Below are 282562 nucleotides of genomic sequence, written 5' to 3'. Positions count from 1 at the left end.
GGCACTTTCAGGGGGTCTGGTCAGTGTAGGAGTGAAGTTCAGTACCTGCTGTACAGCTCAGTGCAGACATGTCTGTATAAGCGTCCGTGTGTTCGTGGCCTGAGCTCCATCACTGGCTTCTAGCTCCAGCCCCCTCCCCCCGGGCCAGAGGTGCCTACCACCTCGGCCCCTGCCCTGAGCTGTTCCAGATAAGGAGCCCGTGCAAGGGAGCTCTGGAGGGGCTGGCCCCAAGCATGCCTGGGCAGTCAGGGGCCCCCATCTGAGAAGTCAAAAGGCCCCTGGAACCCGATTGGGGGATGGAGGGATAGCAGGGTATGGAGCTGGACCGAGGACTGGCCACTCATATAAAACTAAAGCCCCCTCAGCCCCTCAATGGGCTCTAGCTGTAATCTAATCAGGGTGTAAACCTGGTGCTCCTTAATTCCAGTCTTGAAGCTCCAGGCAAATCCTCAGTCATGGTCCCATCAGCTTCCTCCGCCAGGAAGCCTCCCTCCCTGTCCAGGTCCGGGCCCCTGGCTGAGCTCCAGGTTTGACCTGCTGGAAATCCAGGACTGGATGTAGCTCCTGGCCCCACCCCACGGGTGAGACCCGGCCTCCTCTCCTCCTCCTCTCTACCCTGCGGGTAGGACCCTGGCCTGAGTACTCACGCAGAGCACCCTTGAAAGGCCTCTGCCCTGGCAGCATGTCAGCAGCCTCCAGAACGGACGGGTACCCCCGCGTGGGACTGCCCCCCGCTGGGACCCTCATAACCCACTGCTCCTCCCTGGACCACAGCTCTGTGTTCGGTGGTCCCCATGGCCCCGGGTTTTGGGGAAGGTTTGGGGCCGCTCTCCGGAGAAAGCCCTACCCTGCAAGAAGCAGGAAGAACCACCCTCCACCCACATGTGCCTGAAACTTAAACTGACTCTCCTCGCCTTCCCCAACCCTAATTTCTTTCCTCTTCCAGGCCTGGAAGGGGAGGGGTCCTAGGAAGAGGGGTGCCCTCCCGAAGTCTATGCCAAGGACTCATGAAATGGTGACGTTTAATGAGAACTCCCTACCCCTCCCCCCCCGTATATACATCTATAAAAAATTCAAATACAGCAAGTTACCACTGAGTCAGACTAGAAGGGACTGACAGGGCATTAAATACTGTGGGGTAGGAGCAGGGGCCAGGGGAGGGCCGTACAAAACAGGGGCAGTGGCAGGGGGAGGGACTGAAAAGTGTGGGCGCTGGGGGGAAGGGGATGGCTGGGTCCCCCCAGTGTCAGGAGCTTATAATCTGATGGTGGCAACAGAGACCCTGGGACAGATGGGAGGCTGGGGCAGGAGGGGACATTATGATGTGAAAGGCTCCCCTCAGGCCCCCCAAGGGCTCCTGGGAGTCGCTGGCGTTGGCGGGTCCAGCCCAAGGGGGCAGGGTGAGGGCGGGTCTTTGGTGGGTGGGTTAGCTGCATGGCCCTCCCCTCCCAGGGAGGAAGGAGGGCCGCCTTGGCGGGGCGGGGCGAGGGGGCGGCAAGCCCGGCCCGCCGGGGTCTCTACAAATTGTGTCTGAAGAGAATGCAAAAGGTCCTCCTGCCCGTGTGCAAAATAGGACCGGGGCCTGCTCAGGCTTCCTGCTCCTCTGCAGCTGCTCCGGCAAGTCCTCACCAGGCCGGCTCTAGGGAGACAGGGTGGGGGCTGTGAGGGACCAGGGTCCCCTGGGCCCCCTCTGCCTCCCCCACCCCTCTTACCACATCAGGAGACTGCTGGCAGTGGTGGCAGCGGCAGCCAGGGCCAGTGTGACGGGGACCCTGGTGAAGAAGGGTGCCGAGGGACCTCCACCGCTGCCCAGCTCCCCAGGCTCACAGATCTTCGTGGTGGGCGGGGGTGCCAGCGAGCTGCTGGTGCTGGTCGTGGTCTCTGGGGAGCATGGGGGAAACTCAGGGCAGGGCCAGGGCCAGGGTCCCAGCCACATGTGGGGGCTCAAGGCACAATGTCTCTGCTTCCTACTGCCTCCCTCATCAGACAGCCCCTCTATACTCTCTCAGGTATGCCCTTCCTCTCCCATCCGACAGGTCCTGCTTTCCAAGGCTCACAGGTTACAGAGCACCCAAAGATTCCCACTAAGAATGCCCAGCTAGCAAGGACCGGGACCCTGCAACAACCAGAGGTTGGACAGGCAGGCGGGAGTGTGGCAGTCACCGAAGGTGTGGAGACCACGGGAGCAGAGGCCCTGAGTCCTGACACTCGTTGGAGGGAGCAGGACGGAGCCAGGGAGACACGGGAGGCGCGGGGTGGGCGCACCTGGGGCCTGGGCCTCCGTGGTGAGGTGTCGGGGCTCCTCTGTCCAGGGGGTGGCGTGGGCAGCCACGCTCCAGTCGCTCCACGTGCCAATCTCGTTGTCCTTGGCAGCCACCTGGATGATGTACTCCTTCCCAGCGTAGGCATCCGTGATGGTGTGCGCTGTGCCGTCCGACAGCTCCACCTGCAGTCAGACCGCAGGGCATAGGGAGAAAGGACACCCCAGGGTCGGGAGAGTGAGGCACCCCCTGGAGGAAGCGAGAACACCTCAGGGAGAGGAGAGTGAAGACACCCCCGGGGGAATGAGGACTTCCCTGGGGGAGAGAGGGGACAGTGAGCACACCCCTGAGAGACGCCTCAGGGAGGACACGCCAGAGGGAGGGAAGACGTCCTGGGGGAGAACAAGAATCCTTACAGAGACCAGAAACACCCCCAGGGGAGAAGAAGGACCCTTTTGTTCAGTGTCTCCCACTCTCTTGTCCCAGCCTAGAGATGATGAGAGTGATGGGGGCAAGGGAAGGGATGGTGTCATGCTGCCCTCCTCTCATCAAGAAGCAATTTAGTAAGACACAGACCCTGGGGCTGGATGACCTGAGTTCAAATTTTGGTCTTGACCCTTACTAGCTGGGTGACCAAGTTACTTAACATCCACGTGTCTCCATATCCTCACCTGTAAGATGGTAGGAATAGCGGTCTCTGTCTCATGGGGCAGTGATGAGACATAACAGCCCAGGGGAAGCCCCAGGCTGCAGCCAGCACTATCATCAGGGGTCCCAGCTCAGAGCCAGGGTTCCCAGATGCCCAAGTTGGGCCTCCCCCCTCAGAAAAGTGACACACTGCCTGAAGCGGAAACAGGGTGTGTGTGTGTTGGGGGGACAGTCCCCAGGGCAGCAAGACAGCAGGACAGCTGCTTTACTTCCTCCTGGAGGCATTGCCACCGCCCCCCCCCCCCCAGGCTGGCCCCATCCTGCTGGTCTCTGCACGCCCCCCCGCCCCCCCACCACCACCCCAGGTTGGCCTGCCTGTCCGGCGCCCCTCCCAGGCCCAGGCCGGGCTCTGGTTCATCTCAGCGGCACCCGCTGCCTCATTAAGCCGCCTCGTAAACAGGGGCAGGCGGTGGGGGCGGAGGAGGGGGCCGCTCTGAGCCACGACGTCTGGCTTCAAGGCTTTCTTGGTACCTGTTTCAATCTTCCTCCCCAGAAAACGGGGGTCTGGGCTACCTGTGAGGTAGGCTGTGAAGACATGCACGTGTATGTGTATGTGTGTGTGTGTGTATGTGTGTGTGTGTATCTGTGTGCGCACAATGGGTGCAAAGGAAGCCCCTCCTCCAGTTCCCACCAGCCTGCAGCTCTGGAGGTGCTGGGAAAGGTCAGGGTGAGGTGGAGGGTCGGGAGCATTTTGGGCCCAGACCTGGGCTCAGTGAGTCCCACTCCCAGCTCCAGGAGATCGGTGGGCCTCCAAGACGCTCCTCTCCTGGAGCTGAGGCCCCAGTTCCACTTCTGGTCCCCATATCCCCTTTCTGTTCCATGAAGAACCCTCTGCCTGATGGCCCCAGATCCTTCAACAACTTCTCCCTCCTGCCAGGGTTCCACCTCCAGGCCTCTCCTTCGTTTCTGTCCCCAAGACCTCCACATCTATCTTTTTCAAAAGAAGAGAGCCATGGAGAAAAGTGCAAATTGTTCTCACTGGTAAAGCCTGTGGTGGGTACCACGCCTCTAGAAATGTGGCCCAAGAGCCCAAAGCTCTCCTGACACCACATCCCTTCACCTCGCCAGGTTGTCACTGATCTCTTAACCCATCCCCTTCTGGGAATGGCTGCTCAGCTGACTCCCTGGTGGCTGGCATCTGCCTAGGAGTCCCCCATCTGATGGCTGCAGACATCAGGCATGCCCCCAGGCTACCCAGCTGAGGTAGGGCCAGAGCAGGAGAGGCAGGGAACCCATGCTGGGTCCCAGGACTCATCTCCCTCCACCCTCCTGTCCAGGCTGAGACCGTCCCCACCATATCTCCTGGTGCCCATTCCGGTGCAATTCCTGTTCTGAATCTCTCATTTCCTCCTGAAAATCCAAGTAATGTTTTTCTCTGCTCCCCCTCCACACCCCTCCCAACTATATACCTGCCTCTCTCCAAGTTCAAGGATGTGGGAGAGCAGATTCCGTTCAAGACAAAATGCACATTCAAAAGAGTCATAAATTTAGCCAACCCCGATGCCAATGAGACACAGAGCAGGGCAGGGATATGCCACAGGCCACGCGTGTCGTTGCCACGGAGCCCACACAATCTGCCCTGACCACATGTGTGGGGAGCAGCGCTGCACATGGCACGGGCCAGTGAACGGTCCTGGCATGTTAGTCACATGTGTGTGTGGAACACAGTCCCTGCTGGGGGCCGCGTGTGTGCGTGCATGTTCCCGTGTGTGCGGCAGGCAGTGTGCCAGGTCCACTGCAAGGCGTGTGCGCCGCGACGCGCAGGGCTGCTGCCTGTAGCTCGTTAGCGGGGGAGGGGGGCTTGTGAAACTAGACCCTGGTTATTAGCAATGCATTAGGCGCGGGCAGCTGGCCAGGCAGGAGGGACTCCGGACTCTGTCAGGGAACATGTGAGCGTGTGAGCAGCCTTTGTGGGGGCCAGGCCCGCAACCCGGACAGGCGCCCAGGAATCAAATTACGTACTTTAAAGGCCAGACTGGAGCGGGGCATGAGGAGATGGAGCTGGAGCCTGGTGGATGCGGTGGGGGTAAGGCTGACCCCAGGAGGCAGCTTGGGCTGTCCCTGGAGTACCCTCCCAGGTCCAATCCCAACCCACAGAGCTGAATGCCCACAACTCTGCGGGCCTAGGGCTCTTGACGCGAGATAACCCCAAGTCTATCCCAGAATCCTGACTGCCCCCAGCCCATAGCCATCATAGCTTGATCAGCATCCCAGGCCATAGCCTGACCCTTGTCCACCACTTGGTTCCCAGGCCAGGTCACCTCCTTAAGTTGAGCCATCAACTAGGTCTGACTTCAGAGCCCTGACATGACCCTGGAGTCATGGCCTGAGCTTACATCCTGGACCAAGCCTGACCCCACTGTCTGATCCTGACTCCTTGAGCCCATCTGTGAGTCCTTGAGGACAGGGACTATCCTGTCTCTTGAGTCCGGCTCAGGCCCAGGGCCTGGGCAGATGCAAAGAGGGAGATGCCTGATCAAGGCCAAGAGCTAGAGGGAAGGGCAGAGAAATGCTGCCCAGGCTGCCTGCCATCTCCTTTCCAGCATTTCTCTCCACTACCCTGGGGAGCCCAAAGAGTTCCCTCTCCCCAGAGAGCTTCCCTGACTGCCCTTGGGCCCCCCGCTGGAGCTGCTACCACCTGGGGCATGTGTGCACCCTGTGGCTCTGGTCCAGGATGTGGGCAGGGCAGGGCAGGGCACTCACATGCTGCCACTGGTCCAGGATGAGGGGTCGGTAACGCAGAAAGAACTTGAGAGGAAAGGACTCAGGATCAGGCCAGGTGGAGGGGGTCTGCCATGTCACCTCCAGGCGGCGAGGGTTGCTGGGCACCGGCCGGGCTACCACGTTTTCTGGGGGGTCAGGCTTCACTGTTCAAGAGACACAGCTTCATTACCACAGTGATCTTGGGGACCAGCCCCACTTTGCCAACCCCGGCCATCATGTTGACCTTCTTATACTGCCAACCACTGTCATCATCATGGTCGCCAATCCCTCTTCTCTGCTGTCAATCCTGGCAACTGACATTAATAGCTATCTCATGACTTCCACCTCTGACATCCCCCTCATCACCAATGACTGTCACTTCATCCCATCATCCCACCCCCAACCTCATCATGACCAGCACCCCGATATGCTAAGCCTGTGCGATGCCTCCACTATGACCACCATCGCCCCCTCATCGCCTGGATGACCCTGCCCCCTGCACCAGCAGCACACACTCCCTTAGGCCTGGCTTTTCACCTCAACTTTTCCAGTTCCAAACTGAGACACAGCTTTCCTTGAAGAGTCTGGGTTTGAAACTGCTCTGTGGGTCAGTGTTGAAAGACAGTCCATGGGTGTTGCAGATCTGAGTTGGAGGTGGGCTAAGGACCCAATGGGAGCTCATGTAGAAAACAGTCTGGCTGGGAACTGAGTCATGGGGGAAGGGAAGGAGAGCAAGGGAAAGGCAGAGGGTCTGGCTGGGATGAAGCAGGGGCAGGAAGGGGTTCTGGCTGGGATAGGACAGGAGCAGGCAGGGGGTCTTGGCTGGGATGAGGCAGGGCAGGCAGGAAGTCTAGCTGAGATGGAGCAGGGGCAGGCAAGGGTCTGGCTGGGATGGGACAAGAGGAGGCAGAGGGTCTGCCTGGAATGGGTCAGGGGCAAGGGCAGGCAGAGAGACTGGATGGGATGGGGGGGGAGGGCGCTATCTGTCCCAGTCCTGTCTCCTGCTCTGACACCTCATTCATCACAGGCCGTAAGGAAGCCATTAGTGAGGGGGGGTACGCGGGGTAGAGGCTGCAGCTGCACAAGGGTCTGGCCCAGCCTGCCCCCTCCCCCTCCTGCATGCTCTAAGAGCCAGAGAGACTATGGGAAGAGCTGCTGGAGAGGTCTCTCGGCCCCCACAGGTAAAAGACATTCATTCACATGATCACAGGTGTGTGCATGTTGTGCATATATGCACAGGCATATATACATGCCCCGGGCACCTGTGCACACGTGAACATCTCTACCAATGCTCATATACACCTGTGTCACACATCCACTCCCTCATTCTCACTGGAGTATGCAGTAGGGAACCCCCCATCCACACACACCAATGGTGAACTCATCGAAGGTGATGGCTGTGGCGTTGTGGCCCAGGGCATTGCTGACACTTATCGAGACCTTGTACTTGACGGTGGAGAACAGGTGCATGTAGCGGATGTGGCAGCGGTTCTTGAGGGCCGGGTCCTTCTCACAGACCATAATTTTGGAGCCATGCCTGGGGAGGGGCGGGGCCCAGGCACCGTTACCAACAGCAAGGGTCAGGTGGGGCAGGGGTTGGGGGAAGGTCAAGCCCAAGGCTGGGCTGGGGTCTGGACCGAGAGCATGGTGGGGGGTCAGGCGAGAGGTTAGAGGGCAGGGTTGGGACCCGGTCACAGACGCAGCTACTCACAGCACAGTCACATTGAAGGTGTTAGGGATGTAGGTGGGGGTGGGCAAGTGCCAGCTGCAGTAGAAGCCTTTGGGGTAGGTGTTGGAGCGGCAGCTGAGCACAGGCTCCCGCGGCGGCACTGGGGGTCAAGATAGCATGGTCAGTTCCCTGCACTAGTGGGGGACAGGTGGGCCCCAGAGCCCCAGCTCTCCCTCCAACCTCCCACCGAACCCATCAGGGATGCCAGAGGTTGGGGGGGGGGGTGCTGTCAGCGAGGGTCTGAGGTTTCCCAGGCCACAGAGAGCCAGATGTTTAATTAAAGAAAAACAAGGGCTGAGCAGAGAGGGAGCCACCACCCCCCCACCCACCCCACCTGCTCAATGGAGGCGGGAACTGCAGAGAGCAGGGGGCTGCGGGCCTCAGCTCATCAATCACAGGATGGAGATGCTGCCTGGGGGAATCAGCCCCAACCCCATCTCTCCTGCCACACTGTGTCAATTCCTAGAGAATGATGGGCCTTTGGCAGACAGATGGGACACAGGCTGAAGGGGGTCTTTACTGGGTCCCCTGGCTGTGGGGTGACCAGGGTGCACTTCCTGAAGAAGAGACACCCCAGGCTTCCCTTGGTGGTGACAGCTTCAGGAGGCCCTCAGTAAAGACTGAGAAACACAAGGACAGGCCTGGTGGCTGCACAGGAACAACAGCGCTTGGTGGGAGTTTCTGTGAGTGTGTGCACATCTGGGTGCGTGGGCATATGTATCACCAGCATGTCTGTGAGTTACATGAATGAGTGACCGCCCAGTAGCTGAATGTGGGTACCTATGCAGGAGAGACTATGTGGATGAGTGTTCAAATCTGTGCATGGATCTCCAGAGTGCACGTCCACGGATGTGTGTGCATGTGTGTATACGGATGCCTGTTGAGGAAGCTGCTGTTCCCTTGGTGTGTGTGCTTCACCCCAGCTCTAGCTCCAGCCCCTCCATCACAGACCCTTTAAGACACCATGTACATAGTTAGCCGCTCTCTTCACTCTGGAATAGGGAGGCCCAGAGAGGGATGGGGACCCATCCGGAGTCACACAGCAAGCCAGAGCTGTACTAAACCCCAACCACATGACCACGCACACACACTTGGGAAGTCCTCTCTACTGTCTACCCAACTTTTTTTGTTGCAGTGAGCACTTAGCCCAGCTGTCCCACCCTTGGGCACTAGGCAAGGCGTGAAGATAGGCGGCTCAGGTTCCTGGAAGGAGGCAGCTTCTGTGATCTGACCCAGGCAAGGAATGTCCGTCCGTGGCTCCAGGGACACTGACACCACCCTCCTGTGCTTCCCTCCGCCCCCCTGCCTGACAGGTGGACAGGAAATGGGAGGGGGGGCAGCTCAATAAGTCAGGGACAGTAAAGGGGAGTGCATATCTATGCTTTTTAGAGTGGCCATGGTGACACATAGGAAACTGCAGGCTTCCATCCACAGTGTACACATGATTGTGTGTGTCTCTGTATTGCATGTACACGTTCAATATGAGAGAAGCTGTGGAGGGGCCCCGGGCAGAACCCCCAGAGCCTGGTTCTGACTTTGTAGCAGAAGGGATGAAGGAGGCAGGCAAGTATCAGGAAAGCTTGGGTGTAGCAGATGAAGTGGGCAAGGCTGGGGTCAGAGAGAGTGCCACTGCCCAGGGAAGAGCCGAGGCCCAGCTGAGCCCCCGATAAGGGGCAACCTCTGTTCAGCCCATTGCTGTTCGCCCGGGATGGCCCCAGTCCATCTTCTCGGTCCCATGCTCAACCTGTGTGCCTCTTGGGTCCCTTCCCTATCTGGCCAGGGGCACGGATGGGGGTGGGGTGGGGGGCGGCCAAGGACACAGGAAGTGCCTTGTGGGGGCCTGTAGGCCAAGCCAGAATTGGCAGCCGCCCCAGGAGGAAAGGACATTCCGAGGTCGGCAGAGAAGTCTCCACTCCCCGCCCCGCCCCGCCCCGCCACCCCCCCTTACCCCCAGCTTCAAAGGAGAAGGGCGCTGGGGACAGGGGGGATGGGGGGGGGACTGAAGCCTGCAGAGTCAGCTCCCTGCCACCTCGGACTCTTCGGAGGGCAGAGCAGGCCATGGCACTGGACTCGCAGGCCCCCTCCCTGGGCTAGACGCCCACTGACTAGTCACCTCCACTCTCCCGACTGTCCTCCGGGCTCAGACCAGCCTCCCCTCCCCAAAACCGGTTCCCCTCCCTGACTGGGCAGGTCACAGGGGGCTGGGGGGCGGGGCAGGGGCTTTGTCTGTCATCTGGCTACTCCTGCCTGGCCCTGGGCCCTGAGCAGAGAAGGGCTTGGGTTTCCTGACAGGGACCAGGTTTCTCAGAGGGAAAAGGAGGAAAGAAAAACAAAAAAAAAAAGGAAGGAAAGGAGTGACTTGCTGCAGCTGGAGCCCAGCTGAGGGGCCGGGTGGGCGGAGGTGGGGGTGCTGGAGGGGACCAAGTGTGAGGTTGTGAGACAGTGTGCGACTGGGAGGCCTGTTGTGAGAGCATGTTGTAGATCCGGGGAGAAGCTGCCTTTAAGGCACCGCAACTGTGAGGCTGTCTGTGTCACTCTGAGGGGCTGGCCGTGAGCCGTCAGCTGGGAGGTTTCACGCCTGTGACCGTGAGACCCGGGGCAATAGTGTAACTGTGCGACGGAGGGCGCATGTGCCTGGACGGCTGCTCATGCGCGTCGCAGGGCGAGGCTGTTTGAATTAGAGATTGCTTATGTCTGTGAGGCTGTGGGGCCGAGGGTCTTTGGGCGTGTGTGTGAATGTGCCATTGCGTGTGGAACACGGGGGGGGCAGCGAGAACACACACACGAGACACTATAGGAGATGGGGTGTACGACTCAGTATGCTTTTCAAACCGTAGCTGTGGGAAGGTGCCCAGAATTCCAAGCGTGTCCACTCATGGGAGCCAAACCCCATGAGAGCATGTTGAGAGTGTGTGGGCAGAAGCCTGTACGAGTTACACATATCACACTCTGGGCGTGCAGGCGTGGCCCCTGGAGCCTGGGCACCCAGGGTGGCCCCTTGTGGGGGGTCCTGAGATGCCCAAGTGGCCATGTCGATCTGGAGCAGGGAGTCCCTGGGTCTCAGGCGGGCCTGCGTGTGCATGTGCATGCGTGCGTGTGCCCCCTCTGGCCCAGGATTTGTTTGTTTTCCTCTTAATTGGCTTGTTTTTCCATGTCCAGCCCACCAAACCGCATGTTTTTCCTCTCATCTCGCCAGCCCGCCTGGGCTGGAGCCCCCGGCACACACGAGGCCTGCCCGCTGGCCCAGAGAGGAGGGGCAGGCTGAGGCTGCCCACACTCCTGGCCAGGCCAGATCAGGCAGGGTGGGGCCGGGGGGGCCCTTCCAGCTCCAGCCCTGCCCTGGCCCCACCCACACTCCTCCGACTGCCTGGCATTCAAGGCCCAGGGGCTGTCCTAGCCTTATCTGGTGGTATCCTGGGAGGCAACCTAAATTCTGGACTCCCAAATACTGCCCCTGTCCTGCCTCCCACCCGTCCTTTCTCCCCAGGTACCTTTTTCAACCACAACCCTCTACCTCCACTTTCCTTCCCAGCTGAACAGGACTGAGGGGAAAGCGGTGCAGGCCCAGGTGATCTGGCATTTCACATCCTGGTCAATCAAATAAAGACCTTTAAAAACCGGGTAAGAAACGGTCCATTTAAAAATGGTTTTAATCTCTGACTTGTTTTAGCTTAAAATCAGAACGATACTAAATCAGCAGAGTCTAGTAAACAAAAGAGTGCCACCAGGAGGAACCGTTTCCTCGCAAGAGGGTCCCTTCCTAACGCTGGGTGGGAGATGCCGCAGAGCTCTGCTCGCACCTGAGGAAGGAGGGTGGCTCCGGGGGAAGCAGGTCAGAGGTCAGCCTGGCCAAGAAGACTTTCAACAGAATATTGCTGTGATCAGTTTCCCTTGGAACTATGAACATGAAAATCTTACATGTTTAGGATAAAGAAATGACTCACAAATCAGGGGTAACTTTGTCCTGTTCTTGAGAGCTGGGGAGAAGGATAATTTGATATTGACTATTGCCAAATCTAGTCTCTTACTACTAATATAAAGTAACTGAGATCATCACAATTAATATCCCGTGCTGCTCTGACCAGGTCTGCAGAAGGGAATGAGGCAATGAGAGATAAGTACTTGATACTAATGCTACAGCCAATTCATGGCCAGCCCTCCTCCGACAGACAGGGCCGAGGGGAGTGGCAGGCACTATATATGAAAGGTCTGAGCCCTGGTCACAACAGGGCAGCTGCGGCATGTCCTGTGGGGATGGACATTACTTTAAGACCAATTCCTCTCCTCCAAGAAGGTCACTTCAAGCCGTTAGGAATGGGGCCCAGGGTCACTGAGGTTCAGACATGTGCTGCCGACCTTGTCCATCTTAAGGACTCTGGGGACCCAAACTGGGAAGACAGGGGTGAGGGTGACTGGTACAACTGGCCTCATCCTTCCATGGCCAGTCAGTGACGTTTTCTCATTGAAAGGCCGAGGACTAGGCTGTGTGTTCCAGTTTGATGGACTCCAGCTTCAGGTTAGGCGGGGCCTGCATTTCTCAAGCTGACCGCTTGCAAACAAGAGGTTCAGCTATGAATGCCACCTCGCCAGCTAAACACATAAAGGCTTTTCTACAGGGAAGTATCCACCCTACCAAAACATACATCTGTCCCTCTCCCAGCCCACTGGTGGGTCAGTGTCTTTGTGGAGGGCCCTGAGCAACCCTTCAACCTAACGTTCACATACGTGTCCACACCAGTCTCCCAATAAGGGGAACAAGGCTCTGCTCCCAGGGCCCTTAAGCATCTCCCAGGTAGTTCTGGTGGAGCAGAGAAACCATCTCTGGGCAGTGGGGTGAACCACACCCAAATGGGATGAGCGTAAGGCAGCTTGGGTTTTCAGTTCAAGATGAAAAGAAACTGAAGAAACATGATGCTGTTTTCAGGGTATTCGCACAGTCAGTGGGCACCTGTGGCTGAGGTCCAGGTGTGTGCCCAGGTGCTGGAGCTGGTGGCTGCAGGGCTGGCACACCCCCACTCCCACCAGAAGCCCTGATGACCTTTTCATGCCGACTTCCCCAGACCCCTCTTCCAAATCACACTCCCCTGGTCTCCCCACTGCTGCCTGCTTGCTCCTCATCTCTGTGGTTCATTCCTCTCCATCCACGCCTTCTTTACACACTGATGGTCTTCAGGGCTCAATCCTGGGTCCTCTTCTCATCCTACAAGCTCTCCCTTGGACACCTTACCTCCTCCCTTGATGCTGACAAGTCCCAATTCCCAGCTCCAGCACTCAGATACATTGGCTACCAAGTTCCAGTTGTCTCCCGAGGACCCCGACTCAAACTGTCTGCTGCTGAGGCTGCTGCTGCTGCTGCAGGTCCCCTGCCTGTACTGCTTCCACTGCCAGCTTCTGCAACTATTTGTCTAAGAGCTTTCTTTGGCCACCAAAGTCCACTTCGCCTGCCTGGGCATCAGGCCAAAAGTGCTGGGGAATTAAAGCACCCCAACCCCACCCCAGGAGGCTCCTTCAACCAATGACAGGCAGGAGTTGGTGAATAAACACTCCAGCTCCTTCACCTCTCAGGTAGGATGCCCCAGAGGTACATGCTCTGCAGTGGCTCTGAGTTAAGCTCCAGTAGATTAAGCTCCACTTGCCTAGAGGTAACAAGTCTCCACAACTCACTCACTATTGGCTAACTTGACTTGCTTTTTGTGTGGCACTTTCCTATTCCCTTCTGGTGTTTCTGTTACCTGCCAGATAAGCTACTTGCAAATAAATTCTCATCTTGGGATCTGCTTCTAGAGAAATCTAAACTGAAATGCTGTCCAAACAGCACACACTACCTTCTTCAAACTGACCCCTCTGCTTTGTCTCTATGGCAGCAATTCGTCCTGCCAGCTGTTGTGACCCCTCTTACCCTCTTCTCTCCCATCCTCCCCACCTCCAACCCATCACCACCTCCTGGAGGTCTGACCACCCCCTCCTTACTTCCCCTCACTTCATGACCTGGCCCACGCCCTCGTCATCTCTCCTGGATCCCAGCAAGAACCTCCTTCCTGCTCTCCCTCTCTTGGCTCTGCCCTCTCTAACTACAGGGAGAGGAATCTTTTAAGAACACGATCTGACCCTGTCCCTCTCCAGCTTCCAGGATCATGATTTGCCCCTGTTCCCTCCCCAGCATCCCTCCCCACACTGACACCAGCTCACATGGTCTTTTCATGCCCTCCCAGCCTCTGAGGACACAGTCATACTCAGATCTCTGCCAGAAACGGTGTTTCCAATGTATTTTCCAAATCCTCCAAGTTTCCCTGGGTCTCCCACTCCAAGAAGCCTTCTTCCTTCCCTGGGGCCTCGCAGAGTGCCCATACCTATACCTGTATAACTCTATGCCCCATTTCCATCCCTGAGACCCTTATGGCTAGCACCCATAAGAGCAGACATGGCGAGGGCACTCCAGTCAGCCCAGGATCCCTTCCCACCCGGGCCCAAGATAGGCCATACCCCACCTGTCCCTCTCTGCCCATCCTACCATGGGGAACAGGATCACAAAGACCCCCAAAGGAGAGAGATACACTGGAAAAGCCCAGGGGTCTAGAAATAAAGGCAAGACTGGGCTCGGAGGTCAGAACAGCAGGCTAGGACAGGGTCAGAGGGCAAGGGTCAGAGTGCTGCTTCCCCATAGGAAGGGAACTCGGTCTGGGCCAAGGGGCTGGGCCTCACTGACAACCCCCCTGAGTGAGGTGGGAGGTGGGATGGGGGGTCAGGGCAGTACTCACGGCCCACATGGAGCAGGACTTGGTAGCGCAAGTGCCAGGAGTCCCGGTGGAAGCAGGCGTAGAGGCCGCTGTGGCCCAGTTCCAGGCCGCGGAGCAGGAGCTGGGAGCCGTTGAGCAGGTCGGGGGCCAGGTCAGTCCCATTCACCCTCCAAGTCACAGCTGCATCCCAGTTTGCTGTCCCGCATGGCAGCGTCACGTCTGAGCCCAGGTGCTCGTACTGCACGTGGGGCGCCTCTGTGGAGGAGGAGGGACAGGGCAAAAGTCACAGGTCACAGCCCTGCCCAGCACCCCCCAGGCGATTTTGCATGGACAAGAGACTGTGAGGGCACATGTGTGAGGAATCTGGGCCCAAGAGACTGTGTGTCTGACAGCGTGAATGTCTTGGGGTGATAATGAGTGTGCAAAACTTCCCCGTGACTGTGCTAGTGTGCAGATATGTGAATATCTCCAAATGCGAATATGTGTGTGTGTGTGTGGACAAGGGCTATGTGCGTGAATGGGAGATCTTGTGTGTATAGAATGCTGGGAGGGGTCCATTCTCAATGAAAATCCAGTTTACCTCCGGTCCCTGGGTTCTTTAGAAAGTTTTCCTGACCCCCTTGACCCTAATCTCTTGCCACCAACAGGCCCAGCCCCAGCCACTGACATCTGCCGCCCAGTCAGGCTGGAGCGGAGGGGCCCCAGTCCTGGACTCCTCTTTGTCTCTCCCCATCTCTTTCTTTCCCCCATCTTTGTGTCTTTCTGTCCTGTTTCTATCTCTCTCCCTATCTCTTTTCCTGCCTCTCTCCCTCTTTCCCTTTCTGGCCCCCATGACCAGGCTCCCCACGCAACCCCCACCCCCACCCGTTCAACACTTGCGCAGCAGCAGAAGGGAGAGCGGGCGGGGTGCAGGACATGACCCCTAGGGGACTCCTGGTAGCTGTCAACTCCACGAGGCAGGAACTGCGTGGGGAGGGGGGGACTGAGTGAGCAGTCTGACCATTCCTCGCCTGCCCCCAGGAGGGCCTGTCAAAGCCAAAAGCAACCCCCCAGCCCTGGCCTCGGCAACCCTGGCGTGATGGACTGAGCCCAGGAGACTGGGGTGGGAGGGCGGGAGGGAGCACCTGTAGAGAGGCAGTACTAGGTGGGGGAGGCAAGCAGGACAGACAGAATCAGAGATGCAGATCCACAGCCAGCAGGAGAGAACGGGGGAGGCAGAGCCGGGGAGATGCGAATCCTAGGACCCCCTCCTCCCCACTCCCCTCATCCTGCCCCCCCACCCCAAGCCTGGACGGACAGATGCTTCCTTGGTCCCAGCCAGAGCCAGATCTGCTGAGGGAGGTGGGAGGGGGGAAAGGACTGGGGAAGGGGTAGTAGGGGGGTGGGGGGGTGCGGTTTGGGGAGGTGGGGGAGGGAGGGGGCGTTGTGGGGGGAATGCTGCCGGGCCCTCGTTAACACTCCTCACATCTCTCCTCCAGAGAGGCACCCTGCTGAGTTGGGGGATTTTCAGAGGTGATTCCTGTTAACGAGCCAATTAAGTTGGGCCAGTGGCCTCTTAATTAGGCTTGTTAACACTGCTGGGGTGGGGAACCCCCTTGGCCAGGCAGCCGCCCGCTCCCCCACCCCCACCCCAGCCCCCTTCCCTGTGCTGTTTCTGTCTGTGCTGAAACATCCGACCCTGTCTTCTGCCTGTCGCCCTTGTCTGTGCCGGGGTCTCTCTGCGCCTCCAGGTCTCTCTCCCCAAATGCCTGTCTCTGTCCTGCCCCTCGCTGAGCCTCTCTATCCTTGTCGGAGGAGAGGGAAGCAGGAAACCCAGCCAGCCCTGACCACTCGTCCGAGGGGCCTGGGACCAGCCGAACGGAGGACGAACGGGCGGAAGGGCGGTGGCTGGGGGCCTTGGAGGCCACAGCTGTGAGGCTGGACCAGAGACTGAATGGGGGCCTCCCCCTGACCAGAGGCCCAGTGTCCGAGGCTCAGGCCACAGAGCACCCCCCACCAATCCACCGGCTCCAGCCATCAAGCCCCCACCCCCTCGCCTCTAGCCTCCCTTCCAAGAACCCGGAGCTTCCAGGAAACATGCCAAGCCCCTGTCCCTGCGCCGCCACCCCCCAGTAGAGACTTTGCATCCAGCTGCCTGAGGAGGAGGCTGAAAACTGACCACTGGGGAGGGAGCGTGGCCATCATGGTCCCAGCGGCAACAGCAGCACTGACCAGCAACAGTGCAGAACTAACACTGACCTGGTCCGGGCCCTCGGTGCCTGGGAGCAGGTAGTCACGGATGAGGAAACAGCAACCCAAGAACACAACAAATACAACAGTGGTGGGACACTGCCCCATCACACCTTATCCGCCTCACAAAGGAAATGGAAACACAACCTGACAACGATGACAAACCAATGCTGTTAGGGCATGGGAGGGATGCAGAAATGACAACACAATGACAGAAGACAACTCCAGGCCACAGTGCAGAGGCAGAGGGGCCAGCGTGACATGACAATCACACCGTGTCACAAGTGCTACAGTCACACAACAATAATAATACACACAGTCGTGCAACAGCTCCAAGGATGGCAGTGATTTAATCCTTTGTCTCTGGACAGCTCTCCTCCCGCCCCGTGGGTGCCCCTACTGATGTGCTGTCCATTTCAGAAATTAAATCAAGCAGCAGGGGGAGGATGGGGTTCTTGGCCCTGACGCGGTGACAAATGCTCCAAAGGAATCAGCTGTGAAAAGGTTGTTAGAAGCCAGGATGAGAGACAGAGACAGGATGAGGTCATGGACATGGAGAACACAGAGGGACAGAGCTGAGGGCTCCCTCACACCTGCGCGCACACACTCACATGGGGACCGCATGCCGGAACAGGTCCCCACTCGGGCGTCCTAACCACACAACTTCACGCTGCCACACATACAGGAAGGTCACCCACAAAAAACAAATGTACACACAGCAGACGTCCGCAAGGTCACAGTCGCACAGGGACATCATCCCCCCTCAGGGATGTTAACACTTGACACAGATCACAGGCACACACAGAAGGACACTGGCACCAAGGGGCACAGTTAGACACGAAGACAGTCTCACATACGGGGGGACAGTTTAGCAGGGATGCAAACACACAATGGGATGGAAACAGAGGGACACTGTCACACACAAGGCACAGTCTCAAACACGAGGACACAGTCACATGGAGACACGATCACTGTGGGGCATGGCCTGTGAGAATACAACCACACAGAGCCACTCGGTCAGAGACTCAGCCTCGCCCACCCAAGAACACTGTCTAATGCCCACGGTCAGTCTCATGCTCTCTCGGCAGCCTTATGCCCAGGGCCGTGGTCACACATGGCCCCGCCTCGGCATACAAGGCATTTGCTCTCGTCCAGGGCAGAGGCCAGGCCCATGGGCGAGACCACCGGCAGGCCCTACCAGTCAGCTCTGGGGTCGAAGGTAGGCCAAACACAGGCAGGGGTCGACGGGCTGGGCTGGTGGTCCCTTCAGTCACTGCCCACTGGGGAGCAGCCCTGGGGCTGGTCAGGCTCTCTCTGGGTCTCAGTATTGGTCTCCTAAGGAGGCCACAGGAGCCTCAACCCACTGCCCTCCTTGAACCCATAGCCTTGAGGGTGGCAGAGCTCGGCCAGCAGGGTCTATTCCATGCCTCAGCCCTAGAGACGCTCTACCCACCCTGCCTTCTGCTGAGGAAGGGGCAGGACCCAATCCTGGAAGGCTCCTCACACTTGAACCTCATCTGGGGGGTTTCGGGTTCAGACCTCAAGCTCATGTGGCCATTTGAGGTGCTGCCCCAAATTCAATGGAAGGGCTGGTGGTCAAGTTAAATGGGCACCTGGCTCCCTGCAGCTGCTTGCCCTATGGGCTGGGAGGATTCAGTTCTCAGTGGACAAATGTGGGGGGGTGGGGGGAAGCTGCTAATGGCCCAGGCCGGAACAATCCCTCCCCTCCAGCCATAACAGCCCAGTGGTCTGTCCCCTTCCACAGGGCACCAGCTCTTTCCCACCTGTTTCAGTTCTCTCCCACTTAACCCATCCTGTCCATATTCTACCATCTCCCTCCCCATCTTCCATCCAGGATGGGGCTGAGAATAAGAAGGGACCACTGGTCTTGCCCACTGCCTCTTCTCAGTGCCTCCAGCTGCACCCCCTCAAGTATCCAGAAGGTGACCCCATTCCAGCCAGATACTGTTGTACAAGGGCCCTGACTCTAGCTGCCCCTCTACCCCACCCTACTTCCTGTACTCTATACCCACCCTGGTGGGAAGAGGGACAGATTAAGCTAGAGAAACCATCAGCACCCCGTTTCTCCATATTTCAGCACCCAGGAACCATGACCGCCCAGTGTAACTGTGAAGGGCTGGGCCTATGAGACCACGTCAGTGTGTCACCCTCCATGTCAGTGTCCTATGACACGCCCCTCTGGGTGTTTGTGTGTGACGATACCAGTGCACACTCGTGTGTGGCTGTGCCCATGAGGCTCATGCCCGCATGGGGAGGGGGCTGGCGGGGGACTCCCTGGGGTACTCACCCTGCGGGCTGTGTCTCTGGGCGTAGACGATGGCAGTGGCAGCAGCAAGCACAGCACAGCAGGCCCACGGGACGGGAGCAGCCATCTGTTGGGAGAAACGGGGGCAGGGGTGGGAGTGGCTTCAGCCCTGGCAGAAGCCCCCTCTTGTTCATAGGCAAGACTGGGAAATCCCAGCCTTGGGGCCAGGGTACTTTGACCCCAAATGCCCTTCTTAATGGGACTGGGGATCCTCCTTAAAGCAAGAGAAAATGACATTATTGGCATCTGTCGGCAAAGACGGTAGAAGACAACCTACAGCGGTTTGTTGTTCAATGTTGCTGCCGGTGGCAGGAGGGAGTCCACCGCAGATGAGTTACAGAACACTGGCAATGCCAGGACCATTCTTCTAAAAAAAAAATAACTTTACTCGTGAGGCTGGCTAATTAGTTAGAAACATCACAGACCAAAAGGATAATGTTTTATCTTTACTGGGTCCCCTACTTCTCCAAGTTGCCTTGAATGGAAGGTCCCCTGCCAGCACCTGGGGAAAGTCCCTTGCCTGAGGCTTAGGTGCTCAGGAACCCCTTTAATCTGTCCCCTCACTGCCCATGAGCCTTGCCACTGAGCTCTGGGAAACTGAGAGCAGCAGAGTACTGGGGACGTGTGGTACGCTGGGACCCAGGTGAGACATGGAGGTTGTGCATTTGTCTGTTTGCATATTTGGGTGTCATCTCCATCTACACGTGGTTTTTGCTTTAGTGTACACCAATGACCAAGAGAAAAGTGAAGTATTTTCACAAATAAGTCATTGTTAGGGACCCCAACCCATCCCTTCATCAGCCGTAATCTCCAGGAGCCTGTGACCCCCGTCCCTGAAATGTGCACCAGCATCTACACACACCTATGTGGCAGTGACAGCACACTCAGGCCACATCCCCAGAAGCCAGGCTGGAGCTAGTGCCCACCCGGCCCCGGCGCCCACCTGTTATCCTACTTCTGGGATGGGTGTAGCTGTATCCACCCCCCCAAGCACATGTCCGCACCTGAAGGCAGGAAAATAAATGTTTCCTGAAAACAAACAACAGGAAAACAAGTGTCCTGTTTCTGTCAACCAGAGGGAAGCAGAGACCCAGAGAGGGACAGTGTCAGAGATACAGCCAGACATACAGCAAAGACACTGGTCAAAAACACAGCCCAAACAACTGGACAGTTCCCCAAAGAGACAGCCACATGCACAGCTGGAGACACCATGAGAAGGCACTCAGACAAAGCCAGAGAAAATAGAAATAACCAGAGACAACCAGGTGCACAGCCAGAGAAAGTCAGGGAGTGGCCAATACACAACCAAAGAACCTGCCAGAAACACTGTAGAAGACTCAGCCAGACACAAACAGACATACCACTAGAGGAACCATCAGAGATATAGCCAGAGAGCTAGAGACACTGCCAGGGGAGCTGTCAGAGATATGGCCAGAGCAACGGTCTGACACACAAGCAGAAAAATACCAGAGAAACTGACAGACAAGAACAGGCATACACCCAGGAAAACAGCTAGTGAAATAGCCGGAGACACAGCCAGATGCTCAGTCAGGAAGTACCCGTACCGCTAAAAACACTGCCAGAGAAACTGCCAGACAGAGAAACAGCCAGACACACAACCAGAGAAACTGACAGAGACGCACTGCCAAATACATCCAGAGAAACGGCCAGGGGGAGAGCTAGAGACACCGCAGAAACAGCAATAGCAGAGGAGAGACAAATGTGGGTGTCAGAGCCTGTCACACTTGTGGGGGAGGTTTGGAGAGAATCAGACTTCCTGAGACTCCTTTATGAAGAAGGCTTCTGCCTGCCCTCCGCCACTTCTGGACCCTCACCAGGTGAAGTCCCTCATCTGAGCCTGGGTTCCCCTCACACATAGCTGCAGGCTGCCCCTCCCTGGCACAGCTCCTTTCCCCATGCCCCATCTGGCCTTGGCTCCCCTCCCACATCAGTAATTCCCAGGCCTTAGCTACCACTTGGCCCAGCTCCTCCTGACCCTCAGCAACTCCTCCAACTTCAGCTACTCCTCAAGACTACGAGGTCAATACAGTGGCCAAAGTCCAATGGCCAGCAAGCGGCAGAGCCAGAAAATGAACCCAGGACTGTCTGAATTCAGAGCTAGTGCTGGAGAAAGAGAGAAAGAAAGAGAGGCTGAAGGCCTACCCATTCCCTACCTCAACCCCTGCAGAGGCCCTCAGTCCCTCCACCATCTCTGCCATCTGTCCATTCCTTCCTCCTCACAGCCAGGAGGATACCCCACTTCGGTGCCAGGCCCACTGCCCACCACGTGGGAGGGAGCAAGAGCCAGAGGAGCAGGTGGAATAGACCCAGGTCAGATCACAGGACAGAAGAGGCTTGGCGGGAGGGACGAGTTGTCCAGGCACGATGTGCATGCATGCAGACACACCCCCCACACACACATACAACAGGCACACGTTCAGGCTCCTGCAGGGGGAGGGGCGGCTTCTTCATCAAAGTCGCCTCCATCAGCTGGATGAGTTACTGTAAGGGCCGGGCCCTGGGCCAACGGGGCTGCAGCCATGAGAGACGGGCACTGCTGAGAGCGAGCGATGCAGAGGGTGGGGGATGGGGAACCCAGGCAGACACTGTAGGGTCTGGGGTTGGGGGGCACCCAGAGAAGAGAGAGACCCAGAGAGGCAGGGGGAGAGGGAGAGGCAGGAGTGGAGACCCCAAGAGACAAGGTGAGACTGAGACAGGAAGAGATGGAGAGAGAAGAGACACAAGGAAATGGGAAGCACAGGAGATGGGCAGAGATTCAAGAGCAGAGCTTGAGACAGACTCAGAGAGGATGACAGAGACGCCTGGCAGGGTCTTGGTGCCTGCCTGGCAGCATCTCTCACCCGTGCAGGTTCTGCAGTGTGAGCAGAGGATGGAGGCCAGTGCAGCAGCACTGCCTGAAGAGAGACAAAAACAGGGACTTCCTGGGGACTGTAGGGCTTTTCCTGGGAATCCAGGAGCTCACACTACACGCCACCTCCTCCCTGCCCCTCCCAGCCCAGAAAGTCCTAGGTCAGTTTCCCTGCCCCCTTTCCTCAGAGTTCCAGGGGGTCTCCATTTCCCAGGTGGGGAGGCTGAGGCCAAAGGCACCCAGGCCACACCTCCACCCTGCCCTCGCTCACCTCAGGCCGCCCAACCCCTGGCCAAAGAGCATTTTCCCCAGGAATTTTCCAAGTCCACACCCCATGGCTCTGGTATAAATCTGGAAGGAAAATCCCATAAAGCCTCAGATAGGGTTATGCAAACTGGCCCTGGCTCCCTGCAGAATCGTCCCCACCCTCCACCAACAGGGGCCAGTCGGGCCTCCAACCCCGATGCTAGAATGAAGAGGGAACAGAGGGCACCCCTCTAACAAGAAAGAAGCCCAGTGCTCAGCAGCCCCTAAACCCCTGTCAGCACAAGGGACCCAACACCTCTCCTGACCCTGAAGTCATCCTTATACATGCAAAACAAAGGTGCAATACCAAGGGACAAATCCTGGGGCCCCACCTTACTGCCACTGTCACAAAAACATCATCACACAGTGATACCATCATCCAGCGAAAATGACACGGTTGCAACAGGGACAATGATCAGCAGTGATCCAACAAACAGGACCTTGATACCCACCGACACAGACAGAGTGGCAGGCACGCTGGAAGGAAAGATGCAATGAGAATGACAGTCATGCAGATTGACACTGACACAGTCGGACTCAGTAACAGGGTAGCACCAGTCCACAGTAAGACTGACACCATGGAGGCTGATGGTCACCCGCAGCAACACCGACAGACACACTGACACCATGATGGGCTCCAGATCAGGGACCTCAATGACCTGTTTCTGACCCTAGCTTAGGATCCAGGCCACAAGACTCCATTTCCCAGCCCAGAAATGCCCTGACTGCCCCAACCCCCAGCCCGGTTGAGGGCCCAACCTGGGGAAGGGGAAGTACAAGGCCTGGAAAGCCCTAATTTTCCCCTGCAGACAAAGCGGTTTAGGTGGGGTTCACAGGCCTGACCCTGGGAATTCCTGCTACATCCGGGTTTGGGTGCAGGACGGGAGGGCTGAGCAGCACCAACGTGGGTCTCAGCTGTAACCGTGTGTGAGTGCTGATCTGCAGTAATATGCCCAGAGCTCCAGGGAGCTGGTGGGCGTGGGTGTGCTGAGGGTCAGAGGTCAGCTCAATCAGGCATGGAAAGTGAATGAGTGGGGAGGCCTCAGGTGGTGACCTCAAAGCAAGGCTACCATCCTATCTCCCAGGTGTGGGAACTGAGGTCCAGACAAGCTCAAGGGCCTGGATGTTCCCTGACCCTGGGGTTGGGGAAGGGTCGGGAATGTCCATCCCATGAAGGTATCTGTCCCACGTCAGGGCCAAAGTGACATCTCCAGTGCTTCCAGTTCTCTCACTGGCAACCCCAGACTCCAGAAACCCACGGTGTGAGGAGAAAGGCACCCTTTGTCCTGGGGCCTAGTTCCTGTCCCCTCTCCCCACAGCAGCACTGGAGAACAAGGCAAGAACACTGGACACAGCCTGGACGAACAGAGTCCAAGGCCTGGGGAACTCTAGAGGCCTCAGACCTGCAGAGGAAAGAGGTTGGAAGGAGGAAGAGAGACACATCTTCTTGGAGATAGAGAGAGAAAGCGAGAGACAGTGCAAGGGCAAGAGACAGGGGTGAGGACGTGGTGGGCAGGGAGGGAAGGTACTGGCCAAGGGGGAGCCTGGGAGAGACAGTCAGGGCCAGCGGGAAGCTCCGGGAGGGGGAGGAGGGGCCAAGGCCGGGAGGCCCCTGGATCCCACCAGGCCCAGGCAGCCTGGACAGCGTGGGCGGAGGGGGCGGGGGCAGAGGCCTGAGCAGTCCAGGGGCTGGGGCTGGGGGGTGCAGACCAAGGAGGGAGGCCTGGTCCCTGGCAGCTGGCCAGGCAGGCCCCCCACCAGGGAGGGGGTGGGTCCGGGTCAGGGGCCAGCTCCTCGGCGGGGGGGCTGGCTGGCCAGGCAGGCTCCGACTCCCCAGGGCGTCTCTCCCTCCTATCTCTCTCCAAATCTCTTGTCTCTTTCTCTCGTCCCTCCCTCTCTCTGAATACAGACCTAACCCTTCTCTCAGCTCCCAGTGCCCCCACCCCTAAGTGGCCTGAAGGACCCAGGAACCAGGTCTGGATTCAGGGTTCAGGCCCTATCTTCTCGCAGGCTACCACATCCCCACCCACTGCAGGGCCACTTAGACCACAGACCCCAGTGCTCAGGGGAAAAGGCCCCACCCAAGCACAGGCCCCCTTCCTTCCCCCTTAGAAGAGGGCAGAATGAGCTGAGCACCAGTGGGAGGGGGGCCAAAAGGGAGGCAGGGGGAGCAATCCCCCAGCTCCAGCCGCTGGCCGAAGTTGTGGAAAAGGAGGCGGCCCAGTGTGAGTTGGGGGGTGGGTATCCGCACCTGCTGCTGTGACCTCCACAGCCGGAGATGGGGGCCTGGGGGGGACAAGATTCCATTGGATTTTGGCAGCAGACTGGACTCTGAATGCTTACCCCCACCCCCAGCCTCCTGCACCGCAGGGACCCTGAGATCAGCATGTGCGTGCCCTGCTGCACGTGTGTGCAGGCGTGTTGTGGGGGGAACAGGAGCCCTCACACAGTGGGCCTGGCTGGGCAGCTGGGGAGGTGTCTGGGGAGGTGGGAGCCTGGATCCCACCAATCTGTGTCCACATCTAGAGGTCCGTTTTGCATGGTGCCTGATGGCCTGGGCCCAGGCTTGTAGATGTGCACACAATGAAGGCTTGGGCTGAAGCAACCCTCTAGGTGCAAAGGGCCTGAGCTTTCTCCCCAGAGAATCATGGGGGCCCCCCCCCCCCCCCCCCCCCCCCCGCCTCTCAAATGAGGAGCAGAAATGGGCAAATAAGTTCATATCCTCCCTTTGGGAACATGGGCTCTGGACAGCTTCATAGAACCTGAGGCATAAGCACCAAATCCACCACCCCAACCTCAGCCCAGAGTCCCTTGGGCTTCCAAGAGAATCAGGACCCTCCATTTAGGAAAGGCCCACAGGCCAATTAGGTTGTGGGGAGAGGGACTGCTTCTCTTGGAGGGACAGAAAGCTGCAGACAGCTGGAAGAACTCCGTGAACCATGGGGGATGGGCTGGGTGATAGGGTCAAGGGAGACTTCCCTTAGCCAGGGGATGGAGGTTCACCAGCGATGTGACAGGGGCAGGAGGGAGACTGCAGGCCCTCTGCAGAGACAGAAGTGTGGATAGAATGGCCTTACAGATTTGGGGGCTAGGATAAAGGCCTATTTGCCTTAGCATCTTCCACCACATCCCACTTCTGGCCCCATTACTACAATGGTGCAGACATACCCTTGAATACATACCCAGACGCCATATGCATGCAAGTTTGTACACACATGCGCAGGGTGGGGGGATGTGGAGGGGGAGAGGGCACGCAGCGCATGTGAAGCATTGGTCTGTAACAAAAAAAGCCCGAAGATTGTCTTTCCGGTAGAGCCACGGTTGAGTGGGGGAAACAGAAGCTTCGAACGTCTTTGTGGGACAGTGTACTCTACTCCCTGCCCCCCTAACATGCCTGTGCACAGTGCATACTACTTCGGAGGAATCTTCTGGTCTGCTGGGCAAGAGCAGGCCATCCTTCCTCCCCCTTACTCTCCCCTCTTCACAGTGGGGAAGCCAGAGCAATCTGTTCCTGATGGGTAAACACAGGCGTGAGTACGCACACACACACACAAACACACACACCAGCCACTCAGGGTCACACGGCACCCGGTGCTCTCTTCACCCCCAGCCGTGGCACACACACGGGTTCTCACTATCACCCAGCAGGGTTCAGCAAAGCCATACACACACACACACACACACACACACACACACACACACACAGCCACAGCTTTGCAGACACACCCAGGCAGCCTCTCAGACACTGGCATTCAGAGGCAATATCATGGCCACACATCACGTCCTCCCACGTGGACACTGGCTGCCACAGCCTTGCACACGCTGGTGTGCATGCACACAGGCATTATGGTCACAGTCACACGCACACAGACACATGGACTCCCTCACACACATTCATTCAAAACGGTTGTGCTCTAACATATGGATACCATCACACGCTCTGAACAGTCCATCTTCCAAACACCATCACACACCTCCAGAAACTCAGAGTCCCCCAGTCCCCCTAGCCTCTCACACTCCCACACGAGGCTGTGGGAAATACACAGATACACGCTCAGAGGAGCTGCACCATGCTGGGACCTCAGGCTATGGAGGCTGCACTTGGGGTAGGAGGACAAGCCCAAGGTGGCCTAAGGCAGGAAGGGGAAGAAGAGGGGGAAGTTTCGTGTCCCTTAAAAGTAAGGAATTAGATGGTTATTTCCTAGGCAGCTCCTTACTCCCCTAATTTTGCTTTCAGCCGCTTTAGAAAATGAGGGGAGATCCAGGCCAGACGGGAGGGCGAGGGAGCCCCTGTATGAGAAAGATGGCAGCAACGAGAAGAGCAGAAGACAGAAAATCCTAGAAACCAAGCCCCTTCCCCTAGCCCTTCTGCAGGATGAGAAGCAGCATGCAGCAGCTCTCAGCCTTGCTACCTGTTGTGTGACCCCAGGTCTGTTTGAAACCTCTCTGTAACCTACAGTTGCCTAAAGGACACCCAAATGTCAGGCCTGGCTGCAGAAGGGGGAGGAAAGAGGTACAGGGAGGTAGGAGGTGGGACCACAGCCTCAGTCCTGTCATCACTCAGCAGGTCCAAAGAGAGGTAGAAGCGGACACTCAGCAGCAGGTGAACAGGAGGGCGGCAGGCCAAGAGGGTGGGGATGCTTCCTAACCAACCACGAACACAGAGTCCTAAAATGTCCCTGGACCCTGCAGCACCCCCCCCACCCCCCCACCCCCCGCCACACACACACACACAGGCACCCCTTGGCAGCCGCAGGGACCATGGAGCCATGCTGGGTCGCTGTCCAGGCAGAATGGAATCTGGGCTGTGCTGGTCTGGCCTGGCCCCAACCGGGGAACAACTGGCAACCCTGTTGACATCCTCACCACCTGCCACTCCAGGTGTAGCTGGGTCCCCAATGTCCCCATCCTAAAGGGAGCCTAATAGGGCTCCATGGAAGCCAGGCAGGGGGTCAGACAGGCACCAGGGCTCAAGAAAATCAGACAGGAGCAACCATATAAAGCCAGGTGTAGGGACTTATGGAAACCAGGCAGCAGTCTAAGGAAAGTAGGCGGTGGAGGCTTATGGAAACTAGGCAATAGGGCCTAAGAAAACCAGGTGACAGGGCCCAAAAGAAGGTAGCTGTGGGAGCCAAGTGAAACCAGGCAGTGGGAACTGAAGTTAGCTAGGAGGTGGGGATGAATGAAGCCAGGCAAGAGGCCCACAGGATGTGAGAAAAGAAAGATATCAGGAGCTCATCACCTCTGTCTAGATGTCACCCCCCACACTCTGGGCCTCTCTCTCAGTAGCCCCTCTCCCACCCAGCCGGTGGTCCCCTCCCCCAGGCTGCTGGACACAGCCAGAGCCCCTTTCCTTCGCAGAGGCCTGGTCCGGTTGCAGCCAATGGGCCCCGACTCCATCCCTGGGACCTCAGGAAGTCCCAGTCCCTCCCACCGGCTGCAGAGGCAGGGGGGCTGGGGGGGGGCGGGGGGAGAGAAAGAGAAGAGAAGGGAAGAGAGACAGCTTGGCAGGGGGAGCGCGCCGAGCAGCCGCGGGGGGCGGGGGCCGAGAAAGGAGCGGGAAGCTCCGAGGCGGGCTGGCGGGCTGGCGGGCGGGCGCGGGCGGGGGCGTCTCGGCGGCGGCGGGGGTGACAAGTCCGCCGGCCCCGCGGCCGCGCGCCCACTGACCTGGGTCCCCGCGCAGGCGCCCGGTCGGTCGGTGCCTCCGGCGCTCCGTGGGTCCGCCCCGCGCCCACGGGCATCGGGTCCCCCGGGCTCGGGGCTCGGGCGGCCCGGGCCAGGAGTCAGGAACGGGGGCCCCGGGAGTCGTGGAGCGCGGGCGGGCGGGTGGGCGAGGGGCCGGGCTGGGCCAGGCCGGGGGCGACGCGGGCAGAGCCGCGAGCGAGGCAGTGAGCCGGCCGGGAGGAGGGGGAGGAAGGAGCGCGCCGCGAGCGAACGAGCGAGCGAGCCGAGGGAGCGAGTGAGGGACGGCATGCAGTGAGGTCATCCTTTGAATCTAATTGTCTGAGTCAGGAGGAGATGTGGCACTTGATGCAGGGGGAGGGGAGGGAGAAGGGACCCTCCCGGCTCGGGGCCGGGCCCCTCCTCACACCCAGGGACCGCCGAGGATCTCCCTTCCCCGGCCCCGCCTGGCCCACGAGAAGTCCGCTCGGCCAACTCCGGTAGGGGCTGCCCGTCTCAGGGCTGACCTCTGCTGCCCGGGGTATCAGTAAGTGGTGAGATATGGGACCCAGTCATTCAACTTTGGGACACCTTCATACTTTGTGAGAGTGATGGGAAGTGCCCTATCCAGGCACAGTTCATCTTCACGCATTTTTAGGGGGTAATGGGGGGCCTCCAACCCTTCTCCAGTCATAGTCCTGCCCTTTGATGGTAAAGAGGGAACTTCAGCCAGCCTTCCAAGTTACCTCTGGGCATTTTAGGAGCACTGGGCCGTGACTCTATTCCCCAAGCCACTTCTTGCTCTAGGAATTTGGGGGGATTTGGACACTGAACCCCAGCTAAGCCTCCGGCCCTTTGGGAATGACAGTGCAATGCCACCCAGTCCTCCAGTAACTTTCTGCACTTTGGGGGTCCTCAGGAATCTCCCCATTCTGCATGCTTGACCCCACCCCCATCCCTGCAGGAGGAGGAGGGGCTGGGCCAGACTCCTAGAGTGCCCAGGGGGCTGCCCAGGAGATCAGGCTGCCCAGATGGTGGTGGTGATGGGCAGAGGGGGGGGGGGGTGAGTCAGAGGCTGGTTCCTGGACCTTTTGGGTGTACACACCCATGCATGTACATATGAGCACATGCACATGTGCATACATACGCAGGGGGTGGGTATCAGGCAGCTGGGCATGCTCACACAGAGGGCCACACACCCCTCCCCTCGCCCTCGTGGGGGAGGGGTGATAAATATTTAAGGGGCTTTTAGCTCTGAAGGGGCTGAAGCTGGGGGAGGGAGGGGGATCCACACTGCCTGATTAATGGGGTTACGGGCTTGGATCAATCCGTCCGCCCGCCACTCCCTCCTCCCTCCTCCTCCCTCCCTCCGCCTAATGCGCTTTATCAGGAGACGCTTTTCTGACTTGGCAGCGTCGGGCGTTTTAAATAGACCCATTTAGAGCAGGGCTTGGTGGGGGGAGAGATAAGGGGGAGGGAGACAGAGATTGAGACAGGCTGGGAGACAGAGACAGGCCCCGGAAGAGAGAGACTAGGAAAGGAGAGACAGAAGGCGATGCAGAGACACGGAGACAAGGGACTGACAGCGAGACTCCCATCAAGTCTCGCTAGCGAGAGAAGGGGTGACAGGAGGCCAAAGGGAAGCTGCCCCCCACCCCAAGAAGCAAAAACAAACAAACAAGAGACGGAAACAGGGAGGAAAGGAGCCACTGGCCGCAGGAGAGACCCAGAGAGAGGCTCTCTGAAAGCTGAGTGCTAGCCTGGGAGACAGTAGATATCTTTTATTTCTGAAAACAGTTTTTCATCCACTTTGTTAAATTAAAAAGCTGTTTTTAAAGTGTTGCTGGAGGTGCTGCTGGGGGAGGGTGGACTGAACTGCCAAGTCCTCCCTCCCAGGCCTCCTCCTCAGCCCCCACAGAACCACAGAAACTGCCTCAGTCTGAGCCCCCAGGGCATTCTCCAGCTCCCCAGCTCTCTCCGATCCTCTGGGATCCTGAGGGACAGGGTCAGGGCATCTCAGCTACTGTTCACTGGCAGGAAGTCCTTCCTGCTGTCTGGGCTTAGTCCCTCCTGCTGCAGGGAACCCACTCTCTTGCCTGACTCCACTAGCCTTGTCCTCTCCAGCCCCTGGCCTGGAGCTCCTGAAGGTGTTCCAAACTTTGGGGGAGGCTTACTGGGGAGGGGACAGGGTGCCCTCACAGCTCAGTAGCTCACTTTCCCAAAAGGCTATCAGACTCCTCCCAGGTGTGACCCCATAAATATTCATTGTCTTCTATTGTTCAAATCCATTTCCTAGCCTCATCCTAGGCTGGACTTCTATCAGATATCCCACACCCTGTCCTTGAGTCCTGTGGGAACAGTGAGGTGGAAACTTAAATCTCCATAGTCCTCTGGGACTTCCCTTTCTCCTCTCTAGGGCCCTGGCCCCATCTTAAGCCCCTTTTCGAGCCGTGTGTCAATCTGAGATACCCCACCCTATGCTCAAAATCACCCTAGTCCTAGTTCTGAAGGATCGGTCTCCCCTACCCCACCCCCAGGCCGGGAAAATGGCCAGTCTGTTTGGGAGCTGAGATGAAAAGCCCAGGCAGCCTTTGTGGGCCTCTGGCGGGTTTCGCACAATAGGCCCTTCCGTTCCGCTCCAGCGCCTCAATTCCTTGGACGCCCCCTGCCCGGGGCTGCCAATCCGGGGGCCTGGCCTGGCCTGAATGAGAGGTGGGGAGAGTCAGGTCCAGCCCTGCACTGGTCCCAGAAGACTCTAGACTTTCCGACCCCCCATCCCATCATCCCCAAGCCCAGCTGCATCCCCAGTCAAACCAGAGAGGTGTTTCAGGGGCAGAGAGGAGGCCTGGGGATACCCAGGCAGAAACACACACCCACACCCAGGATTCAGCTTTATTTAAGGCAGAGCCTGTTTTCCTGACCTGGCTTTGCTCTTGCCTTTGTGACCACGGTTTGGTTAAGTCTCTTCTCTTCTCTGGCCCTGTCTTGGGAGCACGAAAAGTACTATCCAAGCTGAGCCCAAAACCTCAAGATGGGGAAGGATTGGGGAACAGAAAGAAGGGATCTGAAGTCCTCCTTCACTTGTGTCTCCCAGACCTACAGCCCCCCACACCTGCCTGGCGCCCTGCCACTGCCCTGCCCTGCCTGGGCCCCTGCTCCTACCTCTTCACCACTGGCCGCACACCAAGTGCATCAACGTCCTCCTCCTCCTTCAGGCCAAACTCTTCCCAGGACTTCCAAGACCAAGGGGGCGGGATGACGTGACACGGCTGGATTCTGGAAGGGCAACGGGCACAAATCAGAAATCACAGTATAGCCACAGGCCTTGGTCCATCTTAGAGCTCATTCCACACTCCCACCCCCATTGTGAGAGGGGGAGACTGAGGCAGGCAGCAGGTAAGTCCCTGGAAGAGGAAAAGCTGGAAGTGGTCCAGACTCCCTTGCTGACTTCGGGTGATGAACCACAGGGACAAAAGGAGGCCAGAAGCCAGAGCTCTGACAAAGCATACAGATCCATATGCACACGCCCCCACAGGCAAGCCAGATCCCCCACACAGCCAGTTCCCAGACACAGTCATCTAACACACACATTCTCACACACACACACTCACACATGCACACACGCATACAGAGACACATGGTCACAGGCAAAGTGTAAACATCCACCATCACACCAAACTCCTCTTTCTCGTCACCACCATGATTCACTGAGCACCTGGATGTGCCAGGAGCTATCTAGGCACTGCCTATGCATCATCTCATTTAATCCTCATGACTTCTCCATGACCTCATGTTTCTATTATTATGATTCCTATTTGACAGCTAAGGAAACTGAGACTCAGAGAGATTTAGTAATTTGCCCAAGGCCACAGAGATCATCAGTTCCAGAGCCCAGATTTGCGCCCAGGTCTAGACCTGAAACCTTTCTGCTTATACCAGTTTGCCTCTGCAGGTCTCTCGCCCTCCTGTTCAGAGTGCCTTTCCCAATGATATTAGCAGCAAGCACTTGTTTGCTGGGTCTTTGATTAGCCAGACACCGTGATAAGCACTTATACAGTTTTGTACTGAATCATGAAAATAACTTTCAGAGGTAAGCCCCCTTCCATTTAATAGATGAGGAAACTGAACTCAGAGCAAAAGCCCAAAGTCACATAACTGGCAGCTGGTAGTGGGGACTGGTGCTAAACTCAAGAGATATCTTGACAGCCACCGTTGTTTCTACAGACTCCAGCTATTTAACGACTCCTTGCCTTCTACAAGCCCCCAAAAGATCCTCAAGGTCCAACTGCAAGCTCCAGCTGGTCCCATATGTATCTGCCAAAGGTGTGATCAAATGCTTAAACATACCCATTAGAAAGGGACTCCATGAATGTCATCCAGCAAAGATGCAGAGATACCACTAGCCACTAAGCCAGAAACTAAGACATGGTGCTGGAAACAGGCTGGCCAACGATGACAGATACAGACACATCAAGACACAGCTCCAAAGAGCGAGAGACAGAAGCCAGAGACAAAGAGACACACATCAGGCCACAGAATGTCAGAGACAGTCAGAAAAGAAGATGAGAGGAGTAGGGGACAGGCTGACTTGAAGAAACAAAGACAACGTGCACAGACACAGAGACATATAGACTCATCCAACCTTCACAAGGAAAAAAAAACTGTAAAAGCAAGCAAGACTCGGGCTCTGTGTGTGTGTGTGTGTGTGTATGTGTTGGGGGGGTACGTGCATAGTCTGTATCGCCACGCACATTACACCAGCTGCTTCCAGCAATTTCATCTGATTAATAATAAATGTCCCGTAATTACAGGCGCTCCCCCAGCCCTTCTTCCTGTTTTTTGTCAGCTGCCGCCAGGCCAGCCCCCACAGACCCCATGGCCTCCCTCCATCCTCACCTGCTGCCTTCTAGGAGGCTGGGAGAACATGGGCTCATGTGGGAGGCCACACCCCCAAACAGGGGGGAATACCCACGTCTATCTTAGATTACTGCCCTCTGCCTCAAAGGAAGAGGTCGTCTCACTTAGGTCTCACCCAGAAATCTCTCTCCGTACCCTTGCGATGCACAAGAGGGAGGGCCGGAGGGCCCTCGGCCCACCCTTTATCACTCACTGGCTGAAAAAAATCTCCATGCATGCGCTTCGCCTTGGAACCCCACAGCCTCAAAGGAGGAAGGAACCAGCAGTGGAGCCCCCACCCCATCATTCCAATGCCAGGCAATCCCAGAGGCTCTGCCCACTTAGGCACCCTCAAGCACTGGGCATTTAGTGGCTTCACCCCCCTTCCATTCCTGAGCCCCCCAAGTCTACCTCCTTCCAGGCCTCCCACCCTAGCTCTCCAAGGCAGCTCTATCAGAATCAGCTGCGGGTTTGTGCTGATCTGTTTCTAATCGCTGGGGCCTGGTTCACGCTTGCCCCCCCACCAATATTGATTCCATTATTTGGAGAGTCATTGACGTCAGGGTCTTGGATGGGTGCCAAAACCGCCTTCTCTCTGGGCCGGGGCCGGGGCCCGGCCCCCCCACTCCACGATTTCATGGAGGGGCCCAGAAAGGTCAGCTCACGGGCCAAGGTCACATGGCATCTGCCCTCAGAGGCTGGGTTCCTTGTGACTTTGGAACCGCAGCCGGGCAGCTCCCTTCTCCTGGGGAGAGGGGCTTCACAGAGGCGGGGGGGGGGGGGGGGGGGGGTAGAAATGAGGTGGGGCCTATATAAGGGAGTCTGCAAGGACCTCATTGTGACTCTGGTTGCAAGAAAGAACTTTGAGGGTGTAGAGATGGGGACAGTGGTTCACAAAAGGCTACTTGGAGAAGATTTTGTTTTCTTTGCCACACACTTATTTTGGAACATCCTAAAGCTGGACTTGAAATGGTTCCTGCCAACTACTTGAGTCTTATGGCTGATATTAGATGTATCTCCATACTCTCTGCAAAGGAACTTTAGATCTAAAAGTGTAGGATAGCAGATTACCCTAAACGTTGCCATAATTTTACTAACTGGTACCACTAATTTTATAAATCTTTGCTCCATAAAAAGCAAAGGTTCTGTCTCCTGTGCATCTTTCACCAATGCTGCCTCAGTTTCCCCAGATTCACATACTCTCCAGCAGCCTGGCTCCGGGTGTGTGTCTCTTTCCTCTCTGTCTCTCTCCCTCTCTATCTGACCAAGATGCAGCCACTGCTACACCAACCCACGCCGGCAACTCCTGGGATGTGGCCGGACGGGATATTTTTAGGATCTGAACCCTGTGTTCTCAGACAGATGTTAATAACCAATAAAGACAGACTGTGGTGCCCGCAGCATCTACACAGGCTCAGAGCCCAGCCCTTAGAGGCCCGGAGATGGGGTTGGTTCCCTCACCTAGATCCAAGAAACCCAGACCTAGAGAGAACAAGTGACATGCTTATGCCTGTGTGAGGAGAAAGGGACTTCACCATCTTCTGAAAAATCCTGAAGCTGGGGAGAGGACAGAGGTGGCCTCTCACCTCTGCCACAGAATCAGGGTCATCGCCCTGCCCCCATCTCCCCTAGTCCAGACCTTTCCAAAGAAGAAGGTGTCTGTCTTCCTGAGAACAGGGAAGTCCTTTCTGTAGCCTGCAAACCACTCAGGATTCCCGCAAGCCAAATAGGGGTGTACAACAGGGGCTGTTGGGTTTCAAACCACAAATCCTGGAGAGCCCTTCTCCCTGTGGTCTGTCCATCTCAATTCATTCCATGACACTGATTGAGTGCTTACTCCCTGTGAGCCACTGGGGTGAGAGCTGAGGACATGGAGGGTGACAGAGACCTGACCCTGCCCACAAGGGACATTCAGTCTGATGGGAGAGAAAAAGAGCTAGAGTGCACTCAACACTGACCTCCTACTGTGTGCCAGACCTGTGCAGGGCAGGAGGTGCAGCAGTGAGCAAGCAAGACCCTGACCCTGGGCGCCACAGAGCTCACAGGCCATTGCCACGCCGCCCTACTGGGTGCCGTGACGGAAGACTATAGGTAGATGTTGGAAGCCACACTAAACACCCCAGTTTGGAGAACACTGCCCTCCTGCAGGGGTGAGGATTCTTCAGTTCATTCTTAAACTCCAGGAAGGTTTCAGGAGGATGCCAGATGGGCCTTCGTGCTGATCAGAGGCACCACCATAGTCTAACTTCAGTCCCTCCCCCTGCAGCTCTAGTGCTAGTGTCTGGGAGCTGGTCCCCACAGCACTGGGGTCAAACTCTGCCCCCACATCTGTCCTAGCTCCTCCTTCTACTCCTTGTCCCCCAGAGCTCCCAGCTCCAGTGACCCCTAACCCAGCCTGGCTCTGTGCTTGGAGGCTCTTTGCCCTCTGCAGAGATATAGGGAGTGGTGACCTCTCTCAGTTTAGGAAGACCACTGGCCTCCCCAGTCCCTCCCCACAGGAAGCCAAGAGCCTGGGTGAGTGTGATCACCCAGGGCCACAGGAGTTAACCCAGATGAGGTCTCCTCTGCTCCCCCACCCCCACACCATGGTGGATCTGGAAGAGGGGTCAGCTCTTTCCTCTCAGCCTCCTTTGCTCTCTGCTCCCCCCCAAAACCAGGCACACATGGTCCCCCCCAACCCATCTGCATTTCAAAGAAAATCCGCTCCATATGTTTCCAATTCATTTACACTTCAACTCGCCATGGTGGTGGTGGGGGGTGCAGAGAGAAGGGCGCCTTGCCTCCAAGCCCCCCACCCCCATGGGGGGCTGGAGAGCATGTGTCCCCTTTAGGGACAGGAAGTAGTTACAACCCAGCCATCTCAGCCTGAGGGGGGCTACAGGGCCAAGTTCCTGGTGTGTGGGCTCCCTTGAGGAGACAGTGTACCTAAGGTAGCCCCATTCACGTTCCTTCAGAGGGGGAGGGAACATAAAGCCCAGGCAAGTGTCTCTAAGACAAGTGGAGTCCCAGGGCTGGCCATTAGTTAGGCCCCCAGGGGGCCTGCGCTTCTGGGGAGAAGGAGGTGTCAGAGAGTGGGGAACCTGGGCATACCTTGGAAACAGGATAAGGGCTCCACAGGCATTCCAGGAGACACTCTGAGACATAATGTGACATGGCCCCCCTAACCCTCTCCAGCTAGGGCAGAGGAGAGAGGAAAGGGAGGGCCCCAGGCCAGTCTTCTTCTCCAGCTGCTTTCTCACTATGGCTCTGCCTTCGACTCAAGAGATTCAATACCTTGGGATGGACTTTAGAAGGGTCGCCAGGCCAGTCTTTACATCCCTCCCAATCTAGGGATGACTGGGATGGGGCGGGGGCATGTCTTGGGAGGATATGAGCCTTATTTCCCCACAACTGGCCCTCTCTACAACAGAGGAGTTATCTAAGACTATATGAAGACATGGGACAATGCATACACATGGCACATGGGGTACTTGAAGGGTACATATCACCCCTGCAACAATGAACCACTCAGAACTTTCTGCCAAGACTCCAGTGTTCCTGTGCAAAGAAATGCGGAAAAGTTCAGCTGGGTCAGTGTTTCCCCCCTTCCCCCCCAGCCCACTGCCTAAGTGAGGGACATGATCGAACGTGTATCCACCACCTCTGGAGGGGACATGTCTTGAAACAGTCTCCGTTCCTCATCCCAGTTGCTCAGATATACACCAGAAACCAAGGAAAGCATGGGCATGAGTATTTGACTAGTAGTCCTAAGTTCCACTGGGAGCACCAACCCCACGATCCTAATATGGGTCTGAATATGAACCCAGGATGGAAGTGTAAATCTGGATGTCAGTCTAAGTGTGAGTGAACCCCAGGGACCCCATGTGACTTTGAAATTTTCAAGATGGAAATGTAAGTGTGAATGTGAGCCCAGGATGGAAGTATGAGTATAAATGAAAGCCCCAAGGTCTCACAGTCAGAATGTGAGCTCCAAAGTGGAAGCACAGTTCTGAGTGTGCACCTGACCGTAAGTCCCAGGTGTCTCATGTTGAGTCTGAATATGTGCTCCAGGACTGAAGGAGGAATCTGATTGTAGGTCCTGGAATTCTCATATAAGTCGATGTAAGCATCAGAGTTCTAGTGTAAGTCTGCGTGTGAGCCCTTGGTCCTAAGGGCATTGAGTAAGAACTAAGGTTCCCCTTTGTGAGTCTACATGTGAGCCCCAAAGTCCCCATGTAAGCTTGGGTGTGAGCATTAGGATCCCAGTATGATTCTGAGTGTTAGCTCTAAGATCCTAATGTGAATCTGAGTGCAAGCCCTAGGATCTCATGCGACTCTGAAGGAACCATCAAGAGCCTGGCATGAGTCTTAAGTGTGAGCACTAAGTTCCCCATGTGAATCGGATCCCCAGAATCCTCACGTGAATCTAAGTATGACCCAAAAAGTCCTAGTGTAAGTCTGAGTGTGAGCACCAGGGTATCTGTTTGTCTGAATGTGAGCCCCAGTACAGATGTGAAGCCTGAGTGTGAGAATTACGGCCCTAGTTTAAGTGAAAGTATGAGTCTGAATATGGACCCCAGTGTCCTGTGTGAATCCTTCAGTTCAAATGTGAACTGAAGGGTTCCCATGTGAGTTTGGGTTTGAGCCCCTGGGCTTCGTGTGACTGAATATGAGACCCAAAATATGAACCTGAGTAAGCTCCAGGGGATTAGTGAGCCCCAGGACCCCAGTGAAATTCAGAGAGTGAGCTCTAGGTCTCAGTGTAATCCTATGAGCCTCAAGGTAGAAATGTGAATCTGAGTGGTAGCCTAGAGTACCAATGTGAGTCCAAGTGTGAACGGCGTTGCAATGTGAGTCTGAGTATGAATCTCAGAACTGAAGTGTGTATCAGGATGGGATCTGTTGTCCTGGTGTGATTCTGAGTGTGAGACCGAGTCTGAGTCTGAGTGTAAACCCCCCCGAGACCCTAGAATGAGTTTAACTGTCCCAGTGCAAATCTGCACACGACTTCCAGAGCCCCAGGAAGTAAAAACATTAAACTCCTTGTCTCTGTAGAAGACTCAGGGTCCCAGTTGGAATAGGAGTCCTAGCCCAGTGTGAACCTTAGCTCCATCCCACCAGTCCTAACTAGGAACCCCAGGAACCTGCCTAAAGGATGGTGTTTTGTATGGGTTGTGACAACGGAATCGGAGGTTAACGCTTATTGAGACACACAGACCCCTCCACCCCCCAACCCCTGGATAGCTCGACATTCACAGGAATATCCAAGTGTTCAAGCCACATCTGCACACATGCACTGGCATACACTCACACATAGAGTTAGACACACAAAAATACACTTGGTGTTTCAGACCCCCTGGACAACACAGCAATTACAGATGCACAAATGCACCAGCATTTCAGACCCTCGTCCATCTCAGTGATTACATCCACACAAACACTCTCAATAATAAAGACACAAACATACACCAAATATTGCAGGCATAACAACCGGTGTTACAGACACATTCCTACAGCGACATGCAGACACATACACAATATTGCAGACAAGCTGCCAGCAACACACAGACGATTCTCAAAGAGAGGGACTAGATGGAAAGAGAAAGAAAATCCTGAATTTTCAACAAGGCGTGAAATAGTCCTACCCGCCTGAAGCTACTGAGGGGGGAGGGGGCCGAGGCAGTGAGCGAGCGCGAGAGCTAGACGCTGGAGGAGAGGCTTAGGAGAGGAGAGGAGCCCAGGAGGAGAGCTGTCCGTCTGGTGACCTCCCCGTGGCCCAGCCCCCACGCACGGGGAGATACACTACTCCGAGCAACACAGGGACACCCAGGCCGGCTCACAAAGAGCTGCACCAGAGGAGACACACAGGGCAGACTCACAAAGAGACACTTGGGATACACCATAGGCTGACTCACACGGACACACAACGCAGTAGGACTTAAACGAGACACACTGGAGGAGACCCACTCCAAGGGGATACACACAGGCGGACTCACGTGGAAACCACAAGCAGGCTCACGCCGAAACACACACACACAGAAGCAGATTCACACGGACACACACACTAGCAGACGCGCAACCGTCGGTTCACACCCCGGGAGCTTTGAAGTCCAGATTTTGGCCCGAGGAGAAAGCCGCCTCACGGGAGCGCGGAGGTCACTGAGACACCACCACCACCACCGCCCGTTCTCAGCCCCGGAATTTTCCCAAAACCCGCGCGCGCGGCTGGGGGGCGGGGGAGAATAGGGACGCTAGGACAATCCGTCCGGATTGTCCGCCCCCAACCACCACCACGCCCAATCCTCCGCGCGCCCGGACGTGGGGGGCCGCTTCTCCTGAGCCCCCGCCCCCGAGTTTGCAGGCAAAGTTTCCCGTGAACTTTCCTGTCGCCCCCCGGCCGCGAGCCCACGCGTGTCCCTGCTCTCTCCCCGCGCGCACGAGGGCCGCGGATCTCTGGGTCCGCCCGAGGGTTGGAAGGTCCGGCAGCGCGCGGTCCGCTGCGGAGTACTCACCGCGCCCTCGGGCCGCCCGGGTTCCGCGCCGCGCCCTGCGACCGCCCCCGGCAGGGAGCGAAGCAGGGAGCGCAGGGCTAGTGTCGCTGCCCAACCCCGCCACCGAGCCCCACGCCGCGTCGGCTGGAGCCGCCGCCTCCGCTGCCGCCGCCCGCTCTGCACCGGCTCCTCGGCGCTCAGCGGCTTTAACCCCCCCATCCTCCTCCCTCCCTCGCGCGCTCCCTCCCTCCTTCCCTCGCCCATGTGACCGCGGGCGCCCGCTCGGCCGCGCGCGCCCTCGTTCCCCTCCCCCTCTCGCCTTCCCTCCCCGCGCCTTCGCGGCCGCGCGCCACGGCCCCCTCCCCGCCACGGCCCACGCGCGCCCTCGTCCTGGCACGCTCCCGCGTCTGGCACGCGCGGGCACGCTCGCCCTGCGCAGCCTGTGAACCCCCACTCCAACTCGCCCCGCGCTGGCATGCGCCCTACCCCCCGCTGGCACACACGCCCGCTCTGACACGCGTGCCCCCCTCACACTCGCCCTTGTTCGGGCACGCCTTCCAGACGGCTGTGGCCCTCGCGCTTCACGCGCAACCCCGGCAGCGAGTCTCACAAACGCTCGCGCGCACACACCCACACCCGCTCCGCCCGCTCCCCTAGGGCCGCTGGGCGCGCAGCCCCCGAGGTCGCTCAATCTCACTCACTCGTCATGGCCAGGTCTCTCTTGTGCACACTCCTATACCTTCGGGCCCTGACTGCCTCACACCGACATCCTAGCACACCCCAGGCCAACTCTCAGGGTCCTCCCTCCGGCACTGCGCGCGAGCCAGAGCCCCCCCCGCCCCCACTCCCGACCCTCCTCCCGTCACATATAGACAAACCTTTCGTCTTGGAGGGAAGGGGGACTTTACTCTTCCACGTCTCGGGTAGGCTAAGTTGGGACCCCAAGCCCTCACCTCCCATCACGTCTCCGGTGACATCATCCCCCTCTCCTTCCTCACCCCCAGGGGCATACGCCTGGGGAGAAGTCTCCACTGGAGTAATGAAGGAGAGAGAGAGGGTGCGTCCGCGGTACCAGGGCACCGGGCACTAGCCTCCAAGAGCTTGGCGCTGGCGGTTCACCCCTCAAACCTTCCTTTCGCACCCTGGGCTTCAGAGGATCAGTGTGCTCACTTCAGTCGCCACCCCGGGACTCTCGTCTGGCTGCAATGTGGGGAATTAAGGTTAGACAGCCGGATCAACTTCTAAGACCACGCGGGAACCCAGTGGAAAGGGTGAATGTCAGAGGCCGGAGAACCAGTGGCTCCCCCCTCTCTGCCCCAATGGGTTTTCACCTGACCTTTGACCCACAATCCCTGCGCCTTCGGCTGACCCTTTCTCTCTCCAGGGAACTGCTCCAGGGCTGGGGTCGGGGAAGAGAAAGGAAACAATCACGCAGTTTCCTCACACCTTCCGGGAGGAGACAGCCCAAAGCGCCGGGCCTCTTCCCTACAAATACCATAGAGACTCGGGTTGCAGAGAGGTAAAACCTTCCCGCCACTGCCGGGTCTTTTCACTTTCACTTCCGTGGCCGCAGAATCCCCCAGTGCAACCCACAGAGGTCTGAGAGGGCCAGCGGGACTTAAGAATACACAGCGAAACGGTGGCACCCAGCTGAGATTGAGCCCATTCCCATCCACAATAGGTGTCTCCTACCCGGCCTCTCTGGGCCCGCCAGCCTCCAGGTCGCGGGACCTCAGGCCAGGATGCGACGGTGGGTGTGGGGGAGGGGCAAGGGTGGAGTGGAGCGCGACAGAATCTGTGGGGGGCGACAGGAATCGCCCCTCCTCCTGCGCCGGGGCTGTGCCTGGGTGAGGTTCAGAGCCGACGGGGCCGCCCCTCCCCCCCAGGGGTGGACGGGTCAGGTCTGTCAAAGAGGGGCGGGAGAGGGTCGGCGGGGCTTCGAGATCGGTGGGTCATCGTGGGCTGACTTGACATCCGGAAGCCTCCGCGTCCCGGGCTCTGCTGTGTTCTGCCAGATTGCGAGCAGCCGGGAGTTCAGCTCCAGACCCACGTCCGCTTTCCAACTGGGAACACAGGAGCTGCATGCCGGAGGCTGCCGTCGGCTGAGCCACAGTCAGCGGGTGACCACGCAGCGTCAACGCGGGACCGCTGGGGTCGGGAAGCGGACGTGCCCGTGTGTGCGAGGGTGGAGGAGGCCGAGGGGCGCACGTCGGACCGGGTCCGGGCGTCTGTCGGTCGGCAGCAGCTCGGTGCGCGGGATCCTGAGGCCGCGCCCGCTTCCCCGGCGCAGCAGCGACACCTGGCGGCTGGTGACCGGCGTGCTTTTCCCTAGGCTGACGCATCCGCTTCGGGCAGAGGCAGCCTACGGCCCCCTCTCCATCCCATCACCACTGCCTGAGCTAGCACCGATTCTCCTCCCACCTGAGCTGACGTCACAGAGTACTCTCGTGTTTCCATTTCTGCAGCCTCCGATGCCTCATCTGCACGCTAGCTTCTGACCATCTTAAGCCTCCCAGTAGAACCCTCCTGTGGCTCCCCATTGCCTTGGGGGCAAACGTAGGCTTCTTAGGGTCTTTGTCCTGTCTCCTCCTCAGCTTTATTAGGGGCTCTTATTCCAGGACGCTCCAGCTCCAGCCAACCCCCTTCCCTGCCATGGTTACGTATCCCTAAGTCAAATCGCACTTCATTACACTGATCTCCACCTCATGCAGGCACTGGCTCTCCCGTCTTCACCTCTTTCAGTGCGGGAACTAATATCCCAGAGGCAGGAGCCCTGGTGCCCTGCAAGTGAGGGGCGTCTCAGATTTGGTAACCCTGGGAGGCCTTGGGAGATTGGAAGAAGTTCTTGACTTTGAGTTCTTTGAGTCTTACACCCACCATTGAAAGGGTGTCTTTGATCAGGACTTCTGGCTCCACCCTCCACCCTTCACTCTGGCAGGTGATCTAAGCTTGGACCCCCCATCCCCATCCCCCAGCAGTCAGTTGGGCCATCCCAAGCCTTTGGGGAGCAAGGACCCTTCCCCAGTCATACTGTTGTGTCCACAAGGAAAGAGAGCCCCCCCTCCCTTCTGTGTGCCATCCTTTAGACATCATGCTGATTTCTAAATTGCTTTAAGTCAATTCCACCCTGGTGCACATACCTGGCTACCAAAAGTTGCAAACACTCTTACACACAGGCTGTTTTACCCACATTTTGCAAACACAAGGTCACATAAAGTCACGAACAGACTTAAGTTGTCAAATGTGTATATTCCACCTCACTATGGCACACTGGGAGTTCCCTGCTTGGAGCCCGGAGCTAGAAGTCCTAGAATAGAGGGACTGAGTTCCTGAATCACACATTTACACATCGTACCCACACACAGACACAGTCACACATATTGCCATGTACTCAGTCACGCCCACGTGCCACACAGGCACACACGCAGAGTCACACACGCTCTCAATCACACAACGTCCCTGGGGTTTGGCGGGTCGGGACGGGCTCTGGGAGGCAGTTATGTAAACGCCCTTACGCCACCCCCCCTCTCCCCCTCACCCCACCCCTCTGCTTCCTTGCGCAGTGCCAGCGCCCGGGGCGGCTTGGCCGGGGCCCGGGAACAGCTCGGCCTCGCGGAGGCTCCAGGCGCCGAGAAACACGATCCCGACACAGCCCGGGGCTGAGCCAGCGAAGGGGGCCCAGAGCCTCCCCCGACTCAGGGACCAGCCCAACCCCCCGAAGGACTACTCACTCCCATCCTGGGACAGCTCCCAGACCCGACACCTAGGCTCACTCACACACCCGGAGCCTGCAGACCCCTTCGTGGAGTCCTATCATCTGGACGGCTGCCTAAGTGAGCCCTGACCCTTCCAACCTCGGGCACCAGAAAAGGGCTTAGATTCCCTAAAGGTAGAGAATGGGGGAAGGCTGAATCCATAATGGGGGAACCTAATTATTCAGCCTGAAATTGCCCTTCTCTTCATCCTTCTCACCAGAGTCCTCTAAAATCACTGTAATAGGGAGAAGGTCTTTTACTTCTACCCCAGACTTCTGTTCCAGACACCAACATGTTCCATCAGAATTCTGAGTTCTTCAAATAGGACCAACGCCTCCCCTCCTTTTCTTTAATATCCTTCTTCTTCCTTAATTGGAAGTTCTAACTCCAGTCTAACTCTATTTCCTCCTGTTTTGCTAAGAAGGAAGCTTGAGGGCAATCAGGCAGTGGGAAAGAAATCTTGGAAAGGAGGAAGGATTAAGACTTAGGAAGCCCCCTGGAAATCAGGGGCTCAGTGCTGAGAAGAAGGGAGGGAATGTCGGGCCCCCTCTGTCCCCCCACCCGCCCAGCACAGCTCCTCCTCCCAGCACAGCTCCTACCCAACTCTGCAGCCCAGACTCTATTTTTCACAATAGCTTTTGAGTGTCCGCCTGGGCTGCCCAGGCCCCGGCGGAAAGGGAATTTCCCCCTATGTTCTCTGTTAATGAACAAAACATTTCATGTTGAAATTCCTCTTCTGCCCCCAGCCCAGTGTCTCCAGGGCCCCTAGCCTAACCAATCAGGGGGACCCCTAGGAAGGGGAGTAACAGAGTAGGGGGCAGCCCCCAGGGGCAGCATAATTTACATTGAGGGGCATCTTTTTTCATAAATAATTAGGGTGGCTTCTTTCTTCACTTTTGGCTAAAATTATCCCCTCCTGTGGCAGCTTCCCAGAAAGGGCGGCGGAAGGGCAGCTGGAGCTGTCCCGAGGCCCAGGACATGGCCCCCCTCCCCGGGCAAGAAGCCTTCCCTGAGTTGTTTTCCTGGTCCCTTCCTCTTGGATGTTTTTTTGATTATTAATCACATTTTCCATCCACAGGCTCAGTCCAGACCCCCTCCCCCCGGGTCAGGGCTGGAAGGGAGGAGGAGCGGGCTCCAAGAAGATGAGTTAGGGACAAGACGGGCAGTGACCCCTGCTTGGCCCCAAAGAGGTTGACAGTGGCATGTCACAGATCACACCATCACCATCCCGGCACATAGTAGGACCTTAACCAATACAGATAGAGTAAATGAGTGAACAGGTGTAAAGTTGTCTGTAGCACCTAGCTGGCACTGAAAGGCAAAGCCCCCAGTGCCTGTCCCCTATGTGTCACACAGGGAAAGGGCCCCAGAGGAGGGGAGTGTCATGCTTTCTCTGTGGGGAGTTGGTAACTAAATGGTTTACTGGTTTACTGTGGCTCCAGAGAGAGGAGGCCTCCAGGGGAAGGCTCCCAAGGGGCCCCCTGGGGGAAGGTTCCCTAGCCCCAAGGAGTAGGATCTAGGGTGTGTCTTTAAAGACACAGTCAAGGGTTTATTACTTACCCTTGGACAGGGGACCAGAGAGGGGTAGATAGCAGTCCTCTGCCCCAGACCCTAGCAGAGGGGTAATGTGTACTTGGGGAAGCAGCCTTCTCTATTTAAGGGGAGCTGAGGGTAGGGTATGTTACTTTCACAGGGTTGTATCCTACCAGGTCTTTCAAAAGGCTTTGGCAGCAAGGGCCATTGTCTGACCTGGCCCGGTTGAGATGACCAGGCCTGGGCAGCAAATAAATGGTGTTCCGACTGTTCCCAGGACAGGGAGTCATCTGCTCAGAGTGACACAGAAAGCTAGGGTGAGGAATAGAGCAGGACCCCAGGAATGCTGATGGCTCCCCCTATTCATTAGTCAGTCGATAAATGTGTATTGAGCACCTACTATATGCCAGGGCAGGCACTGAGCTAAGTGCTGGTTTACAGCAATGAACCGAACAGACAAAAATCCCTGCTCTCAAAGTCCCCTTGGGGGAATGGTGAGAAGGAGAAAATTCAACTTCCCCAAGTAGAGAATTCATGATACTCTCACAAGCAGTGGGGACAACCAAAGCAATAAGCTGAGTCCCCAATCTTGGGGTTTGTTCATATGAAACTTAACCCCACAAAGGATAGGTAAAGCCTACTTAAAATTAGGCCTAAGAGTCACCCCCAAGAGAACCTCTTTTGCTGCTCAGATATGGCCTCTCTCTCCAGCCAACACAACAAGCAACTCACTGCCCTCCCCCTGTCTATGTGGGACATGACTCCCAGGGGTGTGGACCTTCCTGGCAATGTGGGAGACAAATCCTAGAATGAGCTGGGACTCAGCATCAAGGGATTGAGAAAACCTTCTCGACCAAAAGGAGTAAGAGCAAAATTAGACAAAATAAAGTGTCAATGGCTGAGAGATTCCAAACAGAGTTGAGAGGTTATCCTGGAGGTTACTCTTACGCATTAAATAGGTATCACCTTGTTAGTCAAGATGTAATGGAGAGGCTGGAGGGAACTGCCTGAAAATGTAGAGCTGTGTTCCAGTAGCCATGTTTCTTGATGATGATTGTATAATGATATAGTTTTCATAATGCGACTGTGTGATTGTGAAAACTGTCTGTCTGATGCTCCTTTTATCTACCTTATCAACAGACGAGTAAAACATATGGCATAAAAATAAATAATAGGGGAAACAAATGTTAAAATAAATTTAGTTTGAAATGCTAGTGATCAATGAAAGGGAGGGGTAAGGGGTATGGTATGCATGAATTTTTTTCTGTTGTCTTTTTACTTCTTTTTCTGAATTGAGGCAGATGTTCTAAGAAATGATCATGATAATGAATATGCAACTACGTAAAGCTATTGTGAATTACTGATTATATATGTAGAACAGAATGATCATATGTTAAGAATGTTTGTTGTTATATATTTTTTTAAAAATTTAAAATTAAAAAAAAAAAAATCCCTGCTCTCCCAAGGATGTGGAGCAACTGGAATGCAGTATCCTGCTGGTGAGCATGTAAATTGGTACAACCACTTTGGAAGAATTTTTGGCAGGATCTACTAAGTTGAACATATGTGTACCCTATGACTCAGCAATTCCATCCCTAGATATATACCCAACAGCAATGATTGCATATGTTCATCAAAAGACATGTACTTGCAATGGGACTGGATATAAAAACTCAGAAATGGACAGCACAATACTACCCAATTGTAATGCAATTATGTTAAAACACTGAATGAAGCTGCATGTGAGGTATAGGTTTTTTGTTTTTGTTTTTTTTGTTTTTTTTTCTTTCTATTATTGTTTTAATTCTTATTCTGTTGTCTTTTTATTTCTTTTTCTAAATCGATGCAAATGTACTAAGAAATGATGAATATGCAACTATGTGATGTTATTAAGAATTACTGATTGTACATGTAGATTGGAATGATTTCTAATTGTTTTGTTAATTCTTTTTTTAATTAATAAAAAAAAAAGGAAAAAAAAAAAAAAAGACATGTACTTGAGTATTCACAGAAGCTTTATTCATAATAGCCCCATGCTGGAAACAACCCAGATGGATAAATAGATTATGATAGAGTCATAGCAATGAAAGAGAATCAACCTTAGCTATACACAACATGGACAAATCTCACAGACAAAATGTCGAACAAAGAAATAGACACAGAAGCATACATACTGAATGATTTCATTTATATAAAGCTCGAGAACTGGCAAAACTAATTTATGGTGGTAGAAGTCAGAATAGTAGTCACCTTTGTTGGGGGTGGGGAGAAGTACAAGCATGTATACATACATGTCAGAATTCAAGCTGTACCCTTAAGGTTTGCGCGCCTTACTGTATTTTTGCCTCAAAACCATGAGTTTAGAAATCCCCTGTCCTCCTGGGGCTCATATTCTAATTGAGGAAGATGGATACTAAACAAAATAGGTGACTATATGTTTGTCCATGCTACAGGGTCTGCCTGACTCTCCAGCCCCTCAGGTTCAATGTCATTTACAAGAGGCCTAGACAAGGCCCCCTTGTCCTCTCTCATAGTGCCATACTCTTTTTCCATATACTGGTTATGTGACTTTTACTTGTGGGGTGCCTGTGAGCTCTTTGCAGGCAGAGCTGGGTCTGGCACAGCTGCTCCTAACATTTGAAACAGATTCAAATAGATGTTTGAATGAATAAAATGATGAATGAGTGAATGAAGCAAGAAAGCAAACAAGCAGGACATCCTTGATCTGGGAGAAGGAAACCCAGATCCCAGGGCACAAGGCAGGGTGAGAAGACCTAGGGTCTATGTGAATGGGTGGCAACCTCAAAGGATGGGAAAGAGGGTTTGGTATCCAGCAAGGGATGAGACAGAGGAAACAAGGGGAGCAGAGACCCAGAAGGTAAGCAGTGGCTCAGAGACCACATCTTGAAGTGCCTTTGATGCCAAGGCCATGGAGGGCTAGAAGGACATAAAGTAGGCGAGTAACACAACTAGATTTCAGCCAGGCTTCTGGTGAGGAAGGCTGAGGCTGGAGGTGGAATGGCCAAGGAGAGAGAACTTCTCTGCCCTGGTGCAGGGCAATGGAGCTGGAAAGAGAGGACACGGCTCCAGGGGTGGGGGTGGGGGCAGCGAGGCTCAGATTCTTCTTCATCTGCTCTCATAACCTCTGGAAGAAACCCTGCCCATCTCCACACCCCCTCCCCCCCATGTTCCCCATACAGAGCGAACAGGTTCCCTGAACACTCTGTCCCATGTCTGCTCTCCCAAAGCCCTCTGGGTGATCCAGGGGTCTGGGCTAAGGTTGGAAAGAGAAGCAGGTCCAGATAGGGGTGAGAAGAACAAGGAAGGACAATGGAACTGGCAGGAGAGGGAGAAAGGCAGGGAACTTTGTGTATTTGAAGTTAGGAGCAGGGAACACAATCATAGGTATACTTTTTCATTTTTTATTGTGGCTGTGACCCTCCCCACTCCCCTTTTTCATGGAGGGGGCATCTGTCTTGAAAGGGTTGTCCCTTTCCTGTGCCAGTCCTGATTCTGACCTTGGTCCCTGTTGCATTGCCCTGCCACCCTGCTAACAGAGCATTTCCAAGTAAGACTGAGAGCTTTGGGTCCCAAGACTGATTCTCTCCCTTCACTTCCCACAGCTCCATTCCTGGCCAGCCTGTGATTTGCTAGGATATGGGGAGGGGGAAGAAAAGAGGGCAAACTTTCCCCCAGAAACTCAATCGTGGTGACTGGGAAGACACAGGAGAGGTCAGAGATTTAGAGGGTGCAAGCCAGAGACACCAAATCCCAGGAAAGCAGACAGAGGTAGAGGAAGATTCCAAGAGAAAAAAATTGTATTAAGTTCAATTCAACAGACATTTACTAGCACCTACTGTGTGCCAGGCCCAGAGGGAACACTGTGTGCAAAAGCACAGACAACTCCCAGGTTTTGGCATGAGTAGCTGGGAGACAAGGGTGCCATTCACTGAGCTGGGAAAGAAGAGGGGTCAACATGTCCAGTGGAGAGGTCTGTGAGAGGATGGCTGGGCAGGGGCAGGCTGGGGAGGCGCAAAGTGGTCCTCAAACATTTGAGAGAGGGCTGGCTGGCTGGAGGTGTGCAGTCCCATTTTGGCAAATCTGGGTGCCCTCCATGCCTGGCATTGTGCTGGGGACTTGGGCATCATCAGAGTCCCAGACTGACCTGGACACTAAGGGATGTGCGGGGGGATGACAAGGTGGACTAGGGAGGGGGGAGATGTGGTGTGAGATGGAGGGGGTGGTGGTGGTAGGATTGAGGCTAAAGCCCTGAGAGTGGAGACAGAGAGAGAAAATGGGCTCCCAAAACCCAGGGAGGGTACAGTGGCCCCAGAGGTAGAACAGCCAGGAGTCAGAATTGTCACAAGGCTCAAGAGGAGTGTACTGAGGCCAAGAAAGACCCTGGGCTTCAGCAGCCAAGGGCGGGGACAGGGCCAGTAGACCGAGCTGGGGCCATGGAGATGGCCAATGTGGACTCCCAGGTTCCCCTGAGTGGAATGTATACTTCTTATCCCTCAGCCTCCTCGGCTGTTCCCCTGAGCCCTGCTTTTCAGGGGGCCTCCCTCAGCCAGGCACAGGGGCAAGGGAGAATGAAAAAGCTCCTCCCAACCCACAGACTCCCATGCCTGAGCCCCTGGCTCCTGGCCTTCCCGGGAGGGTCCTGCTCAGTCCTCAGGCTCAGGAGCCCGGAGCGGTTGGGGAAGGCTGGGGACCCTGGGGGTAATTGAAACCAGGGCTAAGACATTAGAAACCATAACGCCGACTCCCCGGCTCCCCCAGGATAGCTCCTGGTTTTCTTCTCGCCCTGATCCTCCCTGCTGCTGACAGCTCCACTCTCCCAGCTCCCACCAGCTGGGCTGCTGACCTTCCTCTCCCAACCAACTAGAAGAGGCCTCGACCAGGAGGCACCCAACACCGGTCCCCGGAGACCTTGCCTCTGTGCGCAGACAACCTCAGTGCACACTAGGCTAGCCCCCATATCGAAGTGTCCCCAAACTCTCATCTTAATTTCTTGTTGCAGAACCTATCTGAGAGAGTTGAAATTAGATAACAGGAAGGCTTTCCCAGCAGCGGGAAAGTAAGAGATGTGGGGCAGGAGTACCTATCAATTAGCAGGTGTTCAATAAAGGTGTGGGGGAGACAGAGTGAGTCTCACAGCCTGGGGTCCCACCAGAGCTGGGCGTTGGCCGGGCAGATGTGAAGCAGGGGCCAGGGGAACGCGGAGGATGGTCAGATAAGGAGTCCCATAGCCTGAGGCCCCCCCAAAAGCAGTCCTCCCACCCCCCACACCCCTCACTCCCCTCCCCCAGAGTCCCTGCCTCTGACAGGAAGGACAGGAAGCCGCATGCATGTTTGTCGGCCTGATGGGAAGGCCCTCCCACTGCACAGCTGTCTAAAGATGCCAGGAGTCCCAGATTCTCTGTGAGCGCTGGACTGAAGAATCTATCCTTGCCTCTGTCTGTCTGTCTGCCTTCCTCTTCAGACAGACCGAAGTGTTCAAATACCTACTCAACCACTTACTGATTTTGTGGCCTCAGGCAAATGGCTTGTCTCTCGGCCTCAATTACCTCAGGAGTAAAATGGGATCATAATTGTGCCTATTTCCTAAGGCTGTTGTGGAGATTCAATTACATGAGAGAATCCAGTCAAGGCCTGAGGGTAAAAAAGCCCCTTCCTGCGCTGGCTTTGGTTTTCTCGCTATCCCTCCATCACATCACCCTGCCTCTGTCTTTGTCTCTGTCGCTCTCTCGGCATCTCTCCTGATCTCCTTTCCTCTCTCCACATCCGACTCTGCCTGCAGTCGCTCAGGCGGCCCTGCTTCCTCACCTGCATGGCACAACTGGCCCAGGTGCGCTGGGATGACGGTGCCCAGAGTTTCTGGTTGGAACATGGGATTCCTGGAGCACATGGGCCTGAACCTGAGTGAATCACAGTCGGTGGGGGAAAGTGCTCCTCTCCTGTCTGTGGCCCTTCCTGCCTGGGCAGGAAAGCCAGGGGCTCGGCCTAGCAGCCCCTTGGAGGCGGGGAACTTGCCCTGACTGCTCTGGCTGCCCCCACGCCTGGGTGCAGGCCAGACCCCCATTCCTAGCCCTGTCTGGAAGTGAGATAACCTACCCAGTGCCAGAACTCGAAAGGGAAACCCCTCCACCCCCTGAGCCCCCATACAACACCCAGACTCCATTGAAGTGTCTGTGTCCTTCACCTGGAACAAAGAGCCTCTTTTGTGTGTGTGTGTCAGGTGGAGGAACATAAGAAGTCCAGATATCATTTCCATGTCACTGTGGGCCTAGGAGGGAAGAGGGCAAGGTATGGAATAGGTGCTCATCAAATGTAAACCAAATGAAGGAAGGGCAAACAGACCTCCAAATGGAATTGAACGGCCAAGGCGTAGCAAACAGGAGCATGGATAGACATGGAGATTGTTCTCCAACTCTACGGCTCAGCAAAGAGTCTCCTCTGGGGTCAAGGCCTGGTCTCAACTAGCCCCAGACTCTCCCATGCCTGGGCCTCAGCCAGAGCCTTTGTGTCAGCCCTTATGCAAAGGGTCAGATGAGTGGGCTACTAAGATTTCCCTAACACATCCTTGCATCAAGGTGTCCACCAGCTTCAAGAGGAGAGTTAGGACTGCAGACCCAGAGAGTAAGAAACACTGGGCAGGGTCACATAGCAGGCAGAGGCTGGGTCAGGAATGCTGGGTCCTGGCAGCCAGCCTGGGCCTGTCATGGGGACCCTGTGCCAACACTATGACAGGGGCCAGCCCCAAAGCAACATTTGTGTGGGGAGACTGCTTAAGAATCCTTGAACATGTGGGCAGCTGGGCCAGGGGTGGAGCAGCCCATAAGGCCAGGACAGATGTGCGGTTTCCTGTCCTTCCCGTCAGATAGTGACCAGCGTTGAGACAAGAGGCTCAGTGAGACAGAATCAAGAAGAAAGAGAGGAGTGAGAGTCTGGAAGACAGACCAAGAAATAGACACACTCAGAGACACAGAGACAGGGAGATGCAGAAAGATGGAGAACCATAGAATTAAAAACACAAAAAAGAGAGAAAGAGAGAGACATAAAGTCAGAAACACAGTATCTCAGAATCACAATGAGTCAAAGATACAGAAACTGGGAGGCAGAAAAAATGAGTTGAGAGGGAGACAGATGAAAAGACAGAGATAGAAAGATCAGGTGAGGCAAAGAGAGACAAAGACAGAATGAGGGAAAGAAAGAGATCAAAACAGCAGGAGCAGGAAAAGCAGGTGACAGAGGAGTCTCCCAGTCTGCAGTCTCTCCTGCCTGGTCTCCCTAGGGTGGGGGCCCCCCTTGCTATTCTCTGGTTTCTATAGTAACAGGGAGGGCAGCATCAAATTTGCATATACATTTACATTCTTTCTGTCTGCATAATTCAACAGGTTCTGTGCATATTCATGAGACTGTGAATGAAGGTGACTCTCCCAGTTCTCTTCAAAACCTGGCTATGGTGCCCTGTGCTAACAGTACGTGGTCAAGGCACTAGGCCTGGCTTTGCAGGCCCTGACTTGCCCCTGCCAGACCCAGCTAACATTCCCCACTGCTCCCCAAACACTCCCTTGTACTTTCCTCGGGTCATGCCTCTTGGCCCGCTGGGGATGCCCTTCCCTCAGCATCAGTCCTGCCAACAAAATACACACACATACACACACACACACACAGGTGACTTGCTATGGGAGGGAGGATGGCAGGAAGTGAGTGGTGCTCACTGGTTCCCTTGTAGAGGAGGCTCCTTAGACACACCCTTCCTCTCCGGGTGTTTCTGACTTGTCAAAGAAGAGGGTGCATGAATAGGTCACACTGAGAGAGCTGGGGTGTAAGCTGAGCTGAAGACAGTCATCTACCAATAGGGAGAGACCTGGGACACTGACAGAGCCCCCTGCAGGCCTGGTTCCCACCAGAATAAACAGAGCCAAAGGGAGCCTCAGGAACAGAAGGGCTGGGGTGGTTCATCTGGGGAGAGGTCAGGGCAGGGAAGAGGGTGTACCTGGCCAAGAACCCTTTAAGAGTACCAGATCTTGATAGCCCTTATGGGCTTTCTTTTTGACCTCACCAACTTCCCCTGGATTCCTAGAACAGCCTCCTCATTGCTCTTCCTGCCCTGAGCAACCATCTGCTCTCCACACTGTAGCAGCCAGAGTTCTCTCTCAAACACAAATCTGATTTTCCACATTTCTCCTTCCTTAAAGCCTTCAGTGACTCTTCATTATCCTCAAAATGAAGTCCAAATTCCTGGCCAGGCACTTGGGCACCTCCTATTTGGCCCCACTCCTGTAAGCCTCATTCCTTTTTTCTTCCTTGTTTTGAACTTCACGCTCCAGCAATCATATCATTCTTGTCCCCAAGTTCTAATGCTGCCTCTTACCTCTATTCTTTGGTTCATGCCTTCCTTTCATCTGGAATTCTAGGCAGGCATCATTCCTCTTCCTTGAAGCTGGACAGGGGTTGCTCCTCTGAACTCGTGAAGTCTCATAAACTTCAAGGGATATTCTGTGTACTCACCATATCATGGTGAAATTACATACATACATACATACAGACTGTGTTTATTACATTGTGGGTGATCATTAGATGTTTTTGAACTGAGAGCCAGCCAAACCATTTAGGACCAGATTTCAAGCCTAGATTGTATTTTCTCTGCGTCTTAGGGTTCTTGGGGCTCTGGGCACAGGACCTGCAGAGGGAAGGAATGAGCCATCCCTTTGTAAATGCTGCCACCTTGTGGCTAGATGCAGAAGTGCACCAGAACATCTCCCCTTCCTAAAGTAGGTATCGATACAGGAACTGGTGATGCCCAGTTGAATCAGGCCTGATGCCTGCCTCCTGGAGTTCCAGGCTGGCGGCCTAGACCAGAACAGTGCAGGAGGGAGAGACCCAGGTGCTGTGAAGCCATGAGGAGGGAGTGCTTAGAGCCCTGTCTTGATCAGTTCCAAGCAGACAAGATGGCAAAGAGCAAAGGCTCAGAGGTATGGCACTTGTGAAACATTCAAAGTGGACAGAGCACAGGATCCAAGGGGACCAGGCTAAAGATGGGCCAAACCACAGGTAGTGGCCAAGCAGGGGGGTCCTTAAAGGCCATCCAGAGAAGGAATTTGGATCTTTGTCCTCTAATCTGGGCATGGGGAAGCCAAGGGAACAAAGGAATGACAGGATGAAATCTGGGTGTGGCCACACACTTGGAGGCTCAATATTCATATATATGAACACCTACGATTTGCCAAGCAACCCTTAGTAAAGATACATCAGCGAACAAAACAAAGACTCCTGCCCTTTTAGAGCTTATGTTCTCATCAGGGGAAGATGAGACAATAAACAAAAACACTATTACTAAGAAGTAAATTATGTTACAAGGTAAAAAAAGAAAGTGAAAAAAAAAACAGCAGGACAAGAGAGACAGAAGTGCTGGTTTGCAATTTCAAATGGAATAGTCAGAGTAGGCCTCTCTTTAAGGTGACATTTTAGCAAACACTTAAGGAGGGGGGTGGGTAGCTAGCCACGCAGGCATTGGGGAAACAGCATTCTAAACAGGGGATTGCCAGTGGCTTGGTATTGAGGAGAGCTAGGAAGGGAGTGAAACAGGGAGATCAGTAAGGAGACTGTGATGTAACAAGAGGCACAAACCAACAGAGGCTGTGGAGATGGGCATCTAGAAGGCAAAACTGGCAGAACTGTTTAGATATGGGAGGTTTATAAATTGTCCAGTATTGTGTTCTGAAGTCCCCATTCCAAGGTTAACAAACTCCTCTACGTTCCACCTCTAAGGCAGATGAGAATGCTCAACCCATTTCATCCTGACTTCACCTGGACGCTCTCCCCGACCCCCAATGCCACAGTACACCCTCTCCAGCCTCCTAATTTCTCAAGCATATCTCCAGCAACTTTTCCTCTAGACCCATTCATCTACCTACTAAATCCTATCAACTTCCCAAACTCTCAAACACACTGACTCCTCTATCCCACTCTTTAGCTCAATGACTTATCCTTCTAGTTCTCTCAACTACTCCATCTCAGCCCACCCCACTTGACATCATCATAGGGCCATCAAGGCCACTGACCTCTGTCCTCTATTTTCATTTACCTCCCTCCCCAGTTTAGAGTCCTTGGTCCTTCACCACATGCACTCTCTTGCTAGTCTCACCTTTCTTCCATCATTCCTGCCTGTCTTAACCAGTCTGGAAGAATACAACAGTGATTTCTCCGAGTCCTCAGGTGTTCTTAAAGTGGTACTGCAGATCACATACCTTCAGACTGATGACACTAAAATTTCATGGTTACCAACTTTAGCTGGGCACTTAGCCCTACCTGGCCATCCTCCTGTGGCTCCCTACACATCTCTTCCAATTATAACAACTATCACACTTCTTTCCCATCAGCCTCCTCACCTCATTCTCAGCAGAGGAGCTGGACTCTTGCTTCAAGGACACAGAGGCCATCTGAATTCCTTCATGCCTCATCTTCACCTTCACACCCATCCTTAACTACTTCCCTTCTGTTACTGGGAGTCATCTCTACGCCCTTGGAGATCCACTCTTACATGCTTCTGGATCCCATTCCCTTTCACTCTCTCAGGAATCTCATTCTGTTGGTTATCCACAATCTCCCGCATCGTTGATACTTCTTTTCCTACTGACTTCCTCCATTAGTCTACAGATGTGCCTAAGTTTCTACTAGTACATTCAAACAAAATAAAAGCAATGGGGTGATGTGAAAATTTTGGTAATGGATCATGGTGATAGTAGCTCAATACCATGAATGCCATTAATACCACTGAATTGTGTATTTGAAAGTTAAAAAGGGAAATTTTATGTTGCATGTTATCACATCACAAAAAGAGTTCCCTCTACCCCACAATCCTCTCCAGTTGTCAACTCTCCTCCCATTCACAGTCCAACTTCTTTAAAGAGCTGTCTCCACTTCCTTACCTTTTGCACCAAGGTATAACCTTTTTTAAATGATGGAGACAGAAGCCACATTGCAGTAGACTGAGGAGAAAGTAGGAAGAAATGGAATCAGCAAGTATTTACAACTCTTTTGCCCCCTCCTAAGTTTATCAGGCTTTCTGACTCCGAAGGCCCCACTTCTCTTTCTGGTGTGTTCTCTGTCTTTACTCCTGTGGGCCCCAGCTAGTTCCTATGGAGGCCAAAGGAGAGGGGAAAAGTCCCAGAATCACTGTCATCCCTCTCTGACCCTGTGATCTATTTTCTGTTTCTCTGGGCTACACATCTTGATTTTCCCAAGAGATTTTGGCTGCAGCTGTTTCCCTCCACACTAACCCTTCTCATCATCCCGGGAACCCCAGGGGGTGATTCAGTGATGGGCTGCCCAACTGTGAGCCCCTCCTGGGACTCCCAAAGCTTGCATATACACACACACACGTCCTACTGAACCACTTCTTAGGGACAAGTCACTATGCTTATCACATATGATCCCATAACTCTGGCTATAGCAGATAATCGGAATGGAGTGCTGAGTCAAAGATCAATAGGCTGCAAGGCAGCTAGGCCCCAAAGCTCTGGGGAAATGACATGCAGAGAACTGTGGATGGAAGAAGACACACAACTGGAGACAGAGTAAAAGTGATAAACAGAAGCTGGGAGGAGAAAAACCCTAAATTAACTATAAGAATGGAAGGAAGTCAGGCAGTCACTGGCGGGAAGATGCCTGAATGATTACCAAAGTAAAGTCACAATCACCTCTAGGGGCATGTTCAATGCCATGATCCTCAGCGTTTGAGAGGCCCGGCTGGGTTGCTGCCATGAGTCTCCTATTTGATCTCCTTCAACCCCCCTCATCTGCCCAACAGTCAGGGTCCTTTTACTCCTGCTCTCAGCCCTTACCAAAGCAGTCAGGTTCCCACCTCCACCTTTCTCAACATCTCAACCTCTCCTTGCTGGACTCACAAAATACCACTTTAACATGCTCAAATAAAAGGGCTTTAATCTGCTACAATGTGAGCCCACAAGAGCCCCAACCTTCTGCTTTCCTGGTAACTGGACACCCAGGCTGCTAGATACACTGTAGAAAACCTCAAAACCCAGTGGGAGACCCAACTGATTCAACTTTTCACTGAGTCCACCACTGTCCACAATCCTTCTCTGGTCCCTGTAGCCCCACAGCTACTGTTGCAACCTTTACTTCTCTCATCGTGCCGCTGGCCTCACCATGATAGATCTGAGAGTCTCAGTCCAAAGTGAAGCAAAGAAGCCAAAAGGGGCAGAAAGGCAAGAATCAGACCCGGAGGGGGATGTGTATTGAAGTGTTTTAAGATAGGAAAAAGTATGTTTATAGACTGAGTCATTAATAATGGCAATTAACATCTATAGGGTACCATGTGTTCAGGTGGTATCTAATGTGTATATTACTTCATTTAATCCTCATAAAAACCCTATGAGGAATTACAGGGAATCCTGAATTGGGTGTGAGATCTTGCTGGTTTGTACAGATTAGTGTGATACCCTGATACATCCCAGAGTAATTTGGGCAGAGAATTAAAAAGTATTTGCAAAGCCCCCTTAGGGAACTGGGGAGAAAGGAGGAAATATTAAACTTCCCTATCTGGAGAATTGCTGATATTCTTGCAAGCAGTGGGGACTATTAACAGGCCAAGCCCTTCATCTTGGGGCATGCCCTTATGGAATTTATTCCTCCAAAGAAGCTAAGCCTACTTATAATTAGAACTAAAAGTCACCCGCCAAGAACTCTTTTGTTGCTCAGATGTGGCCCCTCTCTCTCTAAGCCAACTCAGTAGGTGAAATCACTGCCCTCTCCCCTCTGTTGGAAAAGGCTCCCAGAGGTATAAATCTCACTGGCAATATGGAACATGACTTCTGGAGATGAGCCAGAACCCGGTATCATGGAATTGAGACAGCCTTCTTGACCAAAAGGGGGAAGAGAGAAATGAGACAAAATAAAATTTCAATGGCTGAGAGATTTCAGAGTCAAGAGGTTATCCTGGAGGCTATTCATATGTGTTATATAGATATCTCTTTTTAATCTGTGGTATATTGGAATGGCTGGGGGGAAATATCTGAAACTGTTGAACTACTGTTCCAGTAGCCTTGATTCTCGATGACTGTACAACTATATAGCTTTTACAATGTGACTATGTGATTGTGAAAACCTTGTGGTTGACACTTCCCTTTACCAGAGTATGGAGAGATGAGTAAAAAAAAAAAGGGACAAAAAAATAAATGTGAGGGGGATGTATAAGGGATAAAAAAAAATTGCGGTACATTGCAATACTAGTGGTCAATGAGAGGGAGGGATAAGGGGTATGGGATGTATGGGCTTTTCCTTTTTATTTTTTTTTCTGTTGTGATGCAAATATTTTTAAAATGATCATCGTGATGAATACACAACTATGTGATGATATTGTAACCCACTACATATTTTGGATGGATTGTACATATATGAAGATATCTCAAAAACATTTTTAAAAAAACAATAAAAACTCTATGAGATAAGCACTAAATCTCATTTTGCAGAAGAGAATACTAAGGCTCAGAACAGTAACTTGCCCAAGGTCACAAAACAATTAAGTGGTTGAGCCAGGATTCAAATCCCAGCAGCCTGGTGCCTAAGTTCCATAAGATATGTCCGCAGATAGAAAAGTGTCTGACCTGAGGGAGAGTCCCTAAACCAACCCAAAGCAGGTGGCAGGCAGTCACCCAGAAGCCTAGATATATTCAGGCTTATTAAGTTTCTCATAGATTCTAGACCATCCCCACACAAGCCTGAGCCTATTATATCTGTCTCCAGCCCATGAGCTCCCAGAAGGCAAGGGCATCCATTCCCCCAATTCCACCTCCACACATCAGGCTGAGCAATGGCTCATCAGACAAATGGGCAGAACCTTTATTTCCTAACTCACTCCCTGGATCGCTGTCCAAAAGGCAGAGCAGAGGCACTATAGGTGGAAAGCAGCATGGGCCCTTCTTAAGTAATCCAGAATCCAGACCTAACACCTGTTACTCTTTATAGCAAACCCTTATCATATTTCAGGCGGCAGAGGAAGGACAGCAAAGCCACTTCTGTGGATCCAAGTCTTGTTGGAGATGTTGAGCAACTGGAAAGGATTCTGGAAGAAGGCACAGCCATCCCAGAAACTGAGGCTTGGAAAACAGCCTGGCTCAGCATGTCCTCAGGATCGGGTGTCTCGAGCCCTTCTTCGGGGTCGGGGGCCATAGCTGGAACTGGGTGTGGAGCCCAGGCCAGGGGGTGCCCCTGGGGGCTGGTAGCCATACTCATTGGGGTCCAGAGGGTCCCGGCTAAGCAGTACCCACACTGCAGGCACGTGGCGGCGCACTGTGAGGGGGTCTAGGCCTGTGTTGGGTGAGGCTGGGACCCAACTGTCCTCAGTCTGCAGGAAGAGTAGCTTGGTGAGCTGGTGCAGGCCTGGTACCCGACGCTTGACAATCTCAGCGCAGCTGACAGCCTTCCCTGCAGCTCGGCCAGAACCTGAGAACACCACATGCCGGGTGCTGCCGCCTTCCAGCTGACCCAGTGCCAGTCCCAGCAGGTTGCGGATTTTGCTGCCATCTCGGACCCGCATCTCCAAGGTATCAGGAGGTAGCTGAGGCATTGGGGAAGACACTGGGAGCTCCACAGAGCCAGCTTTCCGGTAGTGCTCCATACTGCTTGATCACGTCTGCGACTCTTGCTGCACACTGCAGGGAAGTATCAAATATGAGTGCTAGGCAGTGTGTCCCAGGTCATCCCCCACCCTGACTCTCCAGGACACAGCCCTACTCCTCACCCTAGACTTCCAGGAGACAGGACCATATTACTTCATCCTCAGCATCTCAGGACATGGACCATGTCTGCCTCACTCTAGGATGGACTGTACCCTATACTTCCTGTTCCCTTTTCCTCCGGACAAAGCCATACCGTCCCCATCCCCGCCCCCATTCTGGAGCCCCTGAGATAGCATCAAGCACCCACATCCCAAGCTCCCTAAGCCTGGGACTGGTGTCCTCATTCTGGGATCCTAGGCACAGGGCCCGGCCCCCGCGTCCTTGTCAAGTTCCCTCTCCGCACGCCAGAGCCAAGAGTCCTCACCTAGGGCCCCCCAAGAAGAGAACCGACCTCTCCACTCGGGGCTCCCCTGCACAAGGCGGGACATCCCCGACCCCAAGATTCCCAGGGTCGATCTCTCTCAGCTCAGGTCACTCAAGGAGCAGAGGTTCGACACCGGCGGCTGCTTAGCGTGTTCTTGACGTCAACCGGTGGCCTGGCCGGTCTCAACAGTGTCCTTCGCCGCCAAGCCGCTCCCAGTACCCCGAGGGCCGCAGCCGTTGAGAAACCCGCCTGCCCTCCCTTCTCTCCACCTCCACGTCCAGGCGCCCCCCACCCCACCAGGTCCCAACTCTCACCGCGCCGCAGCGCCCCACACGCCGGGTCCAGAGCTAAGATGGCGCGCGGTCCGGGAGCGCGCCGAAATTGCGGGGCCGCGCACGCCGCTCGGGGGCGGGGCCGGAGGCAACGCGGCCCGCCCGGCCTCTCTGCAGTGGCAACTGAGAACCATTCAGAACACCCAGACTGAGCAGAGCTAGGACGCCCGGGACTGGGTGCAGGCGCAAGGTATCCGCTGCCACGCCCTGGGCAGAGGCACTCCCACAGGTGGGACGGTGAGGAGGAAAGAGCCTTGTGGATAGAAGGGACGGCCTTCAGAGGAGTTCAGAGTCTGAAGCATGGGGAGGATTAACCTTTGGAAGATGGGAAAACTGCAGTTAACGGACACGGCAATAGCAAAGGGAGCAAAAGGTTTAGTTGGAAGTGGCTGCTGCTGCACAGGCAAGACACTTGATTACTGAGTTCTGAATTTCAACCTCATCCTGTGGGAACTGGCGAGCCACGGAGGGGTTTTCAACACGGGCCAGTTGAACCAGGTCGTGTGCACAGCTCACTGTAGCCACAGAGAAGAGGTTGGTGGGGGAAATCGAGCCGCAACCGCTGGTAACCTTTGGCCGCGGGGTCCCGGGGCCGTGTCATGGAGCTTGTTACCGTGGCCAGCGGCTAACCAGACGCTCCGTTATTTTTTAAATGATTTGTTGAATGAATGAAATAGAAATGGCAGTGGAAATGAAGAGAAGTAGACTAGGTTGGGAGATACAGAAGAGGTATTCAGTAGAAAGTTGGCGACTGTTTGGATAGACAGGAAGGAAGGAAGGAAGGAAGGAAGAAACGAAGGAAGGAAGGAAGAGTCTAGGATGATTCTCAGGTTTTAGACCAGTTTTGACAGGCTGAATTTGAGGCTAATGAACCCGCGTAGGTGGGGTGGCAGGCAGGCAGTTGGAAAGGGGTCTGAAGCCAGAGTACTCTTTGAGACCACAAGGGGGCAGCAAACACTTTTTGGAGTTTGGTACAGAGCTCAGTCTCTCCCTGCTGTTTCTCATCACGTTCCCCCATCTCCTTCCCAATTCCCTTTCCCCAGAACCTAAAACTCTCGATATCCAAACCTTCCATCTCTTCTGGGGCTCCCCTTCTCAACTAATAGCACCAAGTAGGTTCCCAGGAAAGAAACTTCAAGGCACCTCTCTGCCTTTATACATACTGCTTCCTTGGCTCTCAAAATCATAGCCTATCACCCACCAGGCCTGCCTCCCCTATTAGCCTCTTTTGGACCAAACGACCCTGTGACCATCTGGTGTGACTGCTTTTTTCCTTGGCTGGCTTCTCCCCTAAATGGGTTCTACCTGCTTCCTTCCCACCATGTATGGGGTCTGGCATTTAGTTGGTGCTTAGACATAGGATAAATAGATGCATAAAAGAATGTGCCACTCATAAGAATCAAATGGGAGCCTCCACTGTGAGAGCTCCACACCTCCTTGAAAGACAGACCAAGATGAGTGTAGTTCCCAGTCCAACCACTAGGCTGGTTGTCAGCTCTGCGCTCCACCACCCCCATGCTAGAACAAAAGCCAGCACACTCCCATTGGTATTTATAGTTTATTGTCACTGAAATGAGGGCACTGACTGGGGGGTGGTGCAAATTGCAAATCCCAGGTAACCCCTGATCTCTGGCCTCAGAGCCCCACCTGAGTGTGAACAGGTGGTTGTAGGTCCAATAAATATAGAAAGCTGCCTCTGCACAGCTACAGAGGCAGCTGGAACAGGGCCTTGGAGCCTGGCCATCCTGGGATGGGGAGCAGTATCATTCCTCCACCGGTTTCACTTGCTTGGCAGCCTCTAGCTGGCAAAGCAACTCATCCCACTGCACAAATTGCTTGGAGAGAAGCATTGTCTGTTCACACACAAGTCAAGGTGAAAAGAACAGGAATTTAAATGAGGGATTGGAGAGACTTCTTGTGAGCCAAAATGGGTGGGGTGGGGGAACAGGGGAATAGACAGGCTGGTTGGGAAGGGCTGAGAGAATTGATGTGGGACAAAAGGATGGGGCTTGGGGACAGAACCCATTAGGGGCCTGGTTGAGCAGAAAGGATACAATCTTGTTGTATTCCTCCAGGAGAGCCTTGGACTCCTCAGTGATCTCCATACACTGGTCCTGCGGGGCCAGGGAGGGGCAAAGAATGGAGTTAGGCAAAAACCCCACCTCCTACTTCCTGCTCACCAGAGACCCCCACTCCCCATACAGCCCAGAAAATGTGATGCTTAACCCCAGAATGAAGGAACAAATTGCCAAGGGAAGAGAAGGATGGGGAGGATTATACGAAGATGGTGTAGTAAAAAAGACCAATAACCATTCCCAACACTCTGCCTCCCCCATGCCCAAAACAAATACTGAGCTGGCAGGAACTATCTGAATCAATTATTTTAGGAAACAGCCAGAGGAAGAAGCTGGTAAATATCTGTGACTTTCACCATCCATGCAGTATCTACTATCTCCCATCCCCCAATCATGTGGCAGGCAGTACTGGGGACTAAAGCCCAGGCTCCTGGTGCAGCTTAATAGTGCCATGAAGGATATAAGGACTAAGTCCTCCAAAGCCTGGGGTGGTGGTGGTGGTGGTGGTGGTGGTTTGATCACTGCTCACTGCTTTGGATCAGCTACTTCAGATTGCTGGGGAACTGGCTTTGAAGACAGCTATTGTTCCATCCTTCCTCAAAGCAAAAGCAGCAGAGGGCTTTTAAAGAGGCAGTATCTTTTTTTTTTCTCTTGTCTTTTTCCATTCCTCATTTGGAAGCAAAAATAGTTTGGAAAAGTCACAAACTGATGGTTCCAGCCCTCAACAACAAAACCAAACAAAAAACCTAGCAATCACAGAGGAGTGGGAGAACTAGATTTCTAGAGTTAAAAAACATAATTCTCAGCATGTCTAGTTCTCAATAAAAATTACAAAGAAAGATGAAAGTATGGCCCATTCACAGGAAAAAAAATTTGTAAGAAACCATAATGAGGAAGCTCATACATTAGAATGACTAGTCACAGACTTTAAATCAACGGTCTTAAACATGTTCAATGAATAAAAGGAATCCATATACAAAGAACTAAAGGAAATTATGAAAATGTCTGACAAAATAAAGAAATGAAAATTATAAAAAGGAAGCAAACAAATTTTGGAGCTACAAAGTACAGTAATGGAAATGAAAAACTCAGTAGACTGATTGAGTAGCAGATTTGAACAGGCAGAAAAAAGATCAGCAAACTTGCAAAGAAGACAACTGAAAGTGTCCAGTGTGAACAGCAGGAAGGAAAAATAATCAAGAAAAATGAACAGAGCGTGAGGTATCTGTGTGATATCAAGTATACCAACGTATACATCCTTAGAGTGTCAGAAGGACAAGGGAGAGAGAAAGGGGCAGAAAAAGTATTTGAACAAATAATCGCCAAAAACTTCCCAAATCTGATAAAAGACATGAATATACACATCAAGGAAGCTCAACAAACTCCAAGCAGGATGAACTTTAAGAGCTCTACACCAAGAAAAATTACAGTGTAATTGTCAAAATCCAAAGACAAAAAGAGAATTTCAAAAGCAGCAAGAGAAAAGCAACTTGTCACATACAAGGGGTCCCCAATAAGATAAACAGTGAATTTCTCAGCAGAAACCATGGAGGGGGTACACAGGTGGTTTGGTGGTAGAATGCTTGCCTTTCATGTGGGAGACCTGAGTTCTATTTCTCGACCATGCACCATCCCCCACAAAAGAACCCATAGAGGCCAGACGACATACTTAAAGTCTTTAAAGAAAAAAACTGTCAACTAAGAACTCTAAATTCGGCAAATTATCCCTCAAAAATGAAGAAGAAATCAAGACATTTACAGATAAACAAAAGCTAAAAGTGTTCATTACCATAAGATCTGCCCTACAAGAATTGTAAAGGAAGTCTTTCAGTCTGAAATAAAAGGACACTAGACAGTAACTCTAAGCCATAAGAAGAAATAAGGAACATTCCTAAGGTAACTGCCTAGGTTAATATAAAATCCTGTATTATTGTACTTTTGGTTTATAAGTGCTTTTATCCTCCTCTATATGATTTAACAGTCAAATGTGTAAAAAAAAATATTTAAAATCTAGGTTGATGGGCACACAGTGTAAAAAGATGTAATCTGCATAACATATAAAGGGGAAGCGATGAATATATATAGGAATAGAGAGTTTATATATGTCTGAGACTAGGTTAGTACTAGTCAAACTAGGTGGTTATTAGTTAAGAAGTTAATGGAAATGACAATTTTACCATTATGAAAATAACTAAATATAGATATAAGGAAAGAAAAGGGGAATCAAAGAAGGCAATACAAAGAAGCAAGTAAATATTTTTAAAAATATTTACTGGATATAAATTTACTGGATATAAATAACCTGATATTTAGAGATAAGAATGAAGCCAATCAGGTTGGGATTAAGTGTTTTTATTTTAGAATCACAAATACTCTTTGAGACCAAAGGAAGAAAGGTTTATTTGGTCTGGAACCCAAATTTTCTGTAGCACATAATCTAACTCAACCTATCTGTATAGCTCATTTGAACAAGTCAAACACAGGGAGCACAGAATAAGAAAGAGGTCCTTTAATCCTGTATAGCTTAATGTAATGCCTGGATACATTCTAGAGTATATTAAACAGATCATCAAAAACTATTGACAAAGTACCTTGAGGAATGTGAGCAAAAATATGCAACTATTAAACTTTACCAGCAGGAAATCCCCTGCTACCGTGTCAAACTATAGGGACACCCAAATCAATAGGCCATGCCCTTGATCTTGAGGCTTACTCTTGTGAAGCTTATGTAGGTAGTGGAAAAGTTTAGCCTACCTGTAGGTATGCCTAAGAGTTACTTGTGGAGGACCTCTTTTGTTGCTCAGATGTGGCCTTACTCTCTCTAAGCCCAACTCTGCAAATGAAATCATTGCCCTCCCCGCTATGTGGGACATGACATCCAAGGGTGAAAGTCTCTCCGTCAATGTGGGAGATGACTCCCAGGGATGAATCTGGCCCTGGCACTGTGGGATCAACAATTCCATCCTGACCAAAAGTGGGAAAAGAAGTGTAACTAATAAAGTATCAGTGGCAGACAGAGTTCAAATAGAGATGAGAGGATACTCTGGATGTTACTCTTACGCAAGCTTCAGTTAGACATTGCTACCTATCATAACCTGCCAAACCCCAACCAGGATCATTCCAGCCAATCCTAAAGAACACCTAGGGCAATATATAAGATTTCAAAAAGGGTTCCATGCACTGGTGTAACTTTCCAGAAACCTACAACCTCCAGATGGGTCCCTGGACCAGAAAAGTCCTGAAACCTACAGGGTCCAGCCTCTCCAGAACATCAGCTAATTCCATCTCCCTACCCCATATTAGTGACAGCCTCTTCCAACATGAAAAAGTTAGAATGGCCAAAGCCCAAACACTCCTAAAGAGAGGGATAGAAAGATCAAAGGTGATGGTGGACTTATACAGAGAAGATAGGATTTAACAAATGAATACGATTGCTGAATCATTAAATTGATATTCTTTTAGTCTCCAGTATCTTAGAGCAGCTAGAAGTAAAAAACTTAAAATTGTGGAACTGTAACCCATGTCAAACTCTGCAATATGTTCTACAACTAATTGTGCTGTGCTTTGAAATTTATTGCTTTTTTGTATGTATGTTATTTTTCACAAAAAAAGAAAGAAAAAAAGTTCATTGTGGTGATAAAAAAATATTTAAGCCTTCTAGCCTCCTATATTCTGGAGCAGCTAGAAGGAAAAATCTGAGAAGATTGTGTGGTAGCCCATGACAAACTCTGGGATCTGTCCTGTAACTACTTGTTGAAGAGTGCTTTGAAAACTACTGCTTTTTTATTTCTTTGTTTTGTGTATATGTTATACTATACAACAAAAAAGTTAAAAAAGAAAAAAAAAAAAGACATTACTGGGATTGCAGGAAGATGGCAGAGTTGGGTGGATTTAATTCACCCCTGCTCCATGGGACAAGATAGGGGATGGAGAAAGAATGACCAGGACTGGAAAGTGATTGAAGAAGGTTTTCAGAGTTTCATGGGGAGGAGGGGAAGCAGGGTCAACACAGGGAGAGCAAGGTGGGTCTGTTTGGCCGAGTCCAGAGTACACACCAGTGCATGGGGAAGTGCAGATCAGAAGGAAACGACCGTCCCTCCACTCTAGCCTTCTGGCTGGGGAAACCTCCCTGAGTGGTGCAGCAGCGCCTCCAGGGAGCCGGAGCCATCCATGCACTATGAAGAGCCACGGGGCACTGGGAGCAGTTGCCCAGCAGGGTGCCCTCAGTGGCGAACCCACGGGGTGCGGTATGTAGCAGATCTGCCAGGAGCTGGGCACTGTGGATTATCAGTTCCACTGTCCTGCTGCCACAGGACAGGACAGCCACCCTGCTGTGTGTACCATCTCCCCAGCCAGGCACTGCAGTCCAGGAAAGGCAGGCCTGAGGAGAGGAGATGCCTCAGGAATGCTATCTGCTGGCAAGAAATAGTAAGTGCAGTCTGGCAAACTCCCTAACTGCCTAGTTTTAAAAATATATATATTCGGGCAGGCAATGGTGGCTCAGTGGCAGAGTCTCGCCTGCCATGCTGGAGACCCAGGTTCGATTCCTGGGGCCTGCATATATATATATATTTATATTTATATTATGGATATACTTATTTATTAGTATTACTTATTTTTGAATTTTACTTCACATTTTTAATTTTTAAATATATTTTTTATATATTTGTATTTTGACAGGTGTTTTATCTCTCATTTTAAATTTTTTTCTTCTCTCTCTTCTGTGGGCACCTGCCCGAGTTCATTTCCAATATCCTTGGAGTGTCTCCATCTGGCTTTGGGACCTACAACTCTTGAAGACTATTTTTCTCTAATCATATATTTATTTATTTATTTATTTATTTATTATTATTATTATTTATTTTTCTTTTTTGGGTGCATGGGCCAGAAATCAAGCCCTGTTTAGCTTTTAATAGACCCTCAAGTAGAACTGTACCCCCTACATGAGATACAGGCCTTGGTTTGGTGGGGAATTACTGACAAACCAAGTGCAAAAAAGGACATTCAATGCAAAACCAAGTAAATATAAAATTTTAGATCAGTGAAGGAAACCAACTTGCAAAATAATCTTAAGATAATTAAATGCCTTGAACATAACAGAAAATCACAAAGCACATGAAGATTCAAACAGAAATGGCCCAGCTAAGTAACCAAATCAAAACTCCAGAGGGGACACAGAATATGGAACAACTACTCAAGGATGTTTATAAAGAAATAAAGGATATCAGGAAGACACTAGATGAGAATGAAGGAGAATTTGAAAGATTAAATGGAAAAATGCCAGCTCTCACAGAGATGAAAGATACAGTAGACCAAATTAGAAATATACTAGAGACACACAATAGCAGATTCAAAGAAGCAGAAAAAAAAATAAGTGAGCTACAGGACAGAACAATTGAACTAGAGTGCACAAATGAACAAATGGCAAGAAAGATGGAAAAAATGGAACTGGATCCTAGGGAAATGAGAAACAACAAGAGGCACACAAATATAAAAATCATTGGTGTGCCAGAAGGAGAAGAGAATAATAAAGGGCTGGGAAGGTTCGTTGAAGATAAAATCAGGGAAAAGTTCTCAGCCCTTATAAGACATAAATATGCAAATCAAAGAAGCCAAACAAACCCCAAATAGAATAAATCCAAATAGGCCTACTCCAAGACACATACTAACCAAACTACCAAATGTTTGTTTGTTTCAGAAACAGTTCTAAAAGCAGTATGAGAAAAGAGATCTACTACATACAAGGGAGAACACAAAGGACTGAGTTCAGACTACTCAATAGGCACCGTGGAGTCAAGAAGGCAGTGGTATGATATATTTAAGATCCTGAACAAGAAAGACTTTCAGCCAAGAATTTTTAATCCATCCAAACTATCCTTCAAAATTGAGGGAGAGATGAACATATTCAAAGACAAAGACTGAGAGAACTAGTCAACAAGATACCTGTCCTACAAGAAATATTAAAGGGAGTCCTGACAGCTGAAAAATTAAAAGACAGGAGAGGGAGGTCTGGAGGAGGTCACAAAATTGAAGAATACCTGTAATGGTAACTTAGAGGATAAAAAGACAGAGAAAGAAAAGAATACATAAAAAGATTTGACAAAATTAAAGGATAAGATGATAGATTCAAGAACTGCTTTTACAGTAATAACTTTGAATGTCAATGGACTAAACTCACCAATTAAAATATATAATCCATCTATATGCTGTTTATAAGAAATGCATCTTAGACCCAAGGACACAAATAGATTGAAAGTTAAAGAATGGAAAAAGATGTTCTCTGCAAGCTATAACCAAAAGAAAGCAGAGTAGCTATAGTAATATCAGATAAAATAGACTTCAAATGTAAAGATATCACTGCATATTAATAAAAGGGACAATTCACCAAGAAGAAATAACACTCATAAATGTTCATGCTCCCAATCAAGGAGCTCCAAAATACATAAGGAAAACAATGGCAAAACTGAAGGGATCTACAGACATTTCAACAATAATAGTGAGAGACTTCAACACACCAACCTCAACTATAGACAGAACAACCAGACAGAGGATCAAGAAGGAAACAGGGAACTTAAACAATGTGATAAACAAATTAGACTTAATATATGTATATATAGATCATTATACCCCCAAACACCAGGATATACATTCTTCATTAGTGCACATGGGACGTTCTCCAGGATAGATCTTATGCTGGGACACAATATGAGTCTTTATAAATTTAATAAGATTTAAATTACTCAAAGCACTTTCTTTCTCTGATCACAATGGAATGAAGCTAGAAATTAATAATCACAAAGAACCAGAGCTTTTACAAATATATGGAGATTAAACTTTTAAATAAAATCAGTAGGTCAAAGAAAAAATTGCTAGAGAAATCAGTAAATACCTAGAGACAAATGATTATGAGAATTCAACATATCGAAATTTATGGGATGTGGCAAAGGTAGTGCTGAAAGGGAAACGTATTGCCCTAAATGCCTATATTAAAAAACAACAATGAGCAAAAATTGAGGACTTAACTGCTCACCCATAGAATTTAAAGAAAGAACAGCAAACTAACTCCAAAGCAAATAAAAGAAGAACAATTACAAAGATTAAAATAGAAATAAATGAACGGGAGAACAGTAAAATAAACAAAAAGTCAACAAAACCAAAAGTTGGTTCTTTGAGAAAATCAATAAAATTGATGGACCTCGAACTAGACTAACAAAGAAAAAAAGAGAGAGGATGCAAATAAACAAAATCAGGAATGAGAGGGGAGTCATTACCATGGATCCTGAAGAAATTTAAAAATCATAAGAGAATACTATGAACAACTATATACAAACTAGACAACTTAGATGAAATGGACAAATTCCTAGAAACACAGGAATTACTTACACTGACTGGAGAGAAATAGATCTCAACAAACCAATTACAAGTAAAGAGATTCAATAAGTCATCAAAAATCTTCCCACAAAGAAAAGCCCAGGACCAGACACCTTCACATGGAAATGTTATCAAACATTCCAAAAAGAACTATTGTGAATCCTGCTCACTCTTTCAAAAAAGTAAAGAAAAAGGAATGCTACCTAACTCTTTTAATGAAGCTAAGGTCACTCTAATACCCAAACCAGATAAAGATGCTATAAGAAAGGAAAACTACAAACCAATCTCCCTAATGAACATAGATACAAAAATTCTAAACAATACTAGCAAATCAAATTCAACAACACATTAAGAGAATTATACTTCACGACCAAGTGGGGTTTATACCAGGAATGCAAGGGTGGTATCAACACAACAAAATCAATCAATGTAATATAACATATTAACAAATCAAAAGGAAAAAATCACACGATCAGCATCAACTGATGCTGAAAAAGCATTCAACAAAATCCAGCATCCTTTCCTGATAAAAACACTTCAAAAGGTAGGAATCAAAGTAAACTACTTTAATATAATAAAGGGCATATATGGAATACCCATAGCCAGCATCATACTTAACTGTATGAGATTAAAAGCATTCCCCCTAAGATCAGGAAGGAGACAAGGATGCCCACTGTCACCACCATTATTCAACATTGTACTAGAAGTTCCAGCTGGAGCAATTAGACAGGAGAAAGAAATTAAAGGCATCCAAATAGGAAAGGAAGAAGTAAAATTTTCATTATTTGCAGATGATATGATCCTATACTTAGAAAACCCTTAGAAACCTATGACAAACCAACTACAGCTAATAAAATCAGCAAAGTGGCAGGATATAAGATTAATGTACAAAAATCAGTAATGTTTCCATACACAAGCAATGACCTATCTGAGGAGAAAAGTAAGGAAAAAATCCCATTCAAAATAGTGACCAAAAGAATTAGGTATCTAGGAATAACCTAACCAGGAATGTCAAGGACTTGTACACAGAAGACTACAAAACATTGCAAAAATAAATTTAAAAATTATATAAATAGATGGGAAAACATTCCATGCTCATGGATAAGAAGGTTGAATGCCATCAAGATGTCAATTCTACCCAAATTGATTTACAGATTCAACACAATACCAATCAAAATCCCAACAACCTGCTTTGAAGACTTGGAAAAGCTAGTTATCAAATTTATTTGGAAAGGAGAGACCCAAATAGCTAAAGATATTCTAAAAAAGAAGAGCAAAGTGTGAGGAATGACACTTCCTGACTTTAAAGCTTACTAAAAGCCACGGTGGTCAAAATAGCATAGTACTGGCATAAAGATAGAATTATCGACCAATGGAATTGACTTGAGAGTGCAGAGATAGACCACCAAATCTATGGACAACTGATTTTCAATAAGGCCCCCAAATCCACTTAACTGTGACAGAATAGTCTTTTCAATAAATGGGTATAGGAGAATTGGGTATCAATAGCCAAAAGAATGGAGGACCCCACTTTATATCCTACAAAAAATTAATTCAAAATGGATTAAAGACCTAAATATAAGAGCTTATACCATAACATTTCTAGAATAAAATGCAGGGAAACATCTTTAACATCTAGTAATAGAAAATAGCTTCTTAAACTTTACACCTAAGGCACAAGCAGCAAAAGAAAAAAATAGATAAAGAGGAATTCCTTAAGATCAAAAGTTTCTGTGTCTCAAAAGACTTTATAAAAAAGGTGAAGAGGCAGCCAACTCAATGGGAGAAAATACTTGGAGACCACATATCAGATAAAGGTTTGAAATCCTGTGTACACAAAGAAATTATAAAGCTCAACAACAAAAGAACAAACAACCCAAATACGAAATGGGCAGAAGATATGAATAGACAGTGTTCTGAAGAGCAAATACATAAGGCTAAAAAAAGTACATGAAGAGATAGATGCTCATTTTCATTAACTATAAAGGAAATACAAATCAAGATGACAAGGAGATATCACTTTACACCTAAAGAATGGCTGCTATTAAACAAAAAACTACAAATGTTGGAGAGGATGTGTAGAAATTTGGAACACTTATTCATTGTTGATGGGAATGTATAATGGTGCCACTGCCATGGAAAACAGTCTGGCAATTCCCCAGAAAACGAAATATTGAGTTGCCCTATGACCCGGCAACACCAATATTCGGTGTACACTCAGAAGAACTGAAAGCAGTGACATGAACAGACATTTGCACACCAATGTTCTAGCAGCACTATTCACAATTGCCAAAAGATGGAAACAATTCAAGTGCCCAACAACAGATGAGTGGATAAACAAATGTGGTATATACAGATAATGGAATATTATGCAGCAGTAAGATGAAATGAGATCCCAAAGCATATTGACAACAAGGATGAATGTTGAGGACACAATGCTGACTGAAATAAGTCAGACACAAAAGGACAGATGCTGTATGATTTAGCTATTATGACTCTGGTAAAGGTAATCTCAGAGGTTACACTGTAGCATATAGCAGGCCTAGAGGTATACAAAAGCTAGAGATGGGGAGAAAGGCTATCCAATGAGGTTGAACTAAATGCAAGTGAATGGACAGAAGTGATAATTAATTAGTGGGGTTATAAGTAACATTGCCATATTGAAGATGAATATGATTAAAAGGTGATATATAGTACCATGCATCCCACTGATTAGATCTTCAAATATAAATAAATTCTTGCATGAACTATTTCAATATTGATATTGGACAAAGAATCAATAGTAGAAGGGTATGGGGGAAAACTAAAAATGTATGCTATGATTAACAGTTAACAGGAAAACATCAACCGTAGCACAGTACTACCAGGGACAACTAATGGGGTGGGGGGACAAGTAATAAGAGGCAGATTTCATTTGATGCTGTGTTTGTCAGTTCTTTGTCACTATGGATCAATAAAAATTGTCTAAAATTGAGAGTGCTGATTAATGTACAATCAAGTGAGGATATTACAAGACATGGTTTGCATGCAAGGACCCAAGGTGGAGGGAGCCAAAGGGTACAATGACTGAGAAGCAGAAAGACGAACAGTGATACATTTATATGATGGAATATGGTGTGGCTACAAAAAGGAAGGATGTCAAGAGGCATGCAACAAACTGAATAAACCTTGGGAACAATGTGTTGAGAAAAATAAACCAGAAACAAAAGAACAAATTTGCAAAGGTCTTGTTCAGAAAATATTTATAAGAAAATTGGAGCCTAGATTGCAAACCCTTATAGAAGCCACACTTAGTCTGAAGTTGTAAACATATTTCTAGATTCTGAGACACTGAGCTATATGTGAATCAGCTGGTATTTCCCTAGAACTTTGAGTAAACCTGAGAGTCCTAAGACCCAGAAATGGAGTGCAGCAGCCCTGAAAGGTAGCACAGTTATATACAATATCAGTTAAAGTAACTAAAAAAGAGATCAGGCATCAATTAGAGATAAAAACGAAGCCAACCTGGCTGGGACTAAGGTAAATCAGAATACAGGGTAAAAGATGACAGCGTATATACTCTAGACTTTCACTCACTGTATGATAACAAAGAAGAGAAGTTTATTATGTCTAGAACCTAAACTTCTATTATAAATAATCTAAATCAACCTGTCTGGATAGCTCATTTAAATAAGCAAAACTACTGGAGTAAAGAATGGGAACAAGGCCTTATAATTCTGTATAGCTTAATGTAGTACCAGGAAACATCTCAGACTACCATGGGCTTATAATTAAAAAGTATTTGTAGAGTCCCTTGAGGGTTGGAAGGGGGTTAAAATAAAAAAGGAACTATTTATTAAACTTTTCCATTTGGGAAACCCTGGATACCCAATCAACCATTGGGGATTCCCAAGAAAATGGGCCAAGTCCTTGATTTTGAGGCTTGCCCTTATAAAACTTATTCCTGTAGTGGAGAAGCTAAGACTACCCATAACGAGGCCTAAGAGTTGCTTCTAGGAAACCTATTTGTTGCTCAGATGTGGCATCTCTCTCTCTAAGACTAACTCTGCAAGAAGATCATTACCCTCCCCCCTTACATGGGACATGACATGACATTCAGGGGTGAAAATCTCCCTAACAGCATGGAGCATGACTTCTGGGGGTCATTAACACTTCCTGGCCAAAAGGGGGAAAAGAAGTGTAATAAAATAACACATCATAAATCAGAATACAGGGGTATGCTGGTTTGAAAGGATGTGTGTCCCCTAGAAAAGCCATGTTTTAATCCTAATCCCATTTTGTAAAGGCAGCTGTTTCTTCCAATCCTTATTCAGCATTGTATGTTTGAAACTGTAATTAGATTGTCTCCCTGGAGATGTGATGCAATCAAGATTGGTTGTTAAACTGGATTAGGTGACGACAAGTCTCCACCCATTCGGGTGGGTCTTGATTAGTTTCTGAAGCCTATAAAAGAGGAAACATTTTGGAGATAAGAGATTCGGAGAGATCAGAGAATGCTGCAGCACTATGAACACTATGAAGCAGAGAGTCCATCAGCCAGTAACCTTTGGAGATGAAGAAGGAAAATGCCTCCTGGGGAGCTTCATCAAACAGGAAGCCAGGAGAAGAAGCTAGCAGATGATGCCGAGTTCGCCATGTGCCCTTCCAGATGAGACAGAAACCCTGAACTTCATCAGCCTTCTTGAACCAAGGTATCTTTCCCTGGATGCCCTGGATTGGACATTTCTATAGACTTGTAATTGGGACATTTTCTCGACCTTAGAACTGTAAACTAGAAACTTATTAAATTTCCCTTTTTAAAAGCCATTCTGTTTTCCGTATTTTGCATTCCGGCAGCTAGCAAACTAGAACAAGGGGTAAGGAGGACATTGTCTGTATTTTAGAACTTCACCCACCCAATGAGAACAAAGGAAGAGAGGTTTATTTTGTCTAAAACCTAAATTTTCTGTAGTATATAATCTCACTCAACCTGCCTGGATAGATCATTTAAACAACCCAAACACATGAAGCCCAGAATAGGAATGCGGGCTTGTAATTCTGTATAACAATGTAATGCCCAGATACATCCCAGATGTATGTGAACAGATAATTCAAAAGTATTGGCAAGGTCCCTTATAGAATGGGAGAAAAAATATGGAACTATTAAGCTTTACCACTAGGGAAATCCCTGATATTGTTTCAAACATTAGGGATGCCCAGTCAACAGGCCAAGCCCTTGATCTTAATGCTTGCTCTTGTGAAGCTTATTTATGTAGCAGATAAGCTAAGCCTACCTATAGTTATACCTAAGAGTTACTTCCAGATGATCTCTTTTGTTGTTCAGATGTGGCCTTTTTCTCTCTAAACCCAACTCTACAAGTAAAATCATTACCATCTCCCCTACGTAGAACTGATATCCAGAGGTGAAAGTGTCCCTGGGAACACAGGATATAAACACCAGGTATGAACTTGGCCCTTGCACCATGGGATCAACAATGCCTGCCTCACCAAATGGGGGGAAAGAATTGAAACAAAATAAGTTAGTGGCTGAGAGTTCACATAGAGTCGAGAGACTATTTTGGAGGCTACTCTTATGCAAGCTTCAGCTAGATATTGCTAATTGCCATGGTTGCCAACGCCCAATGAAAACCATTCCTGCAAATCCTAAAGAACACCTAGGGCTCTATATGAGATTTTACAAAAGTCCCATGCACTATGATTATTTTCCAGAAACCTACAACCTCCAAATGGGTTCCTAGACCAGAAAAGTCCTGAAACCCAAAGAGGCCAGCCTCTCCAAATCATCAACTAGTTCCATCCCCCTATTATCATTGACAGCCATTTACAACATGAAAAAGTTAGAATGGGCACAGACCAAATACCCCTTAAGATTGGGAGAAAGATCAAAGGCGAAGGAGGAGTTTTAACAGAGGAAATATGATTTAACAAATGAGTATGACTACTGAATCACTATAACTTACAGAAATAAAAAGAACTATAAGAAGTTACTGTGAACAATCATATGCCAATAAATTAGAAAACCTAGATAAAATGGAAAAATTCCTAGAAAAATACAAATTACCTAATCTGATTTAAGAAGAAATAGAAAATCTCAACAGACCTATTACAAGTAAAGAGATTGAATCAGTAATCAACAATCTCCGAAGGACAAGCTCGGGATCTGAATGATTCACTGCTGAATTTTATCAAACATTTAAAGATTTAACACCAATCCCTTTCAGTCTTCAAAAAACTGAAGAGGAAACACTTCCTAGCTCATTCTATGAAGCCAACATAATACCACAAGTAAAGAAAATTATAGACCAAATCCCTTATGAATACAGATGCAAACATCCTCAACAAAATACTGGCAGACCAAATCTAACAATATATTAAAAGGATCATGCACCATGACCAAGTGGGATTTATTCCAGGAATGTAAGGATGGTTCAATATTTTAAAAATTAATGTAATATACCACATTAATAGAATTAAAGGGGGAAAAAACCACATGATCATCTCAGTTGACTCAAAAAAAAAAAAGTTACAAAATCCAACATGTTTTCACAATAAAAACACTCAGAAAATTAGGACTAGAAGGGAACTTTCTCAATATGATAAAGGGCACTTATGAAAAACCCACAACAAATTTACTCAATTGTAAAAGACTAAAAGCTTTCCCCCTAAGATCAGGAATAAGACAAAGATGTACTCTATCACCACTATTATTCAACATTTTACTGAAAGTTTGAGTCAGAGCACATACACAAGAAAAAGAATAAAAGGTACCCAAATCAGAAAGGAAGAAGTAAAATTATCCCTATTTGCAGATGACTCAAATATAGATAATCCCAAAGAACCCACAAAAATCTACTACAAGTAATAAATGAATTCAGCAACATTGCAGAGTACGAGGTAAACATGCAGTAATCACGTGGGGATCTATATACCAGTAGTGAACAATCTGAAAAGGGACTCGAAATAACTCCAGTTACAATAGCATCCAAAAGAATAAAATACCTAGGAATAAATTTAATATGGAACTGAAGGACTTGTACACTGAAAACTATAAAATATTTCAGAAATAAATTAAAGAAGACCTAAATAACTGGAAAGACATCCCATGTTTATGGGTTGGAAGACATAAAATGTTAAGCGTTAAGATGTTAATACTAATGGGTACACAGGTGGTCTGGTGGAAGAATGCTCGCCTGCCATGTGGGAGACTGGTTCAATTCCTGGCCCATGCACCAAAAAAATAAAAAAATTAAAAAAATAATAATAATAATGAAAAGGAAAAAAAAGATATCAATACTGTCTAAAGTGAGCTACGAATTCAATGCAATCCCTATAAAAATTTCAGCATCCTCTTTTTGCAGAAATGGAAAAGCCAATCTTCTAATTCAGAAGGAATTGCAAGGGGCCCTGGATAGCTAAAACAATCTTGAAGAAGAACAACAAATTTGGAGGATTCACAATTCCCAACTTCAAAACTTACTACACAGCTAAAGTAATTAAAACAGTGTGGTACTGGCATCAGTATAGACAAATAAACAACGAAATAAAATTGAGAGTCCACTCAGCATCAAGGGATTGAGAAAACCTTCTCGAATGAAAGGGGGAAGAGAGAAATGGGACAAAATAAAGTGTCAATGGCTGAGAGATTCCAAACAGAGTTGAGAGGTTACCTTGGAGGGTATTCTTACGCATTAAATAGATATTACCTTTTTAGTTAAGGCATAACAGAGAGGCTGGAGGGAACTACCTGAAAATGTAGAGCTATGTTCCAGTAGTATTGTTTCTTGAAGATGACTGTATAATGATATAGCTTTCGCAATGTGACTGTGTGATTGTGAAAATTTTGTGTCTGATACTTCTTTTATCTACTTTATGGACAGATAAGTAAAACATATGGATTAAAAATAAATAAATACTAGGGGGAACAAATGTTAAAATAAATTTGGTAGATTGAAATGCTATGATCAATGAAAGGGAGGGGTAAGGAGTATGCTACATAGGAATTTTTTTCTGTTTTCTTTTTATTTCTTTTTCTGAACTTATGCAAATGTTCTAAGAAATGATCATGATGATGAATATACAACTATGTGATAAAAAAAGAATGCTCATATTGTATGTTGATTGGTTAATTAATAAAAATTATTTTAAAAATTGAGAGTCCAGAGATAAATCTACACATCTATGAACAGTTGCTTTTCTACAAGAGTGCCAAATTTATTCAATGGGAAAATCATATTCTTCAACCTATGGGGCTAGGACAACTGGTAATTCACAGGCAAAAGAATGAATGTGGACCCCTACAAAAAAATTAATTAAAAATGCATCAATGATCCAAATATAAAACAAGATACTATAAAATTCTTATAAGAAAACATAAGGAGATGTCTTCAGGATCTTTCTAGTACGCAGTGTTTTTTTTATATTTTACACCTAAAGCACAATCATCAAATGAAAAAATAGACAAAATGGACTCCAGAAAATTTTTTAAAAGTTTGTATATCAAAGGACATTATCAAAAAAGACAACAGTACAGAATGGGCAAAAATGTTTGGAAACCATATGTGCTAGTTTGAATCTGTTGTGTACCCCAGAAAAGCCAAGTTCTTTAATTCTCATTCAATATTGCTGGGAGGGATCTTTTTATTATTTTCATGGAGATGTGACCCACCCAATTGTGGGTGGTAACCTTTGATTAGATGGTTTCCATGGAGATGCATCTCTACCCATTCAAGGTGGGACTGCTTACTGGAGTCTTTTAAGAGGGAACCCTTTTGGAAAAAGCTCTACAGCCATGAGAACTGACAGAGCCAACAGAACAAACAGAGCCCCAGGGAATCTGCTGAAAAAGCCTGGAAAGAAAGCTAACAGATATCGCCCTGTGCCTTTCCACCTGAGAGAGAAACCCTGAACATCATTGGTCTTCTTGAACCAAGGTATCTTTTCCTGAATGCCTTAATTTGGATATTTTCATGCATTAGAACTGTAAACTTGCAACTTAATAAATTCCCCTTTTTAAAAGCAGTTCCATTTCTAGTATATTACATTCTAGCAGCTTTCAACTAACACATCATATATCTGAAAAGGGTTTAATATCCAGAATTTATAAAGAACTGCTACAACTCAACAAGAAAAAGACAAAGAACTCAAATTAAAAACGGGTCTAGGATTTGAAGAGACATTTTTTCAAAGAAGATATTTCAATAGCCAATAGGTATATGAAAAGATATTCAACATCATTAGCCATTAAAGAAATACAAATTAAAACTATAAGATGCCACTTCACACTCAGATGGCTATTACTTGAAAATCTGAAAGGAAAAAGAACTGTTGACAAGGTTGCAGAGAAATAGGAACCCTCATACATTGTTGCTGGGAATGGAAAATGGTGCACGCAGTTGCTGTGGAAAATGGTTTGGTGGTTCCTTAGAAAGTTAATCAGAAGAGTGGTTACCAGGGTGAGAGGAGGATGGAATAGGGAGTTATTACTAAATGAATATGGGTTTTGGTTTAGGATGATGAAAATAGTCTGGAAACAGAGAGTGGTAAAATTTACACAGTATTGCCAAGGTATTGAACATCAAAGAATTGTCTACTTAAAATGTTTAAATGATTTTCATGTTATGTATATTTTACCACAATTAAAAATTTTTATACTGTAAAAATAAATAAAATAATATAGTCTACAAAATTTAAATTTCCGATAGTTTAAGTTTCTGTAGTAGAGACAGAAAGAAACAATAGAAAAACATTGTTATTTTTTCACACACATATTATTTGTTTAATTAGTCCTACCATTAATTAGTGCTCACTGCCACTGTTAACTATTCTTATTGTTGATTTGTTTAAATAATAACATTTATGTAATAGAACAGTAAACAGAATAATATAATTTTAAATAAACTCCTCTTTTTTATTAAAAAACCTGCCTAGGGGGCACTTTCAGGTCTCAGGCTAGACGCTCTAACAGTAGCATGGCTGGTGCCATTTTTAATCAAAAGGCTGATGGAAGAGGGAGTGGGCCTCATCTGTTAGGAAACATTCTCCCTAGTATATGTCTCCTCCCTGTCCCCTATTTTGGACTCTTTGAACTTTACACTAGGACCTGGGAATACTGAAAAAAGAGCTCCTCTACCTGTTCAAGGAGACACCATCCCCAGGAATTCTTGGATACCTCCCAAATCAACCTTCTGGTGTTTCAAAACAGGCCTATACTGAGAAGCAGAGGACCTGGATGTAGCCCGAGGCAAGTCCCTTCCCTTTCTCAGGTCAATGGAAAATAAAGATAAACCCTTAAGTTTGTTGCAGGGGTGGGGACTAGGGTCCCTCACCACATCACCTTCCCTTCTGGTCCTCTTTCCTCCCATACCTGCTGCTGGATGTGGATCTGAGCCAAGCGCTGCAGGCGGGCGGCATGCTCAGGGACAGCTGTAAAACACAACACACACTGCCCAATGCTGCTTGTGCCCTCCCCCGGGACTGCTCAATAGTCTATTAGGTCTTCGGCAGGATTAGAGTATTGAGTGGGGAAGCTAAACAAAACGCCAGGCCTCATCGACCACTGCAGCTGGAGAGGGACTGGTGGCCGGGGTGGGGGGGGGGGGAGGGCTCCTTTTTCATCTAGTCTTACTCTAGGACCATAGGGGAGGGGAGTATACAGGCCCCTAGGAGAAGACAAAACCCTGGGGTCCCCCGATTTGCCTCCTACCTCCACCCAGGCGCTGTAAGCAGAGTCAGATGGAGAGAGCTTTGCTTGTCATGGAATTTGCTCTTAGCCCAGGGGGTCAGCTCTGCCTAGTTTACGGAGCAGAGAACCAGCAGGTGGGCTGAGAATGAGTGCCAGGTCCCTAAGATGGCCACCTGGAATCCAACACCCAGAGCCTTAGCCACCATGCTGGGTCTTTAGCTTAATGCTGTCAGATGTTCAGCAGGGAGCTGATCAGGGGTAGGGAGGGGCAGGTGGGAAAAATGCGTCCAGAGACAGACAAGATAGATATCTGGATTCAATTAAAGCCACTGTCTGTCTGTCAAAGCTTAGGCCCAGGACTGCTCTGAGCAGTGCAGCAGAAGGAATTCACACACATTCATACTCCCACAGTGAAACTGAGCTCTGCAACACTCTAAAGGATGGATGCTAAGGGTTGGGATAGATGGCAGAAGAAATCCTTAGAGTTGGGGACAGCTAGAGCTTACAGTAGTGACCTTGGGCACAAATTCCTCGAGATCCTGACTTAGGCCCTTTACCCTGGTAACTGTAACCCCAGATAGAGGTGATAGTTACTCCAAGGTTGAGGGTGAAGACAAGGGGCAGACCAAGCCTGAGCTCAGGGAATCCAGGACACGGGGAAGTCCTGCCTATTCATCCCTATCCCCAAGCAGGGTAGTGGAGTTGCAGCCCCAGATAGGTACCTTTGATGGCAGTGCTGTCCAGCATGGGCACCAAGGCCTCCACCTGCTCCAGGAGCGCAACCTGGGAGAGGATAAACTGCTCCTCTGAATCATAAGCAGAAAAGAAAGTAACAGTGAGGCAGACCTGAGCACTGCTATTCCCAAGAAAGGGGCTGAGGACCTGGCTGGGTCCTGGAGCTTTGGGCAGGTATTCTGTACACCTTCCTCTTTCCAATGCATACTCCGCCATCCCCCCAGCACCTTTCCTGGATACCTATGTTCTGACCTGTTTGGGTCCAGGGGACCTCTCAGTTTCTCCAAAGTCCACCTTTCCCCATGTTTCAACTCCAGAGCCTCTTTCTCTAGCCTCCTATCAACAAACCCTCAATGAGCCTCTCCTAGACCTTGGATAACAAAGTGCTTCAGACTTGGGACCCTACACCCAAGGGGCTCTCAGGAAGGTCTGAAAAAGGAGACATGTGGCAGACTATACTAGGTAGGTTCTGCTCAGAGGCACAGACAATTACAAGCTTCAGGAGACCTGGTACAGTAATGGGAAAGTCGAGTGAGGAAAGCAGAATCTGGGCTGGGCCCTGTTCAGAGGATTTCAATGGTTGCAAAGAGTGGGGAGAACATTCAAGAAGAGGGACTGTTATGTGTAAATGCTTGGAGGCAGGAGTGCTTGTCAATTAGTAAAGGAAAAATAATTCAATTGAATTCCTGAACACAGGAAACAGAGCTAAATGGAGGGTAAACTCGGAAGACTATGGAAACCCTTGAATGACAGGCTAAGGAATTAGCACATTATCCTGTAGGATAGAGAGTCCCTGAGGTTCCATATAGGGAAACTGACATGTTGAAAGTGTTTGGGAAAGATGACACTAGCATCACATAACAGAAGAGAAAGAACAGGGTCAAGAAGATGACTTAGGAGACTGTGAAACTCTTCAGGTGTGAGGGATGAACCCTGGGGCAGTGGCCATGAGGAAGTAGAGAAAAGCTGGACAAAAGAGTCAGGGCAAGGGAAAATCTCCTGAAGTTGGTGCGTGAGCCACAGGAACTGATTAGGAACCTTTTGGTAGCAATTCCAGCCTGTAAGCAGGAGACGCTCATCCTCATCCAGTCCCTAGTGCTGTACTGCCTTCACCTCAGTTTCCCTCCTGGGAGTCTGATCTCCCAGCTAGATTACAAGCTCAGGTCTCCTTGAGCTCTGCCAGTACCCACAAAGGCAGGGACTTTCTGGTTCACTATCATCTACATCACACCTAGGATATAGCCTGACTCACAGCAGAAGATCATCAAACTTCTTTTGAATGAATGAATGTACATAGTAGGTACCCAGCAAACCTTAGCTTGTGGAGTGATTGACTGACTAATTAGCAGACATTGCCAAGGCAACAATTCCTCCTTAGAACTCTGAAATCCTGATGCCTTCTCAAATGAAAGAAAGATGCTGAAACTCCTACTAATATTTCTCCTCTTCCAGATGCAATGCCCTCTGCCCCTACCCTGTCCTAAAAGCTCCTCTCTCCAGCAAGCAAAAGTAAAGAAGGTTTTGAAGGAAAATCCTAGGGTCAGAACATTAATAGAGCATTGGAGTAGCTCTCAAAGTGGCTGAAACCATTGCTTACAGCTGGCCCATAGGTAAATCCAGTCCCTACTGGAGGACCTACAGGAGGACCTACAGGACCACCTTGGGCTTTGGCCCAGAGCCAAGCCAGAATTAAAGAGAGCAGCTTCCAGAGCTGTATCTGCGAGAAGACTGGATGGGGAAGGCCATCTCTGTACCCAACCTCTCCAATAACCCACATTCCCAGATACACATGCACACACTGTCCAGCACTACCTGCTAAGATGAACTGCAGCTTAGAGGCATCAGGTATGGCAATGCGGTCAATATATTCAGGATCCAAATATTTGATCAGGTCTTCAACTAGAAAAGTAGCAAGACAGAAAATGGAACCAATAGGGATGGGGAGTAGGACTCTCCATCTTATGAAGGATGTTACGGGAGTGGTCAACCTTGGGGAAAGTGAGGAGCTGACACTTACACTTTCCAGGCCCCCAATCCTTACTTCCCTGTCTGTCCACTCTCATCACCAACTGGTCAACTTTAAGTGTTAGAGCTGAGAACATAATTGCTTCCATTACCCTGGGGCCCTCAGCTCTCCCACTCACCTATCCTCATCAAGGGTTCAGGGTCAGTGCCAGCACTTTCCAGTTACTAAGCAGGGATTGCTAGCTCTAACATAACCAAAAAGATTCAGCTGACCCAAGGCTGGGGCTCTCAGTGCCTGATTTCTTTTCTGCCTTTTAACATTACCTGGCAAAATCCCACACCTTTCTTCCCTTCTCCACCAAGAGGAGCCGTGAGGCAGAGCTCAGGTCTAATAACTTAGGACACTGTCATGGGCTTGGAGGTTATCCATGAGAGAAAAAGAAAACACACACCACCTTACCACCCCAACAGGAAGATGTCTTCACCTTCTTGCTATCTCTGAAGGGCTACTCCAGTGACCTACTGGGCTGAAGGGCCAGAACCCAATCCCAGGAATGATGAGGGCAGGTAGGCACCCCAGAGAACACTTACTCTTTTTGTACAGAATCTTCACCCTCTCCCTCTTGCTGGCAATGTTCCCCAGAGCCACTTGTACTTTGACCAGGCCATCAGCCACCTAGAAGGGGAGTAGAAGTCAATTCTCAGACACCACCTGGATCAAACCTTGGCAGAGGTAAAGAACTTTTCCTTATTTTCCTAGACTTCTCAAGATCTGTGTCCCAAAAATGTAGGTTGTCCTTCTCTTCTTTTAAAGGAGAAGCAACCCTACCTTCAGGGAACCCTTAATGTGAAGCAGGGAGATAATCATGTACTCTTTGGAGTGTTTAAAGTCTAATTTGGGAGGTAATGAACTATTTGAGTATATGGAGCACCAGCATATACTATATATTTCCTGGTTCCTGAGTCCTGGATTTAGGCATGAGAAATGCAAACATCCACATCCATGCCTCCATTACCTCATGACTGGATGACTCTATTGGTCTCCAGATTGGTTGGCTTACCTCTAGCCCTATCGATTTTAGTGGGGCAGATGTAAGACTGTCGAATGACCTCTAAAAGATCCCAAAGACAGTACAATCTCTGTATTAGGAAATACAGAAGAGAATCAAGTTACAGGAGAGGAATACAGGGGTAAGAGAATGTGGATTAAGTATGAGATGCCTGCAGGATATCCAAGTGGAAATATCCGGTTGGCAACTGGACATACAAATTTGGTTCTGGAAACAGAAATTTGGACTGGAGATATACATTTGTGAGATGATAACATGTAAGTGGTAGTTGAAACTATGGGAGTGAATAAGCCAACCTAGTGTTTAAGGGTAGACGGTGAGAAATGCCAGTATGCAAGAGTCAAAAATATGGGGAGACAAAACTGAGGAGCAACTAGAGAGGTAAGAGGAAAACCACCAAGGTTGGTATCATAGATGCCAAAGAAAGAATGTATTGAAAAGTCAGTTCTCAAATGGCAAATCTGCTAGTGACACCTAATTCCACAAGAAGCATATAGAAGGATGGCATTACTTCTGATGCACAGATTATGCCTGACAGTCCAGCAAGAAACCTCATTAAAAGGTCTTCTCATAGTAGAAAGGAAATGGAAGGACACCAGCATCTCACAGTTGTCACTAACTCAGAACCGGTTCAAATCTGAACACCAGTATCCAATCTCCTCCCCTCCTAATCCTGGACCTCTCAGACTCACCTGTCATCCCTTAGAGCCTTCCTTACCCACCTCTGTTCTACCTCCTTTGAGGTCCCAACGCTCTCTGAACAATTCATTCAACAATGAATTACGCAGGGCTCCATGACGGCCCTTCCTTGGAGGACTTCATTTTTTATTGAACCTCTCATTAGTCAGCTTCTCGAGTGCGTCATGTCTCCCCAACTTGCCCTCGACGACAAGGGCAGAATCTTAGTTACTGTACGCACTGAACCCATCTCAAGCGGATCTAAATACCAGCAGAGCGCCCCAAGGGAATGGACACTGAGTGTCAGATCTACTCAGGGAGTTCCCGGACGTTTGTTACTTCAAAGGTCGGGAGTGGAGCGTCGCATCCATCCTGGGGGCGGGGTCAATGGGCCGCTTTTGCTCTGGCCCGGAAAGGGACAGCCGGATCCCAAACCGCTCACCTTTCGCGAGCCGCGCGCCACACCGCGCCCGTACACCCAGCGCTCGAGTTCCTCCACACGGTCTTGTAGCCGCTGCACGTCTGTCACAGCCGCCATAACTATCGCCCGTCCCGGCACAACCAGAGGGCGGGATAGCTGTCAAAGTAGGAAGGCCGGCCAATCAGAAGCACGGGTGCCCTTCCATACAGGAAGTGACGCAAAGACTCTCTCTTCAGTGTCGGAAGTGACCCGCGGGATTTGTAAAAGGTGTCAAACGCTGCCTGGTTACTAGTCAACGGCTACAGGTACCGGCTGTACCCTGGCTCTTAGCGCCTGGCTGACAAGACAACCTTTGCCTTTCTTTTCCTAATTCCGGGGTATCAAAGAGGTTTCCCCACTCCTGATATTGATCATATACACACACCCACTATTCCCAGATATATTCATTCCCATAGGTCTGTAGAGGCCCCGTGTGTAGCTAAAACCTTTTGGAGTCTTCTGAGGTTCTGAACTGCCGAAGACCACCCAGAACTTTTGTGATAGAATTGGTATTCGAACTCAGGCAGTCTAGTTCAGTGTTATTCAGTGCCACATCATTCCTCCTTACCCCGGCCCACTCTAACCCTCACCCCTACCCTCCCTACCCCCAAAACAAAAGGAAAGGAGGCACCAGAAAGGGAAAAACTACAGCTTTATTACTCAGATGTGGCCTCAGGGAAGCCTCTCCACAACGGCCCAATCCAACTCTTCACCTGGCTCCTAACGAGGAGCAGAGTTGATTCGAAGCGGGTGGGGTCCTAGAGATGACATTGACACCAGGGGCACATGGAGGGGAGGATGAGGATTACAAGGGGGGAGAACTCTTTGGTAGACGCTGCCGGAGTTGGCCACGAAGAAGGTGCTCTCCCTTTACAACGAGGTAGATATAGGAAAGAAAATTCTTTGACTTCAAGACGACATAGCATGGGGTGGGGAACGAAGTGGCCACCTTCCAGAGTTGGATCCCAGAATGGGTGCCCTGTAAGAACCAAGGTGGGGTGTCCCCTCCCCCTCAGTAGTGGCACTGGGACTCAGTTCTGAATGGGAGCTCTCAGAATGTGGTGCCAGATGGGGGCCCTGTAGGGGGTGGGGGTGCAGGGTTGGTTGGGCCCTGGGAAGCCGGCACAGGCTGGTGGCGGGCAAAGAGAACACCTGGCAAAGGGGTGAGGAGATAGTAGAAGGAAAACACCAGCAAGAGAAGGTGGGCATAGAAACAGAAGGGGGACAAAAATAAGTGTCCTCATTCCTAAAACACAGTACACATTCCCCTGCCACAAACCAATGAAGACAAGCCCCTTGTGTCAATGAGAGATTCCTATGTGAATGGGTGAAGATGAAATTTCCACACTGATACACGGGCCCATGACAGGGCAGACAGTCCACGGTACCCATGCCAGAGAGGTCATGCCTTGCACCCCATGCCATGTAGACACCCCCCTTTAAAATCATGCCAGCATAGCAGTCCCTGGAATCCCATTTTACTCATGCGAGTTTAGACTGACCCTCATGCCAGTAGAGACAGTCTAAAATTCCCATGCCAGTATAAACAGCCTGCAGCACCCATACCAGTGTAGACCACCCCGTTGATCTCTAGGGCCATGTTGATACTGCTGATGCCACTGCCTGCCAGATTGAGAGGTCCATCCAGCTGCTCTTCTGTTCAGGAGGGAGCAGGGTGTCATAGTTTTGGAAATCAGATTTCAGACTTAGAAGTGTCCCCCACCATTCGTGCAAACAACTCTCACCCCACTTCAGCCCCACACCTGTAATCAGACAGCTGTCTATAGAGGGATTTGTGGGCCCCATTTCCAACATCTATCAGGCAATGTGTGTGTCTTCCCTCAGCACAGAGGCCCAAAACTCCCTCATCAACAAGCCCTTCCTCACCCCTCAGCAGGACCTTGCCACGAGGCAAGAAACTGGGGGGTGCCCCAGGTCGAGGTGGGTCCATGGACCCCATGAGCACAGCCTTCTTTTCCGGTGGTTCCTCTGGTGCCACCTTCTCTCGCACGGGTCCCAGGGCCAAGCCCACAGGCAGGGCCAGACGATGGGTGGGAAAAACACTCTCCTCTGAAAGAAAAGGTTACTCAGCTCCCCTGGCCCAACCAATCCAGCCTCTACATTTGGTTCTCGCACAGGTCTGGGACCCAAGTTTATGCACCAAATCAATGCCCTCTCCCATCCAGAGACTTAACCTAGAGGCTCTGAGGTTGGAGAGTTCAAAGGGCTGATATATATGACTAGGGTGATCCAAGACAATTTAGGAGAGAAGGCTAATTTTGGGGATTTTCTTGCTTTGGATTGTTAGATATGCAGACAGGAGCCCTGGAAGGACAGGTGTGGAATGGAGATGCTCTGCTTAAAGGGTCATTTCCTGGGCTTCAGCCTCACACTGCAGTGACCTGTACCCAGAGCCTCAAGGTTTCAACTAACCCCAAACCTCAGGGCTCTTAAACTTCAGCGATATCCCCCCAATCTAAATTCCCGTTAGACCCCATGCCTCAATGCCTCCCAGATCTCAACCCCTATATTTTAATGTCCTCTATAGCTCAGTGTTCCCTAGACCTCAGAGACCCTCCCCAAAACACCGCGCCCTTGTTCCTCGCACCTTTCTTAATGGGGCTCGGGCTCAACTGGGCGCACGCGTGCGCGGGGAGCGCTGGGGCGGAGCCCTGGGCGGGGCCCGGCGTTGATGGGGCGGGGCCAGTACCCGAGGCGGGGCCAGGAGTACACCGAGGGGGCGGCCCAGGCAAGCCGAAGAGCGGGGCTGCACCGTAAGCCTGGCGACGGCCCTCGCGTCGATTGCTGTCGATGGCGGCCTGGAGCTCCCCAGGGGAGCTAAGCGCCCGCGTCTCGCACTCGTATGGGTACAGGTACTTCATGTACCTAAGGGTGGACGGGGGTGGGGGGGATGGGAGGCTGGTACCAGTTGTTCAAGTCCCACATCCCGACCTCTGCGCAGGGTCCATTAAGCCGCCCCCGCGCGCCCCGCCCCCTCGGCGCGCGCCCCTGGCCTCACTGGGTGCGTAGAGTGAAGGCGGCGGAGGTGATGGTGGTGGGCAGGCTGAGGCCGCGAGTGACCTCCCGCCACACTTTGCGGTTGATGACCTCCACCAGGCCGCCCTTCGCGGTCACTAGGCGAAACAGTGCGTACAGGTCCAGCACCTGCTTTGCCATGATGGGTACGCGGTTCACTGGCGTCCCTGGCGGGGAGATGGACAGAGAGTTGGAACACTAACACTAAAACCCGGCTACGAACATCCCCGGGGACTGTAGGAGTCGGGTGCCCGGGCGAGGCCTGAGTGCAGGGCAGGATCCCAGAGGAGGGAGGGTTGGAGAGCCAAGTCCACGGAGCCCCCACGGTCTCCATTATAGCTGGAAGGACAAGAGGCTAGACCAGGGGTCTGCAAACTTTTTCTGTAAAGGGCCAAATGATAAATATTTTAGATTTGCTGGGCCAAATGGTCTCCCTCACAACTATCAACTCTGCCGTTGCAGCAGGAATGCAGTCGAGAGGATACTGAAAGGAATGGTGTAGCTGTATTCCAATAGTACCTTAGTTATGGACACGGAAATCTGTCCGGAAATGTTATTCTTATTTTGATTTTTTCAGCTATGTAGGAAATGTAAAATCCATTCTTTAATTTTTTATTTTATTGTTATTATTTTTATTTATTTTTGCATGGGCAGGCACCAGGAATCCAACCGGGTCTCCAGCATGACAGGCGAGAACTCTGCCTGCTGAGCCACCGTGGCCAGCTCGTAAAATCCATTCTTATCTCGCAGGTGGCTGGATTGGGCCCGCAGGTCCTAGTTTGCCCACCCCTGGGGTAGACCTTAGGAAGGACTTCCTGACAGTGCTGAAGAGCGCGAGCTCCTTTAACAGTGGCCCCGGGGTGACTGCCCGGAGACCTGGGGGTGGCGGGCGGGAGAAGGAACTGCCCCCGCCTCCGCCCGCAGACTCCGCAAGCCGCGTCGCCCTCGCCGTCCAGTCCTGACAAAGGGGCCTGTCTGCGCTGAGCGATGGGCCCCAGTTAATTCCTTACCGATCCCGTCCCCTCCCGTCGCCGCCTTTGGACCCGAACAATTAGCCGCGGCCTGATTAATGGGGGGAAATTATCGGCCCCGCGGGACCCCTCCCCCCTCGGCAGGCGCGGAGGGAGACACCGCCAGAGGGAGGCAGAGCCCGAGGCGGGGTAGGGTGCTGGGGAGGTTGGAAAGGGGTGAGCGGCAGTGCTGAGATGCGTTCAAACCCCTCAGCCCAGGCCCCCAACCCAGCGGAGGGTAGGCCTCGAGGAGGGAGCAGAGAGGGCACTGGAACCGAAATGACTGGACCTCTCTAGGGAGCAAGAGGATCTGGGGCCCCGTCAGAAGGGAAGGAAGAGACCCCAAAAGGGTGTTGGGCTTCGGGTCTGGGCTTGAGAGACTTGGGCAAGCAGCTGCACTAAGGGGTGGGGGGCGGGGGCGGGGAGGCAGTGCAGCTAGTTAATTAGCGGCTTATCAGGCTGCGCTGGAGTGAGTTAATTAGCTTTGTAGAGAGAGATAATGAGTCAGTCTTCGGGTCCATGAATCTGGGGAGCAGCGAGTGATGGACTGCCGCCCACCCTGCTCCCCTCCTGGACACTTCTTGCATTCTCTTCCAGCTCTGGAATTTCTGGAAAGGAATTCCTCCTCCCTCACAGCTCCAATTCACATAGTCCCCACCCCGCCCTTTAGGAAGTCCTTCCTTCAGTCTAACCCTAGTCCTTCCTGCTGTAGAGCACGAGGTGGCCTCTCCTTGAAGCAAGGGGATACTGAAGGGCGACAAGCCTGGAAGAAGGCCTGTGGTAGGACCAAGGCATCCCCAGGCCCCGGTCCTGGGACTCCCCCATCTCAGGCCAGCCCCTCACCAGTACCCCCTCTCACCCTCCCAATTGATCCCACGTTCATCCCTGCCAGTGGGCTGGCCACTAATTAATCACGGGGCAGAGGAGGGGGGCAGGGTCAGAGGTTAAAGATGCTATTGAGGGCCCAAAGGATAAGTGCTATGCAGCTCAGGCCTCTGCAGGAGGACCCAACCTGGAGATCAGAGTCTCCCCTGCATCATCCTCACTCACCCCTCTTCTGCATGAAGCTAAACAGGTCATCCAGAAATTCCTTCCTCTTGGGGTCTGCATCGAGCTCGTAGAGCTGGGAAAGGACCGAGGTCATTCCCCAACTCAACTAATCCCCTTCCCCCCAGGACCCCAACTCAGGTTGTACCCTGAACAAGGGCCACTCAATTGAAGGCACGAGTAGGGTCTGAAATGTGGACTCCCTGGCATTGGGCTCTCTCCCCCTGGGGGCAGACAGGGGTGACTTTTTCTAATACATAGACCAGCGCTGGCTAGTGGTGTCCTGGGCAGCTCGACCCCCCATCTGGGGAGTAAGGGAAGAGAAGATGCAAGAAGGAGCTACAGAAGCTCATCCTGTCCTCCCAGGATACTTGGAGAGCCCCAGGGAAGAAGCCCGGGCACCCTTTCACTCTCATTCATTCACGCAAGAGTTTTATACTGTTAGCCTCCCAGTGTGACAGGTCTTAGGGTGAGGAGCAAGGATACCTCCATCCTGTCCTTCAGCCAGGATGGATGCCTAGAATCTGCTGGATTGAAGCCCATGGCTCCTCTGATCACCCCCTTATCTGGTCTTCTCTAAGAGCAGTGGGCAGGGTCATTGCAGAAACAGCCACAGTGGTACTATCCTTGTGTCACCCAGGACATCTGGGGTCAGGGTTTGCAGGATCCAACAGTCACCCTATCCCTTCCCAGTCACCTTCCAAACACCACCCAAAAGGAACAATCCCCAGGATAATATCTGAGTGACACCACAGCTAACACCCCATACTCCAATAAGAATTCTCAGAGTAAGGGGTGCAAGGGTAGTTCAGTGGTAGAATTCTCTCCTGCCATGCAGACCTGGGTGGCCCATGCACTACTCCCCCCCCAAAAAAAAAATTTCAACAAATGTTGCTGCAATAACAAGATATTCACATGGAAACAGAATGAAATGTGACCCCTGCCACAGACATACAAAAAAAAATTCTCAGAGTAAAAAATACCCATGAATAACAAGCTTGAGATCCACAACAACGAAAGCCTAAATCTTAGATAGATGGCCACAAACAACACAGACACTCTACAAGTAATAATCCCCAGAATCACACCCAGGAGAAATAGCCACTAGAACCTCATGTTCAGAGTGACATGTCCTAAGTAACACTCCCTTCTTCCACTAATGCCACAGAGTACTAGCCCCAGATAACAATTCTGGAAAATACCCAAGACCAACACCCTATACAAGTTATACTACCATAACAAAACACCTAGAGTTACTTCCATGAATAACACTCCACCAAAAAAAAACCAAAAACCCATAGACCTGCATAACATCTTCATGGTGATAGCCTGAAGTAGCATCCTTAGAATAAAACCCAAAGGGGCCCTGAAGGGAAGAAGGACCTCAAATTAAGGTTCTATTAATAAGATCTTGTCATTCCCAGCTGCACTGGGACCATTTGGACACACTTTAGCTGCAATGGCCATCACAGACTGGGAATTGTCACCCATGGATATCACCATGTCAGGCCAGGGAGAGGATTGGGTGGGTGGGTGGGTGGTGTCATAGAATAGGGGGAGGAACAGACAGTCAAAGGAGCATCTCCCTCCATTCTGGGTCCAGATACTCCTACTGGTCGCTGGAATGTGACCTTGTGACTTGATGTGTGAAAGGGTAGGGTAGGATGGTGTTGACCCTGAATCTCCAGCTTCCAGGCTCCCCTCCCTTAAAGGACTTCTTGGAGATCTCTATACGTCTCCCCACCTCCCCTTCTCACCCCACCAAGGGCCTCCTGTCTGTTTGTCTCCATGTTTCTGGGGGTCTCTCTCCTGCACCTCTTCCTTTCTCATTTAGGGTGTGCATATGCACTTCTTTCAGTGTCTCTGGGTATCTCTCTGTCTCTTCCTCCGTGTCACTAACTATCCCCCTGTATCCCACTGTCCTTCTCTCTCTCCATCTATGTCTCTGTCTTTCTTGCCACTGTCAGATGGCTGTTGAGGGGTGGGTGGGCTACTGGTCACTTAGAAATGCTTTTGCCCAGTAGGGAGGAAGGGGAAAGGGCCCCATATCTAGGGGGTTCTACCTGCTTGAACTGTTCCTCGTAGGTCCACTCATGAGGATGAGGTCCAGGGGGCTGGCTGGCAGGTGAGCTGGGGCTCCGGGCCCCTTGACGGCTCTCTTCCGCTGCCTCCTCCTCTGCCCCGGCTTCTTCCCCCTCCTCCTCCTCTTCAGCTTCCTCTTCTTCCTCAGCCCCAACCTCCCTCAAGGCCCCCTCAAGGGCCTGCAGGGTCCGGGGTCCAGGCAGGGGAGGCCTTGGTGGCGGCAGGCAGGGAGGAGCCAACGGCCCCACCTCCCGGGCCAGCCGGGCTGCCTGCTGCCTCTGCAGGGCCTCCATTACAGCTTCCAGGCGCAGTCCCCCGGCTGGGGGGGGCCCTGGCATCAGGCGGGGCCCTGAGGAGAGGGCCGCCTGTGGGGGAGGGAATCATGGGTGCTGGGCCCTCTGCCCCACATCCCCAACATAAGGGGTGGTAGTCATGGATGCAGAAAGAGGTAGAAAGACAGCTTTCACAGAGATGGCAGAGACAGAGGTAAAAAGAGAAGGGAGAGACAGAGCCGGAGCCTAGGGACACAGAATGGGCATTGACTGGGAACAGGGAGGGGGATCAGAGAAGGCACTGGAGACCAAGAGACGCAGAGAGAGAGAGAGAGAGAGAGAGAGAGATGGAGCTGGGAGAAAGAGATGACAGAGATTCAACAGAGAGACAATGACAAGGAGATATGCAGATAGAGATGGGGATGGGACAGAGAGGCAAAGAGAGGTGGGATGAGACAGACTGGGAGAGACCAGGATCAGAAGAGATAGCTATCAGGCAGAGACAAGGATGGAGAGACAGAGATGGGAAAAAATGAGATTGATAAAAAGATATTGGGTAGAGAGATAGGGAGGGTAAGAGGGTAGTGAGAGATAAATAGCCAAGACCTAAGTGACAGGAAACCCAGAGAGAGGGACAGAGTCAGAGAAACTGAGGTGGAGAGAGAAGATAGTGAGGCAGGGGCTGAGAAGGACAGGGAAGGACCGATGCAGTGAGAGACCAAGGCAGAAGCTAGAGATCAGAAAGAGATGGTGCGATACAGAGACCGGGACGGGAAGAAACAGACGGAGAGACCGGGAAGAGACGGGACAGAGACTCAGAAGACGCGAACCCAAGAGGCACGGGAATAGAGGGCGGCCGGGGCAGAGCCCAGCACCGAGACCGGCGGGCAGCGGCGGCGGCGGGGTCGCGATACCCTACCTTTCCCTCCCCGCACCCGGCGGCCGCACTCACCAGCCTGGCGCGGGCTCCTGCCCCGGGCGTCTCCACGGTGCTCCCTCTGCTCCGCTCGCCTCCCGGCGGCCCCGGCCTCGGCTCGGCTCCCAGCGCCGGGTCTCCCGCGGTGCGCTCCCGCCGCCGTGCGCTTCTTTGGCTGCGGTGCACTCACTCGCCGCTCGCTGGCGGCGGCCGCGGGGGCGGGACCCGAGCGGGGCAGGACTGGCGGGCGGGCGGGCGGGGCGCGGGGGTAGAGGCCCCGGGGGGCCTCTGCCGCTCCCAGACCCCCAACAGGTGTTCCCCCAACACACACACACACACACAATCCACACAGCCAGGTTCGGGGGGAGGGGGCCTGGGAGAGTTGCAGGGAGTCGTCTGAAGGAGAGTGAGGAGTCCACCCTTGGGACTCCGGACCAGGGCCCAGTAGTCGCGCCCCGCACACACACACACACACACACACACACACACACACACACACTCAGTGGCGGGCATTCATGCACAAACAGCCGCGTCCACACACCAAGACAGCCTGTCACAAGTTCAGGCACACACTCGGTTACATGGGCGCTGGGTTGCCTAAGGCCTGGGGAGTCAATCTGCAGGACGCTGGTGTGAATGTGGAGGACCTACCCAGAACAGAAGCTCTTTCCCCTGCCCTGCCCTGGTGCTGTCCCCAACTTCACGCGCATGGCGGGGACACACGCCTATGTACTCCCACACTCAGGGGTCCCTGAATCGACTACTCACCCACAGCAGGGTATACACACACCACCCGTACAAACAGCCACACACACTGTTTTTTAACATAATTTTTTTTTGCTTTCTATTATGGAAAAGACAAAAGAGTGAATGATAATGAATCCTTGGTACTTATAACCTGTTTCAACAGTGACTGGCATTTTGTCCACCTTCACACATGTTCTCCATCCATGAGTGTGTAACTCCCTAAACTCCTTAATCTGTATCTTCAGACCCATTTTGCCAACTGCTTGGTGCCCACCCCACCCCCAGCTGTCTCCCTGATGCTGCGTTCCCCAGTTTCTCTATGTGCCCACCCCAGCCCTAGCTGTCTCCCTGATGCTGCGTTCCCCAGTTTCTCTATGTGCCCATGGGGACCTACCTACCAAAAAGCATGAGAGTCACCCTGAGGTGACGCCAGGTATGTAAATGAACAGGTGTGTGTAGGGGTGACCCCTGGCATGGGTGTGAAACTCACTATAACATACCTAACATGGGGACCCTCCTTTGGCCTCACACCCTGTGAGGCTTGCATTCCTCTAGGGACAGTTGTGACCTTTACCTCTTCCCACCTCCCCCACCCTCCCCCAATCAGCCCCACCCTGCCCTAATCCAGACCACGAGCTCTCTTCACCAGGACCCTGGTAGAGGGCTTCCCCCTGCTCTCCCACCCTTTAGTCTCTACCCTTCTCCCCAAGACCAGTCCCACAGCAGCATTAAGTCCTTGTTCTCTTTGGCCCATCCCTGGACACACTGAGGCTCAGCCCTGCTCACACCTTTGGCTCACCCTAGTGCCCTCCTGCTCAGATATCAGATTTCACAGCTAATCATCCTCCAAGAAGCCTTGATCCTACCTCTGGTGCCCTATTCCACCTAGACCCCACTCTGGGCTCTTCCCCCCATGGCTTGTGTGAGCATGCGTCAGAACTTCACTCCTATTAATGGCTGGATAGTATTCCATTGCATAGAGGAACCACATTTTGTTTATCCATTCATCTGCTGATGGGCAATTGCACTGTTTTCTTTTTTAGAATATTTTTAACATACATTCCATACATGATATACAATCAATAGCTCACAATATCACCACATAGTTATGTATTCATCACCATGATCATTTTTTTGAACATCTGCATCGCTCCAGCAAAGGAAAGAAAAAAGGAAAAACTCATATATACTATATCCCTTAACTTTCCCTCTCATTGACTGCTAGTATTTCAATCTACTCAATTTATTTTAACCTTTTTTTTTTTTTTTTTGGATATTGACTGTGTTTTTTTTTTAACTTTTTTTTATTAATTAAAAAAATTAACAAAACATTTAGAAATCATTCCATTCTACATATATAATCAGTAATTCTTAATATCATCACATAGTTACATATTCATCATTTCTTAGTACATTTGCAACGATTTAGAAAAAGAAATAAAATGATAATAGAGGAAAAAAAAACTATATGTACCATACCCCTTACCCCTCGCTTTCATTTACCACTATTTCAAACTGAATTTATTTTAACCTTTGTTCCCCCTATTATTTGTTTATTTTTATCCATTTTTTTTAATTTTTTTTTTTATTAATTAAAAAAAGAATTAACAAAACAATTAGAAATCATTCCAATCTACATGTACAATCAGTAATTCTTAATAACATCACATAGTTGCATATTCATCATTTCTTAGTACATTTGCATCAATTTAGAAAAAGAAATAAAAAGACAACAGAATAAGAATTAAAACAATAATAGAAAGAAAAAAAAACAAAAAAAACAAAAACAAAAAACCTATACCTCACATGCAGCTTCATTCAGTGTTTTAATATAATTGCATTACAATTGGGTAGTATTGTGCTGTCCATTTCTGAGTTTTTATATCCAGTCCCGTTGTACAGTCTGTATCCCTTCATCTCCAATTATCCCTTCTCTTTTTTTTTTTTTTTTTAATTAACGGAAAAAAAGAAATTAACCCAACATTTAGAGATCATACCATTCTACACATGCAATCATTAATTCTTAACATCATCACATAGATGCATGATCATCATTTCTTAGTACATTTGCATTGGTTTAGAAGAACTAGCAACATAACCGAAAAAGATATAGAATGTTAATATAGAGAAAAAAATAAAAGTAATAATAGTAAAATCAAAACAAAACAAAACAAAACAAAACAAAAACCTATAGCTCAGATGCAGCTTCATTCAGTGTTTTAACATGATTACTTTACAATTAGGTATTATTGTGCTGTCCATTTTTGAGTTTTTGTATCTAGTCCTGTTGCACAGTCTGTATCCCTTCAGCTTCAATTACCCATTGTCTTACCCTGTTTCTAACTCCTGCTGAACTCTGTTACCAATGACATATTTCAAGTTTATTCTCGAATGTCCGTTCACATCAGTGGGACCATACAGTATTTGTCCTTTAGTTTTTGGCTGGATTCACTCAGCATAATATTCTCTAGGTCCATCCATGTTATTACATGGTTCATAAGTTTATCTTGTCTTAAAGCTGAATCCATTCTGCCATTCTATGTCTTTTGATTGGGAAATTCAGTCCATTAACTTTTAGTGTTATTACTGTTTGGATAATATTTTCCTCTACCATTTTGGCTTTTGTATTATATATATCATATCTGATTTTCCTTCTTTCTACACTTTACTCCATACCTCTCTCTTCTGTCTTTTCGTATCTGACTCTAGTGCTCCCTTTAGTATTTCTTGCAGAGCTGGTCTCTTGGTCACAAATTCTCTCAGTGACTTTTTGTCTATAAATGTTTTAATTTCTCCTTCATTTTTGAAGGACAATTTTGCTGGATATAGGAGTCTTGGTTGGCAGTTTTTCTCTTTTAGTGATTTAAATATATCATCCCACTGTCTTCTAGCTTCCATGGTTTCTGCTGAGAAATCTACACATAGTCTTATTGGGTTTCCCTTGTATGTGACAGATTGTTTTTCTCTTGCTGCTTTCAAGATCCTCTCTTTCTCTTTGACCTCTGACATTCTAACTAGTAAATGTCTTGGAGAACGCCTATTTGGGTCTATTCTCTTTGGGGTGCGCTGCACTTCTTGGATCTGTATATTTAGGTCTTTCATAAGAGTTGGGAAATTTTCAGTGATAATTTCTTCCATTAGTTTTTCTCCTCCTTTTCCCTTCTCTTCTCCTTCTGGGACACCCACAACACGTATATTTGTGCGCTTCATATTGTCATTCAGTTCCCTGATTCCCTGCTCAAGTTTTTCCATTCTTTTCCCTATAGTTTCTGTTTCTTTTTGGAATTCAGTTGTTCCATCCTCCAGTTCACTAATTGTAGCTTCTGTCTCTTTAGATCTACCATTGTAGGTATCCATTGTTTTTTCCATTTTTTCTTCTTTGTCCTTCACTCCCACAAGTTCTGTGATTTGTTTTTTCAGATTTTCTATTTCTTCTTTTTGTTCAGCCCATATCTTCTTCATGTCCTCCCTCAATTTATTGATTTGGTTTTTGAAGAGTTTTTCCATTTCTGTTCGTATATTCAGCATTAGTTGTCTCAGCTCCTGTATCTCATTTGAACTATTGGTTTGTTCCTTTGATTGGGCCATATCTTCAATTTTCCGAGCATCATCCATTATTTTCTGCTGGTGTCTGGGCATTTGATCAGATCTCCCTGGGTGTGGGACCCAGCTGGTTGAAAGGTTTTTCTGTGGAATCTCTGGGCTCTGTTTTTCTTTTCCTTCCCAGTAGGTGGCGCTCGTGGCAGTCGTTTGTCTGCGGGGCAGTCGGCCCGGGAAACCGCGCGTGGAGGCGGGGGTCGCTGGCCGTGGCTTGGGGGAGTGCCGGTCCAAATTGCCCAGCTGGCCCGAGACGCCAAGCGTGACGGGAGGGCCCCGCTATCCAATGTTCCCAGTCAGACCGGGGAGCCACGTGCGTGGAGGGGACCCCAGACGCCAGCCACCCCAGCCGGGAAAACGTGCACCCCTCGGGTATCTCACAGCAGTGGATTCTCCCTACCCGTTCAGCCGTTCCAGAATGGGGTACGCTGTCTTTTTTGGTCTCTGTCGTGACTCCGGGAGCTGTTTTGTATTGTTTCTGTTTCTTTAGTTGCTTTTCTGGAGGAGGAACTAAGACCCGCGCGTCTTACTAAGCCGCCTTATCCATATTTTTTACTCATCTGTCCATACCCTAAATAAAAGGAACATCAGACACAAGATTTTCACAATCACACAGTCGCATTGTAAAAGTTATATAGTTAGACAATCATCTTCAAGAAACATGGCTACTGAAACACAGCTCTACAATTTCAGGTACTTCCCTCTAGCCATTCCAGTACACCATAAACTAAAAAAGGGATATCTATTTAATGCTTAAGAATAACCTCTCCAGGATAACCTCTTGACTCTGAAATCTCTCAGCCACTGACACTTTATTATTATTTTTTTTTCATTTCTCTCTTCCCCATTTTGGTAGAGAAGGTTTTCTCAATCCCTTGATGCTGGGTCCTGGCTTATTCCAGGCTTTCTGTACAGCATTGCCAGGGAGATTTACACCCCTGGGAGTCATGTCCCACATAGGGGGGTGAGGGCAGTGAGTTTACTTGCCATGTCGACGCAGAGAGAGAGAGAGAGACCATGAGGTTCAAGGGGTGGTGGGTGGGGTGACTTTTAGGCCTAATTTTAAGTAGTCTTAGCCTATCCTTTGCAGGAAAAAGTTTCATAGGGGTAAACCCCAAGATCAAGGGCTCGGCCTATTGATTTGGTTGTCCCCACTGCTTGCGAGAATATCAGAAATTCTCCAAATAGGGAAGTTGAATATTGCCCCCTGTGCTGGTTTGAAGGATGTATGCCCCCTAGAAAAGCCATGTTTTAATCAAAATCCCACTTCATAAAGGTAGAATAATCCCTATTCAATACTGTATGTTTGAAACTGTAATCAGATCATCTCCTTGGATGATGTGATTTGGTCAAGAGTGGTTGTTAAACTGGATTAGGTGATGACATGTCTCCACCCATTTGGGTGGGTCTTAATTGGTTTCCTGGAGTTCTATAAAAGAGGAAACATTTTGGAGAAAAAGATTCAGAGAGAGCAGAGAATGCTGCAGCACCATGAAGCAGAGAGTCCACCAGCCAGTGACCTTTGGAGATCAAGAAGGAAAACGCCTCCCAGGGAGCTTCATGAAACCAGAAGCCAGGAGAGAAAGCTAGCAGATGATGCTGTGTTCGCCATGTGCCCTTCCAGCTGAGAGAGAAACTCTGACTGTGTTCACCATGTGCCCTTCCATTTGAGAAAGAAATTGTGAACTTCATTGGCCTTCTCAAACCAAGGTATCTTTCCCTGGATGCCTTTGATTGGACATTTCTATAGACTTGTTTTCATTGGGACATTTTCTCAGCCTTAAAACTGTAAACTAGCAACTCATTAAATTCCGCTTTTACTTAACTCCACAAAGGATAGGTCAAGCCTACTTAAAATTTAGGCCTAAGAGTCACCCCCAAGAGAGCCTCTTTTGTTGCTCAGATGTGGCCTCTCTCTCCAGTCAACACAACAAGCAATCTCACCACCCTCCCCCTCTCTGCGTGGGACATGACTGCCAGGGGTGCAGACCTTCCTGGCAACATGGGACAGAAATCCCAGAATGAGCTGAGACTCAGCATCAAGGGATTGAGAAAAACCCTAGAATGTGCTGAGACTCACCAACAACGGATTGAGAAAACCTTCTCGACCAAAAGGGGGAAGAGTGAAATGAGACAAAGTGTCAATGGCTGAGAGATTCCAAACAGAGTCGAGAGGTTATCCTGGAGGTTATTCTTACGCATTAAGCAGATATCACCTTGTTAGTCAAGATTAATGGAGAGGCTGGAGGGAACTGCTAAACTGCATTTAGCATCACTAATTGCAGAAGACACTCCCCTTTGGCTGATTACAAATGGAATCAGCTGTGGATGTAGCTGATGTGATCATGACCTAATCCTATGAAATGTCCTCATTGCAACAGACAGGCCAGCGCTTGCCCAATCAGATGAACAGGTACCACAACTTGGCCAAGTTGACACCTGTCCCTAACCATGACAGTCCACCCCTTGTCAACTTGGCACCTATATATATATATATATATATATATCACCTTAGACCATACTTAATCTCCAAATGAAAACAAATAAGCACACATTTTTTCTTTTACCTGACAATACTCAACTGTCCTGCATATAACTGGAAACACATTAAATCTCTCCAGAATAGGGTGCAAATCCTTGGGCAACATTCATTCTTAAACTTGATATCTTACAACTTAAATAGTATAACACGAACAAAAAAACAGCATTACAGTCCTCATTTCTGTAACTGATCACGTGGTCGAAGTTCATATTTATCACTACCTTCTTCCACTACCCATTCCATGCTCCCTTTCCCCTCAGCAAGCACTTCAGCTGGCCGTGGTTCTTTGCCTGGTGGGGTGACCCAAACCTTCATTCCTGAAGTCTCAGAGCCATTAGTGGTCCTGCCTGGATTGTGTTGTTGCAGTTTTCCATTGATTTTAATCACAGGGCATGGTAGTACTAATAGACGCCCCAGGGGATCTCCTATATTCCAAGAAAACTCTTCTTTACCTCCAGTATGTAGTTGCAGTCCTACTTCCTTCTGATAGTCAGGGTCAATTACCCCAGACAATAATGTAATCCCCTTCTTGGTGTGTTGATCCAGAGGCATAAGTAGCCCAAAGTGGCCAGGTGACAATCTTAACTTCCAGTTCAGTGGTATCACTGTTGTTTCTCCTGGAGAAAGCACACCCCATTTTGGAACTAAAACCTGTAGACCAGCAGAACTCAGGGTAGCAGGGACAGGAAGCAAAAATTTTCCTAGTGGATCACTAGGAGTAATAGTGAGTGGCACCACACCCATTTCCACCCCTTGGTTCCTGGACCCATGGATCCTGGCTATGGGAGAAACAGCACCATACAGCGGACGCTGATTCAGAGCATACACAGCTTCCTGGAGAACATTACCCCAGCCTTTCAAGTTTTTGCCACCTAGTTGGCACCGTAATTGAGTTTTCAAAAGGCCATTCCACCGTTCTATCAATCCAGCTGCTTCTGGATGATGGGGAACATGGTAAGACCAGAGAATTCCATGAGCATGTGCCCATTCCCGCACTTCATTTGCTGTGAAGTGTGTTCCTTGATCCAAAGCAATGCTATGTGGGATACCATGACGATGGATAAGGCATTCTGTAAGCCCACGGATGGTAGTTTTGGCAGAAGCATTGTGTGCAGGGAAAGCAAACCCATATCCAGAGTATGTGTCTATTCCAGTTAGAACAAATCGCTGCCCCTTCCATGAAGGGAGTGGTCCAATGTAATCAACCTGCCACCACGTAGCTGGCTGGTCACCTCGGGGAATGGTGCCATATCGGGGGCTGAGTGTGGGTCTCTGCTGCTGGCAGATTGGGCACTCAGCAGTGGCTGTAGCCAGGTCAGCCTTGGTGAGTGGAAGTCCATGTTGCTGAGCCCATGCATAACTTCCATCCCTACCACCATGACCACTTTGTTCATGAGCCCATTGGGCAATAACAGGAGTTGCTGGGGAAAGAGGCTGACTGGTATCCATAGAACGGGTCATCTTATCCACTTGATTATTAAAATCTTCCTGTGCTGAAGTCACCCTCTGGTGTGCATTCACATGGGACACAAATATCTTCATGTTTTTTGCCCACTCAGAAAGGTCTATCCACATACTTCTTCCCCAGACCTCTTTGTCACCAATTTTCCAATTATGGTCTTTCCAAGTCCCTGACCATCCAGCCAAACCATTAGCAACAGCCCATGAGTCAGTATACAAATGCACCTCTGGCCAGTTTTCCTTCCAAGCAAAATGAACAACCAGGTACAATGCTCAAAGTTCTGCCCACTGGGAGGATTTCCCCTCACCACTGTCCTTCAAGGACACCCCAGAAAGGGGTTGTAATGCTGCAGCTGTCCACTTTCGGGTGGTACCTGCATATCGTGCTGAACCATCTGTAAACCAGGCCCGAGTTTTCTCTTCCTCAGTCAATTCACTGTAAGGAACTCCCCAAGAGGCCATAGCTCTGGTCTGGGAAAGAGAAGGTAATGTGGTAGCAGGAGTGGAAACCATGGGCATTTGTGCCACTTCTTCATGTAACTTACTTGTGCCTTCGGGACCTGCTCTGGCTCTATCTCGTATATACCATTTCCACTTTACAATAGAGTGCTGCTGTGCACGCCCAACTTTATGGCTTGGTGGGTCAGACAACACCCAACTCATGAGAGGCAACTCAGGTCTCATGGTAACTTGGTGGCCCATGGTTAAGCGTTCAGTCTCTACTAAGGCCCAGTAGCAGGCCAAAAGCTGTTTCTCAAAAGGAGAGTAGTTATCTGCAGCAGATGGTAAGGCTTTGCTCCAAAATCCTAAGGGTCTGCATTGTGATTCTCCTATAGGGGCCTGCCAAAGGCTCCAGACCGCATCTCTATTTGCTACTGACACTTCCAGCACCATTGGATCTGCTGGATCATACGGCCCAAGTGGCAGAGCAGCTTGCACAGCAGCCTGGACCTGTCGCAGAGCCTCCTCTTGTTCAGGTCCCCACTCAAAATTAGCAGATTTTCTGGTCACTCGATAAATGGGCTGGAGTAGCACACCCAAATGAGGAATATGTTGTCGCCAAAATCCAAAAAGACCAACTAGGTGTTGTGCCTCTTTTTTGGTTGTGGGAGGGGCCAGATGCAGCAATTTATCCTTCACCTTAGAAGGGATATCTCGACATGCCCCACACCACTGGACACCTAGAAATTTTACTGAGGTGGAAGGCCCCTGTATTTTTGTTGGATTTATCTCCCATCCTCTGACATGCAAATGCCTTACCAGTAAATCTAGAGTAGTTGCTACTTCTTGCTCATTAGGTCCAATCAACATGATATCATCAATATAATGGACCAGTGTGATGTTTTGTGGGAGGGAGAAATGATCAAGGTCTCTGTGAACAAGATTATGACATAGGGCTGGAGAGTTGATATACCCCTGAGGTAGGAAAGTGAAAGTATATTGCTGACCTTGCCAGCTGAAAGCAAACTGTTTCTGGTGGTCCTTACTAATAGCTATTGAGAAAAAAGCATTTGCCAGATCAATAGCTGCATACCAGGTACCAGGGGATGTATTGATTTGCTCAAGCAATGATACTACATCTGGAACAGCAGCTGCAATTGGAGTTACCACCTGGTTGAGTTTACGATAATCCACTGTCATTCTCCAAGACCCATCTGTTTTCCGCACAGGCCAAAAGGAGAGTTGAACAGGGATGTGGTGGGAATCACCACCCCTGCATCTTTCAAGTCCTTAAGAGTGGCAGTAATCTCTGCAATCCCTCCAGGAATACGGTAATGCTTTTGATTTACTATTTTGCTTGGTAGGGGCAGTTCTAGTGGCTTCCACTTGGCCTTTCCCACCATAATAGCTCTCACTGCATGAGTTAGAGAACCAATGTGGGGATTCTGCCAGTTGCTCAGTATGTCTATGCCAATTATACATTCCGGAACTGGGGAAATAACTACAGGATGGGTCCGGGGGCCCACTGGATCCACTGTGAGACGGACCTGAGCTAAAACTCCATTGATCACCTGGCCTCCATAAGCCCCCACTCTGACTGGTGGTCCAGAGTGACGTTTTGGGTCCCCTGGAATTAATGTCACTTCTGAACCAGTGTCTAATAATCCCCGAAATATCTGATCATTTCCTTTTCCCCAATGCACAGTTACCCTGGTAAAAGGCCGTCGGTCTCCTTGGGGAAGACTTAGAGGAAGGTTAACAGTATAAATTTGTGGCAGTGTAACAGGTTTCTCCCCCATAGGGACCTGGCCTCCCCTTCATTCAAGGGGCTCAGGGTCTGTAAACTGTTTCAAGTCTGGAAATTGGTTAAGGGGCCGTGACTCTGTGTTTTTATAATTCAGGTTAGACTCTGTTCCCTTGACCTAGAACTCTTTTGTTTATACAGCTCCAACAAGAATTTAGTAGACTTCCCTTCTATTGTATTTCTAGGCACCCCATGATTTACTAGCCAATGCCACAAATCTCTGCATGTCATATAATTTTGATGCCTCCTTTGAGTTTGTTGTCTATTATAATAGCCGCGTCTACCCTGTCTTTGGTGATTAAGTGCTGCCACCTGGCTTCTGCCAACTCGGGATCCTGTCATCCCCATTGTGTTTAAGGATTCCAGCTCAGTGACAGCAGTTCCCACAGTAATATCTGACCTACAGAGAAGTGCAACCACAGAGCTCTTGAGGGATGATGGTGCTAGTCTCACAAACTTATTTCTCACTGTTCTGGTAAAAGGTGCATCCTCTGGACATTCCTGGGGTGTAAGAGCAGGCTTTGCATGATAAATCCACTCTAACATCCCAATCTCTCTAAGCTTCTGGATCCCCTCATCTACATTATACCAGGGCAGTTCTGGCATTTCAACCTCAGGTAATGTTGGCCACCTTTTGATCCATGTTTCAACCAACCACCCAAACAAGCTGTTAACACCTTTTCTAACCGCTCGAGCTATAACATTGAATGCAGAATCTCTGCTTAGTGGGCCCATATCAATAAATTCAGCCTGATCCAGCCTTATATTCCTCCCACCATTATCCCACACTCTTAAAATCCATTGCCACACATATTCCCCTGATTTCTGTCTATATAAATTGGAAAACTCACACAGTTCTTTTGGAGTATAACGTACCTCCTCATGTGTGATACTTTGTACCTCACCTTTAGGGGCCTGTTGGGACTTTAGTCTAGTTATAGGTCTAGAAGAAAGGAGGGGTTGTGGGGGTGGGTCATTAAAAGAATTAGAAATATCTTCCAAGCCATTTGCTTCAGGGCTTTCATTTGCAGTTTCATCTGGTGAAACAGGATTAATAACTCTAGGGCTAATCCCTTCAGGAGGAGGTTGGGTGGTCAATTCCTCAAGGCAGGCTGGAGGTGGGGCGGCTATGTCCTCAGGGCAGACTATTACAGGGTTATCTAAAGAAGGCTCAGCATGGTCTAGGGTTTCAACCTCACCCCCAACATCATTATCAATCCGTACGTCACCATCCCATTTTTCAGGGTCCCCTCCTTTCCAATCAATGCCCTCACTTTAATGGCAGACACCATGCAAGACTGAGATTTCAGTTTACGCTGTAAAGTTGCTACTCTAACAATGAGATTCTGAGTCTGATTTTCAGAGATCTCAAGTCTACAGCTACACGAAATAAGATTTTCCTTCAGGATACTCATAGAAACCTCTACATCTTTCAGACGGCGCTTAAGCTTCTCGTTTGAAGCCTTAAGCCCATTGCTTTCACCCTTTAATGTAGACAGTGTATCTAACAACAACCAACCAACATCTCTATAACTCTTATTTCTACAAAACTCTGTAAAGGTGTCAAAAACATTATCCCCCAGAGTCTGGCTTCGTACAAGCGAAGCATTAGGAGAATCGAATGATGATATTTTGACTATCTCCTTTGCCAACTCAGTCCATGGATTGGGAGTGTCATTCTGATTACAGGAATCAGAGTCCTTAGTGTCTCTGAGTCCAGTCAGAGTAGAAAACCATCCATAAAAACCCATTTTTAAGATTCTGTTCCTTAAGAACCACTCCTGGTACCAAGATGTATTAGTTAGGGTTCTCTAGAGAAACAGAATCAACAGGGAACACTTGCAAATATAAAATTTATGAAAGTGTCTCACGTGACCGTAGGAACGCAGAGTCCAAAATCCACAGGGCAGGCTGCGAAGCCGATGACTCCAATGGATGGCCTGGATGAACTCCACAGGAGAGGCTCACCAGCCAAAGCAGGAATGGAACCTGTCTCCTCTGAGTCCTCCTTAAAAGGCTTCCCATGACTGCCTTTAGCATCACTAATTGCAGAAAACACTCCCCTTTGGCTGATTACAAATGGAATCAGCTGTGGATGTAGCTGATGTGATCATGACCTAATCCTATGAAATGTCCTCATTGCAACAGACAGGCCAGCGCTTGCCCAATCAGATGAACAGGTACCACAACTTGGCCAAGTTGACACCTGTCCCTAACCATGACACCCCCTTTCTCTCCATTCTTTGGGACTTTGCAAACACTTCCTTATTCACTGTCCAGATCACTCTGGGATTTATCGGGGCATCACACTAACCTCGACAAGCCAACAAAATCTCATACCCTATTCAAGATTCTATGTACTTATGGTGCGCAATTCAACTGACCATACAAGTTAAATTAGGAAATACACTAGCCAAAATATAAATTTTGCAGCAAATAAACATTTCTGCCTTTAGTCTCACACAGAAGTTGAAATTTTGAAATATAGATATCATCCTTTACCCAGTCTTCTGATATAACTTAGTCCTATCCATATCAGCTTCATTGTATCTCTACTCACTGTCTAATCACTTTTTCAAATTTTTAAACAGTTCATGTATGGAGTGCTGCTGACTTTCATAGCTTCAGAGCTCTAACTCTGAGTTTCAAGTGTCACATAAATACCCGAAATTTCTGGGAAAGACCATGTTATATACAAACATATCAGTATCTGAGAATTTAGAATTAACAGTTACACCTCCTGAATGTATACATGACTACCGTAGGAGCTTACAATCTAGGACCCTTTACAATAGGCCCCAACCTGATATCCCATTCTCTTGACTTCAGTTCACCAAATTTTTATATTACAGTTAGTCCATATGATTGAGGCATGATAATATTTGTCTTTTTGTTCCTGACATTTCATTCAACATACAGCTCTTAAGATTCATTCATCTAGTTGCATGCATCACAACTTCATTCCTTCTTATGGCCACTCAGTAGTCCGTTGTATGTATACACCATAGTTCCCCCTTCCATTCCTCAGTCATTTGTACCCTTGGGCCACCTCCATTCATTGTGGATCATGAGCACTGCCACCAGAAACACCAGTGTGTGAATGTCCATTCATGTCCCCACACGCAGCTCCTCCAGGTATATACTGAGCAATGGGGTTTCAGGATCATGTAGCAACCCCACCCCTAGCCTCCTGTGGAACCACCACATTTCCATCCAAGGGGCTGCACCTCTCCATTTCCCTACTGACAGTGAATAGGTAAATCTTTTTCTCCACATTTTTCTCTAGCACTTATTTCTCTCTGTTTACTTTTTTTAAAAAGGAAAGTAAACTCTAATATTATACTGTCTCTAGAGAAACTAACACATATTTAGACAAAACCAAAAGGTCAAGCTTCATAATGACCAAATTTATAACTTGTAGCTGGAATATTTTGCTGTGTTTTGGCATTATGCCGTAACTTATAGTATACAATTATCTGAGGACTCTAAGATCTTGGCATAAAAGACTAACTCCTGCACCACACCAGAGGGGGGAAAAACCAAATTGTTTCCTCCACACAAATGTCTGAACTTTATATCATAAGTTAAATCAAAGTGAGAGGTATAAAGCAAGGTTTCAAAGCAACTCTCATCACTTTTGCATTATTTTCCTCTGTGACATAGACAAGTATATTTTTCTTTTTGGAGTAGGATACTGCTTAATTTAGCAAACTTAAAAGGTTTTAAAATCAACTTTTTGAAAAAGAAGAATATCTAGGACTTTATGGCTATTAATTTTACTACCAAAATATCTAAGGGACTCAATCTATGTTAATAATTATAGTTTTTTAAAATATCATTTGAAAAATACTTTGTGGACAGTGGACTAAGACTTATACTATATCCAAACAAAATACCTCTGACCTGGATTTTGAAGTTTTTCAACCTGCTACTTCCTCTCAAGCTTTCTTCATTTACTAAACACAAATTGTGAGATTTTTTACACTGAGCCTTCTCCTACAAGGCCCTATCAGATATCCTCGTAAACATGCATTTACAGTCTTTGAACACCAACACCTTAAACTGAGACTAATGCCTAAAGCCATATTTCTTATTAAAAGTTTGTCACTAAAGATTTACCATTCTGAGGAATTAACTTAACACTATCTGAAGAAGGAACCAAGTTATAGATATTCCCCTAAATCTTAAAACCCCAAACTGGAATTCTAATGAATTTTTAAAAAATATTTTTACTGATGAAAAGGCAACTACACTTATTTCATCAATACTATTAAATATAAATGACAGTAATGAAGAGACTTACTCATATTTCCAAAGACAAAGATTTACCATGGCAATGTCAAAAAAATAGCAAAGGAGACGAGATTCTAAATATCACTATCATAAAAATAATTGATTTCTATCTTTCTCCTTCTTCTGCTGCATAAGGAACCAAAGAACTCAAATAGAGGATTGTTCTGCTGAACCAACCATGAAAACTTTAAGAACAGATAGGTATATATCCCCTGTTATTCTTTCAGGGCATTATTTTGTACATGTTTTTTTAAAAGCTTCAAAAATAAAAATTAACAGTTATTTAGCCTTGTAAATATTTTGCAAAAAAGTTTCTTGAGTTTCTATGAAAACTCTTCAAGCAATTCACCTTTTCAATTGCTGTCACTCAAAAAGTCCCTTTGACATGGGATCTATCCCACGGTTACAAAGTGGCTTCCCCCTTTGTTGAATATGAAAGTGGCTCTTTGTTCCTCCAGGGTCCCAAATAGCTCATTCAAAGCCATCCCTGTCTGTCTTCCAATTTTTTGACAAGTTGTAGGGGTACACCTTTAGGAACCTTCTTTACATCAGAAGAACGAGGGAACAGCAGTAGGACTTGATCGCGGTTTCTGAGTTTCCAGACACTGCACTGCTCCAGGATTGTCAATGGATACAGTTAAAATCCTGCATTTGTGATGGAAGCCCGCCACTGGCCAGTTCTTTTTGCTGCTACATCGTCTGGCAGTTGTTCTGTGTTCAACTGGGCCTGAACTTTCTGGCCTCTTTTGCAAAGAAAAGTTGCCTGACGGGTGTCTTTCTGATGGCTTAATTTATTTCCACTTCTGGTAAAATTGGCTGGAATATTATTTTTTCTGTTTAACTGGTTAGGTCTCTTGAGAACAGCAACTGCTTTCCTCTGTACTACATTTTGTCTCAGAAGGTTTGCCTTCCTTTTTAACACAGGAAAATATTGCTCTATATTCTTGTCACTTAAAGGTGGTTGATTCAGAGGATTTATAGGACTAATTCCTTTTTTTTTTTGTATGCTGTATGGCAGGGGTCACATTTCATTCTTTTTCCATGTGAGTATCCTCTTATTGCAGCACCATTTGTTGATTTTTGTTTGTTTGTTTGGTTTTTCATTTGTTTGTTTGCTTGGGAAGTGCATAGGCCAGGAATCGAACCCGGGTTTCCCGCATGGCAGGTGAAAATTCTATCACTGAGCTACCCTTGCACCCCCACTAATTCCTTTTTGAATTCCAATTGATTTCCTAGCTGCGAGGCCAGTGATAAAACCCCAGCAGGGAAAAAAAAACCAAACAAACAGCAGGACATCTCTTTCCAGGGATGACTCTTCCTCTATGGTTCAAACTTTTCTTACCATAACCGGAATCCTGTTGGATTCCCCTTTGTATTCTCATCCTGAATCGCCAGGTACCACTTTGTTGGAGTCTTCTATCTAGTCTTAGAAAATGTTGCTTCTTTCCTTCCTTTTGATTCAATTTGATTATATTATCCAAAGACATATCAATTTTGTCGAGGTTTTCATTGCTGCGGGTTTTCGGTGGTGGCACTGTAGCTGCCGTGGCTCTCACCAGCCAGTTACTAAACTGGTTAATTCTAGTGGGAAAAAAATACATATGTCAGATGGTGATAAATATTATGGAAAGAAAATAAAGCAGGAAAGAATAGAAAGGGGAGATGTATTAGTTATCTAATTTATGCCATGTCACAAATTACCCCCAAATTTAGCAGCTTAAAACAGCAGACCTTTATTTTATTATAATTCTGTGGGTCAAGACTTTGAGAGTGGCTTAGCTGGATGGTTTTGTTTCAGTGTCTCTCAGGAGGTTGTAGTAAAATTGTTGGCCAAGTCGCAGACATGTGTAAGCTCCACTTTGAAGATGGTTCACTTATGTGGCTGTAGGCAGGAGACCTCAGTTCCTATCCAGGTGAACTCCCCAGTATGGCTGTTTGAGTGTCCTCCCAACATGGAAGTTGGTTTTCCCCAGAGAGAGAGAGAGAGAGAAAGAGAGAGAGAGAGAAAGGGAAAGGGAATTAGGCTTCATCTCTTGAAGAGAGGAGGATGAAAATTTTATAGACATATTTAAAACAGGGAAATTATTGCCCTCCCAGCTATGTGGGACATGACATCCAAGGGTGAAAGTCTCCCTGGTGGCATGGGAGAGGACTCCCAGGCCTGAGTCTAGCCCTGGCACCTTGGGATCAATAATTCCATCCTGACCAAAGGAGGAAAAGAAGTATAACTAATAAAGTCACATAGAGAAAGTATAAGTGGCATAACGCGTTCAAATAGAGTTGAGAGGATACTCTGGAGGTTACTCTTATGCAAGCTTCAGTTAGACATTGCTACCTATCATAACCTGCCAACCCCCAACCAAAACCATCCTTGCCAAACCTAAAGAATACTTACAGCAATATATAAAATTCTACAAAGGTCCTATGCACTAGGGCAACTTTCCAGAAATCTGTAACCTCTAGGTGGGTCCCTGGATAAGACAAGCCCTGAAACCTAGAGGGCCCAGCAACCCCAGAACATCAGTGAGTTCCATCTCCCTACCCCATATTAGTGACAGCCTCTTCCAACTTGAAAAAGTTAGAATGGCCATAGGCCAAATACCCCTGAAGAGTGGGACAGAAAGATCAGAAGTGATGGTGGAGTTATACAGAGAAGGTATGGTTTAAGAAACGAATATGATTGCTGAATCATTAAATTGATATTTATCTCTGTCTCTAGGATCTTAGAGCAGCTAAGAGTAAAATCCTAAAATTGTGGAATTGCAACCTGTTCCAGTTTGCTAGCTGCCAGAATGCAACACACCAGAGACGGATTGGCTTTCAGTAAAAGAGGATTCATTTAGTTAACATATAGTTCTTCAGAAAGGCAGCTAACTTTCAACTGAGGTTCTTTCTTATTATGTGGGAAGGCACAGGGTGATCTCTGCTGGCCTTCTCTCCAGGCCTCTGGGTTCCAACAACCTGGGGTGAGTCTGTGTTAGTTAGATTCAGTTGTCAACTTGGCCAGGTGAGCATACCTAGTCTTGTTGCTGTGGATATAAGCCAATGGTACTGAACCTCATCTGCTAATTACATCTGCAGTTGGCTAGGAGGCGTGTCTGCTGCAATGAGTGACCTTTGACTTAATTGGCTGGTGCTTAAATGAGAGATCACAATGTAGCAAAGCTAAGCAGCTCAGCATTCCTCATCTCAGCACTAGCAGCTCAGCCCAGGCCTTTGGAGATGCAGAAAGAAGTCACCCCGGAGAAAGTTGTTGGAACCCAGGGGCCTGGAGAGAAGACCAGCAGAGACCATCTTGTGCCTTCCACGTAAGAAAAAACCTCAGTGGAAAGTTAGCTGTCTTTCCTCTGAAGAGCCAACAAAATAAATCCCCTTTTATTAAAAGACAATCCCTCTCTGGTGTGTTGCATTCCGGCAGCTAGCAAACTAGAACAGAGTCCTTTCTGCATCTCTAAAGGCCTGGGCTGAGCTGCTTGAGCTGTGCTATGTTGAGCTCTCTCATTTATGCACCAGCCAGTTAAATCAAACATCATTCATTGCAGCAGGCACACCTCTTAGCCGACTGCAGATGTAATCAGGAACATATGAGGTTCATATGTCATTGGCTCATGTTCACAGCAATAGAGCTAGGTGCCTTCACCTGACCAAGTTGACACCTGAATCCAACTACCACATAACCCATACCAAACTCTGAAATCTGTTCTACAACTAATTATTGTGTTGCACTTTGAAATGTATTGCTTTTTTGTATATGTTATTTTTCACACAAAAAAAGAACAAAAAACTTGATTGTAATGATAAAAAATATTTATTCCTTCTAGCCTCCTATATTCTGGAGCAGCTAGGAGGAAAACTGAGATGAATGGTAGCCTATGACAAACCCTGGGATCTGTCCTGTAACTACTTGCTGAAGAGTACTTTGAAAACTATTGCTTTTTTCTTTCTTTGCTTTGTATATATGTTAAATTATACAATAAATACATTTTAAAAAACCTACAAAAGGGCTGCTATCACATAAAGTATAAAGTGAAGGACTCACTGAGCAAGGATTGAAGGGGTAGAAGAAGACAGTCATGCGGATATCTGGGGAAGAGCATTGCAATCAGAACAGTAGATGCAAATATCCTGAGGTAGAAGTTTGTCTTATATGTCAAAAGAAAAGCAAGGAGGCCACTGGACTGGAATGAGGTTGCCAAGGGTATGTGTGGTCAGATGGCTGATCAGAGGTAGTGTGGTCTTGGGGCAGGTCCTTGAAAGAACGTAGAAAGATAGAAAGCCATTGGGAATGTCTGAGAAGAGAGTGAAAGTCTGACTGATTTGTGTGATTTCTCAGGATGTAAGCATAAGGACTTGCTGAGTTATTGCAGTAATCCAGGCAAGAGATGATGGTAGCTTGCACCAAGATGGTAGCTGGGGAGGTGGCAAGAAGTGGATAGATTTTGGATATGTTTTGAATATAAAACTGACAGGACTCGTTGATGGATTGGATTTTGTGATGTAAGAGAAGAAGTGTCCAAGATGACTCCAAGGTTTTCGGCCTGGACAGCTAGGAAAAAGGAGGCACCCTTCGGTGAGATACTAAAGACTGCAAGAAATGCAGGAGTGGGAGAGAAATCAGTTCACATCGGATATTTTAAGTTTGAGATGCCTATTAGACAACTTTGTTCGTTTGATAGTGTGTGTACCCCAGAAAAGCCTTGTTCTTTAGTTCTGACTCAATATTGTAGGGTGGAAACCTTTGATTAGATTGCTTCCATGGAGACTGACCCATTCAATTGTGGGTGTGATCTTCTGATTAGATTACTTCTATGGAGATGTAATCCACCCCACTGTAGGTGGAATCTTTTGATTAAGTGGTTTGCATGGGGATGTGTCTCCATCCATTCAAGGTGAGTCCCTTATTGGAGTCCTTTAAGAGGGAATCATTTTGGAAAAAGCTTCAGAGCTGACAAAGACGTTTGGAGATGCAGAAGGAAAATGCCCCTGGGGAAGCTGTTTCAAACCAGAAGCCAAAGCACCAGCAGATAATAACCACGGGCCTTCCCAGATGAAAGACGTGTTCATGACATTTTCTTTACTTTGGTCAAGGTATCTTCATCTGGATGCTTTAGTTTGGACATTTTTATGGCATTAGGACGGTAAACTTGTAACTTAATAAATCCCCTTTATAAAGGCCAACCTATTTCTGGTATATTACATTTCTGGCAGCATTAGCAAATTAAAACAACAACAAAGTGTAAATGTTGAGTGGAGATGGAGGCAATCAGAAACCTGAATTGGGAGCTCGGAGAAGAGGTTCAGGCTGGATTAAAATAATACAGATGATATTTAAAGTCATGAAATGGTTAATATTGCCTGGGAGAGGATGCAGAGAAGAGGTTAAGGACCAAGCCCTGGAAAGTCAGAGGTGGAGGGGAAAAGGATTCAGCAAAGGAGGCAATGAAGGGAGAACTGAATGATACCCTGGAAGCCAATAGAAGAGAATGTTTAAGAGTGATTGTGTCAGATGAAAGTTGAAAACTAAGAAATGACCAGCGGACTTAGCAACAGAGACTGGGAGGGGTCTGGGAGACTAGTGTTACGTGGAAGAGAGGGAGAGATTGATTACAGGAGAAACTGGGATATCCCTGACAGATGTGCACTCTGAATCTAGAAGCAGAAGTGGGTTACAGGTGGGGTCAAATTCTCAGAGGCATGAGTTTGCAACCAGTGAGCAATGGAGAGGCCCCAGCCAGGGCCTGTCACAGGCCATTTTGCCTGGGCCTCATGTTCATTCAAAGCCACAAATTTAGACCTTTGATATGGTTCCCAAATGAGTTTATCATGTAGCCATTTGTATTTTTAATTGAAATGTCAAGTTTTTAAAATATATAATTTTTATAACCCTGTGTCTTCCAATATCAGGAGACTTAAAGGGTGGGAATGGCTCAGGCCTTACTCAGCGTCAGCTCAGGACCAGGACTAGAGTGAGACTTATAAATTGCAAATCTAAGAAGGCATGTGCAGGGTCCTGGGCAAGTGTCTCCTTAAATCTTACAGCCTAGGCATGGCTTTTGCCTTACTCGAGTCCTGGCCCTACCTCAGACACTGCCATGGAGTGTGCGTGCCACCCACCCCGAGTCTCCTGGAGAAGTGGGGGTGCCAGGAGAAAGCAGACCATGGAGAAGAAGAACTGGGCGGGGGTGGACAGGATGCCCTAAAAAAGCCCAAGAAAAACAAAGGGAGAAAAGCTGTTCGCTTCTTCCAGTTCAAAAGTGAGTTCCCATCGCCACCCTGTGGCCATCCAGGGCAGGGCATGGATTCTTAGGGCTATTCTCACTCAGTACCACACTGGCAGAGGAAAGGCCAAGACACACATCTCATCCAGCTCCAAATTCCTCAAACTGTGGCATTCACAACTGTGATGGAGAGAATCTTTTAAACATGCGGATCTCAAGGCCTCAACCCAGAACTGACCTCTGGGAACTAGGTCCAGGAATCTGTAGTCAGTGAGCCTTCAGGCAATTCTATGCACATGCAAGTTTGAATCCTGATTATATTCCAAAATCACTATCATACAGGTAAGGAAACTGAGGCACACAGCAGAGAGGCCTTCCTGAGATCCCCCAGGAGTTAGCAGTTTTTCTTGCTGCTAAGACACACAGAGAAATGGAACCGTTCAAAAGGTCTTTATTAACAGAGGGACAGAAAACACAGCAGGGGCAGACTCTGGAAGCTGTGATGGGGGCGTGGGTGCACACAGATCTTCTCTAAACCAGGGACAGCTCCTTGGACCTAGGCCCACCTCTCCAGGTATTCTTTCTAGTAGTGGAGCCTGGACTGAGGCCAGTTTTCCCATCATATACCTAAGAGGAGAATGGAGGTCTTTCAGGGATGGAGGACCCTGACCTCAGCATTCTGTTTCTCTGGTTCCCCAGCTGACTTGTTGGTAAAGGGGTGGGGGGTGGGGGTTAGGCCACAATGGGCACTTGCATAGCAGGGGTGTGGAATAGGGATAAGGCCTATGGTGAGGACAGGAGATGAAGGGAAGGGAATCACAGCTGCAGGGGAAGAGGGGCTCCCAAGGGCAGCTCCTCTTCCCTCTCACCCTCATAAACTTCTGCTGGGTTGAGGGGTCAGAACTTGACACAGTATAATTCCCATCCCCATTTTTAACTCCAGAGTCCTCATTGCGGGTGGGAAAGCTCTGGAAAGGCCTGAGTTAGTAAGTCAAGCTTGTGGTATGTGTGTCTGAACATGAATTGTTCCCTTGGTGTATGCGGGGCTCCCTTCTGGATGGGTTTTGAGTACATGGTGCTGCCATACACATGGATCTCGGTATCTGTATATGTGTCCCATATGTTCCCATGGGTCTCCGTGTTTGGCTGGATAAGCATGTATGTCCCTGCTTGTACACCAGGAACTCAGGGTCTGCATGGTGTAGGTCTCTGTGCATATGGGCTCCAGCAAGTGGGTGTGTGAGGGCCCGCCCACTCCTGTCCATCCACAGGTCTTCCTCCAGGCCTGGCTGGTCAGGGATCTTGGCCAAAGAGGTAAGTGGTGAGCTCAAGTCGGAGTCCCCGGGCATAGGCGCGAAGAGTATAGAAGAGGGTGAGGAAGTCCTGGGTGCTGAAGACTGTGTCAGCCATTGCGAAGGTCAGAGTGGATGGGATGACACCTCGGCCGTACTCCACCATCCACGTGTTTGGCCCCCATTCCACAGCCGTTGCCTCTCCAGGTCCATGCACCACTGTCTCTCCTGGGGGACAGGGAGCACCCACGTGAGGAGCTCAGTGTAGTTCTGCCCCTCCATCACTGCTGCCTGCCTGAGCCACAGGCTGTCACTTCACCTCTACCTCACTTGGCCATTGTATGGGAGTCTCCAAATTCTGTATTCTCATTTAGGTAAAACAGAAATTTAGCTAAACTTGGGCTGGACCGTTTATATATGGAAGGATAATTTCAAGATGTGTGATTCCATCTGGGAGATGTAAACTGTTGAATTACAATGCCTATGATGACGCCTGTAGCACAGCAACCTCAAAATTATTAAGTCCAAAACTCTACTTTCTATGTAAACTGTTTCACTACTTTTAAAAAAAGAAGACCACCGTCTACCTTGTCTTAGGGGCTATGAAAGCATCTCTGAATACCCAACTGTGTCCCCAACAACTGTTGCAATGTTGGCCGAGTAAGAGTATCTAGCAGATAAAAATCACACACGTTTAACAGGAAGCTGTTAGGTTTTGTTTCCCTTTGATAGAGGAAAGAAATAGGAGCCCACAGCCCTGCCCCAACCAACCACCTGTGGCCTATCCAGAGGGAAAGGAACAATGGAGGTCACCCCCCAACATACCCCCTTCCATTTCCATGGTTCCCTCCCCCAGCTCTGGGTACCTCTCTGACAATGCCTACCTACCCACCTGGGTAGAAGACCTCACTTTTGGTGGTGCCCTCTCTCCACTGGTGAAAGGTGCCAGAGATGATGGTGTCCGAGATCTCAGCCCAATAACGCCCTGAGGGACAATCAGATGGACACCGAGTATCAGGGTATCCGCGCCATCACACGGCCAGCCAAACATCAGAAATGAGGGTGTGGGCCTTTGTACAGCCCCCGCTTCCCAGTCCGGCCCGACGCCAGCACTGACCCGAGTGGCCGCTGGAGCCCAGGGCGGTGCCGAAGAGCAGCACGTACTCCGACAGCGAGGCGTGTAGAAGGCACATGGCGCCCATCCAGCCGCCTGCGTTCACGAACACCCACTGCAGCTCCTCGTCGGGCAGCACATGGCCTGGGTGCAGCCGCCGCAGCTCCACGATCAGCCGAGAGAAGGCCAGTTCGTGGTCCAGCCCTGGCGGGGGGCAGAGAAACCGGGAAGTCAAGGCTAGCCCGAGTCCCGGGCTCGCGGATGGCACCGCTACCCGCCCCGCCTCCCTAGGTTGGGGCCGGACCGCCCCCACTCCCACCACCTGCCCCCACTCCCACCACCTTCCCCCGGCTCACCCGCGTACTGCCGAGCCAGCTGCGCTATCTCTTCGTGCTGGAAGACGAAGCTCTGCGTCCCCAGCCAGAGCCAGACGACCTGCGCCAGCACAGCCGCGGCAGCCAGAAGTAGCGCTGCCCACACCCACCGCCGACCCAAGGCCCACTGCATCCCCGCCGGTGGCCCGCACTGCTCGGCCAAGGAGGCGGGAAAGGACCCAAACCCGAGTCTGAGGGTGTTGACACTGCGTCCGAGCCCGCGGCCCGCGGTCCGCCAACCGCTCCCCCGCCACTGCCGTGGTATGTCTCGCCCTAGCCAATCGAAACAATCCAAGAACCCCGGCACCGCCCCCTTGGGTTGAACCATTTCCTAGGCGGGAGCGAGGAGGGATGGCGTCGCGCACGTGAGGTGAGGGGGCGGGGCCAGGCCGTCTAAGCCGAGGGCGCCTGCGCCTCCGGACATAGTCCCTCCTAGCGCAAAGCTGCGTAAGGGACTGGGTGGGGGGCGATGAGGCCAAGAATGGACTGTTCTGCTTGGGATCGCTGGCTGGTGAAGGAGACGAGTCCGGAAAGGGAGCCTTCCGGGACTCGTGATCATTCAGGCCCGCCTTTGCCAGCACAGAACTGGGAAGGAGGCAGTTAAACTTAGGAGTCTTTAGGGAAGGCTTTCTGGAGGCGGTGACACCTGAGCAGCGTCCAGCCAACGGGACCTACTCCACGACTCACCTAGAAGAAAGACAGTATGGGGTCGTTCTTTGCTCTGAAACACAAAATATGAGCAGAGGGCCTTGCAAACCACTGAGGATCATCAGCGGGAAAGCGATGGCATCAGATTTTGTCATGAGGGCTACAGAGTGGAGGTTGAATTGGACAGGAGTAGGATGAGAGTCAGGGAGAGCGTGACGAGTCTGGGTGAGAGAGGAGGTCTGCTATCAGTGGAGGTGGAAAACAGAAATGAGTTTGAGAAGTACTCTGGAAATAAGGTTGACAGGGCTTGATTTCCTCTTCCTGGAATAGTCTTTTCCCTCCATTCTAACTCCTCATTCCCTTTGCCTTCCCTTTACTTGGCTAACATTGTTCAAGTCCAAAGGTCAGTTAAGTGTACAGGTCTGGAGCTCAGATCCAGTCTGGAGATCGAGAGCTGGGAGTTGTCATTCACTGAAGGAACAGATATTTCCTTAGTATTTGTATGTGCAAGTTCTGTAATGATAACTGGGATATGACTGAACAATGCAGGCATAGTCCCCATAACATCTTAGAGATCTCACTATGGAGCCTACAGAAAAGGCAGTTATTAAAACCTAAAGAGTGGATCAAATCACACAGAGAGGGAGTATACAGTAAGATAAGCCGAAGGATAGAGCCCTAGAACATACCAGCAGAAGGGATAGGCAGAGGAAAAAGCAAAAAGGAAGAGAAGCAAAAGAGAGAAAAGCAGTGGCATGGTGCATAGTTAAACGCTTGAACTGGACTGCCTGGGTTCAAAGCCACCTGCTAGTTGTGTGGTCTGAGGCAAGTTACTTAAACTCTGTGTTTCCCTTTTCTCATTTGTAAAAAGAGAACCATACCTACCTCATAGGGGGACTAAATGAGTTGGTATAATATAAAGCAATTAGCTTCTGGCTCTCACAAGTATTATATTATATTATATATAATATATTATATATATTATATGTGTTAGGTATATATGTATAATATAACAGAAGAGAACTGCAAAAGAGGAGCCTTACACATGGAAGTGAATGAATGAAGGGTCAGCTCAGTCACGTACAATTGAAAGCTTCAATAAAATGATGGAAAACGGTCAGTAGATTTCTCAGTAAGGGCATGTGGCAAAAACAATGTTGTATGTTCACACATCCATTTCCTTTTGCTCTTGGGCAGCCAGATTACATTTCATAGTCAACTCTGTAATTAGATGGGGCCATGTGATCGAGTTCTGGCCAATGAAATGTAGGCAGAAATGATATATGTCACTTCCAGTTCTGGCTCCTAAAATCTGTGAAATTCTTCTTCCCTCAACTATTGTCATAGATACAGAGGATCTAGAGAATACTGAGGACACAGAAAATAGCAGAGCTATTAGGTGGATGAAGTATGAGTTCCTGAATGCTGCGTGGAACATATCCCAACCCCCCCATCCACAGTGGACTCTGGTGCTAAGTCACTGAGCTCTGAGGATTGTTCGTTACAGCGGTTAAGATTACTTGCCTTGACCAGTACAGGGCAAAAGACACATTACAGTATATTGTGCAGGTAAAATGAGAGGCTGTGAAGATAGAGCACTTTTTTGAGAAACTTGGGCAAAAAGGAAAAGACGAAGATAGGAAGTGTCTAATGGAGAATGGAGGATTGAAAGAACGTGTCTTTTTTTTTTTTTTTTTTTACTGGCTCTGGCCTTATGTGGCTCTCCTGAGCTGACCACTTTCTAAGAACACTAGGCAGTAGGAACTAGCCCCCAAATATGTTCTCTGTCTTGCTGTTCTAACTCTCTGAAACTGTTGGAAGTTGCAGCTCTTCTAGTCTTTCAGAAACTTTTTCTTGCACACACTGTTCTAAAACAAAAGGGGACTGAGAGACTGGGGTGTAACAACAATTTTCCCCAGAGCTCTGTCACAGCAGAGATTGTAGCGGAGAAGTCAGGATTTAGGGGATGACTATTATTGAATCATGTTGCCAGATTCCTGGTTCTTGGCCATCCCATGAAAAAGAATTCAAGAGCACAGCACAGATTCAGTAAACAGGTAGAAAATTTATTGAAATTTTTTGGCAAAAAGGACAAGCCAGACTCCTGGGCAAGAAGCCCAAGTGCTGTGGGGCAGTCTGCTTTTGTTGCTTAGCTTTACTTACTCCCCCTCCCTCTCCTTGTCCAGGCTCTTTCTCTTACTCTCCCTCCTCTATCAGGGTGATGCCTAGTGGTAGACAGTGCATTTGGTAGTTTTTGTTTTGTTTTACACGTGCAGGCCCCAGGAATCGAACTGGGGTCTCCAGCATGGCAGGCGAGAACTCTGCCAGTGAGCCACCCATGGCCGGCCCTAGATAGTGCATTTGGGCAGGCTGGCTGATTACCTGCCAACCTGGATTGCCTGGCTGGGTAGCACCCAGACAGGGTGTCTGTGTAGGAAGGCCCTCCTGACTTTGGTTAACTGTCCTTGCTCAAGGGCTTCTACACAGTATTTTCTCTCCTGTCTCGGGTCCCTGTTCTAGCCTGCCTCAATTATATAGATATTCCTTTTTATTTTCTTATGTATTTGAATAGACAGAGAAATATCTGTAATCTCTGAACTGCAATCCAGCTGCCTTGATTTCTGATTATGATTGTATAGTGTTTATCTTGTGTCCTTGTGATTGTAAAAACCTTGCTTGTAATCACGAAGGCAACCCCTAAACTAATGGAGGAACCTGAATCAGCTCAGAACTGACCATTGACTTGTTCTTGTTTTCCTAGTTCTAGTAGTTTCACTCTTTTTGCATTTGTAAATGGTTTCTTCCTATATTGAGATGATGCCAGTTTGAAACTGTTTGCACCCCAGAAAAGCCATATTCTTTAATCCTGATTCAATATTGTTTTTAGTGGGATCTGTTGATTAAGTTGTTGCCAAGGGGATGTGACCCACCCAGTTGTAGGTGGGACCTTTTGATTAGGTGGTTTTCATGGAGATGTGTCTCCTTCCATTCAAGGTGGGTCACTTACTAGAGTCCTTTAAGAGGGAACTGTTTTGTAAAGAGCCAACAGAGCTGACACAGACAAGAGATCTTTGGAGATGCAGGAGGAGAACGCCCCCAGGGAAGCTATTTGAAAGGAGAAGAGAAGCTGGGATAGAAAGCTAGCAGACATTGCCATGTGCCTTCCCAGCTGACAGAGAGACTCTGAACGTTATCAGCCCTTTCTTGAGTCCAGGTATCTTTCCCTGGATGTCTTAGTTTGAACATTTTTTATGGCCTTAGAACTATAAACTTGCAACTTAATAAATTCCCTTTTTAAAAGCCGTTCCATTTCTGATATATTGTATTCCAGCAGCTTTGGCAAACTAAAACATGATAATTCCATCTCCCCTTGGTTCTACTTATACTTATTACTGAAATGGTAACAATTTCATTCCCCCCTTGTTTTTGTTTATACTTGTTATTGAAATGGTAATGACTCCATCTCCCCTTGTTCGAATCCATAAAAACCGTGAATTCCTTAAACTCAGGGTGATGGAATTTTAGGCTGATAGGCTATCTGATCTCTTGCTTCATACTTAGCAATAAACTCTCTCTTTGAAACTCGGGTGTCTCAGGAATTGGTCATTGAGTGCATTAAGCAGAGAACTCACCACTTTGTAGTAATAAGGTCACATCTCAGGAATCTGGGAAGGGAGATGTCCAGGTAGGTTCCATTCAGACCATGCTCCTCTTCCCCAAAGGAGTGACCCTTGGGGAGACCCAAAAAGAGGAGAGGTTTGAAGATGTTCTTTAAAAGATGTTCCCAAAGGGGGGTCAGGGATTAGTTGGCATGATCCAGGGGGTGACACTGCAGCATTAGTGTTCTTGGGAAAATGGGGTTGCTTCCAAAATCCAATCATTCAAACACCAAAGACATCTGAGAAAACAAAAAAAACAGATCTCCCCCCTTCCCCCTAGACTTTAGTCTGAAGGCCCTAGGGCAGAGTTTAGATAAACAATCAATTTTTTGCAGCTCAGCTGTAAAGCACCTGGTTGGCCCAGCCTGGCCCAGCCTAGAAGGCTGGGGCTAAGGACTGTCCTGGCCCTGGCCAGGGTCTCCCAGCTACTGCCCTAGCCCCAGCTCACTAGGTTTATGTCCTCAGTCCCACTGAAGTCTCAAAGGCATCTCAGTGCAGTGGGAAGAACCTGGGAGACTTGAGGTCAAATCTCAGCTTGGCCACTCATTTTCTGGCTGATCTTGAGGCCTCTGTTCCCTGTCTGTGAATTGAGCAAGAGGCTTAGACAATATTTGAACGGCTCTTTAAAAGTGGCAGGGGAGGAATTGATTTAAATTTTATCTTAATGTTAGCCAATTTGTCTGATCCAAGGAAAAGTTGGAGAGGGGGAACGGGGTATATAAAGGAAACACCTCTGTTCCACCCAGGCAGTGGCTGGAGTTCTGACAATCCTGTCTTCTCCGCTTGTTTAGATATCGTATAGCCCTCTTACCCATCTCACTTGTGCTTTTGGTGTGGTTGTGTGCATGTGGTGTGTGTGTGTGTGTGTGTGTGTGAGAGAGAGAGAGAGAGATGATATGATATGATAACTTAACCCTTGACTCCAAACCTCTTTCTGCTGCCTGGGGGATGGGGTATGGTAAGGGTGAATTACTTATGTCTCTAGTAACACCTGAAGTTAGAATTCAGCTATAGGAGATCAAGGGCCACCCCACCCTCCAAATTTGCCTCTCCTTCACCACAGACTGTAAGCAGGGAACTGAGGTGATTGTGGGTCCAGGGTCATACACTTAGTCTTAGAAGGTAAGCTGGGGGAGTGGGGAGGCGCATGCCCGCTTGTGCACACAGAGGTTATTCCTTGTCCACAGAAAGCCCAGGCGCCTGGTGCATGGTAGATAACCAGTAAATAAATATTTGTTGAATGAATGAATGCTAACAGGTCTCATAAGCAGCGGCTGCCGAGGGACTCTGCAGTAGACAGCTTCCACGGAGGTCCTTTCAGGGTAGCGGCTCAGGCCCCGGGGAGGCCGGGGGAGGCGTGGTATGATCAAAGCCGTCCCTGGTAGTGCAGAAGGGTCATGAGCCCCGCCCCCCGGCCCCCGCAGGCAGTCATGTGACGGCGACTGGCCTGTGGCCTGGGAGCTGGCGGAGCAGACCCAGAGATGGAAGGGTGAGAGGTGGCCCGGCAGAAGACCCAGACCCTGCGGGTGGATTCATGTCGCGGAACTGTGCGGGCTCTGAGCAGCGCCAGCAGGCGTCGGAGGCGGAAGTCACTGCAACGACTTTCTGCGCGAGCGGTAATTTGCAGGGCGGCGGGAACTCGCAGGGACGTGGAGCCGAGCCGGCCCCTTCCTCAGGAAGTTCTCGCCCCCAGCCCCAAGGTCGGCGCACCCACCACCCGAAAGGCTGACCTGGAGAAGGGAGACGCACGTGCTGGTACTGCAGGCGGGTCGGCGCCTGGAAGTTCCAAGCTCCGGCCTTTGGCCTCAAATTGGGGTGGGGCCGAGAGGGAGCCTCCGAGTTGGGGCTGCCGGTGGGGGAGACCCTGGGGAGAAAGGGAGGCTGATTGACCTTGAATATCTACTCCCAGACCATCAGCATATTCGCTATAACCCGCTGAAGGATGAGTGGGTGCTTGTGTCAGCTCATCGCATGAAGCGGCCCTGGCAGGGCCAAGTGGAGCCCTCACTTCTAGAAACAGTACCCCGCCATGACCCCCACAACCCCCTGTGCCCTGGGGCTATACGGGCCAGTGGAGAGGTAAGCCTTTCGAGTCCACATCCCCCTTCCCCCTTAGAGCTGCCCCTCACCCACAGAGGCAGTGGTCCTCTTGGTTCCCTTGTAGCCCACTTAGTTTTTGAAGCTCACCAGGTGACTTGTCCTACAGCAAATGCTTTCTTACCCCATTCTTGCTGGTAGGTGAATCCCCATTATGATGGCACCTTCCTGTTTGACAACGACTTCCCAGCTCTGCAGCCTGATGCCCCCAATCCTGGTAACTGCTGGCATGGTGTGTGAGGGGAATCTGGGCATCTTGGGGGGCATCTGCTGCAGAGAGTGGTTCCCCTTCTTTCAGGACCCAGTGATCACCCCCTTTTCCAAGCAGAGGCTGCTCAAGGAGTTTGGTAACTATGCATTTCCCCTCCTACAGCCTTCAGCCCAGGGCTTGGATTGAGCACTGGTGGTGGGCCTCACCCCCAGCACAGCCAAGCCCTATCCCTCTGTCAAACCCTCCCCACTTCCTCCCAGTAAGGTCATGTGCTTCCACCCCTGGTCGGATGTGACACTGCCACTCATGTCAGTCCCTGAGATCCGGGCTGTCATCGATGCATGGGCCTCGGTCACAGAGGAGCTGGGTGCCCAGTACCCTTGGGTGCAGGTCCGTGAGGCCATCCCTTCCCCTAAATGGGCAGGAAGGGGGTGGTGCAATTTTCTTCTGGGAAGTGACATGGAGGAACATTCCTGTTTCCACTCAGAATGTGGTCCACTGAGGTTGGGGTGGGGGGGTGACTTAATGCTTTTTTTTGTCTTCTAAAGTTCCCTACCCTTACCCACTAGATATTTGAAAACAAAGGAGCCATGATGGGCTGTTCCAACCCCCACCCCCACTGCCAGGTGAGTGTGCCAGGGGCTCCACTTGGGTTCTCCACTCCACTTGATTGGGTCCCCAACCAGCTCTTTGGTGAAGGGAACTGGATTCAGGGAGGGGATGAAGGAAGTATGTTAGTGATATGGAGGCTTGGGGATGAAGAATCTGCTTGCTTTTCTCTGCTCCTGCCCTTGACAGGTGTGGGCCAGCAGTTTCCTGCCAGACATTGCCCAACGTGAGGAGCGATCTCAGCGGGCCTATCAGAGTCAACATGGAAGGCCCCTGCTAATGGAGTATGGTCATCAGGAGCTGCTCAGGAAGGTGGGAGAGATCCAGGCCCTGTGTCCCCAAGGAGTCCCTAGCCTTCTCACCCCAAAAGAGAGAGGTGTGTGAAAGAGTAGGGTAAAAAGGAGGTAGTATGGAGACTTGCTAGGCAGCCCTAGCAGTTATTTAAGGAAAAGCTGATGGTGGCTTAAACTAGGATGATAGTGGTGGAGGTGGTGAGAAGCCATAAAATTCCAGGTACTTTTTCCCTTCCGCTTTCCCTGCCTATTTTCCCTATTACTGACTCCACCCCCAACACTGGCCTTGATGACCTCATCTTCATTCTATCTGCCCAGGAACGTCTTGTCCTAACCAGTGAGCACTGGTTAGTGCTGGTCCCATTCTGGGCAGTGTGGCCCTTTCAGACACTGCTGCTGCCCCGTCGGCATGTGCGGCGGCTGCCTGAGCTGACCCCTGCGGAGCGGGATGGTGAGTTTCCCAACTGGGACCCTGGGGCCAGGCTCTGGATAAGGGTGGCTCTGGCAGGGCCTGGCAGGGCCAGCATCTGGGCTCCAGGCTGAGAGTCAGGCTCTGGTTCCAGATCTAGCCTCCATCATGAAGAAGCTTTTGACCAAGTATGACAACCTATTTGAGACGTCCTTTCCCTACTCCATGGGCTGGCACGGTGAGGTTTTTTGAGTACCCATATCTAGCCCCAACACTGTTTCTGGGTTCCTGGGGTTCAACCAAGTGGACTACAACTCCCAGGAGGCCTTGGAGCACTTGCTGGGAGAAGTGTGCAGAATAGGGATGCCAGGACTGGGGGTGGAGAAGCAAACTTGGTGAAACTGTCTCCCAGCGTGCTTTCCAATGTCCGGGCTCCTCTCTGGTAGGGGATACTGGGAGATGTAGTTTACAGGTACTTCGCTTGTTTGGGAATAGGGGTTAGGCTAAAGAATTGAGAGAGGATCCACTCCATCCTGACACCTTCTTCTTGTTAGGGGCCCCCACAGGATCAGAGGCTGGAGCCAACTGGGACCACTGGCAGCTGCACGCTCATTACTATCCTCCACTCCTGCGTTCTGCCACTATCCGGAAATTCATGGTTGGCTATGAAATGCTGGCCCAGGCTCAGAGGGACCTCACCCCTGAGCAGGTCAGGACATGGAGCATCCTGGGTCCCCAGATCCCCTTTTTCCTCCCACATCCTCAAGAGATTTCAACAGTCATGACCCTCCAAACCCCCATGACAACCTGGGCATCCCAAGGGACTCAGGAGCTACCCAACTCCTTTATTCTCCAGTGACTCCAGCAGTCCTTATTCCCAGCCTCCCAAATCCCTCAGGCCCTCGCCTCATGCCTCCTGGGTGCTCAGAACTCCATATCACATTTTGGGGCTGCCCTTATCTTCCCTGATTGCCCCCTGTTCCCCTTCCAGGCTGCAGAGAGACTAAGGGCACTTCCTGAGGTTCATTACCGCCTGGAGCAGAAAAACATCAAGACAGCAGCCATTGCCTAACCACACTGACCACAGGGTCCTGACTCCTTCTGCCCGAGGAACCAGGGCCTGGGGTTTGGGCAGATGTGGGATCAATAAAACAATGCTTCTCAAACTTTAATCATATGTTCTAATGCCAGAGGAGCAGGAACTCTAACCCTCAGGGTCTGGGGCTGAAGGCTGAAGGTACAGCTCCAGCCACAACTTTTCTGTGCCTACATCTGTGCAAAAACTTAAGGGTGTGAAAGTTCCAACCTCTCCCCCACCCCAAATCTCCAAACAAAACGCAGTATCCTCCCTATCCTATAGGTTCTCTTACTTCTGGCAAAACTGCTGCATCCTTAAATTGGAATAACCCTATTCCAGTTTAAGAAACTTTTAAAATCTTGTGCTCTTGGCTGTGGCTAAGGCTTTTGGGAGGCCAGAGCCCCCTTTCACCACCACCCTTGGGTGTCTGCTCTCCAAGCGTGGGTTTGGTGGAGAGTAAATAAGCAGGATCCTGGTCCTGTGGTCAGTGGCCAGACCCTAGGCTGCTGGCCAGGACCCTGGCTTTGTGAGTGGCTGCAGTTGGCTCTGCTCCAGCCCACAGGAGCTGAAGAAGTGGGTAGGGAGCATGGACGTGGCTTTCTGCCCTTGGCATCTCCAAACTCCTGTGTACAGCATGTGCAGGTTCTGTACATTTCTCTTGCCCCTGGCAGCCAGTCATTGCACCCTGGCAAGGAAGGGGCTGGCCAGAGTTAGGAGCACCAGGGCCTAGAAGGGAAGGGGATGGCTCTCAGAGTGACCCTGTGGCTGCTGCTTCCCTCTGGATCTGTTTCTCTGCTATGACTGTAGAATAGCATGTGAACAACAGAATGCAAACCATGAACCTGATGTAGGCTGGGGCAAGGCTTGCAGCAATGCAGCAATGACCTGAACACTTTGTCTTCATTCTTCCCTCAGGGGAATTGAGTCACTGATAGGAGAAATCACTCTAAGGCTGGATAGTGACTGGACCTGGCTTAGGAGAACCTTGGCTGCCTTCCTTCCACTCCAGGGTTCTTTCTGCCCTGAGACCCAGAAAGGGAAAGGTGAAGGGATTCCCTTAGTCTGGAAGGAGCTCACACAGGTATGAACCTCCAGCGTTGAGCCCACAGTGACTAGAGAGGTGGCTGGTGTTTTACTCAAGGCCACATACACACACCACTCTAATTTTGTTTTTTTTTAATTGTAAAATATATATACAAAAATGAAACATTTCAAAGTACATTGTAACAAGTAGTTTTAGAATAGTTTTCAGAGTTTGGTATGGGATTCAGTTTCACAATTTTAGGGTTTTTCCTTCTAGGTCTTCTAGTTGCTCCAAGACACTGGAGACTAAAAGAAATATCGATATAGTGATTCAGCAGTCATACTAATTTGTTAAATCCTACCTTCTCTGTTATAACTCCTCCTTCTCCTTTGCTCTTTCTCCCAATCTGTAGGGGTATTTGGACTATGCCCATTCTAACTTTTTCATGTTGGAAAGGGCTGTCGTTAAAATGGGGTAGGGGGATGGAACTAGTTGATGTTCTGGAGATGCTGATCCTTCTGGGTTTCACCACTTATCTGGCCCAGAAACCACATGGCAGTTGTAGGTTTCTGCAAAGTAATCATAGTGCTTGGAACTTTTGTAGAATTTCAAATAGAGGCTTAGGTATTCTTTAGGGCTGGCAGGAATAGTTTTACTTAGAGTTTGGCAAAGTATGGGAAATAGCAATATTTAGCTGAAGCTTGTGTAAGAGTAGCCTCCAAAATAGTCACTAATTCTATTTGAATTCCCTCAGCCACTAATACCTTATTTTGTTACACTTTTCCCCTCTTTGGTCAGATAGGCATTGTCAATTCCATGGTGACAGGGCCGGGCTCATCCCTGGGATCCATCTCCTATGTTGCCAGGGAGTCTTTGACCCCTGGATGTCCCGTCCCACGTAGGGGGACACATCTGTAATCTTAAACTTCTAATTCTCAAACTTTTCTGCATTTTCAGTTTGTGCGATACTCTTGTCTAGGTCCAACACCCAGAGATCCTGATTTAATTGGTATGGGGTGTGGCTTCACAGCTTTAAAATCACAATATCCAGCAAAGTTTGAAAACCACTGCCCTACACCAGTCCTCCTCCTGCCTTATCTTATGTAGAGTTAAAGGCACCTTCAGCTTCTCCAATCACCTGCCAAGTGGCTCCTCAGCCACTGAACTTGAGGCTTTTAGGAGAGCTGGGTGGGAGGAGGGGCTTGCAGACATCTAGTCCTTCTGTCCCCTGGAGGAGAGGCCTTCAGACCGGGACTCAGGTTTACAGCTCCAGACTCTGTCCCCGGCAGCCTCCTCAGTCCCAGACGGGACAGGAAGTGTCCGGCAGAGGTGGGAATGGAGGTGATTGGCAGTTGAAGGCACCAATGGGCTGGGAAGGCCCCCTATTTCACCCCTCTCCCTCCCTTGGCGCCTGGGTGGAGCCATCCCTACTGCAGGGGCCCAGGCGGGAGGGAGCAGAGGGCGAGGGCGGAGGGCGCTGGCGGCGGCAGCCGCGGAAGGTGAGGCCTGGGGGGCCGTAGGGAGGAGGGAGGGGGGTTGTAGACCACACAGTCTTGCCAGAAAGGGGCAGAGTGGAGTAGTGTATGATCTGAAAGGCCCCAAGTGACTGACTGGCTGGTAGTGGGTGTGTGTATGTGTGCAGTGATGCTGGTGAGAGACTCCATAACTGAGTGTCACTTGGTATAACTGTCAGCTAGCGTGCCTGCGTGTGCCAGTGTGCATGTGGCTTTTCAAGTGTGGGATTACGTGCATATCTGTGACTGCTCAGTGTTTGGTGAGAAACCAAGCTGTGTGTTTGTGTGTGTGCGAGCGACTGTGACCACATCAGTGCATGCGTCTGGGGAAGGTCTCTGTGGTCTGTCTTTAAGACTGTCTGCCAGCGCTAGAGTGGATGGCTGGGTTTCTCTGTGCCATGTGACTTCAGCAGTAGCAGAGCAAGAGTGAGACTTTTGAACTTCATGTGTGTTCTGTCCAAAGTGTTGGCTGTGTTTGTATACTGGGGGTCCACTTCAACACTCAGTGGGACTAGCCTTTCTACCCAGTGCCCAGCACAGGGGACCCACCCTTACCACACCGCTGCCCCTCCTTCTGCTTGAGAAGCCCCCAGTCACTGGTCTCCTACTCCTGATTTTCTCTGTCTCCCTGTCTGGCTTGGTTTCCTTGTATTTCCCTTCTCTCTTTCTGCTACTGTCCTCCTAGAGCTCTGTTATCTCTGTCTCTTCCCAGTTTTTTTCCCCCAGGTGTCTCTGTGCCTGCTGTTCTAGTTCTGTTGCTCACATTCTGTATCTGCCTCTGTCTTTGTCCAAACCTGACTGCCCCGCTTATCTCTTTATCTCTGGTTCCCTGGGGCTTTAAGAGCAATGAGATAACATACCTATGGGTGCCACGGGGTCCCTGGGAGAGGAGGCTTAAACCATGATGAGGGTTGCTTTCAGGGAGTGCTGTAATCCTATCCCAGGGGCCAAGTGCTAAGTGTGCGTGTATTGGTGACCCTGTGAGGAAGAGTAGGATGTGTGTGTCAGGGTGAGTGTGTGGGTATGTGTGAATGTGTCTGAGTGAGTATGTCAGAGTGGAGCGGTGTGACTGAGTGGCTGTATCTGAGAGAGCCTGCCTGACGGGGAGTGCAGGTCTTGAGTATCTGGCACCAAGGGACCAAAGGCATTTCCTGGTGCTGCGGCCCAAGGAGTACAGGGGGAGGTGGGAAATACGTGGAACTTCAGGAGAGGGGAACTTGACTCTTTGGCCTCTCTTCGCTTCCCCCAGCCTACGGCCTCCCTCCCCATCACGCAGCACAGTCAGCTGTGCCTTAAGGAAACATTTGCTGGGCAGTAAGAGTGGGAGAGAGTGTGTGAATGTGTCTGAATTTTTGTTTGATTGTGTCCACATGTGTTCAGTGGAGGATCCTTTTTGTTGAGTGTGCCTGAGTGAGTCCACTTGGGAATGTGGCTGTGTCTGGCTGTGTGAAAACAGGGAAGCTCTCATTGACAGGGACATAAGCAACCCTCCTCTCCCTCTTCCTGGCCCTGGCTTTGGCTGTGGCTTCCTTTCCAGACTTGGGGGAGGCCTCTTCCCTTCTCAGGGCCTCGGGTGGGAGGGGAGGAGGGAGGAGGAGGAGGAGGGGGCCTGGCTAGGGGCGGCTGAGCTCCCGGGCCCAGAGGGGCGGGGGCAGGGAAGAGGAAGAAGGGGATGATTCTGGGGTCCCAGACCTGAGGAGCTGGAGACTGGCACTGCAGCTGGCAGGAGGAGGTCCTGGAGGCCATGGACACTCAGCCACTGGGATCACCGAGGTAGGGCGGGGCTGAGCAGGGTGAATGTGGTCAGGGTGCTGGGGCTGCTACTAGACACACTCAGACTCACAGACGTGTGGAGGCCCTGCTGTACTCCTCTCTGGAGGGACCAGGGCTCTTCCTCCTCCGGTGTCCTTGCCCAGTTCTCTCCCTATTTGTCCCTTCTCTTGTCCCTATGACCACTTCCTCGTGGCCTTCCTTGTCCTGCTTTCCCGGGTCCAGAATCCCTCTCTCCCAGCTCCCAACCCCTACTTGTTATCTTTTTCTCCACCTTTAGCTTTTACTGTCTTCAGCCATCAGCTTACTGAGCCCCCATCGCCTCCCAGTTTTGATCTCTGAGTGTCTCCTGGTCCTGTGGCCGCAACCCAGGCCCTTGTCCCTGCAAGCTTCCATTTCATCTCAGCTTCCCCTCCCCTCCTTTCCCTACCAGCCACCCTGTCTCCATGTGCTGGCTCCCTGCCCGCCCCCCCCCCCCCCACCCCCCAGCTTCTGGCAGCAGCCAGGGCATCTGGATCTGCTTAATTCTGCAGCCCCAGCCTGCACACTAGCCTCATCCAGCCTCACAGGCTTGAGACCAACAGGATTTCAGAGCCAGGTCCTGCTGAGTGGCCTGAGTAGCCAGAGAAGGGAGCCAGGTCTAGGGGAGAAGCTTGGCAGCTAGAGCCTCATGGCAGGGGTATAGGGTGGGCTCAGCCCCACCATCAGAGTCCCCCATCCTAGAGTAATGACAGCTGCTCTGGGTCAGTCAGAGGCAGTGACTAGCTGGGGGCAAGGGAAGGGTGGGCACCAGGAGTCCCACCAGCTGATTGGAGGGTTAATGGGAGTGGCCAAGCTGGTGCCAGTACTTGTGCCCGGGGTGGGCGCCAAGGGAGGGGGAGGGGGTGATGTTGGCACAATCTTTTGCCTCCGGCTTTTGTTCTGGGCCCTAAGCCCAGGACTGAGATGGAGTGTGTGAGTATGTGTTTGTGTGCGCGTGCGTGCACATACATGCATGCAGCACTTGGCTGTATAGTGGGAAGGGATCTCAAGTCAGATCTCATGGTCATCCCCAATGATTTCTGATATCCTTACCCTACTTGGTCACTTGGGTTTGGAGCCCCAGTTTTGGAGAGTAAGAGCCAGGTTTTAGCCCCTTTTCCCAGGGACAGGACCCCTGACCTTGCCTCTCTTCCTGCAGATGAGCAGCAGCTGCTCAGGGCTAAGCCAGGTCCTGGTGGCCATAGCTACAGCCCTGGTGTCTGCCTCTTCTCTGTGCCCCCAAGCCTGGGGCCCCCCAGGTGAGAGAAACCCTGCTGTATGGGCCCAACTCTGACTTTTGACTTGCCACCCTCATTGGTCCCCATGCTTAACCTGTGACCCTCAACCCCTGACACTTAACCTGGGTCCCTTCTCTACCCTGTCCTCTGACTTCTGTCATCAGATTATAATGTGATGTTTGACCCAGGCTCCCACCCAGGGTTCAAAAGTCTATCCCTACCCTACCATTCTCACAAAGTAGGCAGGGGGTGAGGAAGAGCCTCATTTCAGAAGTGTCCTCCAACAGGGGTCCAGTATGGGCAGCCTGGCAGGTCTGTGACGCTGTGTTGTCCTGGAGTGACTGGGTAAGTGCCCACCTGCCTGTTGGTCTGTACTCATGATTCTTTCTTGATCCTGCCTGGTCCTCATACCCTCCGTCTGTAATCCTACCTCTCCATCTGTTTTGGTTTGCTAAAGCTACTGGAATGCAATATACCAGAAGTGGGTTGGCTTTTTCAAAGGGGATTTATTAAGTTACAAATTTACAGTGCTAAGGCCATGAAAACTTCCCCATTAAGGCATCAACAGGATGATACCTGGACTCTGAAGAAAGTCTGCCAGCACCTGGGACACCTCTGTGTGATGGGAAAGCATGTGGCTGGTATCTGCTGGACCTTGCACCCCATTCTCTTGCTTTTAGGTTCTGATTCCAGTGGCTTTCTCCCTGTGTCCTGTGGGTCTTCTCTTAGTGTCTTTTCTCTCTCAAAAAGTCTGTGGGTCCTCTCTTAGCTTCTCTGGGGCAAACTCTGGATTTCATCTTTTAGCTTCCCTTGGCTCTCTCCAGGGTCTGGCTCTTTAAGTTTCTGTGGGTCCTTACTTAGCATCTCCCAGGGCATTTTTGTCTTTAAGCATCTGTGCATTCTCTAAAATATATTCCTCTTAAAGGATTCCATTGAGCAGATTAAGACCCACCTTGAATGGCAGGGTCACATCTCCATGGAAACAACCTAATCAAGAAGTCCCACCCAGCAATAGGTCTGGCCTCACAAGATTGATTAAAAGAATATGGCTTTTCTGGGGTAAATAACAGTTTCAAATCAGCACACTATCCTAACCCTCTACCCCATCCCTATTCAATAGAAAATTTAACCAATACGAATTGAGCACCTACTAAGTACCTGGTCTATTCTAGGCTTTGGGGATTCAGCAGGTAAGATCCCTGCCCTCAGAGAGCTTATATCCTCGAGAGGAGGACAGACAATAAGCAAAAAAGAATCTTTTTTTTTTTGTATGGTAGATAATCCAAAGAGAGTGAAGTAGAAGAGGATAATTGAGTGGTTATTTTTTACTGGTGACCAGGGAAGGCCTCTCTGAGGAGGTGGCATTGACGCTGATTGGAGTGTAAGCATTCCTGATGGAGGGAACATCTAGTGTAAACTCCCTGAGGTGGGCATGAGATCCACACTCCTGAAGAACAGAAAGAAGGCCAAAGTGGCTGAAGTGCAGTGGGTGAGGGTGAGAGAGCTAAGAGTTGAACAAGCAAAGAAAAGCCGAGGGTAGAGCACAAAGGGCTTTGTAAGCTGGGGAAAGGAGTTTGGATTTTATTGAAAGTGCAGTGAGAAGCCAGTGGAGTGCCGTGGTGTGGTGTGGTCTGACATACTTTAAATCTTCCCTCAACCCACACCCAGGGCTCCAGTGTCCTGGCTTCGAGATGGGGAGCCAAGGCTGCTGCAGGGACCTGACTCTGGGCTAAGGCAAGAACTGGTCCTGGCCCAGGCCGACAGCACTGATGAGGGCACCTATGTCTGCCGGACCCTGGATGGTGCTGTTGGAGGCACAGTGACCCTGAAGCTTGGCTGTAAGTTGGAGATGGAGTATTGGCAGCAGTGATGAGACCTGGGCTCCTGAGGGAACCCGGACCCTGAGTGAACCCTTTGGGATGGGGAGGACCTGGGGACTGCTCCATCTCCAGTTGTACCCTCTGCCTCTAGACCCTCCAGCCCGCCCTGTTGTCTCCTGCCAAGCAGCTGACTATGAGAATTTTTCCTGCACGTGGAGTCCGGGCCAGGTCAGCGGTTTACCCACCCGCTACCTCACTTCCTACAGGTGTGTACATGATCGGGTGTGCCTATACATTTGCCAGCACAAGGTAGGTACCAGAGGCAGGTAGGGAGGTCCTGAAGGAGCTGTCCAGAGTCGGGGGAGGGAAGTGCACAGGTTGTTCAGTGGTAGAATGCTTGCCTGCCATGTGGGAGACCTGGGTGTGCTTCCTGGCCCATGAACCGCACACCCCCCTCAAATAAATAAAATTAAAGTGGGAGAAGGACCCTGTTTTCTTTCCTGACTTCAGATTACCCCTCCCCACCCTCTAATCAGGAAGAAGATGGTGCCAGGAGCTGATGGCCAGAGGTAGGACATGAGGAACAGGGTGAGGGGTCTAGCTGGGTCCTACCGTGGGCATTTACAAAGCCCAAGATCACATCTTCCCTCTTAGGATGAGTCCTTCCACAGGGCCCTGGCCGTGCCTGCAGGACCCCCCAGGGGCTGCCCGCTGCATTGTCCATGGGGCAGAATTCTGGAGCCAGTACCGGATCAATGTGACTGAAGTGAACCCCCTGGGGGCCAGCACACGTCTGCTGGATGTGAGCTTGCAGAGCATCTGTGAGTGCCCACTCCACCTTCTCCCACATTTCAGAGTACAGATGCCCCAACACAGACCCACACCCACAACAGCCTCCTCCTAACATTTCAGCACACAGAATGTCTTGAATGATGCCTCTCTCTCCCAACAAATGACCCCATGGAAACTAAGAAGACAAAGGAGGCAGGTTTACCTCAGCACACATTCAAGAACCTGTGGCCACTACCCCTCTGCCCCACAAATCCTTTCTGGCAGCCTGGTCCTGGAGCTGCCTCCTTGATTCTAAGCCCTTTGCTGAACAGACAACCTTATCTTATGTTCTTCCTGCCTAATGGAAGCCTTGCTGACCTCTCCTTCCTCTTGGTCTGTGTGTGGGAAGGGGGCATTAAAGCTCTGACTGGAATTTGGGGTAACTCAACTTCCTTGATGGAAAACAGAATTGCTCTTTTATTCATACCACAAACTTGTCAAAGTCCCCCTCCCCCCATCTCAGCTCATTTTGCAGTAGGGACATCAGACAGGTCCTGAGCCCAATGGATGATCAAGCTTAAAAGACTTCCCCTCCCTTCCCTTGGAAGTGCCTTACTCAGGTGCCTTTAAGCACACATCCTCCTCCCCATGGGAGGTGGTGGGAAAGGGAGGGGGTACCTGTTGTCCCCCTGACTTTGTCTCCCTGCTATCCTCAGTGCGCCCTGACCCACCCCAGGGGCTGCGGGTGGAGCCGATACCTGGTTACCCCCGCCGCCTGCGTGCCAGCTGGATGTACCCTGCCTCCTGGCCCCGCCAGCCCCACTTTCTGCTCAAGTTCCGGCTGCAGTACCGCCCAGTGCAGCATTCAGTTTGGTCCACGGTAAGGCCTGGAGCATGTCCCAACCTGGGTCCTATCTCTGATTTCATGTACCTAGGTGTCATGCATGGCTTCCCGGGCTGGCAGGTCACCAAAGTCTGTGGGGCTGTAGTCTGATACACACCCATCTGTGGGAATATAGCGGAGGTTTAAAAATCACTTTTCTAGGAAAATGAAGGGGTGCCTTTCATCCAGAGGCACATTCACACACAAACACTTATATACCCCACTGAAGATAGTGAATTCCCATCTCTGGAGATGTCAACAATTGGATGGCATCAGGCCTGGGAGGGACTGCTTCTGATAACAATAACCAATATTTTTTTCTATGCTGCAGTACAGAGAAGTCTGAGATTTGAACCCGGACAGTTTGAGTCCACAGTCTGTCTACCTAACCACTACGTACTGAAGCTCCGTTTAGACCCAAACTCACCAGCTACCCCCATACAGACCAGACAGCTCCACCAAGCTGAGAGGGATGGGACTGGGCAGAAAGGATGCTCTTTACAGACCTGGGCTGGCGGCAGGGTGGATAGGTGCTGCATTTACAGTCTTGATAAGGCCCCGATGAACCATTTTCACCCCCAGGTGGAGCCGGCTGGGTTGGAAGAGGTGATCACGGACGCTGTGGCTGGGCTACCCCATGTCGTTCGAGTCAGTGCCCGGGACTTTCTGGACGCTGGCAGCTGGAGCACCTGGAGCCCGGAGGCCTGGGGGACTCCAAGCACTGGTGAGAGGCAAAGCCACGCGAAAGGGCTGAAGCCCAGCCCGTTCAGGTTAGGCACCCTCCACCCCCAGCAACTATCAGCCAGCGGCACTCCTGTAAACTGTGCCCCCAAGCTCATGTCTCATGGGCACAGGAAGGGCTTCTGCAGTCCTAGGTTTCAGTCTTGTGGCCTGTGGCCCAACCCAAGTTTAAATCCTGTCCCTCAGGCCCCTCAACTGCATTTACAGGTGCTACATCCTCAGAAGCTGGCCTGTACTTTTGGACTCCATCCCCAAGGCGTTCTACGGTCAATCCAGGCCCTGGCCTCTCCAGGCGGGCCCTGGGCACCCGTTCCCACAGCACAAAGACAATTCTCCTCAGCTCTAGCCTTCCTTCAGAGCCCCTAAGGAAGGAGATAACATCCCGGGGCCAGCCACTCTTGCAGCCAGAGGCAGAGTCACAGGTGGACAGCTCTTCTTCTCCAAGGCCTTCCCTCCAGCCGGACCCTCGGCCACTTGGTGAGCTTGGGCACGTGGGTAGGGGACCTAGAGGATGAAAAGCCACAGAAAGAAGGGGACACCAAGCTTTGTGCAGGCTTGCTCTCACAGTGACATGTGACCTTCCCCATCAGACCACAGGGACCCTGTGGAGCAGATGGCTGTACTGGCCTCATTGGGTATCTTTTCTTTCCTGGGACTGGCGGCTGGAGCCCTGGCACTAGGGCTCTGGTGAGTGACAGCCCTTGGGCATACAACCTCTGATCCCCACGAACCACCCTCATCCCTCATAAGTTCCACAGACCTCTCCCTGAACTTGTCTGATTCTGGAGTACTCCCCCCAACTCCCCACTCGCCCCACCCTAACTTCATGTTTCTCATGAAATCTTCTGACTCCCTATACTAACCTTTTTGGAGGAGACTGAGATGCCCCACATTGTTGGGGAGACTTAGCTGCCTTTTTATGTCCCAGGCTGAGACTGAGACCTGGCCAGAAGAATGGACCCCACAAGTCTGGGTTCTTGGCCCCGATGATTCTTGTGGACAAGGTTCCAGGTGAGTAGGACCTCTAGGAGTTTTGGGCTTGGAGATTCATGCCCCCAAATTTACAGTGTATAGAATAAGAGTTGGGTGCCCCAGTCACCCACCTCAGGGTGCTGGGATCAGAGTCGGGTCTCTTCCTCATTGCAACATCTGGACTAAGGGTAGGCTTTCTTTCTTGAGATCCTGGGCTCAGAGGAGGGTCTTTTGCCTTTCTCTCATAGTATTGGGGCTCAGACTTGTATTCCTCTTCTCATCCTCAGGGTGTAAGGTTCAAAGTTGACTATCCATCCTTTTTCTCGGGATGTCTTGGGGCAGAGCTGGGTGCCTCCCTCAATCTTGATGTGTCTGGGCCCAGAGCTGAATCTATCCCCTTATCTTTAGGGTGTAGAGACTATGCACTGGGCTCCTCTACTCATTCTCTAATTGTTGGGCTCAGAGCTGGGTCCTTTCCCCATTTTAGGGTCTCAGTCCTTCTCCTGCCCCTGATTTGCTTCTTGATTCTTCTAGGAGCCCCAAACCTGTAGAGGACCCAAGATGGCACAGCTGATTTCACCTATATCTTTGTCTTGCTGGTATGGATGGATGGACAGAACCTCAGGCAGGACAGTAGATCCCCATGGAGGGGTTTTGTCCCAGCTGGAAGATTTGTCTGTAGCCAAATTCTGTGAGCCTCTGTATACCAAACTTGCCAGCTGAAAGGTGCCTGAACTTCTGGTTTTATTCTACAGCCTGAGGAACATGTATATATGTATGTATCCATGTGTGACCATGTGTATGTGAGGCAGGGAACGTATATTCTATGTGTGTATGCAGGTACCTAGATAGCGTGTGGGGGACCTTGGCTCTTGGCCTTGCCCCGGGTGAGAGTTGTTGAGGTGTAAATAAAGAGGATGAAGAAATTCTGTTATTGATATGTCTCATTTAGGGCTCACTGAAGAGTGTATAGAACTTGGAGATCACAGTCAGAGACCATTATCCAATGCTGCTTTATTATTTTGGCTTTTGGGGTACCCAGCCCATTTTCCTGAGCGGCCCAAAGTTCAGGTTGGGTAAAGTCCCCTGGAATTTCCTTCCATGATGCTGAAACCACTGACCCAGGCTATGGTTCTCAGGGTGGATGCAGACACTGCGTTCATGTAGGTAAAGCCTGGGAAGGGAAAAGATCCATAGTCCTGGTCAAGGCTTGGGAGTGAAGTTAAGGTCCAGAGGTTAGGGGGGAAGAGCCAGATGAAAACCCGAGTCAGTACCAGAAGTAGTTGTTTGGGCTGGGGTTGGGATCACCATCTGGAGTGAGGACTGAGGTCAGAGTCAGGGGTCAGGATGAGGGGTGGGGTCAGAACTCACACGAAGGCCTGGAGGTGGCAGTCTCCATCAACCTCCTGTAGCTCCACCCGGGTGACCTTCTTCAGTAGCTTGTGTGTCAGTGGCTTTCGGTAGAGCTGAGTACAGCAGGGGGTGCTGAGTGGCAGAGGCAATGCTAGGAGACATTGGAGCTATGTATTCAGAGGCTTCCTATCCTAAGAACCCCTCCATCAAACAGCTGGAGGTTAGCTTTCTTGGACCCTTCCCCTCCTCCCACTTACCCATACTCCTGGCCTTCTAGACCCCCCAAGCACTCACCTGTCCCAGGGTCTGAACTCAGCAGCAACAACAGCAGTAGGAGATTGCCGGTAGATCGGGGCCCCTTCATGCTCAGCCTAAATACTTCTCTTTCCTCCTCTTCCCCTATCTTTTATCTTGGTGCCTTTTATCTGGGATACCAGATGAGTGAGAGGCAGCTGGGCATGTCCCTGCTCATCCTGTGATAGCTCCAGGGCTCTAGTTCTTGGCCTGTTTGCACAGACCCCTTGCTCTTCTAGAACTGCAATTCTCGTGGGCTCCTAAGCCATGGCAGAGAAACTGGGAAGAAGGGCAATGCATGATATGAGGATTGGTTGTAGTGGCCGAGGAAGGGCAGCCAAGGATCCAGACCAGACTGCCATCCAGTGATGGGTATTCACATTTACATACCCATAGCCACACAGTCACAATCACACCTTGATCACACGACCAGCTTCACAGAATCAGTCAACTACAGGCAGAGTCATACAGTTCCAATTACACCCAAAGACCCCCCTCTCACACACCTGTGTTTTCACAATCATCCAAACCCTCACAATCATACTAGTATACAGAGGTTCTGATGGGGGAGGTTGTGGGTGGGGTGGGAGCAGAGAGGAGGCCAGTGCCAATTTGCCTTCATCTTCCCCTCCCTACTTCCTGCTTTATCAGGAGAAATAGATAGGAATGGGTCCCCAAAGCCAGCCCTTCTGCTGAGAAGTCTTGGCTGGGCCCAACCACATTCAGAGTGAGAAACTGGGAGAAGCCCCTTTTAGGTGGTATTGGGGGTGTTTTAGTGATGCTGAGGTGGGAGCTGCTTTCCTCAGGGTGGGGTGGATGAAGAGGGGAAGATAAGGGCTCTTTGATGCTGGGTTCCTGCTGTCAAAACAGGTAAAAGACTCAAGAAATCTTATCTTCCTGTTTTTGCTCAGTCCTGTCCCAGGAATGTCAGCTTCTTGCCAGCAGTAGCCTTGGGTTTCCAAAGCATGACTAGACCTACCTTCCCTGCCTGGAGTCCCAGTCCCTGGCTTGTCGGAAACATCTGACTCGAGCTAAATGACTTCTTTTGTTCTACTCAAATTCTAGCCTCTCAATACTGTGAGGCTTGCAAGAATACCCCTCCTCCACTCTCCATCCTATAATATCCTCATCCCCTACCCCTACACCTTAAATTCCATCCTCTTACTACAGCCCTATCTTGTCCTATGTCTAATCTCCCCATCTCCTTCCTGTCCATTCCATTCTAATCCCAGAATCCATACCCATCCCTCATTCCCCTCCCCCCAGATATCCAGATGCAAAACTTTAACCCTTCTCTCATCCAGGAAAGGAACAACTGCCCAAGGTGGGGCTATGGGTGCGGTGGGGTGGCATGCTGCTGTATTTTGGGCCCCTAGCACCTTGAAGAATTTTCTACTCCTAGTCTGGAGATTTCAACCCTCAGGTTCTGCTCTGTATTTGAAATATAAACTGAGTCATAATCCAGTAATCCAGCCCTTGTCCGGTTGTTTTAGGATTGTCTCCTGTTCTGTGGCCAGCACTCTTTATGAGACAGGGCTTCCTGTGGGATGTGGACTCACAGTTTCCCCGGGTAGCCCTTCCTGCTTCAGTGATGCTTCAACAATCAGAAGGGACTTCAGCTCCAGAAGCAGGGACCAGACCCTCTCCAGAGGAACTAACACAGTCTCTTCTCTCTCCTGCCCAGGGTGAGACTTGAAGTTTCCTCCCTGGAGTTTGTCTCATGGATCTACAGATTTTTTGTCTGTATCCTGGTGAAGTGTAGGCTGGATAAGGTACTCCATATTTGAAGAGGTTCTTGATTTGGACATTGTGAGGGAATGGCTCAAAAGCTCAGGTGCTTTCGTGAAGGTGGCCACAACTCAGCTGTCGGTCATCTTAAACTTCTGGTACTGCAGAGCTTAGGGTCTCTCTCCCACCCTCAGGTCTGGACTTGTACCCCACAGCTTGTGTGCAGCCATCAAGAAAATTTCCCAAGGCCTACTGTATTGTCATAGGTCTCCTTCATCAGCTAGCTGCATGCTATACACTTTATGGTTTTTTCTGGACTTGCCATTCCAGAGACCTGGGAAGGTAGGAAACAAATTCTTCCAGATGTGCACCCATCTCCCCCTTTTGGCTTCTCCAAAGTCCCATGTCTTCTCAGGAAGGGTCTCCCCAGCCTTAATCTGCTGTGTCAGGGGCAGCCCCAGGCTGAAAGTCAGCTTTGCTCCCAGCCAAAAACTAGGCTGTCTTTTTAACCTAGTCCTCTGGTGCTGGAGCCAATCCCTGAACAAAATCAGGCCCACCTAGCAGTCCCTGGCCCTCACCACTTTAGGAGCTGGTAGGTCCCAGGCTGACTGGATGACTAAGCAGAACGGGGTGGAAAAGAATAGTGGCCCCTGGACTGTCCTAGGAGGGGAGCAAGAAGTGCTAGGTTGGCAGATGCCAAGTGTCTCTAAAGCTAGAGTCGGAGAGGAAGAGCCAGAAGTTGGGGTACTGACTAGGAAAGGTCCCCAACAGGCCCACGTCACTCCCCTGTGGCAGGCTGAGGTCAGGCAGCTTCTAGCTTTTTTCTCACTTTCAGCCTGGATTTAAAATACTTTGGATCCACTCCTAGGAAGAGAAGATCCTTCAGACACATGGCTAAGTCCTGGCCAGGAGGAAGGTGGGAGCACAGAGCTGGGGTTGGTAGAGCAGAGGAGGGAACACATCAGTGTGGGAATAAGGTTGTCAGGAAGCCCAGGCCAGGACTACTTAGTCCCCTCTATGTAGGCTGACCCCAGTGATGGTGAGTGTGAAGGGGAGGGCAGTCACTGATAGTGATGGGAGGCTGGACACTGATGAGGGGCCCTTAGGGATAACGGGGGCCTTGACATAGATGGGCATCCTATCAGGGAGAAAGGTCCTGTCATTAAGGAAACGAAGCCGGCGTGAAGAGGGGCTCCCAGCCGAATGGCGACAGCCGCGTCAGTCAGGAGGGCAGTACGGTGGGCTTCGGTTTAAATTTTTAATGCACGGGCTGTCTCGGCGGCGGCGGCGGCGCGGCGAGGGAGCCGGTGGCGCGAGGGTTGGGCGGCAGGGCCCAGGCTTCTCGACAGACAGCTCATCAGGCCCCGCAGAGGCTCCAGCTTCTGCTCCCCGGCGTGCGCCGAGCTGTAGAAGGAACCAACACTGGCATGCGGCGGGGCGGGGCTCCCGAGTCCGGGCTCCACCCCCACCACCAGCCTTCGACCGGCACTGAGCCTCGCCCACACCCCAGGCCAGTCCACGGTGTCGCAGCCCCTCACCTCCGCTCCTTCCGCCAGGTGCGCAGCCAGGGGAAAAAGTAGAAGCAGCCCCAGTAGATCCTGCAGTGGGAAGGCAGAGCGGCGCCGCGCGGGGCGGGGCTGACTACACAGACTCGGCCCCTTGGGCGCCTCTCCCCTTTTCTGTTGAGCTCCGCCCCACTCCCTAGGGGCGGCTCCCTTCGCAGACCCCGCCCCACGAGGGGCCACGCCCACCTGCCCCCACTGCCCACCACCCCCAACCCGTCCATGGCGTGGCGACTCGGTCTCTCCCCGGCAGAACCCCGCCTCCACTCACTCCTCCTCCGCCTCCAGCGCCACCTCGTATCTCTTCACTCCGGACATGTCCAGGGCTCCGAACGTCTCCTGGGAAGCGGCATCATTGGATCAAGCTTCCCAACCCCAGTTCCCTTTCTCCGCCATCCTTATGACGACTCTGACTTGCTCTCAGGCAGACTAAGGCAGGTGTCCCTGAGAAGCCTCAACGGCCACATTAGGACAGGGTGGGACTGAAGATTTGGGAGCCACTAGAAGAAGTTATGGGGTTAGGAATGTCGGTCACTTCTGCGGCCTGGGGGATTTAAGGAGTCAGCGCGAGGGGTTTGGCAGTCATAGGGCTGGGAGATCTGGGGCCGTGGATGAGGATTTTCGGGGGCTGGGGTCACCTGGAGGGAGGGCTGAGGGGCTAGCCGAGCCTCAGCTCCCGCCCTCCCGGGATCCACCCCGGAAACGGGCCGTTGCCGTTACGTCACAGGGACGACGGTGCGCACCCGGAAGAGGTGGAGCCAGAGCCAATCCCCAGAGTGGGCGCAGTCAGAGCATTTCACGCAGATGAGGTGGCGTCAAGGTATCTCGCAAGGAGGTGGAGCCAGGGCCTGTCGCTAGGGGACTTATTAAGATGCGGGGCACAGGACCGTCTTATGGGGATGGAGTCAGATTTTGGAGTTCCACCCTCGGGCTCAGGGCTCAGCACCAGGAGGCAAGAAAAGAGCTTTGGGCCTCTGTCCAGCACTGTACTGTTCTCCCCATACCTTCTCTCCTCTCAGTCTTCCTGGCTTTTGGGCCTGCCCTTCTTGCCTACCCCACACCCCTTATATGACCCTGTGCTGAGGAGGAATAGGCCGTCAGAAAAGGCCCACCCTAGAGCTGACCAAGCTATGGAAACATTTGCTCCTCTTAACTAAGGTCACTTAATGGCCAAAGGGTCACAGTGATTCCTTTATGAGCTGAGACCTACCTTCCTATGATCCCCCCCCCCCCCCACATAGTCATGAAGTCATTAAATATTTATTGAGTGTCTGCTACGTGCTGGACACTGTGCTCGGCGTGGAGGTACAGAGTAGAGAAGATAGACATCGTCTCCACCCTCAGGTTGCTTATCATCTGGGGTGGCGATGAGGGTCAAAAGAGACAATTAGGTCAATAACTTAAACGTAGCAGCTGGCCGCGGTAGAGTTCAGAAAGGGCAGTTGTCCCAGTGTAGGACATGTGTAAGTGGGTGAGGACGTCGGCATTTGTGTCTTTGTGTGAGTATGTGTAGCTATGCACTCTAGCTGCTTGTTCACTCCATCCATCCCTTTGTGGTGCTCAACCTCACATGGCCTGCAGGGGGCATCTAGTGCCTAGGGAATAGAGGATGTGGGGTTCCTGACTTTGGCTCTCAATTTCGTTAAATCTGCAGAGGGAGTCTTATGCATAGGGAAAGAGGGTTCCTGGCCTGAGCAGTTTGGGCTGTCTTGTTCCAGAAAGGGGCTGGAAATATGCAAGGAAACAGATGACTCAGCTCTGGTTCCTGAAAGTCCCTGATCCTGGGAACGCATCTGCCTCACTCCATCTACTTCTCCAAGTCTCGGTTCAAATCCAGGGGGTTGTGGCCCAGCTTGAGAGGCAGAGCTTGACCTACAGTCCCAGAGTGTGGGTGGAACATTGCTCAGAACTTCCAGAGGTGGCAGGACATTGGGATGAGAGGAAGTCTTGAGCAACAGCATACCCCCCTGTCCCCACTCTCTGGACCTCATTTCCAGCTAAGCCCTGTCTGAGTCTCTTGGATGCCCTCTCCCCTTCATTCCCTGCAATTTGGGCCACTTTGAGTCTCAGGGTGCCAGGGCCTAGGCTGAGCTTGCTTGGGGGGAAACTTAGGAAAAAAGGGCACCTGTAAAGAAAGCCAGAGGTGACCTGTGTGGAGATGGAGAGTACTGAGGAGTCAGTGACTAGGCAGAGAAGGCTCATGGAAGAGAGAACTCTGACCAGAGTCTTGGGGATGGGTAGGGCAGGAGGGAGGACATTCCGGGTGGAAGGATCAGCAATCCTAGAGGTTCAGAGGAGGGACAGAAGGTTTTATGATTAATCCCAATGTAACTGAGGTGACAGAAGAGTAGCTATGTGTGTGGGGGGTATGTGCATGGGAGGCAGGAGGAGTTGTTCCGGTCAGATCTTCTTTTAGAAAGCTTTCTGAATGGTGGAGGATGGAGCTATGGGGATCGCCAGCCCAGGGGCTGCATCTGCAAAGAGGAGAGAGGGTGAAGCCAGGGCTGGATTATAGCAGTAGTGGTTGGGGAAGAGGCAGATACCAGACTCATTAAAGAGGTAGAAAGCCCTTGACTTGGTGGCCAACCAGAGTGAAAGGAAGAAGAAGGTGGAAGAGCCAGGGATGACATCCAGATCCCCTTCTAGATGCCAGGCTACAGAGCCCTATCTATTTGTGATTTCCTCTTGGACAGCTCCCAGACACCTTATTCCAAAATGAATGTCTTGATAAACTCTTGATTCCCAACACACCCCATGCAGCTTGTCCCCCAGGCACTCATCTCAGTGGACAATCGTGTTATCACTCTAGTTGCTCAGGCCAGAAGCCTGGCATCATCCCTGGTTCCACCCTTTCCCTCGTCCCTCAAGTATAATCTATCAGCTCAGCCTGTTGTTCTGCTTCATAAATAAATCTGGAATCTCTCTCCACTTCTTGATCCCAACTGCCACCACCTGAGTTAGGCCAGCAGTAGCATCTCTTTCTTGGACTACAGCAACAGCCTTCAGACCTCCCCACTCTTTCTGCACAAATAGTCCATTTTCCAGACTATCAGGTCTTCTTAAAATGTTCATGTTACTCTTCTGCTGAACATTAACATTTCAGCAGAAATGTTAATTCTAAGTGCTTTCACAGCACTTAGAACAAAATCCACCCTTCTTCCTGTGGCCTGCAAAACCTTGGATCGTGTGACTCCTTGTCCTACCTCACCTTCTCCCCTCTCTTCCTTTTTCAGCATGCTGCAGCCACGCTGGTCTTTTTTCCTTGAATGGCTGGTTTTTTCTCTCTTAGGTATTAGCTTAAATATCATCTCCTCCAAGAGGCCTTCCCTGAGCACTGTATTTAAACATGTCAGTGCCTTCTTCTATTTTTATCTTTCTTAGCCCTTTTTATTGTGTCTTTCATGCACATACTCAATTTGAAATTCTTTCATTTATGAGTTGTAGTTATCTTTGTTATTATTTTTGCCTGGCCAGCATTTGAACACCCTGTCCATATTTGAGAAATCTCATACTATATAACTCTTGGGTTGGAGGCAGGGTCCATCACCATATAAAAGCCCAACAGGCCATACACTCACTTTCTCTGTATCCCTCACAGATAGAGTGTCCTGTGATCTAGGTTTAGACCATCAAATGTACCCTCCCAGGACTGTGAATCAGAGCTTGTGAGGCAAAGAGCAGAGACAATGGAGAATCCATTTTGGTGGTGCTGATGGCTTTTGCCTGTCAGTCCTTTGACTCAGCTGACTCAATGGTGTTTGGAGTGTCTGTGGGCCATTGCCATGCTATATCAAGAACGTGAGCAAGTTGTTCACACTCCTGGCATGCCTACTCCTGGATTAGAGCCTTCCCTCTGGCCACACCTATGGTCTCATGGAGAGTTCCCTATGACCTAATGACCCATAAGTCAAATTTTGAGCCATATTTATATAGCTTGAATCAGCTATGGTGGATCACTACTGCATTAAATCTCCTTTCAGGGTGATCCTGAAGGACAATGGAGAAGAAAATTTTCCCAATGAGTGGAATGTCTGTTTTTTTCCAGGAAGGGGAGTGGTTTCCTTGAATTGGAAGCTGAGACTGCCATCTGGCTTAGGCTTCTCATACCCCAGGGCAAATGGAGATATCTCATTGGCAGAGATAGTTGATCCTACTTATCAAGGGGGAAATAAAGCTGCTGCCTATACAATGGGACATGGAGGTGTGTAAAGGCATCTAGGTAATCCCTGGGGCACCTGGGGTACCTCCTGTGAGGCATGTCAACTGATCAAACCTAATGGGAGACAAGTGTACTCTTAATCAAACAGGACCATCAGGGGCTGCTATCCCTTGGGTGTGGATCCCTTAGCAGGCAAAGAATGTCAACCAGTTGAAGTGCCAGTTGGAGATAAAGGTTCCTTGGAATGAGTCATTCAAGGAGTGTGGTGTACAGGATTCTAAGATTCCTGCTCCTGATGTGCTCATCCTGTATATTCTTCTCATTTTAGGGGATCCTCTTGATCATTGGACCTATGAATATGATGGAATATCACCCATATGATTAGGTTAGGATATATGACAAAGATGAAGAGATTTTGCAGATTTAATGAAGATCCCTAATCCCTTTGAGTTAGTCAAAAGAGCAGCTATCCTGAGTGGGTTTAACCTAATCCGGTGAGCCCTTTTAAGTAATGTCCAGAGGAGAGTGATAAGGAGCAGCAGCAGATGTTCTCGACATTGAAGAAGCAAATTTCCAAATTACGGATAGGGCTATGTGGTAGGGAATGACAAGTGGCCTCTAGATGCTGAGGGCCCCTGTCCTACAACCAAAATTGCCAACGGTGAGCTTGGAAGAAGATCCTAAGCTTCAGATGAGAGTGTGGCCCTGGCTTACACCTTGAGTTCAGCCTGGTGAGATCCTGAGTAGAGAACCCAGTCAACCTGCACCCAGATTCCTGACCCATGGGAATGGTGAGATAATGCATTTGGATAGTTTTAAGCCTCTGAGTTTGTGGTGACTTGTTACATAGCAATAGAATACCAGTACAGGAAGGAGTAACAAATGCCAGCTATGCCTTAGAACCAGTTTCAGAACTGACTGTAGTTTTCATCCATATCATCTTTGTTGTGAAATGTGTCCATTTTTCTATACTTTGACCCCCTTTTGTTTCATCCATGTTTATTCCATCCTTTTTTTAAACTTTTTTTATTAATTAAAAAAAATTAACAACAAATAAAACATTAAGATATCATTCCATTCTACATATATAATCAGTAATTCTTAATATAATCACATAGTTGCTTATTCATAATTTCTTAGAACATTTGCATCAATTTAGAAAAAGAAGTAAAAAGACAACAGAAAAAGAAATAAAACGATAACAGAGAAAAAAAAGACTATACATACCATATCCCTTACCCCTCCCTTTCATTGATCACTAGCATTTCAAACTAAATTTATTTTAACATTTGTTCCCTATTATTTATTTTTATTCCATATGTTCTACTCTTCTGTTGATATGCTAGATAAAAGGGGCATCAGACACAAGGTTTTCATAATCACACAGTCACATTGTGGAAGCTATGTCATTGTTCAATCGTCATCAAGAAACATGGCTACTGGAACACAGCTCTACATTTTCAGGCAGTTCCCTCCAGCCTCTCCGCTACATCTTGAACAACAAGGTGATATCTACTTAATGCGTAAGAATAACCTCCAGGATAACCTCTCGACTCTGTTTGGAATCTCTCAGCCATTGACACGTAGTCTCATTTCACTCTTCCCCCTTTGGTCGAGAAGATTCTCTCAATCCCTTGACGTTAATTCTCAGCTCATTCTAGGTTTTTTCTCAATCCCTTGATGCTGAGTCTCAGCTCATTCCAGGATCTCTGTCCCACGTTGCCAGGAAGATCCACACCCCTGGGAGTCATGTCCCATGCAGAGAGGGGGAGGGTGGTGAGATTGCTTGTTGTGTTGGCTGGAGAGAGAGGCAACATCTGAGCAACAAAAGAGGCTCTCTTGGGGGTGACTCTTAGGCCTAAATTTTAAGTAGACTTGACCTATCATTTGTGGGGTTAAGTTTCATATGAACAAACCCCAAGCCTGGGGGCTCATCCTATAGCTTTGGTTGTCCACACTGCTTGTGAGAATATCAAGAATTCAACTTGGGGAAGTTGAATTTTCCCCCTTTCTCACCATTCCCCGAAGGGGGCTTTGCAAATACTTTTCCACTCACTGATCGAATCACTCTGGGGTTCATCGGGGCATCACTCTGGACAAACCAACAAAATCTCATGGCCTACCTGAGATTCCAAGTACTTATGGCGCTCAATCAAACTATCTACATAAGTTATATTAGGAAATGCACTAGTCAAAATATAAATTTTGTAACAAATAAACATTTTTTGCTTTAGTCTCACACATAAGGTGACATTTTAAAATATTAATTACCATCTATTTTCAGCACCCTGCAGTAATGACATTCCTTTGTTCTTCCTCATGCAAAAACATTTTAAAAATTTGTACATTGTACATTTCACTATTATTATACACTCTAGGAATTCATAGATTATACCATCTCAATCTTTAACATCTATCTTTCTTTCTGATTTCATTTATGTCCCCAGCCCTCCTCCCTCTATCATTCTCAAATGCAGCTTCATTCAGTGTTTTAACATAATTATGTTACAGTTAGGTCCATTTCTGAGTTTTTGTATCCAGTCCTGTTGCACAGTCTGTATCCCTTCAACTCCAATTACCCAATATCTTACCCTATTTCTATCTCCTGATGGTCTCTGTTAACAGCGACATATTCCAATGACTCCATTCTTGAATATAGATTGTTGTGGTGATATTAGTGCAACTTTCCAAGATTCTGATTCTCTTCTCCTTTCTGGCAGCTGCCCCCTTGAAATTAAGCATATGTTACCTACTTTGGTCAATGAAATGTGTGCATAAGTGGCATTTAAGAACTGATGTATTCTTGGGGGAACCCCTGATACTGTGTCAAACATTAGGGACATTCAAATCAATAGGCCAAGCTCTTGATCTCGAGGCTTGCATTTATGAAGCTTATGTATATTGCAGAGAAGCTTAGCCTACCTATAGGTATGCTTAAGACTTACTTCTGGAGGACATCTTTTGTTGCTCAGATGTGGCCTCTCTCTAACTAACTAACTGTGCAAGTGAAATAATGGTCCTCCCCTCTACGTGGGACATGACATCCAGGGGTTAAAGTCTCCCTGGCAGCATGGGAGATGAGTCCTAGGGATGAATCCGGCCCTGGCACTGTGGGATCAACAAAGCCATCCTGACCAAAACGGGTAAAAGAAGTGTAACAAATAAGGTATCAGTGGCTGAGAGAGTTCAAATAGAGTTGAGAGGCTATTGGAGGTCACTCTTATGCAAGCTTCGGTTAGACATTACTACCTACCATAACTTACCCAACCCTAACCAAAACCATTCATGCCAATCCTAAAGAACAGCTAGGACAATATATAAGATTCTGTAAATATACCATGCACTAGGGTAACTTTGCAGAAACCTAAAACCTCCAGATGGGTCCCTGGACCAATTAAGTCCTGAAACCTAGAGGGGCCAGTCTTTCTAGAACATCAGCTAGTTCCATCCCCCATCCCATATTATCAACAGCCCCTTCCAACATGAAAAAGTTAGAATAGCCATAGCCAAATACCCCTAAAGAGTGCGATAGAAAGACCAAAGGTGAGGAGTTATACAGAGAAGGTAGGGTTTAACAAATATGTATGATTGCTGAATCATTATATTGATATTTCTTTTAGTCTCCAGTATCTTAGAGCAGCTAGAAGTAAAAACCTAAAATTATGTAATTGTAACCCACACCAAACTCTGAAATCTGGTCTACAATTTATTGTTACCCTGAAATTTATTGCTTTTTTGCAATTATGTTATTTTTCACAAAAAAGAAAAATCAATTGTGATGATAAAAAATATTTATTCCTTCTAGCCTCCAATGTTCTGGAGTAGTTAGAAGGAAAAAATGAGATGATGGTATGGTAGCCCATGACAAACTCTGGGATCTGTCCTGTAACTACTTGTTGAAGTGCTTTGAAAACTATTGCTTTTTTTATTTCTTTGCTTTGTATACACGTTATATAATACAATAAAAAAGCTAAAAAAAAAAAACAAAACATCCTGCACACTAAAAAAAAAAAAAAAAAAAGAATAAAGAAGAAGAACTGGTGTATTCTTAAAGGAGTATGCGATTCCCCTTGCTCTTTTCCCTGGCTAAAATGATCATGGATGCACACATTGAGATGAAGGAGTATGCCAAAACATCAAAGAAGCCTGGAATTTTGTGGCTTAGAACACATGGAACACAGATGCACTGGAGACTCTCTGGGATGCACAGCAGACTTGATATGATAAGGAATAGACTTTTGTTGCATTAAGCCCTCAAATTTGGATGTTGTTTGCTATTGCAGCATAACTTAGCCTCTCCTGACCAAAGCAGGTGTATGTTGGTGTAGTTGCCGTATACTGCAGAATAAATTAGATGACAAGAAGATAAGGAGGAATGAACGTCACCCCAAGACCTTGAATTTAGAATTGGATACGGTAATTGCTAAGGCTCTGAATCATTTTCCTTTGGGGAGGGATGAATATTTTTGGTTTTATATGCAAAAGTGATATTATGTTAAGTGATAGTTTTGTTTTTTTTAAGAAGTCTAGGATTTGGGGAGAAGGATGTATTTTGATGTTAGGATACCATAGGGCAGACTTCAGAGATATTTATCATTTTTTCAATGTCAGAACCTTAGCGCCCATTTGTGATTAAGGAATTTCCTATTATCTTAAGACTTGGTCACTGGTATAACTTGCCTTTCATTATAGAATTCTCAAATGTCACATAGTAATTTTTCCAGTTCCCTTCGCAGCTAGGACTTGGGCACATGACCTAGGTATAACTAATCAGAAGCACCTTCTAAAGACTGTGAATTAGAAGCTACTAGTGATGAAAAGGAACAGGGTTAGTAGATAATGTGTTTGGTGGTGGTAGGAGTGGTGGCAGAATGTTGTCCATTTTCAGGTGTAGCTGTGGCTGTGATTCCATAGTTGGCATCTGGTAGGCTCACCATCTAACATCTATGGGGCTTGGGGCAGCAGTAGAAATGAAGGACTATATATTGTATGTCTAAATTATTTAAAAGTTATAAATTAAAGTAAATTTGCAAATAAAAATATGTCTCCAAACAGAGTTGAGAGGTTATCCTGGAGGTTATTCTTAAGCATTAAGTAGATATCACCTTGTTAGTCAAGATGTAGTGGAGAGACTGGAGGGAACTGCCTGAAAATGTAGAGCTGTGTTCCAGTAGACATGTTTCTTGAAGGTGATTGTATGACACAGCTTTCACAATGTGACTGTGTGATTGTGAAAACCTTGTGTCTGATGCTCCTTTTATCTACCTTGTCAATAGGCGAGTAGAACATATGGAATGAAAATAAATAATAGGGGAACAAATGTTAAAATAAATTTAGTAGATTGAAATGCTAGTGATCAATGAAAGGGAGGGGTAAAGGGTATGGTATGTATAAATTTCTTTTCTGTTTTCATTTTATTTCTTTTTCTGAATAGATGCAAATATTTTTTTTGAAAAAAATCATGATCATTCCAAGAAATGATCATGATGATGAATATGCAACTATTTGTTGAAATTGTGAATTACTGATTATATATGTAGAACGGAATGATCAAAACAGGAATGTTTGCGTTTGTTAGGTGTTTTTTGGTATTTAAAAAAATAAAATTAAAAAATTAAAAAAATGTCTACATTCCTACCTTGAAAAATGTACTCACAAAACAACTTGAAGACCAGATTCAAATTTAGAATCCTTGGAGTCTTTGGAGTTCCAGACTGGAATGAGGGGCTGTGGGAGAGCCAAACTCCATTCCCTAATTTGTCCCCTTTCTCTTCCCTCCCCTTTGTCATCCTATCCTCAGCTCCATCCTGTACCAGGAGGGGCCTCATGTCCCTGGTGTAAGACTCTAGTCCTATACATAGACGCTCCTTCCACACTCCCTGCAAATACTTACTTTCGAGCTGCCCTCTGGACCTAGCAGTGTGCACGCAGTCCATCCTAGGAAGGACAGATCTAGGGAGGAGGCTGTGTGGATTCTGGAAGCTGTTTGGGGTCCACTTTGGGCAGGGAATTCTCTGGTTCCCAATTCCTGAAATGTGGTCTACAGGGAGAAATATGAACTCTGGGTGTGCATTACTCCTTGGTGCTGTAAACTCTTTTTGCCTTGTTTCCAGAGAGATGATGGGGGAGGGCCAGAGTAGAGTCCTCTAAAACATGGAATGTAATGTAAGGTCCCCAGTTGTCTAGACTTGAGGGTGGCGCTAGCATTTTGTATCCCCTTCTGGTGGTGTCACTATGCTGTCCAGGAGGGCTGTTTGACTGTCATAGCTCTACTCCATGCTTTGAGAGTGGCTCTGCCTGCCAAGACTCCCCGATTCTTGACATTTTCTGAACTTCCCCAGTGTCTTTTCCATACATTCTTTTTTTCTGTTTAAATTAGCCAGTCAGTTTCAGAGGCTTGCAAGTAAGAATTCCGACTAATACATTTGTCTATTTGCTCTTTTTTGGGGGGTGGGGGGTGGGGTGGAGTATTCTGTAACCCTCATTAGATTTTCAGCTCTGTGAAGCTAAGAAGTATCTCTCTTGTTCACTGTCATATCACCAGCACCGGGAACAGGCAAGTATAAATATACTGGGTTCCAGACAGTGATGGGGCATCACTTTAGACATGAAGAGTCTTGCCTGGCCTGGGACCCTAGGTGAGAGCAGTCTTGAGCTATAGGAGGCCCTACAGTAATGGATACTTTGACACTCAAGGATGGCATGCCCATGCCTGGAGATGCCATTTACATAGACTCTCCTGAGAATAGTGTCTTGTGCAATGCTGCTATCCTGCCTGACTTCCTTGGTCATTCCTGATAGTGATAAGGATTTCCTGAGAGGACTGGAATTCTGATAGTAATGAGGGGATCTTGACATTAATGGGGGTTCTGTCAGCAGGGGGTTATGCAATAGGTATAGGATGTCCTGGCAGGAATGGACGTTCCTGAATTGACAGAAGGCTTTACAGTGTTGGATCCCTTATAGGATGGGGTGGTTTCCTTTTGGGGAGGGGGTCCTTGAAATGAAGGTCTGACAAGTATGGGATTTTCAAAGAATTGGTGTTTTGATGGTGATGGTCTCAGATCTGTGAATCTGAGATCCAGAGTCCTAGGGGGTACCAGTATGACAGCGTTGATGCCACTGGGGTAAATCTTTCCCTCCTTGCTGGGCTGAGGCCGGGGGAGGGGGGGCTCTAGACCCAGGCTAGAGCCCAGGGTGGCATGGGGCAGCCCAGACCTGATAGTCTTTTCATATCTTCTGTTCCTCACAGAAGCTATGGGGAAGACCTGAAAGCCCTAGAAACAGAAGCAGGACCCAGAGGTCTGACACCCCCATCTACTGGCTTGCTCCACCCTCATACCCTTCAGAAGCAGGTCCTTCAAGAGGCTGATCCTGCCCAGGTTCCCAAATGCTCTGTCCTTCAGAGGTTCAGGCCAGGTGGGCTTGGGGGCCTGGTCCCATCCAGCCAAGAAGCCCCTCCCGTAGGACCCTGAGCTCTGCCACTACCTCTTACCCTCCAGAATCCCAGCCTTGTCCCTCCATTCCTCCTTCTCTTACACCATCAACAGATCTCTTGAGACTTTTCTGGGAATGGGGGCTTACCAAGAAGTGAAATGCGAGATGGTCAAAACATGATCAAAACCGTATGGGGCTGGCTCTGACCGAACATTCTTACCCACACAAAAGGACAAGTGATTCCAGACAACTCCAAATGTCTTGAGAACTGGATGAGATACAGGCATGATGCAAGGGGGTGAGGGGGTGAGGTGGGATATAATGGGAAGGGGCCAAGTTGAGTTCTAGTTTTCATCAAAAGTGCATCAGGGCTTGTTCTGTGCCAGGCTCTGTGCATAGCAATTCTGGCAATGGAGATGGATGAGGCCCAATACCTTCCCTTGGCAGTTCTTTTTTTTTTTTTTTTAGAATTTTATATTCAACATTTAAAAAAAAATTTTTTTAAATACCAAAAAAATACCAAACAAACACAAACACTACTATTTTGATCATTCCGTTCTACATATATAATCAGTAATTCACAATATCATCACATAGTTGCATATTCATCATCATGATCATTTCTTGGAACATTTGCATCTATTCAGAAAAAGAAATAAAAAAAACAAAAACAGAAAAAAAATTTATACATACCATACCCCTTACCCCTCGCTTTCATTTACCACTAGCATTTCAAACTAAATTTATTTTAACATTTGTTCCCCCTATTATTTATTTTTATTCCATATGTTCTACTCTTCTGTTGACAAGGTAGATAAAAGGAGCATCAGACACAAGGTTTTCACAATCACACAGTAACACTATGAAAGCTATATCATTATATAGTCATCTTCAAGAAACATGGCTACTGGAACACAGCTCTATGTTTTCAGGCAGTTCCCTCCAACTTCTCCATTACATCTCGACTAACAAGGTGATATCTACTTAATGCGTAAGAATAACTTCCAGGATAACCTCTCAACTCTGTTTGGAGTCTCTCAGCCATTGACACTTTGTCTCATTTCACTCTTCGCCCTTTTGATCAAGAAGGTTTTCTCAATCCCTTGATGCTGAGTCTCAGCTCATTCTAGGGTTTTTCCCAATCCCTTGATGCTGAGTCTCAGCTCATTCTAGGGTTTTTCTCAATCCCTTGATGCTGAGTCTCAGCTCATTCTAGGGTTTTTCTCAATCCCTTGATGCTGAGTCTCAGTTCATTCTAGGACTTCTGTCCCACATTGCCCTGGCAGCTCTTTTAATAGACAGTTAGGACAGGGTACCTTTGGTCTATCACATAGATGGAAAAAAAAAAGAGTGAGCTTTCCCTTAGCAAGGATGCCAGGTGCCTTTAGGGGGTTATTGGCAGTTGTGGGACCCTAGGCCTTCAGGGTGGGGGGTACAACTCAGCTGCAGGCCTCAAACCTGTACCTAGAGGGGAGGCTGTTTACCCAGAGGTGAGCAGCAAGGACTCCGCATCCTGGCCGGGAAGCCAGGAGTCCATGCTGCCCCTCAGAGAGATGACAGCTTCATCTTTGTAGGAGATAGGCAGAAAGGTTCCCAGGCTGACAGAACCCAGCAGAAAGAGATGCAACACTTGTCAGTGAATCATAGTGAAACAGGAAGGAGATGTTGATTAGAAGGAATCACAGCCCTGAGAATGTTTAAGAAGGACCAGACAAGTCTCTGATTGCTGGGCTAATCCCTTATATGCCTGGTGAAGAGAAAGAAAAAGTTAACAACTGGTACCCAGGAGGGATTGGTATGGCACAAGAATGGGAGGAGCAGTGGGGAAAAGAGGAAGGGAGAAAGCCAGGAGGGAAGGTACTGGCTGGAGAAGAGGTGGGAGGGGTTGCATACCTGCTCCCTGTGAGCTCTGGTGTCCACATCCCTCAGGCTTCCTCCAAACTTCTCATTCCCCCCAGGCCTCTAGGATGAAGCAAAGGACTGTTCAATACAAGGCAGTTCACTAGCTCCTTGATTATTTTCCCTCTTTATGAACCTCGGTTTTCACTTTGTTCCCAGAGGGTGGCCCCTGGAGTCCCGGGAAGTGGGGAAGTTTCTGAATGTGCATTAATTTGGGGGAGACTGTGTCCAGATCTTTGGAAAAACTCTCAAAAATCTAGGGTCCCCACCCCCATCTGACAGATTGGGAAACTGAGACTCTAGGGTGGGAAGTGGGGGAAGGAACTTGTCCAGAGCCACACAGCGAGGTATGCAGAGATGCAATTATGGAACTTAGGCCCGGGCACTGATCTCAGGGCATGTTCTTGTACTTCCCAGTGGCAGTTTCGGGGAGGTGGGGTCCAGGGGCCTCTGTCCTGGAACACGTTCCTCGGGACTCAAACTCTTATCCCCTTCCCCCTACTTTGTGTCTTCCCCTGGGAATTCTAGAGGGAGGACTCTTGTCTGTTTCTGTGGCAGACTGACTTCCTCTTGGTTTCACTAGGAATTGAGAAAGAGTTGAGACAATGTACCCCTCACCCCATACCTGTTTTTGTCTTCTGCCTGCTGAGGTGCAGGGTACTAGATCTAAAGCGTGTAGGCAGCTGGGAGTTCTGAAACTTCATGGTTAGCTGGTTAGATGGATGAATAGATCCAGAGACAGTGGAATGGATGCATGGATGGATGGAGGTCTAATGGGTGGAGGGATGGATGGATGCAGAGACAGCGGGATGGGCGCATGGATTCAGGACTTGGATGGGTAGTTTTCTGCAGGCAGCAGAGTCAAACTTCCCAGCCATGGCAGCTGTTCTTGAGAACTATCTTCATCCCTATGACTTCCCAGAGACCTGGTGTGCCAGTTTGAAAAGAGTACGTGCCCTAGAAAAGCCATGTTTTACTCCTGATCCATCTTGTGGAGGCAGGCCTTTCTTTTAATCTCTATTCAGGACTGTAGGTTGTAAACTTGATTAGATTATCCTACAGAGTTGAGACGCACTTAGTTGTGGGTATTAACTTTTGATTAGAGGAGATGTGACTCCATCCATCCCTGGTGAGTCTTGATTAGTTTACTGGAATCCTTTAAAAGAAAACATATTGGAAAAAGCTATAGAGCCACAGAATCTACACAGCCAGAGACTTTGGAGATGAAGAAGGAATATGCCCTTAGGACAGCTTCATGAAACAAGAGGCCTGGACAGAAAGCTAGCAGACAGCACCATGTTCACCATGTGCCTTTCCAGTTGAGAGAGAAACCCTGAACATCACTGGACTTTCTTGAGTGAAGGTAACCTCTTGTTGGTGCCTTAATTTGGACATTTTTATAGACTTGCTTTAATTTGGATATTTTCACAGCCTTAGAACTGTAAACTCACAACTTAAGAGACTCCCCCTTATAAAAGTCGTTCTGTTACTGGTATATAGCATTCCGGCAGCTTGCAAACTAGAATACCCGGGATACCTGGGACTTTAAACACCTTTTTGGGGTGGGCAGAGGGGAGGAAGAGGCTGTCATGCTCCTAGCCCAGTAAGGACGGGCTGGCACAGCTCCCTCATCACTACTCCCCTTCTAAGTCTTCCCAGACCTGATTTGGCTGCCGGCTGAGATGTATCTGGTATAATAGTGGTCTCTTTTCCGAGGTGAGGATGCTCAGTCTGGCCCCCTAGCCACCATTTGACCCCAATAGCAAAGACTGGCCTCTCCCAGCTAGATAGGACCTTAGAGGACATGGTCTGGAGGCATTCAGCTTCCCCAGACAACTTCCCTAGCACAGGGCACTCACTTCTAAGAGCAGCTCTGGGCTGCTCCAAGAGTCATAGGGTTTTCTTCTCCCAGAGATGAGACTCCTTCTCTGCAACTTCCCCAGTCTCACTGTTGCTTCTGGGCCCTGGACCCATGCTGAATCCCCCAACTCCCCTGGCTGCTCCTTCTCCCTCCATGTGGGCTCCTTTCCCCTCTCTGACCTCTTCCATCCAGGCCTTTCTGTGAGTGTCCCTGAGAGTGTGACCCCAGGATTGCTCAGATGGAGGTAGACTTTACTGCACAGAGTGAGAGAGGACAGCTGTATGATTCTGTATGGACTGTCAAGACTTTTCTCGCTATTTATTTATTCACTAAACAGATATTTATTCAGTGGCTATCATGTGCCAGGCAGTGTGCTGTGGGCACCAGGAGGCAGCAAAAACCAAAGTAGACATGATCTCTGTCCTCTAGGAAGACTGACAAACCAGGAGATTCAGTGTGATGAATGCTCTGAGAGGGCGCTGTGAGCTGGATGGGGTGAGAGGCTACCTAACTCAGCCTGGGGTCAGGGAAGGCTTCCTGAAAGAAGAGGCATTCAGACCCATATGAGAAGCCAGTGGGCAGGACAGAGAAGAGAGTTTCAGACAGAGGGAATGGCATGGTTGGATGGGCACTTTCCACCACTGTCTGCAGTAGAGCTAATTCCAGACTCTTCTCTTTTCCTCAGCAACACCAGGGACCTCTGGATGCTTGCACCCCTGTCTGGCGAACATGAGAGATTCTGGCTCCCCAGGGAACCAATACAAGTTTAGTGTGCTCAGCTCTGTAGTATGAGGACTCATGAGGGTGGGGGGGGGTGTCCCTGATTGTGGGGGCTGATTCTGAGAGCATGGGGGTATCAGGAGGTTTCTAGGGCTGCAGGGTGCAAAACAGATCCTGCCATTCCGTTTCCTCCCTTTCCTATACCTGTCTACCTGGACAGACAGCAGACAGACAGATCTGTGGGTGCCAGTGGGTTTTATTGGAAGTACTGCAGTCTGGACATGGAGAGGCTGGGCTTCTGCAATGCCCACCCTCTTGCTCACACTCATATTCACATTCACATTGACATTCCAGGCCCTGCCCCAGCTAGGGTACGTCTAGGTCAGGTCTGGTGCAGAGAAGCTGGAGGCCTGATATTCTGTTTTGGTCCTTGGCTCCCCACGGCCACGGTGATTCATATCCCTCCACTCAGACACAGGGCTCCGTCTTGGGCTGACATGGGTTAACTTCTGTGGCTCTTGCTCTGAATGGGGAAGAAGAGACAAGGTCACGGGCTGTGGTTTTGGCCGGGGGGGGGGGGGGGGGGGGGGGGCTTGGAGGGAGGAGACAGGGCTGGGGAGGACGGGGAGGGAGGGCTTGCCTTGGCAGAGATCTTCTGCAATCTCCGGATGATGCGGTCCACCCAGGGCTGGTCTGGGGGTGCACAGAGCTGGTAACCCTTCAGAGTGGTGAACCTGGAGTCAGAGGTTAGAGGTCAGAGAGAAAGGAGTCCTGGAATCCAGTTTTCCAGAAGGCCCTGGTGTGAGTGGCAGAGGCTGGGGACCATGACTAAGAACTTGTTTCTGGGCTTCCTTGAAGGGGTTGGGTTGGGCAAGAAAAGAGATAAGAAGATGGGATATCACCAGGGGCTGATATGGGAAATGAGCTTAGATTCTTCCCTGCCCACCCCCACCCCTCAACTCACACAACAGCAGGCACCCTGCAGCCGTCCTTAAGGAGGAGGTAGCGAAAAGCTCGCACAAGGTTCCCGGGGATGGGGCGCTGGGTCACAGACAGGCAGCAGTCTTCGGCATCATTGGCACCACCCAGAGCTGTGGGGAAGGTAGTGTCAGGACATAGCAGCCCTGAGGAGGGGAAGCCGCAGCCCTAATTGTGACTAAGGATATCTGTCTGGAGGAGAAGGGTGGGGAGCGGAAGCCAGACCTGATACGCAGGTGCACAGTGTGGCCCTAGTGGTAGCTAAGTATAGGGAAATACTTCTAAGCTGATTGGTAAAACCCCCCAAGTTGTTAACTAGCAAGCGCTTTCCTGGTGCCCTTATCGCCCTGACTTCTCTCCCTAGACCTCTCGACTTTTTAATGTTGGTCAGAGCCAGGGGTCTCCAACACCCTGTTCTATCTAGAAGGATGGTGTTTGGAGCCCTATGGATTTGCGAAATATTTTGGCTATCAGCCCTGCCTCAGTGCCTCCCATTCTCCCCACTTTATGCAAGCGTATAATATTCCCAGATGCCTGGGAAACCGAGGCAGCAGGAAATAAAGCATGCAAAAGAGGGACAGCTGTAGACCCCAGGATACCCCAGAAGACACACACGTTGGGAGTCAGGGGCCCAGGTATACCCACATCCCATAGGTACGCACACAGGAAACAGGGAACCCCCAGGCTCTCTGAAACATGCGGGCCCAGATATTGACCTGAACTCATAATGTCCCTCATGTGCAGTGCCAAGCAGTCTACAACCTAGACCTGGCATCCCCCATCCCACTATCCTCCCTAACCCTCCTCAGCTTACCACAGGAGGTCCAGAGAGCCAGCAGGCTGAGGGCCAGTAGTGGAGCCACGCGGGACGCCATGGAAGGTGACCGAGGCAGATGGACGGTGAGTGGGTGAGGGTGAGTGAATCTCTGGGCACGTGCGGGAGTCTGTGCAAGGCTGAGGCTTGGCCGTGAGTGCAGGGAAGCAATGGGAAGCCCCCAGAAGTCTCTGAGGGATCAGAGCAGGGCTGGGAGTGTGCGTGTAGAAGTCTGTGTGAGGCTGCACTGCTCCTATTTATAGTCCCAGAAGCTTTCACTTTCTCTGTCCAGAAACTCCCCTCCATGTTCTATTTTGTAGACCCCCCCCCCCTCCGTCCCCCTATTTCTGGCAGAATCTGACAGTGCCCTCCCTCTTCCCCCGTCAGCAGCTTCCCCCCTCGTCTGCTTTTCTTGGCTTCAGCTCTGAGAACCTAAGCAGTGTGCAGTCTGTCCAGGAGAAGGGGCCTGTGCACTGTCAGCTCTGGATGCAGGGTCTATGTTAGCATCTCCTGGGTGGCGTTTGCATCATCAGCAACAGGACTGATGGCCAGGGGTGTGTGTGTGTGTGGGGGGGGGAATGTTCATTTCCTGGGTTTATTCCTCATCCTCACCTCTCTTCTCAGGAACTCTAAGACCCCCAGGGAGGCCTCTATCTCCTCAGAGCAACCATGAGAGCCTGGGGGAGCCTCCACAGGCCATCACAATCCATGCCCATCCACCCTTTAGGAACCAGATGGGAACCACTGGGACAAGCAGAGCAGAAAGGGACGACTCCTTGGGAGGAAACCTGGCACCCCCACCATGCTGGGATTCAGGTCCTGGCTCAGCAAGCTCTGCCCCTTCCCCTGATTACTATTTTCCCATGTGCAAGACCTGGGACAGAGAAAGGCTGCAGGGAGCCTGGCCGGGAATAACCCCCTTCATCCTCCCCTCTTCTCGCAATCCTGGGAACCAACAGGGGATTTCTAAGGAGAGGGCTAGCCAGCTCATATCCAGACAGATCCCCAAACTTCAAGGAACTGATGGATGGGAGAAGGAAACAAGTATTTCCCCATCCCAATGAGAAAGACCAGAAAAGGAGGCCTCAGAAGAAAACGGAGTGTGTGGGACACCCATTCACCCATTTCCACCCAGACTGTGAACCTTCTTTTGAATGGGGGGTGTTTCCTGCATAAATTTCACATTTAGCTTTCTCTCCAGCCATTAATCATAATAGTAATAACATTTCTGGTTGCTTATTGTTTGCTAGGCACTGTATCCATGACTTTACCATCATTTTCTTGCTTAACTTTCTTGACAAAACTATGAGGCAGTTTTATTATTATCATTATTATCCCTGTTTTATACACCAGGGGAATGAGACCCAGAGCATGAGGTCACATCACACAGCTAGGAAGCCCTGGAGCATGATTGCTCAGGCATCTTTTGCTCCAGGGCTTACACTTTTAACTGCTAGCCCACACTGCCTGCCACTTGCCCATCAATCATAGCACAGTCTAGAGGAGTGAGACTTTGCTGATAGTGTACTTAAGGTGGAATTCAGATTTCACCACTTACTAGCTCCGTGATCGTGTGCAAGTTATGCAACCGCTGTGTCTTAGTGTGCTTCGTTGCATAATAACGGGAATGAGAATAGACCTTCTTCTTAGGATTAAATGAGGCAATCTGAATAAAGCCCTGAGTTTACAGGCTGGCACAAAATAAGTACTTGATAACTATTAGCCATTATTATTATTCTAGCCTTCCATTCAGATATCTGTCCATTAATTTATACATCTATCTTCCTAGTGATTTATCTGTCCTTCTGCCCCTGGTGGTGCTGGTTATTTTCTGTTTACCTCACCCCCATCCATACTCCATCCTTCTCTGGCTCCCAGGAAGGCTGACCCCTATAGTCTGTATTGCTCTCTGGCTTCTCTTTGGATTTAATCTCTGGGAGGCAGCAGCAGATCAGTGGGTGAAGGAGGTTGGGTATTAATTCCCCACCGCAGTTCTGACAGTCAATACTTCTCTCTGTGGCATTTATCGAAGAATGGTCCTCAGCAGTATTAACATCACCAGGGAGTTTGTTAGAAATGCAAATTTTCAGGTCCTACTCCAGACCTACTAAATTGGAAAGTCTGGGAGTGGGGTCCAGCAACCTGTGTTTTAACACCCAGCCGCTCCAGGGGACTCTGATACACACTAAAGTTTGAGAACTATTGATCTACAGTTATAGATCCTTTCAGGCTGCCTCCTCTCATGCGTCTCTCTCTCTCTCATGAAGGCTTCTGAAACACTGTTCTTTCCTCTGGCCCCTTCAGGCTTAGTGTGGTAATGGTTTCCCACTGTGGCCAGGCCCTGGGTGCCTGTTGGTTCCTCAATCTTGAACTCACTTCTTAAATAGACCTTTTATTAAATTTTTTCTGCTTAAACTTTCTTTTGAGTGTGCCATTGATTTCCTACCAGGATCTTGACTAATAAAGTAAATGGTACCAGAAAATATCCCAGGACACACATTCCCAAAATGGAAATGCTCATATATTTGATGAATGCATAGATAATCTTCTTGAGTGGGGAAATAGGACACTAGTAAATGGTAGCACACAGATGAATCACAATTGCTCAAACTAGCACTACCTGAGGTATAGGATGGAGTGCTGGTGAAGGGCAAGATATTAAGAAATAAAGTGCCTGGGACCCTTAATTGCTATCACAACAAGTGGTGATTTCAAATGGTGATTACATATATTATTGGGTGGGCTGTCTGTTTCTGATTGTGCTAGCAAAAATATATTTTAAAAAATGTTGAACTTCCGACTCAAGGCATGGATGGAGAATTGGATAACCTCTTATGGAAGCCTTAAAGAATTTTTATTTTATGGGGCCACAAGGGGCATATCTGGCTGAAGATCAAGACTAAGACCTTGTTGTATGGATTGCAGAGTTCTCTCAGCAGCACAGGTAAATGCACCACCTCACCATATCTCTTATGCTAGAATAAGGGCATTTTGGGGAAGGAGCCGGATTTGACATTTGAGACAGGGATACTGGAAGATGAACAAGGTTGAAAATTTGGGGTCCCTAAATCCCTCTGAACTTTGCTTGCTGGCAGAAGAACACTAGTCCCCCTACCCCCTGCCACCCCACAACTTGATGTTTTGTTTGATTTTTTTCTTGATTTTTTTCTTTAACTCAATGTTTTTAATGGCTTCTTGGGACAAGTTGCCTATGAATGACATGCATCATCTCCTCAGGACCCATCCCAGCTCTTCCTCATAGTCTCCAGGCCCATAGTGAGAGTTCGAACCTAGCATTGCCTAGATAGGAAAGCACAAGGCATGCTCCAAAAGCAAGGGCATATGCACCATAGGAGTTGCAGAAACTTGCCAATTTGTATAGGGAACATTCTGAAGACCAAAAAGAGCTATATGGGTGCACTTATCTAGAGTTTGGATATTCGTGTATTTGAGTACCTCAGAGTGGTGCTAATAGTCTGTTGGATTGGTTATTGGAAGCCTGGACTCAACAGTCGCCTGTAATCAATGAGATTGAGAGGCAAGAACCTCACTGGCATATTGTAGAACAGTGTATTGTGCATAGCATTCTCCTGGGATCTTGTTAAATCCCAGGTTCTGATTCAATAAGTCTGGGGTGAAGCCTGAGATGTTACATTTCTAACAAGCTTCTAAGAAGTGTTGATTCTGCCAGTCCTCGGACTATATTTTGAGTAGTAAAGCACAGGAAGTAGTGAAAACGTTAGAGTGCTGGGAATGTAGAATGTACCTATTATGTGGAACTGCTAACTGTACCCCTCTGAAATGCCCAGAAAGGTAAGGCAACAAGACAATAAGAAAAGCATTGGTGAGGGGAGCACCAACTTCATTGAAAAGCACTGAAGTGGCTTTTTTAGTAGGCAGGAGATGAGGATGAGAGATGTCCTCTTGGAAATGGGCAATTTTATTTCAAGGGGACCAATGGAATCCTTGTGGTGCAAAAGCTAGATGATGGCACCCAACCATGAATGCGATTACTATATAAACTACAGGGACATGTCGTAATGAAAGTGCTTTCTTTGCTTGCCCAGATCTGTGCTGGTAGCTAACTGATCACAGTATCTCTAAAAATGAATAGATGGACACCTACCTGACCCAGAGAAGTGGAAAAATTCAAATCCGGGTGGATAGAAACTTGATTCAAGTCATTTGTGATATTTTTAGTCAGTTATCTGACTTAAGTCAGTTCCCCAGACCTGAAGTTCCTTGATTAGGGAGGGGGTGAGGTCCTGGGTTTCTTCCACAGCGTATTCTATAAATCGTCCCTCTGGTCAGTGGGAAGTGTTTCTCAAAGTGTAGTGCCTGGGATAGCAGCAACAGCAGCCCCTGGGAGTTTGTCAAAAATGTAAATTCTTGGGCTCCTCCTCAGACCCACTGAATAGTAAACTTTGGGGGTGCTCAGCACTCCGCGTTTTAACAAGCCTTCCTGGTGATTTCGATAAAATTTGAGGATCACTGCGCTAAGCCTTCCCTGGAGAGACCTGTGGCCATTTGCCAAGATGACTATGAGTGAGGAACAGGAAGTACCCAGACCTTTTGTGAATTATTAGGTACTGGTTCTGTTTTAATATTAATCTTGGGGACCCCAAACACCACTGCGGGTCAACAGTAAGAGTGAGGGTTTAGGGAATCGATAGATGGATCTTGGCTCAGGTCTATCTCGGGGTCTGCAGATCTGCCAGTGTTTATTTCTCTAATTTCAGAATATATAGTGGGAATAGATAAATATTGTAACCAGAAGCATCTCCACACTGATTCCTTTACCATGAAGTTAGGATAACTATGGTAGGAAGAACCATGTGGAAGACATGTGAACTGTGTTTCCCCCACCAAGGCCCTCCTGTTCCGCTCCGCTCCCCAGTAGTAAACTGAAAACGGTGCTGCATTCCTAGAGCAGTGGCATTGACTAGAAAGCCTTCAAAGCCTTGCAGGGAATCAACACAGCTCTTGGTATATTGCATTGCACCTGATAATCTACCATATTCTCTATTTTCTATACCAACTGATTGAAGACAATAAAAATCAATTCCTTTTCATGAGCTGACATTCAGCATCAAGGGATTGAGAAAAACCCTAGAGTGAGCTGAGACTCAGCATCAAGGGATTGAGAAAACCTTCTGACCAAAAGGGGAAGAGTGAAATGAGACAAAGTGTCAATGGCTGAGAGATTCCAAACAGAGTCGAGAAGTTATCCTGGAGGTTATTCTTATGCATTAAGTAGATATCACCTTGTTATCCAAGATGTAGTGGAGAGACTGGAGGGAACTGCCTGAAAATATAGAGCTGTGTTCCAGTAGCCATGTTCCTTGAAGATGATTGTATAATGATATAGCTTTCACAATGTGACTGTGTGACTGTGTGATTGCAAAAACCTTGTGTCTGATGCTCCTTTTATCTACCTTGTCAGTAGACGAGTAGAACATATGGAATAAAAATAAATAATAGGGGGAACAAATGTTTAAATAAATTTAGTTTGAAATGCTAGTGATCAGTGAAAGGGAGGGGTAAGGGGTATGGTATGTATAATCTTTTTTTTTCTGTTTTCGTTTTGTTTCTTTTTCTGTTGTCTTTTTATTTCTTCTTCTGAATTGATGCAAATGTTCTAAGAAATGATGAATATGCAATTATGTGATGATATTGAAAATTACTGATTATATATGTAGAATGGAATGATATGTTAATGTTTTTGTTTGTTCTTAATTTTTTAAATTAATAAATAATAAATTTTAAAAAATCAATTCCTTTTCAACTAGCATGATATCAAGTCACCCTCACTGTCTTACCTCAGGGCTCTGTCAATTTTCCTGCTCTCTGTCATAAGATAATCTTTTTTTTTTTTTTTGAAACATGGACAGGCACTGGGAATCGAACCGGGGTCCTCCGGCATGGCAGGCAAGCATTCTTGCCTGCTGAGCCACTGTGGCCCACCCCATAAGATAATCTTGACACCCACCCACGGAACATCAAACTCATCCTTTAAACTGATGACATTATGCTAACAGGATCTGGTGCATAAGAAAGGGCAGTCACTTTAAATGTCTTATAAGACACATGCATGCCAGAAGGTAGGAAATAAATTCCCTACAAACATTCAGGATACTGCCACATAAGTGAAATTCCTAGGAAGCCAGTGGTCTGGGGTATATTGGGTTCATCCCTCTATAATGAGAGATAAGCTTCTATACCTGGCATATTCACCATAAAGAAGGAGATTTTATATGATTTTGGAGGCAACATATACAGCAATTAGGTATACGGTTGCAAAAAACTCAGTGGATATTGCATAAAGTCAACAGTTTTGAACACAGCCCAGAGCAAGAAAGAAATTTGCATCAGGTTCAGGCTCCAGGGAAAACTGCTCTGCTGCCTGGGCTTTATGACCTATAGTTCCAATGAACTTCAGATGGTCTGTGGCAAATAGGGTTACTGTAGGAATTTCTGGCAAGTCCCAATAGGCAAATCACAGCGCAGATCCTTAGGGAGTTAGAGTAAAGCGTTCTCTGCTGATAACTACTTTCCGCTTGAAAAGTATCTGATTTGCCCCTGGGCCCTGACCTAAAACCCACAGTATAGTTCATGCAGTGACAATATGAGCTAAGGGTATTATCTATAGCAAATCATAGAGTTGGATGTGTACAACAGCATTCCATTATTAAATGGATATTGCTTATATGAGGCTAGGCCTTAGAAGTTTCAGAAGGTGTAAGTAAAAGCATGGTCAGGTGACTCAGGCTCCTAACTTGTACTGTTTTCTGCTTCTCTCTCTGACAGCACTTCTAGCTTAATGGATAATTTCTCTACAGTTAACAGAGGGAGGAAAATGCATGATCTTGATTTCCCGATGGACCTCGAAGGAATGCTGACACCAGCCAGAAGTAGACAGGTGCTTAAGCCCTGTCCAGGGGAGGCGAAGGGAAATCCTTTCTATGGACAGAATCCAGGTAGTACATTTGCTTTTCACTTTGTGTGGGAGGAAATAGCCTGAGGTTTGGGGCTAAATAATTCATGGGCAGTGGCTGATGGTTTGGGAAGAGACTTGGAAAAAATAAAATTGGCAGACTAGTGATAAGGAGACCTGAGGGAAGAGGTAAGTGGATGGATTTCTCAGGAGGACTACCTCGAGTGCAATGAAATTTGTTGTCTTGTGTAAATGTCCACTAGAGGGATCTCCTCTCAAGGACATTCTCAATATCAGGCGGACAAGACGTTCCATCAGTTGACTTTTATCCCCAGAATCCTGAAACTTGATCAGTAGGCCACAGGGATGCAGGCTATGCACAGGCTCAATAAACGAACTTTCCCTCACCAAGGTTCTTCTGGCTACCACCACTGAGCGCACAACCTGCCGACTGAGAAGGCCAAAGCTGAACTCTTTACATAGCACCACTCTCCCTGAAGACCAGCCAGCCAACAGGCTAGTTTACAGTTCTAAGGCTGACTGCATTTGTTTCCTTTCATCATGGAAAGAGAGAGTTGTTACCATGGAAATGGAAATTCATTCTTGATATAGATTTGCCTTTCCTGCCTACAACACTTCTGCCAGCACCTCCACTGGTGGATTTACAGTATGCCTTAAACAAAAATCACCACACAACATCAACTCTAACCAAGGAACTCTAATGGCAAAATATGTGGCAATGGACTCATGCCCATGAATTCAGTGTTCTTACCTTATGTCCTATTCTCCAGAAGAAGCTGGTATAAGATAGTGGAATGTCCTATGCAAGGCTCCGTTACAGTATGATCTGGGGGACAACACCCTGCAAAATGATATGCTGTCTTAAAGAATGTGGTGCATTCTTTAAACCAGTGGCATTTCCCCATAGAAAGACTATTCAGGTCTGAGAATTAAAAGACGGAGGTGGGACGAGCCCCTCTGCCTATTACTCATAAAAACTAGTCATAAAAATTTTCCTTCCTGTCCCCACAACCTTAGACTCAAAGGTTTTGGAAACTTTAGTGCCCAAAGTAGGAATATTTCCACTAGGGAACACAGGCACAGTTCTAGTGTCTGGAAACTGATTCTGTCCTCTGACTATCTTGGGCTTCTCATGTCACTGAGGTGACAAAAACAGAAGGAAACTAAGAACATTGCAAGGTTTTTGGCCTGAGCATTGCAGTGGATGGAGTTACTATTTACCAAGATGTGGAAGACTGCAGAGGGGTGAGTTTGGGGGCACAATCAGGAGCCTGGTTTTGACTTTTTAAATTGAAGATGCCTGATGGATGTTGTTCTAGTTTGCTAGCTGCCGGAATGCAATATACCAGAAACAGAATGGCTTTTAAAAAGGGGAATTTAATAAGTTGCTAGTTTACAGTTCTAAGGCCGAGAAAATGTCCCAATTAAAGCAAGTCTATAGAAATGTCCAATCAAAGACATCCAGGGGAAGATACCTTGGTTCAAGAAGGCCAATGAAGCTCAGGGTTTCTCTCTCAAGTGAGAAGACACACAGCAAACACAGTCAAGGCTTCTCTCTCAGCTGGAAGGGCACGTGGTGAACACTGACTGCATCATCTTCTAGCTTTCTCTCCTGGCTTCTGGTTTCATGAAGCTCCCCGGGAGGCATTTTCCTTTGTCATCTCCAAAGGTCACTGGCTGGACTCTGCTTCTCATGGCTATGTCATTCTGCGCTGCTCTTTCAGAATCTCTTTCATTCTCCAAAATGTTTCTTCTTTAATAGGAATCCAGAAATTTATCAAGACCCACCCATATGGGTGAAGACATGTCGTCACCTAATACAGCTTAACAACCACTCTTGACTAAATCACATCATCCAGGGAGATGATCTGATTATAGTTTCAAACATATTATTCTACCTTTATGAAATGGAATTTTGATTAAAACATGGCTTTTCTAGGGGGCATACATCCTTTCAAACCAGTACAGATGTGTAAGTGGAGATGTTGAGTAAGTAGTTGGATATGTGAGTTTGTAGTTCAGAAGATAGAGACTAGCTGAAGATACAGACTTGGGAGCATATGGATGGTATTTTTAGCCACAAGACAGTGACCAATAGAGTGAGTGTAAATAGAGGAGGCCCATGTTTTGAGTCCTGGGAGGTATTCACAAGTCAGGGAGGTAAGGAGAAACTGGGAAGGAAGGATAGTCAGGGTATTGTGAAGGTACCTACCATCATGGCATAGACCCTGAGAGCAAAAAGGGAGAAGGATGCAGGTCCCCGCCCTGGGGAGGGCTTGAGACACCCACCTCCTAGTCATTGGATTAGTAGGGAGTGAGGAGGTAGGTAGGTTTTCTAACCACAGAGGCCAGAGCCCTTAGTTCCAGAAGACCTAGAGCCCTCCTTGCTAGATGCTTCATCTAGTTCACCCTCTTCCCAGCCAAAGAGCCTTTGTGGGGCTCCTGGCTCAGGGTGAGCCCTGGGCAAGTCTAGTCCCAGCTCAGCCCAGACTAGCCTAGTCCTAGCCTCCTCCAAGAAGCCTACCCATCTTCATGCTCCTGGGTCTGACCATATCCATGTCCCAGGGGTAGATGATTTAGAATGGAGGAGGGCTCTGGGGCAGGGGGAGGGGAGCTGGGCCTGAGAGGTCAGCCATGACTGTGCAGGCGAATGATTGTGGGAAGAGGACACAGACTGGATATTCAGTAAGTGTTCATTGAATAAATGAATGTGTGTGTGCCGAGGTGTTTCTGTGGACTGTACATGACTGGTGTGTCCCTCATCTGCATGTGTGCTGTGTGTGAGTGTATGTGGTTGGGTCCACATCTGTGTCTGTGCCTCCTGTGTACATCCCAGAGGCGCCCAGAGCCAGGGATGGGGGCGGGTGGTCTAGTGTGGGCGGAGTGAAGCAGGACCCGACAGACTTCTCAGACAGGCGGGTTAGGGCGTTCCTCGGCCTGGGAGGGCTTCCAGTGGGCTGGACGCCGTGGAGACTCGTGCCAGGGGTGGTACTCGCATCTCCGGGGAACTAGGGTCAGCGTGGCTAAGGAAATCCCCGGGCCTGGCGCCCTGGCCGCCACATGCCGCGGTTCAGGCCTTGAACCCCTTGGGTATTAGCAGTGCTGGTCGAAATGGGTGGGTGGGAAAAGGCCTATATTTGTCGGCGAATATAAAGCACTCATAACCCCACCCACTCCCCCCAATTTATCCTGAGTCCAAGACGCCAAACCCTAAAGACATGAAATAATTAATATTTGACTTAATGGCTGAAATAACCCGCACCCAACTGATTCCTTAAACCAGTTAACAGTGTCAACCCTAAGAGAAGGTTTCTTTATACAACGAATATTTATTGAGCCCCCGAGTGCGGGCGCGATGCTCAGCACGGGACAATGAAAGGCTTTTATTTAACCTGGACACGGGCGGGAAATGAGTTTGTCCTGCCCCTCAATGGACCCCGGAAAATGCTAGACCTCTGGCCCAGCATGGGACACACTGGAGGACAAATAATAAATATAGAGCTTTAAAAAATTGCTCCTACAAGTTAAAGGAGATGAGAACGGAAAACTTAACTCACAAACCGATGCCTGCCTTTATAGCTTGCGGCTCGGCACAGCCAACCGCACGGGGAGCCCTCGCAGCAGAAAGCGGCGCTGCTGCTCAGGTGGTGGCGAGCTGGGTTATTCTTTTACCATGAGACCGAAAGTGTATGCTTATCTACGCTGGAAGGCAATAGGCTTAAAAATGTGGCCACCTTTTCCAGGGGTGTTCTGGTTTGTCACCCATAGAGAAACAAACCTCTTGAAGAAAACTGCTTGACATAGCGGAGGTAATCTCGAGGGAAACTGTGGACACACTAGAAGAATTAAGAATCCAAGCGTTAACAATGGATGAAGGTGTCCTAAGGGTAAGACAACTAAGCAATGGAAGGGGGAACTGTGGTGTATACATACAAAGGACTGCTGAGCAGCTGCAAGAAAGAATGAAGTTGTGAGGCATGCAACTAGGTGAAAGAAACTTAAGGACAGTATGTTGATTGAAATGGCAGAAACAAAATATTATCATGCCTCAATTACATAGACTAACTATAATGCACAAACTCAGAGAATTGAAGTCTAGAGCATGGGTTATCAGATCAGGTTGGGACCTATTATAAAGGGTCCTAGATTGTAAGCTCTTACGGCAGTCACATATTTTCAGAAGTTGTAACTGTTATTTCTAAATTCTGAGACGCTGAGCTCTTTGTGTATAACCTGGCCTTTCCCTGAAACTTCGGGTATGTTTCACACCTGACACACTGAGTTAGAGCACTGAAGTTATGAAAGTCAGCATTACCCCCAAACAACAGCTGTTAAAAAAAGTTGAAAAAATGATCAGACTTCAACTATAGATATGAAAAATAAAAATACTTTTTTATTTTCTGCCCCAAATACTCCGGAATGCATCAAGGTATTACAATAACCCGTAAAGAATAATGAGATCTCATTTCCTGTTCTAGATTCCATGTAATTATGTAGTTTGAATAAACTGACCAGAGAAGTTAAATTAGTATGCTACAAAAATTTAAATTTCGGACGAAATAAAGATCTCTTCCTTTGATCTCACCGAAAACTTGGAGTTTTAAAATACTGACTCTGTCATCATTTACCCTGTTTTCTGATTTACCATAGTCCTAACCAAACCAGCTTTATTCATGTCTCTATTTAAATAAAGTCTGATTTCTTTTTCTGTTTCTTTAACAGTTACTGTATGAACTAATGCTGACTTTTGGAGCTGTAGAACTCTAACTCTGAGTTCAGGTGTCACACAGATATCTAAAATTCCAGGGAACTACCAGGTTATACACAGAAAGCACAGTATCTCAGAATTTAGAAAAGAACAGTTAAAACTCAGGAATAAATGTGACAATCTAGGAACCTTTGCAATAAACCTGATTGGACATTCTGTTCTCCTTAATCATCGATTGCCCAATTTCTGCCCACTTTTTGTCTCCTGTAACCTATGCTCTTGAATTTTATTCTCAGAGTTTGCATATTATAGTTAGTGAATATTAGTGAGACTATGCAATATTTGTCCTTTTGTTTCTGGCTTATTTTATTCAGCATAGTGTCCTCAAGATTCATTCACCCTGTTGCCTGCCTCACCACTTCATTCTTTTCTGCAGCTGCACAGTGTTCCATAGTATGTATACACCACAGTTGACCCTTGTACTCATCAGTCAATGTACCTTTGGGCCCCATGCATCCATTGGCAATTCTGAATCATGTTTTCAATTTTTTTTTTTTTTTTTTTTTTTACATGGGCAGGCACCGGGAATCGAACCTGGGTCTCCGGCATGGCAGGCTAGAACTCTGCCTGCTGAGCCACCATGGCCCACCCGTGTTTTTAATTTTTAAAAGAAAGATTAAAAGAGTCGATGAGTTCTTTTGTTTTTTTTTGAGTAATGAAAATGTTCTATGTGTGTTTTATGAACAAGTCCCTCAAGGGGGTTGGATTGATGAGTGAGGAATGACATTGCGTTAGCTGAAGCGTGGCCCAAGTATGATGGGAGGCTATTAGAAATCTGTTTGCTTACTTTGGAATTAGTTTCAGGTTCGTATGACTGAAGTTGTTAAGCTGTAATGCCAGGAGGTCTGACTAGCCCTGTCCATACTGTACATTTGTATTAAACAGAACTTTAAAGGATTCATGAGGATGGAGCCAGAGTCTTAGATTAGAAGCAACAAGAAGGAGCCCGTCCACCATTTCACAAGTGTGTATGGGGGTGGAGGGTAACATCTCAAGGAAGAAGTAGTGGTAAAATAATTTTAAAACATGCTATTCATAAATTTCTGGATGGCACCAAGGATGGCTTACTATTAGAAGATAGTGGCGACTCACTTTTCTAAAGCAATGAAGTGCATTAGGGCTTCAAGCGTTGAAGGGAAAAGTCAGGAATATAGGGATTACAGTTAGGTTTGGGGGATGTTGATTTTGTAAATTTGGGGGATGATTGACTTTCATGAATTTTTTTCTTTTTTTCATTTTACATTTCTAGTAGAAGCCGTTTCGTTTTCCTGTTGCACACTGTATAATAATATTCTGAAAATATTTGTTTTATTTTAGCCATGAGCAAAATATTGGAAGTCCTTCAAATTTGTAATTTTATTTTAAGCTTTGTACTCATTTTTACTGAAGTATTTACTTGTCTAAACAGAAGTCTTCTGGAAGGTTACCTTCATCTCCTCCTCATTTGGATCCTGTGGGTTCATGCCTTTACACACATATGCACACGCGCTCACACACATACAAACAAAACATTTACTGTAGTTTTAGTCAGGGCTCAGGAAGGAATGAAAACAAATGCATTAGTTCAATTTACCATCTTTGCCCTGAATTCTCACTAGTCTTTGAATTTAATTGTGTTGAATTATGGTTTGTGTTTTATGGTTTTGTGTCTGTTTAAGTTTTCCACCCTAAGGTTATAAACACACTTACCTATATGTTCTTCTGTTAGGTATATTTTAAACATTAGGTCTTTAATTCATCTCGTGTGATGAAACATTTGAGAAATATTGAGGCTATAATAATGACAACATAGAGGTAGTTAACAAAAGGGAAGGATAGTTAGAACCTCTAAGAAAGACAGAAAGCTGAGTGATAAAGGAAAAGTAAGCATACAATACTTTGCTCTATCACCATTGATCATGATTTAAATATAGTGGTATGGCTACAGTTAGCGAATGGGGTGACAGGAGGTAGGGATTGGTAGGAGAGCTAAATCCTTACTTTAAAAAAAAATTAATTTATTAATTAAAAAAATTTAACAACAAACAAACAAAAACATTCTTAACATATGATCATTCCATTCTGCATATATAATCAATAATTTACAATATCATCACACAGTTGTATATTCATCATCATGATCATTTCTTAGAAATTTGCATCAGTTCAGAAGAAGAAATAAAAAGACAACAGAAAAAGAAATAAAATGAAAACAGAAAAAAAAAGATTATACATACCATACCCCTTACCCCTCCCTTTCACTGATCACTAGCATTTCCAACTAAATTTATTTTAACATTTGTTCCCCCTATTATTTATTTTTATTCCATATGTTCTACTTGTCTGTTGACAAGGTAGATAAAAGGAGCATCAGACACAAGGTTTTCACAATCGCACAGTCACATTGTGAATGCTCTATAATTATGCAATCATCTTCAAGAAACACGTCTACTGGAACACAGCTCTACATTTTTGGCAGTTCCCTCCAGCCTCTCCGTTACATCTTGACTAACAAGGTGATATCTACTTAATGCATAAGAATAACCTCTAGGATAACCTCTTGACTCTGTTTGGAATCTCTCAGCCATTGACACTTTGTCTTATTTCACTCTTCCCCCTTTTGGTTGAGGTTTTCTCAATCCCATGATGCTGAGTCTCAGCTCATTCTAGGTAAATCCTTACTTTTTATAATAGGAGGCCAATTCTTAAAATCTAAAACAGTTCAAGAAAAGTTATAAACCAAGTATTTAGACGTATGGTGCTAACTCCTAGAAGAAATTGCCTAGGAGTTAAACAGTGTAAGAAATGGATGTTATTCAGAATAACTTTGGGTATTTTTGTAACCATGAATATGTATTATTTGATAATATTTTTGAATTATGCATCTTGTAAAAAGGAGAGCTAGCAGGACGACTTTGTCAAAGTTGAAGGCATTTTGGTAATGGAAAGTAGTAATGTAGTACCATTCGTAGTTAACAGCACTGAATTATATATTCGAATGTGGTTAAAAGGGGAAATTTTAGGTTATACATGTAAAGAATAAAAAACCATAGGACTGAAACACACAAACAGTGAACCCTAATGAAAACCATGGACTGTTATTAATAGTACAATTATAATAATATTCTTTCATTAATTACAACAAAGTTCCCACACTAATGCAAAGAGTTAATAATAGGGGGGTTTGTGGAAATCATGTGTGTGCATGATTTTTCAGTAAACATATGCACCTTCTTTAGTAAAAAAAAAAAAATTATCTTAAAAAAAAGATGAAGACAGACAGAGAATGGCCATCTAGTTCTCTGATGGAGCAAATAATATATTTCACACCTGCTCAGGGCAGGACTTGACACAAATACCAGGCATGCAAGCGTGGCAGGATAATTTAGTGAAATGTGAATTCTTTGTTTTGCCTGTTTTTCCTTCCCCTTTAGAGCAGGCAAGGCTTTCAGCAGGGTTGAGGTCAAGACATCCTGTTATCAGAGGTCCTCCTGCCTTTTGTGAGAATCTAAAGTAAACCTGGGAAAAGGTTATGCTGTGGAGGGGCTGGAGAGGGAGAGGGTTTTGGAGAAGCTCAGAAGGAGTTGCTGAGAGAGTTCTTCACGGCTGAGGGGAGGATGGGCCTGCAGGGCAAGCTGTGTGAGTACCGGCTTCAATCCGATCCCCGGGGGGGCCATGAGGTGAGTGTCAGGACGCTGAGGGGATGCTTTTGGAGAGTGCCTGCGGAGGCCAGGTCCACGCCCAAAGGCTCCCATATCTGAATGCTCCTATCTCCAGTGGGGCACACAGCCAAGAGTCTGAGGGGCCCGAACCTGGAGAGACAAACTTTCTCAGACCACAGGAGCCACAGCATTCGCTGCTGAGACTGACGACCAATGATGGGATGGGGGTGTGTGTGTCTCATAGGGAGGTTCCTCTGTGCCTTTGAAGTTTCTCTAACTGTGCACAATCCTTGTCAGAGGGGATCCCCAAGAGTGACTGATGTTGAATTTTTTTTACCAGCACTCCAGCATAAGGACTTGGAGTAGGAATTAAGTTGAGATAGGAAGAGAAGGAGAGCCCGACAGCTCTATTAAACAAAGAGGAGGTGGCCAGGGGACTGGTCTGCCTTGAACAGGGCAGAAGGGAGTCTTTTTGGGTCTTTGGGTCGGGACGGATCTGAGGGGCTCCCAGAACTGGCGATGTGGTTATGGTGGGTTCCAGAGGCTGTGTGTGTCTGGGTTACACGCCCAGTCCACAGGGCTCAAGGCAGGAGGGGGAGCATGACAGGCTCCTGCCTGGGGACCCTGTGACCTCAAGGAGAGGGAAGGAAATTCCTAGTGGGGCTGGAAAAAGACCTAGAGGTCACTCCTGAAGTGATAGATTCAGGGAGGGGATCTCTTGGGGGTCTTAGAGGCCTTCAGTTTGGGTGGGGGGGTTGGGGTGGGTCCTGCAGGTCCAGCATCTCTCCACTGGCAGGGATTTCGCAGAGACAGAGCAATCCCACGTCCAGAAGGGATGCGGGCTCTCCCTGCTCCCTCAGCCTCCCTTTTACTGCTTACAGGTCTAGGCACCTGGGAGTCAAGGAAGCCTTCGGGGTAGGTGAGAACATGAAATTCCTTAGCCTGAGCTCCTGGCTGGGACTCTGGAATATGTGACCCACCCTGTAGAAAGACTGGCTTCCACTTGGACACAAACACAAAGGAACATGTACTTGGGTAGGAGGCTGGAGCAGCTTTTTATTCAGATAGGCATAAATCACATTTGCAAGGAAAAGGTGGGGCACACTGGGGAGCAGGGTCAGGTCCAGAGTCCTGGGTGACTTCTCCTGGCAGGGGACAGTCCTGCTGCCTCCTCTCACACAGCCTTCAGGAGACCTACCCCACCTCTGCCTCCCTGGTCCTGGCCTGATGTGGGCAACGTAGTCATGCAGAGTGTGGCTGGGAAGGCAGATGGGGTGGCTGAAGCAGGAGCAGTGGTGTGGCGAGGCCAGCATGGTGGCTGCTAGGCGGCTTCCTGAGTCCTCCCTCTCTCCCAGCCCCTTTCTTGTCCCATGGATTGGGGCTGCAAGCCCTGATGAGGATGGTGGGGACCTCCTGGGCTCCAGGCTGGTTACTGGGCTATGGCTCTTTTGGGTTTTGTGGGCTGCTCAGTCCTGGGAAGGCAGAAGAGGGGTGTGAGGGACTGACTGAGGCCCCCCTTCATGCCCCTTCCCTCCACTCCCTACCCTCCTCACCTCTTGCGGCCTTTGGAACCCTTTCCTTTCTTTCCAGGCTTGCGAGTCCCCTTGTCTTTCACACAGCCCTGGACGGGGCTTTTCTGGGAGGTTGGTGGCTTGTCCAGATGCTGCATCAGCCGCTGCACCCAGGCTTCCTTAGGGTCTGCACACAGCTCTGGCTGAGAGCACTTCTTGGGTGAGAACCTGAGGGTTGGGGGTTAACAAGCCTGTCCTAGTCTTGCTCACCACGCTCGCCCCACTCGGCCCCTGGCCTGTCCCTACCCCCTGCTCCCACTCACAGGATGGCTGGGATGGAGCAACCCAAGCTCAGATCCTGCTTCCGGTAGCCCCGGACAACATGGTTGGGAATCTTCTTCTTGCTGTACGTGAGGCAACAGTCCTGCGCTCCTCCATCACTGCCTGCGGGGGTTGGGGGTGAGGGGGAGTGGGGTGGCAGGGTCATGAGGAGCCAGGGGCCCTGACTCCAAACTTCCCCAGCCCCCTGCCTCCATCCTAGGCCTCCCCCAACCCCCCTGTACCTTGAGTCCCAGGACTGCAGAGGGCCAGGAGCAGGACAAGGAGGCTCAGAGCCAGCGACTGAGGCATGACCGCGGCAGAGGGCTAGTATGAGGCCAGAGCTGTGGGTGAGGTGGACTTCTGTAAGTTGGGGGTCCGTGTGTGGGCTGGGACTGTTCTGCTCCCTTTTTATGTGGCTGGGCACTTTCACTTCTGTTCTGGCAGTGACCTCTCGCAGCTGCCCCCCTCTTCCCTCTTCCCCTGTCCCCTCCCTCCCCATCCCCAGCCACACTGTCTGGGCAAGAATGGGGATCTCCCTCCTTTTCCTTCCTGAGAGGCGGGTCTGTCCTGGCTCCCAGCCTCATCATTCCAATATGTCCAAACTAAAATCTCATACAGGCAATTGGGTCCCAAGTCGCCTCCTCACTATCAGTTGAATTGGTCAGAAATTTCCTTTCCATTCCCAGCCATTGCTTTGGTCCAGGCCTCACCACCTCTCTCCCAGGACACTGTGATTGTCTCCTCTCCGCACTCTGGGCTTCACCCTGTCCCCCTCCTTCCAGAAGGAAAATGCAAACCTGATTGTCTCCTCCTGCTCAAAACTTTTCTCTGTTCCCTGTGACTCTCAGGGTGAAATCCACATTTCTCTGCCTATCCTGGCCTGGTCCCTCTTTGCCTGTACAGCCTCATCTTCCACCACCGAAGCCTGTATATTCTAGGCACCCTGTATCACCCCGGCCCCCTCCTCTGAGCACTCACACACAGTAATTCCTCCACCCAGATTGACTTTTTCCTATTGTTTGCTGATAGAGTCCCAGCAAAAGTTAAGTTCTCGAAGTCATGCCTTTACAAGGCCTTCTCTGGACTCTCACAGCACCCTAGGCTTAGTCCGTTTCAGCACACAGCAGGCCTTTAATAATGCAATCAAATGGCCCATACATGATTTATTTACTCATTATTCTATGAGCTTTCTGATGGCAGAGATCATGCCTTGTCATCTCTGCATTTGTATGGCCTGGTGCAAGATGCACTTGCCAAGTTGATGATAACACTGAGAAAGGTTAAGGAGGAAGCAGGAGCTTTGTTCTCTCAGCTCATCATTTGGGTTGTGGGAATGTTCTTCAGTTATCATTATTATGGGATGAAGGGGATTACTATGGGTCTCATCTGGCTGCATCTCTTGAGATTAAGAGAAGGAACTGGTTGGTAGCACTTGCCAAAGGTTGTGAATAATGTCCCACTGAAGCTGGGCTGAATGGTTGGACATGGGAAAGGGGAAGCCTCTTGTTCTATTCTGTCCTGGTCCTGATTTGAAGGAGGGCCTGGAAGACTGGATGCTGAGTGACAAAGCTAGGGTTCGGGAATAGTCACAATCCTGGGGATTCAGGAGGCCGAGTGGAGACTCATCTGCCTCCTACTGGGCTTTTCCAGGAATCCTTGGAGTAAGGTCATTCCAGGACCTAGGCTCTTGCATCTATGGTTCCCAGAACTGGGCCTTCATGAGTTCATTTATTCAAAACATTTCTTGAGCATATACTGTATGCCAGGCATGGTTCTAGGTACCACAAATTCAGGTATGAACAATACAGCAAGGTCTTGGTCCTCATAGAGTTTATTTTCTAGCAGAGGGAGAGGGGCAGATAATAAGTAAACAAAGAGCATAGTTTCATCTAGTGGTAGGTACCATTAAGAAAATAAAACAGGGCCACGTAATAAAGTGAGGCATCGGTTAGGGAAGGCCTCTTGAGCTGGTGACATTGGATCAGAATTCTAGTTCTTGACGTTGAGGAGTCAGCCAGCAGGAAGCTGCAGAAAGAGGATTCTGGGGCTGCAAGTGGCTAAAAACACGAATGGATTCCCTAAAGGATCCTGTGCTCAGGGGGTCCTAGGCTCTTTGTCCTTTCCCCAGTGTTCGACATTTGCAGGAAGAGAAGTGCATCTTACTCTTCCTGCCCCACGTCTCCTATCCAGACTGGTCCACATGACCCAGGATGTAGCGTACCTCATGGGACAGACTTTGAGGAGGGGTCTGCCTGCAAGCTTCACCATGGGGAGCAGGGATGAGTGGCTGGGGCTGCTCAGCCTGGAGAAGTCAGCTCAGGGCAGAGCTAGGACCCTGGGAATCCTGGGTATAGTTTCTGGTTTGTGGAATTGGAGGGCCTCTTTGATTGTCCAGGAGGCAATTTTATTTTAATGCTTTAAATGTCCAGGGAACATTTAATTTTAATGTTTCCTTGTAAGACTCCTCTCACTCAGCAAAAGGTTTTTTGTAATTCATCCATGTTGTTGTGCATATCAGTAGTTTGCTCCTTTTTATTGCTTAGATATTCTCCTATTGATAACACTGGACTATTTCCAGTTTTTAGCTATATGAATAAAGCAGCTGAGAACATTCTTGAATCGTTCTTCTTGTGAGCATTTGTTTTCGCTTCTCTTGGGTAAATATCTAAGAATGGAATTACTGGGTCATAGGGTTAGTTTTATAAGAAACTCCTGACCTTTATCTAAAGTGATTGTTACAATTTCGCCAACAATGTATGAGGGTTCTCTGTGTAGTTTTAATTTGCATTTTTCTTTTTATAAATGAAGTTTGAGCGTCTTTTCACATATTTAAAATTTTTATTTCTGTATCTTTTTCTGTGAACTGTCTATTCATATCTTTTGCTCGTTTTTTCTATTGGGCTGTTGGTCTTTTTTTAAAAATATTTTTATTGTCAATTCTTATCAAACATACATTCTTTTTTTTTTAATTTTTAATTTTTTTATTAATTAATGGAAAAAAGAAATTAACCCAACATTTAGAAATCATACCATTCTACATATGCAATCAGTAATTCTTAACATCATCACATAGATGCATGATTATCGTTTCTTAGTACATTTGCATCAGTTTAGAAGAACTAGCAACACAACCCATACATTCTTTTTTATTAATATTTTTTAGTATAAACAGTGAACAGACATATAAACATTCTTGGCATACAAACATTCTATACATGGTGTGCAATCAGTGGCTCACAATATCATCATATAGTTGTGTATTTGTCACCATGATCATTTTTCTGAACATTTGCATCACTCCAGAAAAAGAAATAAAAAGAAAAAACTCATACATCCCATACCCCTTACCCCTCCCCAGGAAATTTACCTGTTGGTCTTTTTAAAAATCAATTTTAGGATGTCTTTGTATAGTGGGATGATTAGCTCTTGGTCTGTGATATTGCCTGACAGATATATTTCTGAGTTTGTCATTTTTCATTTGACTTTGCTCATAGTGTTTTTAGACTTGCAAACACTTTAAAATTTTTTAAAATGCAGTTTTATTGAGACAATTTATATAGTAATATACCATACAGTCATCCAAATTGTACAATCAGTGGTTCACAGTATTATCATATAGCTATGCATTTGTCATCACAATCAATTTTTGAACATTTTCATTACTCCAAAAAATTGAAAACAAGAATAAAAGTAAAAATAAATGTGGAAAAGAACCCAAAACCCATACGCTCCCTTTTTTCTTCTTATTTATCTGTCTGTACAAAGGGAGTGTCAATCACAATTTTTTCACAATCATATGGTAAGCTGGTTTGAAAGCTGGAAATGCCATGTTTTAATCCTGATCTATCTTGTGGAGGCCACCATTTCTTTTAAAACTTATTCAGCACTGTAGGTTGAAAAACTTGATTAGATTATCTCCACAGATATGTGACATACCCAATTGTAGGTATTAACCTTTTTTTTTTTATTTGTTGAAAATGTCCCCTAATGCTGCTGCTTTATTTACTTTGATTTTTTATTAATTAAAAAAATTAACAACAAACAAAACATTAAGATATCATTCCATTCTACATATATAATCAGTAATTCTTAATATCATCACATAGTTGCATATTCATCATAGAACATTTGCATCGATTTAGAAAAAGAAATAAAAAGACAACAGAAATAAAAACAAAACGGTAACAGAGAAAAATAAAGATTGTACATACCATACCCCTTACCTCTCGCTTTCATTTACCACTAGCATTTCAAACTAAATTTATTTTAATATTTGTTCCCCCTATTATTTATTTTTATTCCATATGTTCTACTCTTCTGTTGATATGCTAGATAAAAGAGCATCAGACACAAGGTTTTCACATTCACTGAGTTACATTGTGAAAGCTATATCATTGTTCAATCATCATCAAGAAACACGGCTACTGGAACACAGCTCTACATTTTCAGGCATTTCCCTCCAGCCTCTCCACTATATCTTGAACAATAAAGTGATATCTACTTAATGTGTAAGAATAATCTCCAAGATAACCTCTTGACTCTGGAATCTCTCAGCCATTGACACTTTGTCTCATTTCACTCTTCCCCCTTTTGGTTGAGAAGCTTCTCTCAATCCCTTGATGCTGAGTCTCAGCTCATTCTAGGGTTTTTCTCAGTCCCTTGATGCTAAGTCTCAGCTCATTCCAGGATCTCTGTCCCACGTTGCCAGGAAGATCCACACCCCTGGGAGTCATGTCCCACACAGCTAGGGGGAGGGTGGTGAGACTGCTCATCGTGTTGGCTGGAGGAAGAGGCCACATCTGAGCAACAAAAGAGGCTCTCTTGGGGGTGACTCTTAGGCCTAGATTTTAAGTAGACTCGACCTATCCTTTGTGGGGTTAAGTTTCATATGAAAAAACCCCAAGACTAGGGGCTCAGTCTATAGCTTTTGTTGTCCACACTGCTTGTGAGATGTAACTCTACCCATTCCAGATAGGTCTTGATTACATTACTGGAATTGTTTAAAAGAGGAAACATTTTGGAGAAAGCTTCAAAGCCACAAGAATCACAGAGCCCATGAAGCCAGAGATCTTTGGAGATGAAGAAGGAAAATGCCTCCGATGGGGAGCTTCATGAAACAAGAATCCTGGAGAGAAAGCTAGCAGACCTAGTTTGCCATGTGCCTTTCCAGTTGAGAGAGAACCCTGAACTTCATCGACTTTTCTTGAGTGTAGGTAACCTCTTGTTGGTGCCTTAATTTGGACATTTTTATAGACTTGCTTTAATTTGGACATTTTCACGGCCTTAGAACTGTAAACTTACAATTTAATAAATTTCCCTTTTTAAAAAGCATGTCATTTCTGTTATATTGCATTCCAGCAGCTAGCAAACTAGAACGGATTTTGGTACCAGAGAAGTGGGGTGTTGCTGCAGTTTGCAAATATCAAACATGTTGGAAAGTCTTTCTAAATGGATAAGGGGAAGATTTTGGAGAATTTATGAGGAGCTTGGTAGAGAAGTCCTGGGATGCTTTGCAGAGACTGTTGGTATAAAATGGGGACTCTAAAGATATCTCTAAAGGCTCTAGACAGAAATGAGGCATGTGTTATTGCAAACTGGAAGGATGATGACCCTTGTTTTAAAGTTGCAGAAAATTTATCAAAACTGACTGCTGGCTTTAGATGGAAGGCAGATTTTAAAAGCCATGAACTTGGATATTTAGCAGAAGAGATTTCCAAATTAAATGTGAAAAGTGCAGCCTGGTTCTTCCTTGCAGCTTTTAGCAAAATGTGACAGGAAAGAGATAAGTTGAGAACTGAACTCTTGGTTACAATGAAACCAGAAGTTGATGTTCTGGAAAATTCTGGGCTTCCAGAAAGGGAGACCCTAGAGAACGGTGCTCCAGGTGAGGATTTGGCCAAATGTGGAACCAGTCAGCTATTTCAGAGAAAGTCAGGATTGGAGATAGAGTTATCCCAGGAAGGATTTTTGGAAATTCCTCTCCTTCTGTCTGATGGGCATGATCTGAGCCTACAGCATCAAAGCCAACAAGTCTCGTGGAATCTGTATAAACACAACCGTTACCATCTGGACTAAAAGTCTCAGAAAAGGGACACAGTGAAGTTAAAATAACTTCTGAGGCAGAACTATGGAATCTAAAGTCTGAAGTCAAGAGACCTCAGGCCATGAAAATGTGGAGCTGTGTTCCAGTAGCCATGTTTCTTGAAGATGATTGTATAATGATATAGCTTTCACAATGTGACTGTGTGATTGTGAAAGCCTTGTGTCTGGTGCTCCTTTTATCTACCTTATCGACAGAAGAGTAAAACATATGGAATAAAGATGAATAATAGGGGGAAGAAATGTTAAAATGAATTTAGATTGGAATGCCGGTGATCCATGAGGGGGAAGGGTGTGGGGTGTGGTATGTATGATATTTTTTCTGTTTTCTTTTCATTTCTTTTTCTGAATAGATGTAAATGTTCCAAGAAATGATCGTGGTGATGAATATGCAAGTATGTGATGATATTGTGAATTACTGATTATATATGTAGAACGGAATGATCAAAAGTTATGAATGTTTGCATTTGTCAGGTGTTTTTGGTATTTAAAAGTAATAATAATAATAATAATAATAATAATAAAAAAGAGAAACCTCAGGCCAGGAGAGTTGACCCACCCAAGTACTTGGAGAGGGTGAATTTGCCCCGAAGGCAGAGGGTGGGCCTTCCACCTGCTTGCAGTGGAAGAGTTGTGCTGCCTTCAGCCTTGGAGGGAGAGGAGCACATTCCTTGGGGGTTGGGGAGAACGTGGCTGCCACCACATAGAGGGGTTGAGCATTTGCCCCAGATATGGCAGAGAGCCTGGGTGCAACCTTGATGCTTGGAGAGGATGGAGCCAAGAAAAAGGTGGTCTTCCCAATGTGCCCCAAGTTTGCATTCAGAGAGAGACAGGCCACTGAGTAGGCCCTTGGAAGAGGTGAGACTGCCACTCTCTAAAGCCCTGAAGATAAATGACTCTCAGATTTTGAAATCTAATGGACTTTGCCCTGCAGGTTTTTGAAACTCCTTGGGTCTGGTGACCCCTGTGTTCCTTCCAATTTCTCCCTATGGGAATGGAACTATGTATCTGTTCTAGTTTGCTAGCTGCAAGAACGAAATATACCAGGAACAGAATGGCTTTTAAAAAGGGAATTTAATAAGTTGTTAATTTACAATTCTAAGGCTGAGAAAATGTCCCAATTAAAACAAGTCTATAGAAATGTCCACTCTAAGGTATCCAGGGAAAAATACCTTGGTTCAAGAAGGCCAATGAAGTTCAGGCCTTCATCACAAGTGAGAAGGCACACGGCGAATAGGGTCAGAGCTTCTCTCTCATTTGGAAAGACATGTGGTGAACACAGCATCATCTGCTAGCTCTCTCTCCTGGCTTCCTTTCACAAAGCTCCCCAGGAGGCCATTTTCCTTCTTCATCTCCAAAGGTTGCTGGCTGATGTACTCTGCTTCCTGTGGCTAGGTTGTTCTGCTCTGCTCTCTCTGAATCGCTCTCATTCTCCAAAATGTTTCCTCTTTTATAAGACTTCAGAAACTAATCAAAACCTACCCAAATGGGTGGAGACATGTCATCACCTAATCCAGTTTAACAACTACTCTTGATTAAATCACATCTCCAGGGAGATGATCTGATTACAGTTTCAAACGTACAGTATTGAATAGGGATTATTCTGCCTTTATGAAATGGGATTTAGATTAAAACATGGCTTTTCTAGGGAACATACATCCTTTCAAACCAGTGCAGTATCCTATGACTGTTCCTCCTTTGTATGTTGGCAGCAAATAACTCATTCTAAGTTTTACTAGTTCAGAGTCAGAGGAGAATTTTGCCTTAGTACCGACCATGCCTGTAACAGACTTTGATGAGATTTTGTACTGGTTTTAACCTTGTATTGTATTTGTATTGTTACTGAAATGGTTATGGCTTTTCTGATATTGTGATGGAATGAATGTGTTTTGTATATGGAAAAAAACATGTCTTTTTTAGGGTCCAGAGGGTGAAATGTGCCAGTTTGAAAGGATTATGCACTCTACTCTAGAAAAGTCATGTTTTAATCCTGATCCATTTTGTGGGATTACTTTTAATCCCTATTCAGCATTGTAGGTTGGAAATTTGATTAGATAGATTATCTCCATGAAGTTGTGACGCGCCCAATTGTGGGTATTAACTTTTGATTAGAGAGAGATGTGACTCCACCCGTTCCAAGTGGGTCTTGATTAGATTACTGGAATCCTTTAAAAGAGGAATATTTTGGAGAAAGCTTCAAAACCACGAGAATCACAGAGTCCACGCAGCCAGAGACCTTTGGAGATGAAGAAGGAAAATGCCTCTGGTGGGGAGCTTCATGAAACAAGAAGCCTGGAGAGAAAGCTAGCAGACATTGCCATGTTCACCATGTGCCCTTCCAGTTGAGAGAGAACCCTGAACTTCATCGGCTTTTCTCGAGTGAAGATAAACTCTTATTGGTGCCTTAATTTGGACATTTTCGTAGCCTTAGAACTGTAACCTTGCAACTTAATAAATTTCCCTTTTTAAAAGCCATTCCATTTCTGGTATATCTCATTCTGGCAGCTAACACATGGTCACACCTTAAAAGTTCTATAGTTATTCAGTTATCTTCAAGAATCAAGGCAATCGGATTACAGTTCAACAGCTTCAGATCCCTCTTGCTACTCCAATACACAAAAAACTGAAAAGGGATATCCATATACCGCATAGAATAACCTCCCGAATGACCTCTCGTCTCTATTTGAAATCTTTCAGCCACTCAAACTTTGTTTCATTTCTATTCCTCCTTTTGGTCAAGAAGGCTCTCTCACTCCTACGATGCAGGGCCAGGCTCGTCCCTTGGAGTCATGTCCCACATAGTGGGGAAGGGCAGTGAGTTCACCTGCAGAGTTGGCTTAGAGAGAAGAGGCCACATCTGAGCAACAAAAGAGTTCTCTGGGGTGACTCCTAGTCATAATCATAAGTAGACTTGGCTTCTCCTTTGCAGGAATACGTTTCATAAGGGCAGGCCCCAAGATCGAGGGCCTGGCCCATCAAATTGCCAGTCCCCAGTAATTGCAAAATTATCAGGTCTCCCTAGGTGGGGAAGTTTAACATTTCTATCTTTTTCCCCAGTCCCTCAAGGGAACTTTGCAAATACTTTTTAATCTTCTGCACAGATTACCTTGGGATGTATCAGGGCTTTCTACCAACCTGTACAAACCAACAAGATCTCACTCCCTATTCAAGGTTCCATGTAATTATGGTGATCGAATGAGCTGACAATACCAGTTAGATTAGATAATGTGCTCCTGAACATATACATTTTGCACCAAATAAACATCTCTTCCTCTGGTCTCAAACAGAAGTTGAAGTTTTAAAATATAGTTGATATCATCCTTTACCTTTGAGTCTGTTTTACCTTAGTCCTACCCAGATCAGCTTCATTCATATCTTTAATTGACGTCTGATCTCTTTTTCAATGTTTTTTAACAGTTGCTGTATGGGGTAATGCTGACTTTTATAGCTGCAGAACTCTAGCTCCGAGTCTCAGGTGTCACACAAGTACCTGGAGTTCCAGGAAAAGACCAGGTTATATACAAGGAGCTTAGCATCTCAGAATTTAGAAATAACAGTTACAACTCTGGAATAATTGTGGCTGTTGTAAAAGCTTACAATCTAGGAAAGTTTACAATGGGACCCAACCTGATAATCCATACTCTTGAATTCAATTTTCAGAGTTTGCACATTATAGTTAGACCATATTAGTGAGGTGCAATAATATTTGTCTTTTTGTTTCTGGCTTATTTCACTCAACATAATGTCCTCAATTTTCATTCACCTAGTTGCATGCCTCACGACTTCATTCATTCCTTGTTGCAGCTGCTCAGTAGTCCATTACATGTATATACCACAGTTCTCCCTTCCAATCTTTAGTGGATGTACCCTTAGGTTACCTCCATCCATTGCCAAATGGTGAGCACTGCTGTCATAAACACTGGTGTGCAAATGTCCATTCGTGTCCCTGCTCTCACTTCCTCTCAAGTATACACCTAACTGTGGGCTTGCAGGATCACATGGCAGCCCCACCCCTAGCCTCCTGTGGAGCCACCATACTGCCTTCCAGAGGGCTGCACCTCTCTACTTCCCTACTGACAGTGAATAGGTACCTCTGACACTTCTAATTTTTAAGTGGTCGAATTAATTGTTGTTAGAAAGACCTTTCCAATTCCAAGATTATAAATAAATTCTTCTGTGTTTTCATGTGATATTTTATTGCGGTTTAAATTTTTAACACTTTAAATCTTTTATCCATTTGGAATTGACTCTGGTGTACAGTGCGTAAGGATTATTGGATCATAACTTAGAATCTATGTTTAACACCAGATCAGATTTGGGGGGATGGGAGAGCACCAGCAAGAAAGAAAGAGTGTAAAACGGAAGATATAGAGAACAATTTTATCAAAGGGAGTAGTTTTGTGGAAATCTGAAAACAAAGTTTCCCAAAGTTTCAACATTCTCTAGACACTCCAAGTGATAGAAGGGCAGTCATGCAAAGTAGGGAGACCCCTCTAAACAACCTTTCTTCATCATTCTTGTTTGAAGTTGCTGTTTCTGACATCTAAATACAAGCTATGGGTACTTTCTCTTTTGAATGACAATGATGTCTGACCAAATAGAAACTATAAATAAGAAGATAGAAATTACTTAAAAGAACCAAAAAAAAAAAAAAAAAAAAAAACCCAAAACTCAAAATGAAACAAAACAAAAAACACCAGATCAGGAACTTGCAGTTGTGATTTCCAGGCCATGACTGGAAAATCCATCTGGTTCCTGGAGTATTAAACCCAGCAGCAGGACCCTCAACCCAGCTTGTGAGAGGATGGGGGAAACATAAGAAGATGGGGTGGGAAGGAAGACTGGGAGGAAGGCAGCCAGGGCAGGGAGGGCAGGGGACAAGGTGGAGACCCAATAAAGATTGGGTCCGGGAACAGGGAGGTGCTGTTAGGGGAGGATGGGATACATAGGCAGTGAGGGTTGGAGAAGCAGATGTGTTGAGATGCGGTTGGGGCTTGTTTTTCCAAGGCCTACAGAGAAGAGGGACGGGAATTTGAGTGGATTAGGGGAGAGATAATTGAGCCCTTGGGTTTTCCAACAGGTTGAGCCTCAAGCAGGACAAGATGTGCCAACTGCTGGCAAGAGGCTGGCATTCCTGAGACAGGGCTGGGCAAAAGCAAGGAGATAAGATTTCTTGGGTCTTTTACTTGGTCTGATGGGAGGTCCTGATACCAGAAAACATTTCATTCCCGGATCCCCAATCTCCCCTTCTACAACTGCCTCGCCCTCTTTGGAAGTGACTAAAGAAACAGTGAACTTTCTGTGTCTGGAGAATTCACAGAGAAGAATGGCAGGGGACTGGGAGTGACAGGGTGCGTGCAGATGATTCCAGAGTCATATTGTATTAGACTGTTCCCACTGGTTCCCATGCTTGACTGTACTTCAGAGTCACTTAGGGAGCTTATTAAAAATGTAGAATCAGCGACACTACCTTAGAACATCTTAAATGGAATCACAGAATAGAGCCAAGAATTGGTACTTTTATTCAGTTCTTTAAATAATTCCAAGAATTAGGTGGGGTGGGGCTGGGTGAGCCACCAGCCTATTCTCCTCTCCATCCCAAACTCTAGAGGGCTACAGAGCCAGTGGAAGGGAACAGAGGTGATCTAGGGGAAGATGTTGGATGGTGTCCCCCAAACCCCTTCAGGGAGGGGACTTTTTTGCCTTGCACAGCCTGTGGGAAAAGCTATAGGAGAGATGGCAGGGAAGAGTAGGGGACTGGGTGGCTTCCTCTCCTAAAATTCCAGGCTTCTGCTCTCTCTCAAGACCATGACTGTCTGTTGTTTATACCCTCATGGGGGCCTCTTGTTTGTGGCCACAGATGGTGTCCACAGTCCCCTCAGGCCTCATCCTCACTGGCCTTTCCTGGATTCAGGAAGATTTTCCTACCACTACTCTAAGCACCTACTATCTTCAGTGATAGCTTAAGGAGATATTGGGGCCTCCTTGCTTGCTCCTGGGGCTTAGAACCTGAGTTAGTAGCCCTGAAAAAAGGTGTCTGAGCCTCTGAAATGGGGGTGGAGGCATGAAAGGGAAGCCCTGAGGGAGCCTGAAAGGGAGTGGAGCAAGGTATAGCCTCAGTCCCCAAGAGAGGGGTTGAGAACTTTAGAAGAGTTCTTACCCATCTCTGGGACCCCAAGTCCTCCCACCCAGCCATTCCTCTGCCTCAGCTATTAACCTGGTCTCCTCCCACCCCACCATCCAGCTTGAACTCCATGGCTGGGTGTGGGGGTCTTACAGTTCTGAACCAAGCCTCTCTTAGTCCTCAGTCCAGGGAGGCTGTAGATATTGGTGGAGGGGACATGAAGATTCAGATGGCTACTAATCTGAGATATGAGCATCCACCTAAATTCTGATCCTTCTGGGGGAAGACTCAGGCTTGGTGAACTTCTGAAAGAGTTTGGTAGTATTTGGAAATCTCTCTGGGGTGGCCGAAGTGCAGAGGAGTGCTATACTGGGGTCCCTGGTGCCTAGGGGTGGGAGGTGAGGAGGGCACACCAGTCTGACTTCAGCTTTGCCCCTGGTGATGAGAGCAGATCTAACATACTCTAACACCCGACTGAGACCCTGGAGCAGGGAGAGGAGTATGTCTAATTCTAATTCATGAGCTACCTCATCTGGTGCCAGCTGGTCCACCATCTCACCAGGACCAGCACCTAGTTCGGCTCTGGGGTAGTAGTCCTAGGTATGGGTGTTGCAAAAGTCTGGAAATCCCCAATTTGGGAAGAGGCCACATTCCCTCTTGCCCTAGGCCCCAGGCCCATCTGCTCCTGCCTGACAGTGGAGGCGGGGGGGGGGGGGGGGTCTTCCAGGGCAGCAGATGCTTCCAGCTTGGCAAGCAGGACCTGGGGAGGGGTATGGCGGGAATTTCAGCTCAGGGGCTGGGCTAGTCCCGGAACAGGGCTTGTGGTGGGCTGAGCCCTTATGGGCCTGAAGGGTCCAACAAGGGTCACAGGGCCTGGGTGCCTTGGTGTTCTGGGCTCCCAGCCGAGCATTAAGCCTTCCAGGGACAAGTTACCCCATGTACTGTGTAGCTGTGACTGAGGGGCCCAGTGAGTTCTTGGGGTTACAAATGTAATGTTTGTAAGTGTTTGGTATTTGTGTGCATAGTGTGGTTACGTAAATTACTCAGTGTGTTTTCTCACCTAGGGTTAGGCTAGAGTTAGGATTATGCTTAGAATAGAGAGCGTCGATGGAGTGTTACAGGCTGGAGTTAGGTAGAGGTGAGCACAGGGCTGGAATCATGGTGATGTTAAAGTAGGGTTTAGAATGGGTTTTGCAACTCAAACTGGTGAGAGCTATTGTATACTAGGTTAGAATTGTGTTAGGGTTGGAGTTGGACACTGCTTAGGTTTAGGATTGGGTTTTAAATTGGCCTAGAAGATAAATTCTGTGTTGTGGGCATTTTTAGGCTTCTAAAATAGTCTGGAGAGGGATTTAAACTAAATATGTTGTATGGTATTGATCTGGTTTAGATGAGAGCTTCTGGGCCATTTCCTGACCTTTCACATCTGAGGAGTATGAACGGTCCCTGCAGCTATGATTGTCAACTAGAAAAAGGTAGTCATCCAGGTCCTGGGGAGACGGAACATCACAATTTTCTAATAAAACTTATTTGTCCATGGAAACATATTTTGGATAACACCCCCCAGTACCTTCCTGAAGTACAGTTGGTCCAGGGGTCACACTAGAATGGCTAGTTTAGAAGTGTCTTTGGGACTAGGGTAGGAGTTGGGATTAGAATTAGGGTTGATGGAGATGGGACTGGGTTTAATGTAAAAATTTGGGTCAGAGTTACATATGGTGTAAAGCCTTGTATCAGGGTCTCTGTCCTGGGGAACACAACCTGGTTCTTCATGGCATCCCAAGGAGGTCTCGGCAGGATGTGTCTGGTTTGCTCTTCCCTTGGAGTCTGTCTGCTGTGTTGTAGACAGGGCCTAGGACCCTGCAGGGATGGAGACAGCAGTAAATTGGGAGCCCTGTAGACAGGGTTGTGTAGGTGAAGGATGGGGCAACTGAAGAAGGCAGTGAGCCTGCCCTGAATATTTCTTTAAGAGCAGAGAACCAAGCTGTTGAAGTCAGGGGCATATACATGGTCCATGACTATCCTTATTAAGGGACTAGCAACAGAACAGAAATTACAAACCTGCATTTAGAGGTCAGAGAGACAGACCTGATCTGAGGTGGTCTCAGATGCCTTATGGAGGAGAGGGGCTTTGAAGGTTGGATCTGGACTGCATTTGTGTTTGTTGATGTGTGAGATGGGTTGTGTGTTCATGTTGCAAGTGTGTCTGTGTCTGCATATAGGTTGGTGCTTAGGTTTGCCTGAGCATGTCTGACTCAGGGTGTTTGTCTCTGTAGGTGTGTTTTCCTGGACATGTCTCTGAGTAGTTCTCTGTATTAGTTTCCAAGTGGTTTCTTTGAACTTGTGTCTTTCTCTTTATGTGCATGTGTGGCTGGGTGGCTGTGTGTTCAAGTGTCTCTGTGAGATTCTGCCCTGGCTTCTTACTTTACCCTCCCCTTTTCCTCCTGATACACTCCAGCTGCCTACTGTTTACCAAAAGGATAGGCTTCCTTCCCGCAGTCTGGATTCCCGGGGGTCAGGCTGCCTGCCCAGGGCCCTGGCCCTGCAGCTTCTGTGGCAGTCCTGACCTTGGGAATGATATACTCTGGAAATCCCCGGCATGCTCCTTGCCTGGCTCTGGACCCAGAGAAGTTATGGTGGAGGAGAGGGATAAGGCAGGGGAGAGGGTGGGAAGTTGGCAGCACCCACTCCTCCTTCTGGAAACAGAGATGTCCCTCTGGCCCCTTCCCAGGATCCCTTCCTCTCCATGCTCTCATCCAGACCAAGAATTCAGGGGCTTGGACTCATTGTCTCTGGGAATAGGAATGGGACATTTCTGCAAACCTGGCCAGACCTTTTAGGTATCTGGTACTCCCACACCTTACTTGCCTTCACATCCATCCACCAGCCCAAGACAGGCCAACTTTCTTTCCCCTCCAGCAGTGGCCCAGGAAGCATTCTGGATCCTTACCCCATGACAGACTGGCCAACAACTTGGGCAGTGAATTCAGGTGGAGCCTAAAGATTTGGAGCTATCAGTAAAGCAGCAGAGGCCCAGCCACCCTCTTCCAAGGTACAGGAAGCAGCATCTCAATGGGGTCTCACCCCTAACCCCTTTACTTAGCATGTTTTGCCCTCCTTAGCTTGGTACAGTGAGCAGGTAGAAAAGTGAAGTAACCATGGTCCCATCCTCAAGGATTCAGCATTTAGTAGAAGAAATGATGTTGGGGAGAAGCCATTCTCTTCCCACTGCTGGTGCTCCATTGCTTGAAGTTACTTTAATAGAATCCTGAAGTGCCGAGCCCGAAGGAATGGCTCTAGCAGGTCAGGGCTGTTCACCATTACTTGATGTTACTTCACAGGGCCATAGATGAACACAAGAGTTCCCTAGCAAGCACCTAGCCTCTACTAATTTTGGGCTAGTAAAGTTTTAGAGTTTGTGCATTGCCATGAGGCCTCTGTTTATTCTGATTTTACCTCTCTTAGCCTTGGAGGAGGTGGAGGGTGGGGTTGTGATAGGGTTATGGGATGTGATGAGCAAGGTACCTCCCTACCCCCAACAACATCCTGCATGAATTCATAGGAAATGACCCCATCTTCTCCCAGTTCTTGACTTTGCTGAGAACTCAGAATCCTGAAGGTCTGTTCCAGCTCATCTCACTGTCCCCAGCCTTGGTCTCAGAATTTTGGTCAGCAATATGAGCCCTTGCTGGGCTGGGGCAGGTAGGGTCCCATGAGGGACCATGGGAAGGATCTGCTCCACCCCAAGCCAGGATGTGTGCACACTAACCCTGGTTTCCCACCTGCCACTGCTGTGACCCTTCTGAGTCACTTCCCTTTACTCCAGGCCTCCCTTTAGTCTCTCCCTGCCTCTTGGCTGTCTGCCCAACTCCCATCAGGCAGGGAGGATGTGCCTGCCACAAAACCTCCTTTGATCTTTGAGGATGCTTTAGGAAAACACCTAGAGAATGTTGGCACTTGTCTATAGTCCACATTAGGGTATAAGTCCCCATCATGTAGGTACAAAGCCACCATTCAGAGCAGGGATACATCCATGCTTTTTCCCATCCTGACATTTTTGCATGCTATCTGCAGATACATAAACCCTGCTGTCCTATCAGAGGATGTGGGTCCAGCCACCATTATTTATTAGTTTGATGGGATGGTGCGTGAACCTGGCAACCACATTCCACAATCCTCTATGCCATGTCATAAGGTAGGCACAGCGCTTCCTGCCCTTGCTCCAGCTCTTGGCTCCAATGTGGTAGGTCTGGAGGATGATGCAGAGGTGGCACCTTCTGAGGGATACTAGGTGGCTAATACGAAGCCCATCCCATCTGCCTAGGGCAGCCTCTTTGTCTTCTTGTTCCCAGTTTTCACCCTCAAAACTCCCTGGTCTCACACTGAACACAAAGGATGCCAATCCTTCCCTCTTTCTCCCTCCAGTCCTATGTTCTTCCTCAAGCTCTGCTCCTATAGCTTTTTCTGAAATCTCTCCTGCAGTTCCAGTGATCTAAGAACACCTGCTCCACACTCATGTTAGAAACTTCAACCACTTTTTCAGCCCCACCTGGGCTCTCAGCTACTCTTTAAGACCTAATAGAAATTTGCCATGGTAACTTCCCAGATTCCTCTCCACCTCTGGTTTCTCAGTTTTGCTCTCCATACTCACCACTCCAGCCATGGTCTTTTCCCACTCTTCATTTACCCCTCTGGGTCTTTTCCCACATTCTCTTACATGTAGGGAAAGTCTTCTGATTCACAAAGTCCTCCCTCTTTAAACCTACTTTCTACTTACCTCCAGTGAAGTGTCTGTGCTTTTAGCCATGGCCAGCTCCTCCCTGGACACCCCCATCCATTCCCTTACCTCTACACCACAACATTGCTCCAACAATTCTCCCCTTTCTCTCCTGCATCATCAGTTTCCCCCTCTGAATTGGGTATTTTCCATCAATCCAACTTACTATGTCTCCCATCTTTTAAAAAACCCTCTGGATCCTACCCCCTCTCCACCTGCTGCCTCATTTCTCTGCTCCTCTGTGGAACAAAACTCCTTAAACATGATGATTATACTAGGTAACACCAACTTCTCTCCTTTCATTCTCCCTTGAAACTACTCATCAGTCCTTTATCTCCATCACTCACCTGAGTTTGTCCTTCCCATGAGAATGGAATGATCCCTATGTTGCTAAGTCTAACGGTCAACTCTGAGTCCTCATCTTACCTGACTGAATGGCAACTTTTCATGCATTTGATAATTTTCTCCTTGAAATATGTTATTTTCTTGACTTCCAGCATACCGCTCTCGATTTTCTTCCTATCTGACTGCAGCTACTTCTCAGTCTCCCCCACTTATTGTGTCCTTCTTTTTTTTCTCCAATTCTTAATATTGGATAGTCCTAGAGTCTAGTCCATAGACTCATCCTTGTTTATACTCACTCCCTGGGTGATTCAATCTCTTGGTTTTACATACATTCAACCATCACTCCATCCATCCATCCATCCATTTTTATCTATCACCTCTCTTCATCTGTCTGATCTCTAGCTTCATTTTAGCTATAGCTATCTATCTATCCATCCTTCTTTCTTTCTTTCTTTCTTTCTTTCTTTCTTTCTCTCTCTCTCTCTCTCTCTCTCTCTCTCTCTATTTATCTATCTATTTATCTATCTACCAGGACCTTCCTTGAAGATAACTCAGATTGTTGTATTTGCTGTATTGAGAATAGACTATTGAGGGTAAGACTCAGGAAGATGCAGGGGATTAGTTATTGCAGTAGTGGTAGCAACAGAGAGGGTGAGAAGTAGTCAGAATCTGGATTTATTTTGAAGGTAGACAGAACCTTCCTGATAAATTGATTGTGAACTGTTAGAGAAAAGTCAAGGATGGCACAATGTTTTTGGCTTGAACAACTGGAAATATATTGCCATTAACTGATGTGAGAATACTGGAATTGGAGAAGGGTTGATATGTGTGATTGGTTGGTGGTTTGGGGACAGGGAATCAGTTCACTTTTGTACAGTGTGAGATGTATATTGGATATCCAAACATATATGTTGATTAGACAGTTTGGATTTATGAGGCTATCTACCCCATAAGATGGTAAGCTCAACTGGGGCAAACTCTATGTCTTGTTGAGGATTGTGTCTGGAATATAGTAAATACTCAAATATTTGAATTGTTGAATGCAAGAGTCAGTTCCAGGTAATTTTTTTCCTGTATGCTGTATGGCAGGGGTCACATTTCATTCTTTTTCCATATAAGTATCTCCTTATTGCAGCAGCATTTGCTGAATTTTTGTTTGTTTGGTTTTTTGTGTTTGTTTGTTAGTTTGGGAAATGCATGACAGGGAGTCAAACCCTGGTCTACCAATGAACCACCGTCGCACCCCCCCCAGGTCATTTTTATTATGACCCTTCTGGGGTCCTCCTCATCTGCTAAGAACTTCCTCCTGTGGCATGCTTGCCTCCCTCCCCCTCTTAGTACTCATCATGCTGATGTAATGATTTGTTTCCCAATCCAGACTATGAATTCAATCAATATTAAAGTTATGACCATGTGCCAGTTACTCTCCTAGGACTTGGAGATATGAGACCCTATTACAATAATTTAGGCAGGATGAAAAGGTGAACTAAAAGGTGGGATAGTAAGAATGAGGGGTTCAAGTTAAGAGATAGCAAACTTAGGCCCATAATTAGAACTCGATGCATGGGGTGAGCAAGAAAATGGGTGCATAGTGGTACTGTTCTCTGACATTGGAAAATGGTTTGGTGAGGTGGAGGATGAGTGAAAGTTTTGAATTAAATATAGTCCTTGTGGACCAAGATGAAGCTTCCCTGCTTTGCTGTTGTTTGCACAGTCTGGAGTTCAGGGAAAAAGACTAGGTCAGAGAAATGCATTTGGGATCCATCAGCACATTAATAGAAATAGAGGTTTGGGTATGGCTAAACATTTATCCCCTTTTCCCAGATAAAGAAACTGGGTCTCAGAAATGTTAAGTAACTTGCCAACTGGCAGAGCTATGATTCTAACCCTGATGATTTTCTCCCACAGTCCATCCTTGTGACTTGGACTGTAAAACCTGCATCCCCACCAAGGGTCAGATATTTGGACTGAAAATTATGAAAACACTTGCTTGAGGATTTTGTAATATGTTCCCTGAGTTGTAGTTTTGCTGCCATTTGTTTTTGTATATCATCTTGTCCTGAAATTATTCTTTGGCCTCTTCAGCCAGAAGTTTCCTTTCAAAGGGAAGGGGATGACCCAAATCTTCTACCCTTTGTAAACTTTCTACTAAGTGGAACAATCACATCTCTGAGCTCTGGTGTTTTGCCATGACCTCCTTAAAGGGTTCCAGTTTTACCTTCAAAAGAGACCAATAGCTGCCACAACCCTGAAAACAGGAGATGGAAAGTCAGAGTCCACTTGGGTTTCTTTAGGAGATCAAGGGAATATGAGAACAATGGCTACCAGTGAGAGGTCAGCCTGTGCTGCTGGACTACTGAAGCCGCCTTTGGTGGCGGATGACCGACCAAGTGAAGGTGCTGGGGGTTGGGTCCAGGATGGGCTGAACAGGAAGCAGGAAATAGTTCTAGGAATGCTAGTTTGACAAGCTACCTTAGAGTCCTTTGAAAACAGGTCCACAGGAGGAGCTTCATTTAGTCTGTGTGTAAGGAAACATGTCACAGGACATTGTTCGGAGGGACTTTCATTTCTCAGCAGAGCTTACAGATCTCAGCTTGTCTGTCAATCTCCCCCTTGTGTTTCACCATTTCACCCCAGGGGTTTCAAAGGATTAAACCAAATATTTTCATTAAGGATAGTATATATTTCCCCCAAACCACAAATTATTGGACATTTTCAGAGAGAGGCAAAAGGCCTAAGTTCCATCTCTATTCTGAGCAGCTGATCTGATAATTAGAGACTCATGTGTGGCATTAAATTCTAAATTCCTGGTCAATTTCATGGATGGATGATGGACAGGGTACTTTCCACAACACATAAAGTTTTCTTTTGGAAGTCAAGGTGAACAGATTTGGTGCGTCTGCAAATAGAGTGGTACATAATGAAGAGATGGGGAGGGATCTGGAGGCTGAGCCTGCAGGCTTATCTGGTGCAGTCCTTGGTGGGGGAAAAGACAGGAGTCATTCTCTGAGGGCAAGGCACTGGCAGATCCCAGAAGGGAATACAGCTGACCCAATGCAGCACAGTTGCTTACTGTAAAAGTATATTCAAGAAGGCTAGGCTGGTAAAAAGGAGGATGGTGGAGAAGGATCCCAGGTGTATGTGATAAAGATATAGGACTCAGTTGTATTGTCAGGGCCAAGCTGCTGGCAGTAACTCATAGGTATGGATATATCTAGAAAATTTCTTGAGTCTGTGGTTCTTTCTCAGAAATGTCATGCTCAACTCACTGCTTTTCTTCACACTATGGGCAGCTGAGCAAAGCTCAGAGTCTACTTATCTTTTTCCTCTAAAAACATAGTTTACAGCAGATTCCCAGATAGGAACCAACAGAGAAGGGAGAGGGGAGCGAAATTATAAATTTTGTTTTTGACATCTATCACAACACAAAATCCTTGCCTCAAGGATAGAGCACCATGGCCCTCTTAGAAGAACTTTCCCTTCAGATTATGGGCATATATATAAGTCATCAGTTAATGAATTTTGCCTTTGGGCCAAAACTATACTACACCCGGCCATGACTCCTTGTCGATACTATCATCACATCCACATGGCTCATCTAGAGCCAAGGATATGATGGGAAGCTATGATTGAATCAATTCTGACTTTATCCTCAACACAACCTAGACAAAGTGCACTCTGCTCAAGCCCGTTTATCCACAGCGCAGGGTGGGCTGAGAGGAGTTGTGTGGAATGCTGACCATCTGAAATGTGCATTTAAGCTCCTTCCTTAGGTATGGATGCCTTTTTAATGTCCCTCATGGCTTTCCTTAAGACACCACAGTGGAGAGAAGAAGGAACAAACACGTAACTCTTTGCGTAGAGATACAGGGTATATTTAGGGTGGTGTTCTGCCCCACCTGCACTTAAATGAAAACGACAATAACAGTCCTCGTCCAGAGATGCAGAGCTTTGGGAGCTTGCAAACTCTCTTTGATTGCATTGGGTCAACCTGGGCAGACTATTGTTTCCTCTGAGGTGAGGATTGGGACTTATGGCAGGCTCCCTGATTGGGAGGCACAAGCCACTCGATGACAGTGCTGAGGGCAGTAGCGGAGTTGGCCCAGGACTGAGGCAGACTGGACTTGATGGGAGAGCTGCCAGAGCTGATTATTGCAGGATTGAGGGCCAGGCAAGAAGGCCAGGCCCACCTGCATTTCAGTGCATGGAGATTGGAAGTTGGGATTTCCTGTTGTCCTCTTAGACTTAGCTCGTGCCATGGGGTCTTTGCTAGGGGCTGAGATCTTTTGAACAATTTTTTTCCTGGTTTTGGCTGCTTTCTCAGCTGCAGAGAGAATGGACTCATTGTGTTCTTTGCCTTCTGTCTTGGGGTTAATACAGTGCAGAAAATGTCTCACCTTATTTCTCAAGCCAGATTCTGGAAGGCTGGGGCTCCTGTGAGCATGGCCTACTGTCACTTGCCCCTGAAAAATCTGACTATGCAGAGGCTTCCCCTGAATTTGTTGGTCCAGGAAAGGCTGGGCCTGTGAAGCCTGGAGTACCATACGCTGGGCAGTCTCAGGAATCCTTTCTGCTTTGATGATGACACCTAGCTTGGTTTGATTTTCTTGCAGGTCATTCTTTTCAGATGGTTTTTCCCAAGGGACTCTTGGAGGTAGCTCAACGAGCTTAAACTGAGGACAACTCTGGGGACTTCGCTGACTAAGAGCAGCCCGAGGTAAGTTATGGCTCCTTCGCCAGGGTCCTCGGAGTGTCCTATTCAGAAGTGTCCCTGCTGGTCTCTGATCTTCAGCAGGGTGTCTTTTTTCTCTGATTGTGGAGAGCCCAAACCCTGCATCCCCTTCTCCATAGTCCCCTGCTGTTTTGGGTTTCCCCACATCCTCTCCCTTCACTGTCAGCGAGGAAACTTTGGCTGAGTCCTTGCTCTTGCTAGGGCTGTGGGGTTCAGGGCTCCAGGCTTTCTCCAGGCTGGGGTTGTTCACTTCTGCTTCCATCTGAACACAAAGCACCTGGGCCTCTGTCTTGTCCCCACTTGGCTGTGTGATCTTTGAGGTCCAGTGGGCAGAACCATGGGGTATTGCTCTGGAACGTGCTTGATTTTGGCTCTGCTGAACTGACTTTAGCTCAATAGCCAGCTGATCTTTCAGGTGGGCCCACTGTGGGTCTGGGGCGTATGGACTGTCTGGTGGGAGGGGGAGTTCCTGGAGCAATGTTTTCCCTTGGCTGTTCAGACTCTCTTCACAAGTCTCCTTTGTGGATATGTTATCTGGGACCGCTACGATTTGTTCCCTGGACTCCCTTGCCTTTATGGGAATTCCCAGTTGTATCTCTAGGGCCTTTTTTCTCAAATGGAAATTTAGTTTATTCAAGACGGGTGTCTGGAGTGAGTAGTTGCTAATAGTCTCTTCCTGGCACTCTGGAGGCACTACCTCCATCACCCCTTCCTCCTGCACTTCAGTCTGGAACTCCTGTGCACTGCCTGCAGAAGTTTCATTGGCTTCTTTAAAGTCTGGTTCAGGATCTATACATTGGTCTTTACATAAGATTGCCTGAGTCTGATGTTCTGTTGGGCACACAAAAGGCTCAGGGACCATCTCTGTGATGGTGCATTGACTGGCAATTGCTGGGATCATGGCCCTGGAGAGAGCCACATAATAAAGAGCAGGCAGCCCTGACAAGAAGGCCAAATATTTGTGCCGTAAAGTCGTCTCCAGCTTCTCAATCGCTACCTCAGACAAGGCTTGGGACAGCTTAGAGTGTTCAATGATGGCATCTGATGAGGCCTGTTGTTGGCAGTCAAGGGCTATTGGTATCCAGGGCATAACGTCCTGAGGTAGGTCAGGATCAGCTGCTGCCTGCAGCTCTACAGGCTTGCTTTCTGAAATGCAGGGAAAGGAAGCCACTATCTGGCCCCGAGGAATTCTGCAGTCCCAGGAGCTAGCCACAAGGGCAGGGAGAGTGCCCTGGAGGATCTGCCTACATTTTGAGTTGATGTGTCTCTGTAGTATTGTTTTGACCTGAGAGAGCAAGTATGGCATGGGGTGCAATACTGGGGACATGTTGGGTGAGAACAGGTCAGTGGACCCATTGGTCTCTGGGGCTGCAGGCTGGGAGACATGCACATTGGCCAGGGCAGTGCTGTTCCAAGGCAGGGCCTGCTGATCAGTGGGCGACAGGATCAACTGCAGGGACTGCTGGATCTTCTGGGGCAGGCCCCAGCGATGGTGAATCAGCTGTTTCTGGAGGTGAAATTCCAGCAGCCTCTTGGAATGCTCTGGGAAGAAGAGGAGATCCCTTGTGAAGACTGAGATGTGCTTTCCTGGCCAGGAAGGGTCGACCATCTCAGGAGACTGGGCTGTGTCATAGGGCTCATTTATCATGGGGCCATGGCCTTGCTGAGCTCCCTGGAAAACAGCTGGCAAGCCCCACTGAAGCTGCAGCTGCCTCTGCAGCAGGTGCCACTCCAAGGCTTCACATTCGGCCAGAGTCAGAAATGGGACATTCATCTGGGCTTGTTGATGGTCAGGTGGAGAGGCCCAATATAGGGAAGGTGAGGCAGAAGATGGTGGTGAATGGGGTCGACTTTTTGGCAGCAGGGAGAGGAAAGACAGCTCATTGAAAAGAAAAGGAACATTCAAGGGGGTCTTGGACATGCTCCTGTTAGTGGAGAAGCCTTCAGAACCCAAGAAGGTGGCAACGAGGGACTCACTGTGCAGAGAAGGGAGGCCACAGAATAATTGGCTGTATTTCTGCTGCAGATGACCCCCTGAGTCATCAGCCTGTCCCCCAGACAGTGGATAAATGCTCCTTAGGACTTTAACAGTTGGAGGGGGCAAGGTCAAAGCCATAGGTTTTGAGGTTTGCTGGCTGTGGTGTCTTTGTTCTGGGTCCATTATGGACCATTCAGAAACCCAGAAGGCCTGGATGGGCTGGCCGGTCATATGTGAACCCCAGATCTGGTGGGAAATGGTCCCAAGTTTTTCAACAGAGGTCACAGAAGTATTATTCAGGATGAGAGAAACTGGTTGGTTATTTCCAGGCTGGTAAAACAATGGTGGGTCTGGTATAAACTGCTTCAGGGACTCCTCCACACGTCTGGGGAGCCCCCACCTCTGGAAATGCATCCATTTTCTGACATGTAACTCAAGAAGCCTCAGGACTTCAGGACTGAGGAATGGCAGGTGGGCAGGGAGGGCCATATGCAAAGCCATAGGATGAGTCAAGTTAGTGAGCTCTGGGTTCAGGGGCAGCAAAGGGACCTGAGATTTTAAAGGCTGCTGGCCTTGGTTCTCCTGAGCAATCTCTGAGCTTCTCTTCATCATCATCTGGTTCACTGGAACCTTAAGCTCCTCAAGTCTTGACGGAGTCACAGATTCTGTGCCTCTGGGCACATCTGATGGTGGAATTCTCTGCCCTAGATGCAGGTGTTTAGCCAAGTAATCTTGGATGTTAACCACACTGGGTGACTGGGCAGCTGTCTGGGTTAAGGATTTCTGATCCGTTAATTGTGACAGTGTGGAGGTTAGAGATGCCATTGAGGGCTCTTTAGACTCCTGGGAATCCAGACTCTTTTCAAAAGAGTCACTAGACATGGAAAAAATCTTTAGGCAGGAAGAGACCTGTGATGCCCTTGATGAAATGGAGATCAGGCTTTTTTCACCCAGTAACAATTGTTGAATCTCTTGAGCTACAGCATTGCAGACGTGGCAGCAGGATTCTGCACACAGGAGCCGTCGCACACTTCCCTCCTGAGGAAGCCAGCCCTGGCTGGGAAGGGAAACATGGCAATCACTACTGAAGCAGTGCTCTCTGCGTCCTTGGAAGGGTGTAGCCTGGGGAGTTGGCCCTGCCCTCTCCTAGTCTTTAAACCCTGGAGTCAACCCCATGGAATTCTACATATTCCTGCTTTTTTCCCCATCAGAAAATGGCATATGGATGATTAGGGCTGGCTGAGCTAAGAATCTGGGCAAGGTCTTAGACTACTTAGAAGTAGAAGGGCTCTCAGAGAGGATTAGGAGGAGGGATCAGTTCTCTGCAGACTTGTGTTGAGAAGCTGAACTAGGAGATGGGAACTAGACAGATGGAGGAGCCAAGTGGTTAGCGTTTGAGGCATCACCAGGAACTTCACCAGATCAAACCCGAAGTCAGCTTTGTTTAGGGCTAAGAAAACCGAAGCTTAGTATCCTGTTTTTCCATACTTTGAAAATTGAAATCCTTGTGGGAATTGCATTTTGGGGCTGTGGTCTGTCCCTGGACCTGTACACAATATCCCTTGGGAACCAATCCTGGTCTCAGAGATCTTAAGATGAGGATAATTCTAGGCTCATGTCTTAAGCTGTTTAGGAACTGGCCTCTCCAAACACTGACTAGAGGATTAAAGTCAGTAGCGTCCAGACAGGCTTAAAGGAGTCTGCCCTTGAAGGGGTATATATGGCAAATAGAATAGACATTGATGACTTATTAATGCAAAATCCATTCTCTTGACTGGATAACTGTTTGATTGCTGACTTCAACTCTTTCAACTCCATGTAGAATCTTTTCTGAATTAATCAATACTCAACCCTGAATTCTAGGACCACTATGGCTCTAGAACCAACAGCAAAACTGGGAGACTATTCCCTCTTGGGTTGTCTGACCCCCTGTTCTCTGGCAACCTTATCAACTCATTAGCCGGCCTGTACTGTGTATATGGATCCCTTGCAGCCATTATCACTTTTCTCATCCCTGCCCCAGGCTAAGTTGCCAACTCATCACAGGCCAGGCTAGAATTTGGAAGACCACCAAGAATGAGAGATCACCTTTTCATGAGAGAGAGCAGCTCCTGCCTCTTCTCAGCTTCTTTCCGGGAAGCTTTCCTAGCTGAGAAACCAGGTGACAATGTTACTTGGCATAGGATAGTGTTCACAGACATGAACTGAGAATGTGAATCCCAGGAGTCAATGCTCTAAGGCTAGTTTGTGTATGGCAAACATTTATGATATGCCATCTCATTTGCTCTCAAAACCATAGCAGGAGGCAGTGTCCTTAATTTTATACTGTTTTATGGATAATGAGACTGAAAGATGCAGTGACTTCCACAGGATTATAAAACCAGTAAATGACACAATTAAGCACTTCTGCCTTTGTCTTCATCTCTCCAGTCTTAGGGGAATAAGGCAGAGAAGTTTGGAATATTCCTAGGCTCTGATATTCCATTCATGGAAGGATATGAGAAGTTCTCATTTTGGTGAGTTGGAGCTTTCACTGGTTAGAGGACCTAACTTCTGGCACCCAAAGGTTAAAGAGTTTAGGATTCATGGGAACCTCACCCATAGCGGAGGAGAGATTGTGAGGAGAAAGTGGAACTTTACCTCTTGAGGGTGCATCTTTAGCCCTTTGTCTGACTTTTTTTTTTTTTTTTTTTTTTAAAGGAAAGACAGAGAGAAGGAAGGAAGGGAGGAAGAAAGGGAAACATCTTTTTTAAACATTTTCTTGTTTTATTGTATTTTGTTTCTCCGTTATTGTTACATGGGCTGGGGCCGGGAATCGAACCGAGGTCCTCCGGCATAGCAGGCAAGCACTTTGCCCGCTGAGCCACCGCGGCCCGCCCCCTTTGTCTGACTTTTTGATGACTCTTAAAGACAAAAAAGTTAGAATGCAAAAATTATCACAAATGAGATAAAATCCATAAATATTTCCTAATCCGTTTCTATATATCTTTCTATATTTTATATACTCTCCTAATTTCCCTTCCCCACTCTATTCTTTTTCACCTCATTTCCCTTCTGTGCTGATTTATGAATCATTTTGGAGCTCTTCCATACACATGCCTTCCAACCCACCCCAGGAGACATGCTGCAGGTGGTTTAGGATGACGCAGAGCAGATTAAATGGTAGATAGTTCAAGTAACTAAAAGTCTTCAGCTTAAAAAATGTTTATTTGGTACAAAATTTATATTTTGACTACTGCAGCTCCTAATATAACTTATGTGGACAGTTTAATGGAACACCATAAATACATGGAACCTTGGGTAGGGCATGAGATTTTGTAGGTTTGTCCAGAGGGATGCCCCGATAAATCCCAGAGGGATTTGAACAGTGAATAAAAGAATATTTTCAAAGTCCCCTTCAGGGGATGGTGAGAAAGGGGGAAAATTCAACTTCTCCAAGTGGAGAATTCTTGAAATTCTCACAAGCAGTGGGGACAACCAAAGCAATAGGCTGAGCCCCAATCTTGGGGTTGGTTCATATTAAACTTAACCCTGCAAAGGATAGGCTAAACCTACTTAAAATTAGGCCCAAGAGTCACCCCCAAGAGAACCTCTTTTGTTGCTCAGTGTGGCCTCTCTCTCTCAGCCAACATGACAAGCAAACTTACTGCCCTCACCCTCTCTATGTGGGACATGACTCCCAGGGGTGTGGATCTTTCTGGCAACATGGAACAGAAATCCTAGAATGAGCTGGGACTGAGCACCAAGGGATTGAGAAAAAACTTCTCGATTGAAAGAGGGGAAGAGAGAAATGAGACAAAATAAAGTGTCAATGGCTGAGAGATTCCAAACAGAGTCGAGAGGTTATCCTGGAGGGTTATTCTTACACATTAAATAGATATCACCTGTTTAGTTAAGGTGTAATGGAAAGTCTGGAGGGAACTGCCTGAAAATGTAGAGCTGTGTTCCAGTAGCCATGTTTTTTGAAGATGATTGTATAATGATACAGCTTTCACAATGTGACTGTGTGATTGTGAAAACCTTGTGTCTGATGTTCATCTACCTCTCTGACAGATGAGTAAAAAATACAGATTAAAAATAAATAATAAGGGGAACAAATGTTAAAATAAATTTCGTAGATTGAAATGCTAGTGATCAAAGAAAGGGAGGAGTAAGGGGTATGGTATGTATGATTTTTTTTTGTTTTCTACTTCTTTTTCTGAATTGATGCAAATGTTCTAAGAAATTACTATGATGATGAATATAAAACTATGTGAGAATATTGTGAATTACTGATTATAAATGTAGAATGGAATGATCATATGGTAGGAATGTTTGTGTTTGTTTGGTGTTATATTAAAAAATAACCAAAAAAAAAAAAAAGCCTTCAGCTTACATGGGCCTTAATTAACAAGCAACCAGAAAAATCAACCAAACTAGGAGGGCTTCTGAGATCCAGTGAGGTAGCTTTCCATATCCTCTATGACTCGAGAAAAGTACTCTTTTCGATTAGAGTACTATGCAGGGAAAGCGTGCTAAGGAATTATTTCCAGGCATTGAAAAGTAAATGACTATATAAGAGTAATTGAGAATATGGTATAAAAATGGGGGTGGGGAGTGATTAAGGAGGGAGACTGAGGATTTAAAGGCTTAACCAGTTTAATCCTGACTAAGGCTTAACCAGTTTAATCTAGGTTATAGTGCCTCCATACCCTGCTGCAGCTTCTCGTAGGTTCCAACTTTAATCTGTTACAACTTCTTTTCACTTGCCAAATAATTAGAATAATGATAAATATGGAGCCACAGGTATATAAGGGATATCCAGCACCCCAAAAAATATAAGTAGGGCTCAACATGGTCCAAACCTCATTAGCATGAGGAGACCAGCCATCCCTAAATCCAGGACCCTGGTTCCTAATGATTCCTAATGCTATGCCTTGTCATCTCTACCTCACAGATGATGGAACCAGGCCACCAGAATGCATCACAAAGCCCACCTGTTACCCTGTTATACAAGGACATAGTCGTGTCAAAGATTTTTTATTTGTTATAGCAAAGTTCATGTAGCGCTTCAGTCTGTAGATGAGGGTATTTGGTTATCTGTGAGAGTTATAGTCTGGTACTAAGTGTGCCACGGTCACAGGCAGTGTCTACATTCTCATTCTCCACACCCTCCACTGAGCGGATGCCTCAGTTCTCTAATTTAAGACAACCGTCTGGTCATTCTTCTCCAGAAAACTGAGTACTTAAGCATACAGAGCACCTGTAAGAGCGGCTGTGACAGAGAACCCTCCACCAACTCCCCCACCTGTACTGGATGCATACCTGAAAAGCACATGAGGTTTGGGCAGCTAGAGTTGATTAAAACTTGGAAATGAAGAGCTTTGATGTTATAGATGATGTACAAGGAATCAATAAGCAGAGATTAGGTAAGAGGACCATGTCTGATGTGCCGGGAAAAGGCCAAAGAGACAAAAGCTTTAAGTGACATTGTGGGATAAGAGTGAAGGGACGCCTCCAGTCTGTGTAGGCAGGAGATGGTAAACACTGCCTTCAAGGAAAGCACATGAATGAGATTCAGTTCTTGAGGCATGTCCAAAGTTTATGTTCCAGAGCTACCTCTACAGGTGTTACAGCATTTTGCCTGCAGAAATGGGTTGATGACCACTTTCTCCTAAGGGCCACAAACTAGCTGCTCATGGTTGGATTTAGACCTCTGCTATGGATATAGGCAGGTTGCCTGAAGTGTTATTTTTTTATTTATTTATTTTTATTAATTAAAAAAAGAATTAACAAAGCAATTAGAAATCATTCCATTCTACATGTACAATCAGTAATTCTTAATAACATCACATAGTTGCATATTCATCATTTCTTAGTACATTTGCATCGATTTAGAAAAAGAAATAAAAAGACAACAGAATAAGAATTAAAACAATAATAGAAAGAAAAAAAAAAAAAACCTGTACCTCACATGCAGCTTCATTCAGTGTTTTAACATAATTGCATTACAATTGGGTAGTATTGTGCTGTCCATTTCTGAGTTTTTATATCCAATCCCGTTGTACAGTCTGTATCCCTTCAGCTCCAATTACCCCTTCTCTCTTTTTTTTTTAATTAACGGAAAAAAAGAAATTAACCCAACATTTAGAAATCATACCATTCTACATATGCAATCAGTAATTCTTAACATCATCACATAGATGCATGATCATCATTTCTTAGTACATTTGCATCGGTTTAGAAGAACTAGCAACATAACCGAAAAAGATATAGAATGTTGATATAGAGAAAAAAATAAAAGTAATAATAGTGAAATCAAAACAAAACAAAACAAAACAAAACAAAAACCTATAGCTCAGATGCAGCTTCATTCAGTGTTTTAACATGATTACTTTACAACTAGGTATTATTGTGCTGTCCATTTTTGAGTTTTTGTATCTAGTCCTGTTACACCGTCTGTATCCCTTCAACTCCAATTGGCCATTATCTTACCCTGTTTCTACCTCCTGCTGGACTCTGTTACCAATGACACATTCCAAATTTATTCTCGAATGTCTGTTCACATCAGTGGGACCATATAGTATTTGTCCTTTAGTTTTTGGCTAGACTCACTCAGCATAATGTTCTCTAGGTCCATCCATGTTATTACATGCTTCATAAGTTTATCCTGTCTTAAAGCTGCATAGTATTCCATCATATGTATATACCACAGTTTGTTTAGCCACTCTTCTGTTGATGGACATTTTGGCTGTTTCCATCTCTTTGCAATTGTAAATAACGCTGCTATAAACATTGGTGTGCAAATGTCCGTTTGTGTCTTTGCCCTTAAGTCCTTTGAGTAGATTCCCAGCAATGGTATTGCTGGGTCGTATGGCAATTCTATATTCAGCTTTTTGAGGAACCGCCAAACTGCCTTCCACAGTGGTTGCACCATTTGACATTCCCACCAACAGTGGATAAGTGTGCCTCTTTCTCCACATCCTCTCCAGCACTTGTCATTTTCTGTTTTGTTGATAATGGCCATTCTGGTGGGTGTGAGATGATATCTCATTGTGGTTTTGATTTGCATTTCTCTAATGGCCAGGGACATTGAGCATCTCTTCATGTGCCTTTTGGCCATTTGTATTTCCTCTTCTGATAGGTGTCTGTTCAAGTCTTTTTCCCATTTTTTAATTGGGTTGGCTGTCTTTTTGTTGTTGAGATGAACAATCTCTTTATAAATTCTGGATACTAGACCTTTATCTGATATATCATTTCCAAATATTGTCTCCCATTGTGTAGGCTGTCTTTCTACTTTCTTGATGAAGTTCTTTGATGCACAAAAGTGTTTAATTTTGAGGAGCTCCCATTTATTTATTTCCTTCTTCAGTGTTCTTGCTTTAGGTTTAAGGTCCATAAAACCGCCTCCAGTTGTAAGATCCATAAGATATCTCCCAACATTTTCCTCTAACTGTTTTATGGTCTTAGACCTAATGTTTAGATCTTTGATCCATTTTGAGTTAACTTTTGTATAGGGTGTGAGAGATGGGTCTTCTTTCATTCTTTTGCATATGGATATCCAGTTCTCTAGGCACCATTTATTGAAGAGACTGTTCTGTCCCAGGTGAGTTGGCTTGACTGCCTTATCAAAGATCAAATGTCCATAGATGAGAGGGTCTATATCTGAGCACTCTATTCGATTCCATTAGTCGATATATCTATCTTTATGCCAATACCATGCTGTTTTGACCACTGTGGCTTCATAATATGCCTTAAAGTCAGGCAGCGCGAGACCTCCAGCTTCGTTTTTTTTCCTCAAGATGTTTTTAGCAATTCGGGGCACCCTGCCCATCCAGATAAATTTGCTTATTGGTTTTTCTATTTCTGAAAAATAAGTTGTTGGGATTTTGATTGGTATTGCATTGAATCTGTAAATCGATTTCGGTAGGATTGACATCTTAACTATATTTAGTCTTCCAATCCATGAACACGGTATGCCCTTCCATCTATTTAGGTCTTCTGTGATTTCTTTTAACAGTTTTTTGTAGTTTTCTTTATATAGGTTTTTTGTCTCTTTAGTTAAATTTATTCCTAGGTATTTTATTCTTTTAGTTGCAATTGTAAATGGGATTCGTTTCTTGATTTCCCCCTCAGCTTGTTCATTACTAGTGTATAGAAATGCTACAGATTTTTGACTGTTGATCTTGTAACCTGCTACTTTGCTGTACTCATTTATTAGCTTTAGTAGTTTTGTTGTGGATTTTTCCAGATTTTCGACGTATAGTATCATATCGTCTGCAAACAGTGATAGTTTTACTTCTTCCTTTCCAATTTTGATGCCTTGTATTTCTTTTTCTTGCCTAATTGCTCTGGCTAGAACCTCCAACACAATGTTGAATAATAGTGGTGATAGTGGACATCCTTGTCTTGTTCCTGATCTTAGGGGGAAAGTTTTCAATTTTTCCCCATTGAGGATGATATTAGCTGTGGGTTTTTCATATATTCCCTCTATCATTTTAAGGAAGTTCCCTTGTATTCCTATCTTTTGAAGTGTTTTCAGCAGGAAAGGATGTTGAATCTTGTCAAATGCCTTCTCTGCATCAATTGAGATGATCGTGTGATTTTTCTGCTTTGATTTGTTGATATGGTGTATTACATTAATTGATTTTCTTATGTTGAACCATGCTTGCATACCTGGGATGAATCCTACTTGGTCATGATGTATAATTCTTTTAATGTGTTGTTGGATACGATTTGCTAGAATTTTATTGAGGATTTTTGCATCTATATTCATTAGAGAGATTGGTCTGTAGTTTTCTTTTTTTGTAATATCTTTGCCTGGTTTTGGTATGAGGGTGATGTTGGCTTCATAGAATGAATTAGGTAGTTTTCCCTCCACTTCGATTTTTTTGAAGAGTTTGAGGAGAATTGGTACTAATTCTTTCTGGAACGTTTGGTAGAATTCACATGTGAAGCCATCTGGTCCTGGACTTTTCTTTTTAGGAAGCTTTTGAATGACTAATTCAATTTCTTTACTTGTGATTGGTTTGTTGAGGTCATCTATGTCTTCTTGAGTCAAAGTTGGTTGTTCATGTCTTTCCAGGAACCTGCCCATTTCATCTAAATTGTTGTATTTATTAGCGTAAAGTTGTTCATAGTATCCTGTTATTACCTCCTTTATTTCTGTGAGGTCAGTAGTTATGTCTCCTCTTCCATTTCTGATCTCATTTATTTGCATCCTCTCTCTTCTTCTTTTTGTGAATCTTGATAAGGGCCCATCAATCTTATTGATTTTCTCATAGAACCAACTTCTGGTCTTATTGATTTTCTCTATTGTTTTCATGTTTTCAATTTCATTTATTTCTGCTCTGATCTTTGTTATTTCTTTCCTTTTGCTTGCTTTGGAATTAGTTTGCTGTTCTTTTTCCAGTTCTTCCAAGTGAACAGTTAATTCCTGCATTTTTGCCTTTTCTTCTTTTCTGATATAGGCATTTAGGGCAATAAATTTCCCTCTTAGCACTGCCTTTGCTGCATCCCATAAGTTTTGATATGTTGTGTTTTCATTTTCATTTGCCTCGAGGTATTTACTAATTTCTCTTGCAATTTCTTCTTTTACCCACTCGTTGTTTAAGAGTGTGTTGTTGAGCCTCCACGTATTTGTGAATTTTCTGGCATTCCACCTATTATTGATTTCCAACTTCATTCCTTTATGATCCGAGAAAGTGTTGTGTATGATTTCAATCTTTTTAAATTTGTTAAGACTTGCTTTGTGACCCAGCATATGGTCTATCTTTGAGAATGATCCATGAGCACTTGAGAAAAAGGTGTATCCTGCTGTTGTGGGATTTAATGTCCTATAAATGTCTGTTAAGTCTAGCTCATTTATAGTGATATTCAGATTCTCTATTTCTTCATTGATCCTCTGTCTAGATATTCTGTCCATTGATGAGAGTGGGGAATTGAAGTCTCCAACTATTATGGTATTTGTGTCTATTTCCCTTTTCAGTGTTTGCAGTGTATTCGTTACGTATTTTGGGGCATTCCGGTTCGGTGCGTAAATATTTATGATTGTTATGTCTTCTTGTTTAATTGTTCCTTTTATTAGTATATAGTGTCCTTCTTTGTCTCTTTTAACTGTTTTACATTTGAAGTCTAACTTGTTGGATATTAGTATAGCCACTCCTGCCATTTTCTGGTTGTTATTTGCATTAAATATCTTTTCCCAACCTTTCACTTTCAACCTATGTTTATCTTTGGGTCTAAGATGTGTTTCCTGTAGACAGCATATAGAAGGATCCTGTTTTTTAATCCATTCTGCCAGTCTATGTCTTTTGATTGGGGAATTCAGTCCATTAACATTTAGTGTTATTACTGTTTGGATAATATTTTCCTCTACCATTTTGCCTTTTGTATTATATATATCATATCTGACTTTCCTTCTTTCTACACTCTTCTCCATACCTCTCTCTTCTGTCTTTTCAGTTCTGACTCTAGTGCTCCCTTTAGTATTTCTTGCAGAGCTGGTCTCTTGGTCACAAATTCTCTCAGTGACTTTTTGTCTGAGAATGTTTTAATTTCTCCCTCATTTTTGAAGGACAATTTTGCTGGATATAGGAGTCTTGGTTGGCAGTTTTTCTCTTTTAGTAATTTAAATATATCATCCCACTGTCTTCTAGCCTCCATGGTTTCTGCTGAGAAATCTACACATAGTCTTATTGGGTTTCCCTTGTATGTTGCAGATTGTTTTTCTCTTGCTGCTTTCAAGATCCTCTCTTTCTCTTTGACCTCTGACATTCTAACTAGTAAGTGTCTTGGAGAACGCCTATTTGGGTCTAATCTCTTTGGGGTGCGCTGGACTTCTTGGATCTGTAATTTTAGGTCTTTCATAAGAGTTGGGAAATTTTCAGTGAAAATTTCTTCCATTAGTTTTTCTCGTCCTTTTCCCTTCTCTTCTCCTTCTGGGACACCCACCACACGTATATTTGTGTGCTTCATATTGTCCTTGAGTTCCCTGATACCCTGTTCAAATTTTTCCATTCTTTTCCAGATAGTTTCTGTTTGTTTTTGGAATTCAGATGTTCCATCCTCCAAATCACTAATTCTATCTTCTGTCTCTTTGAATCTATCATTGTAGGTATCCAGTGTTTTTTCTATCTTTTCTACTTTGTCCTTCACTTCCATAAATTCTGTGATTTGTTTTTTCAGTTTTTCTATTTCTTCTTTATGTTCAGCCCATGTCTTCTTCATGTCCTCCCTCAATTTATCGATTTCGTTTTTGAAGAGGTTTTCCATTTCTGTTCGTATATTCAGCATTAGTTGTCTCAGCTCCTGTATCTCATTTGAACTATTGGTTTGTTCCTTTGACTGGGCCATATTTTCAATTATTTGAGCGTGATCAGTTATCTTCTGTTGGCGTCTGCACATTTAGACAGATTTCCCTGGGTATTGGATCCAAAAGTTTGGAAGATTTTTCTGTGAAATCTCTGGATTCTGTTTTTCTTATCCTGCCCAGTAGGGGGCGCTCGTGGCACACGTTTGTCTGCGGGTCCCACCAGTAAAAGGTGCTGTGGGACCTTTAACTTTGGAAAACTCTCACTGTCCTGGAGGTTTGCTAGCCGAAGCGGCTTGAGCCGGCCTGGGGTCCGAACGCGGGGAGGGTTGCTGGCCGCTGCAGCCCGGAAAAGCGCCCGTCCGAACTTCCTAGTCGGCCCGGGGCGACAAGTGTGGCAGGAGGGCGCCAGCGGCAGCAGCCCGCCCGGGAGAGTGCACGTTCCCGGGGAGTCATGGGTTTGGAAGGGGCCTCCCCCACCCGTCACCGTTCTCCGCGGCCTGGGGATTTCCGATCCAATTCTCTGAGTTGGTCCGGGGGGCCGCACGTGGTGTGGGCGCCAGCCGCCGCGGTTTCAGGGGACTGCCTCTCCAATTCTCCCAGCCAGCCCGGGAAGGGGGAAGGGAGTGACTCCGGCCGCTTGCCGCCCCGCCCGGTGAAGCCTGCGCGCCTCGGTGATCTCACCCGAGTGGCTTCTCTCAGCCAGCCAGCCATTCCAGGATGGGGTACGCTGTCTTTTTTTTTATCTCTGTTGTGGCTTTGGGAGCTGTTCTGTGTCGTTTCTACTCCCCTAGTAGCTGTCCTGGAGAAGAAACTAAGATCCGCGCGTCTTACTAAGCCGCCATCTTCTCCGGAAGCTGTGGCGAAAGGTTTTGATCAGAGTTGTGACGCAGTCTAAGCCATGCTGGGGGAAGAGCAATCCATGAGCTGAGTGTAGGCTGGATTTGATACGGTCTGGAGGCCAGACAATCCGTTTATATCTGAAGTGTTATTTTTAAAACCTGGATTTTGGAAACCTTTATGTAGAGCAGGTATTTTCCAACTCATTAATTTATACAGTTATATAATCTGCTTGGCCTACATGGATGCAGTGATATGCCTTCAACACCTCAGGATTTCTTAATTTGTTAATAAATTTCTTAATTTATTAGCCTGGTAAAAGCAGTCTCACAAATTATTTGGCTGAAAATCTCTGAAGAGGTTATTTGGTCCTTCCTCCAGCATCCAGCCCTATCCCCAGCATGAATGGTGAACACTCAGTATACTCGCAGCCCTAAACTGAGCAGTGTCAAGTGTATAAAAGACATTTGAGTTATGTTACCTGCTGTTTCGGTTTGCTGAAGTGTGAATGTCATATATAAGAAATGGATTTGCTTTTACAAAGGGTATTTATTAGGTTACAAATTTACAGTTCTAAGGCCATGAAAATGTCCAAATTAGTGCATGAACAAGAGGATACCTTCACTCAAGAAAGGCTGATTATGTCCTCTGTCACAGGGGTTCCTCTGTCACAGGGGAAGGCACATGGCAATGTCTCTGGTTTCAAATGGCTCTCTCAGCTCCTGTTTCCAGTGGCTTTCTCTCTAAGCATCTGTGGAGCCTCACTTAGCTTCTCCAGGGCAAACTCTGGATTTCATCTCTTAGCACAGCATTTCCAAATGTCTGTGTCCTGGCTTCATCTTTTTGTTCTCTGTGTCGAATGTGAACTATTTCTCGCTCCGTGAACTCTTTTAAGGACTCCAGTAAGCTAATTAAGACATACCTTGAATGGGTGGGGTCACAACTCCATGGAAATAATTTAATCAAAATATCACACCTTGCGGTGCAATGGTAGTTCAGTGGTAGAATTCTCACCTGCCATGCGGGAGATCTAGGCTCAATTCCCTGCAGTGCAGTTCTGCACCCCTTCCTCCCCCAAAAAGTTTTCAACAAAATAGTGCAGCAATAATGGGATACTCACATAGAAAAATAATGAAATGTGACCCCCACCAGACAGTATACAAAAAAAAGATCACACCCACAAATGGGTGGGTCACATCTCCATGGAAACAACCTAGTCAAAAGATCCCACCCTATGATAGGTCTTCCCCCACATGACCAGATTAGGGTTAAAAGAACATGGCTTTTTGGGGGTTACTGATCAGTTTCTGTCATTGTCCCTAACTCTCTGTCTGTCCTAGAACATGCTTTTCTTCCCAACAGCCTCTGCTTTTATACCCAGCAACACTACTGTTTTCCCCAAGAACCTGTCCTAGCCACCCTGGTCCTCACTACATTCTTTCTTCTCTGAAATGTAATGTTTGTGACCTGAGCCTCACATGAAAAAATAATATTCTTTATTATACATTTTTGTCTCTTACTTCAGGGGAGTTAGTCTTGTCTTTGAAACTACATTTTAAACACCTTAAGTGTAGGCAGGTGCACTGGTTTGAAACTATTATGTGGGAAGGGGTGCAGAACTGCACTGCAGGGAATTGAGCCTAGATCTCCCGCATGCCAGGTGAGAATTCTACCACTGAACTATCATTGGTAGAACTACCAATTCTACCACTGAACTACCATTGCACCCCAAGGTGTGATATTTTGATTAAATTATTTCCATGGAGTTGTGACCTCACCCATTCAAGGTAGGTCTTAATTTGGCAGTAAGAAATGTAGACTATTTCTAGTGGAGGTGCACCTGGGTGATTTGGAAGAAATTGTTAGAAAATATTAGAGGAATAGGGGTGTGGCCACTTGAAGGAGGGCCATTTCAATCTTGTCATGGTCAGGTTCGTGTGTCAACTTGGCCAAGTGGTGGTACCTCTTTGTCTGGTTGGGCAAGCGCTAGCCTATCTGTTGTAATGAGTACATTTCATAGAATAAAATCATGAGCATGTCAGCTGCATCCACAGCTGATTCCATTTGTAATCAGCCAAGGGGAGTGTGCTGGTTTGAAAGGAAGTATGCCCCCTAAGAAAAGCCATGTTTTAATATAAATCCCATTTCATAAAGGTAGAATAATCTCTATTCAATGCTGTATGTTTGAAACTGTAATGAGATCATCTCCCTGGATGATGTGATTTAGTCAAGAGTGGTTGTTAAACTGGATTAAGGGACGACATGTCTCCACCCATTTGGGTGGGTCTTGATTGGTTTATTGGAGTCCTATAAAAGAGGAAACATTTTGGAGAAGAGATTCAGAGAGAGCAGAATAATGTAGCCATGAGATGCAGAGAGTCCACGAGACAGCAACCTTTGGAGATGAAGAAGGAAAACGCCTCCCGGGGAGCTTCATGAAACCAGAAACCAGGAGAGAAAACTAGCAGATGACGATGCCATGTTCGCCATGTGCCCTTCCAGCTGAGAGAGAAGCCCTGACTCTGTTTGCCACATGCCTTCTCATTTGAGAGAGAAACCCTGAACTTCATCGGCCTTCTTGAATCAAGGTATCTTTCCTTGGATGCCTGTGACTGGACATTTCTATAGACTTGTTGTAATTGGGACATTTTCTCGTCATTGGAACTGTAAACTTGCAACTCATTAAATTCTCCCTTTTAAAAGCCATTCCGTTTCTGGTATATTGCATTCCAGCAGCTAGCAAACTAGAACAGGGAGTGTCTTCTGCAATGAGTGATGCTTAATCTAATCACTCGAAGCCTTTTAAGGAGGATTCAGAAGAGACAGACTCTCTTCCTGCTTCAGCCTGTGAGCCTCTTCTGTGGAGTTCGTCCAGACCCTCCATCAGAATCCTCGGCCTGCCCTGTGGATTTTGGACTCTGCGTTCCCATGGTTACATAAGACACTTTTATAAATTTTATATTTGCAAGTGTTTCCTGTTAATTCTGTTTCTCTAGAGAACCCTAACTAACATAACATATTACCACAATTTTTTTAGAAAAAGAGGGGCTAAAGAGACTGACTATTAAATACATTACATGATCCTGGAATACCTCTAATAATGGAGGAGAAAATGTCCAAAGGATATTATTGGGGCAATTGAAAAAAGTGGAATATAGACTATAAGCTTTATATCAATATTAAATTTCTTGAACATGAAAACTGTACTCAAAGAGGTTGTATAATAAAATATCCTCATTCTTAGGAAATGGACATGGAAGTATTAAGTGTTCAAGGATCATGAGGAATATAACCTACTATGAAATGCTTAGAAAATAGAGAAATAGAATGATAGAACAAATGTGCAAAATGTTAAAAATTGTTAGAACTGGGTATCTGTGTAGGGAGAATGCTGCAGTTTGCTTTTCTTTTTTGTATTAATACTATTAAATTTTAACCTTTTTATTTTGAAATACTTTCAGACTTACAGGATAGTTAAAAAATAATACAAATCCCACACAGAGAGCTCCAACATACCCCTATAGCCCCAGATACTCAGATCCACCAATTTTAACATTTTGCCATCTTTGCTGTATCATCAGTCTATCCATCCATCCATCCATCCATCCATCCATCCATCCATCCATCCATCTATCTGTCTATCCACCTATCTGTCTGATTTAGTTTCCTAGGCTGCACAAACAAATATCATAAAATGGGTTGACTTAAACAATGAGAATTTATTAGCTTATGGTTTTGAGGCTAAAAGAAAGTCCAAATCATCAAGGTAATGCTTTCTCCCTGAAGACTATGGTGTTTTGGGGCTGGCTGCTGGTAATCCTGGGGTCCTTAGTTTGTCACATGGCAAAGCACATGGTAGCGTCTCCTGGTCTCTTCCTTCTCTCCTGGGTTCAGCTTCTTGCTTCCTGCGGCTTACTCTCTCTCTGTCTGAATTTCATCCTCTTATAAAGGCTCCAATGATTGGATTAAATCCTGATTGAGGTGGGCCACAGCTTAACTGAACTAGCCTCATCAAAAGAACCTACTACAAAAGCACCTACTTACAGGAATGGATTAAAATTTAAGAACATGTTTTTCTGGGGTACATATAGCATCAAACCACCATACCATCTATCTGTCTGTCTATATATTTATCAACCCATTTTCTGAACACTTGAGTGTAGGTTATATACATCATGCTCCTTGAACACTTAATACTACTGTGTACATTACCTATGGGTAAGGATATTCACCTACATATCCACCTTAAGTGCAGTTATCAAGTTCAAGAAATTTAACGTTGATATAAAATTGATGTCTATATTCCAATTTTTTTTTTCATATATCCCTATAATGTTCTTTCAAACCTTTTCCCCTTCCGTCTTAGGTCCCATCCAGGATCATGTATTGCTTTTAATTGTCATTGTCTCTTTAGTTCCTTTTTTCTGTATGCTCTGTGGTGGGGGTAACATTTCATTCTTTTTCCATGTGACTATCCCATTATTGCAGCACCATTGTTGAGGGGTTTTTTTGTGTGTGGGGTGGGGAGGTGCACGGCTGGAAATCAAACCTGGGTCTCCCACATGGCAGGCGAGAATTCTATCACTGAACTACCCTTGCACCCCTCGTTGCTCCTTTCTAATATATATATATATATATATATGTATATACTATATAAACTGTCCCATCTCAACCACCCAAGAACACTGTTCAATGGGATTAATCACATTCACAATATTGTGCTACTCTCACCACCTTCCATTACTAAAACTTTTCCATCTCCTATTTTGCATTAACTCTCCATTCTTCCTGCTCCCTGTTCCTGGCAATTTGTGCTCTAATTTCTATCTCTATAAGCTTGCGTGTTCTCTGTTATTTTCTTTGTAGTTACCATGGGGCATAAATTTAATATCCTAAATCTGTAAAATCTCATTTGCTTTGATACCAATTTTTTTTTTTTTTTTTTTTTAAAGGAAAGACAGAGAGAAGGAAGGAAGGATAGAAGGAAGGAAGGAAGGAAGAAAGGGAAACATCTTTTAAACATTTTCTTGTTTTATTGTATTCTGTTTCTCCGTTTTTGTTACATGGGCTGGGGCCGGGAATCGAACCGAGGTCCTCCGGCATAGCAGGCAAGCACCTTGCCCGCTGAGCCACCGCGGCCCGCCAATTTAACTTCAATAGCATATACAAACTATGTTCTTATATCTTCTATCCCCCAACCTTTGTTCTTTTTCTTATTTTTTGCTTGGGCAGGCATCGGTAATTGAATCCGGGTCTCTGGCATGGCAGGCAAGAATTCTGCCTGCTGAACCACCACCACACCACCACACCTTTGCTCTTGTCACGAATTACATATTTCTACATTATGAGTCCCTAACCACTGATTTCTCTTTACATCTTATGCATTTGCCTTTTAGATCTTCCAGAAGTAAAAAGTGGAGCTACAAACCAAAAATACAAAAGTACTAGCATTTATTTTACCCCTATTGTTATCTTTGCTGGCGCTCTTTATTTCTTCCTATAGCTTCAATCTGTTGTCTATTGTCCTTTCTTTTCAACATGCAGAACTCTCATTCGCAACTCTTGTAAGGCTGGTCCAGTGGTGATGAACTCCCTTAGCTTTTGTTTGTCTGGGAATAACTGAATCTGTCCCTTATTTTTTTTTTTTTTTTTTTTTAAAGAGAGAGGGAGGAAGGGAAGGAAAGACAGAGAGAAGGAAGGAAGGATGGAAGGAAGGAAGGGAGGAAGAAAGGGAAACATCTTTAAACATTTTCTTGTTTTATTATATTTTGTTTGTTTGTTTGTTTTTTACATGGGCTGGGGCCGGGAATCGAACCGGGGTCCTCCGGCATGGCAGGCAAGCACTCTTGCCCGCTGAGCCACCGCGGCCCGCCCATGTCCCTTATTTTTGAAAGACAGTCTTGCCAGATATATTGGTTTGCCATTTTTTGCTTTCAGCCACATGTCATCCCACTGCCTTCTTGCCTCCATAGTTTCTAATGAGAAAATCCACATTTAATCTGATTGAGGTTCCCTTATACATGACATATCACTTCTCTCTTGCAGCTTTTAGAATTCTTTTTATTTGGCATTTAACAATTTGATTATAATATGCCACAGTGTGGGTCTGTTTGGGTTTATCCTGTTTAGAGTTTGTTGAGCATCTTGGATATGTATAGTCATGTCTTCCCTTAAATTTGGAAAGTTGTCAATTATTTTCTTTGAATATTCTCTTCTGCCCCTTTCACTTTTTCTTCTTCTAGGACTTCCTCATTGTATATATTGGTATGCTTGATGGCTCCTCAGGCTCTGTTCATTTTTCTACATTCTTTCTTCTTTCTGCTCCTCAGATAGGATGATTTCAATTGTCCTATGTCCAAGTTTACTGATTCTTTCTTCTGCCAGCTCCAATCTGCTGTTGAATCCTTTTAGCACTTTGATGGTTTCCAATGCTTCAGTTTTCTCCTTGGCCTGGGACATCACTTCCTGTTTCTTTTTTAACTTTTTGTTATTGTAGAGTATAACATATATATAAAGCAAAGAAATAAAGAAGCAATAGTTTTCAAAGCACTCTTCAACAAGTGGTTACAGGACAAATCCCAGAGTTCAAATCACGGGCCACCATATGATTCTCTTATATTTTTCCTTCTAGCTGCTCCAGAATATAAGAGGCTAGAGGGTGTAAATACTTCTTTATCATCACAATCAACTTTTTTTCCTTCTCTTTTTGTGAACAATGATATACATACAAGTAAGCTATAAACTTCAAAGCACACCACCAAACTTAGTTGTAGAACATATTTCAGACTTTGACGTGGGTTACAATTTCACAATTTTAGGTTTTTACTTCTAACTGCTCTAAAATACTGGAGACTAAAAGAGATATCAATTTAATGATTCAGCATTCATATTCATTTGTTAAGTCCTATCGTCTATGGATAATTCCATCATCACCTTTGATCTTTCCATACCTCTCTTTGGGGTTCTTTGGGCTATGGTAATTCTAAATTTTTGATAGTGGAAGGGCCTGTCACTAATATGGGGTAGGGAGATGGAACTATCTGATGTTCTGGAGAGGCTGAGCTAGATTTCCAGACTTACCTGGACCAGGGATCCATCTGGAGGTTGTAGGTTTCTGGAAAGTTACTCTAATGCCTGGATGTGGAATCTTATATATTGCTCTAGGTATTCTTTAGGATTGGCTGGAATGGTCCTGGTTGGGGACTGGCAGGTTATGATAGGTAGCAAGGTCTACCTGAAGCTTGCATAAGAGCAATCTACAGAGCAGTCTCTCTACTCTATTTGAACTCTCTTTGCCACTGATACTTTATTAATTGCACTTCTTTCCCCCCATTGGTCAGGATGGAATTGTTGATACCACAGTGCCAGGTTTGGATTCATCCCTAATGAATCACCAGGCAGACTTTCATCCCTGGATGTCATGTCTTATGTAGGGGGGAAGGCAATTATTTCACTTGCAGAGTTGGGCTTAGAGAGACTGAGGCCACATCTGAGCAATAACAGAGGTCCTCCAGAAGTAACTCTTTGGCATGCCTATAAGTAGTCTAAGCTTCTCTGCTACCTACATAAGCTTCACAAGAGTAAGCCTCATGATCAAGGGTATGGCCTATTGATTTGAGTATCCCTAAAATTTGACACAGTATCAGGGGATTCTCTAAGAGTAAGGTTTAATAGTTCCATATTCTTTCTGCCCTCCCTCAGGAGACTTTGCCAATACTTTTTGATTATCTGCTTAATATACTCTAGGATATTTCCAGGCATTACAATAATCTATACAGGATTAAAGGACCTCTTTTTTATTCTGTGTTTCAGTTGTTCAAATGAGCTAAACAGATAGGTTGAATTAGATTATGCACTACAGAAAAGTTCAGTTCCAGGTCAAATAAACCTTTCTTCCATTGGTCTCAAAGAGTATGTGTGTTTCTAAAATATAGACACTGTCTTCCTTACCCCTATGTTCTGAATTACTTCAACCCCAACCTGTTCGGCTTCATTCTTATCTCTGTCAGGTTATATGTATAAAGCAGCCTCTCAAAATCCAGAAATAATAATCACCACTCCAGACTTAATGTGTCTGCTCTAAAAGCTTACCATCTAGGCCCCTGTTTTCTATAAGCATTTTCTAAAGGTGACCATACCATTGTTTTTTTGTTTCTGGCTTATTTTGTCTCACCAAATGTCCCACATCTTCATTCACCTCGATACATGCCTCATGATATTGTTCTTTTGTAGCAGCACAACCTTCGTTCATAAGTATACACCATTGTTCGCCAATCTACTTCTCCATCAATGCATCCTTCAGCCACCTGCATACATCAGGCATCATGTACAGGGCCCAAAGTCCACAGTCCATGAACATTCTCAATTTTAGATAATTTCATTGTTCCCAAGAGACAGAAAACCAATAAACACACCCTCACCAAATAGGAAATCTAAACCTCCTCTTAACTCTTATCCTTCACCCCGTTATTTACCTCTGCTATTGCTGTGGTAGTGCTGATGGTTTCCTTTTGAACATAGCTCATAGCATGCAATAGGAGTTTTCCCCCTATACCCTGGATTTAAACACTCTTTATACAAGAATCATATCTTTGAAGTAATTCTTAGGAGAACTAATTCATATTTCTAGTTTGAATCAGTGGGACACGTACATCTAATCAACCCCTTTCAATCTTGTTCCTCTTCAGTATGGTAATATTACTTCTAGACCCTTTGTTACTTCTAGACAAAGAATCACCTTTGTTCCTATCTATTCCCTTACAATGGAGGTTAACCTCATTAGCTAACGGTTCACCCATCTCTAGCTTCAATGTATCTCTAAGTCCCCGATCTTCAGTATTAAAAGCCTCTGATTACACATTTATACTTGTCATAAAAGTGGAATCATACAGTATCTATTTTTTTTGTGTCTGGCTAATTTCACTCAGCATTAGATCCCCAAGGTTCAACCATTTTGTCATGTGCTTCAGGACATCATTTTGTCTTACTGCTGCATAATATTCCATTGTATGTATACACCACATTTTGTTGATTCACTCATCTGTTGATGGGCAGTTGGTTTGTTTCCATCTTTTGGTGATTGTGAATAATGCTGCTGTGAACATCAGTGTGCAAATGTCTGTTTATGTCCTTGCTTTCAGTTTTTCTGGGTATATACCAAGTAGTGCTATTGCTGGGTCATAGGGCAATTCAATACTTAGTTTCCTAAGGAACCGCCAAACAGTCTTCCATAGTGGCTGCACCATTATACATTCCCACCAGCAGTGCATGTGTCCCAGTCTCTCCAACATTTATAGTTTTCTGTTTAATACCAGACATTTTTATAGGTGTGAGGTAGTATCTCATTGTAGTTTTTTTTTTAATAGCTCAGATGCAGCTTCATTCAGTGTTTTAACATGATTACTTTACAATTAGGTATTATTGTGCTGTCCATTTTTGAGTTTTTGTATCTAGTCCTGTTGCACAGTCTGTATCCCTTCAGCTCCAATTACCCATTATCTTACCCTGTTTCATTGTAGTTTTGATCTGCATTTCCCTTACAGCCAGCGAAAATGAGCATCTGTTCATGTGCTTTTGAGCCATCTGTATTTGTTCTTCAGAAAACTGTCTATTCATATCTTTAGCCCATTTTATAATTTTTGTTCATTTGTTGTTGAGTCATATGATTTCTTTGTATATACAGGAAATCAAACTTTTGTCTGATATGTGATTTCCAAATATTTTCTCCCATTGAGTTGGCTGCCTCTTTACCTTTTTGACAGTCTTTTGAAGTGCAGAAGCATTTGATTTTAAGGAGTTCCCATTTATCTGTTTGTTCTTTTGTTGCTTATGCTTTGGGTGTAAAGTTCAGAAAGCTACCTCCTATGACTAGGTCTTGAAGATGTTTCCCTAGATTTTCTTCTAGAAACTTTATGGTGCTAGTTCTTATATTTAGGTGTTTGATCCACTTTGCGTTAATTTTTGTGTAGGGTGTAAGATAGGGGTTCTCTTTCATTCTCTTGGCTATTGATAACCAGATTTTCCATGCCCACTTATTGAGAAGACTATTTTGTCCCAATTCAGAGGATTTGGGGGACTTGTCAAAAATCAGTTGACCATAGATTTGGTGGTCTATTTCTGCACTCTTGATTTTATTCCATTGGTCAGTGCTTCTGTCTTTGCTGTTTTGACCATTATGGCTTTATATTAGGTTTTAAAGTCAGGAAGTGTTAATCCTCCCACTTCGTTCTTCCTTTTTTAGGATGCTTTTAACTATTTGGAGTCTCCTTCCCTTCCAGATGAATTTGGCAGTTAGCTTTTCCAAATCTTCAAAGTGGGTTGTTGGAATTTTTATTGGTACTGGGTTGAATCTGTAGATCAATTAGGGGAGAATTAATGTCTTAACTATAGCTTTTTTTTATTAGCTCAAATTTATTAGCTCAAGTTTTTTGCTGTAGATTTCTCAGGATCATCCAAGTATAGTATCATATCATCTGCAAATAATGAGAGTTTTACTTCTTCCTTTCCAATTTGGATGCCTTCTGTTTCTTTGTCCTGCCTGATTGCTCTAGCTAGAACTTCTAGCACAATGTTGAATAATAGTGGTGGCAGTGGGCATCCTTGTCTTGATCTTAGGGGGAAGGCTTTCAGTCTCTCTACATTGAGTATGATGCTGGCTGTCAGCTTTTCATATATTCCCTTCATCATATTGAAGTAGTTACCTTTGATTCCTATCTTTTGGAGTATTTTTATCAGAAAAGGATGCTGAATTTTGTTGAACGTTTTTCAGTATCAATCGAGATGATCATGTGCCTTTTCTCTTTTGATTTGTTAATGTGCTGTATTACATTAATTACTTTTCTTGTGTTGTACTATCTTTGCATTCCTGGTATAAACTCCATTTGATCATGGTGTATAATTCTTTTAATGTGCTGTTGGATTCTATTTGCTAACATTTTATTGAGAATTTTTGCATCTATGTTCATTAGGGAGATTGTCCTGTAGCTTTCCTTTCTTATAGCATTTTTACCCTGTTTTGGTATTAAAATGATATTAGCTTCATAAAATGAGTTAAGTAAAGTCCCTTTTTCCTCATTTTTTGGGGAAAAGTTTGAGCAGGATTGGTATTAGTTCTTTGTGGAATGTTTGATAAAATTCCCCTGTGAAGGCATCTGGCCCTGGGCTTTTCTTTGTGGGAAGATTTTTGATGACTAATTGAATCTTTTTACTTGTGATTGGTTTGTTGACATCTTCTAATTCTTCCTGAGTCAGTGTAGCTTGTTTGTGTGTCTCCAGGTATTTGTCCATTTCATCTAAGTTGTCTAGTTTGTTGGCATATAGTTGTTCGTAGTATCCTCTTGTGATTTCTTTTATTTCTTCAGGGTCTCTGGTAATACACATCTTCTCATTTCTGATTTTGTTTATTTGCATCCTCTCTCTGTTTTTTCTTTGCCAGTCTTGCTAGTGATCCATCAATTTTATTGATTTTCTTAAAGAACCAACTTTTGGTTTTATTGATTCTTTCTATTGTTCTTTTGTTCCCCCATTCATTTATCTCTGCTTTAATCTTTGTTATTTCTCTTCTCCTATTTTCTTTGAGGCTAGTTTTCTGTTCTTTCTCAAGTTCTTCCAGTTTGGCTGTTAAATCCTTGATTTTTGTTCTTTCTTTTTTTTTTTTAATATAGGCATTTAGGGCAATAAATTTCCCTCTCAGAACAGCCTTTCCCACATCCCATAAGTTCTGATAAGTTGTATTCTCATTTTCATTTATCTCCTGTAGCTACTGATTTCTCTAGCAATTTCTTCTTGACCCACTGGTTGTTTCAAAGTATGTTATTTAATCTCCATGTATTTGTGAATATTCTTGTTCTTTGGTGGTTATTGATATCCAGCTTCATCCCATTGTGAACAGAGAAAGTGCTTTGAATAATTTCAATATTTTATATTTATAAAGACCTATTTTGTGCCCCAGCATATGATCTATCCTGAAGAATGTTCGATAAGCACTAAAGAAGAATGTATTACCTTGTGCTTTGGGGTACAATGACCTATATATGTCTGTTAGGTCTAATTAATTTATGAGGTTATTTAACTTCTCTATTTCCTTGTTGATCTTCTATCTGGTTGTTCTATCTATAGAGGAGAGTGGTATATTGAAGTCTTCCGCTACTATTGTTGAAGCATTTATCACTCCCTTCAGTTTTGCAAATGTCTGTTCTCATGTACTTTGGAACTCCTTGACTGGGAGCATAAACATTTATGAATGTTATATCTTCTTGGTGAATTGACCCTTTAATTAGCATATAGTGTCCTCCTTTGTCTCTTATGATGCCTTTACATTTAAAGTCTATTCTGTCTGTATTAGTATAGCTACTCCTGCTTTCTTTTGGTTACAACTTGCATGGAAAATCTTTTTCCATCCTTTCACTTTCAATCTATTTGTCTAAGATGAGTCTCTTTATAAGCAGCATATAGCTGGATTATGTTTCTCAATCCATTCTGCCAATCTGTATCTTTTAATTGGTAAGTTTAGTCCATTAATATTCAAAGTTATTACTGAAAAGGCATTTCTTGGTTCCACCGCCTTATATTTTTCATTTTATTTGTCAGATCTACATATTCTTTTCCTTCTTTCTCTTTGTATTCTTTAAATTACCCTTAGTGGTACTCTTCAATTCTGTGCCCTCCTCCAGACCTCCCTCTCCTGTCTGTTTTTTTTTCTGTCGGCAGTACTCTTTTTAGTATTTCTTGTAGGGACAGTCTGTTATTGACAGATTCTTTCAGGACTCATTTTTCTGTGAAAACTTTAATCTCTCCCTCAATTTTGAAGGCCAGTTTTGCTGGGTACAGAATTCTTGGCTGGAAGTCTTTCACTTTCAGGATCTTAAATATCTCATACCACTGCCTTCTCACCTCCAGGGTGTTAGTTGAGTAGTCTGGACTCATTCTTATTTGATTTCCCTTGTATGTAGTTTATTGTTTTTCTCTTGCCACTTTCAGGTTTTTCTGCTTCTCTTCAACATTTGACAGACTGATTAGTATGTGCCTTGGGGAAGGCCTATTTGGATTTATTCTGTTTGGAGTTCATTGGGTTTCTTTGACCTGTATATTTATGTCCTTTATGGGGGTTGGGAAGTTTTGCCCCATTATAACCTCAACAACTCTTCTTATCCCTCTACTCCTCTCTTCTCCTTCTGGGACACCAGTGATTCTCATATTTGTGTGCTTTGTTTTGACTATCATTTCCCTGAGTTTCCATTCATTTTTTTCCATCTTTTTTGCCATTTGCTGTTTTGAGTCTTCGAAGTCATTTATTGTGTCCTCTATATCACTTATTCTTTCTTCTGTCTTTTCAAGTCTAGTGTTGTGTGCCTCTAGTATGTTTTTTTTTAATTTTGTCAACAGAGTCTTTAATCTCTGATTTCTGCTATTTTTCTATTTATTCTTTCAAATTCCTCTTTGTACTCTTCTATTGTCTTCTTGATCTCCTTTATGTCATTTGCTATCCCACTTATTAAGTAGAGTTGTATAAACATCTTTGATTCGTTGTTCCAATGTCTGTGTGTCCTCAGGTGTTTTAATTTGGTCATTAGGCAGGGCTATATCTGTCTGCATTGTGATATGCTTAGTGATCTTCTGCTGTCTTCATCACATATAAATATCTGATTGATTTACTTTGGGAGTTGATTTCTTTCAGTAGTCTCAGGCCTTGTGTTTGTGGGATGGTTGTACAGCAGAGAGCAGGGCACAGGGTGGAACACTCAGTATGGTGCTTTGTTTCAGGGCAGGTATGGGCACAGTTTGGGGATGTTACATTGATGCTTGTGAACATGGGCACCCAGTGGCTAGGGAGGATGGAGCTGTGCAGATGCACCCCAGTCTGGTGAGCATAACCCTGTGTGTGCTAGCCTAAGGCATGGGGCCTTTTGTGAGTAGGCATGGAGCAGGGTGAGGATGTGCAACACTATGGGTGTGGGACGGGGGCGGGCGTAGCCTAGGTATGGAGGTTAGTGCCCGCATTATGCGCTGGCAACAGCCTGCAAGGAACCGGGAGGGGGAGGTAGTGCTCAGGAGGGGTGTAGGAGAGGTGGGTTAGGCAGCACTTGGGGTGGGGGTGTGAGGCAGGTACATGCACTGGGGTCTGGCAGGGTAGGGGTGCCAGGAACATGGGGAATAGGAAAAGATGATGGGGTTCAGGTGTGTAGGGTGTGGGGTGAGTTGCCCATCACGTGGTTGCACTGGTGAGAGTATTGTCCCCAAGGAATGCAGCCTGGCTTACTTCCTAGTCCTGTGCTCCAGTCTGTGCACTCCCACGGGCTCCATGGCTCTGCACCTCCACACCAGGCTCCAGCTTTCTGCCTCTCAGTTCCTCCGTCTCTGCAACCAGGGCTGCTGCATGTGGTGCAGAAGGCTCTCCCAGGTCATCCACACTCCCAAATTGCAGTCTCAGTCGTCCTCCTGTCCCTCCTCTAACTTTTCCATGGAGCAGGGCTGATCTTAAGCTACTCTAGTCGGCCATCTTCCCAGAAGTCTGATTTCACCTTCCCATGGAAATACACAAGATTAACCTAAGTGCAGATTCAGAGGTTGGCTCTTCCACAGGAGAAATTTACTTTTAATGAGCACATATGTACCTGGCCCAGGTACGCCCCAAGCAATGGGTGCCCCCTCCCATTTCCTGTTACTTTGTATGTTTTGTAATCTTTTGTTGAAACATGGACATTTTGGTATGTTGTTGCTGGAATTCATTTTATGAGGTATCTGTTCCCTAAGCTTGTGTTGTGACAGCACTTTCCTTGAATGCCAAGGGAAAACCAAAAAAGAAAAAAAAAAGGGAAAAAAGAAAACATCTTTCTCGGTCTTTGCAGATTGACCTGTGGAGTGCTCTCCTTCAGAGTTTATCCATACAATGATTTTAGAGAATAGCTCCAGGCTAAAGTGTAGGGCCCTTCCTGGTTCTTTCTGCATTTGAGTCTTGTCTTGGGCATGCACATGTGGCCCTAGGAATTCCCCCAGTCTTGGGCGCTGCATTGTATATCATTCAGCCACAGTTCCTTGTCCCAGGCAGCATGCATGCTCCTAGTATATACAAGAAAGTTACTGTGCTCTCTATGGAACTGGGATCAGGGGTATGCCTTGGAAGTTGGTGGCAGCTTTGATCTCAGCCAGTCATGGAGGAGTGGCTATTGGGGGCTCCACAAGATCCTATTGCTTTTTTTTTTTAATGGCTTCTAAAAAGGGGAATTTATTAAGTTGCTAGTTACAATTATAAGGCTGTAGAAATGTCCAAACTAAGGCATCCAGAGAAGGATACGTTGGCTGAAGAAAAGCAGATGGGTCCAGAACATCTCTGTTAGCTGGGAAGGCACATGGTTGGCATCTGCTGGGGCCCTTGGCTTCTGCTTTCAAACATCTTCCCAGAGGGCATTTTCTTTCTGCATCTCCAAACACCTCGGTTTCATGTTGGCTCTGTCACCTCCAGGCATTGTGTACACTTTTCAGAAAAAAAGAATTGGAAAGGGCAAAGTATGCTCCTTGATAAGGCTTTGCTTATTATTAGAAAAAGAATGCCCTCTGCAAGAGTGTTAGTTTGAAAGCTGCCAGAATGTGCTATACCGGAAATGGAATGGCTTTTTATAAAGGGAAATTTAATAAGTTACAAGTTTACAATTCTAAGGAAGTGAAAGTGTCCAAATTAAGGCACCAATAAGAGATTACCTTCATTCTAGAAGGGCCGATGGGTCAGGAACATCTTTGTCAGCTGGGTAGTCATGTAGCTGGCATCTGCTTGTCCCTTCTCCACTGCTTTCAGCTCTCGGCTTGTGAGGGTGCCTCACTTTACTTCTCCAGGACTTGCCTTCACCTCTTGGCTTCCCTTGGCTCTCTCCAGGTTTGTGCTTGTTTAACATCTCATGGCAATGACTGCTGGCTGCAAACATCTCCAAACATCCATGTCTCTGTTCTCCATGTATCTGCATCTGTGTCACCTCTGCTGTGAAGTTTCTTTTGGCTCTGAGGCTTCTGTCATTTCTGACTCTTTCCAAAATTTCTCTTTTAAAGGATTCCGGTACACTAATTATGACCCACCTGGAATAGGCAGAGTCAACTCTCCATTTAATCAAAAGGTCATACTCACAACTGGGTGTGTCACATCTCCATGGGTATAATCTAATCGAAATTTTCCAATTTACAGTAATGAATCAGGATTAAAAGAAACTACTGTCTCCGCAAGATTAGATCAGGATTAAAACATGTTTTTAAAATTACACGTAATATTTTCAAACCGGCACAAAAAGCTTCTGCCTATGTCTTTCTTCATCCTTTCAAGAGTCTTAGCTATTGGGATTGAGAGGGGAAGTTTTCTTCTGTTTCTTAGTGTCTGTGTTTCCTCCAAGTTCTTTTTTCCTGCTTATTTCATTATTATTTTTTTGCTTTGATCTGTTATTGATGGAGATTTTTCACAAATTTTTAGGATCTCTGGTGGCTCATTCATATTTAAGAGCAGATCTCAAAAAAAGTGATTGGAGTTCCTATGTGCATGGACAGGCCTTGTGGACAAGGGCTTCACTGATGGGAGATGGGGTACTCCTACTCATTGGACACACGCAATTGTCAGTATCAATTGGGTTTTTCTATTGGGTTGCTCAGTTTCCTGAGAGAGAACTCCTCCAATGACTCCTTGGGGCATACAAACCCATCCAGCAGCGTCCTTCAAGGAGGAAAAACGGACTGTGTCCAGGTTCTTCTGTCACATGGGAAGGCATATAGTGACATTTACTGGCCCTTCTCCCCTGGGATGGCTTTAAAAATGACTCTCGGGTGGTCAGAGTGGCTCAGCAGGCAGAGTTCTCACCTGCCATGCTGGAGACCTGGGTTCCATTCCTGAGCCTGCCCATACTTTAAAAAAAAAAAAAGACTCTCTCAGCTCCTATATGTCCTTCTGACTGCTGCTGGGGCATTTTCTTTCTTCAAGCATCTGTGCTTTCTCCAAAATGTCTCCCAGTTAAAGGAATCCAGTAAATGGATTAAAACCCACCTTGAATGGGCATGGTCACATCTCCATGGAAACAACAAACAGAGAATTTTTTGTTGGCAATTTGCAACTGAATTTTTCCTTGTGCAAATGTCTTTCCCAGTCCTTCAACATCTCTGCAGCTCCACCAGACTTGGCTGCCTCTAAACCTCAGGAATTAGGAGCTGAGTCTGAGAATGGGATTGTCTGAGGGGAGGAAGCTGGCTTCAGGGAACCCAGTGCCTTTCTGGCATACCTCGTGCCAGGTGGAGCAGCCGATCCCATTGCTTTTAAGTTGCCTTTTTCCTGATGGGCACTTGCACTGGTACTCCAATCCTTTATCTGTTTTCTGGAGCTTTCAGAAAATTGTTCCTCACATTTCTTGCTGGTTGTTCAAAGCTTCTGTGGAGCTCCATGTGGCCTGTTTTGCATTATTTTTGCAACTGTCCTCTATGTTTGAAATTATTTTTAAGTAATAAGTTAATCATTTTAAAAGTGAACAATTCAGTGGTAAATGGTACATTCACAATGTTGTGCAACCAGCACTCTTATCTAGTTCCAAAACATTTTCATCACCCTATGAAAACCCCATATGCCGTAAGCAGTCAATCCCCATTTCCTCTTCTTCCAGCCCCCAGTGACCACTAATTTGCATAATATCTTTATGGATTTACTCATTCTAGATATTTCATATAAATGGAATCATACAATATGTGGCCTTTTGTGTATGCATTTTTTCACTCAGCATAATGTTTTCAAGATTTCGTCTGGTTAATATAGAATAATTTCCATTGTCTGCATATTCCACACTTTGTTTATCAATTTGTTTTGGCTTGCCAGGGCTGCTATGATAAATACCACATAATGGGTTGACTTAACAACAGGAATTTATTGGCTTATGGGACTAGAGGAAGTCCAACATCAAGGTATCAGGAAGTCATGCTTTTTCCCTGAGTCTGTAACATTCTGGTGCTGACTGCCAACAGTCCTTAGAGTTCCTTGGTTTGTATCTCTGCCTCCTGTCACATGGTGATGTCCTCTCTTTTCTGTCTGATCTTCAGATTCTGCTGACTTCTGGTTTCTGTCTCCTCCCTATTGCTTTCCTTGACTCTTTTTTTGCATGGGCAGCCTCCCAGAATTGAACCCAGGTCTCTGGCATGGCAGGTGAGAATTCTGCCACTGAGCCAAAGTTGCATTATCCTTTTTTTTTTTTTTGACTTCTCCCCCCTTTTTTGACTTTTTATCGAGTCATACTCGATAAATACTTCATAAATCCATCCAAAGTATGCAATCAGTGGTTCACAGTATTATTACATAGTTGTGCACTCACAACTTTCTTTGACTTTTGTATCTGGATTTCTTCTGCTTGTAAAGGACTCCAGTAATAAAGATTAAGTCTCTAAACACTTCCTTTTTGATTTCCTCTCAATTTCAGTTTAATATAATTTGCAATAAATGTACATATTGTCGTTTGTTTTATAAAACATATGACTTTAAAATGATTTTTACTCCTGTGATTATGTTGGAGTATTTGGAATTTTAAAGCAGTAAAGACTATCCAGACTTTGGTTTTATAATGTTTGTCACCAGATTTTTATTATTAATGTAAAAAAAAGTCAGTTTTTTAAACTGGTTGGACTTTGGCAGCTTTGTAAGGAACGTTGGAGGTGTTTAGGATTTCTATCAATATTCAGCATTGTGCTGCATGGAAATAAGTCTGTTTGCTTTTGTCTGCCAGTCTGGGCTGTTTTTATGCTTATTTTAGAAGACAACTGTTGCATCAGTATATTATGTTTCTTGGCATTGTTCAGCATAGGTCATGTGTACACTTTTTGTGTACACATAATCATATTTAAGCTTTTTTTGCATAAAATAAATGCTTCTAGATGTCAAAAAAACAAGATTAAGTCTCACCATTAACTAAAAGTAATAACTTCAGAAGGTGCTATTTATGCATGAGTTCACACACACAAGAATGTGGGTTAAGATTAAGACCATGCCTTTGCTGGGGTCCACAATTTAATCTACTTCACCATTTAACCATTGATGGTTCTATCTTCTTTGATATGACCACCACACAATTTTTTCAATCTCCTATTCATGGATATTTAGTATTTAAAAGCTTTTGCTTTAGAAAATAATGCTAACATGAACTTCTTGCATATAAATCCTGATACACAGGCATGAGTATGTTTTAGTTTTCTGGCTGCTAAGACAAATACTGTACAGTGGGTTGGCTTGAATAATGGTGCTGGCTCACAGTTTTGAGACCAGGAGAAGTCCCAAATCAAGCATCAGCAAGTCAATGCTTTCTCCATGAATAATGTGGTGTTCTTGTGCTGGCTACAAGAGAGTCTTGGCTTTCCTATCATGTGGCGATAGTCTCTTCTTTCTCTTCTGTGTTCCACTGGCTTCCAGTTTGTATCCTCTGCATGGCTGTCTCTTCATAAATCTTTCAGTAATAGGATAAAGGCCAAATTTCCTTCAGTTGGGCCACACATAACTAAAAATAACATCTTCAAAAAGCCCTATTTACAATGGGTTCATATCCACAGGAATGGATTAAGATTAAGAACGTATTTCTTTTGGGAATCTATAATCCAACCTATCACAGTGTGCATGTAGGAGGAATTTCAGAGACTTGAATTGATAGGTCAAAGAGTGTGTGCATTTTAAATGCTGACATTGTCTGACTGCCCACCAGTTATATGAATTTTCTCTCACCAAAACTGTAAGACTGCCTCTCTTCCTGTACTCTTCAATCAAGATCATTGAATTTTTTATCTTTATCAATCTGAAAAGTAAAAAAAATCATATCATGCATATCTATAAATTTGTTTTAAGGTAGGTGTTTTAGTTTGCTAATGCTGCCAGAATGCAATATACCAAAAGTGGGTTGGTGTTTATAAAGGGGATTTATTAAGTTACAAGTTTTCAGTTCTAAAGTCATAACAGTGTCCAAACTCAGGCATCCAAAGAAAGATACCTGGACTCAAAAAAGGCCAATGGCATCTGGAACACCCTCTGCCACTGGAAAAGCACATGGCTGCATCTGCTGGTCCTTTGGGTTCTGAATTCAAACAGCTTCCACGGGGGAACTTTCTTTCTGCATCTCCAAATGCCTCTTTCTGTGTTGGTTCTGAAGCAACTACTTTCTCCAAAATGTCTCCCCTTCTAAAGGACTCCAGTAAACTAATCAAGACCCACCTTGAATGGGCAGAGTCACATCTCTATCTGATCAAAAGGTCACACTCACAATTGGGCGTGCCACATCTCCATGGAATTAATCTAATCAAAAGGCCACACCCATAAGTGAATGAGTTCATCTTCATGGAAACAATCTATTCAAAGGTTCCACCCTAAATAATAGGTCTGACCCCACAAAATTGGGTCAGGATTGAAAGAAAATGGCTTTTCTGGGATACATAACAGTTTCAAACTAACACAATAGGTTAAGCATCTTTTTTGTGTTTATTTCATTTTCCGTAAAATATATTCTCCTTTGCTCATAGATTATTGATCTTTCTCATTGATTTATAATTTTTTAATACTAAAACAGTAGCTCTTTGTGTGTGAAACTATCTCTTTGTGTGCAGTTTTTATTGAGATATATTCACGTACCATATATTCTATCCAAAGTATACAATCAGTATCTCACAGTATCATCACCTAGTTATGCAATCATCATCACACTCTATTTTAAACCATTTTCATTGCTCCAAAAAGAAAAATATCAGACAGACATAAAAAAAGAAAAACCCCAATACTCCATATTCCTTATCCTCCCCTATTATTGATCTCTAGAATTGGTGTAAAACACCTGTTACTGTTGATGTGAGAATTAAGATATTACTGTTAATTATAGTCCATAGCTTGCAATAGGTAATTTTCCCCCATATACTACTCTATTAATAATTCTTTGTACAAGTGTCTTACATTTAAGTTAATGTAAGTTCATGCAAGAACTTAATTATATTTGTAATGTTAATCAGAGACATTTATGATTCTAAACAACCTCTTTCAAACAAATTCACTTACAATACAGCACTATTACTTATGATCTGAATAATAAGCTACCCTTACCCCTATCTATTTCCAACATTGACGTCGAACCTCATTAACAATTCTATACATACTAGGTACTGCTCCCCCTACTCTAGCTCCTGTCTATCTCTAGGTACCCTACAGTCTATATTTTGAGACTCTGAGTTTACATATTCTAGTTAGTTCATATTAGTGAGATCATACAATATCTGTTTTTTGAGTCCAACATTTGATTAAGCATTATGTCCTCAAGTTTCATCCATGTTGTCACATGCTTCAGGACCTTATTTCTTCTTACTGCTGCATAATATTCCATCATATGTATACACCACATTTTGTTTATCCATTCATCTGTTGATGGGCATTTGGATTGTTTCCATCTTTGCAAATTGTGAATAATTATGCTATGAACATCAGTGTGCAAATGTTTATTCATGTCTCTGCTTTCATATCTTCTGGGTTTTTACTGAGTAGTGAAATTGCCGGGACATAAAGCAACTCAATAGTTAGTTGTCTGAGGAGCCGCCAAACCATCTTCCACAGTAGCTGTACCATTTTACATTCCTACCAGCAGTGAATAAATGTTCCTATTTTCCTACATCCTCTCCAACACTTGCAGTTTCCTGTTTGTATAATAACAGCCATTTTTATAGGTGTGAGATGATATCTCATTGTGGTTTTGACTTGCATTTCCCTTATAGCTAGCAAAGATGAACATCTTTTCATGTATTTTTTTAGCCATTTGTATTTCCTCTTTGGACAAATGTCTATTCATATCTTTTGCCCATGTTTTTCATTTGACTATCTGTTCTTGCAGCACCATTAGTTGAAATTTTTTTTGGTGTGGGGAAGTGCACGGGCAGGGAATCAAACCCAGATCTTTCACATAGCAGGTGAGAATTCTACCACCGAATTACCCTTGCACCTCCTTTTTTGCCCATTTTATAATTGGGTTGTTTTTCTTTTTATTGTTGAGTTGTAGCATTTCTTTATATATACTGGATATCAAACTCTTATCAAATAAATGGTTACCAAATATTCTCTCCCATTGAGTTGGCTGCCTTTGACCCTTTTGAAAAGTACTTTGAAGGACAGAAGTATTCAATCTTGAGGAGTTCCCATTTATCTATTTTTTTCTTTTGTTGTTTGAGCTTTGAGTGTAAGGTCTAAGAAACTACCTCTTATCACTAGGTTTTTTATTAAAAAATTTTATTATAGAAGTTATGGGTCTACAGAATTATCACACACAAAATACAGGATTCCAATATATGCCCCCACCACTAATACTTGCATTGGTGAAGCAAATTTGTTACAATTGATGATAGCACTTTTTTGTGTAATTCTACTATTTTTTTTAACAGTGGTTACATTTGTTGCAATTGATGAAAAATTATTAATGTAATACTATTAACTAATGTCCATAGTTTATGTATGGGGTATTTTCCCCATCAATTGCTATTATTATTATTATTATTTTCATGCATGTCTTTATTTTATTATTTTTCTACCCATACTGTGCTGGTTTGAAAGGAAGTATGCCCCCTAAGAAAAGCCATGTTTTAATATAAATCCCATTTCTTAAAGGTAGAATAATCCCTATTCAATACTGTATATTTGAAACTGTAATGAGATCATTTCCCTGGTTGATGTGATTTAGTTAAGAATGGTTGTTAAACTGGATTAGGGATGACATGTCTCCACCCATTTGAGTGGGTCTTGATTAGTTTCTGAAGTCCTATAAAAGAGGAAACATTTTGGAGAATGAGAGATTCAGAGAGACTCAGAGAGAGCAGAGAATGTTGCAGCACCACGAAACAGAAAGTCCACCAGCCAGCAATTTTTGGAGATGAAGAAGGAAAATGCTTCTCGGGGAGCTTCATGAAACCGGAAGCCAGGAGAGAAAGCTAGCAGATGACACTGTATTCGCCATGTGCCCTTCCAGCTGAAAGAGAAGCCCTGACTGTGTTCGCCATGTGCCTTCTCACTTGAGAGAGAGAAACCCTGAACTTCATCGGCCTTCTTGGACCAAGGTGTCTTTCCCTAGATGCCTTTGATTGGACATTTCTTTAGACTTGTTTTAATTGGGACATCTTCTCGGCCTTAGAACTGTAAACTAGCAACTCATTAAATTCCCCTTTTTAAAAGCCATTCCATTTCTGGTATATTGCATCCCAGCAGTTAGCAAACTAGAACACATACACTGGATGAAGGAGGTGTCAGTCACAAGGTTTAGTGCTTGGGTCCGGTGACCCCTGTGTTCACATGATGTTCTAGTTTACTAGCTGCCGGAAAGCAATATACCAGAAATGGGACGACTTTTAAAAAGGGGAATTTAGTAAGTTGCTAGTTGACAGTTCCAAGGCCAAGAAAATGTCTCAATTAAAACAAGTTTATAGAAATGTCCAATTTAAGGCACCCAGGGAAAGATACCTTTGCTGTAGAATGCCGATGAAATTCAGGGCTTCTCTCTCATCTGGAAAGGCAAAAGATGAACATGGCATCATCTGTTAGCTTTCTTTCCTGGCTTCCTATTTCATGAAGCTCCCTGGGAGATATTGTCCTTCTTCATCTCCAAAGGTCACTGGGTGGTGGACTCTGCTTTTCGTGGTTATGTCATTCTGCGGCATTTTCCAAAATACTTCTTCTTTTATAGGATTCCAGTAAACTAATTAAGACCCGCCTGGAATGGGTGGAGACACATCTCCATGGATATAATCTAATCACACTCCCAACATACAGTACTAAATAGGGTTTAAGAGAAGCAGTTGCTCCCAAAAGATTGGATTAGAACAAAAGCATGACTTTTCTAGGGTACATAAATCTTTTTAAACCAGCACATTCCACCCTCTGGACCCTAAGAAAGACATGTTTTCCCATATACAAAATATATTCATTCCATAACAGTATCAGAGAACCTTAAACCATTCCAGTAATATTTCAAGTACAAGTTTAATACAAGATTAAAAGCAGTACAATGTCTCATCAAAGTTAGTTACAGGCACGGACAGTCCTAAGGCAAAATTTTCTCTGTTGACTGTGGACCTGTAAAACTCAGAACAAGTTATTTGCTGCCAACATACAGGGGAAGAACAGTCATAGGATACATATACCATTCCATCGGGAGGAAGGAGCACAGGGGTCACCGGACCCAAGCAGTTTTGAAAATCTTTAGGGCAAACTTCATTAGATTTCAAAGTCTGAGAATCATTTATCTTCTGGGCTTTAGAAAGCAACCATCCCACCCTTTCCAAGGGCCTATGCAGAGGCAACCTTGGAGGACATTGGGGAGACCACCTTTTTTCAGCTCCACCCTCTCCAAGGATCGGGGCTATACCTGGGCTCTCTGCCATCTCCAGGGAACTCATTCAACCCTGCCATGTGGTGGCAGTCAGGCTCTCCCCAAACCCCAAGGAATTTGTCTTACCCTCTCCAAGGCCTGAGGCAACATGATTCTTCCACTGCAATGAGGTGGAAGGCCCATCCACTTCCTTCGGAGCAAACTCACACTCTTCACATGCTTGGGTGCGTCCCTCTCTTAGCCCGAGGCTTCTTGACTTCAGACTTCAGCCTCCATGACATTGCCTCTGAAGTTATTTTTTTTCCAGTGTGCTCCTTCTCTGAGCCTCCCAGTCCAGACTGGCAGCAGCTCTGTTAATACAGGTCCCACAGCACTCTTGTTGGCTTTCTATGCAGTAGCTTTGGATCACACCCATCAGACATAAGGAGTTTCCACAAATCCTTCCTGGTTAACTCCATGTCCAATCCTGGCTTTCTCTGAAATGGCTGACTGGTTTCACATTTGGCCAGATTCTCATGTGGAGCACCGTTCTCTGGGGTCTCCACTCCTGGAAGCCCAGAATTTTCCAGAACTTTAATTTCTGGTTTCTTTGTACTCAAGAGTTCAGTTCTCAGTTTATCTCTTTCCTGTGTCATTTCACTATAAGCTGTGAGGAGACCAGGCTGCACTTTCCACATTTAATTTGGAAATCTCTTCTGCTAAATGCGCAAATTCATGCACATTTAAAATCTGCCTTCCAGCCAAAGCCACTAATCAATTTTGCCAGATTATCTGCCATTTAAAAACAAGGCTTGCCTTCCTTCCAGTCTATAATAACATGTGCCTCATTTCTTTCTAAGTCCTTATCAGAAGTGTCTTTAGAGTCCTCATTTTAATAAACAGTCTCTTCAAAGCATTCTAGGCCTTCTCTATGAAGCTCCTCACAATTCTTCCAAAATCTTCCCTTTATCCATTTAAAAAGCTGTTACAACATGTTTGGTATTTGCAAACCAGAGCAGCACCCCACTCCTCTGGTACCAAAATCTGTTCTAGTTTGCTAGTTCACAGTTCCAAGGCCAAGAAAATGTCCCAATTAAAACAAGTCTATAGAAATGTCCAACTTAAGGCATCCAGGGAAACATACCTTTGCTCAAGAATGCCGATGTAGTTCAGGGTTTCTCTCTCATATGGAAAGGCGAAGGATGAACATAGCGTCATCTGCTAGCTTTCTCTCCTGGCTTCCTGTTTCATGAAGCTCCCTGGGAGGCATTTTCCTTCTTCATCTCCAATGGTCGCTGGCTGGTGGTCTCTCTGCTTCTCGTGGTTATGTCGTTCTGTGGCATTCTCCAAAATACTTCTTCTTTTATAGGATTCCAGTAAACTAATTAAGACCCGCCTGGAATGGGTGGAGACACAACTCCGTGGAGATAATCTGATCACATTTCCAACACATAGTGTAAATATGGTTTAAAAGGAGTGGCTGCTCCCAAAAGATTGGATTAGGGTTAAAGCATGACATAAATCTTTTTAAACCAGCACTCATGGTCAGGTATATAGTTATTGTGCTGGTTTGAAAGGATGTATGGACCCTAGAAAGCCATATTTTAATCAAAATTCCATTTTGTAAAGGCAGAATAATCCCTATTCAGTACTGTATGTTTGAAACTTTAATCAGATCATCTCCCTGGAGATGTGAATTAGTCAAGAGTGGTTGTTAAACCGGATTAGGTGACAACATGTCTCCACCCATTTAGGTGGGTCTTGATAAATTTCTGGAGGCCTATAAAAGAGGAGACATTTTGGAGAAGGAAGGAGATTCAGAGAGAGCAGAGTAGAACAACATAGGCACTAGAAGCAAAAGTCCACCAGCCAGCGACCTTTGGAGATGAAGAAGGATAACGCCTCCCAGAGAGCTTCATGAAACCAGAAACCAGAAGAGAAAGCTAGCAGATGATGCCATGCTTGCTGTGTGCCCTTCCAGCTGAGAGAGAAGCCCTGACTGTGTTTGCTATGTGTCTTCTCTCTTGAGAGAGAAACCCTGAACTTCATCAGCCTTCTTGAACCAAGGTATCTTTCCGTGGATGGATACCTTTGATTGGACATTTCTATAGACTTGTTTTAATTGGGACATTTTCTTGGCCTTAGAACTTTAAACTAGCAACTTATTAAATTCCCCTTGTTAAAAGCCACTCCATTTCTGGTATATTGCCTTCCAGCAGCTAGCAAACTAGAATGGTTTTACAGTCATTATCAAAAAGATCAAGGTTACTGGATTACAGTTCAACAATTTCAAGTATTTCCTTTTGGCTATTCAAATACACTATAAACTGAAATGAAGTATCTATATAATGAGCCAGTAGTCATAATCATTTGTTAAATCCTAACTTCTCAGTTATAACTCCTACCTCTCATTTGATCATTCTCTCAATCTTCAGGGATATCTGGGCAATGACCATTCTTCTTCATGCTGAAAAGGGCTGTTGACATAATGGGACAGAGGAATGAAACCAGTTGATGTTTTTGGAGAGACTAGTATTTCTTTGGTTTCAGGGCTTATCTGGCATAGGAGCCATCTGGAGACTTCAAAGTTCTGTAAAAATATGCTTAATAGGTAAAACTTTTATACAGTTGTAGATAAAGCCATTCTTTAGGGTTTTCTGGAATAATGTTGGTTGGGGATCGACATATTGTGGATATCACCAGGTCTTGAAGATGTTTCCCTGTATTTCTTCTTCCTGGATTTCCCTAGGGAACAGGGGAGAAGAAGGAGCGCCGTGCAGGATTAAGAAATGACAGACACAAGAAATTAGTTAAGGGGTCAGGGGACTCAAGCTCATCAGGAGCAAGAGCACCGAATAAAGTGGCATCCACATATTTATTGCGCTCTTACATGGGAACTGCTATAGGGAGTATAATAAAGCAAGATTATTTTTAATATCTGTCATGCCTGCAAAGCTACAAAGTTTGGTTCACAGTTCCTGTCCCAGTAACCGTTTATTACTTATCAGAATGTTTTCTATACAGCTCTCTTTGGGCTCCAGAATCAGCGTCCTTGAGAGCAGAGTGAGCACTGACTAACCTTCAATTAGTCAGAAGGCAGAACCTTCTCACAGTAAGGCCGGATTAGATAAGGTGCATACAGGCTGGACCTCATTTCACAGGAGACCAAGGGGCTGTGCCTCTGACGTGGCTTTGCCAACAGCCAGAGGCCTGCTCCTGGGCTCCAACATTCTTCTAGGAGTTTTATGGTGTTGGCTCTTATATTTAGGTCTTTGTTCCACTTTGAATTAGTTTTTGTATGATGTGTGAGATAGGAGTCCTCTTTTGTTCTTTTGGATGTAGATATTCCATTTTTCCAGCATCATTTATTGAAGAGACTATTCTTTTCAAATTCAGTGGATTTGGGGGCCTCGTCTGATGGCCCTTTTCTGAACTCTCAATTCGATTCCATTGGTCAATACGTCTATTTTTGTGTCAGAACTTTATTAAGCACTGTGGCTTTATAATAAGCTTTAAAGTCAAGATGTGTAATTCTCCCACTTCATTCTTCTTTTTCAGGATGTTTTTTGCTATTTGAGGCTCCTTTCTCTTCCAAATAAATTTGATAACTAACTTTTCCCATTCTGCAAAGTAGGTTATCGAAATTTTGATTGGTATTGCATTGAATCTGTAGATCAATTTGGATAGAACTGACATCTTAACAACATTTAGCCTTACTAGCCATGAACACAGTATGTCTTTCCTGCTATTTAGATCTTTGATTTCTTTTAGCAATCTTTTGTAGTTTTCTGTGTACAGGTCCTTTACATCCTTGGTTAATTTCCTTTCTAAGTACTCAATTCTTTTAGTTGCTATTGTGAATGGAAGGTTTTTCTTAATTGCCACCTTGATTATCTCATTAATAGAGTATAGAAATATTACTGATCTTTGCATGTTGATCTTGTTTTCCACCATTTTGCTGAATTTGTTTATTAGCTCAAGTATCTTTGTCATAGATAACTCAGGATTTTCCAAATATAGGATCATGTCATCATATTGCAGCTATCTTTTCTCAGTTTTTCATTTGTCTTTTTTTTTTTTTTTAACATGGGCAGGCACCGGGAATCGAACCCGGGTCCTTGGGCATGGCAGGCAAGCACTCTTACCTGCTGAGCCACCATGGCCCGCCCTCATTTGTCTTTTGATGTTTATGATTTTTTTCCTTGCAGAAGGTTTTGTATTTCATGTAGTATTAGTCTTTTATTTTATTTATTCCCTAGTGACTAATGATTTTGAGCATTTTTCCATGCGCCTATTGAACTTTTGTATCTCTTATTTGGAGAAATGTCTATTCAAGCCCTTTTCTCATTAAAAAAACCTTTTTATTGCAGATATATATATAAATTTCCATATTAACCATTAAAAAATCAGTAGCATTAATTATATTCACAATTATTTTGCTACCATCATCAATATCCATTATCCTAACTTTTCATCACCTCAAACAGAAATTCTGCATCCTTAAGTAATAATCCCTCCACTGCCCTTGGCCTGGGATTCTATAATCTAATGTTTTGTTGTTGCTGTTGAATTGTAGTTCTTTATATAGTCTGAGTATTAAACCCTTATCAGATATGTGACTTGCAAGTGATTTCTCCCATTTTGCAGGTTGTCTTTTCACTCTTTTGATAGTGTCCTTTGATGTGCAAAAGTTTTAAATTTAATGAAGTCCCATATATCAGTTTTTCTTTTGTTACTTTTATTTTTGTGCCATACTTAAGTAACAACTGCCAAGTCAAAGGTAATGAACATTTTCCCTATAGCTTCTTCTGAATGTTTTAAATTTAGCTTTCAAATTTACATCTTTGATATTTCATGGCATCTGTGTTTTAAGTCACACTAAGATTTTTCCATGTCTGAGATTATAAAAAAGTTCACTCCATTTCTTCAGGTACTTTTTTCTTTCTTTTTTTTTTTTATAATGATAAAGTATACATTACTTAAAATTTACTATTTTAACTGTTTTTAAGTGTACAATTCAGTGGCAATAATTACATTCATAATGCTTCATAACCATATTTCCAGAACTTTTCTTTTTAATCATTCCAAACAGAAACTCCATACTCATTAAGCAATAGCTCCTCATTCATTCCTCTCCCCATGTCCTGGTAACCTCTAAACTACTTTCGGTCTCTATGACTGAGCAACAACATAGGTCCTCTTTGTAACGGAGGTTACAAAAAAGTAACTCTTTGGCATGCCTATAGGTAGTCTAGCCTTCTCCACTATCTACATAAGCTTCACAAGAGTAAGCCTCATGATCAAGGGCATATGATTTGGGTATCCCTATAGTTTGACACAGTGTCAGGGGATTCCCTGATGGTAAGGTTTACTAGTTCCATATTCTTTCTCCCTTCCCTCGGAGACTTTGCCAATACTTTTTGATTATCTGCTTAATTTACTCTAGGATGTTTCCAGGCATTACAATAATCTATACAGGATTAAAGGACCTCTTTCTTATTTTAGGCTCCTTGTGTTTCAGTTGTTCAAATGAGCTATACAGATAGGTTGAATTAGATTATGCACTGCAGAAAAGTTCAGTTCCAGATCCTATAAACCTTTCTTCCATTGATCTCAAAGAGTATCTGTGGTTCTAAAATATAGACATTGTCTTCCTTACCCCTATGTTCTGAACTGTTTTAACCCCAATCTGTTCGGTTTCATTCTTATCTCTAAATATCAGATTATATATATAAAACAGCCTCTCAACTCCAGGAATAACCATTCTGGACTTAATGTGTCTGCTCTAAAAGCTTACAATCTAGATACCTGTTTTCTTAGAAGCATTTTCTAAAGGCGACCATACCATTGTTGTTTTTTTGTTTCTGGCTTTATTTTGTCCCACATGTCCATTCACCTCGATACATGCCTCATGACATTGTTCTTCTGTAGCACCACAGCCTTCATTCATAAGTATATACCATTGTTCGCCAATCTACTTCTCCATCAGTGCATCCTTCAGCCACCTGCATTCATCGGGCATCATGTCACAGCTCAAAGTCCACAGTCCATGAGCATTTTCAATTTTAGATCATTTCATTGTTCCCAAGAGACAGAAAACCAATAAACATACCCTCGCCAAACAGGAAATCTAAACCTCCTCTTAACTCTTATCCTTCACCCCGTAATTTACCTCTGCTATTGCTGTGGTAGTGCTGATGGTTTCCTTTTAAACATAGCTCATAGCATGCAATAGGAGTTTTCCCCCTGTACCCTGGACTTAAACACTCTTTATACAAGAATCATATCTTTGAAGTAATTCTTAGGAGAACTAATTCATATTTCTAGTTTGAATCAGTGGGACATGTACATCTATGCAACCCCTTTCAATCTTGTTCCTCTTCAGTATGGTAATATTACTTCTAGACCCGCTAAGAATCACCTTTGTTCCTATCTATTCCCTTACAATGGAGGTTAACCTCATTAGCTAACGGTTCACCCATCTCTAGCTTCAATGTATCTCTAAGTCCCCGATCTTCAGTATTAAAAGCCTCTGATTACACATTTATGCTGGTCATAAAAGTGGAATCATACAGTATCTATCCTTTTGTGTCTGACTAATTTCAGTCAGCATTATGTCCTCAAGGCTCTTCCATCTTGTTATGTGCTTCAGGACATCATTTTGTCTTACTGCTGCATAATATTCCACCGTATGTATTTACCTCATTTTGTTGATCCACTCATCTGTCGAAGCCCATTTGGTTTGTTTCCATCTTTTGGCGATTGTGAATAATGCTGCTATGAACACTGGTGTGCAAATGTCTGTTTGTATCCTTGCTTTCAGTTCTTCGGAGCCTATACCAAGAAGTGCTATTGCTGGGTCATAGGGCAACTTGATATTTAGTTTCCTAAGGAACCGCCAAACAGTCTTCCATAGTGGCTGCACCATTATACATTCCCACCCGCAGAGCATAAATGTCCCAGTTTCTCCACATCCTCTCCAATATTTACAGTTTCCTGTTTAATAGACTTTCTTATAGGTGTGAGGCGGTATCTCATTGGAGTCCTGATCTGCCTTTCCCTTATAGCCAGTGAAAACGAGCATCTCTTCATGTGCTTTTGAGCCATCTGTATTTGCTTTTTAGAAAAATGCCTATTCATATCTTTGGCCCATTTTATAATTGGGTTGTTTGTTCTTTTGTTATTGAGTTGTATGATTTCTTTGTATATACAGGAAATCAAACCTTTGTCCGAAATGTGATTTCCAAATATTTTCTCCCATTGAGTTGATTGCCTCTTAACCTTTCTGCCTTTTAAAGGGAAGAAGCATTTGATTTTGAGGAGTTCCCATTTATCTATTTGCTCTTTTGTTGCTTGTGCTTTGGGTGTAAAGTTTAGGAAGCTACCTCACATTACTAGGTCTAGAAGAAGCTTCCCTACATTTTCTTCTAGAAGCTTTATGGTGCTAGTTCTTATATTTAGGTGTTTGATTCACTTTGAGTTAATTTTTGTGTAGGGTGTAAGATAGGGGTCCTATTTATTCTCTTGGCTACTGATATCCAGTTCCTCCATGCCTAATTATTGAGAGGACTATTTTTTCCAAGTTCAGAGAATTTGGGGGCCTTGTCAAATATCACTTGACCATAGAATTGGTGGTCTATTTCTGTACTCTCGATTTGATTCCATTGGTCGATACTTCTGTCTTTGTGCCAGTACCATGCTCTTTTAATCATTGTGGCCTTATAATAGGTTTTAAAGTCAGGGAGTGTTAAGCCTACCACTTCAATCTTTTTTAGGATGCTGTATTATTTAAGATTCTTTAGAGAAACAGAATCAATAGGAAATATTCATAAATATAACATTTATAGAAGTGTCTCATGTAACCATGGGAATGTAGAGTCCAAAATCTACAGGGTAGGCTGTGAAGCCAACGACTCCAATGGAAGGTCTGGAGAGGCCTGTCAGCCATAGCAGGAAGAGAGCCTGTTTCTTCTGAATCCTCCTTAAAAGGCATCACTCATTGCAGAAGACACTCCTTTTGGCTGATTACAGATGGAATCAGCTGTGGATGTAGCCTACATGATCATGATTTAATTCTATGAAATGTCCTTGTAGCAAAAGACAGGCCAGCACCTACCCAACCAGACAAACAGGTACCACCACCTGGCCAAGTTGACACATGAACCTCACCATGACAGATGCTTTTAGCTATTCAGGGTCTCTTTCCCTTCTAGATGAATTTGGTAGTAGCTTTTCCAGATCTTCAAAGTATGTTGTTGGAATTTTGATTGGGACTGTGCTGGTTTGAAAGGATGTATGTCCCCTAAAAAAGTCATGTTTTAATCTAAATCCCATTTTGTAAAGGCAGAATAATCCCTATTCAATACTGTATGTAATTAGATCATCTCCCTGGGGATGTAACCCAATCAAGAGTGGTTGTTAAGGTGGATTAAGGGAGATGTGTCTCCACCCATTTGGGTGGGTCTTGATCAGTTTCTGAAGTCCTACAAAAGAGGAAACATTTTGGAGAATGCGAGAAATTTCTGAGAGAGCAGAAAATGATATAGCCATGAGAAGCAGAGACTCCAGCAGCCAGTGACCTTTGGAGATGAAGAAGGAAGATGCCTCCCAGGAAGCTTCATGAAACTGGAAGCCAGGAGAGAAGCTAGCAGATGATGCCATGTGCCTTCTTACTTGAGAGAGAAACCCTGAACTGTTTTGGCCTTCTTGAACCAAGGTATCTTTATCAGGATGCCTTTGATTGGGCATTTCTATAGACTTGCTTTAATTGGGACATTTTCTCAGCCTTAGAACTGTAAACTAGCAACTTATTAAATGCTCCTTTTTAAAAGCCATTCCATTTCTGGTATATTGCATTCTGGCAGCTAGCAAACTAGAACAGTACTGTGTTGAGTCCGTAGATCAATTTGGGGAGAATTGACATTTTAACTATATTTAAAATACCTTCCTATTTTATAGGTATTATAAAAAGTATTATAGGAAGGTATTATAATATACCTTCTTACTCATGAGCAGGAAATGCCTTTCCACCTATATAGATCTCCTTTGATTTCTTTTAGCAGTGTTATATAGTTTTCTGCGTACAAGTTCTTTACATCCCTAGTTAAGTTCATTCCTAAGTATTTGATTCTTTTAGTTGTTAATTTGAATGGAATTTTTTTCCTTAACTGACTCCTCAGCTAGCTCATTGCCTGTGTATAGAAATGTTATTGATTTTTGCAGATTAACTTTATATTCTGCCACCTTGCTGAATTTGTTGGTTAGCTCAAGTAACTTCGCTGTAAATTTCTCAGGATCTTCCAAGTATAGTATCATATCATCTGCAAATAATGAGAGTTTTACTTTTTCCTTTCCAATTTGGATGTCTTTTTTTTCTTTGTTCTGCCTGATTGCTCTAGCTTGAACTTCTAGCACAATGTTGAATAATAGTGACGACAGTGGGCATCCTTGTCTTCTACCTGATCTTAGGGGGAAGGCTTTCAGTCTGTCCATTGAGTATGATGCTGGCTATCAGTTTTTCATATATTCCCTTTATTGTATTGGGGTAGTTACCTTTGATTCCTATTGTTTGGAGTGTTTTTTATCAGAAAAAGATGCTGAATTTTGGCGAATGCTTTTTCAGCATCAATTGAGATGATCATGTGATTTTTCCCTTTTGATTTGTTAATGTGCTGTATTACATTAATTGCTTTTATTGTGTTGTAACATGCTTGCATTCCTGGTATAAACCCCACTTGGTCATGCTGTATAATTCTTTTAATGTGCTGTTGGACTCAATTTACTAATATTTTATTGAGAATTTTTGCATCTATGTTCATTAGGGAGATTGTCCTGTAGTTTTCCTTTCTTATAGCACTTTTACCTGGTTTTGGTATTAAAATGATATTAGTTTCATAAAATGAGTTAGGTAGAGTTCCTTTTTCCTCATTTTTTTGAAATGGTTTAAGCAAGATTGGGGTTAGTTCTTTGTGGAATGTAGGAAGATTTTTGCTGAATGATTGAATAGCTTTACTTGTGATTGGTTTGTTGAGATCTTCTATTTCTTACTGAGTCAGTGTAGCTTGTTTGTGTGTCTCCAGGAATTTGTCCATTTCATCTATGTTGTCTAGTCTGTTGGCATATAGTTGTTCATAGTGTCCTCTTTTGATTTCTTTTATTTCTTTCTTTCTACACCCCTTCTCATTTCTGATTTTGTTTATTTGCATCCTCTCTCTCTTTTCTATGCCAGTCTTGCTAGTGATCCATCAATTTTATTGATTTTCTTAAAGAACCAACTTTTGGTTTTATTGATTCTTTCTATTGTTCTTTTGTTCCCCCATTCATTTATCTCTGCTTTAATCTTTGTTATTTCTCTTCTCCTATTTTCTTTGAGGCTAGTTTTCTGTTCTTTCTCAAGTTCCTCCAGTTTGGCTGTTAAGTCCTTGATTTTTGTTCTCTCTTGTTTTTTTTAATACAGGCATTTAGGGCAATAAATTTCCCTCTCAGAACAGCCTTTCCCACATCCCATAAGTTCTGATAAGTTGTATTCTTATCTTCATTCATCTCCTGATAGCTACTGATTCCTCTAGCAATTTCTTCTTTGACCCACTGGTTGTTTAAGAGTGTGTTATTTAATCTCCATATATTTGTGAATGTTCTTGTTTTTTGGTGGTTATTGATATCCAGCTTCATCCCATCGTGATCAGAGAAAGTGCTTTGAATAATTTCAATATTTTATATTTATAAAGACCTGTTTTGTGCCCCAGCATATGATCTATCCTGGAGAATGTTCCGTGAGCACTAGAGAAGAATGTATAACTTTGTGCTTTGGTGTGCAATGACCTATATATGTCTGCTAGTTCTAATTCATTTATCAAGTTACTTAACTTCTTTATTTCTTTGTTGATCTTCTATCTGGTTCTATCTATAGAGGAGAGTGGTGTATCGAAGTTTCCTACTATTATTGTTGAAACGTCTATTGCTACCTTCAGTTTTGCCAATGTCTGTCTCATGTACTTTGAAGCTCCTTGGTTGGGAGCATAAACAATTATAATAATACAACTGAATTTTGCACATTGATTTTGTGTCCTGCAACTTTGTTGAGTTCATTTATTAGCTCTAATTTTTTTGTGTGTGGATTCTATAGGGTTTTCAACATATAAGAACATTTTGTCTGTGACAAAGATAATTTTACATCTTTCTTTCCAATTTGGAGGCTTTTTATTTCTTTTTGTTACCTAATTGATCTAGGTAGAACATCCAATACTATGTTGAAGAGAAGTGGTGAAAGTGAGAATCTATGCCTCTTTTTGTTCTTTGAGGAAAAGTTTTAAGTGTTTCACATTGAATAGACTGTTAGTAGTGGGTTTTCATAGATAGCCTTTGTCATGTTGATTAATTTGTTGTCTATTCCTAAATTTTAGTGCTTTTTTGATCATGAAAGTATGTTGGATTTTGTCAAAAAATTTTTTCTGCATCAGTTGAAATGATGATGTAAGATTTTTTCTTCTTTCTATTAATGTGGCTTATTATATTGATTGATTTTCATATCTTGAACCATGCTGCATTCCACAGTAAAATCCTCTTGTTCATGATCTTAACCCTTTTAATATGCAGCTGAATTCAATTTGTTAGAATTTTGCTGAAGATTTTTGCATCTATATATTCATAAGGGATATTGGTCTATAGTTTTCTTTTTCTATTTCTTTTTTTTTTTTGTAGTGTCTTTGGTACCAGGTATCTATGTAAACCTCACAGAATGAGTTAGGAAATGTTCCCTCTTCTATTCTTTTTTGGAAGAATTTGAGAAGATTTAATAGTAATTCTTTGTTAAAAGTTTGGTAGAAGACCCTTTGGTCTTGGTCTTTTCTTTGCTGGGAGGTTTTTGATTATTGATTCAATCTCTCTACTTGTTTTAGCTCTATTGAGATTTTCTATTTCTTCTCAAGTCAGTTTTGGTAGCTTATTGTTTCCAGGAATATGTCCATTCCATGTAGGTTATCCAGTTTGTTGGCATATAATTATTCATCGTGTACGCCAATAATCCTTTTTATTTCTGTAAAATCAGTAGTAATGTCCCCATTTTCATTTCTGATTTTAGTAATTTGAGTTTTCTCTCCTGTTTTCTAGACCAGTATGAATAAGTTTTGCCAATTTTATTGATCTTCTCAAAGAACCAATTTTCTCTATTGTTTTGGTATTCTCTCTCTTTTTTTTTAATTCCACTGTAATTTTTATTATTTCTTTTCCTTTGTTGTTTCTGGGCTTAGTTTGCTCTGCATTTTTTATACCCTTGGGTATATAGGTAGATTATTGATTTGAGATCTTTTTCCTTTTTATTGTAAGCATTTTCAGCTTTATTTCCCCCTTTTACCATGGCTTCTGCTACATCAGATAAATTTTGTTTTTTTTTTTCTTCATCCATATTAAGATATTTTCTAATTTCCAATGCAGTTTCTTCTTTGGCCCATTGATGTACATATTTGAGAATTTTCCAGTTTCATTTCTATTATTGATTTTTAGTTTCATATCATTGAGATAATAAAAATATTTGTATCACTTAAATATTTAAAATGTGTTCATATTTTTGTGGCTTAATACATGCTTATTCTGGAGAATTATTCCTTGTGCACCTGAGAATAATGAACATTCTGCTGTGGTTGAGTGGAGTGTTCTATATATGTACATTAAGTGTAATTGGTCTATAGTATATTTAACACATCTATTTTCTTATTTATTTTCTTTCTGGTTATTTTATCCATTATTAAAAGTAAGGTATTGACATCTCCAACTATTAGTTGTTGAAATTTCTATTTCCATCCTCAAGTCTGTCAATTTTGGCTTCATGTCTTTTGTAGCTCTGTTGTTAACTGCATATAAGTTTATAATTTTTATATCATCTTTCTAGATGGAAACTTTTATCAATTTATAATGCCTTTCTTGGTCTCTTGTAACTTTTTATAATTTAAAGTCTATTTTTATCTGAAAATAATGTAGCATTTCAGCTCTCTTTTAGTTACTATTTGCATGGAATATCTTTTTTCCATCATTTTATTTGCAAACTTTTTGGGTCTTTTTTTTTTTAATCTAAAATGAGTCTCTTGTGAACAGCACAAAGGTGGATCATTAAAAAAAAATTCCAATTTATCAACTTCTGCCTTTTCCCCCCCTAAGTCAAGTTATTTATTTAAGCCATCTCCAGCCACAAGTAAAGGATCATCACCATTTGGTCATCATTTGATGTAAATAAAGGTGAATATAGAGTAATGGGCCAACCAGTGCTGTGGTTCCCAATGCCCCAGTTCTCTTTATTCACCTTTATAGCCAGTCAGAAGTGGATTCACATGAAGGTTATGAAATAGAGTATGGTTACCATCTCCCCAGGGAAAGAGCTTGTACCTGATGTGGAGATGGGGTAGACATTGAGTCTTACATACTTTAGGAAGGTGTTCAGCATATTCACTTCTACCCTGTGAAGTGTGATGAAGTAGGTGGGGGCCTTCCACATGCATACTGAGCACTCCTTGCCATGGGTGCCATTTGACATAGGTCACTCCCATTGTGGCTGGAACCGAACTAGAAGCCCAGAAATCTGGGGCCCATAGTCACCAACATTTTTTACCCGGGCCCAATCTCTGTCCTTTAGTAGGAGGGATTAATCCATATGTTTAAAGTAATTACTGATAAGGAAGGATTTGCTTTTGCCATTTCTGTGTGTTTTACATGTTTTTGGTCCTTATCATGGTCAGGTTCATGTGTCAGTTTGGCCAAGTGGTGGCACCTGTTTGTCTGGTTGAGTAAAAAAAGTGCTGGCCTACTGTTGCTATGAGGACATTTCATAGAATTAAATCATAATCACATCAGCCTTATCCACAGCTGATTCCATTTGTAATCAGCCAAGAGGAGTGTCTTCTGCAATGAGTCATGCTTAATCTAGTCACTAGAAACCTCTCAAGGAGGATTCAGAAGGGACAGGCTCTCTTCCTGCTTCGGCCGGTGAGCCTCTCCTGTGGAGTTCGTCCAGACCCTCCATTGGAATCGTCAGCTTCACAGCCTGCCCTACAGATTTTGGACTCTACATTCCCATGGTTATGTGAGACACTTTCATAAATGTTATATTTATGAATATTTCCTGTTGATTCTGTTTCTATAAAGAACCCTAACTAATACAGTCCTCAATTCCTTTTTTACCGTGTTTTTGCATTTAATTGATCTTTTTGTGGTGTACCAATTTAATTCCCTCCTTCTTCCTCTTTCTACATATTCTTAGTTATTTTCTTAGTGGATCCTTTGGGGATTATAATAAACATGTTAAACTTGTAACAATCTAATTTAAATACTACCATTTTGGTATATAACCACTCTGCTGCTATACATCTCCATCCCTCTTTCTGTATGTAATTATTGTCTCAAAGTCATCTTGAAACATTGTGTGCCTATTGACATAGGCTTATAATTATTGCTTTGTGCAATCATCTTTTAAATTACATAGAAAAAAAGAGGAGTTACAAACCAAAGTACAATAATATTGGCTTTTATATTTACCTATGTTTCTTCTTATGGCTTCAAATTATTTTCTATGTCCTTTCATTTTAACCTGCAGAACTCTTTTTAATATTTCTTGTAGGTCAGGTTTACTGGTAATGAAATTACACAAGTTTGTCTGGAAATTTCTTAACTTCTTTATCATTCTGGAGAAATAGTTTTGCTGAATATAGAATTTTTAGTTGACAGGTTTTTTTGTTTGTTTCAGGACTTTAAACATGTCATCTTACTACCTTCTGGTCCTTGTAGTTTCTGATGATAAAACAGCTATTAATCTCATTGAGGATCACTTGTAAATGATGAATCATTGCTCCCTTCTTTCAAAATTCTCTCTGTTTTTGGACTTTGACAATTTCACAATGATGTATCTTGGTGTGGATATCTTTGCATTCATTCTGTTTAGAGTTCTTTGAGCTTCTTGGATGTGTATATTCATTACTTTCCTCAGATTTTGGAAGTTTTCAGCCATGTTTCTTTAAATACTTTTCTTACCTCTTTCTTTCTCTTTTCCTTTTGGGACACCCATGATGCATATGCTAGTTGCTAGTAGGCTTGATGGTGTACTACATGTCCCCTAGGATCTGTTCATTTTTCTTCATTATTTTTCTTTCTGAGTATAAGATTGGATGATTTCAGTAGTGTATTAGTCACGATTCTCTAGAGAAATAGAACCAACAGGAGATATCTGTAAATATGAGCTATCCCACACAACTGTGGGATTGGAAGGGTCCAAAATCCACAGGGCAGGCTGTGAAGGTGGCAGCTCTGATGAAGGGTCTGGAAGAACACCACAGGAGAAGCTCACTGACTGAAAAGAAACAGTGAAAAAGTCACTCTTCTCCCTCAAAAGCCTGCGACTGATTGGATTATCTTGTTGGTGGGAACCATGCCTTGGTTGATCATAGATGTAATCACCACAGATGCAATCAAGTGACTGATAATTTAATACACCAGCCTTCTGGTTTATCAACCTTTCAGCAATGGTCAGACCAATGCTTGCCTGTCCAGACAACAGGGCATCATCACTAGGCCAGGTTGACACCAGAACCCAACCATCACAATTCACACCTTGTCAACTTGGCAGCTATACACATCACCTTGAACTACACTTAATTTCCAAATAAAGCACAATAACAGACATATGTTTCACCCAACAATACTCAACTGTCCTGCATACAACTGGAAACATACTACGTCTCTACAGAATAGGGTACAAATTTTTAGGTAACATTCACTCTTAAATGTCATATCCTATGACTTAAATACTATAACATGAACAATACAATTTATGTCATATGATAAGAAGAAAACAAGATATTTGCTTATATACAAATAAAAACATGCTCATTACAAAACAGGGAGGAAATATTCATACACAGTCCTCATTTCTGTAACTGGTCACATGGTCAGAGTTCATATTTATCACTACCTTTTTCTACTACCCATTCCATGTTCCCTTTTCCCTCAGCAATCACTTCAACTGGTCATGGTTCTTTGCCAAGTGGGATGATTCAAACCTTCATTCCTGAAGTTTCTGGAAGTAGTGCCTGGATTGGGTTGTTTCAGTTTTCCATTGTCTTTAATCACAGGGCATGGTAGTACTAAGTGATGCCCTAGGGGATCTCCTTCATTCCAGGAAAACTGTTCTTTACCTATATTGTGTAGTTGCAGTCCTATTTCCCTGTGATGGTCAGGATCAATCATCTGAGACTGAACAATAATCCCCTAACATGTCTGTAATTCAGTGGCATGAGTGGCTCAAAGTGGCCATATGGCACCCTTAAATTCCAGTTCAATGGAATAATTGTTGTGTCTCCTGGAAGGAGCACTCCTCCTATAGGGGCTTGTTTCTGGTGGTCCTTCCTGACAGCTATTGAGGAAAAAGCATTTGCAAAGCCAATAGCTGCATACAAGGCGCCTGATGCTGTGTTGATTTGCTCAAGCAAAGATACCACAAATGGAACTGCAGCTGCAATTGGAGTCACCACCTGGTTAACAAGACCCATCTATTTTCTGCACAGGCCAAATAGGAAAGTTGAATGGGGTGGTGATTCATCCTTCAACTCTTTGAGAGTGGCATTAATCTCTGCAATCCCTCCAGGAATCTGATATTGCTTCTGATTCACTATTTTGACAAGTAGGGGCAGTTCTAGTGGCTTTCACTTGGCCTTTCCTACCATAATAGCTCTCACTCCATGAGTCAGAGAATCAGTCTGGGGATTCTGCCAGTTGCTGAGTATGTTGATTCCAATTGTGCATTGTGGAACTGGGGAAATGACCACAGAATAGGTCCAGGGACTCTAATGGTGATATTTTGAGTATCTCTCTTGTGAATTCACCCCTTGGACTGTCAGTGCTATCTTGATTACTGGAAACAGAGTAATTAGTGCCTCTGAATCTAATCAGAGTAGAAACCAATTGTAAAACCTATTTTTTTTTTTTGCATGGGCGGGCACTGGAAAATGAACCTGGGTCTCTGGCATGGCAGGCAAGAGCTCTGCCATTGTGCCACTATCGCCCACCCAAAACCTATTTTTAAAATTCTTTTTCTCAAGAACCACTCCTGGTACCAAGCTGTATTAGTCAGGGTTCTCTAGAGAAGCAGAAACAATAGGAGATGTCTGTAAATATAAGACTTATAAAGGTGTCTCATGCAACCATGGGAATGGAGGAGTCCAAAATCCATACAGCAAGCTGTGAGGCTGGTGACTCTAATAAAGGGTCTGGACAAACTCCACAGGAGAGACTCTCTGGCTGAAGAAGCAGTGAAAATATCTCTCTTCTTCCTTTAAAGTCTTCAAATGATTGGATTATCTTTGTTGGTGGGAGACACGCCTTATTTGATCACAGATGTAATTGCCACAGATGCAATCAACTGACTGATAATTTAATACACCAGCCTTCTGAGTTATCAACAAGCCACAAAATATCCTTGCAGCAACTATTAGGTCAGTGCTTGCCAGATCAGACAACTGGGTGTCATCACTTGGCCAAGTTGACACCGAAACCTAACCATCACAAGTGGTCTCATCTTAAAGTTTACTGGGCCTTTGTTTTTCCTGCTTGTCCTAGTTTGCTAGCTGCCAGAATGCAATATACTAGAATCAGAATGGCTTTTAAAAAGGGGAATCTAATAAGTTGCTAGTTTACAGTTCTATGGCTGAGAAAATGTCCAATTAAAACAAGTCTATAGAAATGTCCAATCAAAGGTATCCAGGGAAAGATACCTTGGTTTAAGATGGCCGATGATGTTCAAGGTTTTTCTCTCAAGTGAGAAAGCACATGGTGAACACAGGGTTTCTCTCTCATCTGGAAAGGCACATGTGGAACACAGCATCACCTGCTGACTTTCTCTCCTGGCTTCGTACTTCATGAAGCTCCCCAGGAGGAAATTTTCATCTTCATCTCCAAAGGTTGCTGGCTGGTTCTCTTGCTTCTTGTGGCTATGTCATTCTTCTGTGCTCTTTCTGAATCTCCTGGCTTTCTCTTTTGCCATTCTCTTTTATAGGATTCCAGTAAATTAATCAAGACCCACCCAAATGGGTGGAGACATGCCTCCACCTAATGCAGCTTAACAACCACTCTTGATTAAATCACATCTCCAGGGAAATGGTCTAATTACTCTATGATCTAATTATTGTAGTTTCAAACATACAATACTGAATAGGGATTAGAAGAAATGGCTGCCTTTACAAATGAGATTAGGATTAAAACATAGCTTTTCTAGGGTACATACATCCTTTCAAACCAGCACACTGCTCAGATCTGCTGTTGCACTCCTCCACTGAGTTTTTCATTTCAATTCTTTTACTTTGCAGCTCCAAAATTTCTATTTGGTTCCTTTTTATAATTTCTATCTATTGATAATCTCATTGTGTTCATACATTGTTTGCTTAATTTACTTAAGTTCTTTATTCATTATTTACTTTAGCTTATTTGATCATATTTCAGATTATTGATTTAACATCTTTGACTAGTAAATTCAATGTCTGGGCTTCTTAGGGTTAGTCCCATTTGGGATCTGGACATTCTGAGTATTATAATATGGTAACTATGGAAATCTTGTGTTTTCATTCTTCAGGGATTGCTGGGTTTTGTTATTAAAGGCTGTGTCTGTCCTTTGTGACTTTTCTGAACGATTTTTGCAAAGTGACACTTGAATTGTTTCTACTTTTTGCTATCATCAATAATGCTGCTATGAACTTTTTTTTGTACAAATTTTTGTTTGAATACCTGTTTTCAATTCTCTTGAGTATATACATAGGAATAGAATTTCTGGGTCATATGGTAATTTGGTTTAATATTTTATAGAACTACCAAACTCCTTTCTAAAAGTAGCTACACTATTTTATCTTCCTACCAGCATTGTATGATAAACCCTAATATTTATTCAGGGCTGCAATATTCCCAGTTCCTCAGAATGAATTGTGGTTGGTAAAAGCCAACTGAGGCATTTTGAATTTCCCAAAAATGGCCACCAAAATAAATCTCGTCCCACATGCTTTTTCTGAAACTTGTCACTCTGCCTTCAAGAGGCAAAGTCTCTTTCCTCTGCCCTTGAACCCAGGCAGAATTTTTGCCTTACTCAACAAATTAGAAGTGGTAATGATGTTATATGATTTATAAGATTAGGTAAGAAAAGGCAATATAGCTTCTACATAGTTCTTTTTCTTGGGACATGTGCCCTTGAAGCCCTGAGTAATCATGTAGGAAATCCAGCTACCTGGAAGCTGCCAGGCTGGAGAGATTATGACAAGAAACTACATTGAAAGTGAGTGAAATGCCCAAGGAACCCGTTATTCCAGCCCCAATTGTTTATTTTCCCAATCCAGGCATAAGATATGTGACTGAATGTCCTCAGATGATTCCAGTACTAGTATCAACTGACTGCAATTGTGGACAAACCCTTAAGAAAACTGCCTAGCACCAAAAGGCACATGAAGAGATGCTCAATGTCCCTGGCCATTAGAGAAATGCAAATCAAAACCACAATGAGATATCATCTCATGCCCACCAGAATGGCCATTATCAACAAAACAGAAAATGACAAGTGCTGGAGAGGATGCGGTGAAAGAGGCACACTTATCCACTGTTGGTGGGAATGTCAAATGCTGCAACCACTGTGGAAGGCAGTTTGGCGGTTCCTCAAAAAGCTGAATATAGAATTGCCATACGACCCAGCAATACCATTGCTGGGAATCTACTCAAAGGACTTAAAGACAAAAACTCAAACGGACATTTGCACACCAATGTTTATAGCAGTGTTATTTACAATTGCAAAGAGATGGAAACAGCCAAAATGTCCATCAACAGACAAGTGGCTAAACAAACTGTGGTATATACATACGATGGAATATTATGCAGCTTTAAGACAGGATAAAATTATGAAGCATGTAATAACATGGATGGACCTAGAGAACATTATGCTGAGTGAGTCTAGCCAAAAACTAAAAGACAAATACTGTATGGTCCCAATGATGTGAATCGACATTCGAGAATAAACTTGGAGTATGTCATTGGTAACAGAGTTCAGCAGGAGTTAGAAACAGGGTAAGATAATGGGTAATTGGAGCTGATGGGATACAGACTGTGCAACAGGACTAGATACAAAAACTCAAAAATGGACAGCACAATACTACCTAATTGTAAAGTAATCATGTTAAAACACTGAATGAAGCTGCATCCGAGATATAGGTTTTTGTTTTGTTTTGTTTTGTTCTTACTATTATTACTTTTATTTTTTTTCTCTATATTAACATTCTATATCTTTTTCAGTTGTGTTGCTAGTTCTTCTAAACCAATGCAAATGTACTAAGAAACGATGATCATGCATCTATGTGATGATGTTAAGAATTACTGATTGCATATGTAGAATGGTATGATTTCTAAATGTTGGGTTAATTTCTTTTTTTCCGTTAATTAATAAAAAAAAAAAAAGAGGAAACATTTTGGACAGAGCCCCTTTTCTGGTAGAGCCACGTGAAAGCCAGCAGACGCCGCCATGTTGGCCATGTGCCCTTCCAGCTGAGAGAGGAACATTGAATGTCGTTGGCCTTCTTCAACCAAGGTATCGTTCCCCAGATGTCTTAAATTTGACCTGTCTATGGACTTGTTTTAATTGGGACATTTTCTCAGCCTTGGAACTATAAACTAGCAACTCATTAAATTCCCCCTTTTAAAAGCCAAAAAAAAAAAAAAAAAAAAAAAAAAAACTGCCTAGCTAGGTCCAGTCAATCATAAAAAAAAGAGAGATAATAAAATATTGTAATAATATTGTAAGCTATTCATTTTTGGTGTGGTTATTAATGGGCAATAGATATGAAAGTAGCTGGGTCCCTTTTGCGAGACTACCAATTTCTAGACTCCCCTGCATCCAGAGATGGACATGTGAACCCAGTTCTGACTACTAAGATATAAGGGGAATTTTTTTGTGTGTGTACGTGTGGAAAGCTTCTGGGGAAGATTTTACTTTCTGTAGAAGAAATAAGATATGAGGAGAACTTGCCTACAGTTCCCCAGACTGTGCTCCCTTGCTTCCTGCCTTTGAGTGGGATGTGTAGATGTAATGTTTATATATGGAGCAGCTATCTTTTGATCATAACATGACAAGACAGGATAAAACATCAGCATCTGTGGATAATGATAAAGAATGGACTATACTTGGATGTTTGATGACATCAATAAATTTCTAAAAAGAAGCCTTGGAACAACCTGGATTTTTTTTTTTTTTTTTTTACATGGGCAGGCACCGGGAATCGAACCTGGGTCCTCGGGCATGGCAGGCAAGCACTCTTACCTGCTGAGCCACCATGGCCCACCCAGAACAACCTGGATTTGAGTACCTTCTCTGGGCCAGAGCAATTGTATTTCTTCCAACTTCTTACTTTTCATCTTTATGCACTATGGTTCTGGGTTATAACCACTTTATAGTTTCATATAAGATGCAGTTTTCAGTTCTTAGCTTCCTTATTGCTTTGAGGTGATTTTATAGCAAAGGGGGAAGATACCTACATAGTCACCATCTTGAAACTGATCAACCTTGCTCATAATAAGAAAATGCAAATTTAAACAACAATACCATTTTCATCTCTGAGATTGACAAAAATTTAAAAAAATTAACAAAAAGTAATAGAAAAGGTGTGGGAAAGAGGAACTCTTACATCTGCTGGTTGGAACATAAACAGGAACAAACTTGGAGAATGCAATTTAGGAGTACCTTTAGAAATGTCAAGTGCATTTTCCCTTCTAGCAATTTGCTTAATAGATAAAAAACCCATTTGTACAAAGACTTATGTGCACCGAGTGTTCCATTGTTTCATTATTTATAATAGTGAACGAGTGGAAACCACTTCAGCATTAGACTGGTTGTTATGGATTGAATCATGTCTCCCACCAACACGTGTTCAAGTCATAATCCCTGGTCCTGTGGCTGTGAACACAAATATTTGTAAATAGGATCCTTGAAAATGTTCTTAAAGTGAGGCAGAACTGAATCAGGGTGAGCCATAGTCCAATGATTGGAGTCTTTACAAGCAGAGGGAATTGGACACAGTAGGAGCGGACAGAAGGAGACAGATGGCCATGTGACAGAGGCAGAGACTGGGTTATAGATTGCTAGCAAGCCACCGCCAGAATGTTACGGACTTCAGAGAAAGCTTGATCCTGCTGACACCTTGATTTTGGAGTTCTAGCCTCCAAAACTTTGAGACAATAAATTTCTGTTGTTTAATCCAACCTGTGTGTAGTATTTGCAGACTAAGACACTGGTTAAATAAATTATGATATATCCATACAAAAGAATATTATGCTGCCATTACAAAGGATGAGTTAGATATATATGCTCTTGTATATATAAGTGCAAATAAAGGAAATAAGCATGTGTATGTAGTATGCTCCCAGTTTTGTTAAAAAAAAAGATATTACATGCACACACCCCACCCACACTCAAATAATGTATGTTTATATATGTGTATATATACCAATCTGATACAATATATGGGAGGGAACTAAAGAAGGGTGAGAACACCAAGAGGCAGGGTCATTTATGGCCACCTTGAAAGCTGACTACTAGACAGATGATGAATTCTTTCTTGAGTCCTCATTTCTAACAGATTGCTGTGAGGCGCAGTGCTTCTGTATTACCTGCCGGAGATGTCCCACGTGGTCAAGTGTCAGCTGGTGTTTCTTCACAAAGCAGTACACTTTATTTATACAAATTTGCATTTGACCTTTGCATATTGAAAAGTTATACCTCACTTTATCAAGACATTTACCTTTAGTAAAGGCATGCTTTATGAGACTATAACATAGTTCAGGTGTTGATAAACTTACAACAATAAGGTACCATATTTCTCTTGGAAGAAATGAAATTTTATTGGAATACAGCCATGCCTGCTTATTGATTTCTTTGCTACAATGACAAAGTTGTATAGTTGCAATAGAGATGCCAATCTAAAATACTTACTATCTGATTTTTTACAGAAAATTTTCTGAAATTTTGGTCTAATTAAAAATTTGATGAGGGCGGGCAATGGTGGCTCAGTGGCAGAGTTCTCACCTGCCATGCTGGAGACCCGGGTTCAGTTTCTGGTGCCTGCCCATGTGGGAAAAAAAAAAGTTTGATGGAAATGTGGCTTGCAAAAGGGCTACAGGTAAAGGCAACCTGTGTGAGTTTTAGTAAAGATATAGTCTCACACTTATAATGCACATTTTACCAAATAAGGTGCAAGTGTGTACCTTATGCTCAAAATCTATCATTTCTAGATAAAAATGTCATCTTAAAGTATTTTATCAAAATCACAGAGTATTTAGAAATACTTTAATCCTAGTCTAGCTGACACATGATATTACAATGCTGTAAAATAGTAAACCCTTAAAGCACCTTTGGATTAGCACTAAGTTTTACATTGAAAAGGTTCACGATTTAATAGAGAAGGAAAAATTTGAAGGAAAACTTTGAATTTTTAACGCAGAAAGGAGTAACAGCTCCCCAAGGCTGTTTTCCATTTAAGAGGGTTATTTACAACAATACTAAATCCTAAAGTTCACATTGCTTTCACTACTGCAGATGGCTGCAGAAAGGAATTTTAGGCTACTTTTTTTATTTATCTGCACTAATCCCTTGGAAATGCAAGGGCTAAGAATGGTTACCTGGGGTTTTGGGAAGGACCCATGACATTAGCCATCATTCTTATATCCGGGAGGACTCCTCAAGTGCCTAGAAATATTTTTTTATATTTACAGCTCTTCTTGAGTTCAGCAAGGGATTCGCATTACTGTATAGGTGTTGTATGGGTGTGTAGTGTCCCTGACCTCCTAGGGGAGATGGTTGGCCCCTGCTCTACTCTTCCCCTATTTTTCCTACCAAACTTAATTTTAAACTGACAAAAGTATCCAAGCTCAGGTGATGAAAACAGGAGTGGTCAGTGTATAGCAAAACTCAATTGGAAATGTGATTCCGGGAATCGTATCAATGGAGAATGGAGAATAAACAGATTTGGGATTGAAAAGAACCAATAAGCTTCCCATATGTAAAAGTGTGAAAGGTGTAACTCACCAAATCATGGAGCTGCAAGTTCAGTTTATAACCAGAATAAAAACTATAACAAAATTCATTTGTTTATGGCTAACCATGCGCAGGGTCGCCACCGGGGTCAGTGCTCTGCACACAGGTGTTTAGTTTTCTGTTTTCTCATGAGGAGAAGAATCACCACTTAGCTCTCCGAAGCAATGGTTTTCAACGTTGGTGATTTTTTCTAAAGGATATAGTGCCAAACTCTGCTAATGTTCTACCTCATGAAAAACAAAGACAATTTAACTTTACCTCTAAATAATACCGTTTTCACTCACTTTTGTTCAGACATGCTTTGTTGTATTGGAGAGAAAGACATAAAGTTACAGCACATAAGCTGAAATTGTACACTGTAGTATAATGAGAAGTTGAATATCATTTGTCAAATGTCTCATGGTATAAAAAAGAGAGAGCTGCTGCTCTAAAGAATAGGTTCTGCCAAAATAAGGTAATCTTTGGCACAGGAACATTTCTGATAGATGGGGGACATATGGGGTGTCATGTATCATGATTTGGTAATGATTTTTATCCATTCCCATGACATACTCATTAATCACCTGCTCAACCATCCAGATAGGTGTTGAATAGGAAGCCAGGAGTAGGTACAACTTGACAGGAATAAATTAGCAAAGGGCAAAAGACAAGGCTGACCCTGTAATTGGCAGGCTCGGGCAAAAGTTGGTGCCATTGTTGGGATGGATGCTAAAAGAGTAGGGTGGGTGTACTAAGCACACTGAAGTGCAGGAGGGATTACAATAAGAAGATCCAACTGGCAGACTAACCTCTATGACTCAGAGCAAACGAGAAGGCAGGAAAGAGCTGGAGTAAGCTCATTATCAGATCCTCCCGTCTGGGGTGTTCTTAATTCTGATCAGACTTCTGATTCATGCTTCTCCCTACCTGGCTTCTTAGCTCCACTGGCCACCGATGGAGGGTGTTTGTGTGGACAGGACAGTGGGATCAGTGTCTTCCTAAATAAGGGCAGGTTCAGGCAGTAGACACAGATAAGTCTGTCATTTTTAATCATGTGGGTGTGGATTTGCCTTTCTTGTTTTTTGGTTTATAGTGAACAGCAAACAAGGGAGGTGAAGTGCATGAAAAGACTGTGCACAATGGAGGGTAAAACAGTGAAAAAGGACTCATATTCATCTGATTTTAGAAACTTGCTTAAGCCAAGGGCCAGGCCCTGCTTGTGTTATAATACTATAGGCCACAATTACTTTAATGGTAGAATTTCTTCAGGAAACTGTTCACGGTTACTGATTCATACGTACCATGGGTCCTATCATAGCCCCATGAAGAAAAATTCCAACAGACATGCCAGTGATGAGAGTATTGTCCCTCCACACGAGCCTCAGTTTACTGAGGAGTTTCACTGTGTCTCCTATTCAGGAACTACTATTGACAACTAAGATGTGACAAGCATTATAATAGGTATTGGGTAAAGACACATAATTGCTGCCATCTGGCACCAACATTTTTTTTTCTTTTTTAAAATTTTATTATTTTATTTTTGTAATTGACAAGCCAAAATAACATATAAACAGTAACATTCTGTTTTTTTCATTTATTTATTTTTTATTTATGATACATAACCACATACAAACACAAATATTCTCATCATATGATCATTCTATTCTTGTTATATAATCAATAACTCACACTATCATCACATAGTTGTATATTCATCATCATGATCATTTCTTAGAATATCTGCATCAATTCAGAAAAAGCAATAGAAAGAAAACAGAAAAAAATGCATACATACCATACCCCTAATCCCTCCCCTTCACCGATCACCAACATTTCAATTTACTAAATTTATTTTAACATTTGTTCCCCCTATTATTTATTTATTTTTAATCCACATGTTTTACTTGTCCGTCGATAAGGTAGACAAAAAGAAGCATCAGACACAAGGCTCTCACACCACACAGTCACACTAAGACAGCCATATCATCATACAATTATCTTCAAGAAACATGGCCACTGGAGCACAGTTCCACATTTTCAGGCAGTTTCCTCCAGCCTCTCCATTACACCTTCACTAAACAGGTGATATCTATTTAATGCTTAAGACTAACCTCCAGGATAACCTCTTGAGTCTGTTTAGAATCTCTCAGATATTGACACTTTATTTTGTCTCATTTCTCTCTTCCCTCTTTTGGTCGAGAAGATTTTCTCAATCCCTTGATGCTAAGTTCCAGCTCATTCTAGGATTTCTGTCCCATGTTGCCAGAAAGGTCCACACCCCTGGGAGTCATGTCCCACGTAGAGCAGGGGAGGGCAGTGAGTTAGCTTGTTGTGTCGGCTGAGAGAGAGAGACCACATCTGAGCAATAGAAGAGGTTCTCTTGGGGGTGACTCTTAGGCCTAATTTTAAGTAGGTTTAGCCTATCCTTTGCGGGATTAAGTTTCATATGAACAAACCCCAAGATTGGAGGCTCGGACTATTGCTTTTTGCTGTCCCCACTGTCTGTGAGAATATCAAGAATTCTCCACTTGGGGAAGTTGAATTTTCCCCCTTTCTCACCATTCCCCCTAGGGGACTTTGCAAATACTTCCCTATTCGCTATTCAAATCGCTCTGGGATTTATCTGGGCATCACTCTGGACAAACCTACAAGAGCTCATGCCCTACACAAAGTTTCAAGTACTATGGTGTTTGATTAAGCTGTCCACATAAGTTATATTAGGAAATGCACTAGTCAAAATATAAATTTTGTACCAAATAAACATTTTTTGTTTGTCTCACACATACATTAAAGTTTTAAAATATTAATTACCATCTATTTTCAACACCTTGCACTATTGACATTCCTTTGTTCTTCCTCACGCAGAAACATTTTTAAATTTGCAGATTTAGTCACTACCATTATACACTCTAGGCATTCCTAGATTATACCATCTCAGTCTTTATTATCTATCTTTCCTTCTGATTTCATTTGTGCCCCCAGGCCTCCTCCCTCTATCATTTTCACATTCAGCTTCATTCAGTGTTCTAACATTATTGTATTACAGTTAGGTAGTATTGTGCTATCCATTTCTGAATTTTTACAATCAATCCTGTTGCACAATACGTATCAGTGAGACCAAACAGTATTTGTCCATTTGTTTCTGGCTAATCTCACTCAGCATAATGTCCTTAAGGTCCACCCATGCTGTTACATACTTCATAACTTTATTCTCTCTTACAGCTGCATAATATTCCATCATATGTATGTACCACAGCTTGTTGAGCCATTCGTCTGTTGATAGACATTTGGGCTGTTTCCACCTCTTGGCATTTGTAAATAATGCTGCTGTAAACATTGGTGTGCAAATGTCCAGTTTGTGTTCTTGCCCTCATGTCCTCTGAGTAGATACCTAGCAATGGTATTGCCGGATCATATGGCAACTCTATACTTAGTTTCCTGAGGAACCGCCAAACTACCTTCCACAGTGGTTGTACAATTTGACATTTCCACCAACAATGGATTAAGTGTGTCTCTTTCTCCACACCCTCTCCAGCACTTGTCGTTTTCTGTTTTATTGATAATGGCCATTCTGGTGGGTGTGAGATGATATCTCATTGTGGTTTTGATTTGCATTTCCCTAATAGCCAGGGAAGTTGAGCATCTTTTCATGTGCCTTTTGGCCATCTGTATTTCCTCTTCTGAGAAGTGTCAGTTCATGTCTTTTGCCCATTTTTTTTAATTGGGTTGTCTGTCTTTTTTGTTGTTGAGTTGAACATTCTTTTTATACATTCTGGATACTGGACCTTTATCTTATATATCATTTCCAAAAATTGTCTCCCATTGTGTAGGCTGTCTTTTTGCTTTCTTGACAAAGATCTTCGATGCACAAAAGTGTTTAATTTTGAGGAGCTCCCATTTCTTTCTTTCTTTCTTTCTTCAATGCTTGTGCTTTGGGTGTAAGGTCTAGGAAACCACCTCCTGTTATAAGATTGATAAGATATTTCCCTGCATTTTCTTCTAAAAGTTTTATGGTCTTAGATCTGATGTTTACGTCTTTGATCCATTTTGAGTTAATTTTTGTATAGGGTGTGAGATATGGATCCTCTTTCATTCTTTTGCATGTGGATATCCAGTTCTCTAGGCACCATTTATTGAAGAGACTATTCTGTTCCAGGTGAGTTGGTTTGACTGCCTTATCCAAGATCAGTTGTCCATAGATGAGAGGGTGTATATCTGAATTCTCTATTCAATTCCATTGGTTCAGTATATCTATCTTTGTACCAGTACCATGCTGTTTTGACCACTGTAGCATCATAATACACCTTAAAGTCAGGTAGCATGAGACCTCCAACTTCATTTTTCTTTCTCAGGATATTTTTAGCTATTCGGGGCACACTACCCCTCCAGATAAATTTGCTTATTGGTTTTTCTATTTCTGAAAAGTAAGTTGTTGGGATTTTAATTGGTATTGCATTGAATCTGTAAATCAATTTAGGTAGACTTGACATCTTAAATATATTGTCTTCCAATCCATGAACATGGTATGCCCTTCCATTTATTTAGGTCTTCTGTGATTTCTTTTGACAATTTCTTGTAGTTTTCTTTGTCTTGGTCTTTTGCATCTTTAGTTAAATTTATTCCTAAATATTTTATTCTTTTGGTTGCAATTGTAAATAGAATTTTTTTTTCTTGATTTCCCCCTCAGATTGTTCATTACTAGTGTATAATAGGGTAGTGTATAGAAACACTACAGATTTTTGAGTGTTGATCTGGTAACCTGCCACTTTGCTGTACTCATTTATTAGCTCTAGTAGTTTTGCTGTGGATTTTTCAGGATTTTCGAGATATAGTATCATACCATCTGCAAACAGTGAGAGTTTTACTTCTTCCTTTCCAATTTTGATGCCTTGTATTTCTTTTGCTCATCTAATTGCTCTGGCTAGAACTTCCAACACCATGTTGAACAACAGTGGTGATAGTGGACATCCTTGTCTTGTTCCTTATGTTAGGGGGAAAGTTTTCAGTTTTTTCCCCGTTGAGGATCATGTTAGCTGTGGGTTTTTCATATATTCCCTTTATTATGTTGAGGAAGTTCCCTTCTATTCCTATCCTTTGAAGTGTTTTCAACAGGAGAGGATGTTGACTTTTGTCAAATGCCTTTTCTGCATCAATTGAGATGATTATATGTTTTTTCTGCTTTGATTTGTTGATATGGTGTATTACATTAATAAATTTTCTTATGTTGAACCATCCTTGCATACCTGGGATGAATCCTACTTGGTCATGGTGTATAATTTTTTTAATGTGCTGCTGGATTGGATTTGCAAGAATTTTGTTGAGGATTTTTGCATCTATATTCATTAGAGAGACTGGTCTGTAGTTTTCTTTTTTTGTAATATCTTTGTCTGGCTTTGGTATGAGGGTGATGTAGGCTTCGTAGAATGAGTTAGGTAGCTTTCCCTCCTCTTCAATTTTTTTGAAGAGTTTGAGTAAGATTGGTACTAATTCTTTCTGGAATGCTTGGTAGAATTCACATATAAAGCCATCTGGTCCTGGACTTTTCTTTTGGGGGAGCTTCTTAATGACAGATTCAATTTCTTTACTTGTGATTGGTTTGTTGAAGTCGTCTGTTTCTTCTAGAGTCAAAGTTGGTTGTTCATGCCTTTCTAGGAAGTTGTCCATTTCATCTACATTGTCTAGTTTATTAGCATAAAGTTGTTCATAGTATCCTTTCATTACTTCCTTTGTTTCTGTGGGTCAGTGGTTATGTCTCCTCTTCCATTTCTGATTTTATTTATTTGCATTCTCTCTCTTCTTCTTTTTTGTCAACCTTGGGTCCATCAATCTTATTGATTTTCTCATAGAACCAACTTCTGGTTTTGTTGATTTTCTTGATTGTTTTCATGTTCTCAATTTCATTTATTTCTGCTCTAATCTTCACTATTTCTTTCCTTTTGCTTGCTTTGGGGTTATTTGCTGATCTTTCTCTAGTTCTTCTAAGTGGACAGTTAATTCCTCAATGTTTGCTCTTTCTTCTTCTTCTTTTTTTTGATATAGGCATTTAGGGCAAATCATTTTTTTTAGCAGTGCCTTTGCTGCATCCCATAAATTTTGGTATGTTGTGTTTTCACCTTCATTTGCCTCGAGATATTTACTGATTTCTCTTGTAATTTCTTCCTTGACCCACTGGGTATTTAAGAATGTGTTTTCTCTAGGTTAGGTTTTGTTTAATAGATCAGAATCCTTGTGTATCCTTGAGAGTGACCCAGCATATGGTCTATCCTTGAGAGTGATCCATGAGCACTTGAGAAAAAGGTGTATCCTGCTGTTGTGGGGTGTAATGTTCTATAGATGTCTGTTAAATCTAGCTCATTTATTGTATTATTCAAATTCTCTGTTTCTTTATTGATCCTCTGTCTAGATGTTCTGTCCATTGATGAGGGTGTGGAATTGAAGTCTCCAACTATTATGGTAGATGTGTCTATTTCTCTTTTCAGTGTTTGCCTCATGTATTTTGGAGCATTCTGGCTCAGTGAATAAATATGATTATGTCTTCTTGTTGAATTGTTCCTTTTATTAATACATAGTGTCCTTCTTTGTTTCTTTTAACTGTTTTACATTTGAAGTCTAATTTGTTGGATATTAGTATAGCTACTCCTGCTCTTTTCTGATTGTTATTTGCATGGAATATCTTTTCCGAACCTCTCACTTTCAACCTATGTTTATCCTTGGGTCTAAGATGTGTTTCCTGTAGACAGCATATAGATGGGTCCTGTTTTTCAATCCATTCTGCCAGTCTGTATGTTTTGATTGGGGAGTTCAATCCATTAACATTTAGTGTTATTACTGTACGGGCAGGACTTTCTTCTACCATTTTGCCTTTTGAATTTTATATGTCATATCTAAGTTTTCTTCTTTTTACCTTTACTGATAGTCTTCATTTCTATACTCTTCTCCACACCTCTCTCTTCTGTCTTTTCTTATCTGTCTCTAGTGCTCTTTTTTAGTATTTCTTGCAGAGCTGGTTTCTTGGTCACAAATTCTCTCAGTGAATTTTTGTCTGCAAATGTTTTAATTTCCCCCTCATTTTTGAAGGACAGTTTTGGTGTATATAGAATTCTTGGTTGGCAGTTTTTCTCTTTTAGTATCTTAAATATATCATCCCACTGTCTTCTCACCTCCATGGTTTCTGTTGAGATATCTATGCATATTCTTATTGGGCTTCCCTTGTATGTGATGGATTGCTTTTCTCTTGCTGCTTTCAAGACTCTCTCTTTCTCTTTGACATCTGACATTCTGATTAGTAAGTGTCTTGGGGTATGTCTATTTGGATCTATTCTGTTTGGGGTACACTGCACTTCTTGGATCTGTAATTTTAAATCTTTCATAAGAGTTGGGAAATTTTCAGTGATAATTTCCTCCATTAGTTTTTCTCCTTCTTTTCCCTTCTCTTCTCCTTCTGGGACACCCACAACACATATATCCATGCACTTCATATTGTCATTCAATTCCCTGAGTCCCTGCTCATATTTTTCCATTCTTTTCCCTATATTTTCTTTTGCTTGTCAGATTTCAGATGTCCCATCCTCTAGTTCACTAATCCTATCTTCTGCCTCTTGAAATCTGACATCGTAGGTTTCCATTGTTTTTTTTACATCTCTTCTACTGTGCCTTTTATTCCTGTAAGTTCTGTCATTTGTTTTTTCAGACTTTCGATTTCTTCTTTTTGTTCATTTTTTGCTTTCTTTATATACTCCCTCAATTCATTGATTTGGTTTTTGATGAGGTTTTCTGTTCTAGTTTGCTAGCTGCTGGAATGCAATATACCAGAAACGGAATGGCTTTTAACAAGGGGAATTTAATGAGTTGCTAGTTTACAGTTCTAAGGCCGAGAATTAAAACAAGTCTATAGAAAAGTCCAATCAAAGGCATCCAGGGAAAGATACCTTGGTTCAAGAAGGCCGATGAAGTTCAGGGTTTCTCTCTCATCTGGAAAGGCACATGGCGAACGCAGTCAGGGCTTCTCTCTCGGCTGGAAGGGCACATGGCAGACACGGCGTCATCTGCTAGCTTACTCTCCTGGCTTCTGGTTTCATCAAGCTCCCCGGGAGGCATTTCCCTTCTTCATCTCCAAAGGTCGCTGGCTGGTGGACTCTCTGCTTCGTGGTGCTGCAGCATTCTCTGCTCTCTCCGAGTCTCTCTCCGTGTCCAAAATATTTCCTCTTTTATAGGACTCCAGTAAACCAATCAAGACCCACTCAAATGGGTGGAGACATGTCATCCCCTAATCCAGTTTAACAACCGTTCTTAACTAAATCACATCAACTAGGGAGATGATCTCATTACAGTTTCAAATATACAGTACTGAGTAGGGATTATTCTACCTTTAAGTAATGAGATTTATATTAAAACATGGCTTTCTTAGGGGGCATATATCCTTTCAAACCAGCACATTCCACCCTCTGGCCCCTAAAAAAGACATGTTTTTCCCATATACAAAATACATTAATTTCATAACAATATCAGATATCCTTAAACCTTTCAGTAGCAATACAAACAAAGTATCAAGTTAGAGACAGTATAGAATCTCATCAAATCAGTTACAGGCATGGTCTGTCCTAAGGCAAAATTCTCTCCATTTACTCTGGACCTTTGAAAACTCATAACAAGTTATTTGCTGCCAACATATAAAGGAGGAACATTCGTAGGATACATGTACACATTTCCATAGGGAGGAAGGAACACAGGGGTCACTGGACCCATACAGTTTCGAAAACCTGCAGGGCAAAGTCCATTAGATTTCAAAGTCTGAGACTCATTTATCCTCAGGGCTTTAGAAAGTGGCAGTCCCACCCTTTCCAAATGCCTACGCCTGCCTCTCTCTGAATGCAACCTTGGGGGATATTGGGGAGACCACCTTTTTCTCGGCTCCACCCTCTCCAAGCATTGGGGCCACACCTGGGCTCTCTGCCAGCTCCGGGGCACACGCTCAACCCCTCCATGTGGTGGCAGCCAGGCTCCCCCCAAACCCCAAGAAACGTGCTTCACCCTCTCCAAGGCCTGAGGTGGCATGACTCTTCCACTGCAATGAGGTGGGAGGCCCATTCTCTGCCTTTGGGGCAAACTCACCCTCTCCATGGGCTTGGGTGGGTCTGCTCTCCTTGCCCGAGGCTTCTTGACTTCAGACCTCAGTCTCCACGGTTTTGCCTCTGAAGTTATTTTTCCTCCAATGTGTCCCTTCTCTGAACCCCTCAGTCCAGACTGGCAGCGGCTCTGTTTATACAGGTCCCACAGCACTCTCGTTGGCTTTCTATGCAGTAGCCTTGGATCATGCCCATCAGACATAAGGAGTTTCCACAGATCTTTCCTGGATAACTCCATGTCCGATCCTGACTTTCTCTGAAATGGCTGGCTGGTTCCACATTTGGTTAAATCCACACTATACTCTGTAGTCTCCCTTTCTGTAGGCCCAGAATTTTCTGGGACCTCAATTTCTGGTTTCTTTTTACTCAAGAGTTCAGTTTTCAGCTTATCTCTTTCCTGTCGCATTTCACTATAAGCTGCAAGGAGAAACCAGACTGCACTTTTGACATTTAATTTGGAGATCTCTTCTGCTAAATATCCAAGTTCATGGCTTTTAAAATCTGCCTTCCAGCCAAAACTACCAGTCAATTTTGCCAGATTTTCTGTCATTTTAAAACAAGGATCGCCTTCCTTCCAGTCTACAATAACACAGACCTCATTTCTGTCTAAGGCCTCATCAGAGGTATCTTTAGAGTCCACATTTCTACCAACAGTCTCTCCAAAGCATTCTAGGCCTTCTCTATCAAGCTTCTCACAACTCTTCCAAAATCTTCCCTTTATCCATTTAAAAAGCCGTTCCAACATGTTTGGTATTTGCAAACTGTAGCAGCAGCACCCCACTCTCCGGTACCAAAATCTGTTCTAGTTTGCTAGCTGCTGGAATGCAATATACCAGAAACGGAATGGCTTTTAACAAGGGGAATTTAATGAGTTGCTAGTTTACAGTTCTAAGGCCGAGAATTAAAACAAGTCTATAGAAAAGTCCAATCAAAGGCATCCAGGGAAAGATACCTTGGTTCAAGAAGGCCGATGAAGTTCAGGGTTTCTCTCTCATCTGGAAAGGCACATGGCGAACGCAGTCAGGGCTTCTCTCTCGGCTGGAAGGGCACATGGCAGACACGGCGTCATCTGCTAGCTTACTCTCCTGGCTTCTGGTTTCATCAAGCTCCCCGGGAGGCATTTCCCTTCTTCATCTCCAAAGGTCGCTGGCTGGTGGACTCTCTGCTTCGTGGTGCTGCAGCATTCTCTGCTCTCTCCGAGTCTCTCTCCGTGTCCAAAATATTTCCTCTTTTATAGGACTCCAGTAAACCAATCAAGACCCACTCAAATGGGTGGAGACATGTCATCCCCTAATCCAGTTTAACAACCGTTCTTAACTAAATCACATCAACTAGGGAGATGATCTCATTACAGTTTCAAATATACAGTACTGAGTAGGGATTATTCTACCTTTAAGTAATAAGATTTATATTAAAACATGGCTTTCTTAGGGGGCATATATCCTTTCAAACCAGCACATTTTCCAAGGCTGTTTGAACATTCTGAATTAATTGTTTCAACTCCTGTATCTCATTTGAATTGTTGGTTTCTTTCTTTGACTGGGCCATTTCTTCAATTTTCCTAGTATGATTCATTATTTTTTGCTGGTGTCTAGGCACTCAATTACCTTAATTAGTTTATTCTGGAGATTGTTTTCATTTTTTTTCCCTGAGGATTTTCTTGCTGGATGGCTTTGTTGTCTATCTGTTCTTTGAAATTCAGTTCAGCTTATTCTAGTCCTCTAGGTTAGGTTTTGTTTAATAGATCAGAATTTTTCAGTTCTTGTTTTTTTGTTTCTTGCCCTGCCTGTATGGTGCCTTTCTCCCACCCCTTAGGAGGATCTCCTTAGGTATTATAGACCCCAGTCAGATTTTCCCAGACCAAACTGGTCTCCTCTCAGGAGGAAAGAGTCATCTGCATCAGTTTTCCCTGAGGGTGAGACCCAGCAGATTCAAAGACTTTTCTATGAAGTCTCTGGACTCTGCATTTTTCCTATCCTGCCCAGTATGGGGTGCTTTTCTGCCTGCAGGTCTCACCAGCATATGGTGATGCAGTACCTTTAACTTCAGCAGACTCTCCCTGCTGGGGGTGTGGTGGAGACAGAGGAGAGATTGTAGACTGGCTTTAATCACTTCACTTTTCCAGACCCTGGGGTCTGAATTCCTTGAGGGAGGGATTCCACCTGAGCTGGGCCCTGCCTCTCTCCTGGGAAAGGCACAGGCTCCAGACAAGCTCTCAAACAAGCTCAATTCTGCTTATGCCTTGGGCAATGGAGCCTAAGAAGCCTTGCAGCTGTATCCAAAGAGTAATCAAGCCACAGAAACACAGCCACAAAAGAGAAAAAGAAAAATCCTTTTCAGAGCAGGACCCCATTCCTTGGGTTTGCCAATCAACAGCTTAAGTTGGTACATTGCTCTGTGTATCTCCAGGCCTTATGTGCCCCCTCCTTTCCTGTAGGGCCAGACCTTTACAGATCCAAAAAAAAACCCCATTTTTTTTCTTTTTTATCTTTCTGTCAGCCCTGCCCCCTCTGCGCCGGGGAAAAAACCAGCAACCTCCACTTCTACTCGAGGTTTAGCTGAGCTGGGGGCCTATTTTTAGTAGTCAGAATTTGTGAATTAATTCCACAATTGGAGTTTTGTTGTGCTCAGCCCCTGCTGCTAGTAAACTCTTTCCTTTCCCCTCTGGGAAGCAGCCTGTGGGGGAGGGGCGCCGGCCACCATGGCTTGGGGAACTCACAGTTCAGGGCGGGGGGGGGCGGGGGGCGCTCACAGCCAGTCCAGCTTGTCCAGATTGGGGTACGCTGTGTGTTCAGTCACTGACGTGGCCCCAACAGTTTTTCTGTACTGTTCCTGGCTATTTAGTAGCTGCTCTAGAGGACGAACTAAATCCCACACCTTGCTAAGCCACCATCTTGCCAGCAAGACCACCAACATTTTTTAAAACTGTTTTTTAATTGTAAAATATAACATATATACAAGCAAAGAAAGAAAAAAGCAAAAATTTTCAAAGCGCACTTTAACAAGTAGTTATAGAACAATTCCCAGAGTTTATTATGGTTACCATCCCAACATCCAGATTTTTCCTTCTAGCTGCTCCAAAACACTGAAGGCTAGAAGGCATATTAATATAGTGATTCAGCAGCCATACTCACTTGTTAAATCCCATTTTCTGTTATACCTCCTCCTTCTCCTTTAATCCTTCTCCCAATTTATAGGGATCTTTGGGGAATGCCCAGTCTGACTTTTTTATATTGAGAACAGGTGTCCACATTAAAGGATAGAGGATGGATTAATTATCTTGGAGAGGCTGGTCCCTCTGAGTTTTAGGACTTATCTGACCTATGACCCCTCTGGGAATTTTATGTTCCAGGAAAGCAAACGTAGTGCATGAAACCTTTATAGCATCTCAGTTTGAGCCCTAGGTGTTCTTAAGAGCCAACAAGAGTGATGTTGATTGGCGTTTAGCAAACCATGGCAATTAGCGCTATCTAACTGAAGCTTGCGTAAGAGTAGCCTCCAGAATAGCCTTTTGACTCCATTTCATCTCTCTTGGCCACTGATGCCTTATTTTATTACACTTCTTTTCCCCCTTTTGGTCAGGAAGGCATTGTTGATCCCATTGTACCAGGGCCAGACTCATCCCAGGGAGTCATGCCCCACATTGTCAGGGAAATTTTTACCCCTGAATGACTGTACCATGTAGGAGGGAGGGCAATGATTTTCCTTGCAGAGTTGGGCTTAGAGAGAGAGACCACATCTGAGCAACAAAGAGGTTACCTGGAAGCAGCTCTTAGGCCTTGGATGGGTAGTCTTAGCTTCTCCCCTACAGAAATAAGTTTCATAAGGGCAAGCCTCAAAATCCAGGGCTTGGCCTATTTTCTTGGGAGTCCCCAGTTGTTGATTGGCTTCTCAGATCAGAGAGTTTAATAGCCATATATATATATATATGGCTATTATATATACATATATATATATATAGAGAGAGAAGAATATATATATATTCCTCTTTGGACCCTCAAGGAACTCTACCAATGCTTTTTAATTATTAGCCCACCATAGTCTGAGATGTAGCCTGTATTATATTAAGCTACACAGAATTACAAGGCCTCATTCCGTCTGGACACCAGGAATTTAGGTTGTTTAAATGAGGTATCCAGACAGTTGCTTTAGGTTATGTGTTACAGAAAATTTAGGTTTTAGGCATAATAAACCTCTCTGCCTTTGGTCTCAGACAGTAGCTAAAGGTCTAGAGTACATATACTATCATCTTTTATCCAACATTCTAATTTACCTTAGACCCAGCCAGATTGGCTTTGTTTTAAACTCTAATTGAGGCCCGATCTTTTTTTCAGTTACTGTAACTGTTAGTATATATAGGTATGCTAACTTTCAGGCTGCAGTACTCCATTTCTTGGTTTTAGGTGTTACAGAGACACTCAAAGTTCTAGGAAAATACCAGCTGATACACATATAGCTCAGTGTTTCAGAATCTAGAAATACATTTATAACTTCAGACTAAACGTTGGTGCTATAAGAGCTTACAATCTGGGCTCCAATTTTCTTATAAGTATTTTCTGAGAGAGATTTTTGCATATTTGTTCTTTTGTTTCTGACTTATTTTACACAGCACATTGTCCCAAGGTTTATTCAGTTCCTTGCATGCTTCTCAACGCCTACTTTTTGTTGCTTCATCATATTCCATCGTATAAATGAATCACCACTTGCCATTCTGCTTCTCAGTCACGGTACCATTTGGTTCTCACCATCTGCTGAGCATCATCGATAATGTCCAAAATAAACAAACCATGCCTTACAGTGTCGTCACTTGGTTGTACAATCAATAGCACTCTCAATTTTAGACAATTTTCATTGGTCCATAATGACAAAGAACCGGCAAATGGAGTGTCATCAACTATCAGATCAAAACTACCTCTTGTCACTTTTCACTCCCCTCTCCCCCCTCCCCCAGTTAGTTGCCCCTGGTATTGTTGTGGTACTATTGATATCTTCATGTTAACTATTAGCCATACCATGCATTTTTAGTCCCCCCCATATCTCTCTACTATTGACTCTTTGTCCACTATCAAACCATTGAAATAGTTCATGTGATAACTTATTTATAATTATAGATTTAATCAGTGGGGTATATGGCAGTATACATCCCCTTTGAATCATATTCATCTTCAGTATGGCAATGTTACTTATAATCCCACTAATTAGTTATCATCACTTCCATTGTTCTCTTGCATTTAGATTCAGCCTCTTTGGGTAGCTTTTCCCTGTCTCTGGCTTTTGTGCACCTCTAGGTCTGCTCTATTCTTCAGTGTATCCTCTGAAATTACATTTACTAGAGTCATAATAGCGAAATCATATGGCATGTGTCCTTTTGTGTCTTAGTTCACTCAGCATTATGTCCTCAAAGTTCATCTGTACTGTAATATGCTTCAGGACTTCCTTATGTCTTACTGTAATAGCAACACTTTTATACATGAGGAACTTCCTCAATGCCGAAGAGCTAAGACTTCCGCAAGACCTCTAAGGCTCACAGCAGGTGAGCTCACTACACTGTGCAGAGCCGCGGAGTAGCCTACGTGCAGGAGGCGCTAGGGGGCAGCACTTGCCTACCCAATACTCCCAGTCCTGGGGCGTCTCAGCAGTGATAGGAACCTGAAAAGGTCATCTGCTCCAGTGGCTCTCGATGCTGGCCTTACATCAGAATCACTCAGAGGCTTATGAAAAACAGATTCGACTACGTAATTTGTGGATCCCCGTGAAAAATGAAAATGGGGGCTCTGTTTAAAATGTAGGTAAAAAAAGTGCTGTTAAAGGCACTAATGTGTAAGCTTTTTAAAAATTTGATATTTGCTGTGGTTCTAAGTAAAGAAATTAAAATGATAGATACTCAGCATAAATTTTTTTGGTGCGTGTGTGTGTGTGTGTGTGTGTGTGTTCATGGTCCGGGAATCGAACCCGGCTCTCCCGCATGGAAGGCAGGCATTCTAACCACAGCATGAATTTTATTGTTCAACTTTATACTGTGAGATCCCAGTTTTAAATGCAAATATGTGGCATTTAACTTGAATGCAGAATCACCAACATTACACAGTTTTTATAGCTCATTCATGCATATTGATTTTGTTCTTATCAGATCAGTGGAAAAGCGTCACCAGACTACCTCAAAAATTTTTTTTTGCATGGGCAGGCACCGGGAATCGAACCTGGGTCTCTGGTATGGCAGGTGAGAATTCTGCCTGCTGAGCCACCACGGACTGCCCAACCTCAACTATTTTTATTTTACTTCTTGAAATGTTCACATATCTACCAACACTATGGAAACTGGTGACTTCCCTAACACATTTACCTTGTACTCATTTTGAATCCTGCTGAATTCCCACACACCATGGGACCACCAGAATTCTGTGTTTATGGGGCACTATGAATGTTATTTATGAGTGGGCAGCAAGGAGTGGCTGATATACATATTGTGTGTATCTCCCATACTCATGTACTACTCCATTGTCCCACCGGACTTCACTTGAAAACACAAGTTAAAAGAAAAAATTACATACAACACACAAAATTTATTCCATTTTAGGGGTCATGGGCAACTGGAAGCCCTCACCACCTAGCTGGGAAACTTGAGACTGGATCCTGCCCAAGCCACAGACCACAGCTCAGAGAAAGGGGTCCTCTGCAAAACCAGATCCTCATACTCTGAGAATTTTCAGTAAAGGCTTCCTTATGCTACCCTCAGGTGGACCTAAATACCATGGCAGGTAAGAGTGGTTTCTTTGGAATTAGACAGACTTGGCTTTGTGTCTTAGTTTTGCCACTTTCTTTGTGACCTTGGCTAAGTTTGTTTTTCCTATCTGTGTCTCAGTTTTCTTATCTGTAAAATGAAGATGGGAATTGCAAACTTTATAGAGTGCTTGAAGGATGAAATGGGATTTTGTAACTAAGAGTTTAGCATTGTGCCTGGCACAATCAGCAGCTATCATGGAAGAGAAGATATGACAAAGCACAAACTTAAGGATCACATTCATGAAGGCCTCCTGTGACCTCTCTGACTCCCTCCTACCCTGCTTCTCATGGTCCTCACCAGGTTTATTTGGGGTGGGCAACACAATTAGGAAATAGCAAGAAATTGAAAACATAACAATTGTATAAATTTAAAGTAAAACTGTCACTACTGGGAGGTGATATGATTATATGACTGAAAAACTCAAGATAATCAACAAAAGATTTTCTATTACAATTACCACTAATCCTATGAGAGAGAGAGTGGAAGGGAAAGATAAGGAGGGAGACAGTACAGTAAGGTAGAATTAAAAGCCTCTGTATATACAAAAGACAATCAGAAGATATATCAGAGGAGAAAATTCCCTTTACAATAGCAACACAAAAGAGTAAATACCTGAAACAAAATACACAAAGCCTTTTTGAGCAAAAATTTAAAGCATTTTCAAAGACATAAATGTAATCTTGAACAAATAGAAAGATATACTGTATTTTTAGGGATAGGAAGACTCAACAATTCTTCCTAAGTTAGTTTATAAATTAATATATTCCCAATAAATATACTAACAGATTTCTTTTGGGAGATGCAAATTATAAATAAATTTAATGACTTTAAATTTATAGTGGAAAATAAGCAAAAATAGCCAGAGTGCTCCAAAGTACATGAGGCAAACATTGACAACACTGAAGGGAGAACTAGACACCTCTATCATAATAGTTGGAGACTTCAATTCCCCTCTTTTATCAATGGATAGAATATATAGACAGAGGATCAGTAAGGAAACAGAGATTTTGAATAATATGCTAAATGAACTAGACTGAACAGACATTTATAGAACATTACACCCCACAACAGCAGTATACATATTTTTCTCAGGTGCTCATGGATCATTCTCAAGGATAAACCATACGCTGGGTCACAAAGCAAGTCTTGATAAATTTTAAAAAGGTTGAAATCATACAAAAAAAATTTCTCAGAGCATAATGGAATAAAGTTGGAAATCAATAACAGGCAGAGGGCCAGTAAATTCACAAATATATGAACGCTAAACAATACACTCTTAAACAACCAGTGAGTCAAGGAAGAAATTACAAGAGAAATCAGTAAATATGGTTCCTGAAAATGAAAACACAACATATCTAATCTATGGAATGAGGCAAAGGCAGTGCTGAGAGGGAAATTTATTGCCTAAAATGCCTATATATAAAAAAGAGAAAGAGCAAAAATCAAGGAATTAACTGTTTACCTGGAAGAACTAGAGAAAGAACTGCACACTAATTCCAGAGGAAACAAAAGGAAAGAAATAATGTAGATTAGAGCAGAAATAAGTGAAACTGAGAAAATGAAAACAATCAAGAAAATCAACAAAACTGAATGTTGGTTTTTTGAGAAAATTAATAAAATTAATGGGCCTTTAGCTAGGTTGACAAAAAGAAAGGAAAAGAAAATGAAAGAGAGAGAGGATACAAATAAATAAAATCAGAAATGGAAGAGGAGACATAACCACTGACCCAGCAGAAATAAAGGAAGTAATGAGAGGATACTATGAGCCACTATATGCTAATAAACTAGACAGTGTAGATGAAAAGGATAACTACCTAGAAAGTCATGAACAACCAACATTGACTCAAGAAGAAATAGACGATCTCAACAAACACAAGTAAAGCTTGACCAATCCTGCAATCAAATAGGTGTCCCTGTTTCCATTCTCATTCTGAGATTTGCTGGGGCATGCTAGAATTTGAGATAAAAAGTTGTACTTTATTATGGAAATTCATCAAGACAATCACCATTAAATAACACCAGGTGTTAGAGACCAGGAAATCTAATTTCATAGCTGACTCTCATTTCCAAATATTAACTCTGCCTTACAAGTTTCAGCTTAGATTTCAATATCCATATACCACAAAGACCAGTTACAATGAATTAAATTAAAGTCTCCAAGAGCCTGACACCTAGGATTAATTGACAATATATACAGGGCTTTGCTGGTGGGAATGTAAACTGAAACAACTCTTCTGGAGGGAAATTTGGATGTAAATATCAAAAGCTCAAAAAGATGCCAATGTTTCTGGAAAAAAAAAAAAGACAGGAGGAGGAGGTCTGGAGGAGGGTACAGAATTGAAGAGTATCAGTAAAGGTAATTTAAAGGATACAAAGAGAGAGGTGGAAATAATGTATAGATATGACAAATAAAAACTAAAGGATAAGATGGTAGATTCAAGAATGCTCTTACACTAGTAACTTTGAACTAAGAGTAGGGTGAGACTATAAAGGGGCAGAATGGGGGATTTTTTTGCAGGTGATATAACTCTCTAGTATCTTTACTGTGATGGTTACATGAATCTAAATACATGATAAAATTCATAGAGCTATACACCAAAAAGTCCATTTTAACTGAATGTGAATTTAAAATGTTAAAGCATAATACATCATGACCAAATAAGGTTATACCATGAATGCAAAGACAGTTTAACATTCTAAAATCAATCAGTATAATTTGCCATATAAATAAATTAAAAAGGAAAAGCTATATGTTCTTTCCAATAGAGGCAGAAAAAAAATTTGAGAAACTCATCATCCATTCTTTTTAAAAAATGTTTTTATTGAGAAATAGCCACACACATACAGTCTGACTATATTATAAAATCAATGGTTCACAATATCATTACATACTTGCATTCTTCAACGTGATCATTTTTGGAACATTTGCTTCACTACAAAATAATAAAAAATAAAAAGAAGGAAAAAGAACTCATACATCCCATACATCTTACCCCTCTCTTTCATTGACCCACAGTATTTCAATCTACCCAGCCTCTTTAACTCCCTCTATTATTTATTGATTTTTTACATGGGCAGGCACCAGGAACCGAATCCAGATTTCCGACATGGCGGACAAGAATGCTGCCTGCTGAGCCACCATGGCCTTATTATTTCGTTTTTATCCTTATTTTTTTTTCACTCATCTGTCCATACACTGGATAGAAAGAGCATCAGACACAAGGCTTTCACAATTACACAGTCACATTGTAAAAGCTATATAGTTAAACAGCCTTCTTCAAGAATCAAGGCTACTGGAACACAGGTCAACAGTTTCAGTTACTTCCCTCTAGTCACTCCAACACACCATAGACTGAAAAGGGATAGTTATATAATGGATAAGAACAACCTCCAGGATAAACTCTTGACTCTGTTTGAAATCTCTCAGCCACTGATACTTTATTTTGTCTTATTTCTTTCTTCCCCTTTTTGGTCAAGAAGGCTTTCTCATTCCCATGATGCCGGGTCCTGGCTCATCCCCAGGAATCAGCTCCCACATTGCTAGGAAGATTTACACTCCTGGGAGTTATGTCCCATGTAGGGTGGAAGGCAGTGAGTTCACCTGCTGAGCTGGCTTAGAGAGCTAGGCTACCTCTGAGCAACAAAAGAGGTTCTCTGAGGGCGACTCTTAGGCATGATTATATGTAGCCTTAGCTTCTCCTTTGCAGGAATAAGCTTCATGGGGCAAACCCCAAGATCGAGGGCTCAGCCTATTGAATTGGTTGTCCCCACTGCTTGCAGGAATATCAGGAATTCTCCAGATGGGGAAGTTGAATATTTCCTCCTTTCTCCCCAGTCCCACAAGGGGACTTTGCAAATACTTTCTAATTCTCTGTCCAAATTATTCTAGGGTATATCAGGGCATCACACTAACCTGTAAAAACCAACAAGACCTCACACCCTATTCAAGATTCCATGTAATTATGGTGTTCAAGTAAACTGACCATACAAGCTAAATTATGAGTGGGATGACAGTTGCCTACCCAAAAGAAGATTTCTGAAGGCAAGAAGTTAAGTCAGAGACAGGCACTGTTTTATTTCTTTCTCATGAGAAAGGGCACCCACCAGATAGTGGAAGCTAGTGAGTATGCTAGCTGTGCACAGTAATAAAGATTATATAGGCCTCCTGATGCAATTGCCCCCTCCCCCACCCCCGCTCACCCGTCCCCCATTGGCTGGGAGCTGTGGGCTTACAGTCTTGAGTGCAAATATTAACCAATTAGGAAGAGAGATGACCCTCCCTTAGGAAGGTCCAAGGTTACAGTTGCAGCCCCCTGTTGACATGGATTCGGGGAAATGGACCGGCCTAGAGGAACTGGGACTAAACAAGGAACCAGGATGTGGGAGGTTGAGTAAGCAGATCTGAGCCATTTTGTTTCCTGAGAAGAGGCCATTTTCCCTATTTCCCTCAAATTAGATAATGCGTTACTCAAAATATAAATTTTGCACCAAATAAACATCTCCATCGTTGGTCTTGCACAGAGGTTGAAGTTTGAAAATACGGGCCATATCAGCATTTTCCCAGTATTCTGAATCACCTTAATCCTATTCAGATCACCTTCATTCATATCTCTAGATGAAGTCTGATCACTTTTTCAACTTTTCAAACTGTTCACCATCCATTCTTGTTAAAAAAAAAAATTAAACTAAAAATAGAAAAGAACTTCCTAAACTTGGTAAATGGTGTTACCAGACAAAAGCTATGGATTCTTATGCCTGATGCACTCAATAACCAATTCCTGAGACAGTGGGGTTTCAAAGAGAGAAAGAGTTTATTACTACACATGGAGCAGGAGAACAGACTGCCTAACGGCCCAAAATCTGTCTCTCCGAGTTTAGGAGGTTCAAGGTTTTTAAGAATTTTAGCAAGGGGAGATGAGGTCATTTTGGATAGTTAAGTTCGAAGCAAAAATGGAGACGAGTGTAGAACATAAGTTGAAAGGAGGGGAGGCAGAGCTGTCAGTTCAGTACTAAAGGTGTAAACCAAAAGTAAGAAGTAGTTAATAGCTGACTGCATTAGCATTAGGACCTTTACTTGATAAGAGAATGAGCAGCTCTTACAATCACCAAGGCACAGGATAAGGGCTTTTTACACTCATTTCAGATATCAAGGCAGTTGGGCAATTCAGAGATCTCAGGTATTTCTGTCTACTCCAACATTCCAGAAAGCAAAAAGGAATTTTTATAATACAATTTATAATCAAAATCATCCCTTAAATCCTGATTTCTTGGTTACAATGGAATCTACAAAAGAAATCCAGGTAATAGCATATTTAATGGTGGAACTGAATGCTTTCTCCTTAAGATCAGAAACAAGACAAGGATGTCTGCTATCATCATTTGTATTCAACACTGTACTGGATGCACTATCCAGTGCAATAAGGCAAAACCCAGACAAAACAAAACAAAAACCCAAACCAAAGA

General features: G+C 45.8%; 12 protein-coding genes, 1 long non-coding RNA gene and 2 pseudogenes across 38 annotated transcripts; 3 read left to right on the top strand and 12 right to left on the bottom strand.

The window, feature by feature from the left end:
• Positions 1 to 265: 265 nt before the first annotated feature.
• CNTFR (ciliary neurotrophic factor receptor) lies at positions 266 to 40382 on the bottom strand. Of its 5 annotated transcripts, none has more exons than XM_077147879.1 (10): positions 40232 to 40382; positions 30692 to 30805; positions 18676 to 18760; positions 14160 to 14393; positions 7384 to 7501; positions 7043 to 7209; positions 5673 to 5836; positions 2266 to 2446; positions 1713 to 1881; positions 266 to 1639 (listed from the first exon to the last, which is right to left on the bottom strand). In XM_077147879.1, coding segments are annotated over exons 3-10 (1119 nt in total). In that variant the 5' UTR covers positions 30692 to 30805; positions 40232 to 40382; the 3' UTR covers positions 266 to 1638. The 5 variants fall into 5 exon arrangements, with proteins under 5 accessions (XP_077003994.1, XP_077003995.1, XP_077003993.1 ...); XM_077147880.1 differs by lacking the exon at positions 40232 to 40382 and adding an exon at positions 40037 to 40199; XM_077147878.1 differs by lacking the exon at positions 40232 to 40382 and adding an exon at positions 39774 to 39895.
• A 17646-nt stretch (positions 40383 to 58028) lies between these two features.
• RPP25L (ribonuclease P/MRP subunit p25 like) lies at positions 58029 to 59642 on the bottom strand. Of its 3 annotated transcripts, none has more exons than XM_077147872.1 (2): positions 59570 to 59642; positions 58029 to 58864 (listed from the first exon to the last, which is right to left on the bottom strand). In XM_077147872.1, the coding sequence occupies exon 2, from the start codon at positions 58828 to 58830 to the stop codon at positions 58339 to 58341; it is 492 nt and encodes a 163-aa protein (XP_077003987.1). In that variant the 5' UTR covers positions 58831 to 58864; positions 59570 to 59642; the 3' UTR covers positions 58029 to 58338. The 3 variants fall into 3 exon arrangements, with proteins under 3 accessions (XP_077003987.1, XP_077003988.1, XP_077003990.1); XM_077147873.1 differs by lacking the exon at positions 59570 to 59642 and adding an exon at positions 59256 to 59555; XM_077147875.1 differs by lacking the exon at positions 59570 to 59642 and adding an exon at positions 59283 to 59555.
• Positions 59643 to 61131: 1489 nt separating this feature from the next.
• On the bottom strand, positions 61132 to 84775 carry DCTN3 (dynactin subunit 3). Its single transcript, XM_077147865.1, has 7 exons — positions 84605 to 84775; positions 83006 to 83090; positions 82262 to 82348; positions 80437 to 80520; positions 79397 to 79455; positions 61642 to 61701; positions 61132 to 61440 (listed from the first exon to the last, which is right to left on the bottom strand). The coding sequence occupies exons 1-7, from the start codon at positions 84698 to 84700 to the stop codon at positions 61351 to 61353; spliced, it is 561 nt and encodes a 186-aa protein (XP_077003980.1). The 5' UTR covers positions 84701 to 84775; the 3' UTR covers positions 61132 to 61350.
• Positions 84776 to 85258: 483 nt separating this feature from the next.
• ARID3C (AT-rich interaction domain 3C) lies at positions 85259 to 92090 on the bottom strand. 2 transcript variants are annotated; one of them, XM_077147859.1, is made up of 7 exons: positions 91779 to 92090; positions 89719 to 89791; positions 87642 to 87825; positions 87231 to 87508; positions 86510 to 86692; positions 86189 to 86278; positions 85259 to 85774 (listed from the first exon to the last, which is right to left on the bottom strand). In XM_077147859.1, exons 1-7 carry the CDS (start codon positions 92088 to 92090, stop codon positions 85674 to 85676), a joined length of 1221 nt encoding a protein of 406 aa, XP_077003974.1. In that variant the 3' UTR covers positions 85259 to 85673. The 2 variants fall into 2 exon arrangements, with proteins under 2 accessions (XP_077003974.1, XP_077003975.1); XM_077147860.1 differs by lacking the exon at positions 86510 to 86692.
• A 10486-nt stretch (positions 92091 to 102576) lies between these two features.
• LOC143656340 (UAP56-interacting factor pseudogene) lies at positions 102577 to 109166 on the bottom strand (annotated as a pseudogene).
• Positions 109167 to 109308: 142 nt separating this feature from the next.
• On the bottom strand, positions 109309 to 117235 carry SIGMAR1 (sigma non-opioid intracellular receptor 1). Of its 3 annotated transcripts, none has more exons than XM_077147862.1 (4): positions 116851 to 117189; positions 116498 to 116698; positions 116273 to 116365; positions 109309 to 109451 (listed from the first exon to the last, which is right to left on the bottom strand). In XM_077147862.1, exons 1-4 carry the CDS (start codon positions 116999 to 117001, stop codon positions 109423 to 109425), a joined length of 474 nt encoding a protein of 157 aa, XP_077003977.1. In that variant the 5' UTR covers positions 117002 to 117189; the 3' UTR covers positions 109309 to 109422. The 3 variants fall into 3 exon arrangements, with proteins under 3 accessions (XP_077003977.1, XP_077003976.1, XP_077003979.1); XM_077147861.1 differs by lacking the exon at positions 109309 to 109451 and adding an exon at positions 114524 to 115608 and having other exon boundaries at positions 116851 to 117145; XM_077147864.1 differs by lacking the exon at positions 109309 to 109451 and having other exon boundaries at positions 116261 to 116381; positions 116491 to 116698; positions 116851 to 117235.
• Positions 117236 to 122458: 5223 nt separating this feature from the next.
• Positions 122459 to 125966, top strand: GALT (galactose-1-phosphate uridylyltransferase). 7 transcript variants are annotated; one of them, XM_077147851.1, is made up of 13 exons: positions 122463 to 122497; positions 122600 to 122791; positions 122856 to 122990; positions 123085 to 123254; positions 123414 to 123489; positions 123571 to 123619; positions 123744 to 123873; positions 124053 to 124109; positions 124282 to 124404; positions 124704 to 124836; positions 124949 to 125032; positions 125349 to 125503; positions 125786 to 125966. In XM_077147851.1, the coding sequence occupies exons 2-13, from the start codon at positions 122710 to 122712 to the stop codon at positions 125864 to 125866; spliced, it is 1275 nt and encodes a 424-aa protein (XP_077003966.1). In that variant the 5' UTR covers positions 122463 to 122497; positions 122600 to 122709; the 3' UTR covers positions 125867 to 125966. The 7 variants fall into 7 exon arrangements, with proteins under 7 accessions (XP_077003969.1, XP_077003966.1, XP_077003967.1 ...); XM_077147852.1 differs by having other exon boundaries at positions 122464 to 122497; positions 122856 to 122930; XM_077147856.1 differs by having other exon boundaries at positions 122466 to 122497; positions 122869 to 122930.
• A 109-nt stretch (positions 125967 to 126075) lies between these two features.
• Positions 126076 to 137552, top strand: IL11RA (interleukin 11 receptor subunit alpha). Of its 4 annotated transcripts, XM_077147848.1 has the most exons (14): positions 128323 to 128395; positions 130101 to 130183; positions 131361 to 131460; positions 131727 to 131784; positions 133108 to 133277; positions 133411 to 133525; positions 133796 to 133828; positions 133914 to 134080; positions 134747 to 134910; positions 135496 to 135637; positions 135862 to 136131; positions 136245 to 136341; positions 136583 to 136665; positions 137161 to 137552. In XM_077147848.1, the coding sequence occupies exons 3-14, from the start codon at positions 131361 to 131363 to the stop codon at positions 137175 to 137177; spliced, it is 1416 nt and encodes a 471-aa protein (XP_077003963.1). In that variant the 5' UTR covers positions 128323 to 128395; positions 130101 to 130183; the 3' UTR covers positions 137178 to 137552. The 4 variants fall into 4 exon arrangements, with proteins under 4 accessions (XP_077003964.1, XP_077003965.1, XP_077003962.1 ...); XM_077147849.1 differs by lacking the exons at positions 128323 to 128395; positions 130101 to 130183 and adding an exon at positions 126076 to 126953; XM_077147850.1 differs by lacking the exons at positions 128323 to 128395; positions 130101 to 130183 and adding an exon at positions 126989 to 128225.
• A 71-nt stretch (positions 137553 to 137623) lies between these two features.
• CCL27 (C-C motif chemokine ligand 27) lies at positions 137624 to 141235 on the bottom strand. Of its 3 annotated transcripts, none has more exons than XM_077147867.1 (4): positions 139833 to 141235; positions 138274 to 138552; positions 137998 to 138130; positions 137624 to 137800 (listed from the first exon to the last, which is right to left on the bottom strand). In XM_077147867.1, exons 2-4 carry the CDS (start codon positions 138341 to 138343, stop codon positions 137644 to 137646), a joined length of 360 nt encoding a protein of 119 aa, XP_077003982.1. In that variant the 5' UTR covers positions 138344 to 138552; positions 139833 to 141235; the 3' UTR covers positions 137624 to 137643. The 3 variants fall into 3 exon arrangements, with proteins under 3 accessions (XP_077003982.1, XP_077003983.1, XP_077003981.1); XM_077147868.1 differs by having other exon boundaries at positions 141031 to 141235; XM_077147866.1 differs by having other exon boundaries at positions 138274 to 141235.
• Positions 141236 to 141245: 10 nt separating this feature from the next.
• LOC143673401 (uncharacterized) lies at positions 141246 to 142737 on the bottom strand. 2 transcript variants are annotated; one of them, XM_077147871.1, is made up of 4 exons: positions 142568 to 142737; positions 141835 to 141902; positions 141540 to 141599; positions 141246 to 141405 (listed from the first exon to the last, which is right to left on the bottom strand). In XM_077147871.1, exons 2-4 carry the CDS (start codon positions 141879 to 141881, stop codon positions 141252 to 141254), a joined length of 261 nt encoding a protein of 86 aa, XP_077003986.1. In that variant the 5' UTR covers positions 141882 to 141902; positions 142568 to 142737; the 3' UTR covers positions 141246 to 141251. The 2 variants fall into 2 exon arrangements, with proteins under 2 accessions (XP_077003986.1, XP_077003985.1); XM_077147870.1 differs by having other exon boundaries at positions 141835 to 142063; positions 142568 to 142720.
• Positions 141733 to 167751, top strand: LOC143673403 (uncharacterized). 4 transcript variants are annotated; one of them, XR_013170351.1, is made up of 5 exons: positions 153930 to 156421; positions 157605 to 157683; positions 159362 to 159517; positions 166239 to 166408; positions 166778 to 167751. It is a non-coding gene; the product is annotated as an uncharacterized LOC143673403 (long non-coding RNA). The 4 variants fall into 4 exon arrangements; XR_013170352.1 differs by lacking the exons at positions 153930 to 156421; positions 166239 to 166408; positions 166778 to 167751 and adding exons at positions 141733 to 142383; positions 160056 to 160168; XR_013170349.1 differs by lacking the exons at positions 166239 to 166408; positions 166778 to 167751 and adding an exon at positions 160056 to 160168.
• On the bottom strand, positions 157878 to 159692 carry CCL19 (C-C motif chemokine ligand 19). The gene is made up of 4 exons (XM_077147869.1): positions 159432 to 159692; positions 158604 to 158730; positions 158280 to 158373; positions 157878 to 158162 (listed from the first exon to the last, which is right to left on the bottom strand). Exons 1-4 carry the CDS (start codon positions 159490 to 159492, stop codon positions 158142 to 158144), a joined length of 303 nt encoding a protein of 100 aa, XP_077003984.1. The 5' UTR covers positions 159493 to 159692; the 3' UTR covers positions 157878 to 158141.
• Positions 167752 to 175826: 8075 nt separating the features above from the next.
• Positions 175827 to 177070, bottom strand: CCL21 (C-C motif chemokine ligand 21). The gene is made up of 4 exons (XM_077133679.1): positions 176870 to 177070; positions 176630 to 176750; positions 176349 to 176534; positions 175827 to 176267 (listed from the first exon to the last, which is right to left on the bottom strand). The coding sequence occupies exons 1-4, from the start codon at positions 176934 to 176936 to the stop codon at positions 176225 to 176227; spliced, it is 417 nt and encodes a 138-aa protein (XP_076989794.1). The 5' UTR covers positions 176937 to 177070; the 3' UTR covers positions 175827 to 176224.
• Positions 177071 to 197831: 20761 nt separating this feature from the next.
• On the bottom strand, positions 197832 to 205601 carry LOC143673393 (protein SPATA31F1-like). 2 transcript variants are annotated; one of them, XM_077147846.1, is made up of 4 exons: positions 205374 to 205601; positions 203533 to 203585; positions 202771 to 202827; positions 197832 to 201739 (listed from the first exon to the last, which is right to left on the bottom strand). In XM_077147846.1, the coding sequence occupies exons 1-4, from the start codon at positions 205515 to 205517 to the stop codon at positions 198004 to 198006; spliced, it is 3990 nt and encodes a 1329-aa protein (XP_077003961.1). In that variant the 5' UTR covers positions 205518 to 205601; the 3' UTR covers positions 197832 to 198003. The 2 variants fall into 2 exon arrangements, with proteins under 2 accessions (XP_077003961.1, XP_077003960.1); XM_077147845.1 differs by lacking the exons at positions 203533 to 203585; positions 205374 to 205601 and adding an exon at positions 203281 to 203300 and having other exon boundaries at positions 202771 to 202831.
• Positions 205602 to 250409: 44808 nt separating this feature from the next.
• Positions 250410 to 280208, bottom strand: LOC143656335 (cytochrome c oxidase subunit 6A1, mitochondrial pseudogene; annotated as a pseudogene).
• Between the last annotated feature and the right edge of the window lie 2354 nt (positions 280209 to 282562).

This window comes from Tamandua tetradactyla, chromosome 2 (genome assembly GCF_023851605.1).
Source record: "Tamandua tetradactyla isolate mTamTet1 chromosome 2, mTamTet1.pri, whole genome shotgun sequence".
Taxonomy (NCBI): Eukaryota; Metazoa; Chordata; class Mammalia; order Pilosa; family Myrmecophagidae; genus Tamandua; species Tamandua tetradactyla.
The sequence above is the reverse complement of the archived record's forward strand: the minus strand, read 5'-3'. Positions and strand labels throughout refer to the sequence as shown.

Bases quoted from the DNA above. Each gene is read 5' to 3' on its own strand.
- CNTFR (XM_077147879.1), bottom strand. From the start codon at position 18,760: ATGGCTGCTCCCGTCCCGTGGGCCTGCTGTGCTGTGCTTGCTGCTGCC. The intron at 7,502-14,159 runs GTGAGTACTGCC...CTTGACCCCCAG, and splicing joins AGTCCTGCTCCATGTGGGCC to TGCCGCCGCGGGAGCCTGTG. The intron at 2,447-5,672 runs GTGAGTGCCCTG...GTCTGACTGCAG, and splicing joins TCCTGGACCAGTGGCAGCAT to GTGGAGCTGTCGGACGGCAC.
- RPP25L (XM_077147872.1), bottom strand. From the start codon at position 58,830: ATGGAGCACTACCGGAAAGCTGGCTCTGTGGAGCTCCCAGTGTCTTCC.
- DCTN3 (XM_077147865.1), bottom strand. From the start codon at position 84,700: ATGGCGGCTGTGACAGACGTGCAGCGGCTACAAGACCGTGTGGAGGAA. The intron at 82,349-83,005 runs GTAAGTGTTCTC...CTACTTTTCTAG, and splicing joins GAAGATTCTGTACAAAAAGA to TTGAAGACCTGATCAAATAT. The intron at 79,456-80,436 runs GTACCTATCTGG...TGTGTTTTACAG, and splicing joins GGACAGCACTGCCATCAAAG to CTGTCCCTGAGCATGCCGCC.
- ARID3C (XM_077147859.1), bottom strand. From the start codon at position 92,090: ATGGAGGCCCTGCAGAGGCAGCAGGCAGCCCGGCTGGCCCGGGAGGTG. The intron at 89,792-91,778 runs GTAGAACCCCCT...GTCCTTTCCCAG, and splicing joins ACGAGGAACAGTTCAAGCAG to CTCTACGAGCTCGATGCAGA. The intron at 86,279-86,509 runs GTGAGGAAGGGC...CCTCCTGAACAG, and splicing joins TGGCAAGGTCCTGCTGAGGG to AAGAGCAGCTGGATGGACCT.
- SIGMAR1 (XM_077147864.1), bottom strand. From the start codon at position 117,196: ATGGTTCAACCCAAGGGGGCGGTGCCGGGGTTCTTGGATTGTTTCGAT. The intron at 116,699-116,850 runs GTGAGCCGGGGG...GCCCCCCGCCAG, and splicing joins GCTGGCTCGGCAGTACGCGG to GGCTGGACCACGAACTGGCC. The intron at 116,382-116,490 runs CTGGCGTCGGGC...ACTCGGTGTCCA, and splicing joins AGCGGCCACTCGGGTCAGTG to TCTGATTGTCCCTCAGGGCG.
- GALT (XM_077147851.1), top strand. From the start codon at position 122,710: ATGTCGCGGAACTGTGCGGGCTCTGAGCAGCGCCAGCAGGCGTCGGAG. The intron at 123,874-124,052 runs GTCCGTGAGGCC...CTTACCCACTAG, and splicing joins CCCAGTACCCTTGGGTGCAG to ATATTTGAAAACAAAGGAGC. The intron at 124,405-124,703 runs GTGGGAGAGATC...CTATCTGCCCAG, and splicing joins ATCAGGAGCTGCTCAGGAAG to GAACGTCTTGTCCTAACCAG.
- IL11RA (XM_077147849.1), top strand. From the start codon at position 131,361: ATGAGCAGCAGCTGCTCAGGGCTAAGCCAGGTCCTGGTGGCCATAGCT. The intron at 131,785-133,107 runs GTAAGTGCCCAC...ACCCACACCCAG, and splicing joins TGTTGTCCTGGAGTGACTGG to GGCTCCAGTGTCCTGGCTTC. The intron at 134,081-134,746 runs GTGAGTGCCCAC...TGCTATCCTCAG, and splicing joins TGTGAGCTTGCAGAGCATCT to TGCGCCCTGACCCACCCCAG.
- CCL27 (XM_077147866.1), bottom strand. From the start codon at position 138,343: ATGAAGGGGCCCCGATCTACCGGCAATCTCCTACTGCTGTTGTTGCTG. The intron at 138,131-138,273 runs GTGAGTGCTTGG...AATGTCTCCTAG, and splicing joins GAGTTCAGACCCTGGGACAG to CATTGCCTCTGCCACTCAGC. The intron at 137,801-137,997 runs GTGAGTTCTGAC...TTCCCTTCCCAG, and splicing joins TGCCACCTCCAGGCCTTCGT to GCTTTACCTACATGAACGCA.
- LOC143673401 (XM_077147871.1), bottom strand. From the start codon at position 141,881: ATGTCCGGAGTGAAGAGATACGAGGTGGCGCTGGAGGCGGAGGAGGA. The intron at 141,600-141,834 runs GTGAGTGGAGGC...TTCCCACTGCAG, and splicing joins GCGCTGGAGGCGGAGGAGGA to GATCTACTGGGGCTGCTTCT. The intron at 141,406-141,539 runs GTGAGGGGCTGC...TTCCTTCTACAG, and splicing joins ACCTGGCGGAAGGAGCGGAG to CTCGGCGCACGCCGGGGAGC.
- CCL19 (XM_077147869.1), bottom strand. From the start codon at position 159,492: ATGGCGTCCCGCGTGGCTCCACTACTGGCCCTCAGCCTGCTGGCTCTC. The intron at 158,731-159,431 runs GTAAGCTGAGGA...CCTTCCCCACAG, and splicing joins GGCTCTCTGGACCTCCTGTG to CTCTGGGTGGTGCCAATGAT. The intron at 158,163-158,279 runs GCAAGCCCTCCC...TTCCCCATTCAG, and splicing joins TGCAGAAGATCTCTGCCAAG to AGCAAGAGCCACAGAAGTTA.
- CCL21 (XM_077133679.1), bottom strand. From the start codon at position 176,936: ATGCCTCAGTCGCTGGCTCTGAGCCTCCTTGTCCTGCTCCTGGCCCTC. The intron at 176,751-176,869 runs GTACAGGGGGGT...CAACCCCCGCAG, and splicing joins CTGCAGTCCTGGGACTCAAG to GCAGTGATGGAGGAGCGCAG. The intron at 176,268-176,348 runs GTGAGGAGGGTA...CTGCCTTCCCAG, and splicing joins GGTTCCAAAGGCCGCAAGAG to GACTGAGCAGCCCACAAAAC.
- LOC143673393 (XM_077147846.1), bottom strand. From the start codon at position 205,517: ATGTTGAGCCCTACTTATATTTTTTGGGGTGCTGGATATCCCTTATAT. The intron at 202,828-203,532 runs GTGCTTGCCTGC...TTTCTCAGCTAG, and splicing joins GCGGTGGCTCAGCGGGCAAA to GAAAGCTTCCCGGAAAGAAG. The intron at 201,740-202,770 runs GTGATCTCTCAT...TTCCCTTCCCAG, and splicing joins CTGCTCTCTCTCATGAAAAG to CCAGGGCTGGCTTCCTCAGG.